General features: G+C 34.0%; 5 protein-coding genes and 1 pseudogene across 6 annotated transcripts in view; 3 read left to right on the top strand and 3 right to left on the bottom strand.

Moving 5' to 3' along the window:
* Nucleotides 1-150, bottom strand: part of LOC145278033 (salivary peroxidase/catechol oxidase-like) — a 21416-nt gene extending 21266 nt beyond the window's left edge. Inside the window, exon 1 of the mRNA XM_080130251.1 lies at nucleotides 16-150. Within this exon, the coding sequence (XP_079986377.1) occupies nucleotides 16-20 (5 nt within the window). The 5' untranslated portion in view covers nucleotides 21-150. The remainder of the gene's footprint in view (nucleotides 1-15) is intronic.
* Nucleotides 151-22638: 22488 nt separating this feature from the next.
* LOC145278032 (salivary peroxidase/catechol oxidase-like) lies at nucleotides 22639-53841 on the top strand. Of its 2 annotated transcripts, none has more exons than XM_080130249.1 (14): nucleotides 22639-22793; nucleotides 27379-27671; nucleotides 29441-29888; nucleotides 34351-34565; nucleotides 35573-35761; nucleotides 37827-37869; nucleotides 39122-39237; nucleotides 40942-41043; nucleotides 44124-44222; nucleotides 46907-47375; nucleotides 49190-49402; nucleotides 50107-50273; nucleotides 52061-52163; nucleotides 53535-53841. In XM_080130249.1, exons 1-14 carry the CDS (start codon nucleotides 22753-22755, stop codon nucleotides 53746-53748), a joined length of 2712 nt encoding a protein of 903 aa, XP_079986375.1. In that variant the 5' UTR covers nucleotides 22639-22752; the 3' UTR covers nucleotides 53749-53841. The 2 variants fall into 2 exon arrangements, with proteins under 2 accessions (XP_079986375.1, XP_079986376.1); XM_080130250.1 differs by lacking the exon at nucleotides 22639-22793 and adding an exon at nucleotides 25239-25249.
* An 8592-nt stretch (nucleotides 53842-62433) lies between these two features.
* LOC145278276 (salivary peroxidase/catechol oxidase-like) lies at nucleotides 62434-107797 on the bottom strand. Its single transcript, XM_080130569.1, has 14 exons — nucleotides 107793-107797; nucleotides 104760-104941; nucleotides 98475-98622; nucleotides 96125-96339; nucleotides 91828-92016; nucleotides 87686-87728; nucleotides 84379-84494; nucleotides 82354-82455; nucleotides 78071-78166; nucleotides 74220-74688; nucleotides 72808-73020; nucleotides 71005-71171; nucleotides 63907-64009; nucleotides 62434-62751 (listed from the first exon to the last, which is right to left on the bottom strand). Exons 1-14 carry the CDS (start codon nucleotides 107795-107797, stop codon nucleotides 62544-62546), a joined length of 2256 nt encoding a protein of 751 aa, XP_079986695.1. The 3' UTR covers nucleotides 62434-62543.
* Nucleotides 107798-157932: 50135 nt separating this feature from the next.
* On the top strand, nucleotides 157933-158075 carry LOC145278512 (U2 spliceosomal RNA; annotated as a pseudogene).
* A 2523-nt stretch (nucleotides 158076-160598) lies between these two features.
* LOC145278275 (salivary peroxidase/catechol oxidase-like) lies at nucleotides 160599-223195 on the bottom strand. The gene is made up of 14 exons (XM_080130568.1): nucleotides 223083-223195; nucleotides 205883-206031; nucleotides 201420-201753; nucleotides 198610-198824; nucleotides 196180-196368; nucleotides 194605-194647; nucleotides 191847-191962; nucleotides 189523-189624; nucleotides 187857-187952; nucleotides 182239-182707; nucleotides 177128-177340; nucleotides 174760-174926; nucleotides 171810-171912; nucleotides 160599-161022 (listed from the first exon to the last, which is right to left on the bottom strand). Exons 1-14 carry the CDS (start codon nucleotides 223193-223195, stop codon nucleotides 160806-160808), a joined length of 2526 nt encoding a protein of 841 aa, XP_079986694.1. The 3' UTR covers nucleotides 160599-160805.
* Nucleotides 223196-223204: 9 nt separating this feature from the next.
* On the top strand, nucleotides 223205-271908 carry LOC145278274 (chorion peroxidase-like). Its single transcript, XM_080130566.1, has 13 exons — nucleotides 223205-223310; nucleotides 240267-240363; nucleotides 246653-246655; nucleotides 249162-249367; nucleotides 253303-253482; nucleotides 257103-257181; nucleotides 257662-257777; nucleotides 258934-259035; nucleotides 259612-259707; nucleotides 261874-262345; nucleotides 267806-268018; nucleotides 269238-269404; nucleotides 271799-271908. Exons 1-13 carry the CDS (start codon nucleotides 223205-223207, stop codon nucleotides 271906-271908), a joined length of 1947 nt encoding a protein of 648 aa, XP_079986692.1.
* The last annotated feature ends 16450 nt before the right edge of the window (nucleotides 271909-288358 follow it).

Here is a 288358-nt window from a genome sequence, read left to right as displayed (position 1 = left end):
TGTGAATGTACTTACCGCATCTTGAAGTCTTTGTGATGTGATGACAATCTGGACAGCGCTTTGCTTTTTTTATAGGAAAAACCCGTCTCGTTTTATGGCACCTGCACGTCACGATTTTCTAAGTGAAGCACCTCATTGTTAAGCAATGTTGAGCCATTATTATTTTTTTCTTTTTTAACGTCAAATCAAAGATAAAAAGGAAAGCGTTAACAAAAAAGAGATAGGCATGAAAATAAATATTACTTACCACGGAGCATCAAGGAGGAAAAGAGAGAAGAAAGAAATACTCATAGTAGTAGTAGAAGAAGAAGTAGTAGAAGAAGAAGTAGTAGAAAGAGAAGGAGGAGAAAGTGAGGAGTCATAAATAATCTTCAACATTAAAAATTTCCGTGATTCATATTTAAATACACAGACATAAATGTCCACTTGAAATAATTCAAATAAATATTAGCATTTAATTTATATATAAAAAAATTATTTTGATTTTGAATTTTTGAGATGAGGATTGATAATTTGTATTATTTAGATTATTCGGACTACTGTTCTCATCTTGATTGTAATATATGTTCTCATCTTGATTGTAATATCTGTTCTTATCTTGATTGTAATATCTGTTTTCATCTTGATTGTAATATCTGTTCTTATCTTGATTGTAATATCTGTTTTCATCTTGATTGTAATATCTGTTTTCATCTTGATTGTAATATCTGTTCTTATCTTGATTGTAATATCTGTTTTCATCTTGATTGTAATATCTGTTCTTATCTTGATTGTAATATCTGTTTTCATCTTGATTGTAATATCTGTTCTTATCTTGATTGTAATATCTGTTTTCATCTTGATTGTAATATCTGTTTTCATCTTGATTGTAATATCTGTTTTCATCTTGATTGTAATATCTGTTCTTATCTTGATTGTAATATCTGTTTTCATCTTGATTGTAATATCTGTTCTTATCTTGATTGTAATATCTGTTTTCATCTTGATTGTAATATCTGTTCTTATCTTGATTGTAATATCTGTTTTCATCTTGATTGTAATATCTGTTCTCATCTTGATTGTAATATCTGTTTTTATCTTGATTGTAATATCTGTTCTCATCTTGATTGTAATATCTGTTCTCATCTTGATTGTAGTATCTGTTCTTATCTTGATTGTAATATCTGTTTTCATCTTGATTGTAATATCTGTTCTTATCTTGATTGTAATATCTGTTTTCATCTTGATTGTAATATCTGTTTTCATCTTGATTGTAATATCTGTTTTCATCTTGATTGTAATATCTGTTCTCATCTTGATTGTAATATCTGTTCTCATCTTGATTGTAATATCTGTTCTTATCTTGATTGTAATATCTGTTCTCATCTTGATTGTAATATCTGTTCTTATCTTGATTGTAATATCTGTTTTCATCTTGATTGTAATATCTGTTTTCATCTTGATTGTAGTATCTGTTTTTATCTTGATTGTAATATCTGTTTTTATCTTGATTGTAATATCTGTTCTCATCTTGATTGTAATATCTGTTCTCATCTTGATTGTAGTATCTGTTCTTATCTTGATTGTAATATCTGTTTTAATCTTGATTGTAATATCTGTTCTTATCTTGATTGTAATATCTGTTTTCATCTTGATTGTAATATCTGTTTTCATCTTGATTATAATATCTGTTCTCATCTTGATTGTAATATCTGTTCTCATCTTGATTGTAGTATCTGTTTTCATCTTGATTGTAATATCTGTTTTCATCTTGATTGTAATATCTGTTCTTATCTTGATTGTAATATCTGTTTTCATCTTGATTGTAATATCTGTTTTCATCTTGATTGTAATATCTGTTTTCATCTTGATTGTAATACCTGTTTTTATCTTGATTGTAATATCTGTTCTCATCTTGATTGTAATATCTGTTCTCATCTTGATTGTAGTATCTGTTCTTATCTTGATTGTAATATCTGTTTTCATCTTGATTGTAATATCTGTTCTTATCTTGATTGTAGTATCTGTTTTCATCTTGATTGTAATATCTGTTTTCATCTTGATTGTAATATCTGTTTTCATCTTGATTGTAATATCTGTTCTCATCTTGATTGTAATATCTGTTCTCATCTTGATTGTAATATCTGTTCTTATCTTGATTGTAATATCTGTTTTCATCTTCATTGTAATATCTGTTCTTATCTTGATTGTAATATCTGTTTTCATCTTGATTGTAATATCTGTTTTCATCTTGATTGTAATATCTGTTTTCATCTTGATTGTAATATCTGTTCTCATCTTGATTGTAATATCTGTTTTCATCTTGATTGTAATATCTGTTCTTATCTTGATTGTAATATCTGTTTTCATCTTGATTGTAATATCTGTTCTCATCTTGATTGTAATATCTGTTTTCATCTTGATTGTAATATCTGTTCTCATCTTGATTGTAATATCTGTTCTCATCTTGATTGTAATATCTGTTCTTATCTTGATTGTAATATCTGTTTTCATCTTGATTCTAATATCTGTTCTTATCTTGATTGTAATATCTGTTTTCATCTTGATTGTAATATCTGTTTTCAGTTTGATTGTAATATCTGTTTTCATCTTGATTGTAATATCTGTTCTCATCTTGATTGTAATATCTGTTCTCATCTTGATTGTAATATCTGTTCTTATCTTGATTGTAATATCTTTTTTCATCTTGATTGTAATATCTGTTCTTATCTTGATTGTAATATCTGTTTTCATCTTGATTGTAATATCTGTTTTCATCTTGATTGTAATATCTGTTTTCATCTTGATTGTAATATCTGTTCTCATCTTGATTGTAATATCTGTTTTCATCTTGATTGTAATATCTGTTTTCATCTTGATTGTAATATCTGTTTTCATCTTGATTGTAATATCTGTTCTCATCTTGATTGTAATATCTGTTTTCATCTTGATTGTAATATCTGTTCTCATCTTGATTGTAATATCTGTTCTCATCTTGATTGTAATATCTGTTTTCATCTTGATTGTAATATCTGTTCTCATCTTGATTGTAATATCTGTTTTCATCTTGATTGTAATATCTGTTCTCATCTTGATTGTAATATCTGTTCTCATCTTGGCGTAATGGGTAAAGTACTTAACACATTCAGTTCTAAGCGTCCACTCCTCTGGAAGTTGAAGGTTCAATCCTCAGTAGGGACTATACTAAAAATTAAAATTGCGGATTGCTTAACTCGATTATGATAGACAGAACAAGAACATGATATCCCGTGGATTAAATAAAGAGTTCCGTTTGAAATTCCATGTAGATTCTCGAGCAGAAAGAATCCTAAGTTTGACAAGATACGCTTGAAAAAAATCATGAATTACATCGGACGCACCATTGTGAAAAAATGAGATGAAAAAAGAAACGTGAAAAATTCAAATAATATAAATTTTAATTATTTTTTAAATTTTCATCTTTGAACTTCATTTTCATATAATTTTTTAGCATATTCATATTATTTGGGTTAATCGAAATAGTGTTTTCATCTTGTGTGTTATTTGCACAACGTTTCGGTCGATATAACCTCCGGCCTTCTTCAGGTGTGCAAGTCGCCATGTTCAGTAAAGGAAAGGACGGGGGTTTACCTCTGCACTTCCGACGTTTCGTTTTTATTATCATTGTCCAAAAATGATGTTTGCCAAGGACTGTGCCACAATGTGATATTTTCTTGTTTATTACAGAAAATATTTGTTGGTGTACATTTCTGAAATATTTAGATGATGGGTTATTGTTTGTATTATTAGGATTAATCGGACTAATGTTCTCAACTTGAATGTTATTTGTACAAAATGTCGGTCGATATAACCTCCGGTGTATGTCGCCATGTTTGATGCAGAGAGAGAGAGAGAGGGGGGGTAACTGTACACTTCCAAGGATTCGTATTTAGGTTAAAAAAAAATAGAGTCAATAAAAATTATCAAATGAAACATGAGGAGATATATTTTCTAAATTATTTATAAAAAAGGGGATAAGCTTTAATTAAATGCGTTAATCAATCGTAAGTTCTTAACACAAAAGGCTGTCGATAAACCATAATTGTTAAATCATTTGTTATCTTATCATTATAAAGTTTTAGTTCTCATTAGCGAGATGCTATTTTTTAATTTTAATATACACACTTTTAATATACACACTTTTAATATACACACTTTTAATATACACGCTTGCTTCCCAGAGTTGACCGGTCGTAAAATATGCTTAAATATGATATTTTATTTTCTGAAGATTTCGTATTTATTATAATAGAGCAAATTCCCTTGATTATTATATTATACCCAATTTGTAGTTGTAATTTACAAAAGTAAAAAAAAAATATGACAGGTACCATCAGCTAGAATCACCAACCAAAACTTAACTCTCCAGCCGTAGTCGTTACCGTTTGAGCTATCGTCAAATAAATAAGAAATAGTTAAAAATAAATCTACTTTAACGTATCAATGTATATATTTGCGGATGCGCACAAACAAAACCAAAAAATCGAAACAAATAATACGAGTTGAAGTTTAGATATAGTCCCGTGAAGATTGGTTTATTGAGTCTTCTGTTGAAGCGAAAAGTGCTCATTGCACAATAAAAATACAGGGTGGAACGATAAAATTGTCGCCCTAAAGAAAACAACACTACAGCTTTATTTTAAAACTTTTATTGAAATAATCAATTCAGGTAATTTGGTTATGTAGTAGAGAGGATATCTATTCAATGTAGCCGCCTTCAGCCTCAATAACCGCATCTATACTGGTCCGAGCTGGGAACATACCTTTTCCACAAGCCCGAGAGGAGCTCGGCGAATCCTCGGCGGATGGTGGCGATCAGGCCGGCCTGGTGCTGTGGGAGGTCATGTTGGTGATGTTCCTGATGTATGATCAAACGAAGTATTCCAGCGAGTTCAGGTCGAAGGGTTCACTCAGTGTCTCCAATTCTCTCATGGTGGCGATCTTCGTGAAACTAAGGTTCTTTTTAGTTCTCATTCTCGGGTGGCTTTCGGGTCTTAATAACCGGTTTCCCATTAGTAAAAGCGTGAAAAATATACATAAATTATTTGAAAAGAAAATTGAACAAACATCTGATTTGCTTTACCTATTGATTTTTTTTATCTATTTGTGTTAACAATAATATTTAATAGTAATTATTAGGGCTTTGACAATAGAATATTCTTATCGTTGTTTTGACTCTCCAGTATATATCCGACACGGTTAGACACTGTTAATCAATTGATAATCACATCAGTCTATCTAAAACATGTAAGATATTAACTGATATATACTCGAGCGTCGAAATAATGAAAAGATATTCTCTTGTCCTAGTAATTACATACATATACGGCATAATCACATTGACACACCGGTCTTCATTAGATTAGCGAAGATAAGTAACGTTGAGCCTCATCAGTATCAGATAGATGACCATTTGGGAATGCTAAGAACTGTACGTAGAGGGATATCGACAGCTCCTTGCAAGAACTGCAAAAACCTACCTTCGTCATCTCCCATGACGGAGATATATATGTTATTGGGAACTGCTTATGAAATATATGTTCACGTGACACTTTGAAAGAAGCCGGTTCAACCCGCCTAGGATGAATCCCGCAGGCATACACATGCGCAAAGGGTGAAACGATAAATTTATCGCTCTAAAGAAAACAAAAATACAGCTTTATTTTAAATCTTTTATTGAAAAAAAAATCTATTCAGGTAACTTGATTATGTAGTAGAGCTGACATCTATTCAATGTAGCCGCCTTCACCGCCTCGATACTGGTCCCGAACTGGGAGCATACCTTTTCCACAAACGCCGTAGCGCTCCTTGACGTCAAACCTGCGTCTCTTTGAACGTGTTGGCCGGCGCCGAATCCTGCTGCCACACCCAGGGCCTGCCAGCGGCCACTTGTGATTGCACTAGGGGAGCACCACACTCTTTAGCAAACGCAGGTACACTTTAGTATTGACTTTGAAGCCGAATACAAAGATGTGAGGTGGCATGATATGGCCTTAACTTGAAACCACATTAAAGACCATTACCGTGGCCGGAATCTCAAAATTTATATATATATATATATATATATATATATATATATATATATATATATATATATCATATATATATCATATATATATATATATCAATATATATATACATATATATATATATATAGTAATTTATGAAATATATATGGCGATTAAGCTTAATCGCCATATATATTTCATACATTACTAACTAGCTCTACCTAATGAGCACTTTTGAAGTAAATACTTAAAGTTTACGCATAAATCTATACTTTCGCATATTAATTTTATGTGAGTAAATGAAGTAGTTATATATATATATATATATATATATATATATATATATATATATATATATATATATATATATATATATATAAATTTTGAGATTCCGGCCACGGTTATGGTCTTTAGTGTGGTTTCAAGTTAAGGCCATATCATGTGGATAATTACATTTTAAAAATAATATATATATATATATATATATATATATATATATATATATATATATATATATATATATATACCGCTCCCCATGTGGGGGTACCAGGTTGGTTAAAAGGGAAAATTATTCCCAACTCGCATTTCGATAAAAATGCACTTTCGTAAATAATTGAATTCATTCAAAACATACCGCTAAAACCAAAACAAAAGAACATCTCTCTCTCTCTCTCTCTCTCTCTATATATATATATATATATATATATATATATATATATATATGTATATATATATATATATATATATATATATATATATATATATATATATATGATGGCTATTGCTGGTAAGTTTGATCTTGTAATATAGAACGGATTTCTACGTCTGATTTAATGTTCTGAGTAAGATATATGAAGCCCAGGTATAGGCGTTTAAAACTAACGTGAAGTTTATTTCGAGTACATATGTTCACAGAGCAACGGATAAGAACATATCAAGACACCAATAGGTTAAATGTTAACAAAATAAATAAAAGCAAACGGGTAAAATGCTGTATATCTTTTGTCTCGCTCCATATAGATATGCATAATGTTAAACTTACTTTCGTCTCAATCTTAAAATTCGACAAAAGGTCATTTGATACACACCTATTTCATTGCTCGTTTTACTGCTATTATTTTGTTATTTGTGGTTTAATGTTTTACTGTTTCTATTATCTTTGTAAACTTAATACGTATGCAAGTGAAATTAAATGACAATAGTTTTGCACGAGATAGAAAACTCATTTTAAGTAGAAACTTAATGTTTGAAAATTTTCAGACGCTAAGATGATTGTTTGTATAAGTACAAGCATAAACAAGTATGCATTGGAAATTGTACATAAAGAAACAGTGTTTATTTGGATTCAAATAGTGTACACTGTTAAAAAATTAAGGAAACTTTTATCTTCCTTGAAATGCACACATATTGACAGAGTTATTGCATAGGGAAATCTACAGACAAAGGACCACAGACAGACAGATACACAGATATGCAGACACGTTCACTTTTATAGATATACTAGCATTTAAGCCTGGCGTTTTCCGGCTTTTAGGAGGTGTATGCTGACAAAAAAAAATGGTCAGTGTTTTAAACTTTGATCCCTATTACGACCCCTTAAAAATTTTTTTTTTGGGCTAAAATCAAGTTATTAAGTTAGATGCATGTCCAAGGAACCTATATCTAAAATTTCTAGTGCTTAGACCCAAAATTGTCGGAGGAATTCGGTAGATTTTTTAAAGGTCAAATCGTTGAATTTTGACCCCTTAATCGCCAAATTTCTGGCCGAAAACCGATCACATAGGTTTTCCCAAATCTCAGTACCCTGTATATCAAATGTCGTATCTGTAGACTTAAAATTGACAGAGTTATTGCGTAGGAAAATGTACACAGAAAGACACACAGACAGACACACAGATACACTGACACGTTCACTTTTAAAGATTACTAGCATGGCTGCCCGGTGTTGCCCGGGTATTTAGATGTGTATGTTGAGCTAAAAAAAAAAAGCGGTTAATCTTTTTAAAACTTTGACCCCTATTATGACCCTTTAATTTTTTTGTTTTGGGCTCAAATTAAGTTATTAAGTTAGTTCAACGATTTGACCTTTGAGAACTCTACCAAACTCCTCCGCCAATTTTGGGTCTAAACATTTGAAATTTTAGATATAGGGTCCTTGGAGATGGATCAAACTTAATAACTTTATTTGAGCCCAAAACAGTAAATGTTAAGGGGTCATAATAGGGGTCAAAGTTAAAAAAAATTGACCGCTTTTTTTTTTTTTACTCATCATGTACCTCCAAACACCCGGGCAACGCCTGGCACCCATGCTAGTATATATATATATATATATATATATATATTGAAGAATTTTCATTATTTATTCATGTTTTATCTGATAATTTTTAATTTAATTGTGCAATTTTGATTTTAGAAAATGGCAGCAGAGCGGGGCCTTTCTGCCAAAAAAAAATAAATAAAATTAAATAAAATTTAGGTAATAGAGTGATTACTTCTTTTTATTAGAATTTGTCAAACAAGTTGATGGTAACAAACCAGTTTGTATTGAATGTTGTCTTGTTATGAGTAATGATTTCTATGAAAGAGGCCAAGTTAGAGAGTCACCAGAAAAAAAGCATCCATTATCTGTTGGTAGAGGAAAATATTTTGATTTTAAATTGAAAGCTTAACCTGTAAAATTTTTTGATTGCTTCACGAAAATGAATACTTGTCAGGTTAGAACATTAAGGTCTAATTATATTGTGTCAGAAAATACTGCTAAAGTAGGTGCACCACTAGGATACGGAAAAAAAATTGATAAAACCTGCTATGCTTGCTTGTGTTTAAGACCTTATTAGCCAAGAAGGAGCAGCAGTGATTAAAAATACCTCTGTCAAGAGCAACAGTAACGAGAAGGCAAGATGAAATGGCAGAATTTATTCAAGATAAGTTAATAGAGATTCTTAAAAAATATGAGTTTTCTATACAAATTGAGGAAACAATTCATAATCAAACACTACTGCTTTCATATGTCAGGTTTGTATATCAGAAGAACATCAGAGACGAAATGCTATTTTTTAAAAGTTTGTCAGAAAGAACAAGTCGGGGAGATGTCTTTTGAGCAGTAAACAATTATTTGAATAATAACAGTATTTCATTAACTAATTTGATTCACATCAGTACATATGGTGCTGCATCCATGACAGGCAGGATTAAAGGCCGTGTAACACAGGCGAAAACTGTTGCTTTTAATATAATGCATGTATACTGCATTATTAACAAATCACAGTTAGTAGCAAAAAATCGGGATGACAATATGGCAGAGGCTGAATTCCTTGAATCAATTTGCAAAAGTTTCAAGATGAATAATTTAAAATATAGCTACTTCATACAGAAGTTATGTGGCTCTCAAAAGGTAACAGTTTTGATAGATTTGTTAGTATGTGGCAAGCTGTACTGGACTTCTTAAAATTCAAATCTGAATCTGCTGACACTACTCAAAAATAAAAGACAAAAGCTCAAAATTTTTTTTTGATCATCTGAATAAGAATGCAATTAAATCAAAAATATTTATCTCAGTGACATTTCTAATTTTGTAAATGAACTAAATTTGCAATTTCAAGGAAGGAAATCTGACCTTGTCACTTGCTCAAAAAAGATTAAAAGTTTTAAAAATAAGTTGAAATGCTAGAAAACACAACTTGACAAGCAAGCTCTATCCTTGTTTCAAAATAAAAATAGCATCAACTCAAGTCCAGAATGTGTCATAGAATGTGTCATAGAATGCGTCATAGAATGTGCTAAACATCTGTAAGGCCCGAAAAAAGATTTTGAGAAAAGATATGAGGAACTCATCAACACAACGTATCCATTGTGTTTTCAAGATTTAACAAACTTTGAACTATGGAACCTGACGTAGTACAATAACTTTTGGATTTAAAAAATTCAAAGTTGTTCAAAAGAGTTAAAGATGAAGGAGTTTTTGGATATATTGAAATAAAAACAAATCCACAAATTTATGACTTAGTTGAACTCAGCATATTATCCTTTCCAACAACCTGGCTAATAGAAGCGGGCTTTTCAGCTAATGCTGACATCTTTACAAAAAAAAACAAAACAAAAAAAACCCAAACAAATTGGATGTTAATGAAAGAGTAACGCTTAAATCAAAACTAAGTAAAAAGTTTATTATTGACTATCAAGAATTGATTCAAAAGCACCAAGAGTAGGAACCGCATCAAATACAAGTTTTTTTAAACAATTTTTGCAAAATTTAAAAACTGAGTTGATCACTATTAATAAATAAATGATTTTGCTAAATGTATTTTTCAGTAGTCCAACTTTCTTAAACATTTGTTTTTTCAAAATTTAAAAACTGATTTGATCATAGTTAATAAATAAATGTCTTTGCAAAATGTATTTTTCAGTAATTTAATGAAACGGTCCACAGAAGATTCTTCTAGCATTTGTGGTCCATGGGATAGAAAAGGTTGAATGTCACTGATATAGATTAAAGTCAAGACCAAATGTTGAAAAAATGTTTTTATTTTTAATGGGGGGAAAATGTCAGCTATCACGAACACGAATGTTTTGTAAATCTCTTTATAAATAAAACTGCCAGACTATATTTACTTTAAAACTAATCTCAAAACCTAGGGAGTTATGCTCTTTCCTCTTCCTTGCGACCTCTTTGCCACAGAAAAGACGTTGTGAGCCCGTCTTTAGTCTATTGTTATTCTCATAGTAAGTGTTCGTTTAAATTACAATCTACGGTCCCCACCTTGCAAAACTCTCACAAAAGCACTTAACTACCTACAACCACTATCAACAATTTCCCCTACTCTCTATATGTGCCTAATTTAAACGCAGATTTCATGAACAAATATTTTTTGTAGAACTGACCGTCTATGGAATACTGTTCCGATGGCGTTCATCCCCGTCGACTACAATATGGTAGCCTTCAAATCCAATGTAACCAAGTTTTTGTTGAACCGCCCCCTTTAATAATAACATTCTACATAACATATCCTTAACGATTACTACATTACTACCTTACATTCATTAACCCTTATCCCTGAGTGGCCTTCGGGCTTTGATGAGTGGTGACTCCATTGAAAAAAGAAAATACCCGCGTGTTTCGTGTTCGTCAATGAATATACGTTTATTACTTTTTATTAAATTATTTTTAAGTAATTTTTCGAAATTAAACACCTGTCCTCTCTTGTTGTAAGGATCTCAAATCGTTTTCTTTTCCAGAATAAAGAATTATTCCAAAAGTAATGCATCATATTTTTAATTAAAAAAATGTTTTAAAAAGTTCAAGACTTACAAAGACGAAATCTGTACGATTCAAACGAGCGACTTTTATCTTCCAGTATTGGCAGTGGTTGTGCATGGATATATAAATGTAATACATGTTGAATACATGACTAATTATTTACTTTTAAATGTAATACATGTTCAACAAATCACAAAAAATTCACTTTTAAATGCAATACATGATCAATACATGACTAATTATTCACTTTTAAATGTAATACATGTTCAATACATAACTAATTATTCACTTTTAAATGAAATACATGTTCAATACACGAATAATTATTCACTTTTAAATGTAATACATGTTCAATACATGACTAATTATTCACTTTTAAATGTAATACATTGTTGTGACCTTATTTTAGGGGTTCACAATATCAAACAGGAGAGTTGGTAAAGTCATGTCAACGATTAGGCTTGCATGGAATCTCTGATTAGAGAGTCCAAAATGGCTGCCTTTCACAGCGATGGGAGAGTCCATGTGAAGACAGGAATAGGGGTTTCAGTTACCCCAGAACACCCCCTCCGAAGACTTATTTCCCTGAAATATAATTTTTTCTCTTAGGGTTGACTTCCAAGGGGTCCGTCAGCTTCCTTTTTCTAGTTGAACGACGTATTTCCGTACTGGTTTGAGGAGGTTCCAGACCAAATGCCTCATATAGGAGGTCCATTGTGTCTTCTTCAGATGGAATTTCACTTGGCTCGTCTAAAGTGCGTTTGCGAATTTGGTTTAAGTGTTTCTTATGTGTGGAGTGTGGTCCTTCCACCATATAGACCATATGACCGATCCTGTTAATGATCGTTCCCCGCTCCCCGAAGGTACTATTATCTTTATGCATTTGGAAAAATATCTTTTCTCCCGGCATGTAGTTCTTCTTGGGTATCGTCAGCTTGGTGTGTTTTACCTGCTTATGTAATAACTTATCAAAAACTGGCCGTATTTTCCTTGCAAACATTACTTCCGCTGGAGACATCTGGGATGGTGTATTTTCGTTGGGCGTTATGCGGTACACCTGAAGAAACTGTTGTAGGGCTTTTTCGGATGGCGTGTCCTTAGCCTTCTTCAAAGCTCTCTTCAGTGTGTCCACAAATCTTTCCGCCTGGCCGTTTGACCTGGGGTGGTATGTCGGAGTTGTAATGTGGTCCACTTGGAAGTCTCTAATGAACTCTTTAAAGTCCCCGGACGTAAACTGAGTGCCGTTATCTGACACTAAACAGTCGACCACTCCGAATCGTGCAAATAACTCATGAAGAGTTTTTATGGTGAAGTCCGTAGTTGGGCTCTTACATCTAAAGACTATTATAAGGTAGTAGTGTCCATCAAGTGGTCCTGCATAGTCCACATGTATTCGTGACCATGGATAGTCGGCTTTGGGCCTTGGACTGAATTGAATAGGTGGTGCTTTCGCAGCTAGAGCACATTTTCTGCATGATTTCACTTTTTCTTCAATGTCCTTGTCCATGCTTTTCCAGTACACGTATGAACGCATGAGGCTCTTCATTCTGGTGGCGCCAGGGTGTCCTGTGTGAAAATCCTTGAGGATTTTTTTATGTAGGGTCGCTTGAATAACTACTCGATCTCTGTATAATAGAACCTGGTCGCACACTGAGAAAGCTTCTGCTACTTGTTCATCCGATTCCAGTTTTGCTTTGGTTTCGTTTATAAAATCGTCACTCTCGGCTTCTTTTCTTATGTCGTCTAGGGTAACCGGAAGTTCTTTCACTGTGTTACATAGAATCAAACGGTAGTCATTCTCTGATTGAAGTGATGCGATAACAGAATCCTCAAGCTGTTTTTTTGTGTTTTTTGTATTAACCGGGATAGGCCGTCAGCATGTCCTAACTTTTTTGATGGTAGAAACTCCATTTCGAAGTCGTAATTGAGTAGGATTGTTCCCCATCTTTGCAGTCTGTTTGCCGTATGTGTAGGCAATCCTTTTCTTGAACCAAAGATAGCGATGAGCGGCTTATGGTCCGTTTGAAGCTTAAAATGTCTTCCATGTAAAAATCTATTGAATTTAGTCACAGCGAAAATAATACTTAGAGATTCTTTCTCTATTTGGGAATAATTCTTTTCCGCCGGTAGTAGGGTTCTAGACGCATGTGCTATCGGTTTCGTTGAACCATCAGGCATTTTATGCAGGATGCATGCGTCACTAGCGATGATTATGTCCAGTTTCGGATTATAATGGGTCAGGAACAGTTCTGATGTGAGCACGTTTTTTAGCTTTTCGAATGCAGTCTGGCATTCTGTGGTCCAATCCCAAACTTTGTCCTTCCTAAGTAGCTCGTTTAGGGGTGCACTTAAAGTATGCAGGTTTGGAATAAAAGCTTGATAATAGTTGGCTAAGCCTAAGAAACTTTGCAAAGTTGTTAAGTCATGTGGCTCAGGCATATTTCTTATCGCTGTGGACCTTTCAGGACCGGGCCGTCTACCGTTCTTGTCTATTATCTGACCAAGGTATTTAATTTGGTTGAGGAAAAATTCGCATTTTGTGTCTTTCAGTGTGAAGCCATACTCACTTATTTTTTCAAATACCCGAAAAACATGTCTTTTATGTTCTTCTATAGATTCACTTTTTACTAGAATGTCATCTAGGTATCCTATAGAAAAATCAAAGCCGCTCAACATAGTGTCGATTATTTGCTGAAAGATAGCCGGGGCGACCTTGATCCCGAAAGCTAACCTATTAAACTTGAACAGTCCCCTGTGGGTGGTAAGACACAAGAGTCTGGAGCTTTCTTCTTCCACGGGAATTTGTAGGTATGCTTCGCTTAAATCTAGTTTTGAGAAAATTTTTCCTCCATTGAGTTTCGTAAATACTTCCTCGGGGCTAGGTAGCGGGTAGTGGTGATCCCTTAGTGCTGCATTCAACCCTGTCGAGAAGTCTGCGCAGACTCTAATATCCATTGATTTTTTCTTTACGTATACAGTGGGGGCAGCCCACTCACTGTAGTCGACTTGGGTCAGTATTCCTGCCTTGACGAGTCTATCTAGCTCCTCGTCAATTTTTTGTATGGATGCAAATGGTATGCTGCGTTTCTTTTTAAAAACCGGGGTTATGTTATCTTTTAATTCGAACTTCGCCTTCATTTTTGTGCAGCAGCCTTATTTGCCCGAAAAAACATTAGGAAATGACTCCATCAAGTCTTCCTTAAGTTTTTTTGCTTCGGCTATAGGGCTGTCTATTTTCTGACAAAAATCGCTCATGGGCGAGTCCCAGAGTTCAAATTGTTGAATCCAGTCTGTCCCGAAAAGATTATTTGATTTCTTTAACACAAACATTTTTAGTGTTAAAGTTTTGCCCTTCAATGTTACATTTGTAGTGACTTCGCCGAGCGAGCCACTCTGTTGGTTTGTCTCATTTTTGGTTTGCCAATTTTACACCAAGTATTATAGTTTATTATGGACAAATCTGAGCCACTGTCAAGTTGAAGCTTTACGTTTTTGTACCCGATTTTGACTATTACGTACTTCCGTACATTTTCATCTTTCTCTAGAATTCTCGTCGTTTTGACGTAACTCTTGCGAGGTCCTTTTACTCTGCAATGCGAGGCTTTGTGGCCATTGCGTCTGCATATATCGCATTTATGGGACCGGTAAGGACAATATTTCTGCCAGTGGAGTTCTCCACATCCTCGGCATGGGTAACGTGGTAAATCGGGCTTATTTTGGTATGTTTCATGAGTATTGCATTTGGTTTTCACTTGACTTTTTGGGAAGAACGGTTTTTTATTTTGCACTTTCTTGATGTATGATACATTTGCCTCTTCTATATTTCTGGAGTCCTGTTTCTCAGAAATAATTCTTTGGCATTCCTCAGCCAATTTTTGAAGGGTAATGTCCGGTTCCTTTTCGAGTGTGTTCAATGCCCTGCGTCTGATTTCAGCGTCGTTGGTTGAGACTAAACCTTGAATAAAAATCAAGACCTTGAAATTGTTGGCCGTTAACGAAGATAATTTAAAATTATCACAATGCCTGTTCACGACTGACGCAAATGTTGTGTAGTCTTGGTCTTCTTTGCGAGTCAGGTTTATACATTTTCATCTCTTATGGAATAAACTAGTTTTCGGGCAGTATAACTCCATTAAGGATTTTACAGCCTCGTCAAATGACAATTCGTTCGTCTGTTTTGGCAGTATATAATCCACGAACTTACTATGTTCCATGGCTCCCAATTTTTGTAGTAAGAGACGAACCTTCATCTGCTCGCTCCAAGTTTTACAATCAATTCTGAACACGTCGCCGAATCTGCGGAAATAGGCTTCAAAAGTTAATTCTTCATCAGGCCGGTACTGAAAAGTTTCCAACGCTGAGCAGATTGCAGTTTGGGAAAAAACGTCCTTGTCTGACTCCCTACTGTCTTTTTTAGATATAACCTTAGATAATATTCCCAACTTTCTCTTTGCTTGTTCTTGCATTTCAAGTATTTGGGCATTAAATTGTTTCGTTTTCTTTCTTCTCTTTCTTCGAACCTTTCTGCTTCACTTTGTCATTTTTCCTCCTCCATTTGCTTTCTTTCTTCTCTTTGCTTTTGTATTTCGGAGAACTGAGTTTGCTGCAACCGTATCATAGCAGCTATTTGTTTTGAAAGTTCTTCCATGTTGAAAAATAACTAGCCTCCGAATTTCTAGGTCTGAGAAATTTCACCAAGAAAAAACAATTTTATGAAGATGATATATGAAATAAATATTCACACATGAGGAGGGACAGAAGGAAAAGAAAAATAAAGGTTCCGTGTTGTATCTTAGCAGAAAATGTAATAATACGCTTAAAAAGTCTTTGTTTAATTTCCATGAAAGGAAAAAAAATAGTGAATAACTGTACTATTTGTTGAAGTCAGAGAATTTTGCCAACATCAAAAGTATTTAAGAAATATCAGAGAGAGAGAGAGAGAGAGAGAGAGAGAGAGAGAGAGAGAGAGAGAGAGAGAGAGAGAGAGAGAAACAAAATCTCTTAAAGTTACCGTTTTTTTTCTCTTTTTTTTTTTTGAAGTCCATAAACCTTTTTAGTTTCGACTTTCAGTATTTTTCTAATTTCCTTTTGTTGTTGTTGCTGAAATATTTTCCTTTTATAGAGTTGTATTTTTACAATCCTCGAATATGCTTTTATGGTTAGTACATTGGCACGTTGGTAGAACTTGTTTCCATAAATAATTGTGGGTTAGATGCAAGTGTCCTATGTAGAGTCGGTTTAATGACTTTTCTGTTTCTGTTTTTATTTTTCTCGTTCACCGTAACAGAGAGAAAAAAAATGGTTGCTTGCCAGCTAACCACACGTGTGTTCAAAAATATAAAAGCGTAAATTCAAGTTCACCAATAACTTTTTTTCCCAGCATAGAATGTAATCTATTTCGTTTTAAAACAAGAAATTGATTAGGACAGCAATATATATTTTTTCTACTCACAGTTTTGGTTTGGCGATAACTTTCTTTTTTTTTCTTGTTGTTGAAAAAAAAAGTTAACTTGTTGAACTTTTCAAAGCTGGTAGAAAAATTTAAAGTTGAGTCAGAAAAATAGGAAAATAGACGTTTTTGATTATTAGGCCAAAGGAAAGGGTCCTTGTGAGGTTTTTTCATTCCTACGTCGCCAGATGTTGTGGCCTTATTTTAGGGGTTTACAATATAAAACAGGAGAGTCGGTAAAGTCATGTCAACGATTAGGCTGGCATGGAATCTCTGATTAGAGAGTCCAAAATGGCTGCTTTTCACAGCGATGTGAGAGTCCATGTGAAGACAGGAATAGGGGTTTCAGTTACCCCAGAACATACATGTTCAATACATGAGTAATTATACACTTTTAAATGTAATACATGTTCAATAGATGACTAATTATTCACTTTTAAATGTAATACATGTTTAATACATCATTTATTATCCACTTCTTATAGTAATACCTGTTCAATACATCAAAATTTTTTCACTCTTTAATGTAATACATTTTCAATACATGACTAATTGTTAACGTTTAAATGTAATACATGTTTAATAATTAACTAATTATTAACTTTTAAATCTAATACATGTTCACTACATGAGTAATTATTCACTTTTAAATCTAATACATGGTCAACACATGACTATTTATTCACTTTTAAATGTGATACATGTTCAATAATTTACTAATTATTCACTTTTGAATCTAATACATGTTCAATACATGACTAATTATTCACTTTTAAATGTAATACATGTTGAATACATGAATAATTATTCACTTTTAAATGTAATACATGTTCAATAATTTACTAATTATTCACTTTTGAATCTAATACATTTTCAATACATGACTTATTATTCACTTTTGAATGTAATACATGTTCAATACATGAATAATTATTCACTTTTAAGTATAATACATGTTTAATACATGAGTAATTATTCACTTTTGAATGTAATACATGTTCAATACATGACTAATTATTCACTTTTAAGTATAATACATGTTTAATACATGAGTAATTATTCACTTTTAAATGCAATACATGTTCAATACATGAGTAATTATTCACTTTTGAATGTAATACATGTTCAATGCATGAGTGAATTTTCACTTTTAAATGGAATACATATTCAATACATGACAAATTATTCACTTTTAAATGAAGGTTGAACTGATACGTTCATACCCGGAAAGTTTCATCTCTCAGTTTCAGATAGTAACTGTGCGATACCGTGGAGAAGCATCATCTGCCATAGCCGTGTGCATAGGAGCAGAAAAGTCGCATTTGAATATAATGGCGGCGACTATATGGAAAAATAAATTCTGGAGCATAAAAAGCCACTCGTGTTTATAGTACCACTTGAGTATACGAACCTTTTGAACTTTTTAAGTAAAAATTAAAAATAAGAGTTATTACTTTTGGAATGACCTTCGTGTGACAAAACGCGCTCCTGGCACCCATATACAGCCATCGTTAATCCCTGGCAAAAGTGACTGAAAACGATGGTGACTATGTTGAGAAACAAATTCTGGAGTGCTAAAGGTTTCTCGTTTTAATGGTACCACTCCCGTTTTTGTATCTCTTGAACTTTTGGAGTTAAAACAAACAGGAATATTACTTTTAGAACTACTCTCGCAATAACTGGCCGAAATTCTAGAATATATTAATTATCAAATTTAATCTTTTTATTGCGGACTATTATCCTCATCTTTCTAAATTGTTGTTTCACGACGTTTCGGCCAACTATTCCTCTGGCCTTCGTCAGGTGGTAACTGCGACGGATAGGAACTTCGTATCTCCTAACGGCATTCTCAGCAATCACTGCCATCCGTAGTTGTTGTCGTCTCACCACATTTTTGCCAAGTAAACGTCTGGCCGGCTTTGAGTAGGATTGAAACCGTTATCTTTAGAAATTCTCATCTGCAACCGTAGAGATTCAACGTCTCTATCCATTGCGTTACGGGCCTCAAAGCTATCAAAATTGGATTTTTTGGGTTTATAAATCCACGTTTATTTATTATGTGATATTCCATAGCGAATGGTATTTTATATATTATTCAATTGGAATTAATTACTGAGATGAGTATTATTTATTAATTTATTTATTACGGACTTAGAATGCAGTTAGGAGATTGAATTTCCTATCCGTCGCGTTTACCACCTGACGAAGGCCAGAGGAATAGTTGGCCGAAACGTCGTGAAACAACAACTAATAAAGATGAGGATAATGGTCCGCAATAAATAAATTGATAAATAATTCTCATCTCAATAATGAATTCCAATTAAATAATTATCAAATTGTTCTTAACTCCAATACGTATTAAAAACAAATAAACTGTTTCGGGCTATTAAAATAAGTTTTAACCGTTATGATATTATTTAGTTATTCATTTAATTTTATTAACGCTTTTATTGAAATTCATGTTTTGAAACAAGAATTTTATAATACAAATCTCACCTGTCTGTTTAAATGTATGTATGTATGTATGTATGTATGTATGTATGTATGTATGTATGTCTGCCTAAATCTTTCGATAGAGGCAACGGATTTTCACGAGATCGGTATCATTTTGAAACTCGACACTTCGGACGACGGATATAGAAAAATCAGCCCAAAACATTTTTCTGTCACCCTCAACTGGGCACTTTTCTATAAAGTGGGGTAGCTTTTTTCGCCGATATTTTCGAAAGTCATCGCCTCTTTTCGATTATCTAGAATTAATTTAAACCTACGTCACTTCCGTTTTGACGATGAACGCAACAGCTAACGCATCACGTTTTTTTTTACTTCACTTTCTTTTCCTCCTTCGCGGTACGAGTTCGAGCCTGTCTACCTACTACTTGACCTTTTGGTCAAGATCAAAGTGTAGTATCTTTCTTCAGATGCTGCACTTCCATTTCTTGTTCTCTTTCGGTGGAGGAGCAGTCCTTCACGACTGAGACAATTTTTATTTTTGTACCTTTTCTCCGCGTTAAAAAAACGACCCTAGTGTCTAACTCTGTCCCGTGGGGAGGCATAGTAAATAGGTACTACCACTTTTCTTTTCTTTTTTTTTGCTCAACCAACACCCTTACACACATCTCCACTTTCATTTCCGCCTTCGCGTCACGAGTTCGAGCCTGCCTGCCTACTCCAACTTTTTTTTTTCTCAACGCACACCTACAAACACTCGGGCAACCAAGGCTAGTAAATTATGAATCTATGATGTCACGCCAAATCTACAATTATTTTATTGTAATCTTTTAGAGATATACCTATAAGAAAGTACAAATAGCTCAATTGGTAGAATGCCAGACTAAAAGTCTTTAGATTTTGGTTTCGATTTCAGATCATAACATTCGCTTTATTTTTTTTTTATAGAATTTTAATATTCAACATTTATAAAAGTATCAGGTTGGCAAGAAAGTTTTTGCGGTTTTTAACTTTTAAATTCAGATGAAAATATCTCGGCCTAAACAAAAAATATTGATTGAAATAAGCACCATCGGAATTAACATACGGTGGCCAACGCAAAACAAATGTATTTATGCTAGTGACGTAAAAATCTTGCGTTCTGATGACGATAAAGTTGTTGAAGGCGTTTTGGATATCGCTTCACGCAGAAAGTTGTCGAGATGCTTAAAAAAGCTATAGTCGGTCCGTGACAGGTCTGAAGAGTATGGCGGATGAGGCAGAGTTTCGTAGCCCAATTCGTTCAACTTTTGCGGGGTCGGTTTATAACGTGCGGTCGGGCATTGTTGTGGAGGAAAATTGGGCTTTTTCTTTTGACTAATGCTGAGTGTTGTTGTCGAAGTTTCTGACGAATTCCATCCATTGATTGACAGTACTTTTCCGCCGTAGTGGTTTCGTCTGCATAAAAACAATAATGGCTGAGACCGGTTGCAGACTACCAAACAATTAGCATCGTGTAACTTTGGCTTCAGGAAGTGCCGTGGAGCTTCGTCGGCGTCAAAGTACTAAGTTGAACGTCGCTGCTAGTCGTGAAGAACCTATTTCTCTTCGAAAGTCACAACAGGGTTGAGAGACGGGTCGTTCTTGTTGCGTAAAAGAAGGGAAGATTACACTTAATAGCGGCGTTTATTTTGGTTGTCGTTTCAATTCATGCGGCACCAATTTATCAAGTTTTTTGTCTTTCCAATCACCCTCAAGTGATTGGAAATTATCGTACATTAGTTTAATTCAGAAGCAAGTTCTCGAACAATTGTGCGTGAATTGGCTTTGACTAAGGCTCTTAATTGATCGTTGTCAACATCCGATGGCTGACCACTACACTCTCATCTTCAAGACTCTCCTCACCACCACGAAATTTCTTAAACCAACATTGTGCTCTGCGTTCAGTAGTGGTTACTGGGTCAAACGCTTCGTTGATATCGCGAGATGTTTCACAGCTTTTTGGTCTAGCTTGAATTGAAATAAGAACATTGTGCGAATTTTCCATTTTTCCATCTTGTATTTAACGTTCTGAAAAAAAAAACATAATTCTTTTTAAACGATTAAATAGAATAAAAAACGCTCTTTAAAATGATATATAAAGTAAAGGTATTATAACGATAGCTTATTTGAAAATGCATCATTTGAAATCAGAATTAAAAATTCTGCAAGAACTTCTTTGAAATTTCGAAATGAGACAAATGTCGCAACGTATTTATTACATTAACAGAATTACTTCACTCCCGTTGGTAGTTCCCTTTATAACGCTGAGTGTCTTACAAGGGAGCACCAAGTATCAGTTTTAAGTGTTTGGCATGATTCGACCGAGGATTGAACCTCGATATCCCGGTCCATTAGTGAACAATCTTATAATTACGTCAAATGCTACTTGATGTTGAATTGCTAAAACTTAGCATTTATAGAGCCGGATCAAGGGCAAGTGGAGTAATCCTGGAATATATTGGCACCCTCCTCTACACTTCCATGATACGATTAATGAAAATGGAGCCTTTGGGTCGCTCTTATATATAGTTAGCCACTTAGCTATAAGAGATGAGATATATCTCTTTATCTTCACGAATCATAATGTACCAAGTTTGACCTAATGGGTCATAGGTCATGTGGTCGACCTAATGGGTCACAGGTCATACAATCTATATATCTATAAAAGTGAGAATGTGTGTGGGGACACCTCTTAACTCTCAACGAATTTTTGATCTATAGACTTGAAATTTGGTATATAGAGTATTCAGACACGCGGAAAACTTTTTAATTTGCTTTGATCCGGAAAAAGGGCTGCTAAGGGGTTAAAATAAGAAAATTCGTACGTGGGGATCATCGAATTTTTATCTGTTTTAAACTGTTTCACGGCTACACATGCACGGATGTGAAACATGACAGCTTTCTTATGTTAAGTATAAGTTGGTTTGAAAACATTGTTTAAAGATAATTACAAGCTGGTCTAATGGTTATCATGCTTGATTCAATGTCGTTTGGCTTTGATTTCCATCTCAGCTCAAGTATTTGTATTTCACTTACAAGAAGTGAACTGTTTAGAAAAAATATATATATAATACTCGCATGCACATGTTTCAGTTTCTTTCCGTTTTTTGTTTTACTTCATTTAAAAAAAAAAAAAATTAACGGTACGTATACTACCGGGCAACGCCGGATACAGCTGCTAGTTTGCTATAAAAGTAACAAGTTAGAAAAATAAAAATCTTAACTGTATCTCCTTGACGTCCGATTTCAATAATATACAACGAAAACATTTTCAACTTAAAATATTATTTATGATCACGATTTTGCCTCTTCTCCCTCCCACTTGTTTCTTTTCCTGGTCTTCGATATCGTCATAACATTAAAGGTTTATTTGCTCTTTGTTTGCTTGATTTTTATATCGGTTTTATTTCGCTCATGAATTGATAGCCGTAAATGCAATAAGTATTCAATTGCTGGGTGACTGCAGTTAAGAGGGCTCCTTCAACGAAAGAACGTGATTTCGGGTGTCATAAAACGAGACAAAAGTTTACTATAAAAAGACAGACCCGATGTGCAAATGGTCACAGAAGACTCAAAACTCCAAAATGCGGTGAGTATTTTCACAACTTCTAAGCCTTCTCTTATTAGAAAAATACCGAGCTGTCTCTCCGACCACACTTTAACCCATTAGACCCCAATGTGTTATAAATAAGAACACCAAATAATTTCTTTTTAAATTCTATAAGATAATATAAATAGTATTGCTTATAATATAATTACTATATTCTTCGTATAAAATTAAATTTGATAATTTTAATATTTGGCATTTATGTCTATTATTTACCTATTAAGTTCAAGTGCCCTATAAATAGGACACTAAATAATTTCTTTTTGTTTTAATTTATAAGATAACGTAAAATAGTATTGCTTAATGCATAATTTCTCTTAGTTTGTCTGTCTGTTCGATTTTTCTCATAAAGCTAGCTGTAATTTTTTATGAATCTTTGTTATAATAAATTTTTTATTTTATATTTTCACCCCAAACAAGGCACATTGCCACTTTGGTGAAGGGGGCTACTATCAGGGGCAACAACTACTGGGGTACTCTGTAGAGAGTTGGGCAGCAAGATATCGGTTCACTTTACACTTGAACTTATGCACGTCAGTACAGTTGGGGAAGTGAATTCCAAAGTCTAGCGGTGCTGGGGAAGAAACTACTGGAGTATATATATATATATATATATATATATATATATATATATATATATATATATATATATATATATATATATATATAAATGAGAATGTGCGTGTGAGGACACCTCTTAACCTATATCCTCAACGAATTTTTGATCTATAGACTTAAAATTTGGTATATAGAGTATTCAGACACGTAGAAAGCTTTTTAATTGGTTTTCATCCGGAAAAAGGGCTGCCAAGGGGTTAAAATGAGAAAATTGGTACGTGGGGATTATCGAATTTAATCTGCTTTAAACTGCTTCACGACGACACATGCGCGGTCGTGAAACATGACAGATTTCTTATGTTAAGTAGAAGTTGGTTTGAAAACACTGTTTAAAGATAATTTCAAGCTGGTCTAAATAAGTATTATGGTGTTGAAACTCGACTGAACACATGGGAATAACTACAACACAAAAGTAAATTTTTTTTTTACACAGTGATCACCACTTATCAAGGCCCGGAAGCCACTCATGGATAAGGGTTATTGCAAGTACATTACGTTAGTGTGGAGATTTGATGAAGTGTATACTTAAGGGGGCGGTTCATTAGGAATTTGTTAACGTTGGACTTGAAAACATCCAAGTTGTAGTCCGGTGGGAAGCAGGCAGACGGAACAGAGTTCCACAGGCTTGTAGTTCTAAGAAAGAAGCTTTGTTCATGGAATCCGCGTTTTGATTTAGGCACAGATATAGAGTGGGGGAAATTTTTCACAGTGGATTCAGCTAGACGGGTGTTTTTCGTGAAAAATAGAACCGGTATATTGAGAGCAAGAAAGTATATACAATATTTACATAGAGTCCATTGGTATAGACATAGGGAGATCGTTCCTGGATAAAGTGTCGGCTGGGTAATCGTCGACTCTCGTTCTCGTTGTCTCTCTGAGTCTCTCGTTGGGTTTCTCCCGTCTTTACAGTACCAACCATATTCACATGGTTGACACTCACCGTATGCTAATTAAGTGGATCACATCACAACATATGTTATTGGCTAGATGCACAGTAAGGTTTAAATATTCCTTTGACGTATTGTTTGGATTCTTCGGACTACTATTCTCTTCTTCGGTATGATTTTCACAACGTTTCGATCGATATAACCTCCGACCTTCTTCAAGTGTATCTTGTCAAACTCAGGAATGTTTCTGTCGACGTCAGGAATTTAAACGGAATTTCGAGCGAAACCCTTTATTTATTTCATGGGTGTAGTCTGCTCTTGTCCCGTCAGCCATGACTGGATAGAGGTCCTAAGTAATTCGCAGTTGTACTTTTCGACCGCTACACTGAGGATTGAACCTTTAACCTTCAGGAGAATTTCACTTTTTACAATTGATTTTTCCAAGTACTCTAACCACTTCGCAACGGTTCGATAAGATACACCTCAAGAAACTTGGAGGTTTCATTGACCGAAACGTTGTGAAAATCACACTCAATATGAGAACAGTAGTCCGGTGAATCCAAATAATCCAAATAATTAATCCTAATCTAAAAAATTCAGGAACATCATATTTCTTTTAGTTTGTCTTTCTGTTTGTTCATCTGTCCATTCGACTTTTTTTTGGATACTACTGAGCTGATCTAGCTAAAATTTTGTATGGACATCTGTTATTACGTGTCTTTTATACTTATATGTTTTTATATCGGTTTTAATATATCCGCTGAATCTATAAACATAAACACAGTAAGTAGTCACTTGGTGCGTCGGTGTAGTTAACCCTAACCCTAACCCTAACCTCTTAAGTCGAAAGATTATGATTTCGGCTGTCATAGAACGAGACAAAGTTTTCTATAAATAACAAACTCGATAGAAAATTCCAAACTCCAAAATGCGGTTAGTTCTTTTACATCTTTTTTTCTTTTCTTACTGTAAACATCTCAAGTCGTTTCTCTCTTCTCCCGAACATACTTTAAACGTGTTCTAAGTTAATTTTAAAATATGTCCACCACAACAAAGTTTTATGTTTTGGCTGATCATTTTCGAACTCGAGAATCCTCCTATCGAACTCGGTAATCTCTACGGAATTTCAAACACACCCGTTTTTAATCTACAGTGATAATTTTCTCTCCTTTTGTTAGTCATGGTCGAACAGAAGATTTAAGTAAATATTAAATTATTAGTATCGCCCCTTGAAGACTGACCCTTCAACATCAAGAGTGGCTAACAAATTGCATTTCAAGTTTTCTTGGTTTCGTCTTGAAATATTGTCATTACAACAAAGTTTAAGGTTATAGTCAAAATTATCTGCAGTCTTTAACTTCCAGTTGTTGCGAAACATTCGGTTGGATAATTAGGCTTGACCTAGCGGACAAGAAAGTCATTATTAACATGGCGAAAAGGAAGTGTCTTTTATCATTATCTGATAAGATCATTATTTAGAAGGGTATGTATCTTGATTGTTACCGTCGTCCCGAAGATTAAAAAAAAGTCCACAAACTTGACTAAATTTTATACTAAGTGATTTCTGTATTATTTTATATTATTTTATATTATTTTATATATTATTTTATATATTATTTTATATTATTTTATATTATTTGAAAGACTTGGATGGATGTTAGTCTCATAAAATTTCGGACGGACTTGGGATTCTTTTTGTCGAACTCGAGAAATAGTTTGAGATTTCGTGCGGAACTTTTTTATTTTTAATTTTTAGGGGTAGCTTGTTCTCGTTCTGCCATCTAAAACCGAGTAGAAGTCTTAAATAATTGGTAACTGTATTCTTGCTTAACTGATCTTGCGTGTAATTCTCGATTCAAAATCTTATTTTTATACACTCAGCTTTTAATCATTGTACATCAGCTGATATTTTAGTCGATAAATAATCACTAGGAATATGACAACAGCATATTCTTTCCTTGTTTTGATTCTCAGGTATATATCCATTGATATCTTATATGTTTTTATGTAGAGTGGTGTGGCTCTCGGTTGATTTATTGTGTTTAACTGTGTCGGATATATGCTAGAGAGACAAAACAATTAAAAGAATATGCTGTTGTCATAGTCCTAGTAATCACAATATTTCAGTTTAAAGTCTGGCACAAAATCCAGATTTTACAACAACAACAACAACAACAACAACAACAACAACAACAACAACAACAACAACAACAACAATAATAACAATAATAATAACAACAACAACAATAATAATAATAATAATAATAATAATAATAAACTGCTGAAATATTAAGAAAACCCCTTGAATGAGGAGATTAATATACATGAACTACAGACATCACATGGAATCAGGAAAACTGGAATCTTGTGTGTGTGTGTGTGTGTGTGCGTGTGTGTGCGCGTGTGTGAGCGTGTGCGTGTGTGCGTGTGTGTGCGCGTGTGTGCGCGTGTGTGCGTGTGTGTGTGCGTGTGTGTGTGTGTGTGCATGTGTATGTGTGTGTGTCACCAAAAACTGACACCACATCAACGCGAGGAGGGTCAAGGAGAATGAAAAAAACGAGAAAGCACTAGCCAGACTTCAACTGGACGAGTACAAAGAGGACTGGGACCTTGGCGAGGCTTGTTGCCTCCCAAATCTCAGTGAAAACTAATGATAGCCACTAACGATAAATCAATGGTAAGCGACTGCTACGATAACGCACATCCTTGTTCAAAGGTTATCAAAAGAGGTGGAGCGTACTGGAGCTAGGAGTTTTCGCACATGTAATCATACGTAATTAGTCACTGATAATGAATAGCGGTGTTCCCTGGGGTCTAGGATACATTAACTCTCCTCATATCTACTGTAATCTCCACCCCTTTTAACCACTTTATCAAAGGAGTTTACGTTATTGCAACAGCAGCTTTTCATCGATTTATCATAAGCCCAATCCTCATCGCACTTCTCAATAGAGATCTGGTTAGTACTTTTTCACCTCGGTCTTTGATCTTTTCTATTTGGTGTGAGGCCATTATTATTATTATTATTATTATTATTATTATTATTATTATTATTATTTCAGTATAACCCCACTTTTATTACTGGTTGTTTTGCCATGTATTGTCACCTGCCTGACGCCCATCTCAGACGATCTTTGTCACAAGGCTTACGAAAAGGCATGTAGAAAAGTCAGATCTGGTCGCGATTTCGCGGTTTTCAGAAGTCGCGGAGGACGAACTGGAGGTTCTCGGAACTCAGCAGGAATTTCTGATGTTGCCGGTGCTGTAGGAACTGATGGTGTTGCCGGTGCTGCTGGAAACACAGTCGCCGCCGCGGCTGCGGCAGCTGCCAGAGCCGCTGGTGCCACTGATCAAGGTAATTAATTTTTTTTTAATATATTCTACCTTAAAAGCTTTGCTATGTTTAATTTACAATGTAGAACGCTTCCATTTAAAAATAATAACGTTAGAGTTGTATTCATATCAGTACATGCATATCCATATTTATGTTTACTGGATTATATATAAGAATATGTATATATATATATATGTGTATGTGTGTGTGTGTGTGTGTGTGTGTGTGTGTGTGTGTGTGTGTGTGTTAGGACGATTAATCGGAATCAGAAAAATTGGAAATTTTGAGGCATTGGAATCGGAAAAAATTTTTAAATGGCAAAATCGGTTAGTTAAATTGTCTTTTTTTTTTTTTAAATTAATTTAGTTTAAAACAAAATCTTTCATTGCTCATAATAATAATAAAATAATAAATATTTATTGATTTTGATCTACTAGTAAAACTAAAATCGATAGATCACTCCCTCCACAAATCTGTTTGCACATTTAGCGTGATTTTACGGTAACTGGGAAAATTAATAACTTTATACTTAAATATTTAATGATTTTTAAAGAATCGGAATGAGGAATTTTGTACGAAATCGGTAATTGTATCGGAATCGGGAAAAATATTGGAAGCGTCCCATCACTAATATATATATATATATATATATATATATATATATATATATATATATATATATATATATATATATTTAACTACCTCATTTAATCACATAAATTAATATACGAAGATATAATTTATGCGTAAATTTTCACTATTTACTTCAATAGTGTTCAATATATAGGTAGAGCTATGTAGTAAGTTATGAAAATATATATGGCAAGTAAGCTACACAGAATATTCCGCGTTTGATTCTCATGAGAATTCGGCATAAGCCTGACGAATTCTCACGAGAATGAGACGCGGAATATTCTGCGTGGCTTAATTGCTATAAATATTTTCATAACTTACTATATATATATATATATATATATATATATATATATATAGTAAGTTATAACATATATATGGCGATTAAGCTACACTGAATATTTCGCGTTTCATCCACTCTAGGACTCTTCAGGCTTATGCGCGAATTTTGTGGTTGTTTGTCGTTTTTATATACGCATCTTCTATTGAGATTTTAGTTAGCCAATCAGCTTTCTAGTATCCACCGCGCCCTTACTATCAGCCAATGAACATGCACTTATCGGTCCAAGGCCTATTTGACCTCTGGTTGACCTGTTCGTTTGTGTGCTGTCTATTTAGCCTGGATATCTAGTTTCTTGATCTGTTTTAAATCTAGGTTAGGGTGTTTTTTTATTAGTTTATATATAAATAGAAGATGCGTATATAAAAACGACAAACAACCACAAAATTCGCGCATAAGCCAGAAGAGTCCTAGAGTTGATAAAACGCGGAATATTCAGTGTAGGTTAATCGCCATATATATTTTATAACTTACTAACTAGCTCTACCTACGTATTGAGCACTTTTGAAGTAAATACTTTAAGTTTACGCATAAATTTATACTTTCGTATATTAATTTTATATTAGTAAATTAAGTAGTTATATATATATATATATATATATATATATATATATATATGTGTGTGTGTGTGTGTGTGTGTGCGTGTGTGTGTGTGTGTGCGTGTGTGTGTGTATTAGACCCCACTACACTAGACAGACTTTTCGAGGCTTTACTTAAAAATAAGAGATCATTAACTGGTGTCAAAGTCGGACGCCATTTTGAGTGAAGAACTACATATTTACCGGACTTTGTATTTATTGTTTTTATTTTTTTGAAGGTGTTGCTGCTGCTGTCGCTGCTGGAAACGCTGCTGCCGCTGCCGTCGAGGCTGGAGCTGATGCCGCCACTATCGCTGAAGCCGCTTCTGCCGCCGCTGTCGCAGTCGTGGCCGGAGCCGACGCCGAAGCCGTCAATAACGCCACTGCTGCCGCCGTTGCCGCTGCCGAGGCCGTCGGTGCCGACGCTAACGTCATTGCCGAGGTAGCCGCCGTTGCCGCTGCTGCCGCCGCCGAGGCGTCCGTAGCCGGAGCCGAGGATGCCGCCATTGCCGAAGCAGCCGCCGTCGCTGCCGCCGCCGCTATCGAGATCGCCATCGCCACTGCCAATGCCACCGCTGCCGCCGCCCTCGTCAACGCCCAAGCTGCAGAGACTTTGGCCAACGCTGACCTCATCATTGCCGAGACTGGACTGATTTTTGTTGAGACCGCAAGGCTCATCCAGGATTTGTAAGTTCTATTTTGTGCCTTTTGGTTTTCGTCCAGAACTCATCCTATATTAAAAATTAAAAAAAAAAATATATATATATATTTATATGATAGAAATACACATGACGAAACGAAAATATCATATTTCAAAAATAAGGTAAATTAGTCTAGTAGTTCTATTTTTAAATCAGAAAATCAATTTTCGTAACACAAGAGCAGCTTACTTGTCTGCCATTAAAAAAAAAAAAAAAGTTTAAATTAAAACTTGTGACTTCCTAAATAAAAATAAAATAAAAATCTCGGTTCTTGCCCAGAATTCCCCCGAAATTAAAAACAAGACAGAAGAAACATCTGTATGATGTACATACGCATGACAAAATCGAATACATCACATTCCAAAAATCATATAAATTGATGAAGTAGTATTATTTGTATAAAGAAAATTATTTGGTCTTTAACAAGAGAAGAGAGGCTTGCCATGACAGTGCTCCAGGGACAGTCAGAGGAGGAAGGAAGAGAGGAAGACAGAATAGATGGGAAGACATCACAGAATGGACAGGATTGAAGCTGAGCGAGGCGGCCAAACGTGCGGAGGACAGGGAAGAATGGGGAGGACTGGTTGATTGGTCATCTGTAGCGCCTAAATGGCAACCCCAACGGGGCAGGTGAAGGTGAAGAGGTGAAGTAAACCAAACCTCAACTTTCACCTCTAAGTTTTTTTTCTTGATATTAGATTCAAACAATGTCGTTCAATAGATAAGAAGCGCGGTTGAAGATTTTGCCAGCGTTTTTCATTTTAGAGCTTTTCCATTTTTAGAACATTTCAGAGGATATCCATTGTCTCTCGAATAAGAGAATTATCTTACAGCACAAAACATATTTTAAACATACGAACGTTTGTCTCACACAGGAACCAACAATTTTGTGGTAAGCGCATCAATAATAAACGTGTACAAAAACAACGAGAAATACACTGAACATACGGTGGCTAAGTAGTTAACGACACGAACTGAAAAACCTGGGTATATCAGTTCGAATCCAGTTCCTTCCACGGAAGCACTTTCATCTAACCCACACTTGATCTTGAGTCTGACCTTCTGGAGAGAAGGTAAATAAATACGTTGAACAATTTTCCATAATTCATTTAATAACCTAACCGGAAGTCTGCGTTGAACCATATGCGCACAAACGATCCCGGGCTCTTTTATTGTGTACATAAAAAGGTAAATTTTACTGCTACAAAGTTTACTATGGTTTTGTTTACAATAGATGTTTTAATTTCTGCATAAAATTCAACACGGGAGGATTTACGTTAAATCAAACATAATAAATCTAGCAAAACGATTATATTTTCCTGTGGATATTAGTGTTACAGTAACCAAGCTCCTTTCACACCTAAAAGATGTTGATAGCCCGTTACTACTCTATCGTTATGTTAATGGTAGGTGCTCGACTGACCTCCAATCTCTGATCTCTCCTGTAAAAAAATCCACAGCAAAAACTCGTCTGTCTAAACCACAGTTAAAACTTTTCCTTTTTCTCTGCACCAGCAACCAAACGGAACTTTTTTTTACATGGGGGTCATTACTTATCAAGGCCCGGAGGCAACTCAGGGATAAGGATTATTGCGTGTACAGTAATCAATAAGATAGTATTGTAGTAATCATTAGTATTGGAGATTTGATAGGGTGTCTTACTTAAGGGGGCGGTTTGTCAGGAATTTGTTTATGTTGGATTTGAAGACAACTTTTACGAACATAGTTTCTTTCATATAACATTCATCCGTGGAACAAAATATTACGAGGCTTCTTCCCAACCAACTACAACATGGACGTATTCAAGTCTAATATAGACAAATACTTCTTTTCTTAGAAACAATTCATCTTAAGTAATCTTTTGTGAAGTCAACCCAGTATTTCCAATTCTTTCATGGTGTTGATCATCGTCCAACTAATGATCTCCTTAGCTCTCATCCTCGAATGACCCACGGGCCTTGATAACCGATGACCTATTAGTAAACACAAACAAAAAATATGCTTAAACTATTTTTAAGGAAATTAGTTAAAAATTTAATTTGCTTTATCCACTGATTTGTTGTCTATTTGCGTTAAGATATTTAATAGAAATTATATACATATACGGCATAATCACGTTGACGCACCTGTTCTCATCCGATCACTAAAGGTAAGCAACTTTAAGCCTGGTCAGTACTAGATGGGCGACTATTTGGACATACCAAGCTCTGTACGTAGAAGGATGTCGACAGCTCCATACAAGAACTGCAAAAACCTAACGTCGCCATCTTCTCTGATAGAAAAATAAATTCGACTGGAGACTGCTTATGAAATATATGCTCTTTTGATACTCCCTCCTTTGGAAGAAGCTGATTTGACCCACCTACAGTGAATACCAACGACATACGCACATATACATATGAAATTCCATAGATATCGGATCTGAATCAAGTAGTCAGCTTTGCTTAGTCAGCAACTTAAACAACGATGCAAGCTTTCCTCTGAATCGATTTTTACGGAACGTATGATCTAAAATTAATATGAAAGTTTGGTTTTATATATATATTAATACGATAGCGTGTGTCTTATTCCATGTGTCACGCTTAGATCTTTTTTCTTTTGAGTAATTATCGTTTATATGACCTTCTTGTAATTATCGTTTATATGACCATCTTGTAATAAATAATTTTATCAAGAATTTTTTATAGGTTTTGGTTTCGATTTCGATTATAGCTAATGACACTGAAGTCATAATTGTACCAAGAATTCTTCATAAGTTTTGCTTTCGATTTCATTTATAACTGAAGGAACTCAAGTTACATATATATAATTATATTTTTTAAAAATATTCTATATGCTGCTCCACATGTGGTGTACCAAATTGGTCAAAGGAAAAATTATTCCCAACTCGCATATAGGTAAAAATGCACTTTCGTAAATAATTGACTTGATTCAAGACGTATCGCAAAAACAAAAACAAATAACGTAATTATACATATACGTAAATCGCAATATAACAGAACAGTTAGCGAGGTGGACGAGGGGTAAGGGTTTAGGCTTTTACCATGGATTCCCGATTTCGAATCTCGCTAGATTCAGCCACTCTGATGAGTCTTAGACGACGAAACACGCGTTAGTGAATTATTGTATTTAAAAAAATAATAATATACATATCGCTCCCCATGTGGAGGGTACCAAATTGGTTAAAGGGAAACTTATTCCCAACTCGCATTTAGGTAAAAATACACTTTCTTAAATAATTAAATTCATTCAAGACGTAAAAAAAAAAATATATATATATATTCTTCATAAGTTTTGATTCAGGCTAATGCACCCAAGTCATATATATATATATATATATATATATATATATATATATATATATATATATATATATATAGCCAGTAGAGTTTAGTTTCCTAGAAGTACATCCAATGAAGCAACATGTGTCTACCAAAAAGTGCTCAATGAGTAAACAGAGCAGGTATATGAAATTTATTCATACAAACATTGATGGCTACATATGTGCATACATTTTTCTGTAATCAACCGCGTTGGGGGATTACGTCTTCAAACCTTCGTTTGAAATATCAGTTCTCGACGATAATTCTTGGCCTGAAGACGAGACGTAATTCCCCAACGCGGGTGATTACCGAAACATGTATGCACATATGTAGACATCAATGTTGGTATAAATAAATTTCATACGTATATATATATATATATATATATATATATATATATATATATATATATATATATATATGTATATTGGAAATGAAATCTTTATAATATATAAGAATCGATAGAACATTTACTCTATAATAATCTATACAAAATCTGCATAAATTAAAATATCATGTGTAAGCGTATTTTATGATCGGCCTAAGCCGGGCGTCCGTGCTAGCTTTTCTGCAGTTTTTATAAAAGAGACACAATAATATCAAGGCGTCTCTATTTATGCTGAACATCCACAGAATGCCAACATCAATATATTAAATATGAAAAAGTCTGCTGTGGAATTTCCACAGGTTCCGCTAGTCTGTCTAAATTCTATTAAATATTATTTTAACTGTTGTGGTATGTCCACCTTACGGATAATAATGAACTCATCCATTTATAATAAAGAGAGATGAGAGAGATGATGTTTCTCAGCGTTAACACAAATTATGCACCTTTGGCAGTCGGACTGACGTATAATCGCGTTTTATCTGTTGTTATTCCTTTTCTGTTCACTGCCTTTGTTTTCACTAAATACTGAGTTGTCCCTTCCTTCCGGACACTTCCGCAGCAATAGTATTAACGCAAATTGGTCACAAATTAAAAAGGTAAAGCAAAGTTAACTATTTTCTACTAATTTTCCTTTAAAATAATTCTGTTCACAATAATAATGTTTACCTAAATTATAATAATAGCAACGGCCAAATAGACATGTTAATACTTTTTTCTTATTGCTGTTTTAAATTCAGGTTGGACCAAGGTCTTATCGATGCTGAGAACCTGGTGACCGCTGTCCAGCCTCCCCTTGAACTTGTGGCTGCGTGTCCCTTCTTGACTGCCCTCACATGTGATGCTGACTTTCCCTACCGAACAGCCGATGGATCTTGCAACAATCTCGTCTTACCTTACTTGGGTCGATCCAGCACACCCTTTGAGAGATACCTACCCGCTGTCTACGAAGACGGTAAGTAAAACATTGCGAATATCTTACTTTATCTTTAGAATGAATGAAATACGTATTTTATCTATAATATAAATATAATTGTCTGTTTAAATGTATGTATTATGTTTGTATGTCTGCCTGAAACTTTCGACAAAGGCAACGGATTTTCACGAGATCAGTATTATTTTGAAGCTCGACAAATATCGAAAAATTTTGAAGACGACAAATATCGAAAAATTGGGCAAAAACATTAATTCCTTCACCCTCAACTGGGCACTTTTCTACAGGGAGAGGCCGCTTTTTTGCCGATATTTTCGAAAGTCATCGCCTCTTTTCGATTGACTAGCCTTAATTTAAACCTCTACTACTTCGGGTTTGGCGATGGATGTCACGTTTTTTTTTACGTTCTTTTCCTCCTTCGCGGTATGGGTTCGAGCCTGCCTACCTACTAACACTTTTTTGTTGCTCAACACACACCTTCAAACAGCCGGGCAACGCCGGCATCCAGGCTACTCTATAATATAAAAATCTCACCTGTCTGTTTAAATGTGTGTATGTATGTATGTATGTATGTATGTATGTATGTCTACCTTAAACTTTCGACAGAGGCAATTAATTTTCTCGCGATCGGTATTGTTTATAAGCTTGACCCTTTGGACGACCAATATCGAAAAATTGGCCAAGTACATTAATTCATTCATCCACAAATGGGCACTTTTCTACACGGAGAAGTCGCTTTTTTCGCTGATATTTTCGAAAGTCATCCCCTATTTTCAATAGACTAGACTTAATTTAAACTCTCGCGACTTCCGGTTTGACAATGGATGGAACAACAAAGACGTCGCGTTTTTTTTTTTTCACGTTCTTTTCCTCCTTCGCAATACGGGTTCATGCTTGCCTGCCTACTACCATATTTTTTTTTTTTTTTTTTTTTTGCTCAACACATGAAACTGAGAGTAGCATTTTTATGATTTTGAGTGCTACACTCCTTGGAGTCACGTTATATAAACTCTATGTTTTCTTTATAGGTCTCGATCTTCCCCGCGCAACCGGTGTTCTTGGTGGTGCCCTGCCCGGTGCTCGATTGATCAGTACCAACTTCCATGGCTTCAGCACCCCCGCTGACCGCGACGATCAACTCACTCACTTGACCACCCTCTTTGGTGTCTTCTTGAACCACGATCTTCAGATTTACCCATCCATGCCAACATCTGGAGGTAAGTTTATCATCTACTCTTGCTTTTGTTTCACCTTGTATACATCTTGATGATATGAAAACACTAGATGTTAATTACCACATGTGATATGTGTTATTTTTAATTATGTATGATATGAATGATTATACGTAATGATTGTTAGTTCAAGTTATACGCTATTTGAATGAGCATGTGTAATGCATGCTACTTAGAATCATGGAAAGGCTTTCAATAAGTAATGTCTTTGACTAACTTCTCACAGCAGCAGAGTAACGAAACTTGGCACAGTTATTTGTCTTTCTCTATATAAGTATCACCCAGAGTTACATAATCGCTCTTTGTTTAATGAAGATCTAGATTTCAATGATTATACGTAATGTATGTGAGTTCAAGTTATACAAGGTGTTCAGAAATTAACGTTACAAATCTTTTTGCCCATATTTATTCAACAAATAAAACAATACAGATCACCCAAACGTACACATATACACTAGTATTACTAAATTTAAAATATCAAAACTTTGTTCAAGGTAACCGCCCTGTGCATCAATAATATACTGCAAACGCTTGTTGAATGTTCTACACGAGTCACTAATGATTTTTTGTGGGATGTTGGCTCATTCCACTCTTAATTTCTTCTCCAGAGTTTACAAATTGATATGGTGGGAATCTGAGACTTTACTATCCAAGATGGACCAAATATCTTTGATCTCATCAGTTAGTTTGAAACGTTTTAGTGCTCTCCACACCGATATTCGATTCACATTTAAGATCTTCGCAATGTCTCCTGTAGACATTCCGGATTTGAATAGCTTGACAATGGCAATTCATTTCATTAAATCACGGGGCATATTGTCAAAGGTAATCTACTGGTGAAGCTTCATTCATATATACCTGAAACAATATGAACATTCACTGAATATTGATAAAGATAGAATGTTGTAAATATTGAACATCCTGTATATAATTTGACTGATGATACATAATGAATGTTACTACATATTATATACCATTTAAATGAGCATGTGTAATAAATGCTCGTTCAACTAAAATAAAGTATTTAATCTTCTACTCTTACTTTTGTTTCGTAATAGTATGAGATTGCGTGATTTCAGTTTAATGCTACAGGGTGGAACGATAAATTTGTCATCCCAAAGAAAACAACACTACAGCTTTATTCTAAAACTTTTATTGAAAAAATCAATTCAGGTAACTTGATTATAAAGTAGAGCTGACATCAATTCAGTATAACCACCTTCAGCCTCAATTATCGTCTCGACACGAATCCCAAACTGGGAGCATGTCTTTTCTACAAGCGCCAGCAGGAGCTCAGCGATTACTCGTCGAGTACTCGGCGGATGACGGCAATCAGGCTGGCTTTGGTGCTGTGGGAGATCATGCTGGTGATGTTATCGACGAATGACCAAACGAAGTAGTCCAACGGGTTTAGGTCGAAGGAAGAATGAGAGAAGGGTACAAAGTCGTAGCACTCCTGAAGCCACACTTAGATTTCTTTGGACCGGCACCGAGTCTTGCTGCCACAGGCAGGGTCTACCAATGGCCACTTGATTGCACAAGGGGATCAATACACTCTTCAGCTTATCCAGGTACAATTTGGTGTTGACTTTCAAGCCGAATTCGAAGATGTGAGATGGCATGACGTGGCCCTCACTTGAGACCTCACCAAAGACCATAAATATAGCCGGAAACTTCGTTGAGCTGTGCCCTCAAGAGTTGAGCCGTCCGGATTTACATTCTGAGGATGCTGGCAATGGTTCTGTTGTTATTACTTGGATTGGTAGAGAGCATGAGTTGTACAGCGGCGCATCTCTGATATCGCTCGTTGAATATTGTGTCACTTTCAAACATGATAGAAATCTACTATCGCTCTTGGGATTTGTACACAACTGATCAACTAGTAGATGGTCAGCAGCAACAGCAACAACAACAACAAAAAAAAAACAAAAAAAAAACAAACATGTTTTCATCAAAGAGAAATGGAATCATGCTATCCTTTCTAGGGCAACAATTTTTTCATTCCACCCTGTAAATCCATCACATAAACAAATTTTTTTCTGTTTCGTAGGTGATTTGGAAGAGAGCATCGACTGCTGTAACTCAGATAACACGTAAGTATAACTTTCTACTTTAGTTTATGTAAGACTATCCTACTCTAATCGACATGTTGCTTTCTGCTTGTAACAAAAACTACGTCACATTTCAGAAAGATATTACGTCACATAATCCACGCCATGTAGACGATATGTGATACGAGGTCACCGAGGCGTGTTATGTTCTCACAATTAGTTTAAAATAACTATTGTTCCTTCGATATTACCTATAACGAGGACGCCTCTTTTAAGGAATAAAACCTCACGAAGGAAATATATTACAAAAGAAAGGACATTAGTTCATAATTAAATTGCTTCATTAGAAAAGCTGAGAAAGGAGCAGCATTTTGTCTAGCTGCAAATGCTTTCATACAAATAGTTTTAATTAATATAACTATTTTTAAATACATCGCAGTCCATCACGTCTTTCTCCTTCTCCTCCTCTTGCTCTTCTCCCTTCTAGTGCTAGAAGAATTTTAACACTTCCCTAAGATATCCGGAACAATACGCATACTTTATGCCAAATTTCGTACAATTGTGTCCGATAACGTTTTCGCCCGTAAGTGTTCATTAACTCAGACAATATGCAATTTTATGCTTTTCTGCCCAAGTAAATTTGTATTTTATTGAAATACAGGGTGTCCAAAAAGTCACTTAAAAATAAAGAGCCACATTTAAAGAAAACCCTTCAGCGCATTTTGGGACACCCTGTAGGTATTTGACTTTCTCTCTGTAAACAATATCACGTAATATACTGCCAGATTTTTGTTTTTATTTAATTTCAATTGTATGTATATTTATAATATATCTCTGCATTTTATATTTCAAGTTGAAACTGCAGTACTAATCCTAATGTAGGTTTAACTTTGCACTTGATTCATCGGGTGTATTTCCCAGGTCGTGTTTTAAAATACTTTGTCAAGACCAACTGGATCTTATAATTATTTAAATGATGGCGATCTTCTTAAGTTTCCAGTTTCTCTTAATGTCGTACGTAAGCCCTGGGTGTTTACTTATATTCCACTTGCAGTTCAGTTTAAGCCAGAATTATTAGAGCCACTTACTTTAACTAGGGCTGCTACTTTATCCCTTTGTCCTATATCATTATGTCAAGTTTTAGAGATGACGCTATATGTGAAATCAATTTGGTTTTAAAGCATGGACACTGGCGTCTTGCTGCGACTTGTGGCATTCAGACATTGTCTTTATGCGATTATATGACGAATAGAGCCCGACAGAGTTATCGTTCTTTCCTTATCTTTTTTGCCAGTGCCGTCTGTTATCCGATTGACATCCCAGTTAATGATACCTACTTTGGCGTCTACGGAAGAACATGCATGGAATTCGTACGAAGCCTTGCCTCTCCTGCTCTCACATGCGGTTTGGGTAAGTAAAAACATCGTCGTTTTTTCTTTTTAACAACTAATAGTCACACAGTTTTTTTTTACATGGTAGTCACCACTTATCAAGTCCCGGAAGTCACTCGGGGATAAGGGTTATTGCGTGTACAGTAATCAATGGGATAATATCGTAGTAATCGTTAGTAATGGAGATTTGATAAAGTGTCTTACTTAAGGGTACAGTGAGACCAAATAAAACTTGGTGTAAGTAATCAGGGGCTGTTCTTTTACTAAGGAATCTCTGCTTATCAAGATCCAAAGGTCACTCAAGGATAAGGGTTAACGCGTATAGGGTACATGATGAGACCTTGATGATTGGTAATAGTTAGACTTGGATAGGGTTTGATTTAAAAAAAAAATCTTCAACATGAACGTATTTATATATTATTTTTAGTGAATCCTTTAAGATGAGGCTTCATAATTTATGAATTCATTTTTGTGGATTGTTATCCTCATCTTCATAGTTGTTTTGATTTCACCCTGTTTCGGCCAACTCATCCTTTGGCCTTCATCAGGTATAGAAATGTTGATTCTTGTAACTGTATCCATAATCATTACTGTCGTTTGGGCCAAATAATCCTCTGGCCTACTTATGTAGGATTGAAATCTATCCTCAGACAATACTCATCTGGAACCATAGACTCACGCCTCTATTCACTGTGCCATGGGCCCGGAAGAGCGGTCAAGGTTGGATTTTATGATCTTATAAGTCTAATTTTGTGTACTTATCTGGTCTTCCGAATGGTATTATATATTATTTTATGGAATTCTTTGATTAACCGCGACAGGATATGAATGCTGAGTTATGGAACTATATCCCCAGTAATTACTACCTTCCTGATGAAGGCCAGAGGATGAATTGGCCGGAACGTGGTGAAACAACAATGAAGATGAAGATAAAAGTTCGCAAAAGAATGAATACACACATTATAAACTTATTTGTATTTGGTTTGAAAACGACCATGTTATAGTCAACTGGGAATCAGCTCAAGAGGTTTGTTTACCGCAGACAGACAGTTCTAGGAAAACCTTACTAACAAATTTTGGATTTGATTACCTGGACAGGTAAATTAACATGGAGTCCATTCTTATAAAGATGAAAAATTAAATATAACAACCCAATTCCACCTGGAGTTCTAAGATGACTCACAAGATAATAATCCACATTAAATTATTATATTATAAAACATCTCATCTTAAAGCTGTCAATAATCTTTTTCTTTTAATGATCACGCATCTTCTCTTCGTCATATTATAACGTTGTCTTTAATATGTAGGGACCCAACACGTTGTAAACTCCCTCGCAATTTACAGAAGAAAGGAAGAGGAAAGTAATGTGACTCGCTGTTTCAGGTTTTACTAAAATACTTTTATTTTTCACTCTCCGACCACACATGACTTCTTGGAAAATAGTCAAGACGGTATCTGCAAGGCGGTATATCTGACGAGGCTTCTTATTTAAAATCCTGTTCCGTTTGTTTGTTCATGGATTTAGAAGTATTCTATAAAATTAAGTATAACGAAAATCTATATTCTTAATCGTACATCATTAAATCTATTATATATAATAAGATACTAGTTACCCGTATCCCGACGTTGCCCAGTAACATTTGAGTATTTTGTATATGAAAAAAAGAACTTGTTTTGACCTCACGGTGAAGAAGTACGTTATTTTATCTTTCTTTTTCAGGACCCCGAGAACAACTGAACACCGCTACTGGTTACATTGATGCGTCTCAAGTGTATGGCTCTGATATCGATAGACAACTTCTCTTGAGAGCAATGGAAGGAGGTAAGAAACTGTTGTGTCCAAAAGACAAATGCCATAAAGAAAGGCGCGCAAAATAGGTTTAGGTAGAAAAATATATTGTACAAGAAAGTCAATACAAGAAACGGCTGTCGGTATTTACTGACTTTGTAGTTAGTTTGTAGTCTCGCGTTAGGTCGCGATATTTTCCCACGAGAGTGTTAAGTCTCAAGTTTTCTTTTTTATACTGGAAAAGTCTAGGATTATTCCTGCTTCGTACTGCTGGCGAAGTTATCAGAAACAGTTGGTGGCACTTTCGGGTTTGTATTACTATACATATAAATTCGAAGAAGTTGTCAAAAATCAAATATATAACAAATAAATGTTATCAAAGTCAAAATAATTACCTTTCTACCTAACTAGATAATTTTTTTTAGTTTTTATTTAATGTAATATGTTTATTCAACTCGAAAAACATACAGTGCTTACTGAAGTATTGGAAAATTTAAAATGGCGCTGAACTCTCTGCTTAACACGTTAAGTTTGGGAAAATGAGTTAAAAATAAAAAAATATACAAAATACTGTTAGAAACTCGCTCAATATATGTTACCGTGACATAGGCTGACATATATTCGATGGGGTTTAGCAGTGCTTTGTATATTTTTTATTTTTAACTCATTTTCCCAAACTTACCGTGTTCAACAAAGAGCCCGGCTCCATTTAAAATTTTTCAACAAATAGGTAAAAACTGTATGTTTTTCGGGCTGAATAAACATGTTACATTAAATAAAAACAATTATCCACTTAGGTAGAAAAATAATTTATCTTGCCTTTGGTAACATTTATTTGTTATATGTTTTGTTTTTGACAACTTTTTCGGTTCTATGTGTATAGTAATACAAACCCGCACTTTCTTATGAAATAAATATATGAACAAAGTATAGTTTAGAACAACTACATCAATCAACTTGTAGAAGACTCTGAATACTATCTGAACGACTGCTAACAGCGTTGATTGGAGACAACGAGTTAGGAGAATCCGAGAAGAATTTTCGAGCTTATTATACAGGGTGGGCCAAAATAAGGGTCCTATCTTTAAATTTGAATAACTTCCACAAAATAAAAGTTAAACTCACCAAACTTTATGTGTGCGTAGACTGACCCTTCCGAGATTTTTTTTGAAATAAACAAAACAAATTTTGGCCGAAAAACACTTCTTAAAACTTACATGAATTTATGAATTTTTAAAAATAGGACCCTTATTTTGGCCCACCCTATATATATTATATACCAAATGTGAAAATGTTTTAGTTTCGCATTCACGAATCAGTGTGTGAACAAAGAGAGAAATAAAGCGTTGCATTACTTCCAATGTCGAACTCAGACATCATCTTAAATCATGTATAATGGATTCCATAGTTCCTTCTTTTTAATAGAGTCACCACTTATCAAGGCTTAATTATCATTCGAGGATAAACATTACTTACTTTCTCAGATGAACGGCGAGACAACACCGTGATGATTGGTAATGTTGGCTGAAATTGAAGAAAATTATGTAATGTAAGAAGATGGCTCAACCAAATATTTGTTTACATTGGACTTAAAAACGACTATATTGTAGTCAGCTGGGAAGAAAACCCGTGCTATTGTGTTCGAAAGACAGGTAGTTCTAGAAAAGAGAGAGAAAGTGAGAGAAATGAAATTATAGACAGAGGTTGTAGCTTAATGAGTGATTAGAGCTCAGTCGAGTCGGAAGATGAGGTAAAAGAAAGAAAAACTAGGAACATTAATTTTGTGGATGAAGGAAAGAATAATTATTCTCTTTGAGCTGCATTTCACATGTGAACCTATTTTTAATATTCATTTCGATGTGGCGTACATTTGTTTCAGTGAAACAAACATATAAAAAAGAAATGAATGTAAAATAAAATATTAACTTGATATGAAACATATCTTTTAAATTATGTATGATCTTTTTTTTTAAATATTATTATTTTATTCTAATAAAAGGAAAGTTATTATTGTATGAGTGAATCAAGAGCTACGTTTGTTTTTTGTTTGTTTTTTAAGATTTGAAAATAATTCCGATGCGAACAAAACATTTTTTGGGAGGAGATAAACCGAATTATATTTTTTCCTAATAACTAGCTGCAACGATCTACAGGAAAAGCTGGCAAACTAGAATTAAATGTTGGTTTCATAGGAAGGCAGTTAGCTTTAATAAAGTGCCGATAAAGAAACTGACTTATATAGTGATTGATAACGAACATATATGAAGGAATAAATAAAACTTTCTGTTAAAATCGCAAACATACAAGGTATAACCTGGCTATCTATCATTCACTTCGTTATGCAAAAGAAAGTGGGCTCTTTATACAGTGCTAGAAAGTTACTCACACCTGAGGGTATCCTATACCTTTACAAAACCATTATTCGCCCATGCATGGAGAATTGGTACCACATCATGGCTGATGCATCTGCCACTTGTCTCTCACTTCTTAACAAGCTTCAGAAAGAGTCGCGAACCTAATAGATCGTGCACTATCAACTAAACTACAACCTCTGTCGCATCGACGTAATGTTGCATCCCTCTGCCTATTTTACACGTATTTTATAAAAAGTGTTCCAACGAGTTCGTGTACTCCCTCGACGTAAATAACTCAGACCGACTCGACAAACAGCAAAATCCTAACCCTACAATTTTGAGAGATCACTAGATGCTGGAAAGCCGTCTACTTTAATAGTTTCTTCCCTCAAACTGCGAGACTTTGAGATTCCGCTCGGATCCCTGTTTCGTTGACTGTATTGACATGCAGAAGTTCAATCGTGATGTGAACAGATACCTCACTGCTCAAACCTACATGGTATATATGCAAACATGGCCTTAACTAATAGCCCTTGACTTCAATCTCGCACTGTGCCTTGTTCGGGGTATAAAAAAAACGCAAAAAAGTGATATTATTTACTTTTTAAATATGATTTGGAAAGAATTACTAGTTTTAATTAGTATAATCGAATAATTCCGTGAATAAAATGAAAAATACATATTTTAAGACAGGTGCGCGAGAAAGTAAATAAATGACATTGCTGATAAACTTGATTCTAGCAATTCTATAACTTTCAGGTCTTATGAGAACCACGCCAACTGATGATCTCGATCTGATGCCACAAGACAATTCCACTTTCTGCAGAGCGGCCGAAGGCAATCTGTGCTTCATTGGTGGTAAGTTATGCCATCATCATCATCATCATCATCATCATCATCATCATCATCAGCAGCATCATCATCAGCATCAGCATCATCATCAGCATCATCATCATCTCTCTCGCTAGGAGTTCTCATACCAGTTGTTTCCAGGAATCCATTTACTGGTTAAAAAAAAAAAGATAATTTTCCTTGGAATCTGAGTGACAGGACTGTTTTTTTCCTATACGTCTAGTACTCGTCGATTCATCAATCAACATTACATTTCATCGGTATTCTCACGTCAACAGTTTACCCGGGATTTGCACTGATAAATATGGGTGATTCTTTCTATAATTTATATATACAATGAGTCACTCCGTAATTCGAATACCTTCTGTGTCCTTCCAGTCGATGTCTTAAAAGTTTAATCTCTCTCCAGTATTTCCGTCCTCTCAGACCGCCCACTTTCCGTAATAGCAACTGATTTTGGTGAAGTCAGAGTTTTCTTATATTGGGTGTTTTTTTTTTTTAGAGGCAACGAACTTTAAATTAAAATGAATATCAAAAACACATTTTATTATGCAAATATGTAGTTTATTCCAAAGATTAATTTTTAGCACGTATAATTTCGGCCACTCGCGTGTATATGGCGTAAACTGAAGGTCCAATTTTCTAAAACTACACATTAAATTATGTTGTATTTCATGCGCATCGAATTTCGTCTTCCAAGTGGGCTATTGTGTATGGTTTACCAGCGTAAACACTAGACTCTATATTTCCCCAAACAAAATAATCTAATCGGGTTAAATCGCACGAACGAGGTAACCATTTCATATAGTTATTCGTTTGTCAAATGTTTCAAATTTATTTTCAAAATAAATTTGCACAACTTGCAAACGTTGCTCGAATGTCAATTTAAAACAACCGATAGTTACCAAATCTGATATGTAATGATAGAGTTTTCAATTTAAAGTTCGCCGCATCTATAGAAAAAACACCCGGTATATTTACCCAAGAAATCTAAATTCCTTTTTTTATACATGGTAGTCACCACTTATCAAGGTCCGGAAGCCACTAGGGGATAAGGGTTATTGCATGTACAGTAGTCAATGGGATAGTATTGTAGTAATCGTTAGTAATGGAGATTTGATAAAGTGTCTTACTTAAGGGGGCGGTTTATCAGGAATTTGTTTATGTTGGACTTGAAGACATCCAAGTTGTAGTCAGGTGGGAAACAGACAAACGGGAAATTCGTCTTAATAAGCACTCTTCTTCTTCAATAGTGTTATCAGCATGAATATCATCATCAATCACACAAAACAGCATCACTATTAATAGAAACACCATTATAAGCATCAGTAACTATATACCATGCATAATTTTATAAACGATAACAAATTCACTATTATATCTATGCGAAAGATTTGCTGATTTAAAAATTCATCTTGAAAAAAAAAATAGTGTGGTTTTAAAAATCTTTATTCATGATAACTGTGCCCGCTTACTTGCTTCTGTGTCAATATAGAGCCTATAAATACCTCGCTTGTAACATTATTTAGGTTTTGTCGTGAAATATGAATCTAACGTTTAATCTCATCTTTTAATGTTAACTTAAGGCAAGCTAATGTAATTCTCCAAATAACTACTACTAATAATAAAGCAAATATGCAGATGGGAACAAATTTCCTGACCGTATTCTCCTAGATTTTTAGTCAGTAGTACTTTATTAGGACGAGCATTATCATGATGGAAGATGACTCGTTTTTTGGTCAACATGGGTGATAATATTGCAGAAAATATGAATGGTGCTTTAATAAATCTGAAATAAAAAGTTATGAATAAATCATGGCAATAACAATACGTGTAATATAAATTAGAATGCTTTAAAATGCTCATTCTACAAACGGCTAAGAATATACGTACTCGTCATTAAGTGAATCTAATGTATAAATCGACTGATTATGAAAGTAATTATCTTTTTTCTAAAGCTAAAAAAAGTATGCCACTTCTGCAGTATGCGGACGGCGGCCATTTTTTTGCTGCATTTCACTAAACTGTCGCAATGTGGTGCTTCTCGGTCAAAGAACAGGAGACAATTTTACTTCAATTCAAAAATTGTTTCGAAAAACAAAATATCCAAATTTGTTTTAATTCGAAAAAATGTTTCATTTAAATTATTACTTTATTGTTGACCCCCCACAAAGTTGCTTTAATTCTGAAAAAGATTTCATTAAAATTATTAATTTTTTGTTGACTCCCAAATGTTGTTTTATTAATTCGAAAAAAAAAATGTTTCATTTAAATTATTTATTTGTTGTTGACTACCAAAAGTTGTTTTATTAATTCGAAAAAAAAAAAAGTTTCATTTAAATTGTTTATTTGTTCGAAAAAAATTAATTTATAAAAATCCAAGGTTGCTTTCATTATACAATTGTTTTATTAAAATTATATTTTCTTACGGAGAATGTTTTTACAATTATATATTGATACATTTTTATCCAATAAATGTTTTGGTTTTCAAATATTTTTCTGTTTGGAAAAAATCTCGTTTGTTACTTATCGCTTCCTAACAATCGCCACCGTCCGCATATTGCAGAAGTGCCAAAAATATTTACTTTAAATTTTCAGAATTATTGTATACATATAAATCAAACGTAAAAGATTTAACATATTTAAAACTAACTATTAAATAGATTTCTTAACCTTCTCTTCCTTCACAGGTGACGGCAGAGTAAATGTGCAGCCAATGATGATGTCCCTGCATCATTTATTTGTCCGTGAACATAACCGTCTGGCCAATATCATTAGTTCCGCTAACCCAGACTGGACCGACGAAGTGATCTTTCAAGAGACCCGCAAATTGGTTATTGCTGAAATGCAACACGTCACCTACAACGAGTACTTGCCCAAGATTGTCGGAACCACCATGATGGAAACCTACAGCCTTAACACTCTTACCCAGGGCTATTCCATGTACCTGGCCAACATTAACCCGTCCATTCGTAATGGTTTTGCCTCAGCTGGAATTATCTACAGTCATTCCGGTCTTCGAAGTCTGATCACTATTGGAGACTCACAGAACACGCTTAGTTCTTTGTTCTACAATTCTGATGTCTTTTACGGTGGAACTGATGCCCCAACTCTTGTCTTCCAGGGACTCACCACAGATATGGCACAAGGAATTGATAGGTGAGAATGTTACTCTCAAGAGAAAATGTTGGGAAGTGTTCTTGTTTTTAGATAAATAAGTAAATTTCATAGTTTATTTCCTAGAGCTCCCCATCTGTGGAAGACAATATCGTGGAGCTTCTTCCCAGCTGGTGATAACATGGTCCTTTTTAAGTACAATGTAAATAAGTTCTTATTGAGCCGTCCTCTTCATAGCAAGTGCCCAACTGAACTCTAATGTATGGTTCCTCCTTGCCAAACTCTCACAAAAAAAACACTCGACTAGCTACAATCACTATATAGGATTTTCTCTACTCTCTATCTGTGCCTAACTCTAAACGCAGATTCCAGTAACAAAGCTTTTGTTCCCAGAACTACCAGCCTGTGGAACATTGTTCCACTGGCCTGCTTCCCAGTTGAATACAACATGGTAACCTTCAAATCCAATGTAAACTTAAGGGGAAAAACTATTGTAAGATGGCTTATATATCTATTTAATTTTTTAAAGGGATAATTCGTTTAATAGTAAAATAGTAAAATACATACAACATCTGTTCTCATTAGATCATAAAAATTTAGCCATTTGGGAATACCATACAATATATGGTTGGTTGGTTGTTTTTGTTTTACGGCATATCAACCTTTTTCAGGTTATTTAATGCCGAATCTAGTTATTTTGAGGAACGATTTTTAATGGAGTATATTTGTTTTTTTTAAGTCGGATTCTATTTAACCCATAGTTGGGACCCCAACAGATACTACCACTCCGGGTCAGAGTGGACCTGGGAGCAATGGCAATTAAAGGGTGGCTCCATACTCCCCAAGGCCCGCAAGCTGGGGCTTCACCATCGGATATAGTTGTAGGTCATATCCAGGACCTACAATATATGGAGGAAAACAGCGGAACTTTTCAGCCATTAAAGTTTGCAGTACTGAAGTTATCTTTTGCAGGTACTTCAGTATAACCTGCTAATTCACACGTTTATCACACAATAACTTTACGAACGGGAGTTCGGTTTTAAATCATGTGATGAAGCTCTCCAGAGAAGTGCATTATCTTTTGAATACTAAATTTTATTCACTAAATCTACATCAAACTTAATAATAAATATAACTCTAGAATGTAAATCCATAAATTTTATCCGTGTGATTTCCAGAATCGTTTTTCTGTATCGTACTTGCCATAAGTGTACTTTTATACCATCCATAAATGTGCGATACAATAAACCGCCTCCACGTTGCCTGATCTGCGAAAAAACGGTGAGATAATGAGATGATAAGCTGTCAAACGATAAGGAGGCAGTCAAATCTATTGAACTTCCCAGACGGGATGGCACCCTGACAATAGCAAGCTTTTGAGTAGACACGGGGGAGGGGGGTAATGAAGAAAAGAAAAGCAGATGTGGCCATTTCCAGTAAGGACAGTAGATATATTGAGGAGACGGATAGCCTGAACGTCAGTCAGAGTTCGGCTATAGAAGACATCGCTAGGAGAGTCTCAGAGTAAATGGCTCGGCGCTGGACAAATGAGATTGACACTGGAACCGACACGACAGAACAACAGTCAACAGCATTAAACGGCCCTCTCCTAGAGCACAATTGAATTTTACAGACAATTATCAGGTTATATATATATATATATACATATATATATATATATATATATATATATATATATATATATATATATATATGTCTTATTTATTTGTTTATAGCTTGTTATTAATGATCGTATTGATAACTTATAGAAATTAAGAACCCACTTCAGAATGGTAGAATTCATAAACCAGTAAGCATTTAAATACAATATTTTTTATTTATTTATTTCTTTACAGGTTAATGACTGAAGAACTCACCAATAAACTGGTCGAAACTGCCCCTGGTAACGGCTGGGATTTGGCTGCCATCAACGTCCAAGCAGGACGTGACATTGGACTTCCAACATACAACGCCTGGCGCCAGTGGTGTGGACTCGACGTGGCTACCAATTTCACAACTCTTGCTGACCATTCCGAAGATGACGCCAACCTCTTAGCGACCGTTTACACGTAAGAAATATTCGAGTAACCAAATAAATCTATTAACTTACGAAACATAAACGAAGCCTTTTCCTTATTTCGACCATTATTTATATTAAAGGATGTATTTGGCTTCTATTATAGTTTATGAATAGGACTGGCAGGGTTACCTGGCGTTTCCCATATTAGAGAGTGTTGTAGTATCATAGGCAGCATTATAATAAGGAAAGTTTACTTTGGCAACAACAAAGCTTCTTTCTTAGAACTGCACGCCTGTGGAACTCTGTTCCGTCTGCCTGCTTTCTACCTGACTACAACTTGGATTTCTTCAAGTCCAACGTTAACAAATTCCTGGTGAACCGCCCCCTTAAGTAAACACTTCATCAAATCTCAACACTAACGTACTTTACTTGCAATAACCCTTATCCCTGAGTGGCTTCCGGGCCTTGATAAGTGGTGACCAACGTGTAAAAAAAAAACAAAAAAAATTGATTTTGTTATGTAGGAATCTTACTCATTAACCTATTCAGTTGTATATCAACACTCTTAAAATACAGCTTATAAATAGATTAATTTCATTGTATAAAAGTGTCACTAGCTCATTTAAGACGCGGCAAGAGACGCAGAATTACTTTCATTACATTCACATGCAAAGGAATCTCAGGGTTAAAATCTCTCACACACAAAAACTGTTTCATTTTTTTCATTCACAAATTTTGCTTTGTGTTTTCTAGGAGCGTCGAAGACATCGACGTTTGGACTGGTGGTGTTTCTGAGATTCCGATTGAAGGTGGAAGCGTTGGACCATTGTTCGCATGCATTGCTGCACGCCAATTCCAGGCTTTGAAAATGGGTGACCGATTCTGGTATGAAAATGCAGGACCAAACCAACTGTCCGTCGGTAAGACATTTCACTAAACTACATTAGATTCTCAGCAACGTTTCAGAACTTTAATTAATAGAGACATGAATTATAAATTTAACTTATTCTCTTTAGTTTGTTTTTTTAATTAGTTATTGACATTATTTAATTAGTTATTGACATTATTTAATTAGTTATTGACAATATTTAATTAAGTTTTGACATTATTTGATTAGTTACTGACAAAATTTAATTAATTATTGACATTATTTAATTAGTTACTGACATTATTTAATTAATTATTGACATTAGTTAATTAGTTATTGACATTATTAAATTAGTTACTGACAAAATTTTATTAGTTATTGACAAAATTTAATTAGTTATTGACATTATTTAATTAGTTACTGACATTATTTAATTAATTATTGACATTATTTAATTAGTTACTGACATTATTTAATTAGTTATTGGCAAAATTTAATTAGTTATTGACATTATTTAATTAGTTATTGGCATTATTTAATTAATTAATGGCATTATTTAATTAGTTATTGACATAATTTAGTTACTGACATTATTAAATTATTGACAGTATTTAATTAGTTATTGACATTATTTAATTAGTTACTGGCATTATTTAATTAATTATTGACATTGTTTAATTAATTATTGACATCATTTAATTAGTTATTGACATTATTTAATAAGTTGTTGACATTATTTAACTTATTAGTGAAAATATTTAATTAGTTACTGACATTATTTAATTAATTATTGACATTATTTAATAAGTTATTAACACTATTTAATTAGTTATTGAAATTTATTATTATTATTACTTAAGTATTGATGATTATTGTTAACTCGATCGATATATTTTATCAGTAGAAACATGAATAATAATTTTAACTTGTTTTGTTTAGTTGTTTTTTTATTTGTTATTGTTATGTTTGCAAACAACGTATAATGCAATACAAATGAAGACTCAACAAACAAAGGTAGATCAATAAGAAGTGTATTCGGAAAAGTATATTTACAGTATATTTACATAATGGTTGTCAAGTAAGGGAGTCTTGGCTGGAGAACATATCCGCTCTCGGCTCGGCCTTCGGTGGCTTCTGGTTAACACACACTCAGACTAACCGAGTCTTTTTATTTATGTGTAATATTATTCACATATGTAAATAAGTGGGTGCCACCACAACAGTTATTTACATTATTTAAGTATTGATGATTGTTTTGTTTTTATTATTTTGTCGAGTAGTGAGTCACACTTTTCAAAATTGGAATAAAAGTAAAATGATTTCAATATTTATGAATATAATTGGATTTTTCCGTTAAGAACTGGCAAAAGTTATAGCCTATTGACTTCGAATGAGTGCTTTATGCCAAATTAATGTTTGAATATGTTTTAGTTTGCGCTTAATTTTTCACTAAATATTAATTTCTATTGATTAGTTCGAGTGCATCAAACGATACCCTAATATCATTGCACCTCATCATTAGATACTCGGCAACGTTTAATAACTAATACGAAATATTTAACTAATTAGCAAGATCCGTGGAAATTCCACGAATAAGTATTTAATTAAAAATGTTTTGTATGAAACTGGCATTATCTGGATGGCGCAAAAATAGTTTTATGGACAGAAAAAAATATCAATAGCACGCAGCAAATATGAGTTCATTAACATTTCTATGAAAATAGTGTCCATTGTGTTTTAATAATACTTAACTTATGAAAGATATTCATTTGCGAATTCACCAAAGAATGATTTTAGTAACTTTATTTATTTTCACATTAATTTATGTCATAATTTCAGATACCGTGAATGCCATCCGAAACGTGACCATGTCTCGTCTCATTTGTGATAACACCAACATCCAACAAATCCAAGGAGATGCATTCATTGCTGCCTCCGAAACGTAAGTCGTTCGTTTTATTTGAATAATAAAATGCAATCACGATTACACAATAGAAACTATCTAAATAATATATTTACACCCTTCAAATAAATATGCAATCATCGATCTTAGAAGTCATTTTTGTTTATCTCTACTATTATATAAAAGAATTGTGAGTGTGTGTGTGTGTATGTCTGTTTGTGTGTGTGTCTGTGTGTGTGTATGTGTGTGTGTCTGTGTGTGTGTGTCTGAGTTCGTTCCCTATCAACTAAAAAACAGCTGGATCGAATTTTATGAAATTTCACCCGAAGATACTTTATGTACCTGACAGTGTTCTTAGACCTCTCATCCTCCTCTTGAACAATTTATACCACTCAAAAATCGATGCTCGATTCATGCGAGATAGTCCAATAACAGTCTGAAGCATCCTATACGTTTCTGTACCATTTTCTCAGGTTTAAAACAGAATTTTATTGGAAATCGTTATTCCAAAGTGCCCTCACGTCCAGTTTGCATTTTGAAATTCACCAATCAGGCTTTAGTTAAGTATGTTCAAATTCCTGCTATAGCTGGTCATTTGAACCTGAAATCATAAAAATTGGTCAATCATCTCATAAGATGTATAACAATAACATGCTGAATTTTAAATGCCTGTATAAAAATGTCTGGAAACTTATTGAAGGCACATCATATAATTAACAAAAAAGGTTTATTAGCAAATGTATGTTAAAGAAGTACACGTCATGATTCTGGGGCCATAACTATTACGAATCGCTACCTCAATGTTTAGATGTAAGGATATTTATAGTCTCTTGGAAAGTCCATTAAGAGCACTTTATTCCATAACAGGAATTGACCCATTAATGCCGTACGCCTTAAAATTGATGTGTTTTTGCCGTCTTTCAATTAAGATATTTATCTCCCTCTCATGGTTGGAAGATGTGCCACAAGGGTCAGCAAGTGAGATTGAAGAGCCGGCGCTCCCGAGGAGTAAAGCTTTAACCTGATAAAACTACCTAGGCAGTTCGTCCGGCATTTACGGCGGAAACGTTTCAGACGATTATCAATAAACTAACTCCTTAGGGAGAAGGCAAAGCGTGGGAGGATGGATCTCATAGTACTGTAACGAACAGCAACAGATCGCAGTCAACAGGAAAGAGGCTGTTTCAGAAATGGCTCAGACAGTGTTGACTTTGGTGTCGAAGGTGCCGAAGGGAAAAATCACAAATGTGCCAACCTGTCCGTTAGAAATATATCTAACTGGTACTGTCAACTCTAAGAGGCACACAACATCATAGACGACATTAAAACCCCGTAAAACATTATATGGATGTGCTTGATTTTATATACATAAAAATATCACTAATCAATATTTGTGTTTTTATTAAACAGAAACCCAGTTGTAGACTGCTCTTCCCTCCCGGCTGCTGACCAATGTTCCTTGGTAAGAACCTACAGTGCTTGGACTGCTTGGAGCGACTGTATCAATAACCAGAGGGTTCGAACCCGAACCTGCCTGACACCCGCCACCGGTGCGTGTTCCTGCGATGGCGTCCCTGCCGAGACTCAAATCGGACAATGCAATGTTTTTGGACCCGCAGCCTAATTGAATTTTGAATTATGAACCCATATGATCCGTCCATTTTTTTTGTAGATTTAACACATGTTTTAATAAAAATGATTTCTTTTTTTAAATAAACATATTTTTTTTTGTTTTTCTTTGTTTAAATGATTTCTGGTGTTACTAGATCAGGATGTCTGAAGATATTAGCTTCGTGACCTAAAATGCACCAAGCATTGCTTGTTGGGTAGCAGGGGTACATATTGGGACACATATAACGGGGGACTCAGAACAAGAAATGATAATGACATTTATGTAGATTACACACACGACGATGACCGTGACAATTCTAGGGGACTTCATATTATTAATACGGAGCTGAGACATTTATACAGTTCTTGTTAACACAGAGGAGGGGGCCCATTACTTGAGGGGGAGTTATAACAAGCTCATTAAAGATGATGATAAAACACATTTACCTTTCAGTGGGTGGAATGACGTCACGAAGACAAACAATTACAAAATATTAGATGGTTTCTTTATTCATCAGCCGGCCGATTGATGATGTCAAGAATTAAAGCTTGTATTACTACATGGCCTCTCTTCCACCCTTGGCCTCTAAGAGCATCAGCTCCAAGTCTCTAACTGACTCTATCACTGTGACTGTGATTGTGATCTTCGATTATTCTCTCTAACTTCGAAGCCTCGTCAATATATTGAGAATTTCCTTTTGTTTATAACGTCAGAGGCCTGCTGTCAACCAACGTGATTTTATCACGGTTAGGGTTAGGGTCAACCCGTGCCCTTGCACATGTATTCACACACCTCTGATAAACAAAAGAAATCCGTAAATTAAATTGTATCGTTTAATCTATTTTTAATTTATAAACTCGCACTGTCCATTCTTTTAACTGACATATTTAATATCCAATTATTTCTAAAAGAATGGACAATCGCTTTACCTGACATAAATAATATTTAGTTGTTTCTAAAAGAACTAACAATCAATTGCATTCCTAGGATTTCAACTTATCCATTATCTTTTAACACTTGTCTACAGGGTTCGATTCTATTTTTTTCCTAATATCATTTTCAATTATCTAGTCTGCCTTTTTACCTACATGAGAAGATGACAGCCCATCTTATATAACATGTTGCTATTTTTTTTCTTTTCCTTTTGCAAAATTACATAATAATCTGCTAATTTAAAAACAAAACCAAAAAAGAAAAAACAAGACTTTTTCTCTAAAAAACAACCAAAAGAAACACCATGAACAAATATTTGAAGATACAATGTGCCTTAAATAAGTTCCCAGACTTTTTTTCATCTGGACATTTTTATTGATAGAACACACATGAAACTCGAGTCCCTTTCAAAATTATCACTTCCGGCTGCAATGCACTTGTTTTGCCGTTCTGGAAGATTTCACAGAAGCTCTCTTGTGTGAGTGTGTCAATGGTCCCCTCTTTTATATCTTCAATTGTCGCATAACGACAGCAGATAAGGGTTTCCTTGAGCTTAGGGAATAACCAAAAGTCACAAGGAGCAAGGTTTGACTGTAGAGAGGGTGAGGAACTATGTTGATGCATATTTTGGTCAAATAGTCTGTGATCTTCTCGGAAAACACTTTGGACAAACTTCACGCACATCTTCCGCATCTTCAGTTCCTCACGGATATCTATGTGTACAGTTCCCACACTGACATCAAACTGTGCGGTTATTGTCTATAGACACACGACGGTCCTTATATATGACATTCTTTATTTGGCAAATCAACTCTGGTGTTCTGGATTTCTTACTTCTCCCACACCTCTCATCATCTCTTCTAGACTCCTTGCCTTCCTTGAATCTCTTATACCACTCGAAAACTAATGCTCGATTTATACAAGATGGTCCAAAAGCAGTCTGAAGCATTATATACGTCTCTGTGGTGTTTAAAACAGAATTTCATTCTATATATTTCTTCTAAAGTGTCCTCACGCCCAGATTGCATTTTTGAAATTCACCAGCTGTGACAATCAGGCTTTAGTAGGGTGTATTCCAATTCCTACTGTATTTATTCATTTGGTCCTGAAATCATAAAAAATAGTAAATTACTACTTAGGATATATAGCAATAACATACTGAATTTTCAAGAGTTAATGACAATTTTTAAATGCCTGTACAAAAAAGTATGGAAACTTATTTAAATTACCTCGTATCAGGGGTCCATCCTGGGCCCAACTCTCTTCCTGATCTACATCAATGATCTCCCAAAACACATACTTAAATCATTTGTTGACATCTATGCTGATGACACGACCATCTATGGCAAGACATAAGGCCGTAAATGACAAAGTTGTCTCTGATTCTCTCTCCTCTGATTTTGAGCAGGCGGTACAGTGGGGGGGGGAGAGGTGGCTGATTACTTTTAATGCATCTAAAACCAAGCTCCTATCTTTACATCAGCAACGCTCTGATCCCCATCTGGCATCAATTGAAATGGGCGGCTCTCGTTTAGGGGAGGCTCCATGTTTTAATAAGCTTCTGGGATTGACCTTTACTCCTGACCTGAAATGGAACACGTACATCAAGTATGTTGCTAAGATCGCTGGGAAAATGGAAGGATCCTTCTACCGCTCCAGAAGATATCTCCCGGCTGATGCAATTCGCTATCTATATAAAAGCGAAGTGCGTCCAGGGATGGAGTACTGCTGCCACACCTGGACAGGAGCTACTAAAACCAGCCTATCCTTCCTTTACAGAGTACAAAATAGACTTCGTGGCCTAGTGGGAGACGTCTTTTTCTCTTCCCTGCAACCTCTCTCCCACAAAAGGGACATTGCGAGCCTGTCTGTTTTATTGTTATTTCCTTGGCAAGTGCTCGCCCGAGCTCCAATCTCTGGTCCCCCCCTCGCCAATCTTTTGCGTCTATCTGAAACCACTGTCAGTAATTTTCCCCATTCTTTATCTGTGCCTAAATCAAAACGTAGATTCCACGAACAAAGTTTCTTTCTTAGAAGTGCACGCCTGTGGAACTCTCTTCCGTTTACCTGTTTCCCACCTAACTACAACTTGGATGTCTTCAAGTCCAACATAAACAAATTCCTGATAAACCACTCCCTTAAGTAGGACACTTTATCAGATCTTCATTACTAACGATGACTACGATATTGTCCAATTGACTACTGTACACGCAATAACCCTTATCCCCGAGTGGCTTCCGGGCCTTGATAAGTGGTGACTACTACGTAAAAACCCCCAAAAAACTCGAAACATAAAATCTATTCCAAAACTACTGAATTCGATATCAAATGAAACGAAAATGGTTGATATGCCATAAAACTAAATCAAAATTTTTACGGCTGCTTTGCCATAAAGCTTTGTGTAAAGAAATTGCTACAGACAAGTCATGAAGCCATTTGATGTTATAAATACTACTTTAAAAACTGGACAATGTTAAGAGATAGATATTTTCGACTCAGTAAGCAGCAATACTTTACCCTTTGTCAGAAACATCACTTGTAAACTATGATGACTAAGGGAAGCAGAAAGTTACGAGACTCTCGAAAATATGTTTTTATAGTGAGCTATCAACACATAAACTTAAATCTTTATACAGTCTGTTTAAACAGGACGAACAAAACTTCTTTGTGTGACGAATCGACAGCGTCTCGAAAATATTCAGAGCACCCTATCCTGCTTTGACAAATTTTAAAACCGGCTTCGAAATCTAGTGGGTGATACCTTCTTTTTTTTTCTTCCCTTACAGCTTCGTTCACACAGAAGAGAAGTTGCGAGCCTGTCTCTGCTCTATGCTTAGTTTCATAGCAAATGTTCGCCTGAACTTCAATTTATTGTCCCCCTCTTACCAAACTTTCACAAAAAACACTCGTCTTGCCACAACAACAATCAACAATTTCCCTCACTCTCTCTGTGCCTTAATCTAAACGCAAATTCCATGAACAGAGCTTTTTTCTTAGAGTTACAAACCCGTGGAACTCTATTCCACTGGCCTGCTTTCCAGCTGACTACAATATGGTCGTCTTCAAATCGAATGTAAACAAGTTCTTGTTAAACCGCCCTTCCCAAATAACCCATTTCTACTCCATTTCCACCACTAACTATTCATACGTTTTTGTTTCAGTGACTACTGTACACTCATTAGCCCTCGGGCCCTGATAAGTGTTGACCCCCATGTAAAAGAAAAAAATAGATTTCTACATTGTTTACATTACTTTACTGAACACATAATCATTTCTTATCTTCTTATCTAATACAATTCTGTTTGCAGGTAGGTTATCGTGACATGCACTAAACGTTGAATATTATAAAAATTCATACTAGTGAACTTAATCGCTACTTTCTTCTGTAGGGCCCATGCTATGTGACGAAGAAACCAACGTTTCACTTTCTACTCTTAATTAAATACTGGGTGCGGCGAAAATATGTCATTTTGACATGCCATCTTCCCAGTCCTGCTCGTGCGGTTTCTGAGCAATCATTAAATTGTATGAACGGAATCGCAGATCACTGTGTAGTATTATTCTAACTGTTCGATTAGAAAATCCCAAGGCGAGCTGAACGTGTAGAAGAAAGTAAGAGAAAATATCATAGCTCGAATACTCCCTGGTGTGTGTGTGGGAGAAGAAAAGGAGAGTCATATAGACACACAGACAGACAGAGAAACGTTATACATAAAACAGCCCGAAATCGGAGAAGTTAACATGGATATTTTAATATGTATGAACAAAAATAGAAAGAAATTAAGTAAATAAAAACTAACCTAAAAAGAATATTCTTCGTTTATTTTTTAAAACATTATATATGCGAATATATCAAGTAATGAAAGACACTAGAATCTACAGTAAGCAGTTGATAAAATAAGTAGATGTGTGTGTGTGTGCGCGCGCGCGTGTGTGTAGACAATCCAGACAAGCAGCGTGTCCTTTCACCCCGTCTCGTACCTAGAACCATAATAAATTCATGATTCCAATCTTTTGGTGAGAATTTTCCACTTATCAGTCTCCAGGTGTATATGTCGGTACGCCTATAAACGTGTGTGTGCATATTATTCTATGCATGTACGGGACCGTGTAGAAGAATATGTGATAGTGTGCGGGTGTACATGCATGTATGTTTACATATGTGAGTGTGTTCGTGAGGTACGTGGTTCCCAATTCAAAGTTTTATGAAAGACTTGGTTTTGAATAGAGGCCACACAAGTTTCTGACCATTCCAAGTCCAAAATGTTGGAAGGGCCATATTCAGATAGATCTTTACCTCATTGGCTATACACGTGCCCCTCCTGCTGATAACCATGCACACCCGGCACCAATGTTTCCATCACTCACACTGGGGAAGACCGAAGGATCGGTCGAAAATAATGTGCTTTTGAAAGAAACATTTTTTTTTTCAAAATACGTTTTGGATTCCTACACGTCAACACATAGGAAATAAATACAGAAAAGATATAAACTTATATATATTTTTCGTATTGATATTTTATTCATATAAATATATATATATATATATATATATACATATATATATATATATTATGTAATGCCTTAAAATTATATGCAAAACTTAGTTCTCCTTCACTTATCGTGATTAACATTGAAAACAGTAGCTCAGTATGAATTCAAATATGGCGTAAAGAATGGGCTTATTTTACTCGTGATCTATGAACTAAACTTCTTTCTTTCTTCTACACATAGATATGTTTTCAATGCTTTATGTATAACAAGTGTATATCTTTACTGTTTCTACTGAATTTCGGATTTTTATGTCTTTAAACCTTCCTAATTCGTTTTAAAATTACCTTCCTTTTTTGGAACTAAGGAGAAAAAAACTGTACATTTTATTTTTTTATGAACTAATATAAAGTCTCTGACGGTTGCTTTGGTTTATGCAATTCAATGAAACACATGTAAGACGCGGTAATTCAAACAATATGGATGTGAATTAAGTGTATATTCCTGTAATTTTGAAGTTCTTTAATAAAGTTACATGTGCTCTGGAAGTGTAAATCTATTTTCATTGAGCTTAAAAATATAGGTTGCAAAGATAGCTTTATTGAAAATATAAATTGTAAACGTATACTTGTTTTAAGTTAACGCGCGTGCACACACACACACACACACACACACATATATATATATAATAAAAATTACAATTAAATATCCACTTATCAAGTGTTTCCTTTTCAGATTAAATATGTTTTTAACTCATTTCAAAGTGTTTTTTTTAACATGTTTTATTAACTGTTCGCTCGTATATATACATATATATATATATATATATATATATATATATAATGCAGATTAGGTAGTTCTCCAAGTTCAAATATCAAGTTTTCTCTATATATGTATAGTTAATAGACAGTATTAAAATCGCGGAAATTTTATATTTATGTTTTAATGTAAAATAAGTTTAAATTTGAATATAAAAACAATTTTATTTTTTCAGATATCTTATTTGGTGTTTTTATTCGACTATCTGAGATTTGCTTAATAAATATGTATGAAGATGATGGAACGGACCCCATGTCGCGTCCCAATCATCCTCTCCAAACAACGCAACAATTGTAAGCTATGTTTAATGAAGTATATTAAACGTTTCACTATATATATATGCATATACATACATATATATATATATGATATATATATATAATATATATATATATATATATATATATATATATACTTCAGAATAATGTAATGCAATAAATCTATGTGTATGTAAATCCAGTGATTATCGGTCTTACAAAATTTTATTAGCTGTAATATTTTGTAAAGACAATCCCAGCTAAATGAAAATTGCTCAATATACCAGAAAGAGCAAATAAATAATAATTTAGCAATTTAAATTTTATGATGTGAAAGGTTAAATTTCAAATCTAGAATTTTTATTAGATGCAAGACAAAGAATACATTTTTATAAGTATATTCTCTTAACTTATAGGTTTTCAATGTTTACCCATCTCCTCAGAGGAAAATATATTAGCAAGTATTATAAATGGCTTATACCTAATTTGCTAAAAGTAATAAACATAGAAAATCATAATTAAATTTTGTAAAGTTTTTAAATCATAGAGTAAGGAAAATTAGATATTGGTTCAAAATGAAAAGGATATTGAACTCCATATCCAAATTGAATGGTAAATCCTGAAGTGAGAGTATTTGGTAGCAGGGAGGTAAAAGGGTCTAATACGTATCGTAATTCTTTCAAAACACAAGATAACAATCCGAAGTAGGCATGATTCCTTGGTATCTCCTTTGATTCGATGATATTTTTTTTCATCTTTCTCCGGAAATTGTGGTTTTATTCACAAATTGAAATTGCACTTGGAGTGGATTATGAAACTTATATATTAAAAACCTATAAAATTATATGTTTATTATAAAAAAAGCATCTTCAACGGACTGATATAAAAAAATATTTACCAGATATCTCAAAACAAAAACCATAAAACAAGTTAAAAAAATGACTGTGTTTATTTCTTTGGATAGTATAAGTGTTATTCGCTTTACCAAGGTTAAATGTCAGACTTGAAAAATGAAGTTTTTACCTGACGGGTTAGAGTTAGGGTTTAGACCAAAACACACAATCCTTCAGATAAGGGCCCTAAAGGCTAACTTGCCCAAATAGACACACCGTTCCACCGCTCGACAGAAAAAAACAACTTTATTTTGTTGAACGTTTTAACTCCAATTCCCATTCTTACTCCCCCGTCTTTTTCTTTCTCCAGAAAGCTAGCTATGTTTGCCTTGCTTTCTCGTCTCCTAGAGTCATTTTTACCTTATTGTAACGTTACACAGGGACCAACACGTTGTAGCCTCAGTGGCAAAGTAGATAAAGGATAGAAAATATCTTTAACTCACCTTTTTCTTTGTAACAAAGACATTTATTTCCTCATTGTGACGCCAGCAACGTCACCTACGTGATCATCTTCTCGAACGTGCTCTCTCAATTTTATATAATCTTTATTTTTCGCTACCGATGACGTCATTTCGCATGCATTTGAATACGCACGTCTTTACATTATTAATGGTCACTATTCGACCGTCCAGAGGTTGAATACTCAAGATATCTAGCTGAGATAACATATACACGGTTTCCATTCACGAGGGTGTACATGTACCTATTTAAAACGTCTCCCCACGGGACAGAGTTAGACACCAGGGTCGTTTTTTAACGTGGAGAAAAGGTACAAAAATAAAAATTGCCTTAGTCGTGAAGGACTGCTATTCCACCGAAAGAGAACAAGAAATGGAAGTGCAGCATCTTAAGAACAGATGGTATTTATTTGCTCCCCCACCGAGCAAATTAGGCACAAGGCCGATTTTTAATGTGAGGAGTGAAGGGGGAAATGGGGACCAACTCCCCGGGGAGTAGGGGAGTTGGATAGTGACAATTGGTATGAAGGGTTGCCCCTACATTGACCAAGGTCTTATATGTGAGATTGCCCACACATATGGTCTTTGCTTGCAGTATCTGCCGGAACAGATACTACACTTTGATCTTGGCCAAATTGATCTTGGGTGTACATGTAGATAACCCTGGATATTGTTTTTTTCGCAAAGACCAATCCCAGCGTGAATTTCCCAAAGTATTTATTCTTTTGCAAAGAGAATATGTTTTTTTTGTATGTATTTTATTTCATCAATAAAAACTATTAAACACAAAACAAATTAAACAAACTCCATCGCATTCAATTAATAAAGATAAAACCAAAATAAAATTGCATTTTTTTTATTATCAAACTACGAATCATTTGTAGAATCAGAGTTGTTTGATCATTTTTCACGTATGCAGGAATATTGTCCAACATTGTTTTTTTCCCCTCTCTTGATTAGGCATCGGTGTTTTCACACAGTTCAACTTGGACGTCTCGTTGGACATCTTCACAAGAACAAACCCCAGTAACCGGAGCTGTGCAATGACGGCTTCTATATCTTTGGTTATCGACGCATTCACTCCACGGGCACCAGTCACTGTATCGTCTTACCAAGTCGCATTCGTCGACGGCAGGTATTTCGGCACAAGGCACAATCGGATTTCTAGAAAGAAGAGAGATGTTGCAAATAAAATGATTTCAGATGCATTGCAAAGGATGATAAGAATGTGTATGAATGTAAATCTTTTATTTGGATGAAAGGCAAAGTGATTTCTAAAGAGACAGAAAATATAATTAACTGGCTAGACTTAGTCAGAGAAGTGGTAGTCAGAAAAAATCTTGACGTATTGAATATTATCAGAATAGATAATTTAGAACCAGGTGGAGACTACGTAGACAATAAAAATACTCTCATCTCGTCGAATAATGTGAAGAGTTCCTAAACACACACACACGCACACTCACATACATGCGATCGCACACACACACATACACACACACATATAAATATATATACAGGTGAAAGGTATTTAAGCTTAATAACTAATGAATTTAACGAGGTTATTAAGAGTGCTGCATAAAAGAAAAACAAGCTGTATTTTATTAATTAATATTAATTATATCATTAATTATATTAATTAATATTAATTATATTAATTAATTATATTAATAAAATATAAGCAAATTTATATTGTCGCGAGACTTGACATGCAAATGCTTCAGACAAATGGTCAGTTAAAACCAGAAGTTTTCGTCGGGCGACTTAATAAATGGTTGCTCTCCACAGAAGAAGCTAGTCCTACAAACCCCTTTTTTTTTTTAACTGTTTTTGGTTTTGAGGACTTGATTTTATTCTGTGACGTCACGCTCACGTCTACAAATTCAATGCCGACGTGATACTAACTCGACTCGCGAGTCATAAATATGCGTACGTGTCCCGGTTAATTTAAATAACGAAATCTATTGCATTTTCATGCATGAGTAGCTAATCGGTTTCGTTAAAAAAAAGTTGGCCGACCACTAGACGAGACACCACGATCACATAAGAAACGCGGCGACGACGAAAGAAACGGCAACTTAGAAAATATGCATGTATAAAAATACTTGATCGCTCACGAGCGAGAACGTGCATGTACAAAATTCGCGTTTACAGAAGCTTCCATGTGCGAGGTCTTTTTTTTCCATTTAAATATTACAGTATAATTTTCGTGTTATTAACTAAAGTATGCCGTAAATGAAAGTCATTCTATATCTATCGCTAGCAATAGATAAGATATAGTAAGAACTGCAAAAAAGAAATATTTTCTTAATGACTTACTTTTCCGATGCTGCTTTAAAGGCGTTCATTTGAATCTGTTCGATGTCTGTGTTATCACAAAGAAGACGAGACATGCTGACATTTCGAATAGCATGCAATGCGCCTGCAAAATAAATAAGAACATCATTTCATAATACAAATAAATACAAACATATATGAGACTAGTAGGACCTGTTGCCGGGCGTTGTAAATATAATGAAGAACCGTAGTAACCCCGTTCTCACGTTTAAAACGTGTATATGTATTTTTACAAGATTGTAGAACACATGTAAGCATTAATTATAGTCTTCTTTAATTAATCGTAGATGGGAGGATTCTCGTTGTGTGCTAGAATTGTTGGGAGTCTTGTAATTAAATTTGTCTCTACAAAAATACTGGAAGTAAAATACTGTTTGATTGGGATGTAAATGTTTTAAAATAAAATAAATGTTATAGGTGTTATAGAAAGTCAGCGTTTAATTAGAAGAGTAAGCGAATATTTTTTGAAAAATTGATTTTGAATTTGAATAATAATTCAAAGATTAATTACATATTGTTACAGATTAAACCGGTCCTGGATATTACCTTAAACTATATCCAGTGGTAAGGCTCCAGCTTGTGGGCTTTGGGGAGTGTGGAGCCACCCTTTAATTACCATTGCTCCCAGGTCCACTCTGACCCGGAGTGGTAGTACCTGTTAGGTTCCAACTATGGGTTAAATAGAAACCGACTTGAAAATTTTTTCTTCAAACTCTTTGGATTCGGCATTAAATAACCCGAAAAGGGTTGATATGCCGTAAAACAAAAACAACCAACCAACCAACCAACAGATTAAACCCCTACGAATGAAAAGATTAAGATACGTTAACTAGTAGATGTAGTTAGATAAAAAGAAAATAAATTTTGTGACAATAGAATAATGGCAAATATTTCCTTAATCAAAAAGGAATGATAGAAAACAAATTCTAAAATAGGCAATAAAATAATGGAATTTGCAATAAGCAAATTATGGTTCTGATATTTATAATAAACAAAGGCAATTGTAAATAAATAGGATATATACAAAAAAAAAAAGACGATATAGCCCGCCAACCAATACAGGAACGATGTAGTATATGCATATTTAAAGAGACACGATTATACATACATTTAAAGAGACAAGATAGTGTCGCGTATACAGCCAGTAGGTAACATATACACGTTATTTGTAAATACGCATTAAAAAAAAATTTCAATTAAGGACTATCTATTAATTATAAGTTGAAAAAGTGCTGGCAAGTAGAATCATCTTGAAATGAAAAATATATAATAAACGAATAAAATGCTTTAGACAACTTATTTTTCCAAGAGAAAAAGACCAATAACTCTTAAAAACTCTTTCTCTGTGGGGAGATTTTTAAGTCCGAAATTAATAAGAAACATAGAAAACCAATTCTTTTCTCGCATCTAGAAGTGTGTTCTAAAACAGTTTATTTTCTTATTCTATATTTTTATAATAGGTAAAATATGACATCCAACTTAAAATTGGCTTTGTAATAATAAACACGAAATCTGTATAAATTAAAATATCCTGCCACACCCGCTAGTCAATAATAAAATAGAACTTGTTTTCAATCTTTATTAATGAATCTCTATATATATTAACAGAACTATTTATTCGAAGCATTCAAGAAGTTAATCTTTATAAACGAGAATTATTCCTATTTTTTTTAAACAAATACTAAAAAAGCGCTACGATGACGAGACAGGCGATCTTTCTTTTGTGCTCTAGAATTTGTTTTTCTACATAGCAACCACCATTTTCAATGCACTTTTGCCAGCCTCATTTTAATGCCTCTGTCGTAAAACCTGAAGTGCGCTTTGTCATGCACATCTTTGTGGCTTCGTGAACGTAAAACATGCGCCAGTGAATATTGATTCGGGTTTTTTTTTCTGCATAAAGAATCCAATGACGTATCTCTGCTTCTAACGTACGTACATAACAGGGATTGATTCCTTGAGTCTCACACCGTCAATATCTGCAACAGGGAGATCAAACTTTCAGATCATTAATGCATAAGTTCAGTCATCATAACAATAAAATTTGAAATCCCTCCTCGTCCATGTAGGCGGAATAAAAAATGGAGGTATTGCTTTTGGAACACCCTTCGTATGTATATATATATATATATATATATATATATATATATATATATATATATATATATATGTATGTATATGTGTGTGTGTGTGTGTGTGCGCGTGTGTGTGCGTGTGTTTGTGTGTGTGAAAACACTATATTTCAAATTCCAAGGTTATATTTATCTTACTATTTATTTCTTACAACATGTCAAAATTTTCAAACTTTTTACAGCATCTAAATACCGCAGAAACAATAGATTATTTTTTATGTAATTACTATTTTTTTCCCGCATTGACTCATGAGAAAAATTGGATTTTTTTGAATTTAAAAAGAAACGAAAAAGAATTGGTCATGATCTCATAAAGCTGAACGTGTGATATGTTATTGAAAATCAAATATGCCTTCAATTACATATCATATGTTGCAGCTTTTTTACAAAATATTTTCGACTTTATGTGACCATGCGCCATTCTTTTCTTTTCTTTGAAATTTTCTTCTGTCCTATGCTGATAGACGATAGCCAATGGTGTGAATAGAAGATTCCATAGAACTAGTCGCAGTACCCTATTATAAATATCAACAACATAAATATCGGTTATAGTGATAATATACATTATAGTAATAATATCTTAAATTACCTCTAATAGTAGCAATAGTAGTAGTTTGCTATCATGGGAAAAATCATTTTTATAAATAGTCTTTAGAGATAACAATTCCCGAATAACAATTCGTCGCGAATAAAATAGTATTTGACAAAGAAGTGATTATGACGGTTACATTGGTCAGTATTTAGACATTAATTTTCTATAATATTTAATCAATCACACACACTTAATCCCCCCTATATATATATATATATATATATATATATATATATATATATATATATATATATATATATATATATATATATACCAAGTTAAAGGTATTCAAGAGAGAAACTCATGAATTAAAACGAGGTTATTAAGAGTACTCAATAAAAAACAGCATAATATAATATTTTTATGTAATATATGTCTATTAAAATAAAAATAGTATATCTATCTATCTATCTATCTATCTATATATATATATATATATATATATATATATATATATATGTATCTATACTGTTATAGGTGGTTGCTAAGTATGGTTGAAAAATTGATTAGAGAAATATAAGAGAGGTAGGGCTACTTTTAATTGGATCATCCAATGTATATATATATATATATATATATATATATATATATATATATATATATATATATATATATATATATAGTATGATCCAATTAATATTTTAATTGGGTCATTCTGTATATATACATATATATATATGTATATATATATATATATATATATATATATATAGGATGATCCCATTAAAATTTTAATTGGGTCATTCTATATACGTATATATATATATATATGCATATATATATATATATATATATATATATAAAAAGAATGACCCAATTAAATGTAGCTCTATCTCTTTTATAATAAATTTTTCAACCATACTTAGCAACCACCTGCAATACTGAAGACGTATATCTGTGTCAGACAAATTCAGCTCCTGAACACATGTAATTCTGTATGCTCTCTCATGCTCAAAGATTTCAGTATACGCTGACATTTTTTTTTTTTACACAGTGATCACCACTTATGAAGGCCCGGAAGCCACTCAAGGATAAGGGTTATTGCAAGTGCATTACGTTAGTGTGGAGATTTGATGAAGTGTTTACTTAAGGGGGCGGTTCATTAGGAATTTGTTAACGTTGGACTTGAAGACATCATAACACACAGGAGACTTATTGGCCTGTACTGAGAGGGGGATGACTTATCACCTGAATTCTTAAATACAGGACAAACTGATGAGGTCTTCCAGGGAGTCGGAAAGCACTTCTCCTTAAGGCAGCGCTTAAATAGTTTCGTAAGTATGGGAGCAAGTTCTGGTTTAAGCTTTTTTAACGCTATAATTGGAATGCCGTCAGGGCCAGTTGCTTTACTGGAATCTAGGTTCTTTATTAGCCTGGCGACCTCATGCACGGATATTTGTATGTTACCTAGCTTGTTCTGTGTTATAGGAGGAAATATGGGGAGTTGATGGCCTTCATCGCATAGGGTAGAATTAGCTGCAAAGTTCTTTGCAAATAGTTTGGCCTTGTCTGACGCTGACGAGATGACCTCTGGTCCATTGATAATGGTTGGGATAGAACGCACACTTCTGTTCAGGATCCTATTTGTTATTTGCCAAAACTGGTGGGAACCAAGCCGCTGATCAGCTACTTTGAATTTAACAGACTGGGCATATAGCTCTCTAACATTTTTTATTACTCTTTTACAGTGGTTGCTGGCAGTCCTGAAAGCAGCTTTAGTCTCAGTGCATCTATTACGTTGGTAGCTATGGAAAAAGTGAGTTCTGTGTGCGATAGCAACAGCACATTCTGGGGAGAACCATGGCTGGCTGTTAGGTTTTGTTGGAATTTTTTAGAATGTATGAATTGGTCTATGCCTACAATTAACCATTCTGTCAGATCTGATACTATAGAGGACATGGAGTGCAGAGGTAAATCAGATATGAATGTACGGAAGCTATCCCAGTCAGCCATAGAGTATCGGTATACAGTACGGTGGAGGGGTACGTCTGGGGACTTATTACATTTCGTTTTTATCTTAACTCATACGACGGAGTGGTCGGAGGATCCTAGAGGAGAATGAACGGAACATGAACATAGCTCAGGGGAAGTTGAGATAAAAAAAGGTCTAGGAGGCTTGCATATTGACCGGTTTATCGGGCACACGGGTGGGTTCGCGAACAATCTGAGTGAGGTCATAAGCAATGGCAAAATCATGACAAAACCTCCCCTCATCGTCTGTTTTATTTGAATGGGTCAGCCATTCCACGTTATGGACGTTGAAGTCACCACAGATGTGGATGTTAGCCGAGGGATGTGCAGACAGTATGTGGTCTATTTTCTCAGATATGCTCTTAAAGATAGTAACTCCGCTGTTGTGGGGGCCGATAGAGGGCAAATATAAATGCAATGGTGTTAGCAAGTGCAACCCGGAAGCACATATAGGGTAAATTAGGATCTTCTCTAGAGATATCCCTGCCATACGGGAAGCCATCCTTAATGTAGGCACATATTCCATGCCCATGGCGATCTTGGGGGTCAGATTTAGCTGTTAAGTTAGAGTATCCGTTAATTATGAACTCATCTAGGGAAGTGGTCGGTCCTATTCCCGTTTCACTTAGAAATAATATGTTCGGTTTCGTCTCCTGTAATTGGGGTTCAACCTCTGGAAGGTTGGAACGTAGACCCCCGATGTTGGAGAAGGAGACCTGGTCGTAGGGGTCTACGTTGGAAGATGGGGTTCTAGATTTATTCGAGTTTTAATTCTGGAGATATTTCATGTTGAGGTTTTGGGATTTGTGGAATAGGTCGGCATACTTGGTTAGAGCAGTACAGAGAGGGAAAGTAAGAGAGAAAAAGACAGGAAAATTTTTTTTTGTAGCACACGAAAAGGTAAAACCGTAACAATTACCCACTAGTATGGCATCGAGAGGCCCCACCAGAGACTACTGCATGGTCCAGATCCACTCACGAAATGGCAATACAGCAGTACCAGTACTTTGCGCCTGCTGATAGGACAGCCTCCTTAGTGATTAATCCAAGGTTCGGGTCCCTGACTATCAGGCGGATAACGTCAGCCCAGAAAAAACATTTACCTCCAGCACCCTTACTAGTGACATGGCCACAAGGACAGACAGAGACAAAACAATTTCCGACATCTCAGACTACTGGTTACCAAGTAATACTGACATTTAAGCAGCTTTTTCTTCACCCTTTGTCAGAAAAATCACTCATTGAATGAGGACTGGGGACAAAAAAGGAGAAGCGAAAGTTACTGGAGCTGCCGATAACACATCCACTGTATTATCTACTCTCCATTAAAAAAAAGGGGGGAGGAGGGGAATGGGTACAAGTGACTTATTTATATCTAAGTAGTAAGTCCGGTGCTAAGTTAACAATTCAGGACACTTTTGATGATAATCTCCCCTCCTATATTAATGGGTGGAAGTTTGTCATTATCTATCGAGTTTTAATCATTGGAGTTTCACCTTATAATTAATTAAAATCCAATAATTATCTTTTATCTATTTGTAAAGTCGGCTTAATATTAATTTACATTCGAGTTTAGATAATTATTCAAGTTTTTACTTTAGGAGGTTCCTTTTCATAGGTAACTTTTTCTTTGCTAATGGCACTGTATTATATTTCGAATGTAATTGAAAAATAAGGCTAACTATATTAGATGGTTTGATTGGCTAGCCAGGAAGCACGAATTTTTAATATAGGCAAGCTTGCAGTAATAGTATATATTAAGTATACTACTTAAATAAAGTCCTAAGTGCTAATAGAGAACAATTTCCGTAGTAGTTCGTGATAAACCGACTTGCTGGGAGAGTCTCCTAATTGACTTTAGTGGACTTCTTAAAATCCGCTGTTGGATATCACTGACAACTTCTGGCCTCTCATATAATTTAGATGTTTGCTTCTTCATGTTTTCGCGAGAGCCTGTTTCGGGCTATTTCTCTACCAAACTCTGAACGGTACGTTTTGCTGGTGCTTTTATCTCTGGGTATTTCACAGGCACTATTCTCTGCTGCAGCAAAAACACCATACTTAAGAAAAATTATGAATGTTGATTTTAAGAAATTAGGAAGCTTAATCTGAAAAAAATAAATTGATTAGAGAAATATTAGAGAGATCAGGCTTATTTTATAATGGGCCACCCTTTACATATATATATATATATATATATATATATATATATATATATATATATATATATCTTTCAATTGACAACGCTACTTTAAGAATCTCTTAAATGTTCTATAGGTTTGTATACATATATACTTATTTATACACAATATGCCTGTAGATAAATCTCGAGCTAAAAAAAAAAATATATACATATATATATATATAGATGAGAAAAGCATATACCTAACGGCAGCTGATGGGTTCCTGAACTCTCATACCAAAATCGATCGCCGAATTTTAAAGCTTGGAATTGTCGAGCGATAATGCAAGCAAATGTGGGACCAACACTCCCACTAGCAACGTGAATCTCAGAAATTCCTCCCACCCAAAGGTCAATATCTTCGACACATCTGGAATTAAACGATACAGAAAATTGAGAGATGGCGAAAAACATTGGATTGCATAGAAGAAGCTGTAAAAAATGAGTCAGTTTTATTAAATAAAACAACAAAAAAACAATAAATGATGAATGTAATAAGGAACGCAAAATCGTAGTTCGGTAAATTTTGTTTTCTCTAACGACTATGGATCAAATTCAATATAAAAATAATATATTTTAATTTTCATATTGAAAATTCTTCCTAGAATATGACTCTAAACGCCATTTTTCAAAGAAATTGATTTTTATTATTTAATGATTCTACCTTAATAGTAGCTCGGATAGCAGATATTAGATGGTATAGGGCCTCTCTCCTCCCCCTCTCTCTCCATATATATATATATATATATATATATATATATATATATATATATATATATATATATAAACTGAGGTCAACTGTACCTTTGTCCTGTAAGTGATCGACAATTGGCTGATTAGGATGGACGTAATTACAACTAAGAAGCTGATTGTCTAACTAGCAACTTCGATACCATGTGTTTATAAATAAAAATACGCGATAACCATAACTCTTCCATAAGCCTAACGAATTCTCACGAGGATAAAACGTGGAATATTCTGTGTAGCTTAATTGCCGTATATATTTTCATATATATATATATATATATATATATATATATATAAATAAACATTACCATAAGTTTACCAAGGTAATCAAAATGGTAAACTTAAAATATATTATAAATATTAAAGAGTTAATATTTACAAGTAAAGTAATCTCACCCAGATGTAAAAGCTCAATAAAACCGAAAAGGAAATAGAGCTTATAATATGAACAAATGATTAATAAAACATGTCTTTTAACATGTTTTATTAATCATTTGTTCATATATATATATATATATATATATATATATATATATATATAATGACTATAATAAAAAATAATATTCCAACGTAACAGAGAGATGGAAAAGGAACAAACCAAAATTATATATTCTTCACGTTTCCTCTTTATTCAAAAGAGTTCCTCAGAATGATTGATCCGAATAAATAAAATACCAGTTCAGTATTTTAAAATATACTTGTTGTCTTTGTTCTATTTCCTAACGAAAAAAATAGATGTTAGTATTCAAAGAGATGAAACGCAAACGACTATGTATAGCTTAATTGTCATGGATGTATTTTCATACCTTACTATCTATCTCTACGCAGGTCTAGTGGTATAGTTAGATTAAATCTTGAAAATATATAAATTATGTTATATTTCTTTATAAGATACGTGTAATTATATACAGGGTGGTCACTAGAAAAGCAGGAAATTTGAAGGTCAGTTTAGATCATGAATAAAATGCGTGATAGCTATTTTTGATTGGTTCTTTTGTTGTCGAATGGGTGTGCAATCTGCTTATTGATTTCATTACATATTGCTTCTTCTTCTTCTTCTTCTCCTTCTTCTTCTTCTTATTATTATTATCATTCTTCTTCTTATTATTATTTTTATTATTATTATTAAAATATTCTTTGTAAATATAAATCGTTGTCTGACAAATTTCCCGCTTTTCTAGCGACCACCCTGTATATGTGTTTTTTTTTTGTGTGATTGAGCGTGAGTGAAAAGACAGAGATATCGGAGCTATACTTACTCGTAGATTTCCTGTAAAATGGCTTGATCTTCCTCTTCGTGGTCAGTTAAACATGAAAAGTTATCGGCCACTTGCAGACCGCACCAACGTCGCCACATGTTGTAAGTGGGTAATCCATTGTCCCGTCCACTCTGGATATTAACAGCGGCCAAATCCCAACCATTGCCAGGTTCTGTTTCACTTAATTTATTCGTTAATTCTTCAGTCATTAACCTGTTCAGATATCGAAAAATAATAAAAAATATCACAACACATAAAAATTGAATATGCTAATATAATATCTGTAGTGAAAACAGCAATTATTTCCCTTTGTCAGGAACATCAGCAATTGAATATAAGAAGCATAGGACAATTTAAGGAAAGCGAGAATTAACTCAAAGGCACTTTCTACTCTTCTAAATATTTTTTATTAAAGACTCCCATAATTCTGCGTGACGATTAATGATATCGGTAATTTTTTATATTTTTTACTTGGGAGTCACCACTTATCAAGGCCTGAAGGCCACTCGAGGATAAAGGTTAATGAATGTAAGGTGGTAGTGTAGTAATCGTTAATAATGTAAATTGGGTAGAATTCGATTATTTATGGCGATTGACTCAACAAGTATTTGTTTACATTGGATTTGAAGGCTACTATGTTGTGTTCAATCGGGAAGCAGACCAGCAGGAAAGAGTTCTACAGGCGGGTAGTTATGGGAAAGAATCTTTGTTCATGGAATCTGCGCTTAGATTTAGACACAGTTAGCGAATTGGGAAATCACGTATAGTGGTTGTAGCTAGTTGAGTGCTTTTGTGAAGGTTTGTAAATGAAAATAACGAGAGAGCAGATATAGGCTCGCAACGTTTAATCTGCGTTTAGATTTAGGCACAATTAGCGAATTGGGAAATCGCGTATAGTGGTTGTAGCTAGTCGAGTGCTTTTGTGAAAGTTTGTAAGTGAAAATAACGATAGAGCAGATATAGGCTCGCAACGTTTCATTTGTGGGAAAGAGGTTGCAGAGAACGTAAAAAGGCATCACTTTGGAAGCCGATTTTGAACTCTAGCAAGGCTGGATAGGGAGCACCGAGCAGCTTCTGCCCAGATGTGGCAAGGTACTGGCTCTTGCTATCAATGAGTTCTAAGTGAAAGTCTTTTTAGATGTTAAAAATTTTAATCTTTACTAAAAGCGATATTAGTTAAGCATGACAAATGAACGCTTCTACTTGGTCATCGTTGAGGGAATAAGAACAATCTACCCCGTGAATGAAATAAATGTTAAGTTTGAAATTTCGTTTACGTTTCCAAATTCGACGAGATGCATCCAAATGTCGCAAGTTAACTGTGTGGAAGAATTGTAAACGTAACAACTAAAATAAATTAGTCAGAATAATACAAATGTTTAAATTTTTATCTTGAATCTGATGTCGCTTACCTGTCAATATCTTGTTGCAAATCAACCGTAAGTCCTTCATACAGAACGGTTGGTGCATCCGTAAAATTATAGAAAACATCCGGGTTGTAAAAAAGTGAAGCGAAGGGTACAGAAGTTCCGTTAAATGAAACTTTACTTAGAACACCCGAATACCCAAAGAGAAACGCAGCGGAAGCAAAGCTGTTACGGGTGGCTGGGTAGATGCTAGCCAGGTACTCGGAATAGCCGTTCTGAAGAGGCATCAGGTTGTACGCTTCCATCAAATCTGAACCGATGATTAAGGGAAGGTACTCGTTGTTTGTGATATGTTGTATTTCAGCGATGAGAAACCGGCGAGCTTCTTGGAAAAGCGTCTCGTCACACCAGTCAGGGTAAGTGGCACCCAGAAGATTGGCAAGGCGGTTATGTTCACGGACGAAAAGGGTATGCTGGGCCGTTATCAAAGGATGGATATTTACCCGACTGTCTCCTGTAAAACAATAATTTTATTCTCTTTTTGAATATTTCAGATTATTGTTGGTAATTAGGGCTGTGACAACAGCATATTCTTTTCATTGTTTTGACTCGAGTATATATTCGACACAGTTAAACACCGTTAATCAACATAGAACCACACCAGTCTATTTAAAAACATATAAGATATTAACTGATATATGTTCAAGAGTCAAAATAATGAAAAGAATATTCTGTTGTCACAACCTTATTGATAATTCGGATTATTTGGATTATTCGGATTACTGCTATCATATTCAGTGTTATTTTCATAATCTGTCGGTCGATATAACCCCGACCTTCTTATATATAATATATCCCTGATTACGCCGGCATGTTGGAAATGGTGAGTTGCTGGCAAGTTAGTTAGTGCAAAAAACAGTTGAAGAGGTTAAGGTTGACGTATGTATAATGCGGTCGCTAGGGTTAGCGATAACAAACGAGGTGATTGAGTTCGTGTAAAAGAAAAACAAAAAAACCCAGAAAAAAAAAAAGATGTTAGAAGAATAAAAAAAAAGAGAGAAAAGATATCTTTTCCTTCGCATGCAAAATGTCTGCCTTCTGATTTTGGGCGAGACAGACGTGGGAGTTTGCCTTCCGACGTCGGACGACTCAGAATAGGTCGGAAAAGGAAGAAACCAAAGAAAGTTTGAGTGGTCGACAATGCGATGTTTCCCCCCGTACACTCTTTAGACAAATAAAAAAAGGCATGCCAAAACATCGGTGTTATGTTTTGTCGTCAGATGTTCTTTTTGTTTTTACACAGGAATCACCACTTATTAAGGCCTGGAGGCCACTCGAGGATAAGGGTTAATGGGTATACATTAGTCAATGTGATTATAGCGTAATAAAAATAAGTAGTGAAAATTTTGTGAAGTGGATTACTTAGGGGGACGGTTCATCAAGAACTTGTTTACGTTGGACTTGAAGACAATCAGATTGCAGTCAGCTGGAAAGCAGGCAAACGGAAGAGTGTTCCACAGGCGTGAAGTTCTAAGAAATAAGCTTTGTGGAATCTACATTTAGGTTTAAGATAGTGGGAAATTATTGATAGTGGTTTTGGCTAGACGAGTATTTTTCGTGAAAGTTTGGCGAGAGAGGACCGTAGATTGAAGCTCAGACGAGCGCTTTCCATGAAAATAACGATAAAGCAGAGATAGACTCGCAACGTCTCTTCTGTGGGAAAGAGGTTGCAGGGAAGAGAAAAGGGCTTCCCCCACTAAGCTACAAAGTCTATTTTGAATTGTCAAGGCAGGAGAAGCTGCTTCTAGCAGCTGCTGCCCAGATGTGGTAACATCACTTCATCATTGGCCGTACCTGACTTCTATATAGGTAGAGAATTGCATCAGGAGTTAGATATCTACTGAAGCGCAGCATCAAAGAGTAACGTGCATTCCCAGCGAAGAAAAAAGGAACAGAAAAAAAAGGCATGGTGACTTTTATCACAATACATATACACACACACTAGAGGTGACACGACCACATCCATAGACACATGTAAGCATACATGACAGACGATTACGGCGGTGCACATATGCATAGACATTAAATAAGAGACACACGCATTAATATTAATAATGAGACAGAAACACAAAATACATCTCTCCCGCAACGTTATTACTTTTCTTCAGGTGTATCTTGTCGAACTCGGGATCTTTCTGTCAAACTTGGGAATTTTTTCTGTCAAACTCGGAAGTCCAAAATATTCGTGGCGTAATGGATAAAGTATTTTTTAAATTCAGGTGTAAGTTACACTCTTCTGAAGGTTGGAGATTCAATCCTCAGTCCGGGTGACACTAATAATACACCACTTACAGGATTAAATAAAAGGTTCATTTCGAAATTCTGTACACGTTTGTGTTCGTCAATATACACCTGAAGAAGGCCGGAAGTTACATTGGCCGAAACTTTGCGAGAATAACAGTCAATATAAAGAATAGTAGTCCGAATAATCCAAATTACATGGTTTCCTTTGCATAAAACGCTCAAAGTTTATTTCGTGCCCAAAACCTTTTTCCTATGTAATAAAAAAATCCAGATGTGTTTTATATTTTATGGAATTTCATCTTCCAACCAGTTCAGGCAAAACGATTAAAAAATCCAAGAAATTATACAAGGAATATGGTGTGTGATACAATACCTTTTTAGGCTTGTGCATTTCAAGGAAGTTGTATATTACCTACCACATTATTCGAATCTTGCACCAACAACTTACCACCTTCGAAGTTTGCAAAATAATATTGATTAAAGAATCTGTCAATTTTTTTTCTTAGTTTGTGGAAGCATGTTCCAGGCAGAAAGCAGTAAAATAACAAAATAAGTTTAATGAAATCTAAATTACGATTGGTTTTTGAAATCAAAATTATTAATATTCGTAAACTGATTTTTTATCATTCATTATTTCTCTGAAAAAGTGTCTTTAAAAATATGTAAATAAATATATTTCTTTAAAAAATAAAAATTACAAACTCTTCCTTATTATATTTAAAATAATATTTGTATTAAAATATTGTTTTAAATATAATAAGGAAGCTAAAATTAAATGATGCAAACAACAACAAAAAAGAGTAGAACATAAACCGTAAGCGGTTGTAAAACTAATTAACACCGCCTACTTCCTGTGACGTGTAACGGACTTCAAAACAGGAAAATGTTCGAGAAAGTTAATGTACGAGGTTGCTCGATTTTACTGTCGAACTCAGGAGTCCGAAAGACCCGTGGCGTAATGGATAAAATATTTTTAAAGTTCAATTGTAAGTTGCACTCTTCTGAAGGTTGAAGGGTCAATCCTCAGTCCGGGTAACACTAATAATACATCACTTACAGGATTAAATAAAGGGTTCAGGTCGAAATTCTGTACAAGTTCGAGTTCGACAAGATACACTTAAAAAAGATAGAAAGTTACATTAGCCGAAACCTTGTTAGAATAGCAGCCAATATAAGAATAGTAGTCCGAATAATAAAAAAAAAGAAAATTAACACCGTCTACTTCCTGTGACGTGTAATGGACTTCAAAACAGGAAACAGGTTCAGGTTCAGGTTGTTTTGTTTTACGGCATATCAACCCTTTTCAGGTTATTTAATGCCGAATCTGGTGATTTTAAAGAACGATTTTTTAATATAGTATATTTGTTTTTTAAGTCGTATTCTATTTAACCCATAGTTGGGACCCTAACAGGTACTACCACTCCGGGTCAGAGTACACCTGGGAGCAATGGCAATTAAATGGTGGCTCCACACTCCCTAAGATCTGCAAGCTGGGGCCTCACCATCGGATATAGTTTTAGGTCATATCCAGGACCTCGAGAAAGTTAAAATATGGGTTGTTTAATGTGGGTTTGAAAATATTCAGAACTTACCTGCCAAGAAGCAAAGATTCCCGTTGGTTGATGAACAGTAAGTTTCAGTCTGTGGCAAAAGATCATTGCAGTCTGTCGACGTTGTCCTCATTAAACCTTCAATAATACATTAAAATCATGTTATAATGGAGATATTGCGTTTGTGTTACCAAAACTAAGCATATCATTCAAAAAGATGCATGGCGTGATAAGTTTTCTTGATAGAGATGTCATAAAGCAAAGAACATTATTGGCCTGAAATAGAAGACTTGCATTAGATCGGTCGACAATATCGTTGATAAAAAATGTTGAATCATTTTACTCCTGACAAAGCTCTCTACCTATGAAACAGCCAAATACGCCATAAGATGAAGTAATGTTGTCACGCATGGAGAGAGGCTGTTAAAGGTACTCTTTCCCGTCTTGACAGGGTTAAAAACCACATTCGAAATCTTCCCGTTTGCTTCCCCCCCCACTACCTCTTTCTCACAAAAAGAGATGTAGCGAGTCTAATGTCTCCGTTCAGTCTTGAAAAACAAAGGATACCCACTGCACGTGTAATTGTGAAGCAAGGGCTGCGTAGTCTCCTACTACACCTTGGCATTGTTTGATTCTAGTGGCAAGAAGTTTAGGACGACTTGAAACAATGCCGAGATAAGCAGAGAGCACAAACAGCACCTGGAAGTCCCAAATGGTTACCCATTTAGTACTGACCAGGTTCAACGTTGCTTAACTTCGGTGATCCAGCGAGAACCGCTGTGTCAACGTGATTATGCCGTATTGAAGCGAATCTATTTCTGTTCTATCATCATTTTCATGGCAGGTGCTCGACTGAGCTTCTATCTTTGCCATTCCCTAGAACATTCACAACAAGCACTCATCTAGCTACAACAGCTACTAACAATTTATCTTATTCTCTATCTATGACTAAAACTAAACGTAAATGACATGAGCAAATTTTCTTTCCTAGAACTGCTTGTCTGTAGAACACAATGCCGTGGGGCTGCTTCACAGATTACTATAACATGGCCGTTTTCAAGTCTAACATGAACACATTCTTGTTCAGCCGTACTCTTACATAAACAAACGCATTCAAAGTTCCACCATTATCCCCGTGTTATCTCACCTGACAAATGATACTAATTAACTACTATCTTCGAGTGGCCTTCAGGTTTTTATAAGCAGTGACCCCTCTTGTGAAAAACGGAATTACAAACGCTCTACACCTGTAGAATAAATAAAAATATCATTAAAAGAAATTCTATCCCGGTAAATGCCATCTGAAGAACCATGAATGATAAAATGTGGAATCAATGTCGTTTACGTTAAACTTCAAAACGGCTATGTTATAGTTAGATAGGAAGCAGACCAGTTGTATTACGTTCCACAAATGGGTAGATCCAGGAAGAACATTTATTCATAGACTGTTCTGATAATTTTAGGCACAATAAGAATATTTACTGAGAGTGGCTGTGACGAGTGTTTGTAGTGAATTTTTTTTTTTACAAAGGAGTCACCACTTAGGCCGCATAGATTGAAGCTCAGATGAGCATCTCGTAAATAGGTTTTTGTTGACCCGTCTTTTTAAAAAATCAATTTCTATGCAATTTCAATCCTTATCGATCATAATGATGTTTGTCTCACCGACCATGTGACACTCATTAACGCCGATTCTCGAGTGTCCTTTTGGCCTTGATAAATGGTAACTCTATAACAAAAAAAAATGTCGTATATATAGCGTCCGAGACCGGTTGTAACGATGTTAAAATAAATATTATCACAGAAAGGAACTGGCTTAATTTTATTTTAAAATACCGATATTATCCTTTTCCAACACTTTTCTTTTATGTAGCATGGTAAATCTAAGATCTCAGCCGTCTGAAAGCAAGCGTCCAGGAAGTCTCGCTAACCGGTTCTGAAGTTTCAGATTTCCCACTTTGTTTTCAATTTCGGTACACATTTTTTTTTCCATCAATCATTTTGTTTATATAATTTCTAATAAATTACTTTGCTCAGTTTTTATTAGATTCTCATTGTCCATTGTCCGTTTACTGATGCCATACAAATAATTCTAACGCTAAGATTTCGTTTTACAAATTTCCGAAACAACTATGTATTAATAATTCTTCGAGTTCTTATTAGTACTATCCAATTGAGTTCTTAACACGTGGTTTCACGTCGATTCTTCGTGTTATATATTCGAACCCTACACCAGTAAGTAGACAGTATATTAAGTAGTGTGAATTTCGGCGAGGGTGGCATTAAGTACATGTCATGATGTAAAGTTACCAAACACATTGTAGTCTCAGTCGCAAAGAAGACAAAGAATAGGAAAGAACTTCAACTTGCTTTTTTTGTTGTACAATGACATTTATTTCCTCATTATCACGTCACGCATGACAACTCTCCCGTGATTCTTTTCTTGCACGTGCTCTCGAACACTATCCAGGTTTCTAATGTGATCGTCTTCTCGAACATGCTCTCTCCTTTTTATAGTCTTCTTTTTCCTTACCGTGACGTCATTTCGCTCACGGTTCAGTATTTGTGCATAGCCGTCAGCGCTATGTTACAATGATAACCTGACGGAATACAGAAATAGACCACCTGCAGCTGGCATGATTAAAGCGAGAATGCATTAAAAATGCAGATATTGAATGATATTACATAGAAATGACGTCACGTGTTCGACGGGACAGAACAGAGTTTCTAGTCAGTTGGAGTCAGGAAGCGAAAGAAGCGACATGCGTCTGAAAATGTAGAGAACATGTAAACGAATGTCACCTTTATGACTGCCGTCTGCATCTCTAAATCCTCAAGTAGAAGAACGAGTACGAAATAATTAATTCTAGCATAGGTAGTCTCTCCCCTCATGAACAAAGTTTCGCTTTCGAATAAAACCTTTGAAACCCAACAAGCTTTAAATGTGTTTCCATGCATGCATAGATTCGTCTCCAGTTAGACAGAAAATAGACAATCACTCACTAGAGAAATAAGATCAGCAAATGTGCAATATATATAAAAGACTTGGCGTTTCTGAATTTTTCTAGATGAAAATTAGTTATTCGTATTATTTGGATTCTTCAAACTACTGTTCTCATTTTGAATGTCTACAAAGACCCGTATTTCAGCAGTCAGAGTTGTTAGAAAAATTAATTGTAAAAAGTGATATTCTCCTGAAGGTTAAAGGTTCAATTCTCAATGTGCGCCATCGAAAAATACAAATGCGAATTACTTAACACTTCTATCCAGTCATGGATGACGGATCAAGAGCATGCTACCCCGGGAAGTAAATAATGGATTCTGTTCGAAATTTCGTTCAAATTCCCGAGTTCAACAGAAAGATTCCTGAGTTCGACAATATGCACATGAAAAAGATCGGAGGTTACATCGACCGAAACGTTGTAAAATAACACCCAAGATGAGAACAGTAGTAAGATGAATCCAAATAGTACGTAAAAGACTTTTGTCGATTATCTCTTGATCGCTCACAGGCGAAAACGTATATATGCACCTTATGACATTATGAGAAACGACATGTGTGAACTTATTTTTTTTAAACGTTCAGAATGCCACAGTAATGTAATGGTACATGGTTTAAACCTAATTTATCAGCTCATATGTCTAAGATTATTTAATTAATTAGAATTCTTATTGAGGTGAGTAATTTGTATTATTTATCCATTTATTTATTGCAGATTATTGTCCCAATCTTTCTTAGTTGTTGTTTCATGACGTTTTTGGCAACTATTCTTCTCGCCTTCGTCAGATGGTTAACCGCGACAGGATAGGAACACCGAATCTCCTAACTGCATCCTCAGCAATTACTGCCTTCCATAGTTGTTGTCGTCTCACCACGTTTTGACCAATTAAGCCTCTGACCGACTTCTGGGGTCCATCGCGCAGTGGACAGCGGTTTTGAATCTTTACGGTTCCAGGTGAATATTGTCTAAAGATAGCGGTTTCAATCCCACCCAAAGCCGACCAGAGGCTTAGTTTGTCAAAACGTGGTGAGACAACAACAAACACAGAAGGCAGTAATTGCTGAGGAAGCAGTTAGGAAATTCGGTGTTTCTATCCCGTCGCGGTTAACTACCTGACGAAGGCCAGAGGAATAGTTGTCCGAAACGTCGTGAAACAAATACTAAAAAATGAGGATGATAGTCCGCAACAAATAAATGTCTAATCTTGTTCAACAATAACCCAGACATTGCTCATTAAAAATATATTCCACCTTCTCCATTGCAACGATCTACGTACACTAATTACACGTTTGATAAAAATTGACAAGTGTTGGTCTTTCCTACCTCCAGTCATTGTCCTTAGTTTCAGTTGAGTTTCCAGATCGGATCCATAGATCTGGGAAGCGTCCATATAACTGGTGGCTCGATTCAGTTGCTCGCGAGAACCTGTACAAAACCGAAACGATAAAAATATTAAAAATAGCTGTAACACGAGGTAGAATCATAACTCTTATGTTACATATGATTGACCGCTTCTCGGGGGAAAATGGCGGCGATCTTCTATTGGTTAAACTTTCGGACAATTTACTGCGACAATTTGTATATTTTTAATCTATTTCATTAAGAAAAAAAAAAAAAAAAAGAAACGAATACCCGATGTCGTATTAAACCTTTATATCTTTTTACATTTTTTCTTTATAGAAATCACTTCAGACAAGGCGTTTTGTCATTTTATGCAAGGGGCTAAAAAATATAATACGCCAATGTCAAAAACTATCCAGCAATAAGTAATAGATTCCGAAACAGAGAGCAGCAACTCTTCCTCCTTTATCAGAAACATAGCTCATGGAATTTGAGGACTAAAAGACAAAATAAGGCAAGCAAGAGTTACAATGCAGTTTAAAATAAACTCAATATACATTTTCTATTTCCCTTAAATGTCCTCTACGCATAGAAAATCAGATCATTTAATGACCGTTCGCAAATATTGGCGATTTTACATTGGTTTTACTCTTGGACCGGAAGCTGAAACATATTTACATATTCAAACTTCTCTCTCTCTCTCCTTCTCTATCTCTCTCTCCTTCTCTCTCTCTCTCTCTCTCTCTCTCTATATATATATATATATATATATATATATATATATTATAGAGAGAATTAGACCCGGAGTCTAAAGAGCGGAGTTTATTTTAATGCATTAATAAATGTATTAATACGTTTAAAAGAAACAGTGTCCACAGTAATGTAGATATATAATAAGATCAATTGGTATATGTATCCTAGAGCTATATTAATATTGAGTAAAACGATTAATAATTGCAAATTATGGATCAGTTTTAACAGGAAAAACAAACAAAATCAAATTGAGTGTACGATCGTTTCGGAAACGATATTCATTTTATTAAAATTAACTACTTATAGACACAGGTGATAGCAACTGACCAATCAAATGAAGCTACGTTCTATTATCAACCAATCAGAAACCGGAATCGCTCCATAAAAATATTGAATATTTTAGCATTCTTGCACCTGCACACATTTTTCGTGTCCACGCGAGAAAGATCTATGCTCTTTGTTTTCAAACTTTTAAAGTTTAAGATTTATACAGTTCAGCTACCTATCGAACTCTTTTTTTCATCTCCAGGACTTGTACAGATTAGCTACCCATCGGAAACTCTTCTGAAATTAAACATTGCTTTCGATTCAAAACATTCTAATCCGATTAATACCGTCTTAATCGTTCAGGCAGTTTACAGGAAATGCCAGGTGTCGAAAAACTAATTGCCTTAACCCGAATACAAAAAAAAAAAAAAATAATAAAATCATAAAGAAAAATTGAGTTACTATAAAAAATATATATCTAAATTAGTATCTTGATTGAAAAAAAAATGATAAAATGATCATAAAAAAATATATAGAAATAATAAATAATTTGTTTGTTGTCTGTTATTCAAAAAATAGTCATTCAATGAATTTTATACATGAAAGACCTTAAATTTAAGCGCTTGTTATTAGAATTTTAAAAGTTCCCTAAAAAGTGTTCAATAATTATATAATTGCTTTCGTTCATTTACATTGTATTCATTGTTCAATTAAGTTTTTATTGAATAAGTTTCACACTGATAGGCATACTAAATTGGCCAGGGTTGCGCGAAAAGAAAATCACGAAACTTGTTCGGAACCTTTCAGAATTTTTCGTAAACCGCCCGGGCAATAGCCCGTTCATTTTATCTTATATTCAGAAGGAAAACAAAACGGTGTTCATATTCTCTCGCACAGTATTTTGTTTATCGCGAGTTTATCACAAAGATCTTTTAATTTTTATCAAAGCGCAATGAATTATTTTAAAAAAAATGAATATTAACTGACCTAAAACACATGTGATCTCTGGCGAAGGGAGACTCCGACGGAAAGGCAAACATGTTCGATTGATTGAACCAAAGTATTCGTCATCCTCTTGAATGGTAATTGGATAACATGAAGATCTGGAATTAAAAATATATACTTCAGTGTTCTATTTCACTTAATTCATCCACACACACACACACACACACACACACACACACACACACATTCACACACACACACATATATATATATATATATATATATATATATATATATATATATAGTGCAAAATTTTGTTGAAAATTCAAAGACTCACGTTTTCTTTTTTATAACCTTCGTTTATTTCCTGGATTTTTTCCATTACAGCTGTTTCATTAAACGGTTGGCAATTTTACGATTTATGTTTCTCGCTGGTGAGGTTGGTTCTGGGGTTAGTTCCTACATGATGATTGCAACGTCTTGTCAGACGAGTGCCACTCCCTCAGACATTTAAAATCCATGAGCCCAAATGGCTGAGGCAGTATCTATACAAATATGATGTTACAGAGTCTTAGCTTTGTACGACAGCTAAGTCTCTCTCTCGGTTCAAAATATTGAGATCCAGTAACAAGCAAGAGCAAGATAGCCAGCAACAAATTAAACTGTAGACCAGCTTAATTCGGGTAATGGTCTTCCGCTTTATGGTTTTTTAAATCAGAGATTTGCTTCTCCTAGAAAGGTTGCCTTCACCACGGCTTACGGGAGCCCTCTCCACCCCAATACACATATACACACACACACACAAATATACACGGTGCTAGTTGGCAGTTGACCCAGAAAAAGAGTTCATTCGCCTTTTGGAAGGTCTTGTTTTTAATCCTTCAGGGAGACTAGCCGCCCTCCTCACCAAACAAGTCTGGTGGTGCAACCAGTTAAGTCGCCGGTGACCCGACCATGAGGCAGGTAGTACTGGGTTACATGGTACCAGTAGCATATGACATGACTTATGTTTCTACATACATACATACATATATATATATATATATATATATATATATGTATATATGTTATTGTTAGAATAATTTTTTATACCGACAAACACTAGTGTTCCATCCTTTCGGATGACACGATTACTGCCGGTCGGAAGATTGAAACCCAGACACGAAGCCATCTCTGACTCCACAAGCAAGGAACTAACCCCACAACCAACCTCACCCGCGAGAAATTTCGTTGAAATTTAAAAATTTATCACATTTGAGCGGGTACATCTGCTACTAGTCTCTTACTCCTAGACTTGATTCAAAAGAGAGTCGCCAACTTGATAGGTCTTAAACTGCCATCTGAGCTTCATCAAACCAACGAAATATTGCATCCCTCTGCCTGTTTTACAAGTATTTTAATGATGGATGCATGGACGAACTGCAAACCCTTGTACCCCTCAGCATAAATACCCCTGACAAACCCGAAAAGCAGCCAAGTCCCACCCCTACACGGTAGAGATCCCTAGATGTAAGAAAACCTTTTACTCTAATTCTTTCTTCTCCAGAACTGATAGGTTTTGGAATTCCCTTCCGGGTTCCTGTACTGACATGTAGAAGTTCTATCGTAATGTAAACAGACATCTTGCTGCTCAACTCCCTACATAGTATCCCTGAAACTTATGTCCCTAATAGTAGGCCCCTAAATCAAAGTGGCACTGTGCCTTGTTTGGCGTGAAAATATATTTATATCAGATCTAACTCTGCGTTCCATGTTCAAAAAGAATATGTCCTCTATAGTATTAGACCTATTGTAGGCATACCCCACTTTATACCCTCCAAAATATTTCAGCAAAAACCTAACAGCAAGCCGTGGTTCTCTCCAGAATGTGCTGCTGCCATTGCTCACAGAAATCACTATTTACATTTCTTCCAACCTAACAGATGTACGTAGACTAAAGCCGCCTTTAAGACTGCCAGGAATTATTGTAAAAGAGTAATGAAGAACGCGAGAGAGTTGAATCCTCAGTCGGTCAAGTCCAAAGTAGCTTAGCAGCGGCTTGGTTCCCACCAATTTTGGCAAATAACAAACTATTAATAATTATTAAATTCACACACACACACAGATATATATATATATATATATATATATATATATATATATATATATATAAACACTAGTGTCTGTAGGAATTTAATAATTATTATAGTAAATAATTATGTCAGCTCCTTTAAGAAAATCGTTTCTTATTGTTGAGCACTTCAGTTGAATTAAAGTCGGTCAATTAAGCTCTTATGCAAGATAATCATATAATGATTAGATCACTTATGACAGATGTTAAAAAGCATTTAAAAAATAAATGTTTAAATTCAACAATATTTCTCGCAGTTAACGGTAGCCGAATGGATTGGGCCCCTGCTAATGAAGCCAGTGATGGCTTCTCTCGCCGGGTCCGATCTATTGACTGGTGTTAATCGTGACACTCTGCACTGATGATTCCCGAAAGAATGAAATACTAGTGTCTGTAGGTATTTATTAATTATTTTAGTAAATAATTATATATATATATATATATATATATATATATATATATATATATATATATATATATATATATAATTAGTTATATTTTTCGGAAAAAAGGATTTCAGCAAAGTGCTGTTATAAGAAAAAATCCGACAATAAAAGCGTATTATTTATATTTACAGAAAGTTTAGATGAGATAAGTCATCGGTACTGTCAGTTTCAAACCTGATAATACGGGACCGTTGTAGCTACCTATATTAAGCTCTCTTCAGCCAATACTCATCTGTTTTCGAACGGGAAGTGGAATCATATAGATACCTTACGAGTTCACGCTTCACTCTCGTTCTATGAATTACTCATAATCAAAATAATAAAATTTAAAAAATTTGTTTAAAAGTCCGTTTAGCGTTTTGGATGCTAAATCCTCCAAAAGGAAAAGAAAAGGAGAACGGGGAAAAAGAAAGAGGAGGAAAAAAGAGGTAGAAGAAAGGGGGGAAGGAAAAAGCAAAAGAAGGGATGATGGAGAAAAGGGAAAAAGAGGAAAAAGGGGGAAAATTGAAAAAAACTTATGACTTATCTAAACTTTCTGTAAATGAAATATATATATATATATGTATATATATATATATATATATATATATATACACACATATATATTCATTTATCTTTCTATCTACTAAAAAAGCTCAACATATGGGTTATATATATATTAGAGAACAGAAAGGTATTAAATATAATTATATAAATTAATTAATTAAGCATTGCATATCAAAATTCAACAGATGCTAATCTTATCAATCAATGAATAATCGAAAGATTTAATTAGTTGAAAATGTCAACATACGAAACACCGCAAATACAACAATCAGTTTCTTCTTCTGGGGCACCTGAAAAAGAACAACAAAGCTTCCTTTGAAATGTAATATGAATTCCAAGTATTCCACACATCTATTATTATAGTAACGCTTGTCAGATTATGGCCTTCTTAATGGGAGGTATAATGAATTGTAAGTAACACGAACCCACACAGACAAATAGTAAGAGCACAATTAAATCTCAACTTTTATCAATTTGTGATCGTAATCGAGGCACCTAGAATTAAAGTTTCACAACTGCATGAAGAAAAGCAGAATATTCTCGAATTAAAAAAAATGGGCATTTATTAAAATACTGACGTTCATTTCTTGTCTGTTAGCGGAGGAGAGCATTTTGATCTACAGACACCTGCTCCTCCATCCATTGCCTTGAGACTCTAGAGGGGCATAGGCAGATGCTTTTGTAGCGAAGAGTTCTTTATTCGAGATGAGGGTGCTGGCTCCACGTCCAACCTTCGCAGAAGGTACATACAGCGCCTAGCCTTTCCAAATGGTCACGAATCTGGTACTGGTCAGGCTCGACGTTTCTTAACATCGGTGATCTGGTGACAACCGGCATGTCAACGTGATTGTGCCGTACTTCACTCCTCAGTTACGATAAATATTTAAGTAAGTCTCTGCATGAGTAGCTTGCTTCAAAGCTTCCCAACGAGCTCTTTTCCCTCTCTTTTTGATCCATGTGACGTGACACCCACATCTCTCTTACGCACCATACTATTGTACGGTCATGAAACCTGTCCGATGTGAGCAAGCGATTTACAAAAGCGTAAAAGGTTCGATCACTTCTATTTACTTCGCATTTTCTGTGTTCGTTAGCAGAAGTTCATCTCAAATATCGTTGCTCGTTCCGACTGTAATGTATTCTTTCCGCAGCAAACTCTCCTTTCGAGACGTTTTCGCTGATTCGGTCATGGTTAGTGTTGTCGCCCAGATGATTTTATCGACAAAGTCATTGAACAAGCCCCTGGAAAAACCAATGCTTAGGTCAGTTGAAAACTTAGCCTCGAATAGTGAAACAGGATACCTTGCAGATTCTAGGGTTCGCCGCTGGAACCATGATGGACTAACATCGTAGAACTATAGAGTAGAACACCGAGATAGGTGGCGCTAGGAAGCGGTTTCTTCAGGTTATCATATGGAATACGATGTTTTTCCGGTCCCGCCTTACGGTGTTATTTATGATGTAATTTGATTATATACATGTGTATTATATACTGTACTGTATTTTGTTACTAATTTTTAATGCTGTGTCCTGGAGTTCTTCTGTATCTGATATTATGGTGGACCGTCGCACCGTTTAAGCATTCGGTCAGTACGCGGCAAATCCTCTGGATGGAGCTACCCAAATCGCTTCAAGGAGATTTGAGAAACAAGCATAAATATCCGTTTCCAACTACGCAGGTCGAGATGAGTACATGCTCGATTACCTGAAAAGTATGGTTCCCTGTCTACCTATTTACTATGCCTCCCCACGGGACAGAGTTAGACACCAGGGTCGTTTTTTAACGTGGAGAAAAGGTACAAAAATAAAAAAATTGTCTCAATCGTGAAGGACTGATCCGCCACCGAGAGAGAACAAGAAATGGAAGTGCAGCATCTGAAGAACAGATACTACACTTTGAGGTATTTATTTTCTCCCCCACTGAACAAATTAGGCACAAGGCCGATTTTTAAAGTAAGGAGTGAAGGGGAAATGGGGAAAACTCCCCGGGGAGTAGGGGAGCTGGATAGTGACAATTGGTATGAAGGGTTGCCCCTACATTGACCAAGGTCTTATATGTAGGGTTTCCCCCACATATGGTCTTTGCTTGCAGTATCTGCCGGAACAGATGGTATTTATTTGCTCCCCCACCGAGCAAATTAGGCACAAGGCCGATCTTTAAAGTGAGGAGTGAAGGGGAAATGGGGACCAACTCCCCGGGGAGTAGGGGAGCTGGATAGTGACAATTGGTATGAAGGGTTGCCCCTACATTGACCAAGGTCTTATATGTGGAGTTGCCCCCACATATGGTCTTTGCTTGCAGTATCTGCCGGAACAGATGGTATTTATTTGCTCCCCCACTGAGCAAATTAGGCACAAGGCCGTTTTTAATGTGAGGTAAAAACCAGCTCCCCTAAAAGTAGGCAAAAAGGGGGCACTCTGGTTACCAAAAAAAATAATTGTCCCAGTATAGAGGGTTTCCCCTCCATTGACTGGTACAAATTATCTTAAGTGCAGTATCTGCCGGAACAGATGGTATTTATTTGCTCCCCCACCGAGCAAATTAGGCACAAGGCCAATTTTTAATGTGAGGAGTGAAGGGAGGGGGAAGGGAAAAAGGGGACCAGCTCCGAGAGGTGGGAAATGGGAGCTGGTTAAAGGTCAGGCATGTGGGATTGATATTTATTTGCTGCCCACATCAGCAAAATGTGGCACAAGGCCGGAAAGTGGGAACCCCGCAGGCTCCCCTAAAGGAGGGGCACTCCTGCAATTTTAAAAATTGCCTGAGTAACCCCGTCGGCATTCCTCGGTCGGGGCGCCTCAGGCAGCAAGCAATAAACTTGCCCCACCGGAAAGCCCGGTGGCAAGGCCTGGGAGGGTGGACCTCCTAGGTATTACCCAGGCGGTGTACCTCAGTCCAACAGGTGCTGGCCGGTTCCCGGCCCCTCACCTGTTGGGCTGAGTGTCAAGTGACGAATCCTTGACAAGTAAGGTCAGGCATGTGGGGTTGCCCCCACATCTGGTCTTTGCTAGTCATAGCTAGTCCTAGCTAGTCATAGCTTGCAGTATCTGCCGGAACAGATACTACACTTTGATCTTGACCAAAAGGCCAAGTTTACGTTAGACTACGATGCCATATAACCATATAAATACTACGAAAACTTATTCTTTACGATTTAAGAGCTTAATTAAATGTTGTTTAACTGAGTCTTTTTTTTTTCTATATCTTTTGATCAAATAAAATACATGCTAAAATATTTATCAATCTGTAGATTGAATTTGTTTGAAAAAGAAACATTTGAAGTATTCTAATTATCTGGAATTTGCAATTAATTCACTATGTGATACTTTTATTCCTTTTATCTATCACACTCTTAGTGTTCGTGTGTCTCCTGTACTTATTTTATATTGTTTCTATAATATATGCCTTTATTACTGCATCTCGTTCTTTCTCTCTGTCTTGATTTGTTAACAGACGAATAAAATAAAACTCCCCCTACAAAACTAGTCTAGCTAAACGACTTAAATCGAGGAGAAACTTCCGAAGCCATATCCTGCGTCTACCAACATATCACAAATAGATCTGATTGCTAATATAAACAAAAGGAAATGTAATGCGAATATCACCTCTCTTATCTCACATGTATTCAGTGGAGTGCGATCAACCGCCCGAGCATAGGAATGTAACGATCTAAACCTGCTATGGCCGGATGAGATCAGAAAATGAACTTAACTATTTGCGAATGTGGAAAGGCTGATTGTGCAATACAGAACTGTTTTGTTTGTCTTGTACTGCCCAATAATCACATATTTAAAAAAAATTCACAGAGCTCAATGATAATGCAAAGGGTGGTATAAAGAAGTGAAAGTTGTATCATAACCATTAGCGATGGGATAATTTTAATATTTTTCCCGGTTCAACTACAATTACCTATCCGGTTTTACATTCCGATACAATTATCAATTCGATACCGATTCTTTCAAATTTTTAAGTATTTAATTATAAATGCATTTTTCGGATTACGATAAAAACATGTGTAATATGTTCATGTATTTCCGCAAACGTAAAAATACACTTAGGTGGAGGATATATAGATTTTATTTTTGTTCGGTAATTTAAAATGAAGAAGTCTTCACTGTTTCATTATTAGTATCAACAATATCAAATTATGTTTTAAACAAAAATTATTAAATAAATAAAAAAGACAAGAAAAAATGAAAAGAATCGTTTTTGGCCTCGGAAAAATGCATCAAATTTTCCGATCCTGATACAGATTTCGATACCAGAAAATTTTCCGATTTTTTCAATTCCCGACTCCGATTCCGATTAATGGTCTACACACTAATAACCACCAACGTCGAAGACACAAAACAAAGAATAAAAGTTTCAGGAGTTCTAATTCCACTTACCTTCTAAGATTGGAAATGTCTGAAAATCAAACAGATCATGTCCGAGGAATATTCCAAAGAGAGCAGAAAGATGCACGAGTTCATATTGACATTCATCTGAGTTACTTGAGCTGTGGAAATTTGTACTTATAATGCGCGCACTGGGAAGATCAGAACCTGAGATTATACTGCCTCGCGGAGCATCAATATCTGTAAAGATAATAAAAGAAAGAGAGAAAAGTTAATACGTACTCAGCACGTCACCCATTACACTAGAATATTTTACTCAGTAAGATACATAATTTTCGCATCACAGATTGCTAACATTACGGAAGAAGACAAAGCCTGGCAAGGTGGACCTCCTAAAACTGCACATACCTCAGATAAACAGTGAAAAAGCCATTCTCAAAAATGGGAGAGACTCTGCCGATTTGATTTTGGTCAAATGTTAAAGGTCGCGGCCAGAGCAAAAGACAAGAAAATTCTGTATAGGCATTAAACTATGTCTGTGTTTTTCTTGTATATTATTAAATGAAGAATCATTTCTATTTAAAATCAAGTGAGTAATGTGCCAGCAATTTCTGAATAATGAAAATAATACCGCATCAGGTCAAATTCGTTCGCCATCTTGTTTTGATTTCACTTATTCAGAGAATATTGCTATATTTCGAGCACACTTCTCAAATTTTAAATGTGTAATGCAAACTAGATTTTCAATCAAATTACTCATTTAATAATATATAAGAAAAACAACATGAATCCATTTTAAATTGCCTGCCGAACGAAATCTTATTAGATGTACTCAATATTTTAATGTTCGTACTCCGAACAATTTAAATCTTGTATCTATTCCTGAATATACAGTAACAAAAATTTATATAATGGCGTAATGTAAGCAAACTATAAGATATTTGCAGTTTCTCTTCCAATTTTCGAATTTTTAATCATGTCCAAACGCATTTCATTTTCTTTCGGTGGATTGATTGTTGCCATTTCTTCTGATGAGTAAAGGGCAAAATAGATTCACTGATTGATATAATAATACGATGATAGATTTTGTGCTACTGCCAAGAATTATAAATGTAAACTGAATGAAAAGAATAAATTGTAAGCTGGTCAACATTATGAAATTTGAAATATAAACTTGTGTCTTTTATTCATTAAATGCTCTGTAATTACATCGAGCTTATTAAATAAGGATTGGTATATATATAAAAGAGAAATATAAGTGAATAAAGAATATTTCCACAGAAATATACGTATATATATATATATATATATGTGTGTGTGTGTGTATATATAGTCATCCACATACATACTGTTTCGTTGTTTCACAACTCATCAGTGCGGCTAGACAGGCAACTACCTCAAGCCAGGTTTGTACGACAGTTAAGGCTCCTAATCACTACGCTATTGGCGGCTGCTGCGTGGGTCATGAGTTTTACGATGTTTGGACATCATCCGAACTACCTCTGCTCGATTTGTTTACACAAAAAGCATCACTTATACGCTAATGGTAATTCGTGTATCACTTCTCAATATGCTCAAATCAAGATAAGGAGCATTATAGTCATCCACATACAGTACTGTTTCGCTGTTTCACAGCTCATCAGTCCGGCTAGAAAGGCAACTACCTCAAGCCAGGATTGAAATCCGACCGTTTATACGACAGTAACCCCACAAACGCACTTAAAATTTCATAGATACGTACGTAAACAAACATATATACATGCAGATACACACAATACTTAATGTAAAGTACTTGGCCTACTGGACTCTGTCATGGATGTTTGAGGGCAACCTTGTATCAGGATACTTTTCCCTAGAAGTAAACCCTGACTAAATATTCAAAATGACATAGTATTCGCGACTCAAATAAGATCTCCGTATGGCTAATCCACGCTAGCTTTCATGAGGAAGGGTGCACCCACTCCAAGTGATGTTACCTCAAGTAATAACATGAACTTTGGTTCTCCACCAGACTAGATGAATTCTTGTCCTGAAATCCACAAAGACAAAAGAAAAACATTATAACTAGAGCTATAACGAAAGCCTATTCTTTTCATTGTTTTGGCTCTCGAGTATATATCCGACACAGTTAGACACAATTAAGCAATCAAGAACCACATCACTCTACATAAAAACGTATCAGATATCAATGGATATATACCTGAGAATATGCTGTTGTCATAGCCCTAATTATAACATATTAAATGGTCAATTAAGGATAAGGAAATAATATTCTCAACTTATTCACTAACCCCGTTGCGTCATCTATTTCAGAAACGTCAGATATATAATGAACGAAATTTTCTTAGGTGCATCTAATATTTGAATGTTCGGATTCCGACAAATTTAAATCTATTGTTACTTATATCGCGCCAGCCTCTTAAAATATGAACATTATCTACATGTACGGGTATCGTCCCCCTCACTTGTTCCAACATCTTTGAAAATGCTTCATCAAATAAAACCCATAAAGTCAGTTTCCTTTATCGCTCTAAACACTTTCTCACAACCGAGGCTGTTCCCTATGATAAGAAATCTACTATCAAACTATATATGTTGTACAGTAATCATGTAAAATTCTGTCTCATTTGTAAGTTCTTAATAAAATGCAGAAACGTATTTGTAATTTCTTCTTTACTGCAACCTTTTTTTCACAAATGTAATATTGCTTGTGTCCGTCTTTTCTATAAATATTATTATTATGCATGGAGCATTGGTCACATCTGGGCTGGTGCATCTATCACTAACCTCTCCCTCTTAGATAAAGTAAAAAAAAAAAAAAGAGTTGTCAATCTAATCGGTCCCACTTAATAAACTAAGCTCCAGCCCCTGTCTCATCGCCGCAATGTTGCATCACTGTGCCTATTTTACAAATATTTTAATGGAATGTGTTCTGATGAACTTGTTTCACTTGTATCCCCTCGACGTACATATCCCCGACTAACCCGCTCAGCATAGATACCTTACCCTTTCACTCTTGTTGTCGCTAAATGCCAGAAAGATTTCTATTCTAATAGTTTCTTCCCTCGAACAGCTAGACTTTGGAATTCAAATATATTGTTAATCTTTCCTAGACATGGCCCCAAATAGTAGCCCTTTACGTCCAAGTGGCGATATGCTTTTTAAAGATGAACATGAGTAAAAAAAAAAAAAAAAAGAATTATGTCGTGTGTTATTCATATTTGTCTCAATTACTCTATGCATCATTTGTTTCAGCTCGTTTGATTTTGGGGTTTAGTGGTCTTCATCAATTCACCGTTTTGATACTTCATTGTAATACAGATTTTTATTCCAGTAGCTTCTTTTGAAAAACTTCACACTTGTGTAATTCTCTTACCACTTACTGTTTTCCTCCTGCATATAGCCTTGATCTTTTCAAGAATAAGGCATTCCCTGTCTTTGCAATAATCATCTTTTGTTCCTGTTAGCTCCTTACATCAAGAGGTTTAACGCCTTGTCCAGAGCGGTAAAAAATAACACCGAGGAATGTTTTTTTAGCTTGTTAAAACAGGCAAAAGTTATAACACTTTTACTTAGAATAAGTACGTTATGCCAAATTGATGGTCGAATCATCACGAGCCGCATCTTCCGCTTGGTGTGGATTGCGAATTCACGTGACATATTTTTCACGATTCATTCCGATCGAGGACAAGTTGGTTGATTGACGCCCAACTGTTAAGAGACGTCCAATCAAAATTTTCTCTCCACCTTCTCCCTGTTTTTTCTTTTCATCTTTTGCCTTCTAACATACCCTCAAAACATAACTTTGACAGGCCAGTGGTTGATCGTTTGACATGGCCAAACATTTTAAAGGTTTTACTTTTGATTTTATTAAATAGATGGGGGCAGAGAAGTGGTTTAATGGAAAGTTAATATTTTTTTCAATCAGGCGATGTGCTTTGAACAGTGTTAAATATATCTTGGCAAGAGCATCCCACAAAGCAGCAACTTTATGGCAACCTACCTGCCATGTCTATGGTTTGCCGGTTACTGCCAGAGGAGCAAGCAAGAGCTGGTGAGAAATGTATTGATGTGGACTCCACAATTTACTATTCCAGTAGTTTCTTCCTAAGAATCGTAAATTTGTGGAACTTTTTTCTGCTGACTGTTTTTCCCTTACCTATAACTTTGACATTTTCAAGACAAAGACCAATAGGCATATTCCGCCTTTGCGATAATCATCTATAGTTCGTATTATCTCCTTACGTAAAGTGGTTTCATGTCTTGTCTCACGCGATTTCCATTAAAAAGAAAAACAAAATGTCTACCTTCAATTAATGTTTTTCAAATGCTTCTATATTGTACTCACCGTCATCATAAAGGGCGGGAAGATATCGTTCAAAAGGAGTGCTTGACTTTCCAAAAAATGGATTCCGAAGATTGTTGCATGAGCCGTCGGCATTTCGATAGGGATAAGTCTCATCACAATCCAACGATGCACTGAATGGACATTCTTGTTGTAATTCGAAAGGAGGTTGAATCGCTGGGAGAATGTTCGCCGTGGATATCATCTTATTTTTTAATCTAAAATGCAAAAATATTGTTAATTAATGTTAACGATTATACCGATAATTAAAACACTCTAAGCAAAAATCATACTCCTCTACAAATTTACGCCCTAGCCATGTGACGCATATGAACCAAAATCTTCACACTTATAGGTGTCAATACCGTGATAGTAGTGTTGTGGACACACACACACACACACACACACACACACACACACACACACACACACACACACACACACACACACACACACACACACACACACACACACAAATATATATATACAAATATATATATATGTATACATACATACATATATATATGTATGCATGTATATATATATATATATATATACGTACATGCATACACACACACACACACACACACACACACACACACACATATATATATATATATATATATATATATATATATATATATAGCGGTTTAACGGTATAAAACTTATAAATTGCTTTAAAGAAAATAGTCGGCAAACCCGAAGGGCCCCTTTCGCCAACAAACTCATCGTTGAGCTGTACAAATAAAAAACAAATAAAAAATATCACGTAAGAGGTGGGAATACGAATAAAATATTTACAATTATGCATTTGTACATGTATTTTACATAATTGTAAATATTTTATTTTATTTGTATTCCCATCCGTCTTTCATTTATTTTTCTTCTTCTTCCATAAAATTTGCACGCACAACCTATTAAGTCTCTGCTCTCACATAATATTTTAATTTATTTTTTGTTGCACAGTGCAACGATACACATACACACACACACACACGCACACGCACACACACACATATATACACATGTATTTTTTCATATATATATATATATATATATATATATATATATATATATATATACTATCAGGGAGACCCGACGTTGCCCGGGATTGAATCAACGAATATTTCACACTCCTATATTTTTATTATCATCAAATCCCTGAATCGCCCGGAAGGAAGCTTCACATGCCTCCATGCAGTAACTTAGTCCAAAATATGTTATTCAACATTGCACTCAAGAGAACCTACTGTTTCTTTTATAAAATTATTTTATATAAACTTCATTCCAGTTAACGAAAAAAAAAAAACAAAAAAAACATTAAGAAATGTATGTGCGGGGTTTGAACCTACAGACCACGTCATGCAAAAAAAACAAAAAAAAAACACATAAATTTTCAAGTCTTATAAAATTCTTTTCAGTTAACGAAAAAAAAACTTAAGACATTTACGTGCGGAGTTTTAACTTACAGACCACGTCATGTAAAAAAACAACAACAAAAAACAAAAAAAACACGCTATCAAATTACTCACTGTAGAATCTTCACGGCCTGTTGTTCTATCATTGTTGGTAAATGACGACATAGAAAAAAATGGCTTTACCGATGATAGATAAATTAAAATAGCTGTTTCGATTATCGATTATCGGTAATTATCGGGGGTATTCTTAGATAAAAAGTAACTAAGATCATTCTCAGACTTATACACTAAAGTTCTATAAATTTTAAAGAAAATCTGTTCAGCTGTTTTGGAGTCTATAAGGAACGAATTCACATACATACAGAGAAAGTTGTATTCATATAATTATATTGTATATATATATATATATATATATAAATATATATATATATATATATATGTATATCGATGACTAAAATATATTTTATAAAAGCCCCCCCCCTCTTGGGTTGAGCACTATCGTAAATAATCTTACTCGCTACTTAATTTAGCTGAAAAAATGCGAAGCTCGCGGTTTGTTTACAAACAAACGTTTGAGCCCTTTACGAGTGGCGGACGGATGTTTATTTAAATAGACATTCGGACAGATTAAATACGGCCCCCGCTTCCGTAGTCAGGGGGTAGAACTGCCGACTCTCATCACGACGGTTTTAGGTTCGATCCTTGGCTTGGGATAGGTGTTAGTCTAGCGGTACTGATGAGTTGTGAAACAACGAAACAGGACTGTATGTCGATGACTAAAATATATTTTGTATTATATATATATATATATATATATATATATATATATACAGAGAAAGAGAGAGAGAGAGAGAGAGAACGAGAGTAAGAAAAACAAAACAAGCTAACATGTATCTTTTAACAAATCAAATATGGGATGAAAAAAGTATCCTTACAATTCGAGAATGCGTCTAGACGTTTCAGTGAAAACCTGGCCAATTTCTGCAATTTGAAGGTCATTATCTCCGTAATTTGGTACTCCAAGCCCATTCATTGGAAGGGTCAGCCATGTTACTTGTTCAGCCTCTTCTTCACTCGTAGACGCTATCATAATTAAAAGATAAAGAAAAGAAAGGCATACTTTTGAACACTTTTTTATGTTTACGCATTATTGTAACTAGTGATGGGACGATTCCAAAATATTTCCCGATTCCGATACAGTTACCGATTCCGTACTAAATTCTCGGTTCCATACAATTACTGATTCCGATTCTTTATAAATATCTAAATATTCAACTATGAAATGGTTATTTTGTCCCGGTTACCGTAAAAACACATCTTAAATGCATATGCATTTTCTTAAACGTAGAAACACATTTGTTGAGGGGGTGATCTATAGATGTTAGTTTTACTGAAAGTTAAATAAATAACTATTTATTATTTTATTATTATTACCACCAGTTAAAGATATTTAAAAAAAAACATCAAACAAACAAATAATAATAAAAGGAATCCTTTTTGTCATTGGAAAATAGGCACACATTTTCCGATTCTGATACCGATTTCCATACCCCGTAAAGTTCTGATTTTCCCGATTCCTGATTTCAATTCTGATTAATCGTCCCAACACTTACTGTAACGAAATCTTTTTCAATGGTGTGGTTACATATTAACCCTCGGACCCAACACGATGTGTCTGAGACAGTCGAAAGGAAACGAAATGAAGAAATTTGACTCGTTTTTTTTTCTTCAGTTTTAACAAAAGGCATGTATTACTGGTACTTTCTAACAAGGCATGAATCCTATTTTTTTTATAGTTTCTCTCGCATCAACATGTGTTACCACCATCATCTCGCGCACCGGCTTAGTCATTTGCATATGGGACATGCAACCATCGCTGCTAAATATCCATCAGCGGCTCTGTTACAATGTAAAATGAAAGTTTTCAAATGGATTTTTAATGAATAATAAAAAAAAATGAATAACCACACTTCTCTTCAATGACTATATTTCTCTTGTAAAATAATATCAGTTTTAAATAAAGTTTATATTTGATTAGCAGGGAGACACAACCTTGCCCGCGATTCAACAAATATTCCACACCGTACGTTTATTTTCATCAAAATCGATGAAATTGCCCATTTTTTAAAACCAACTCGATTCACTGCATGCTCTAGTTGGGAACCCATTGTAGTGCACCGGGATGAAACTACTGATGATTTTATAAAAATTATTTTTATATAAAACTAGCCTGGGTTCCCGGCGTTGCCCGGGTTTTTGGAGGTGTGTGTTGAGCAAAAAAAAAAAAAAAATGGTAGTAGGCAGAAGAAAAAGAATGTAAAAAAAAAAGCGTGACGTCTTTACCATTGCGTCCATCGCCAAACCGGAAGTGGCGAAGGTTTAAATTAAGACTAGTTAATCGAGAATACGGGATGACTTTCGAAAATATCTGCGAAAAAAGCGACTCCTCCTTGTAGAAAACTGCCCAGTTGAGAGTGAAGAAATGAATGTTTTAAGCCTATTTTTCGATATTTGTCAGCCGAAGGGTCGTTCTTAAAAACGATATTAATTTTGTGAAAATCCGTTGCTTTTGTCGAAACCTTTAGGCATACATACATACATAATACATACATACATACATACATACATACATACATACATACATACATTTAAGCAGACAGGTGAGATTTATATTATAGAAGATGACAGGAATTAAACTTTGAAATGCAAAAGTCATGTATTATGGTTCAAGTATGCTCTAAAGAGAAATATTCATTTCAAACGCGCTTTTGATTTATGCCGGGTCCTTCTGATTGTGTGGTGATAAACTTCTCAAATGCACCAGTGATGTTCGATTTTTTAAGGTATTAACTTTGTTCAAAATTAGTCTGTTCCTTCTTTAACCAGATTTTTCGATTATAGATTAACAATTTTCGATATTTATCAGGGACATTCTGATATAAAATCTATCTAAGAACACTTCCACCCACATATAGTACATTTTTGTGAAATATAATAACAATCGGCCTAGTCATTCCGAAGTCCATAGGGAAAGAACACACACGCAGACAAAATGATTTATATATAAGTAGAGATTTGGCATATACGGCGATTTAATGAGTATGATTTAATGAGTATGATTCACGGTGTACGACAATTAGTTCAGCTATGGTCACGTGTAGTTTAGTCGATAGCTGATTTTTTTTTATTATTCAGTTTTCACCCCGAACAAGGCACAATGCTACGTTGAAGTAGGGGCTTACTATCGGGGACATAAGTTGCAGGGATATTATAAAGGGAGATGAACAGCAAGATTAAAATTACAGTTGAACTTCTGCATGTCAGTGCAGTTGGGAAAGCAGAATCCCAGAAGGGAGTTCCCAAGTCTCGCAGTTCTGGGGAAGAAGCTATTGGAATAAAAGGCTTTCTTACACCTAAGGATCTCTATTGTGTAGGGGTGGGATTTGTCTGCTTGTCGGGTTTATCAGGGGTATTTACATTGTAGGGGTACAAGTGCTTGTGGTTCGTCAGAGCATTCACCATTAAAATAAAATGATTGGTGGGATTAATCGTGTCATACGTATATATTTACGCATTTGTTCAATTAATAATACTCATAAAAAGAATAACAAATAAAAGTTATATTCACAATGGAAGAACAATAGCTTTATAAACTACTATGCATATTGCTTTGCAAAAGGACTATCCATTAATTCACTGTTCATTTTATTGTTTTATTATTCAGTCCTTTTTTTTTTATTTTAATAAAGAACATAGTTTTACTTATCGATATATCTTCCATGTCCGGTCCGGTCAATTTACCGCTGGTGGTTGAAATCTTTCCAATTTACCCGCAACATCGGAACATAGGTCCCGCTAGTACGAAATAATTGAGTTTAGAAGTCATTTTTTTTTTTTACAAAAGCGCTACCACATATCAAGGCCCGGAGGCCACTCGAGGATAAGGGTTAATGAGTGTATTGTAGTCATTGAGTCAATCGTTTGTGGAAATTTGGTATATAATTACATTATTTACGAGGACGGTTCAATAAGAACTTGTTTACATTGGACTTGAAACGACAATATTGTAGTCAGCTGAACAGACAAGCGGAACGGACAAATAGGTAGTTCTAGAAAAGAAGCTGTGCATGGAATCCACGTTCAGGCTTAGGCACCGATAAAGAGTGGGGGAATTTGGCTTGACGAGTGATTTTTATGAAAATTTGGCAAGGGAGGGTCATAAATTGGAGCTCAGGCGAACATTTGCGACTAAAACCTTAGTAAATACACATAAAATGTAAGGTCCAGGTAGATAAAGGCGTTTAGATCTTAAATCTCTCGTATCTATTATCTAAAGACAGTACAAACGCAACTCGTAGTAAAAAAACAAATGGATATCTGTCATGCCAATTCATGACGAGACAAAAACTAATGCATGTCTAATCGTGGCTAGAAGAAAAGTAGACAATATCTATATTTAACATACAGATCAAAATAGTTGCATTATCTAAATATTAATTTACTTGTCGGTATGTGCAGTGTCACAAAAAAAAATAATCGGAAACATTAATTAATGAGAAACGGATTACCTCCCTCTATAGTGGCTCTTTATCAGTCAAAAATCATTAAAACCATTTCCTCTCCAAAAATTAAAACAAAAAAACAAAAAACATAGCTGTCCTTTGCGGTTTCAAATTGGCTATTTTATAATTTTTCAAAAAGTCATATTGAGAGGAAACTATTTTATCATTATAGTTTTATTTTAAAATTGAAAAGCATGTGCAAGTGAATTGACATCTGTTCTTTTATAATTTATAACAAAAAATATTCCTTTATAATTTATAATTTATAAAAAAATTATTTAGAAAAAAACAAAACAATGTTTTGTGCATTTAATTTTCACTGAAAAAAATAATCTAAATTTTTTAAATCAATTCTTTTTAGCTTTAAAAGGTTTAAAAAGAATTTGCTGAAAAATTGTTTTAAATTTGTCGTTATTTGTTTTGCTTTATTTTTTATTCGTTTTATTAATAACTAGCGGGGGTACCCGGCGTTGCCCGAGTGTTTGTTTCCGGGGCGGGGGGGAGTTTTAAAAAATGTTATGGTAGGTAAGTAGGAAGGATCAAACCCGGAGTCATGAGTAAAAGTAGGAAAATAAAGTGTGAAAAAAAAAACAAAAAAAAAACATCTGCAACGTTAACAGTTCGGCCACCAAGAAAAGTCCATTCCAGTTGTTTAGGAAAAAAAAACAAAAAAAAAACGACAACGGTAGGTCGGCGCGAACGTGAAAATATAATGTGAATTGTCCAGCACGCTAACCACTACGCCACAGAGCACTGCAGCTTAGTTTAGTGATTTTAAATAACTTCACATGAAAGAACTACGAAGCCAAACCGGTGTTCTCTTCTCAACTGTTCCTTGTGAACGATCCCCAAACCGTGTTAAGTGGTGGCAGGGGGAGGAGGAATTTATTAGAGAGAAAATATTTTACCACTTCCATTGATCTTAACCGATTTTGGCCGTGACTTCTCAGCAGAAAAAGTATAGAAATCTAAGATTATCGAGGAATTTGAGAAATAATAAGCCTATAACACACCTCAGATATTGTTCTGCCGTTTGTGCATATTATATTTGCATGAAATATCTTGATTTTTAATCCTATTAAGGTCAAAATCAGACGGGAAAAATGAGTTCATTTTATTTATATAGAGAAGATGTGTTTTAAAAATTTTCAACTACTGTAGAATTTCCATGGGTTCTGCTTGTTTGTATTAACTATATATTAATAGGATATCGTGTGTCGTATTTATTTATTTATTTTTTATATGCCACGCTTACATCCGAGTGACTGTCGTTTAATTTCTATGAACTTCATGTCTTGTGATAAATAATTTTACCAAGAATTCTTCATAAGTTTTGGTTTCGGTTTCGATTATAGCTTATAGTATTCAAGTCATCTATTTTTTTTATAAATAATTTTACCAAGCATTTTTAATAAGTTTTGGTTTCGACTTCGATTATGGCTGATGCCACTAAAGTCATTAATTTTTAAAAAATAATTCTATCAAGAATTCTTCATAAGTTTTGGTTTCAGTTTCGATTATAGCTAAAGGAATTATAGTTATATATATTTCATAAGTTTGGGTTTCAGTTTTCATTTAAGCTGATGCACCCAAGTCATATGTATATTTTTTTCTTTGAAATCGCAGCTTTATCATATATAAAAATCGATAGAACATTAACTCTGTAATAATATCTACGAAATTTGTAAGAATTAAAATATTATATGTAAGCGTACTTTAGGTCCGAGCTACGCCGGGCGTCCCTGCTAGCCAAGATAAATACTTTTGCAGTTTTAACTAACACGCTACAATAATATCAGAGCGTCTCCATTTCCGCTGAACATCTACAGAATGCCAACATCAATATATTATATATGAATGAATCCCCTGTGGAATTTCTACAGGTCTTGCTAATTTGAATTATTCAGACTAGAAGATAATCTCGTGACACACTGGTTATCTTTAAATCATCAAAGTTAAGCCATATGGAGCCTGTCTAGTATCAGATGGATGACTATTTTACTATAACCGGAATATAATGATAACAGCTTATGAATTTAACATTCCATGTAAAGTTTCTTCGGAGGAGGAGGCAGACATAATCTACCCAAAGCTAATACTATACATATTGTTAGCGGTTTGTTTTATATCTTCGATGTTATTCTTATAACATTTCGGCCGATGTAACCGACGTTTTAGGTGTATTTTGTGCAAACTCTAGAATCCATATAGAATTTCGAATTTCGAAATGAACAATAGACTAAGAATAAAATTAATAAAAATGCTGAGGACTCTAACTCGATTATGGCTGATGGAAAGAGAACAATATACTTCCGGTGATAAAATATAAGGTTCAGTTCGAAACTCTCTCTATATATTCCTGAGTTAGAGATACAGATCGCCGAGTTCGACAAGACAAACAAAAGGAGGACAGTAGTTCGAATGATCCAAATAATATAAATTGTTAATCTCATCTTAATAAGTTCCAGAAGAAAATAATCACAGTTTTCAACATGATGAATAAGAATACGTAATATCCTGTTAGGTAGAAGCTTTCAACCCGCATCGGTAGAATATAATTAATGTGAACATGGATTCTGGTGAAATTATCCAATTATGATTAAAATGGCATCCATAGTTCCGCATTAAAGAGTAATTTGATATAAAAATAATACATACGATTATATTTTTTCTTTTTGGTGAATAATTCTTCTGAGGAAACCTCGTCTGTGTTTTGGTGTCTGCGAAGCACAGCCTTGAGGGCGGTCCTGTATGCAATCGAATGTTCATACTCGGAGACGGGGGTAAGACAGGAGACCAAAAATGGTAACACTGAACAGGCAATAAAAGTCTTCCAAGGACTACAAGAGAAGAGGAACAAAGAATAGATTATATAATAATGACGGGTACAAAGAGAAAAAAACAAATAACAAAAGAAAAATAAAGGAGAAAAATAAAAGAAATATAAAACAATAAAGATAAAATAAAGAAGAAAAATAAAAGGAAAAAAAGAAAATGGGGAAAACAAAAGAAAAAATAAAGCAAAATTACAAGAATTTTTTTTTTAATAATTAAAAAGAAAAAAGAAAAAGGAAAGAAAAATTAAGAAGAAAATAAAGAAACGAAGGAAATAAAGACAAAAAAAATGTATCTATTCTTCGCCATCGCTTCAAAACTTGGTTTTCATTTATTTTTTAGTATTAATCGTTGCTCTTTTGTTACGATGAAAAGAAGGCTGAATATATATATATATATATATATATATATATATATATATATATATATTAAGTAAAGTGATTTTCAATTTAAAAATTAAAAAAAATTTTTTTAAATTATAATAGTTATATTATAATTGTTATGTTATAATTGTTCTACATAACTTCATGTATACCACAAATAAAAAGCACGGATTTCCGAAACGATCGTACAGATAATTGACTTTGTTGTTGTTCCTTCTTATGAAACTGATTTTTAATTTAATTAGAATTTGATTTTTAAATTAAAATTTTTGTTTTTAAATTTTTAAATTGAAAATCACTTTACTTAATATTGAATTAGCTCTAGGACATTTAACTATCGAGCTTATTATATATCTTAATTACAACGAGCATTTCCTGTATTTTAATTAAGCTAGTAATTTCACTGTTACATTAAAATACACTTAGCTCTTTAGACTATTATTCTAATCTCCTTTAAATATATATATATATATATATATATATATATATATATATATATATATATATATATATATATATTGGAGGTGTATGTGGAGCAAAAAAAAAGTGGTAGTAGGCAGGCAGGATCGAACCCGTACCGCGAAGGAGAAAAAGAACATGAAAAAAAATAAAAAAACGTGACGTCTTTGACGTTTCGCCCATTCCAAAACGGAAGTGGGGAAGGTTTAAATTAAGGCTAGTCAATCGTAAAGAGGCGTGAATTTCGAAAATATCGGGGAAAAAAGCGACCCCTCCCTGTAGAAAAGTTCTTAGTTGAGGTTAAAGGAATTAATTTTTAGCCTATATTTCGATATTTGTCGTCCGAAGGCTGAGCTTCAAAACGACAGCAATGTCTGGAAAATATGTCGCCTCTGTCGAAAGTTAGGCAGACATACATACATACATACATACATACATACTATCATACATACATACATACATACATACATACATACATACATACATACATACATACATTAAAACAGACAGGTGAGATTTATATTATACAGGATGTATTCATCGATTATTCGTACAATACACTTTCTTTAATTACCCCAATCATTGTTCGTATAATTATTTCACCTCAGAATATTTTTTTGGTTATATCAAAATTCGCGATATAACAAATTCTAATTAGATGTAGTTTATAATTAACTGAGCATACATTCCATTTGTTATAGTCATCAATGTATTTCTCTCGCTGACTCTCACTTTATGTTGATTCAATCACTCTTTGAGATTTCTTAAAGTCTCTATGAGCATTTACTGAAAGTGCGACTCTCTCGTTCGAGCGAATTTACGAGATACTGTGCCCATACACATCATAAACATAGCTGTGAATGAGATGGCACCGCAATAAGAATTCGTATATTTATTTTACCAATAAGAATAAATGTAAGTAAAAATATTATTTTTAGTCATACAAAAAGAATACGGAATAATCACGTTGACGCACTGAAGTTGAGTTAGACCAGTACAAGAAGGGTGGTACTAGGAATGTAAGGGGTTATTATTTGAGATAGTGTCTAGCAGGGGACTATGGGGAGTTGAGCAGCTAGACATCTGTCCACATTATATTTAAACTTCTACGGGTTAAATACAGCCAGGGAAACAGGAAACAAGGAGGTAATCCCAAAGTCTTGCGATCCAACTATTACCGTAGACGTCTTTTTCCGGCATCGACGGACCTCGACATTGAAGAGGTATGATGTTGTTGCTTGACAAGATTTGTATTAATTTTAACGGAAGACAATGTTGAGACCTACGAACGATTTGGTTCACGAATGTATCCAAAAAACGAATTAAATAACCATTCTACATATACCATTTTGTTTCTTGACACGAAGTTTGACACAAGGTCATGTGTAGATTTAAGAAGCAAGCGGAACAGAATACGCTATTCTGGCCTACAAAAAATACCTAGGGCGCCTCAACGACATTCCGTGGCCGGCACGCCTCAGGCGATTAGCAATGTGTTGTCCTCCTCTCTGAGAAAAGTTAAAGCCTGTGAAGGTTTACTTTTTAAGGTGATATAATATCATAATTTCTAATATACTTATTAAGGCCAAAAGGCTATTCGAGGATAACGGTGTAATGAGTGTTGTTAGCGTAGAGACAAGATCATGGTGATTGGCAATGATTGTGATGATTGGATAGAATTTAATTATGTTAGCGGTTTGATAAGAATTTGTTTACATTGGACTTGAAAAATCATATTGTAGTCAGCTAGGTCAAAGCCTCGCGATAATATGAACCTTATACGACTAGACTGACCCATAACTCAGTTAGACAGTAGCAAAGCTATCGCCGGATTGCCCAAAACCGTTGCATGTGTTTGTTGGTGTGTGCTGGTGTATATATATATGTGTGTGTGTGTGTGTGTGTGTGTGTGTGTGTGTGTGTGTGTGTGTGTGTGTGTGTGTATGCGTGTGTGTGTGTGTGTGTGTGTGTGTGTTTTGGATGCGCGAAGAAAGGATTGTTGTCTTTTACTTACAGCATCATGACGAGTTTTCTTCGATCCCGAAGACGAATGCGATCGTATCAGCTCTAAATATGGACTTATATAGGCGATCGAACCTAGGTGAGGGGGCACGACTTGGAGCCAGTCAAGTTTTTTATTTTAGAATTTATTACTAAATAAAAATCGAATAAAAATTGAAAAGAATAAGAAAAAAGAAAAGGGGCACTAAGATGATGCAATTGAAGCACCTCGATTATATATATATATATATATATATATATATATATATATATATATATATATATATGTGTATATATATATATATATTCATAAGTATTTATTTTATGCATAGATATATACAAATTACTACGCATAAATATATAAAAATATATATAAAAAATATAAAATATATATATATATATATATTATATATATATATATAAATGCATATGCATAAATATATAAATATATATGTATTCAAATACATGGATAAAAATGGTTATATAAACACACACACGTATATGTGCATGCACATGTTGATGCATTTATGCGCATATAACCACTTGTGCATATTTATGCAAACACATGTATATAAAACTCACATACACATTACACTCAGTCACACATATACATAAATATATGTATTACGTGACATATGCATATACATATGTTTACTGATCATAGATACATACACGCATATACACGTGTGCATATTTATAATAAGACATGCACAGAGAAATTCATACAAACCTATGCACACACCTTCTTGCGGTTTTCATTTAATTTTCTCCAAAATAAAACAATAAATAAAATAATAATACGGATGAAGTACATAAATAAAACAAAGTCCTCATGCGGTTTTTAAGAGCAAAGTCATAAAATGCCAGATATCGTAGCAAAAACAAGAGAAATTAAAGAAATCCAGACAAAAGACAAAGAACAAAAACAATGCTGTTCAACTTCAAAAAAAAAAAAAAAACCTCTTCATTTTTTATTGCTTTTGTTTGCAAAACCCTTCAGGAAAATGCCCACGCTTTTCTATAAGAGGCTTCGTCCGACGAAAATTCGGTTGGTTGTCTGTCATACTTGCTATAAACCGGTTCTTCATCACTAGATACGAAGATTTAATACGACTCATCTTTGGAATAGCAAGAAAACCTGACGTTGCCCTGGATTGAATGCTATAATTTTAACCCTGATAATAATATCAAATTAACTTTTGGCGTAAGCATATATGTTTGCTACACTCCAAACAAGTTACAGTGCCATTTTGTCATGAGAGGACTACTTTTTGGAATCAAATTTACATGGATACTGGGATACTGTGTAGGGAGTTGGGCAGCAAGATATTTGTTCACAATACACTTGAAATTCTGCATATCAGTGGTGGAGAATGTGTGCTGAAAGTATATAGTTGTTTTTTTAAAATTTTATTTCTTTAAAACAATTTTCGTTTTAATTTCTAATACGAAAACTGACATTAAACTTGTATTTATTTAATTGATAATGCCTATGCAGTTATATCTATCTGAAAGAAAAGACTAATTCGATTGTTGTGTTTCCGCTCCCCATTTGGGGGCACCAAATTGGTTAAAAAGGGAAAATTATTCCCAACTCGCATTTAGATAAAAATGCACTTTCGTAAATAATTGAATTCATTCAAAACATATCGCTAAAACCAAAACAAAACAACATCTAAGTAAATCGCGATATATCCAGACAGCTGGCCAGATGATCCAGGGGTAAGGGTTTAGGCTTATTACCGTTGGGTCCCGATTTCGAATCTCGCTAGATACAGCCACTCTGACGAGTCGTAGACCACGAAACACGTGTTAGTGGATAATTACATTTTAAAAATAATATATATATATACATATATATATATATATATATATATATATATATATATATGTATACTTTGCAAAGATGCGAGAGAGGTAAAGTGTTCCCGCTTGTTTTCTTTCCATAATGTTTTAGTGCTAAAGTGTTTTTTATTTAATAAGTCTGAAGAAAGGCTGTTCTTGTGAACATTTTCAATCGACATATTGTTTGAATTTGTCCAAATGGTCTTGAAACAATTGTAACTAACAATGAAATACGCTTTTGTTGCTATCAACCCATTTCTTGAAGTCTTGGTTTTTGTTAAAAAAGTAAATATATATATATATATATATATATATATATATATATATATATATATGATACGGGAATAGTAAAAATAAAAACAAACGAAAATAACATGTTTATATTAAGATAAAGCTTGAAAAGATGAATCTTACATTTAAATAAATTACATAATAAGTATGAGATATAGATAAATATTAAGTAACATTTGAAAAGGAAAAGGATAAACAAATATATCGCAACATGTAAATAAAAATTCATACGAAACTTAGGAAAAATGAGAAATAAATAGTTTATCATATAAATAGATACTAAAAATTGTAAAGGTGTGGTTTGGGATTTGTGGAGTAATTCAATAAAATAAATGAACCAGAGGAACTAATAATTAGAAAAATTAGAAAAAGATATTAAAGGATTAAATGAATATAAAAATAGAAAATTGCAGAAATATCATCTAAAAATAAGAAATACGAAAGTGATATACTTACTCAATTTGAAAGTAATCAAAACAAAAAAATAAATAGAATAAAATGATGATGAACTGTTAGATCCCTTAAAATAGGGATTATGAATATATTCACACACACACACACACACACACATACATACATATATATATATATAATGACGAATGTGTTTTGGTGTCTGAAAAGTAGCTACATTTGGAATATTTATAAGTTATATACATAAATTTGTCCAAATAATTATGAAACAATTGTAACACATAAGGAAATACATCACAACACATACACAAAAAATATCATATATATATATATATATATATATATATATATATATATATATGGAGAGACAGAGAGATAAAGAGAGGGAGAGAGAGAGAGACCCTCGCAGGCTGGAATTCCAGTGTTTCCATGAAATTGTAGGTTTCAATGGACGCTCCAAGTGGGATACTTACTCAATTCGAAGGGAATCGAAAAAAAAAAAAATAAAATTATGAGGAACGAGGTGAGTCCAACTGCTGGATCTCTTAAAACAGGGATTATAAATATATTCATATATGACGAATGTATTTTGGTGTCTGAAGTGTAGCTACTTTTGGAATATTTCTAAATTATATAATTTTTAGATTTGTCCAAATGGTTATGAAACAATTGTAACACATAAAAAATACACCACAACACATACACAAATATATATATATATATATATATATATATATATATATATATATATATATATATATATATATATATCCTTCTGGGGGACTAGCCACACAAAGTCGCACGTTGGAAGGTTTTGAATAAAGTTGGAATCCCTGAAAAAGTGTTAAATGTAATAATATCCTTTCACTTTTTTTGTTTTATTTTACTTCAGTCGAAGTTCTCAGAAATCAAGGGGCCCACAACTAGGGGCTAACACTTTAAGTCTATATGAGATACATAGATATTCCAATGTTCAATTTAAGTTCTTTATCTCTCAAGCACTGAGTTAGTAAAGAATTGAGAACATAATTTTCCTCTCCCCAATTAACCATTTTTATACGTTGTAGTATATCTTTCATGTTGGTCTCTTGGTCTTACTGGATTCCAGGACAAGAATTTATCTAGTCTGGTGGAGTATCCAGCTTCGTGCTATTACTTGAGGTAATATCACTTGGAGAAGGCGCACTATACCTCAGAAAAGCTGTGGAGTAGCCGTAGTGAGGAGATCTTATTTGGGCTGCGAATACTATGTGATTTTGAATATTTGGTCAGGGTTTACTTCTATGGAAAAAGTATCCTCATGCCAGATTGTTCTGACAAACCCCTTTTCAGAGAGACCTTAGACACTCGAGGACAGTGTCTAGTAGGCATTCAAGTTCTCCCCCCTTTCACAAGAATATGGAGGCACGTGTAAGAGCAGACGAAAAGTTCTCTGAGTCATTCAAGGTAAAAACCGGTACGAAACAGGGTTGTGTTATGGCACCTGTGCTCTTTGTCATCTTCTTTTCAATCATGCTCGAGCATGCTTTTAAAGATTACACGCAAGGTATCCATTTTGAGTTTATAACTATCGGGGGTCTTTTTAATCATCAAAGATTCAAAGCTAAAACACTAACAAGAAGCAAAATGGTTCGTGATTTTCTTTTTGCAGACGATGCTGCACTCGTGGCCACTTCATTTGAAGAAGCACAAGAATTAATTGACACGTTTTCCAATGCCGCAAAAGCATTTGGTTTGACGATTAGTATTAAAAGGACAGAAGTTATCTACCAACCAAAACCCACCCCGTTGCAGCAAGGTGGTGTTAATATTCCGAGACCAGAATATGTGGAACCGCCTCAGAAAATCTTAGTGAATAGACAGCCTCTAAAGTATGTTAAATCTTTGCATATCTCGGAAGTAAGGTGAATTCGTCAGCATCACTTGATGATGAGATATTGAGCAGAATTTCAAAGGCGACTGATGCCTTCGGCAAACTGCGGTCAAGAGTATGGAATGAAAGAGGTTTGACTCTAAAGACCAAAATCTCAGTTTATCGTGCAGTGATTGTTTCGATACTCCTGTATGGATCGGAAGCCTGGACCCCATACCGTAGGCAGATTGCGCAACTGGATACATTCCATGAGCGTTGCCTTCGTAGTATATGTGGATTAACATGGAAAGACAAGGCCCCTAACTCGAGATTGCTTGCTAGGTGCAGCATTTTAAGTATTGAGGCCTTCCTGATGAAGTCTCAGCTTCGGTGGGCTGGTCACCTTGTTCGCATGGATGAAAACCGTCTTCCTAAGCAACTAGCATACAGTCAAGAGGGTAATCGAAATGTGGGTCGTCCATTTCTGAGGTACAGGGATAAGCTGAAAGACAATCTTAAGCACGCAGGCCTGAACCCAAAAACCTTTGAAGAAGATGCTGCGGATAGAAAATTGTGGAGGGAAAAATGTTTTGCGGGCATACATTGACACATACATTGACACACGGCTATCGAATCAAACAAATCTTCGCAGAGCAAGAGTAGAAACAGCACCTTCCCAGCCTGTATCCTGTGGGAGCAGAGCTGGCCTCGTGTCACACATGCGGCACAAGCATTGAAGGCAGAGTGAAACAGAGCGAACTTTTGACCCTCATGCATTGAACACGACGGGAGAGTCCATTATATATATATATATATATATATATATATATATATATATAAAGAGAGAAAGAGAGAGCCTCACAGGCTGGATTTCCAATGTTTCGATGAAACTGCAGGTTTTAATGGACGCTCTAACTAATGTAGAATGTCATGGTGATTCCTTCTGATAAAGATATCTTCCATTACAGAACCTTCAGTCAAATATCAACCGATGGAAAAAAGAAACAGAACTGTAACTTAATATGTAACGCACACACACACACACACACACACACACACACACACACACACACACACACACACACACACACACACACACACACACACACACACACACGCGCGCGCGCGCACACAGAAGGCGACCAGAAGTATGTTTTATACACACGGTTAAGAGAATAGAGTTATACATCATATACGTTACACATCCGCTATATACATTGCACAAACTATTGAAGACTGTATACAAACTAGACGATACTGCTGCTAAGAATTACACGGTTTTATATAAACGTTATTTATATGAACACGGTATGTGCACACAAAGGCGACGGTGGTACATTGTACATGCACTGTAAAGAATGTATACATACACTAGACGATACTATCGTAACATGCAGGCACGTTATATATACGTTTTGTATCCACACATTCTATACGGCATATTTTTATGTATACGCACACAAGTATATAACATTGGGATTCATAAGACACTAATTGTTTAATGTAGTATTGGTCACTTGTTCATTTAAACGTCGAGTGGATTGGTCAATGGATGGGGCCAGTCGCTGCTCTGTTTACATCAAACACTTGAAGCTATCCAATTTCGATTATTCTAGTCGACATCGGCTAGAGGTAGATTGTTATATAACACAGATCTCTAGACAGTTGTTTCTATTTACTTGTTTCTCCACGAGAGCAATATTTGACACGAGTTCTTTTCTTTAAAGGGATTAATCCAGCTCCCCTAAAAGAGGCACTTAACAACTTTTTGATTGGCTTTCCATTTGTAACCTTACTTGTAAGCATGTAAACTCCGTCGAAAGGAAACCGAAGAAAAAAAGAGAAAAGAAATTTCACTCAATGTTTTTTAGTTTTAAAAAAGGCGTTTATTCGTGGTATTTCCAACAACGCCTTGCATCTTGTTGTAAACAGTTCATTTCTCGCATCGACATGTCTTTCTAAAACGTTCGCTGTTTTTTTTCAGGCCATGTCTCGAACACGAGCCTTCCCCTCATTCTCCGGCCACCTTTGACTTTTTATCCCAGTTTTTTCTTTCCCTTTGCTGTGATGTCCAATCGCACACCGGCTCGGTCATTTATATAGGTATTATACGGCTGCTGCTGCTACCAGCGTCAGCGACTCAGTTATTTAGAAAGCCATTTTAATATAGAGAAGGAGAAATTTCACGCTAATATAGTGTGTTGAAAGTAGCTTTCGCTTGAAACGAAATTTCTTGATTTAATGACAATTTTGTTTTCAACGAAACTTCGCTTCTAATAGCCGATCGGATGATCATTTCCGCATCATCCGACTACTTACGCAATCTGCTGGAAAATGCTGACGCAAAGTAGCCGGAGGTTATAAGAACGCAGTCATAAACGTAGATAACCAACGTCTATAAAGCGAAATTATAAATCCACATAATATAATAAACAGATTTATTTCGATAAAGCTGATATTTTTTCTGCATAGCACAAAAATGAGTTATTTTGGACAGAAAAACCAATAACATGCAACAAATATGAGTTTAATAATATTTCTTTGAAAATAGTATCCATTGTAATTTAAATATAGAATTGACACAACTAAGATAAATCGATAAGTATTAATAAATGCACAAAATCGATAAGTATTAATAAATACCCCAAATTTATTGTGCTACATAGTTCAATACACACAATGAAATCACATTGCCAGAGACAGTCTTTGATTTACCCACTTAGTTCAGTACCCTTTGGCAGATATTGTTCTTTTTGACCTGTTTCTTTCGAATGTCCTCTTTTTTGCGTAACGTTTTGCTGACTCATTATTTATCTATTTTTTATGAGAAATTGCTGTACGTCAAAATTTCTTTTCCCACGCCATTACAACACTAATTATATACTATTATAATGATATTCGAAAATGAGGCTGCATCAAGGGGAGGTCAGTCTCATATTCTTGTTCAGGTTTGCCATATTGGCTATTTTAAAGCCTTATATTTTTATCCTTTATAAAGGAGTCACCACTTATCAAGGCCCGAAGGCCACCAAAGGATAAGGGTTATTGAGTGTACAATAACCAATGGGACAATATAGTAGTAATCTTTAGTAGTCGAAAGTTGGTAAATTGGATTATTTAAGGGGAACGGCTCATCAAGAATTTGTTTACGTTGGACTTGAAAACAACCATATTGTAGTTAGTTGGAAAGCAAGAGAAACGGAACAGACTTCTACAGGCGCGCAGTTTTAAGAAAGAAGCTTTGTTCAAGGAATCTACGTTTCGGTTTAGGCACAGATAAAGAGTGGGGAAAATTATTGATAGTTATTTCAACTAGACGAGTGTTTTATTTTGTTTTATGCTTTTGAGGAAGATTTGCCTTCAAAAATTGCATTTGGCTTTTTTCAAAGCGTACTGTTACGTTATTGGTTCGTCGGAAAATGCCGGGGAGCTTGATCAGTGTTTAATTATATATTAATATCTTTATAACATTCTTACTATTATCCAAATATCCATTTTAACTAATGTGATATCTTAGCAACGAAGATGAGGACCAACGAACTCATGAGATATGTACATTAATCAAATGTTAGTGGCTCAAAATTTCCGCCATACTACTTGCTCTATAACGGAGATGTTATTCTGCCATTGGAAAACATACTGAGACCTTGTAGAGTATACTATAGTGACGAACATCACGAAATCGTTCTACAAAATATGTATCCGACCTTCACTTTACTTAGGGACAACATTAGTAAGGAGAGGAAACAGATGTTAGAGGATTCAAAGAGTAAAAAAGATAGTAGAATTCAAGATTTAGTTTACTATAAAACTGCCAATGTAGAGGTAAATTATATACAGGCTGGAAGTCGTACTACGTCGTCATAAAAAAAGGACCTGTCTCTTATAAAATTAAGCAGTTAACGAGCTCTGTAAAAAGGTGCGTGCTGAACATTACAGGGCAGCGCCTGTTATATAGTTGACCGAGCAGAAAACTAATTATCTTTTATTTTTCTATCTATCAGTTTATCTAATTATCGGTGTATCTATCTATTTATTTATTTAGCTGATCAGAAAGGCGTGTCGTTTGTCACGAGGTCTGGTCCGCTAGACATAGTGTTGAGTTGGAATTCAGACGTCAAAACAGAGCGGATGGGTTAACGGATCGTCTTCCCCTCCTGGTGACGTGAAATCGATATGTAATAAAACTCGCAAATTTAATGTTAATGAAAAGAAAATTAAACGATTAGAGTTAAGTGAAATAAGAATTGACGAACAACATTGGAAACTATCGGATGTGTGATCGGCCGTGCGATGGCGTCAGCATACATTCTGATAGAGAGTTGGGTCCTGGAAAATGACCTAAAAACAGCAACAATAGGGGCGTCCTACATTGATGATCGGGGTTGGAATTGCATAAAACGCAAAAAAAAATACAATCAACATTCGAAATCAAAAGAATGTCAATATAAGAGCAACACACTGTCACTAATTTCCCATTAAAATGATCATTTCACTGCTGTCTAGTCAATGCAAAATGTGTGTTAGTGTGTGTGTGTGGGGGGGGGGTGCGTGTTTGTATGCCTGCCGAAAACTTTCGACACACGCAACGAACACTGACACAATTGGTATTGTTAGAAAGAACGATCTCTCGGACGACAAATATCCAAACATTGGCGAAAAAGATGAATTCTTTGACCGTCAACTGGGTCAATTTTCGCAATATGAGGTGGGAGTCAGTTTTTGGGTCGATATTTTTACACGTCATTCACGCCTAGCGATCTCAATGTACTTTAAAATACCTTATTTCGAAGGTCCGTGAAGTCATAAATGCGCCGTGGGCAAGACGGCTAACGCGTTTGCTTTGTTCATCTCATTTTCCTCTTTAGCGTTACAGATTCGAACCTAGCTACTGCGGGTATCTTTTCTTTTTTTTTTTTGCGCTCACCCGGGCACTCGCTGATATTTTGATTGAAACATGTTTTTCTTAGGGCTGGGTTGCTATACCACCTCTCGACACCCGAGTAACACCGGATACACATGGTAGTTGTAAATAAAGCTGTTTATGTTAATCGTTCGTCTGTTGTCATATTGAACTAACAGCGTGTGTATGATTTCACACGCATTTGACAAAAGTTCAACCAGAAATTATATATACATTACAGTAGCTGTCTAACGAAGGAGCATGGAGAATATAATATGGATAGAAGAGACTGAGACTAACAACATTACGACTGTGTGAGAGAGAGGTTGCAAAATAGAAGAATGGGTAGGCACACTTAAATTACAAATACGTTTCAGTACCTTATAAAAAACGCTCAAATACGACAGAGGTTCAATAGCCCAACTATGACAACAGTACTCCATAGGTGATCTGATGAAATTGTTTACAGTGGTAGAGAGAAACTATTTTTCTATAAGCAAAAAGTATTACCTCTAGAGTTGGCCTAATCTCTATCATTAGGAAACTTTCATTCTTAAATGCCCGAATTAACGTCACAGTTTTGATTGCAATCACAAATTCAAGCAAACATTAGGCTTTGATAACGAAGCAAATCCCACTGATATTTCTATAGCATGGCAATTTTGGCGCTTTTTAATTTTCGTCTACGAGTTCCTTTGAAATGATGTATGGTTCAATTTATAATTCATTAACTAAATATCTCGCTTTATTTCTTTAATGTTGGAAATCAATTGTTTATTTTTAGTAAATTATCTAAATCAAATAGTAAAAACATATTTGAAAAAAAAAAAAAAGTGTTACGATCCATCTACATTTCTATGTTTTAATAAAATTAGGAATACTAAGATTTTTAAAACCAGTTTAAATGAATTTCTTGCCTCATGAAAAACTAGGTGGAGGGGGCGCTCGACGTTGCCCGGTCGTAAAATACGATTAAATATGATATAATTTATAGAGCCAATAAAAAAGACTTGAGTTGACATCAGCCAGAAGCGAAACCGAAAGCAAAATTTTGTAAAAAAAAAATTGTAGCGTGGTGGACACGAACTTGCAAACGTCCAAATCGTAACGAATACGTTATCGATCGGACCACGACGACACAGACATTTTTACGTTACACATTTAGCTTTTTAAAATGAAATAACGAATCGACAGATTGCGCATGCGCAATTAACAGCGTAAAAACTAAGGCTTTTACCTGATTCCCTTAAAACAAAACATTTCAACATGAAATAATTAAGTATTTTTTTTTTAATTTTTCGATATTATGTGTCCGAGAGATTGCTCTTGCTAACCATACCAGATTACTGATTGTTTGATGTGGATGACAAAAGGTTTTAGCGGACATACAAACACACACACAAACATACACGGGCGGCTGAAATTTATATTGTTGTCATATTTGGGCTGGTGCATCTGCTTCTAGTCTCTCGCTCCTAGAAAGTTCCAAAAGAAAGTTTCCAACCTAATAGGTCCTGAACTGTCATCTAAGCTTCAGCCTCTGTCCCATCGACGAAATGTTGCATTCCTCTGCCTGTTCTACAAGTACTTTAATAGTGAATGCTCTGACGAACTGCAAGCACTTGTGTCTCCACGACGTATATACCTTCGACAAACTAGACAAGCTGCTAAATCCCAGCCATACACAGTGGAAGTCCCTAGATATAAGAGAGCTTTCTACTCCAGTAGTTTCTTCCCCAGAGGCGATAGACTTTGGAATTCCATTCCGGCTCCCTGCCTCCCCAACTGTACTGACATGCAGAAGTTCAAATGTAACGTGAACCGACATCTTACTGCCCAACTCCCTACATAGTACCCCAGTAGCTTATTCCACTGATAGTAGCCCCCTACACCAAAGTGGCAATGTGCGCTGTTTGGGCTGAAAATGTAATAATTAAAAAAAAATATTGTAGATAATAATAAGGCAAGACATTAGTTTTTATGAAGATCTTCTAAGCACAATCAGGAGGCGTAAACTGAAATGGTTATGCCACGTAACAAGAGGGGAGAGGTTTGCTAAGACAGTGCTCCAGAGAACAGCCAGAGAAGGAATAAAGAGAGGAAGACAGAAGATACGGGAAGCCAACATCACAAAATAAACAGGATGGAAGTTGAGCGAGGTGATTAAACGTGCACAGGATAGAGAAAGATAGAGTGGTCTGGTTGACAGGTCATCTGTAGTGCCTCAACGGCAACTGCCACGAGGCAGGTGAAGGAAGGAAGGAAGGAAGGAAGGTGAAATGACTTATCATTTTACAGATTAAATCCTTCACATCCTGTCAACTGTCAAAGAGTCATGAAGAAACTGACTTATTTACAAAGAAACGGATATGCATTGTGGTGCATTTAATTTTTGTACATAATCTATTATATCAAGGGAAGATGCCTGTGTTTGTGTTAGCTTGTGTGTATGTTTGTTTGTATGTCTACTAAAAACTTTCGTCATCCGCATCCGACCAGGTCGAAACTGAAACCATCTGAAAGGGCAATGCCTAATTAAAACAAAAACAACAAAAAATTTCATTTACATCTTTTAAAAAGTTGTATTTTGTGTGTGTTTAAACATAGTTAAAACATTTTTTTATTATTTATTTACATCTTTTAAAAAGTTTTATTTTTGTGTGTGTTTAAACATAGTTAAAACATTTTTTTATTATTTATTTGGCTTTTTTTTTTCATCGCGGGTTAATTAAATTAAAACAAAACATTTTTCTTATTTCGAGAGTAACGTAAATCGCATTTTTTTTTTTACATCATAACTGCATTTTTTTCTCCTTGTAATAACACAATAAGTCATAACTAATCATTGTTATAATGTAAAACGTTATTTAGGTTAAAACAAATTCTACTTTATTTTTAAAACTGAATGATTTTCAGTTTGTCTTCGTTTACATACCGTATAGAGAAATCTTTCTATACTGGGGTAGCATTAAAGAAATTCGCTTAAACTGGTATATAGTAATCAAAAAGTGCTCAATATCCGGAGAATGTTTTTTTTATCTTCCTATCCTTTCTGCCGAAATATCTGGTGGGGAGGTTTCCACGTACTTCTTCTTTTTGGGGGCGATTACAGTTTCGTATTTTACTCGCTACTTTACGTTTTGAAATTGTTGTGGGATAACGATGGAGTTGACATATAATAATAATAATAATAATAATAATAATAATAATAAACTGCTCAATATCTTTAGTATAGCAGGTGCGTGCAAACAGAATTTCATGTCGACGCCAGTAACGTCGGGTATCCATGCTAGTTAAAAATAAAAGGATTTTAAACAGTTTATTTCAGTACTTAACGTGATCCCTTTTTTATTTTAATGAGTGATCGATTTATAGTAAATAAAAAATAATCATGTGAAAATGTGCACACACATACACAGACAACTGAGAAATGGTCACGCGTTTTTAATAATATAAGTATTAAAATGTTTTTCTAGAATAATCCATCCCTCTCTTTACACACACACACACACACACACACACACACACACACACACACACACACATATATATATATATATATATATATATATACACCCTTAACTGATGATTCCCGAAAAGATGGAACACTAGTGTCTGTAGGTATTTAATAATTATTATAGTAAATAATTATGCCAGCCCTCTTAAGAAACTCGTTTCTCATCGTGGAGCGCTTTCAGTTGAAATAAAGTCGGTCAATTTAGCTCGCATGCATAAATCATCATATAATGATTAGACAGATGTTTAAAAACATCATTTAAAACAAAATGTTTAAATTTCAACAGTATTTCTCGCGGTTACCGGTGGCCAATGGGTTTGGTGTTTGGTAATGGTGTCAGAAATGGCTTCGTTGCCCGGTAGGAATCAGTGTTAATCGTGGCACCCTGCACTGATGATTCCCGAAATTATGAAACGCTCGTTTCTGTAGATATTTAATTATTATTGTAAATAGTTACACACACACACACACACACACACACAGACACACACACACACACACACACACACACACACACACACACACACACACATATATATATATATATATATATATATATATATATATATATATATATATATATATACTAGCAAAAGTACCCGTCGTTGACTGGGTTCAAAAACATAAAAGAGATAGCTTCGAATTTGGGGGTATCAAAACCAAAGCAAAATATGATGAAAGTAAAAATAAAATAGATAAACCCCATAATTTATTATACCATACCTGTTCACACTGAAGCATTTATCACAATATTCTGTGGATCTATATTAAAAAACCTTGTTAAACTTTGTGACATATTTCCATTCCATGGAGGTCAAACGCGAACGAACACCCCATAATTTTATTATACCATATTTCTTCGAACTGAAACATAATTATCAAAGTATACTTACGCAGATAGATATGAAAAGTCTTTATTAAAGTTTATGCCTATTTCCATTCTATGGAGGCCAGGCGCGAACGCAAACCCCACAATTTTATTATACCATCTCTATTTAAGTTAAAACATACTTATCAAATTATTCTTATGTACATCTATATCAAAAACGGTTGTAAACGTTTTTTATTTTTTAATTTTTTAAGTTTTTATTTCCATACTTTGTGGACCAGACGCGAACGCAGACCCCACAATTTTAATGAACCTCCGTTCTGTTAGATCAAACATACCCATTCCTGTGTCTCGATCCATCTTCGATCATTATATGTAATCAGTTTTTTAAAATGGTCAACCATACAGGAGCCTAATCGTAGCCAGACCCACACACAGACATTCAGCTTTATATATATATATATATATATACATATATATATATATATATATATATATATATATATAAAATAAAAATAAAAAATCTCGGCAGTAGAGTGAAAAGCATATCTTATTTTTCTTTTATTGATATTATTCGAATTTTTTCCTTTTTTTCTTTGTACACATTTTTGTGAATTTTTCCATGGATTTCTGCATTTTGGATTATTATGGACCATCTTCTTCCAATTACGGGATTTCCTTGGATTTTACTTGTACAAATGGAAATTCTTTTAACTTTCTTGAAGTTTTACATTTGGATTTTACCGTCACTCGATTATTTATCTTCCACCAGACTATCCATTCATGTGTAATCACCTTTTTCTTCACCATATTCCCTCTGCTTCACTTTTTTTTTCAAGTAAGATCTTTGACTTACTTGTTGTTTCATCAAATACTTTTCCATGCAAAATCCGATCCCGCATTTTGCTAATTCCTACCCTCTGATGAGAAGGAAAGTATTTCTTCGAAACTCCGCGGATTAAAGACTATCCACTTATCTAGTGTTTCCTTTTCAGATTAAATATGTTCTTAACTCATTTCAAAGTGTTTTTTTACATGTCTTATTAACTGTTTGCTCGTCTCTCTCTCTCTCTGTCTCTCTGTCTCTCTCTCTCTCTATATATATATATATGTATATTTAGCCAGTAGAGTTTAGTTTCCTAGAAGTACAGCCAATGAAGCAACATGTGTCTACCAAAGAGTGCTCAATGAGTAAACAGAGCAGGTATATTAAATTTATTTATACAAACATTGATGGCTACATATGTGCATACATGTTTCTGTAATCACCCGCGTTGGGGGATTACAGAAACATGTATGCACACGGTTCTCGACGATAATTCTCGGCCTGAAGACGTAATCCCCCAACGCGGGTGATTACAGAAACATGTATGCACATATGTAGCCATCAATGTTTGTATAAATAAATTAAATATGTATATATATATATATATATATCAATTCCTCAGCGTATGTTCCCAATATAAAGAAATATTAAAGAATCTACATAATCATTTCAAGTATAGGTATAGGTAAACCTTCTGAAGAACCCAATGAAAGTAGTCCTAAATCCTTAAACGACTTAGTCTAGTGTATTCATAGAGGGCAATAAAGTGTCTTAAAAATTCAAGTATATGCAATTTAATTTAATTTAAATTATTTCTATAAAATTTTCAGTGGAAAAAGTGATACTGGTCCGTAATTCTAATTGCTATTAGGTACTTTTGGGGGCAACGCATATATCAAGAACTTCAAATATACCCCCTTCGGCTGAAACTTGAATTATTGTATATCACATTTTCTGGGGAAAAAAACAGTGAAAGTTCTCCCGAAGTTCTACGTACCTCCTATCTTCTGAATCCCTATGTGCTACCCTCTTAGGTACCTATACATGAATTGCACCCATTTTAGCATTAAATACAAATATCTTATTTTAAGGAAATTTAAAGCATATGCATAAGATACGAATTTATAGAATTTTATAATTCTTCATCTTTCTATATTAGATGGTGAAATAAAACATTTTAAAAATAGCAAAAATATTGTGTTATTAGTATACTGAAAAATACTCCTTATTAAATTCAGTGTGACGTTAGTTATACCGTTGTTTTTAAATCCGGTAAAACTTATGTCAAACTACACTACTTTCAGACTCTGTGATCATTAGGGCTAGGACAACAGCATATTCTTTTCATTGTATTGACTCTCGAGTTTGCATCCGTTGATATCTTATATGCTTTTATATAAAATGATGTGGTTTTCGGTTGATTAACACTGTCTAAGTTTTTCGGATACATGCTCAAGAGTCAAAACAATGAAAAGAATATGCTGTTGTCATAGCCCTAGTGATCACGTAAATAAGTTGTATAAACAGAATTACTTTACGCGATTTTCATAAAATTGTGTATTCTTATATAATAATAGCAGGGAGACCCGGCGTTGTTCGGGATTGTATGATGATCAAGTAATGTTTCACACTCCCATCTTTTTATTGTCATCGAAATCGGTGAAATTGACCATTATTTAATCAAATCGATTAATTTCCTGCTCTAGTTGGAGACATATCGCGGTGAACCGTGAGAAACTTTCACATGCCGTCACAGTCTAGAATGCATTGTAGCCTACATTTCACTGTAGAGAACCTACTGTTAATTTTATAAATTGATTTTTAATTGTATTTTCACCCCAAACAAGGCATAGTGCCACTTTGATGTAAGGGGGCTACTATCTGAAACATGATTTTCAGGGATATTATGGAGGGAGTTGAGCAGTTGTCTGTTTACATTACAATGAGCTTCTGCATGTCAGTACAGTCCGGAAAGCAGGAAACCGGAATGGGATTCCAAAGTCTAGCAGTTCTAGGGAAGGAACTATTAGAGTAGAATGCTTTCTTACATCTAGAGATTTCTACTGTGTAGGGGTGAGATTTTGCTGTTTGTCGGGTTTGTCGAGGGCATTTACGTCTAGGAAGGGACAAGGGTTTGTGGTTCGTCAGAACACATACCATTAAAATACTTGTAAAACAGGCAGAGGGAGGCAGAATTTCGTCGATGAGACAGCGTTTGAAGGCTGTCTGATAGTGCAGGACCTATTAGGTTGGCAACTCTCTTTTAGACCATGTCTAAGAGGGAGCAGCAGCTCAAATGTGGCAACAATACTCCATACATAAGCGAATGATGGCTTTGTAGATGTACAGGATAATCTCAGGCGTAAGTAACCTTCTAGCACGGATGAGAGAGCCCACCTTTGCAGCATGTTCGCTGTCGCCTCTGTTGTATGTCCTGGCGTGGGAGCCCGTCCTTCTAAAATTAAGGGACGAGGCGGCTAGACCAGTCCTGCGCGGCATAGCTCTACCGGGCGGCAAATTTGCCAGGGTATCCGCGTACGCTGATTATGTCACCGCTTGTGTTGGGTAAAGGATCGATATTAAAGCGGTGATAGAGGCGGTCACTGAGTATGAAGAAGTCACAGGGGCTGTAGTCAATCGCAGCAAGTCCGTTTGCCTGCGGTTGGGCGCCTGGACCAGGGTAAACTCACTTCCAGGTGAGTTCGGCTGGACGGATGTCCCAGAAAAGATTCTCGGTGTGTGGTTCGGGCCTGGACTCCAGCTGGACAAAAATTGGTCAGAAGTACAGAAGAAGGTCGAGTTGTCAGTAAGGACTTGGATTCGCAGAGGCTTGTCCCTGAAGGGCCATGCAAAGGCGTGCGCAACTTACGTCTTTCCGTTGATTCTTTACCACTTGTCAGTATTTCCTCTTCCTGGGGACCGCTGTAAGGCTTTAGAGCAACTCCTTTTCAAACTTCTTTGGAAAGGGGGAAAGCCGTATGTCCGTAGACAGGTCTGTACACAGAAACTCAGCGAAGGAGGCTTGGGAATGCTTCACTTATTAAGTCATAAGTACGCGGAAAGATTGGCGTTCCTGAGTCGGACACTGCTTGAGGAATTTCCACAACTTAGATCCGCCCCTGCCGCTGAATGTCGATAAAGGCCGGTGGGAGAATTGCGGTTCCTCTCCGAATGCTGAGCCGCCCTTAGGGCATTACCAGGATCCAGTGACCTTGCACGGCCTAGGAGGAGGCTATACCGGGATTTAGTGGTGGGGATCGCACAAGATCCGCTGGTTGAGCGGCTGCACATGTCGAGGGAGGAGGTCCTCTCTCAGTGGAATTGAGCGCCGGCCAGAAGCTTTTTAAATAATCCTGAGTTTTCAATAACATGGAGGCTTGTCCGGTATGCGCTGCCACTTTTTGGCGTGCTTGCCAGGGACTTCAAGAGGGATGAATACGTTCCATTTTGCCCCCGCTCCGAGGATGACGAGGATTAAACCAGAGATCAAACCTTTTTTCTGTGTAGCTAGGTTAGTGACGTGGGTTACACGTTTTAAATTGTCTATGGGGTTGAATCTGTTTCGGATCGGGATCTGGTCGCTTACTTTAAGCATCAACTTAAAGTGAAGATAAGATGCGATTGGAAAAGATTACATCGCATAGACTTTGATAGGAGATGGGTGCACAACACTAGCTTGTGCTTCCGACGAGGCGCTAGGTTTGAGTTTGTTTTCCCACCCTAGTGGTATTGGTCATGTGGTGCTAAGGTTCTACGGAACCCAGCCCCGAGCAAAGTTTAAATAGAGTAGGATTAGTTAGGTTTTAACCACTTCGAGTAGAAAATACTTTATTAGATATTAAACTAGGGCAAGTATCAAAGTTGATCCTGTCCCCGATTTTATTTTTTCTTCGGCACTAGGAGAGCTTCCAAAGATGGCCAGTCCACCCTCTGTTTTGTCCCTGGTGTGTTGCCCCATTACATACATTTTCTTGGAAGACGCCGTCCATTCCCTACGTTTCCCATCCCTATCTAATTTGTTTTTGAAATATCGTCCCTAGGTCCCCCACTCCCCACTAGGGAACGACCTGCTTGCTTTCGACCTTCGGGACCGGAAGACAGTGGGCACTCCATATTTAGAAGTATGTTGGGAGGATCCCTTACTAACCCTCCCCCATAGGCATTTTGTTTAGTTGTTTTCTTTCTTTTTGGGTGTATCTTAGCTTGCCCCCTTCCACCATCATCTCATCCCTCATTTAAATAAAATAAAATAAATAATAATAATAATAATAATAATAATAATAATAATAATAATAATAATAATAATAATACCCTTTGTTTGTACATATAATTCTTTTTTGTTAAATTGTAAATAAATTTTTTTTCAGAATTTGTACTTGTAAATAAAGCCGACACATAAGCTGGGGAGATTTTAAGTAGTTAAACTCCATAGTAAAAATGAGGTATTATGGTGATAGTGTCTTAGTGTAGAGAAATTTAATAAAGTATTTTAAAGCCCTAGCAATTAGTTAGCAATGTCTCTCGACCCCCACTTCCCCCTACCGGCTCCATGCCTACGTGTCTTGGACCCCAAATGAGGGCATGGCAGTAGGTAATGCCAGACCCGGGGTCAAGCACTAAATAAAACCCACGTTTGCAGCAGCCTTGGTAATGCACTCAATGTATCTGTTCCAACTCATGTTTCCTGCGAACGTTAAGCCGAGGAGTTTGAAAGGAGTACTTTTAAGTAATGTATTATTAGCCATGGCTATTAGTGGTTGAGCAGGTTTCTTGTAGTTATTAAAGGAAAGAAGCTTAGTCTTAGCAGCATTGAATGTGACCATCCATTTTTATTCCCATTCTACTGCAGACTAGAGATCTTCATCTAGAATTTATGCCATTGCCTTGAATACGTGTTCATTTGTTTTCCCCTCGTCTGTTATAGCGCGTGGTGTCGTCAGCAAATATGCCCGTCCCAGAGACAATGTTATGAATATCAGGAATAATAAAGGTCGAAGAATCGACCGCTGAAGTCCACTGGCATCTATTTCATATTGTTTTGACGTACGACTATCGAGGACAACCTGGATTTTTCTATTATTTAAGGATTTAATTATGTTAAGTATTCGTCCAGTAATACCATCTGATTTAATTTTTTTATGAGAACACCATCTTAGATCTTAGATATATCTAGTGCTACTGCTCTAGCATTCCCTGCTTTAACCAGTGCATGGTATATAGTTCAGAGATTGCAGTTAGGATATCTGCTGTAGAATGGGCTTGCCTAAACGCATGCTGATGGCTGGACAGAAGCTTAGCATCTGTGAGGTGGTGGACTCGAGCTTGATTAATTATAGACTCAAATATTTTGGCGAAAAGAAGGAGGGAGTTAATGAGGCGATAATTTAATTAGTCAGTTCTGTCACCAGAATTCGTGTAAACTGGTACAAGAAGTAGACAGGAAACCAAGACTCGTTAATGCATTTGTTGAAGAGTTTGGAAAGAACTAGAGCAACCTCAGCGGAGCATGTTTTAATAGTAAAACCGGGATGATATCAGGTTCACATGCTTTTAAGATGTCTAGATTTTTTATGATATTATGTACTTGAGAAGCGGTGATTTTCAAATCATCTAATATTGTTTCTGTCCGCGCAGCAAAATCTGAGAGGGAATAGTTTGCTTTGTCTAACGTAGAGTTGGAGGCAAACCAAAATTAGTTTCTATATATAATGGCTTTAATAAATTTTTAAAACGCAAAAGTCAAGTATCATGTTTCAATTGTACTCTAAACAGAAACATTCATTCCGAACGCACTCCTCTCATATTGAAGAACTGACTGTTGATTTTATATGGAAGGCTTTTTGGCTTGTGTGATAATAAAACTTCTGAAATGCACGCGTGTTGTTAGGCTGCCTAAGCTATTAACTTTGCTCAAGATCGTCTGTAACTTTCATTGGATTACTTCGATTATCGATTATCGATACTTATCGAACACATTCCGATACAAAACCTATTTAAGTCACTGTCAGGCACATAAAGTACATCCGTGTGAAATATTATAAAAATAGAGTTATCCGTTTTCGAGCCCATAGGGAACGAACTCACAGACACTGTAATATCGTGGATTTCAATATAAGTAAAACTAAATCCGAACAATGGGTTAAGTAACACAATGAGGTTTCTCAGTACGGATGGTGCAAAACAATTTAGTCTAACGATTTTTATTGATGTTTTAACGATAATTGAATACAATCATTAGCGTCTCCAACCTTGGAGATCTGGGAAAATATTTTTCCTTAGAAACATCGCCTACCTACGACGTAAACAAATAAATTAATATTATTTATTTATTTATTATTTTACTTATAAAACAGTAATCTTTGAACACATATTTTGCGATGCTACTGCTCGTCAGCGTCGCTTGACTGTTCTAGGATTGGAACCTCAGACCACATGTGCTATCGACCATAGCACATGTGGTATGAGATTCGAATCCTTGAACACCCAAACTGTTATATATATATATATATATATATATATATATATATATATATATATATATATATATATAATTTATTTATTATAATAATTATTAAATTACAGACACTAGTGTATCATCCTTTCGGGAACCACTAAGCTACCGCCAACTGAATTGAATTTAAACATTTATTCCTTATTAAATGTTTTTAACGTCAGTCAGAGTGATCTAATCATGATATGATGATCTACGCATATGAGCTAAGTTGACAGACTTTATTACAACCGAAGGTGCTCAACGATAAGAAACAAGTTATTTAAAGGGGCTGACATTATATATATATATATATATATATATATATATATATATATATATATATATATATATATATATGTATGTATATTTGACCTTCGAGTACTCTACCAAACTCCTTCGACAATTTTGAGTCTAAACACTTGAAATTTTTGATATAGGTTCCTTAGATATGGATCAAACGTAATAACCTTATAGGAGCCCAAAATAATAAATGTTAAGGGGCCATAATAGGGGTCAAAGTTTAAAAATGACCTCTGCGGTCTCTACCAAATTACTTAGACAATTTCTGGTCTAAACATTTGAAATTTTACATAAAGGGTATTCAGAGATAAGGCAAGCGTTTTTATCAGTTTGGGTCGAAAATTTTTAGTTACCAATATAAAAATGTATGTATGTATGTTTTCATGTCTGCCTAAAACTTTCGACAGAAGTGATGGATTTTTACAGGTTCAGTATCCTTTTGAAGGTCAACCTTTCAGACGACAAATAGCAAAAATTTGGCTAAAAATGTTATTACCTTCACCTACAACTTGGCACTTTTCTACAGGGGGGGGTCGCTTTTTCGTCGATATTTTTGAAAGTCATCCTCTCCTTTCGATTGTCTAGCCTAAATTAAAACCTTCGTCATTTCTAGTTTGGCGGTGATCGTAACAGCAAAGACATCTGTTTTTCCCCCGTTCTTTTCCTCCTTCGCGGTACGGGTTCGAGCCTACCTTCCTATTATCCCCCCAACACACACCTCCAAACACCCGGGCAACGCCAAGCTGAAATGTCAGTATATATATAAAAGTGCACGTGCCTGTGTATCTGTGTGTTTGTGTGTATCTGTGTACATTTCCCTACGCAATAACTCAGCCAATTTTAAGTCTACAGACTCGAAATGTGATATACAGATTACTGAGATTTGGGGAAATCATTGTAATCCATTGTTGGCCAGATATTTGGCTGTTAAGGAGTCAGAGAAAACAATTTGACCTTTGAGAACTCCACGAAACTCCTCCGACAATTTTGGGTCTAAACACTTGAAATTTTAGATACGGGTTCCTTGGGCATGGATTTAACTTAATAACTTGATTTGAGCCCCAAAACAGTAAATGTTAAGGGGTCATAATAGGGTCAAAGTTTAAAAAAATTGACCTCTGCGGTCTCTACCAAATTACTCAGACAATTTCTGGTCTAAACATTTGAAATTTGACATAAAGGGTATTCAGAGATAGCGCAAGCTTTTTAATCGGTTTGGGTCGAAAATGTTTAGTTGCCACTATATATAAATGCATGTTTGTATGTTTGCATGTCTGCCTAAAACTTTTGACAGAGGCGAGTGATTTTATCAAGATCAGTATCGTTTTGAAGGTCGACCTTTCAGACGACAAATATCGAAAAATTTGCTAAAAACATTAATATATTCACCTTAAACTGGGCGCTTTTCTACAGGGGGTCGCTTTTTCGCCGATATTTTCGAAAATCGTCCTCTCCTTTCGATTGTATAGCCTTAATTTTAACATAAGTCACTTCCGGTTTGGCTGTTGTCGTAACAGCAAAGACGTCAGGTTTTGTCTTCCCGTTCTTTTCCTCCTTCGCAGTACGGGTCGAGCCTGCCTTCCTACTACCACTTTCTACATGTCTACATTCCAAATTCCAAAATGTTGTTTATGTTTATTTCTTTCAGTATATTAAAATGTTCAATTCTTTACAGCACCTGTTTCGTATCTGTGTGTCCTAACTCTTTCTTTTTTTATTTCCCTGTAATAGTCGTCTTTCACGACTAGATACTCCATTTAGTGTTTGAGGGGTGCTAGGTTTTTCCATTACGACAGTAACCATATGGAAGGAACACGTTTAAATTCATTATAAATTTTACAGACGAAAAAGGGAAGACATTAACCTACAAAGAGCGAACCCATCTGTGAAATAATTAGGGGAACGAAGTCATGCTAGGACTTTTTATGATATAACAGAATCTTATGATTTAGTTCATCATTGAAATTATTGAATAATCCAAATTCTAACCAGAATTAAATTTTGGGCAGAAACAAAAGAAAAATTAATGAATTATTGTTGACACGTAAGCAAGAGTAATTAATGTAGATAAATATACAAAGAGAGACAGGACAAACAAACAAATGTACACAACGATTCACACACACACACAACTATAAATCACAACTTTTGAAGAGATGACCATTTTCCCTTCTTTTTGTGTACACAACAGACTAAATCAATACACCTCAATGTGTTCAGATTGATTCTTATTGCAAAACTATTCATATTATGAATAATGGCGGGACCTGTGAAGATTCGAAAGCGGGAAGCAACTTTATCTCTAGAAATTCAAAACAATATTTTACCAGCGCGTTTTAGAATGTGCCTATTTTGCTCAAAGTATCCTACACGGGTCTTTAAATATATACTAGTGTACCTCACTTTGTTATAACAGCACAGTCACTTTATTTCTCTCTCTCCCCCTCTCTATCACTCTCTCTCTCTCTCTCTTGCTCTTTATCTATCTATCTATCTATCTATCCATTTCTCTCTCTCTCTATTTTTTTTTTTTTTGATGATGAGTATTGGCTGAAGAGAGCATGATGTGGGTATCTAAAATCCCTAATTATCGGGGTTTAAACCGAGGGTACCAATGACTGATCTCATCTAAAACTTTCTGTAAAGAAAATATACATAATACTCTTATTTTCGGGTTTTCCTTATAATTGAGCACTCTGCTGGATTTCTTTTTCCGAAAAAATCAAATTATATATATATAAATATATATATATATATATATAAATATATATATATATATATATATACATATATATATTCAGTAATGTGATTGATAATTCAAAATTCAAATTAGAATTAAATTAAAAATCCGTTTCACAAGAAGGAACAACAACAAAGTCAATAATTTGTACGATCGTTTCGGAAAACAATGCTTTTATTGTGGTAGACATTAAGCCACGGACAATAAATTTTACATATAGTATTTAAAAAAAAAACAAAGTTTCCTCATCAGCAAAAGTATTGGGAAGGGTTTTTAATGTATGTAAAAGACACCATAAATAAACCTAGCATTAAAAGTAAGGCAGATGTATCTGGAAAAAATTAAAATAAAAGGTATGTATTTATTTGATAAGCAAATTAATATGGGTTAAAGATAGAAATGATAGAATAAAATTATAAATCTGAATTTGGTTTAAATATAATATTATAATAATATATTTCTAATAAAATTCATAGACACACACATACATATATATACATATATATATATACATGTATATATATACACACACATATATATATATACATACACACATATACACACATACATACATATATATATAAATATATATAATTATTTACCTTTTAATTCTTCGCCTTTTGAAATCAGCAATTAAGGTCAAAGCATTCATCTTGTGAAACGGATATTTAATTTAATTCTAATTTGAATTTTAAATTATCAATCACATTACTGAATATTAAATTAGCTCTAGTATATTTACCTATCGAGCTTATTATATGTCTAAATTACAACGAGCACTTTTTCTTTTCCTGTATTTTAATTAAATTAGTAATTTTATTATTACATTAAAATACACTCTGGTCTTTAGTCTATTGTTCTAATCTCCTTTATATATATATGTTTTATTTTTTATTACCGTTTTATCTGTTTCGTTACATATGTTTCGGATGTTGGACCGTGTTTACGATCTAACAGCCTCGTCAGACCTTATAGAAATGCATTTCTGTAAGGTCTGACGAGGCGGTTAGAGCGTAAACACGGTCCAACATCCGAAACATATGTAACCAAACAGATAAAACTGTAATAAAACAAATAAGAAACATATTTGCTCTAATAGTATTGCGCACTCTCTTCAGGTTTTTACTAATTACCAGTTTTAACATATATATATTAACATATATATATATATATAAATATATATATGCTTCAGAATAATGTTATTTAACAATCAACTGGTATGGAAGCCTGTGATTATAAGATGTACAGAATATAACTGGCAGTAATATTCTATAAATATTATCCCATTTAAATAAGAATTGCTCGATATACAAGATAGAGCAAATAAATTAATTATAGTGATTCAATGAATTTCCAAAAAACCTTTTTTGAAGTGAAATTTTTGAGTTTCATATCAAAGATTTATATTATTCTAAGCAAGACAAAGAATACTTTAGATAATGCCCCATCATATGACCTTGTAAAACGCTGACATTGTGAATTCAAACATGGCCGGAAGTCCGTGGAAACAGCTCCCAGAACTGGTCGCCCCCTCCCTTATGCCATTGATGAGGCATCTGTCCGTCAAGTTGAGGCTGCCATTTTAGAAGATCGGCGCATTACTATTCGCCAAATAGCCAAAAATGTCAAGATTAGTACAGGGTCTGTGGAAACTATCATTCATGACCATTCACATATGCATAAGGTGTCTGCCAGATGGATTCCCAGGTTGCTCACACCATTCCAGAAGTGAGAACGCGTCGAGTGCTCGAGGATGAATTTGAAGATGTGTCAAGAAGATGAGTCAAAGTTTTCAAAAGACTGATTACACAGGATGAAACCTGGGTCCATCACTATGATCCAGAGACCAAAGCCCAGCCAATGCAGTGGAAGCATTTGGACTCACCACCTCCAAAGAAGGCAAGGGTGCAGCGCTCCGCTGGCAAGTTCATGCTCACAGTCTTCTGGAAACAGGACGGAGTAGTGATGACAGATTTCCTTGCAAAGGGTACCACAATTACAGGAGCCTATTATGCTTCACTTTTGAGGAAATTAAGGGAAGCTATCAAAATCAAGAGGCGGGGCAAGATCAGCAAAGGTACCCTCCTCCTGGAGTACAACGCTCCGGTCCACAACTCGCATGTCGCCAGATCAGAAGCACGAGCGTGTGGTTATGAAATCCTTCCCCATCCTCCCTACTCTCCTGACCTAGCACCCTCTGACTTTAACCTCTTCCCAGCCATGAAGTTGTTTTTGAAAGGAAAGCGCTTCCCAGATGATGCAGCCTTGATTTCTGAAGTCACGTCGTGGTTGGAGGGTGTTCTACAAAAACGGTCTCCAGAACTGCATCAAACGATGGGAGAAATGCATAACTTTGGGTGGTTTCTATGTAGAGAAAGACTAATAACTGTGCCAAGTTTCGTTGCTCTACTGCTATGAGAAGAGGGTCAGGGGCATTACTTATTGCACGCCCCTCGTATATATATATATATATATATATATATATATATATATATATATATATATACAGGGTGTCCGTAAAGTTACTATACAGTCTTATTGTTTGCCTTGATTTTTACAGTCTTTTCGGATGTAACACGTGTATGTTCTGAGATTTTTATAAACATAAAGGTGTTATTTCTTTTGTTACAAATAAATATTTTAATACAATATCTTACTGTACTGTTAATATATTATAGGGTGTCTGTATAGTAACTTGTAAAACTGTATAGTAACTTTACGGACACTCTGTATATATATATATATATATATATATATATATATATATATATATATATATATACATGTACATATATATATATATGTGTATATATACATCCTATTATTATATAAACGAACATTGTGTGCGTGTATCTTTGAGTTTATTTCCTATGGACTCGAAGGTACTTTGTGTCTGGCAGAATTCTCAGATTTTGTATCGGAATGTCTACGATAAATATTGGTCATCGATAAACGAAATAATCTGATAAAATGTTGACTAAAGATAACAACTTATACAACCTAACATTACAAATGCATTTTAGAAATTTTATGACCAAACAAGCTGAACGGTCCGACATATAAAATCAACAGTATGTTCTTTGATATGACAAGGACGCGTTCGAAATGACTGTTTCGGTTTTATGCACAATTGCGCCATGATACTACACATTTTCATTTTAAAGTTTAATTCAAGGCACTATCACCGCACAAACAATAAGGCACGGAATAAAAAATCAACAGTAGATTTTTTTATATGACAGTGGCGCGTTCGAAACATGTTTCTGTTTAGAGCATAACTGAACCATGATACTTGACTTTTGAATGTGAAACTTTAATTCAAGCCATTATGTATAAAAAATAAATTTTTATAAAATCAACAGTAGGTTCTCTACAGTGCAATGCAAACTACAATGTATTGTGGACTAAATAACTGCTGGGAGTCCTGTGAAGTTTACTCCCGGTGCACTACAATGGGTCCCAAACTAGAGCAAACAATCAATCGATTTTTTGTTTTTGAGAAATGGCCGATTTCACCGATTTCGATGTAATAAAAATATGGGAGCGTGAAAAATTCGTTGATCATCATTCAATCCAGGGTAACGTCAAGTCATCCTGCTAGTTTTTATATAATTATATTTCATGATTCTTTGGGGGAGTACAAAATTTAAATATCGCAATCATGACGGGAAGACTTTTATAATTCATGATTAAAAACGTTTTAAAAAAGTAAAAGAGCTGAAGAAGAGAAGAGGATAAAAAGTGGGGTGTCAGCTGATCCGTTTTGCACTCGCTTTCTCAAAGGGATTTTTTTTTAAGGGGGGAATTCGAAAATATGCACAATTTATAATAAAAGTAGCCTAGGTGCTCGGCGTTGCCCGCGTGTTTGGGTGTGTGTCTTGAGCAAAAAAAAAAAAAAAGAAAAGAAAAACGTGATCGTAAACAGGCAGGCTCGAACCCGTACCGCGAAGGAGGAAAAGAACGTAAAAAAAAAAGCCTGGCGTCTTTTCTGTTGCGTTCATCGCCAAACCGGAAGTGACGAATGTTTAAATTAAGACTAATCAATCGAAAAGAGGGAATTAGTTTCGAAAATATCGGCGAAAAAAGCGATCCCTCCCTATCGAAAAGTGCCCAGTTGAGGGTGAAAGAATTAATGTTTTTAGCCAATTCTTCGATATTTGTCGTATGAAGGGTCGAGATTCAACGGGATTCCGATCTCGTAAAAACCGTCAGCTCTGTCAAAAGTTTAAGGCAGGCATACAAACCTACATACATTAAGAGATTGCAACGTTGCCCGAGTGTTTGGATGTGCGTGTTGAAAAAAAAATAGTAGTAGGTAGGCAGGCAGGCTCGAATCCATACTGCGAAGGAGGAAAAAAGAACGTGAAAAAAAACAAAACGTTGCGTCTTTGCTGTTTTGTCGATCGTCAAACCGGAAGTGTCGTATGTTAAAATTAAAGCTAGACAATAGAAAAAAGGGGATGCCTTTTGAAAATATCGGCGAAAAAAGTGACCCCTCTCTGTAGAAAAGTACCCAGTTGAGGGTGGAGGAATTAATGTTTTTGGGCAATTTTTCAATATTTGTCAACCGAAGGGTCGCCCTTCAAAACGGTACTCATGTTGTGAAAACCAGTCGCCTCTGTCGAAAGCTTCAGGCAGATATACATACATACATGCATGCATACATACATACATACATACATACATACATTTAAATAGACAGGTGAGATTTATAGTATAGATTACGATATATCAACCCCTTTGGAGTTATTTCACACAGAAAAGCAATTTATATTAAACTAGCCTGGGTAAGTTCCCCGCGTGGTTGGAGGTGTATGTTAAGCAAAAAAAAAAAAAAAAATTGCTAGTAGACAGGCAAGCTCGAACTCGTACCGGGAAGGAGGAAAAGGACCTGAAAAAATGTGACACGTAAGCTTTTGCGCCCATCGCCAAACCAGAAGTGACGTAGGTTTAAATTAGGGCAAGACAATCGAAAAGAGGCGATGACTTTCGAAAATATCGGCGAAAAAAGTGACCCCTCTCTGTAGAGAAGTGCCCAGTCGAGGGTGAAGGAATTAATGGTCTTTTGCCCGTTTTACGATATTTGCCGTCCGAAGCATCTAGCTTCAAAATAATACCGATATCGTGAAAATCTGTCGCCTCTGTTGCAAGGTTTTGTGAGACATACATACACACATAATACAAACATACATACATGCATTTAAACAGAAAGTCGAGATTTATAGTATAGAAGATTATGTTGCGTTACATTATATGTACGGAAAAAAGAAAAAAAATGGGGGAGAGCGATTAAAGTAAAACAACGCTATATTACTCAGATCCTAGAGACTAATTACGCTTAAACCCAAGAGGCATTCTCTCTGTTTACAGAGAGAAGGCCTTCTTAACCGAACGTGAACAGTCTCCAAGACCTTTAAATGTAATAATGAGTGAGCACAGCTCAGGATTGGAAATGAGATCGTGTTAAAGTTCGCTTTCCCCCATTTTTTTTTCACATAGATAACGCAACGCAACGTAATTTTATTTCAAATTGTACATATTTTCGACCCCCCCACTTATTTAAAAACAAAATCCCTCGATACAACTTTGAGAAAGCTGACTTTTTTTATTCTCTTATCTTCTTCACCTCTTTAGTCTATTTTAAAACGTATTTAATTATAAAAGTTTTCCCTTCATGATTGCGATAATTATATTTATACTTTTCTTTCTATATAAATATAATTTACTCTATGCCTAGTTGAAATGGTGTTACATTATATAAATATATGAAAAACAACTGTAATGATACCTACTATTCTTACACCTATTTCGTTCGTATTTGGGTTTTTTTTCCAAGCATGGTTAAACTTAGCAAATAATAATTTTAATTATCTGTATATCAATAAAAGCGAGAAATATGTGTGTGGGGACACCTCTCAACCTATATACTCAATCTTTTTATCTACACTGTTGAAATTTGATATATAGGGTCTTCAGCTTTTTAATCAGTTTTCACCCAGAAGAAAGGGTTGGTAAAGGGGGACAAAATTGAAAAATTCCTACGTAGATCTCATCGGACTTTTACCTGTTTGCTAACTGTTTCACATGCGAGGTTGTGAAACTTGATCGCTTCCTTATGTTAAGAATAAATAGGTTTTAAAGCATATCCTAAAGAACGCGGCAAGCTGGTTTAATAGTTATCGTACTTGACTCACTGTCCTTAGGTTTTGGTTTCGATCTCAGCTCAAATATTTTTTTTTTACGTGCAAGAAGAACTGTTTAGAAAAAACATAACATTCGTATGCATATATCTCAGTTTGTTTTCAGTTTTTTTTACACAGGCATCTCCATTTATCCAGGCCCAGAAGCCACTCAAGGATAAGGGTTAAAGAGTGTACAGTAGTCAATTGGACAATATAGTAATCGTTAGTAAATTGAAATTCGGTAAATTTGTTAACTTAAAGGGGAACAGTTTATCAAGAACTTGTTTACATTGGACTTGAAGACAACCATATTGTAGTCAGCTGGAAAGCAGGAAAACGGAAGACAGTTCCACAGGCGTGCAGTTATAAGAAAGAAGCTTTGTTCATGGAATCTACGTTTGGGTTTAGGCACAGATAAAGAGTGGGGGGAATTATTGAAAGTGTTTTCAGCTAGACGAGTGTTTCGTGTGAGAGTTTGGTGAGGGGGACCATAGATTGAAGCTCAGTCGAGCACTTGCCATGAAAACAACGATAAAGCAAAGACAAACTCGCTGCATCTCTTCTGTGAGAAAGAGGTTGCAGGGAAGAAAAAATGACATTTTCTATGAGGATACGAAGTCTATTTTTAATTCTATCAAGGCAGGACAAGTCCTTTCTAGCAGCTCCTGCCTAGATGTGGCAACAGTATTCCATCCTTGGACGGACTTGGCTCCTATATAGTTAGAGAATTGCATCAACAGTGAGATATCTACCGGATTGATAGAGGAATCCCACAATTATTCCAGCGGCTTTGGCAACAGATTTGATGTACGTGTTCCATTTCAGATTAGGAGTAAAGGAAAAAACCCAGAAGCTTGTCAAAACATGAAGTCACTCTAAGAGGAGAGCTATTCATTTCAATTAATGCCAGATGGGGATCAGAGCGTTCTTTTTTATTTTTACTTTATTTTTTAAAGGAATTTAACCATACGTTTAATACCTACAGTATTTCTGTTTACAATAAATAAGAATTCTGCATTAATCAAAGTATATTATCCATGTGTATTTTTACGACCAGGCAACGGCGGGCGGTCTGCTAGCAATATATACAAGATGGCGACGAAAATATATCTCCTTGAAAACTTGATTGTTATGACTTTGAATCTATCAAGTGTTTTCGAGAAAAAGCACTTCGGGTTTGTCCGCCTATAAATCATTCACACTTATGCAGAATAAAGACAACATTATTTTTAGTTAAAAGTTTTATTGCTAAAATAAAATTTCTATTCGTACTTAAAAATATTTTATTTTATTTTCGTTTTTCCCGTTAAATTTCTTCGTTTAAAATGGGTTGTCTTAAACGTTTGAAAAATTGTTGAGAGTACATTTACTCATAAAAAAAATTAACTATGAATAAAAGGGTATACGCTGTTAGATTGTGAATCTCGATATAAACAAAACAATAATATGAGGTAAAGTATTCATCCAAACAAAGATTGGGGTAACACTATTAGCTTTATTGTACGAATAGTACAAAACAAAAAGCGTTTTATGAAGGATACATATACTTTATTTATTCTTAAAGAAACATACACTGAAGCTATTTCCTTTATTAAGTGAACACCCGCTATGTTAATAAGAAAGGTCTAGATTCGTGGATTTTTTCTACGCGCTGATGAAGCCCAGTTGTGCAAAATTATAACTGGTGAACCATTATATACTTGTACGCCAATACCGGGGCTGCAACTACTGCACACAAGGTTTTACCAATAAAAGACCAGCATTTTGAAAATGAGTAACTACTTGAGTGTCTGTTTCTTCTTACATGGTATTTTTAAGAAAAATATTTGTAGCTCTACTATCGCACTATTGAGCTATATAAAAAGAGAACAGTATATTATTTATTTATATGCCATTACTATCCCAAATAGTTAAATTACACACACACACACACACACACACATATATATATATTTAGTGGAGATGTTAATTAATAAAAACTGAAGAAAGTGCTCAATACTGTTGTAGAGCAAATGTGCGTAAAATTTGACGCAAGCGAGAACAACGCAGGTGTCTATGCATGCAAGCGCACATATGCACATATATTTGCCCGCCAGGGCGGGCATGTATGTGTACCTGTGACTGTTTCTTTTAAGTATGTATGTGTGTACGTGCGCATGTGTGTACCCGTGGCCGCGACCGATAGCTGACCCTCTCCAAACAATTAACAACAAAATAAAAAATAAAAATAAATAAACCGAATCATAGACCCCCCGCCTCCAACAGCTCAAGACATACTTACCAAGAAATCACCTCACCAACGAGACGCTAAAAACTTTAACACTAAGACTCGAATTTTAAAGTAACCCCCTCCTCCCACCCCCACATATTCCCCTTCCCCTCATGTATCCCTATGCCCTCAGCCACACCAGAAATTAACTTCCCAGACCCTCCCCCACAAGTTCCTTGAACCCCAAAACTAAAACATTATCGACATACCAAACGCCCCCCACCTTCCCTCCTTGTTCCCTTCCTCTCTTCCTCTTCCGCCCTCCTCGCAACCCCCCTGACCTCATTCACTCTTCCACTCTTTCATCCCCAAATAGCAAATTTCTGTAAAAGTCTGAGGACGCTACAGACGGCAAAAAAACGGCCGTGTGGCCGAAACAACAATGTAACTTGACAGAAAGATACGGCAAATAAAACGTATATATATATATATATATGTATATATATATATATATATATATATATATATATATATATATATATATATATATATAGAGAGAGAGAGAGAGAGAGAGAGAGAGAGAGAGGCGGGTGAGGGTGCCCGGCTTAATTATGATATTTTAATTTGTCCAGATTTCGTATATATTATTGTAGATTTGTCATTTCAAAAGTAACAATAAAAGCATTTGGGCGCCATTAGCTAGAATGGAAACCGAAAGAAAAACTGCAGTATTCAAAGCTAGTGACGTTACCACAGTACTAACGTGACACGCATATGGACTGATTAAAAATAAACTAAGATGAATGTCCAAAATGTATAACGATTTTCAATTTTGACACCTTTTGGACCCCTTAAAAACTATTTTTACCGGAAAAGAACGGTCCATAAAAAAATCCAATCATTTGAGGCCTCTAGCGCCGTTCTGCGGCTTTTATTTTCGGAAGAGATAGAGTTTGAATATATTGAGACAGTCGGAAAGACATAATGAGTTTTCTTAATTAGATCTGTGAGTAAGTATGAAACAGGATTCTGCCTATAGTGTGCGTAGAGGCTCCTTTTCTTTCATCCTTGTGTCAAGCTCTCTTTTCTTTTATATCTTCCCGTTGTCGTCTCTCATGACTAGCTAACCACTTTTAGTGTTAGAGGGGTGCTAGGTTGTTCCATTATAGCATTATAATATGTTTGATATTGATAAGATGAATAATGTGCATATACTAGCAGTTCCACCCGGCTTTGCTCGGGTCTTATGTACTGTTCATAACTTTATGTGCACAGGCATATATTAAAAAGTGTAATTATGTACGGTAATGCCTTTCTATATAATAGGCTTATTTAACTACCATAGAGCAAAGTTGGTAAATACCGTAGACGTAAATGTTTTTAAAACTTTGACACCGATTTTGACCCCTTAACATTTACTGTTTTAGGCCCAAATCAAATTATAAAGTTAGATCCATGTCCAAGTAACCTATATCTAAAATTTAAAGTTTTAAGACCCAAAATTGGCGAAAGGGGTTGGTAGAGTTCTCAAAGATAAAATCGTTGAACTTTGACCCCTTAACAGCAAAATTTTTGGCCGAAACCTTTATTTAAAAGATTTTCCGAAATCTCAATACCCCTTATGTCAAATTTCAAGTCTGTAGACCGAAAACTGACAGAGTTATTTGGTAGGAAAATGTACACAGACAAACAGACAGAAACACACAGAGAAATTTTCACCTTTATAGATAGATAGGTAATTAATAAAAGTACAATATTTGTGCATAGACAAGTGTTGAAGTATGTCTCATATTGGGAAGGATAACGGATTAGCATATATTCAAATAAAAGTACATGATTAAAACTAATCAATAAATATCAATAATTTAATTGAACTAAATATTAATAAGATAAAAGCATGTTGTATTTATAAGATTTGATTTCTTCCTTGGTTGCATTCCTGCTATTTATCTGTCTGCGAGCCTCATGTCACCAGAGGGGCAGCCATCTTATTTTTTTTATTTCACTCCCCTTGACGGCTCCAATTTGCATTCCTTTTTAAAGTCCCCCTCCCTTGTTTTTAAAGGTAACTGTCTCTTCTGCAATTATAAAAGACGTTTCACCATCCGGATATTTTTATTTGCAGCAAGTCATATTTATTGATCTAATAAGTAAAAATCTTTGAATTTATAAATAGAGTTTATAAAGATTCGTAACTCAACTATTGCCTCTTGTATCTTTACGCCACCAACGCTCTGATGCCCATCTGGCATCAATTGAAATGAACGGCTCTCATCTTGGGGAGGCTTCATGTTTTGGCAAGCTTCTGAGCTTGACCTTTTCTCCCGATCTGAAATGCAGCACGTATATCAAATCCATTGCCAAGGTCGATGAAAAAAATGGTGGCATCCTTCTACTGCTCCAGTAAATATTTCACTCCTGATGCAATTCTCTACTTATATAAAAGCTAGGTACGGCCAGCGATGGAGTACTGTTGCCACATCTAGGCAGGAGCTGTTAGAAGCAGCTTATCCTGCCTTGACAGTGTTCAAAATAGACCGTAGCTTATTGGAGAGATGCTCTTTTCTCTTCTCTGTCACCTCTTTCCCACAAAAGAGACATTGCGAGCCTGTTTCTGCTTTATCGCCATTTTCATGGCAAGTGCTTATCTGAGCTCCAATCTATGTTTCCCCGCTTCGCCTATCTTTCACGAAAAACACTCATCCAGCCAAAACTACTATCAATAATTTCTCACACCCTTTATCTGTGCCTAAACTAAATGTAGATTCCATGAACAAAGCTTCTTTCTTAGAACTGCACGCCCCTCGAACTCTCTTCCGATTGCTTGCTTTCTAGTTCAACGTAAACAAGTTCTTGATGAACCGTTCCCCTAAGTAATCCAATTAAAAAAAAAATCCCTTGTTTATGTTTATTACGCTAATGTATACCCATTAGCCCTTATCCTCGAGTGGCCTCTGGGCCTTGATAAGTGGTCATTCCTGTGTAAAAAAAAAAACTCTTTCGCCATTTGCATTTCCCATCGCTATCAAACTTCATAAATGCTCACATCTTCTCTTCTCTTTCTTCTATCTATTCTTCTTCTTCTTCTATTCTTTCTTTCTTTCTTTCTTTCTATCTATATAAATAAAATGAACTCATTTTTTCCCGTCTGATTTTGACATCAATAGGATTAAAAATCAAGATATTTCATGCAAATATAATATGCACAAACGGCAGAACAATATCTGAGGTGTGTTATAGGCTTATTATTTCTCAAATTCCTCGATAATCTTAGATTTCTATACTTTTTCTGCTGAGATTAAGATCAATGGAAGTGGTAAAATATTTTCTCTCTAATAAATTCCTCCTCCCCCTGCCACCACTTAACACCGTTTGGGGATCGTTCACAAGGAACAGTTGAGAAGAGAACACCGGTTTGGCTTCGTAGTTCTTTCATGTGAAGTTATTTAAAATCACTAAACTAAGCTGCAGTGCTCTGTGGCGTAGTGGTTAGCGTGCTGGACAATTCACATTATATTTTCACGTTCGTGCCGACCTACCGTAGTCGTTTTTTTTTTTTTCCTAAACAACTGGAATGGACTTTTCTTGGTGGCCGAACTGTTATAACGTTGCAGATGTTTTTTTTTTTTTCACACTTTATTTTCCTACTTTTACTCATGACTCCGGGTTTGATCCTTCCTACTTACCTACCATAACATTTTTTAAACTCCCCCCCGTCCCGGAAAAAAACACTCGGGCAACGCCGGGTACCCCCGCTAGTATCTAATAATAAAAAATTAATGCCATAAACCCGTTCCAAAATTACTGATGCATAAAACATACGTTCTTATGAATCAGTTTGAGTTGTTGCTGAATCTTGTGTATAACATTTTTGAGGAAAAAAGTGAAACATCGCACCAGTAGTTTGTAAATAAATTCGGATACCTAATCAAATTCCAGAAAAGATCAATGGTTATTGCTAGAGAGAAATAAACTGTAAACCGATGTAGCAATAACGCAAAGTCTGCAGTGATGGAAATCTGGAAACACATATGCGTTGTCGTCTCTCATGACTAGCTAACCACTTTTAGTGTTAGAGGGGTGTTAGGTTGTTCCATTATAGCATTATAATATGACATAGACTCCCCCCAAACACTAGTTATTGTAAGAAATTAGTACTGAAACAGAGCACATACACCGAGCTAGCCAGAGAGCTGAAAGGGATATGGAAGATGAAGAAAATTAAAATAATACCTATAATAGTAGGAGCACTAGGAACAATCTCGAAAAACTTGGAAAAAAAATTGGGAGAAATTGGAATCAGAGGAATGACTGGAAAAATACAACGAACAACAATAATGAAAACAGCTGAAATATTAAAGAAAACCCGTGAATGTGAAGACTGACATACATGAGCAACAAGTGTGGCCAGACAAACTGCTACAGAGGCAAAACATGAAGCGCTACATAGAACCAAGAACGTTGAAGCCGCATATCTATAAGTTCGCTAACCCCACCCTATCCCCCCCATTACCGCATCACTGCCCCCCCCTTTAAAAATGAGTGAGACCGAGTCAAGGAGCAAGGAAAGACCAAGGAGAGAGCACCAACCAGACCTCCGCTGGATAAGTTCGAAGAGAATTGGGACCTTGGGGAGGCTTACTGTCACTCAAATTCCAATGAAGACTAATAGCCGCTGCTAACGAGAAATCAATGGCAAGCAGCTGTTGCGATAATGCAAATTTATTTGCAAATGTTATCAAAAGAGGTGGAAAGTACTGGAAGTCTGGGGAGACTTGTTGTCACTCAGCTTCCAGGGAACACAGGCTGTTTTCAAGGAAAGATCTTCGATAACCTGTGTGAAAGCTCCCTGTGAGACAACAACAACAATAATAATAATAATAATAATAATAATAATAATAATAATAATAATAATAATAATAATAATAACTTTTAACCCATTAAAAACGGACAAAAGTTATAGATCGTTGACTAAGAACATGTGCTTTGTGCAAAATTATGGTTGAATATGGTTAAATTTCTGCTCATTTTTTAATTCAATGATAATTCATATTAATCACAACTGATGATTTCTTTGCATCAAACGGATGCTATAATACTTAGATCGCTGGATTTTATCAGCTTCTTTCTTAGAATTGCCGACTATGGAATTGTTTTTCGTTTTCCTGCTTTCCAGCTGACTACAATATGGTTGTCTTCAAGGCTTACGTAAACAAGTTTTTGATGAACCGCTCCATATAAGTTAACAAATTTACCGGATTTCCATTATTAACGATTACTTTATTGTCAAATTGTCTACCGTACACTCATTAAACCTTATCCTTGAGTGGCCTCTGGGCCTTGATAAGTGGTAATGCCTTATTAGGGATCAAGAGAAGTGTGCTGTAAAATTAAAGAAACACTAAATAGTGAAACGGTGTGAAAAAAGGAACTCACAGTAATTTCGACGTGCAGCGTTTCTTCATCAAAGAAAAGAAGTCAACGAAACCTTTCATAAAAAGGGAACATTCGAAAGAAATAAGGCAAAGAAGGAAGAACATTACCTACCAAGAGGTGCTGGCCTGAAGGAGTAAATCAAAGATCGTCTCTTACAATGTGATTTTATTGTTTGCGTTAAACAATGTAATACAATATTATTTGAGTATTTATTAGTATTTATGAATTTATTTCATTTTCATCAGTTTTGCATATTCAAAATACAATAGACACTATTTTTATACAGATGTAAATAAAATCATATTTGCTGCATGTTATTTGCTTTTCTGTAAAAAACAAAACAAAATATTTTTTTGCAATATTCAGAAAAAATATTTGCTTTATCAAACTATATTAGTTGATTAAATATATATCTCATTCCTTAATTGGAATTCATTTTTGAGATGAGCATTATATATATTAATTTATTTTTATTTCAGACTACTAGTCTCATCTTTATTAGTTGTTGTTTTTCATCTTTTATTGGATTGTTTATTCACAACGTTTCGGCCAACTAATTCCTCTGGCCTTCGTCAGTGGTGTGGTGAGACGACAACAACTACGGATGGCAGTGATAGCTGAGAATGCAGTTAGGAGATTCGAAGTTCCTATCCGCCGCGGTTACCACCTGACGAAGGCCAGAGTAATTAGTTGGCTGAAACGTTGTTAATAAACAATCCAATAAAAGATGAAAAACAACAACTAATAAAGATGAGACTAGTAGTCCGAAATAAAAATAAATTAATATTGATTAAATATATATCTCATTCCGTAGAATTTCCACAAGTCATGCTAGTTGTAGTATTAGCAAGATATCTCGTCTATTTCAATATAAATAATACGTATTGTAAATAGATGTAAGTGTTTATTTGAATGCTGACATAAAGAGATAAATGAAAATTATTTTAAATTCAATTCAATTCAGTTAATTTGTCAAAACTAAAACAAACAGCTTCAATTGCCGCGTAAGGAAAGGATGCGAGACATTTGTATAAAAAAAAAAAGATAGAGTAGCCCAGCATCTTTATAAATAAACCTTTAATTGAATTTTTTATTTATTGCGGACTATTATTCTCATCTTAGTTGTTTAACGACGTTTCGGACAACTATTCCTCTGGCCTTTTTCAGGTGGTAACCGCGACGGGCTAGGAACTCTGAATCTCCTAATTGCATCCACTGCAGTTACTGCTTCCTGTAGTTGTTGTCGTATCACCACGTTTTGGCCAAATAAGCCTCTAGCCGGCTTTGGGTAGGATTGAAACCGTTATCTTCAGACAAGTCTCACCTGGACCCGTAGCGATTCAACGTCTCTATCAACTGCGCCACGGGTTCCGAAGGGCGATCAAGGTTGAATTTTTGATTTTTTAAAAATGAATTCCAATTAAAAAGTATATATACCATTCAGTACGAACCCGACCATGGAAGATCAGTTTTTTTTACAAGGAAGTCACCACTTACCAAGGCCCGAAAGCCACTTAAGGATAAGAACAACAGCGTGATAATCGTTAGTGGTGAAAATTGGGTATAATTTTATTATTTAAGGGGGCGGCTCAACAAGAATTTCTTTTCATTGGACGTGAATACGACTATATTGTAGTCAGCTGAAAAACGTGCAGTTCTAAAAAGCAGCTTTGTTCACGGAATTTGCGTTTAGATTTAGATGTCAACCAATCTCCACCATCTCTTCCATTGCGACAATGTTGCGTCCCTATATCTTTTTTAAAAGCACGTAATGGTATGTGCTCCTACGAACTCGTGCCACTTGTGCCCCCTTGACCTAACTACCCACGACTAACCCGAGAAGCAGCAACATTCTATCCCTATTGTAGAAGTACCAAAATGCGAAAATGTACTCTAATAATTTCTTCTATTAGACTGCCAAACCTTGGAATGCCCTCCAATTTCCATCTTCCATGAGTTCGCTAACATGAAAAAAAAAATTAAAATGTGTAACAGATCGTGCACGCGCGTATGCAAATGTACACGAAATGAGAAATGACGTAATCGTACAGATAAAGAAAAAAACTATAAAAAAGAACGTGTGTAACAGAGAGAGGAGCTCGTCCGGGAGCATGTTCAGGGACACATTCGAGAGCATGTTCGGGATCACGCTCGGGAACACATTCGACAGAACGTCCGAGATTACGCTAGAGACGTGGATGACGTTCGAGAGGACAGAAGTCAGGGAGAAGGAGCGCGATCACGTGAGAGAAGACGATCACACTTTATTCGAGGAAGTACCAAGAAATAAATGGCGTTGTTACGAAAGAAAAAGCGAGTTGAGTTATTACCTGTCTTCTGTTCCTTGCAACGATCCCTGTTACAACGTGTGGGGCTCGTGTGTAATATCATAAACAAACATCTCGCCGCTTAACTATCGACATAGTGTCACTTTCGTCTCTGTATCAATGTGCCTTGTTTTGGGTGAATGAGAGTAACTAAAAATTATGCCAGACTCTGCGAATTCAGAATTTTAGATCCTATCGTTTTACTTTCTATATTATTAGAAATACTATCAATCTCACATGTCTTTTCAAATGTATGTATGTATGTATGTATGTATGCCTAAAATTTTCGATTGAGGCGACGGATTTTCAGGAGATCGATATCATTTTGAAGCTCAATCCTTCGGACGACAAATATCAAAAAATTGACGAAAAACATTAATTTCTTAACCTTCAACTGAGCACTTTTCTACAGGGAGGGGTCGCTTTTTTCGCAAATATTTTCGAAAGTCATCGCCTCTTTTCGATTATCTAGCCTTAATTTAAACCTACGTCACTTCCGGTTTGCCGATAGGCGTAATAGCTAACGCGTCACGTTTTTTTCACTTCTTTTCCTTCTTTGCGGTACTGGTTCGAGCCTGCCTGCCTATTACCACTTTTTTTTTCCTGCGCTCGCAATTTTCCCCCTTTTTTCTTTTTTTGCTCAACCAATACTCTTACACAAACCTCCACTTTCTTTTCCACCTTCGCGTCACAGGTTCGAGCCTGCCTGCCTACTAAAACTTTGTTGCTCAACACACACCTACAAACACCCGGGCAAGGCCGGGCACCCATACTAGTTAGAAATAAATCAGAGTAACCTATAATGGATCTAATAATAAAAATGTTTTATGATGAAATGCTCCTTATGTTTTTATATTTTTTTAGATGAGGCTTGATTCTTCGAATTATTTACGGTTTTTGACTACCATTCTCATATTGCGTGTTATTTTTTCAACGTTTCGGTTGCTCTAACCCCTGACTTTGTGAAGGTGTATCTTGTCGAACTCTGGAATTTTCTATTGAACTCTGGAATCTATCTGCCAAACTCGGGAATTTCGAACGGAACGCTTTATTTAATCAAACGTACACAAAAACCCCCCAAAAAACATTGAAAAATATACACCAAATATTTAATAGACGTGGGTTTCAGAAGAATGATCTGAACAGAATTATCAGCAAGGAGTTTTTGATAGTCAATATGGTTGACCAATCGACATCCTGATGATGTTGGTATTGTGTATTTCAGGTACAAGAATATAATAGACCAAATATAGATAAATAAATATGATGAACACTAAAAAAAAAAAAAAAAAAAAAGAAAACAACGCCAGGAAGAAATGGACATCAATAGAAAATAGTAATGGAGTATTTGTGATTTTTGGAGATGAGGATGAATTTTCTTATTTGGATTATTCTCACAACGATTTCGGCTGATATACCTTTGACTGTGCGGACCTGATGCATAATAGATACAGTACTAAGTAAAACTCAGTTCAAAACGACACTTGTCTGGAGGTTTAAGCGTCAATCGTCAGGGCGGGCGATACTAAGAATACAATTGCTAATCGCTTAAGACTTCCATCCGGTCATGGCTGACGGAGTGAGAGCATGTTAACACCGTGGATTAAATACTGTTCTTATCTTAAGTGTTATTCTAACAACGTTTCGGCCTATGTAAATTCCAACCTTCTTCAGATGTATCTTATCGAACTCGGGAATCTTTCTGTTGAACCCGGGAATCTACACGGAATTTCAAACAGAACCCCTGGCTTTATCCAGGGGAATATAATGCTCTCGTCCCATCAGCCATTCACGACTGTAAGGACTCGTATCGTAACGAATGAAATATGAAATAAAATTCAGCGACACTTTTCTAGAGATTGAAGGCTTAGTTCTCAGTGTGGTCGATACTAAAAATAAAACACTGTTTTCAAACTCTATCTCCTCCGAAACTAAAAGGGCTGAAAGAATGAAAGCATTCTAGCCCTTTGGATTAAATAAAGGCTTCCATTCGAAATTCCGTACAGATTCCCTAGTTCAACAAAAAGATTCCCGAGTTCGAACCCAAAGATTGTTACATTGGCTAAAACTTTGCGGGAATAATACTCAAGACGAGAATAGTAGTTGGAATGCAGAAAATCTAATATATAAAAAGATATAATACTATCTGTCTGTCTTTCTGTCTGTCTGTCTGAGTCTCCATGTTTTCAAACTCTATCTACTTCAAAACTAAAAGAGTGGCGCTAGGGGCTTCAAATCATTGAGCTTTTTATGGACCGTTCTTTTATGGGTCTTTAGCCGGTTAAAATAGTTTTTAAGGGGTCAAAAATAGGCAAACATTTACAAAAATAGTTATACATTTTGTACATTCACCTTAGTATATGTTTAATTTTTAATTTTTAATCTGGTCATATACGTGTCTCGTTGGTACAGTGGTAACGTCACCAGCTTTGAATGCTAGTTTTGCTTTCGATTCTAGTTGATGGCACCCAAATTCTTTTCTTTTCTTTTCTTTTGAAATCACGACTCTATAATAATATCTACAGAAATCTGGAAAAATTAAAATATCATATTTAAGCGTATCCCCTCCGCTAGCATTATAATAATGGGATTCTATTACGAAATCAAACCGCTTTTCAAAAAGCGGTTCGTATACACGCATCGAACACAATCATGAAGTCATGCCATCGATTTTCTAAAGACATCATATAATCGAGAACTTTAGTGGATGGGTGATATTTTAGATTATAAATTGATTTTGTACTTAACATGTCTTTTGTCAGTAAGCAAGTAAATAAATATTTGTTATACCTCCTTGATAGGGGTTATATCTAATATACCTGATATTTACTCTATCGTCTGTGAAGGATCGTGACTTGCCCCGGTGCCAAAAATTGCTTGTATAGACGAGAGGTTCAAGAATGCTCGTAAAGTTATAGTTGATGACTGTCACCTTTAATTTATGGACTCGTTCGAGCTGTTCACGTCAGCGGAGAAGAGACGTATCAACCACTTTGAACAACAAGTCCTTAACACGATCGTTTTATTGGGCCATTTATTCACCGATGCTAACCAATTGTCAGAATGAGGAGCGTCACTTTTATGCGATTATTTTTCCAGCAAAACGAACTACGAACACAAAACATCGGCTCGAACTAATCGTCGTTGCTCAACCTAAAATCAGAAATCAAAGCAGCAGCATCTATGTATGTATAAACATTTTTATACCTATGTATCGAGTTTATATCTATTCGTCTAATCTATATTATATTTTTCTTGGTATATCTATCTGTTTGTCTGTTCCATTTTTTATTAAAAACTTTCTTGGCGGAAATTTTCTATGACTCTTTGTTATGACACGGTGCGGTGAACTAAGTACTACGGTATTCATTCGATATAGAGTTAGAGATTAGTAGGTATTACATGCAAAAAAAGGGAAAAAATCTAGTCATATTCAACCATTAATTTAGCATAAAGAACTCATTCTAAGTTAACGAGCTATGCCTGTTTTTAATAGAGAGACCACAGAGGTCAAATCGTTTTAACTTTCACCCCAATTTTGACCGAGCAAATGTATTTTTCGGGACTCAAATCAAGTTAAAATGTTATATCCATATCCAGGTAACCTACATTTAAAATTTCAAGTGTTTAGACACAAAATTGGCTGAGAAGTTTGGTAGAGTTCTCAAAGGTCAAATCGTTGACTACAGCTTCTGTTCGAAAATCGATAAAAAAGATTTTCCCCAAATCTCAGTACTCATTATGTCAAATCTCGAGTCTCTAAACCGAAAATTGACAGAGTTATTTGGTAGGGAAATGTACACACACACACACACACACACACACACACACACACACACATACTTATTTTCACTTTTATAGATATACAGATTACTAGCATGGGTGCCCCGTGTTTCCTGGGTGTTTGGAGGTGTATGCTGAGCAAAAAAACAAAAACAAAAAATCGGTCAATTTTTTTAAAATTTGACCCCTATTATGACTCCTTAACATTTATTGTTTTGGGCTCAAATCAAGTTATTAAGTTAGATCCATGTCCAAGGAATCTATATCTAAAATTTCAAGTGTTTAGACCCAAAATTGTCGAAGGAGTTTGTTAGAGTTCTCAAATGTCAAATCGTTGAACTTTGACCCCTTAATCGCCAAATTTCTGGCCGAATCCCGATCAAATCGTTGAACTTTGATCCCTTAATCGCCAAATTTCTGGCCGAATCCCGATCAAATCGTTGAACTTTGATCCCTTAATCGCCAAATTTCTGGCCGAATCCCGATCAAATCGTTGAACTTTGACCCCTTAATCGCCAAATTTCTGGCCGAAATCCAGTCACATCGATTTTCACAAATCTCAGTATCCTGTATATCAAATTTCGAATCTGTAGACCAAAAATTGACAGAGTTATTGCGTATGGAAATGCACACACACACACACACACACACACACACACACACACACACTTTTACTTTTATAGATATAATAGCATTTCGGCCCGGCGTTGTCCGAGTGTTTGGAGGTGTATGCTGAAAAAAAAAAACCAAAAAAAAAAACCGGTAAACTTTGTCCCCTATTATAACCCCTTAATATTTATTGTTTTGGGCTCAAACCAAATTATTAAGTTAGATCCATGTCCAAGGAACCAATATCTAAAAGGTCAAGTGTTTAGACCCAAAATTGTTGGAGCAATTTGGTAGAGTTCTCAAATGTCAAATCGTTGAACTTTGACCCCTTGACAGTGAAATTTTTGTCCGAAACCCGATCACATCGACTTTCCCAAATCTCAGTACGCTGTAAATCAAATTTCGAGTCTCTAGACCAAAAATTGACAGAGTTATTGCGTAGGGAAATGTACACACACACAGACATGTTCACTTTTATAGATATGTATGTATGTATGTATATATATATATATATATAGATAGATAGATAGATAGACTAATAGATTAAACAAAATATATACGCATACATAAATAAATATATATGAAAACAATTTTTTGTTTACGGTAAAGATTTTACGTAAATATTATGCAAGTATAAATCATGTAGAATATCTGCATGAATATAATTACACGTAATAGTTAACTCTAGTTGATCATCCCATAAGAAAACCTAAAAAAACGAATAGGGAATTAATTAAAATGAATGTTTAAAAGAATATGCAAATTAGCTAGATCTTTTGCTGGTAAATGCAATTTCACAACCCATATATAAGAAAATTGTATTTTCTTTTTAAGTAAATAGAAAAGAAGAGGTTTTAATATGAATATCAATACGCGCGAAAGAAAAACGAATTTATAGGAGCATAGAATAGATAGAAGATAGATAGATTTTTAAGGGAATAAAAAGACTGGTATATATACGAATTTATTAAAATCCGTACATATTCATAATTTAATCTTAAATATTGTTACAGAACGTGTTGCATTAATGTGATCATTATGAATTATGTATGAAACGAAATATATCCAAACCATTTAAATGTACTGTTCAAAACGAGTGTGTGTGTGTAAAAATAAAATAAAAATACAAGCAATGGTTGGCGTAATTTTATCTAGAAGGAAAACCGAAAATTAATCAAATAGTAATCAGCGTTTCGTCCTGAAATATGGACATCATCAGGATTTCGTAGGAAAAATGTAGAAGAAAAACGATTACAGCCCACATGCGAGTGAAAAAGGAAAAAATCCTAAAATCCTTCCCACTCTGGGAAGATTCTATGAATGCGCGTGTGGAAAGGTTGGATTATTCTATGCATATATATATATATATATATATATATATATATATTAAAACGTTATTCATGTACATTTAATTTTTTAAATCTTATTTATTTTGTTTAAATTATATGAGAAACAGTTAAGGATATATAGACTTATTACTCAGGATCTTTATTCATATTTTTGCTCTCTGATCATTATATTTTCTATAATAGGGGCTAACATATATATATATATATATATATATATATATATATATATGTCTGGGAGTGTTCTTAGTTAGGTTTTGATAGGAACGTCTATGATAAATAGCGAAAACTGATAATTGAAAAAATCCGATAAAAAAGGAACAGTTCGATTTTGAACAAAGTTACCACCCTAATGCATCCCAACATAACAAGGGCATTTGAGAAATTTTAGTACCACACAGGCAGAAGAGCGTATAGTAAAAAACCAACAGTAGGTTATTTTGTAAGACAGGGGCGCGTTCGAAAGAAATGCTTTTGTTTAGAGCACAACTGAACCATGATACCTGAGTTTAAAATTTTAAACTTTATTACAAGCCATTATACAAAAATAATTTATTAAATCATCAGTAAGTTCTCTATAATGCAATGTTGACAACAATGTGTTTTGGGCTGCAGAGATGCACATAGGGTTTCTTCCTGGTGCAGCACGGTGTGCCCTGAACTAGAGAAGGCAATTACTCGAGTTCACTGAAAAAATAGGCGATTTCACCGAATTTGATGACAATATTATAAATGTAGAACATTCGTTGATCTTCATTCATTTGTTGATCTTCATTCAACCCCGGGCGACGTCGGGTTTTACTTCGTATATATATATATATATATATATATATATATATATATATATATATATATATATATAAAATATTTTTATCTCCCGAAAAAGTACGTTTTAACATTGCATATAAATTCATTATAATCTACTAGGCAATATCTGTTGTAGGTTTTGCGCATATTATTATTCGCTTTCATCTTTTTCATATAATATTACATTAATTTCTAGAAGAGTCACATTCTCAATCAAGTTATATTTAGCGTAGGTAGCACGATGTTCATTCGCTCCTATTCCTACCATCAATGTAACCGGGAACTTCTCTCCAGTTGACAAAGCTTAAAAATAAACGCCATCCGTATTTTGTTTTTATTGTTATTATTTCACAGTAATCTTTTCGACAACAATGCTTACCAAACAAATACTTATTACATTCGATATTGTACATTCTACGGATTTCGTTCCTTTAATCTCTACCTTCATAGAATTCCGGATTGTCCGTTAAATCAGCAGTATTAAAATGCACATAAACATTGGAGGCAGTCGCTTTTTAGAATAAGAATTCATATTTTTCGAACACGGAAATAAACAGTCGCTATGTCTGCTGCGCATACTTTAAACAAACAAAATTTTATTCTGGTGCATACGATGAACATTTTCTTACTTTTCATTTAACTTCTTTTCTGCGATACAACTTTCTTTTGCATAAAACGTTTACCAGAAAACAAAGTAAACGAACGTTACCAGAAAACAAAGTAAACGAACGTTTTTTTTTTACACAATCCTACATTATTCTCATTACAATCTGTGCTATTAACAAGTACCATAGCCCTTGAGCCCCTGGGGGGCATAGACCATCTACAACTTTTTGTAAATGCTTTTGTAGCGAGGAGGATGCTTGTCCCACGCCCAACCTTCCCAGAAGGTACATACAACACCTTCGCTTCCCAAAGGCCACCCATCTGGTACTGGCCAGGCTCAACGTTGCTTAAATTCGGTAATCTGGCGAGAACCGGGGTGTCAACGTTATTGTGCTGTACACAATACGGAAAAATAAGTACGAAAACCTGGAAGTACAAAAATCTCCCTTTTCTTTTTCTTTGCGTGTAAGCTTCATTACAGCCCACCTTAAAACAGATTCTGTAGCGCTTTCGTGGACTTCGTATATTATTATATCCTAAAGCGATTACGTCTGACGTAATCATTATGCTTTGCGTCAGTTTTATTGTAACTGGTACTATTATATTTATACTAATATTATTTATTAATATTATTTTTACTATTTTTTACTATTTTTTTAATTTTTAGCTACTGCTGTTATTAGTAGCATATAAACTAGCCTACCCTCTTTTTTAATTAGCGACTTTAAACTATATCCGATGGTGAGAGAGTGTGGAGCCACTCTTTAATTGCATTTCTCCCATGTCCACTCTGACCCGGAGTGGAAGTACTTGTTAGGGTCCCAACTATGGGTTAAATAGAAACCGACTTGAAAGCAACAAATATATTCTATTAAAAAAAAAATCTTCAAAATAACTGGATTCGGCATTAAATAATCTGAAAAGGGTTGATATGCCGTAAAAACAAACAAACAACCATCTTTTAATTAGCGTCAGTTTTGTTGTAACTGGTACTACTTATATTTATACTAATATTATTTGTTAATATTTTTACTATTTTTAAAAATTTTTAGCTTCTGTTCAGGATTCTGTTTGCAATTTGCCAAAACTGGTGGGAACCAAGCCGCTGCTCAGCTACTTTGGACTTGACGGACTGAGCATACAACTCTCTTGCGTTCTTTATTACTTTCTTACAATGGTTGCTGGCAGTCCTGAAAGCGGCTTTAGTTTCCATACATCTATTACGTTGGAAGCAGTGGAAAAAGTGATTTCTGTGCGCAATAGCAGCAGCACATTCTGGAGAGAACCATGGCTGGCTGTTAGGTTTTTGTTGGAACTTTTTTGAGGGTATGAAATTGTCTATATCTACAATTAACCATTCTGTCAGGTCTGATACTATAGACGACACATCCTTTTTAAAGATGGAACGCAGAGGAAGATCCGATATAAATGTACGGAAACTATCCCAGTCAGCCATAGTGTATCGATATACTGTACGATGGAGAGGTACGTCTGAGGACTTATTACATTTCATTTTTATCTTAATTGATACAACTGAGTGGTCGGAAGATCCAAGAGGAGACAGAACGGAAACTGAACATAGTTCAGGGCAAGTTGTGAGAAAAAGGTCTAGGAGACTTGCATACTGGCCGTCATTGTCGGGCACACGGGTGGGTTCGTGAACAATCTGAGTGAGGTCATAGGCAACGGAGAAATCATGACAGAATCTCCCCTCATCATCGGTCTTGTTTGATTTTGGAGGATTTTACATCTTTAAGGAAATTGGCAGAAAGATACCGAGTATAAAAGTTTTTTTCATAGCGTGCAAGTGACTCTATAAGTCACTTCGTCGGTCCGTCGATCCGTCGGTCCGTCGATCCGTCGGTCTGTCAGTATGTCCGTAACACTTTTGTGCTTGGCCTTTTTGGGTACGATCAAAGGTATGTTGTTAATAGATGCTGTTCTTAGCTTTTTAAGCTTTTCTTGGCCTTTTGGCCAAGATCGAGGTGTAGCATCTGTTCCGGCAGATACTGCAAGCTATGACTAGCTATGACTAGCTGTGACTGGCAGAGACCAGATGTGGGGGCAGCCCCACATGCCTGACCATTAACCAGCTCCCATTTCCCACCTCTCGGGAGCTGGTCCCCTTTTTCCCTTCCCCCTCCCTTCACTCCTCACATTAAAAATTGGCCTTGTGCCTAATTTGCTCGGTGGGGGAGCAAATAAATACCATCTGTTCCGGCAGATACTGCAAGCAAAGACCAGATGTGGGGGAAACCCCACATAACTGACCTTTAACCAGCTCCCATTTCCCACCTCTCGGGAGCTGGTCCCCTTTTTCCCTTCTCCTTCCCTTCACTCCTCACATTAAAAATTGGCCTTGTGTCTAATTTGCTCGGTGGGGGAGCAAATAAATACCATCTGTTCCGGCAGATACTGCAAGCAAAGACCATATGTGTAGCAGCCCCACATATAAGACCTTGGTCAATGTGGGGGCAGCCCTTCATGCCAATTGTCACTATCCAGCTCCCCTGCTCCCCGGGGGTCCCCATTTCCCCTTCACTCCTCATATTAGGGGTCTTGTGCCTAATTTGCTCGGTGGGGGAGCAAATAAATACCCTTTTCTTGACCTTTTGGCCAAGATCAAAGTATAGTATCTGTTCCGGCAGATACTGCAAGCAAAGACCATATGTGGGGGCAGCCCCACATATAAGACCTTGGTTAATGGAGGGGCAACCCTTTATACCAATTGTCACTATCCAGCTCCCTTACTCCCCGGGGAGTTGGTCCCCATTTCTCCTTCACTCCTCACATTAAAAATCAGCCTTGTGCCTAATTTACTCGGTGGGGGAGCAAATAAATACCGCTTTTCTTGGCCTTTTGGCCAAGATCAAACTGTAGTATCTGTTCTTACTACATGCTGTACTTATGTTTGTAACTTTGTGATATAAAGTGGGGGATCATTTTTCTGTATTAATTTAATGTAAAATGATCACCCACTTTACAACCAGTCAGTCTCAAAGCCATGCAAGTCATTCTCCAGATCATTCAAGTTGTTTTTGAAGGATTCCAGTTATTTTTAAGCATTCAAGTCATTCTTAAGGTCATTCAATTCATCCTTAAGTTCATTAAAGTCATTTTAAGTCATTTACTTTTTATTTATTTAAGTCATTTCAGCCCATTTTTCGGTCATTTTAGTTTATCTTTAAGAATTTCATGTCAATCCTACATTCACGTATTCATTCATTATACGAGAGTACGCGACTAATGGCTATCGAACTTGTTTTTCATAGAGATATCGCGCTATTTTTGTTATTTTCAGGGAGAGAAATTATGAAATAAAAAATAACAACTAAATAATTACTACATAACTTCTATAGAAGTATTGACTTATAAAATAGTGAATATCAGCACATAAGAATCAATCTAACTGCCCAGTCTAAGTGAAAAAGGCTATGATTCCTAGCATATCTAAAAGAATATCTAGATTATCTTATAACGAGCACATATTTAATTGTAAGAAACATATTATAATGAAGCATATGAAAATGAAATGGATGCAATGAACCAGGGAAAACGAAATATACAGCAGGGAAACCATTGCCATGGGTTATTATTGTTGTAAACATTATAAGAACAATATTACAAACAAAAATATCAGAATACTATAAGAAACTCACAAGAACATCTCGTAAATATGGATAAAAGGGAAAACAGATGTCTAAACCGCCGTACAGCGCCTATGTCCAAAATAATTTATCAAAAGATTTTTATTAAATTCTCAAGGAGACCTTACCTAAAAAGAATAGGAAAATTCATTAATCAAAATACAGTTAAATTTTCATTGTCACAACCACTATCTTAGTGAAAACTGTAATAAGTTTAAACAAATCCGTTCAGCTGAAGCTATTTTTTTCCTTATTTTGAAGTGTTTAGAACAAAAATTGTCGTGAGAGATTGGTAGAGTCTGAAGAGGTCAACTCTTTAAAGTTTGACCTCTTGGAAGCAAAATTTTCGCCGCAAAACTGATTAAAAAGCTTGCTTAATGTCTGCATTGCACTTTATGTAAAATTTCAAATATTTAGACCTAAAATTCGCTGAATAGCTTGCTAGAGACTGCAAAGGTTTAACCTTTTTAATTTTGACCCCTTGGCAACCAAATTCTCGGGGGAAAAACGATCAAAAAGCTTGAATTATGTAAAATTTAAAATGTTTAGACTAAAAATTGGCCGAGTAATTTGCTAGAGACCACAGAGGTCAATTTTTTAAACTTTGACACCAATTCTGACCCCTTAACATTTATTGTTTTGGGTTTAAATCAAATTAAAAAGTTTAATCCATGTCCAAGTAACTTCATCTAAAATTGTAAGTGTTTAGACCCAAAATTGGCTGAGGAGTTTGCTAGAGTTTTCAAAGGTTAAATCGTTGAACTTTGACCCCTTCACAGACTGGCCGAAAACCGATTAAAAGGATTTTCCCAAATCTCAATACCCCTTATGTCAAATCTCGAGTCTGTAGACTGAAAATTGACAGAGTAGTTTGGTAGGGAAATATACACACACCCACACACACACAGACAGATAATTTCGCTTTTATAGATATATAGATTATTTGAAGTCGCTCTTCAAGAAGAAGAAGAAGAAGAAGAAGAAGAAGAAGAAGAAGAAAAGTAGAACAAGTATACAAAGAACATTAGAAAAAAATAAACGAAAGAAGGAAAAGAAGACAAAAGAAAAGAGGAAGAAAGAGGGGAAGGAACGTTTTTTTTTTTTTACAAAGGTGTCACCACTTATCAAGGCCTGGAGACCACTCGAGGATAAGGGTTATTGAATGTACAGTAGTCAATGGGATAATTTCTTAATAATCGTTAGTAGTAGAAATTTGGTAAATTGGATTATTTAATGGGATGGTTCATCAAGAATTTGTTTACGTTGGACTTGATGACAACCGTATTATAGTCAGCTGAGAAAACAGATTAACGGAAGAGAGTTCCACAAGCGTGCAGTTCTGAGAAAGAAGCCCTGTTCATGGAATCTACGTTTCGTGTTAGGCACAGATAAAGAGTGGGGACAATTATTGACAATAGTTTCAGCTAGACGTATGTCTTTCGTGAAAGATTGGCGAGGAGAGACCATAGATTGAAGCTCAGTCGAGCACTTGCCATGGAAATAACGATAGAGCAGAGAAGTAGAAGAAATGCAATGCGTTTAGAACGAAAGAGAAAGAAAGATGGAAACTTCAGCTGCCACATCATCACTGCGATTACAGAAATCCGACCAGCAAGTTTCCTCCGATGAACTGACGTTATGTAGGGAGTGAAGAAAACCACAGACTAGTCAACAACACGAGTGTTAACAACACCTTTTCTCCACATTAAAAAACGACCCTGGTGTCTAACTCTGTCCCGTGGGGAGGCATTGTAAATAGGAACATAACAGCGTTATACAAAATGTAGTGAGAATTACGTAACAATGGTTTCCGAAAACTACCACACATGCAGTTTACGAACAAAGAATATAAAAACAACATTGAAATTCAATAATCTTGTTTATTCAATAAAAAATTTTTAAAATAATACATATAATTTGAGCCTTTTTTTTTTACTGAAGATCATGAATTACAGATTATTTTTGTATTCTTAAATATCAGTTATTCATCGGGAAATTTCGGTAATATTCGGTAATGTTCGGTCGTTTCCAGGGTATTATCTTTTATTTTATTATGTGTGCACTGTTTTACGCTGCGACTGCGATGTTAAGATTACAGGGTCTTGTTCGGATTTCCAACAAGTCTTCTGTGCAGGAACAAGGTCCTTCTAACGGTCCAGTACATGTACGATTTGCTGACATCGTGTTCTCTAGGCACTCGGTCCAAGTGCTCCAGTCGGTCCACTCGCGAACAAAGGGGCAGAAATCAACCTGTTGGATGTCGCTACATGGAACTTGTGGATTTCTGGAATGGAACAGAATAATAATTAAATAGACAAAGCATGATCATAAACGGGTTTATAAATGTTGTGGTGTTTCCACCCTACGGATAATAATGCACTTTTCTACTCATTATACGACATAATCACGTTTGACACACCAGTTCCTGTCAGATCACCGAAGTTAAGCAACGATGAGCTTGGCCGGTACCAGATGGGTGACCATTTGAGACTTCCAGGTACTGTATGTGTTCTTCGTTTATCTCAGCATTATTTCCAGTCGTCCTGGACTTCTTCTTACAACTGGATTCAAGCAGTGCTGATTCAGGAAAGGTGTGGTTGGAGATTGCGCAACACTTGCCACATAATTACACGCACAGCTGCCCCTACAGGGGGTATCCTTTGTCTTTCGAGACTGAACGGAGGCATCATATCCTGCACATTAAAAACGACCGGGAGAATATGTCTCGACGTTAGCACATCGGTAATGCAAACGCCGTGTGCTCGTGGCAGTCGGACTAACGTATATCCACACTTATTTGTTGTTCAACAGTTTCTGTTTCTCAATAATAACCGAGTTGTATCTTTCTTACAGACTATTGTGAGACCATAACAATTAGTATGAAATAACATACACTTAACACGTATAATATACAATATCCCAATATTGGCACAAAAGAAATGTTTTCATTTTCTGGGTTTAAGCTTTCGTTAATGATTACATATATTTTCAATTTGTTAGAAACGATATAATGTTCCGCTTGCTAATATTTTTGTATTATTTAACAAATTTATAATTTACTTTTAATTAAAATAAGACGGCAAATAAATAAATACGCGTTAATAATCTTACAATGATGTGTTTAAAAAAGCCGGAAGTCAATCCCTAAAAATTATCAACATAATATCTCTTTAATTTTTTTTCATGAAGTTATTTTTATGTATTTCTATGTACAGGATTAACTTCTAAACTCATTAACCGATCATCATGAATTTCAGAACACAGGTTTTAGGTGTAAGGATTGGTAATGTCGTATATATTTATTTTAATTTAGATTTTTGCAATGAAAGACAAGTATACATGGAAAGTCTTTATGTATATTTTAAAAACAAAGAATTAGATATTAGGTTATAAACATTGCTAAAATGTACGTTTTTTTTGTATATTTTAAAAACAAGAATTAGATATTAGGTTATAAACATTGCTAAAATGTACGTTTTTTTGTATATTTTAAAAACAGGAATTAGATATTAGGTTATAAACATTGCTAAAATGTCAGTTTTTTTTGTATATTTTAAAAACAGGAATTAGATATTAGGTTATAAACATTGCTAAAATGTCAGTTTTTTTTGTATATTTTAAAAACAGGAATTAGATATTAGGTTATAAACATTGCTAAAATGTCAGTTTTTTTTGTATATTTTAAAAACAGGAATTAGATATTAGGTTATAAACATTGCTAAAATGTCAGTTTTTTTGTATATTTTAAAAACAGAAATTAGATATTAGGTTATAAACATTGCTAAAATGTCAGTTTTTTTGTATATTTTAAAAACAGGAATTAGATATTAGGTTATAAACATTGCTAAAATGTCAGTTTTTTTTGTATATTTTAAAAACAGGAATTAGATATTAGGTTATAAACATTGCTAAAATGTCAGTTTTTTGTATATTTTAAAAACAGGCATAAGATATTAGGTTATAAACATTGCTAAAATGTCAGTTTTTTGTATATTTTAAAAACAGGAATTAGATATTAAGTTATAAACATTGCTAAAATGTCAGTTTTTTTGTATATTTTAAAAACAGGAATTAGATATTAAGTTATAAACATTGCTAAAATGTCAGTTTTTTGTATATTTAAAAAACAGGAATTAGATATTAGGTTATAAACATTGCTAAAATGTCAGTTTTTTGTATATTTTAAAAACAGGAATTTGATATTAGGTTATAAACATTGCTAAAATGTCAGTTTTTTTTGTATATTTTAAAAACAGGAATTAGATATTAAGTTATAAACATTGCTAAAATGTCAGTTTTTTGTATATTTTAAAAACAGGAATTAGGCATTAGGTTATAAACATTGCTAAAATGTACGTTTTTTTGTATATTTTAAAAACAGGAATTAGATATTAGGTTATAAACATTGCTAAAATGTACGTTTTTTTTGTATATTTTAAAAACAGGAATTAGATATTAAGTTATAAACATTGCTAAAATGTCAGTTTTTTTGTATATTTTAAAAACAGGAATTAGGCATTAGGTTATAAACATTGCTAAAATGTCAGTTTTTTGTATATTTTAAAAACAGGAATTAGGCATTAGGTTATAAACATTGCTAAAATGTCAGTTTTTTTGTATATTTTAAAAACAGGAATTAGATATTAGGTTATAAACATTGCTAAAATGTCAGTTTTTTGTATATTTTAAAAACAGGAATTAGGCATTAGGTTATAAACATTGCTAAAATGTCAGTTTTTTTGTATATTTTAAAAACAGGAATTAGATATTAGGTTATAAACATTGCTAAAATGTCAGTTTTTTTGTATATTTTAAAAACAGGAATTAGATATTAAGTTATAAGCATTGCTAAAATGTCAGTTTTTTGTATATTTTAAAAACAGGAATAAGGCATTAGGTTATAAACATTGCTAAAATGTCAGTTTTTTGTATATTTTAAAAACAGGAATTAGATATTAAGTTATAAACATTGCTAAAATGTCAGTTTTTTGTATATTTTAAAAACAGGAATTAGATATTAGGTTATAAACATTGCTAAAATGTCAGTTTTTTTTGTATATTTTAAAAACAGGAATTAGATATTAAGTTATAAACATTGCTAAAATGTCAGTTTTTTGTATATTTTAAAAACAGGAATTAGATATTAAGTTATAAACATTGCTAAAATGTCAGTTTTTTGTATATTTTAAAAACAGGAATTAGATATTAGGTTATAAACATTGCTAAAATGTCAGTTTTTTGTATATTTTAAAAAACAGGAATAAGATATTAGGTTATAAACATTGCTAAAATGTCAGTTTTTTTTTGTATATTTCAAAAACAGGAATTAGATATTAAGTTATAAACTTTGCTAAAATGTCAGTTTTTTGTATATTTTAAAAACAGGAATTAGATATTAAGTTATAAACATTGCTAAAATGTCAGTTTTTTGTATATTTTAAAAACAGGAATTAGATATTAAGTTATAAACATTGCTAAAATGTCAGTTTTTTTGTATATTTTAAAAACAGGAATTAGATATTAGGTTATAAACATTGCTAAAATGTCAGTTTTTTGTATATTTTAAAAACAGGAATTAGATATTAGGTTATAAACATTGCTAAAATGTCAGTTTTTTTGTATATTTTAAAAACAGGAATTAGATATAAAGTTATAAACATTGCTAAAATGTCAGTTTTTTGTATATTTTAAAAACAGGAATTAGGCATTAGGTTATAAACATTGCTAAAATGTCAGTTTTTTTGTATATTTTAAAAACAGGAATTAGATATTAGGTTATAAACATTGCTAAAATGTACGTTTTTTAATATTTTAAAAACAGGAATTAGATATTAGGTTATAAATATTGATACAATTTCAGGTATTTTTGTATATTTTAAAAACAGGAATTAGATATTAGGTTATACACATTTCTACAATGTCAGTTTTTTGTATATTTTAAAAACAGGAATTAGATATTAGGTTATAAACATTGCTAAAATGTACGTTTTTTTGTATATTTTAAAAACAAGAATTAGATATTAGGTTATAAACATTGCTAAAATATCAGTTTTTTTGTATATTTTAAAAACAGGAATTAGATATTAGGTTATAAACATTGCTAAAATGTCAGTTTTTTGTATATTTTAAAACAGGAATAAGTTATTAGGTTATAAACATTGCTAAAATGTCAGTTTTTTGTATATTTTAAAAACAGGAATTAGATATTAGGTTACAAATATTGATACAATTTCAGGTATTTTTGTATATTTTAAAAACAGGCATTAGATATTAGGTTATACACATTGCTACAATGTAAGTTTTTTGTATATTTTAAAAACAGAGATTAGATATTAGGTTATAAACATTGCTAAAATGTCAGTTTTTTTATATTTTAAAAACAGGAATTTGATATTAGGTTATAAACATTGCTAAAATGTCAGTTTTTTTTGTATATTTTAAAAACAGGAATTAGATATTAGGTTATAAACATTGCTAAAACGTCAGTTTTTTATATTTTAAAAACAGGAATTAGATATTAGGTTATAAACATTGCTAAAATGTCAGTTTTTTTGTATATTTTAAAAACAGGAATAAGATATTAGGTTATAAACATTGCTAAAATGTCAGTTTTTTTGTATATTTTAAAAACAGGAATTAGGTATTAGGTTATAAACATTGCTAAAATGTCAGTTTTTTTTGTATATTTTAAAAACAGGAATTAGATATTAGGTTATAAACATTGCTAAAATGTACGTTTTTTTGTATATTTTAAAACAGGAATTCGATATTAGGTTATAAACATTGCTAAAATGTCAGTTTTTTTTGTATATTTTAAAAACAGGAATTAGATATTAGGTTATAAACATTGCTAAAATGTCAGTTTTTTTGTATATTTTAAAAACAGGAATTAGATATTAGGTTATAAACATTGCTAAAATGTCAGTTTTTTGTATATTTTACAAACAGGAATTAGATATTAGGTTATAAACATTGCTAAAATGTCAGGTTTTTTTGTATATTTTAAAAACAGGAATTAGATATTAGGTTATAAACATTGCTAAAATGTCAGTTTTTTTGTATATTTTAAAAACAAAGAATTAGATATTAGGTTATAAACATTGCTAAAATGTCAGTTTTTTTTGTATATTTTAAAAACAGGAATTAGATATTAGGTTATAAACATTGCTAAAATGTCAGTTTTTTTGTATATTTTAAAAACAGGAATTAGATATTAGGTTATAAACATTGCTAAAATGTCAGTTTTTTTGTATATTTTAAAAACAGGAATTAGATATTAGGTTATAAACATTGCTAAAATGTCAGTTTTTTTGTATATTTTAAAAACAGGAATTAGATATTAGGTTATAAACATTGCTAAAATGTCAGTTTTTTTGTATATTTTAAAACAGGAATTAGATATTAGGTTATAAACATTGCTAAAATGTCAGTTTTTTGTATATTTTAAAACAGGAATTAGATATTAGGTTATAAACATTGCTAAAATGTCAGTTTTTTTGTATATTTTAAAAACAAGAATTAGATATTAGGTTATAAACATTGCTAAAATGTCAGTTTTTTTATATTTTAAAAACAGGAATTAGATATTAGGTTATACACATTGCTAAAATGTCAGTTTTTTTTGTATATTTTAAAAACAGGAATTAGATATTAGGTTATAAACATTGCTAAAATGTACTTTTTTTGTATATTTTTAAACAGGAATTAGATATTAGGTTATAAACATTGCTAAAATGTCAGTTTTTTTTTGTATATTTTAAAAACAGGAATTAGATATTAGGTTATAAACATTGCTAAAATGTCAGTTTTTTTGTATATTTTAAAAACAGGAATTAGATATTAGGTTATAAACATTGCTAAAATGTCAGTTTTTTGTATATTTTACAAACAGGAATTAGATATTAGGTTATAAACATTGCTAAAATGTCAGGTTTTTTTGTATATTTTAAAAACAGGAATTAGATATTAGGTTATAAACATTGCTAAAATGTCAGTTTTTTTGTATATTTTAAAAACAAAGAATTAGATATTAGGTTATAAACATTGCTAAAATGTACGTTTTTTTTGTATATTTTAAAAACAGGAATTAGATATTAGGTTATAAACATTGCTAAAATGTCAGTTTTTTTGTATATTTTAAAAACAGGAATTAGATATTAGGTTATAAACATTGCTAAAATGTCAGTTTTTTTGTATATTTTAAAAACAGGAATTAGATATTAGGTTATAAACATTGCTAAAATGTCAGTTTTTTTGTATATTTTAAAAACAAAGAATTAGATATTAGGTTATAAACATTGCTAAAATATCAGTTTTTTTGTATATTTTAAAACAGGAATTAGATATTAGGTTATAAACATTGCTAAAATGTCAGTTTTTTTGTATATTTTAAAAACAGGAATTAGATATAAAGTTATAAACATTGCTAAAATGTCAGTTTTTTGTATATTTTAAAAACAGGAATTAGGCATTAGGTTATAAACATTGCTAAAATGTCAGTTTTTTTGTATATTTTAAAAACAGGAATTAGATATTAGGTTATAAACATTGCTAAAATGTACGTTTTTTAATATTTTAAAAACAGGAATTAGATATTAGGTTATAAATATTGATACAATTTCAGGTATTTTTGTATATTTTAAAAACAGGAATTAGATATTAGGTTATACACATTTCTACAATGTCAGTTTTTTGTATATTTTAAAAACAGGAATTAGATATTAGGTTATAAACATTGCTAAAATGTACGTTTTTTTGTATATTTTAAAAACAAGAATTAGATATTAGGTTATAAACATTGCTAAAATATCAGTTTTTTTGTATATTTTAAAAACAGGAATTAGATATTAGGTTATAAACATTGCTAAAATGTCAGTTTTTTGTATATTTTAAAACAGGAATAAGTTATTAGGTTATAAACATTGCTAAAATGTCAGTTTTTTTGTATATTTTAAAAACAGGAATTAGATATTAGGTTACAAATATTGATACAATTTCAGGTATTTTTGTATATTTTAAAAACAGGCATTAGATATTAGGTTATACACATTGCTACAATGTAAGTTTTTTGTATATTTTAAAAACAGAGATTAGATATTAGGTTATAAACATTGCTAAAATGTCAGTTTTTTATATTTTAAAAACAGGAATTTGATATTAGGTTATAAACATTGCTAAAATGTCAGTTTTTTTTGTATATTTTAAAAACAGGAATTAGATATTAGGTTATAAACATTGCTAAAACGTCAGTTTTTTATATTTTAAAAACAGGAATTAGATATTAGGTTATAAACATTGCTAAAATGTCAGTTTTTTTGTATATTTTAAAAACAGGAATAAGATATTAGGTTATAAACATTGCTAAAATGTCAGTTTTTTTGTATATTTTAAAAACAGGAATTAGGTATTAGGTTATAAACATTGCTAAAATGTCAGTTTTTTTTGTATATTTTAAAAACAGGAATTAGATATTAGGTTATAAACATTGCTAAAATGTACGTTTTTTTGTATATTTTAAAACAGGAATTCGATATTAGGTTATAAACATTGCTAAAATGTCAGTTTTTTTGTATATTTTAAAAACAGGAATTAGATATTAGGTTATAAACATTGCTAAAATGTCAGTTTTTTTGTATATTTTAAAAACAGGAATTAGATATTAGGTTATAAACATTGCTAAAATGTCAGTTTTTTGTATATTTTACAAACAGGAATTAGATATTAGGTTATAAACATTGCTAAAATGTCAGGTTTTTTTGTATATTTTAAAAACAGGAATTAGATATTAGGTTATAAACATTGCTAAAATGTCAGTTTTTTTGTATATTTTAAAAACAAAGAATTAGATATTAGGTTATAAACATTGCTAAAATGTCAGTTTTTTTTGTATATTTTAAAAACAGGAATTAGATATTAGGTTATAAACATTGCTAAAATGTCAGTTTTTTTGTATATTTTAAAAACAGGAATTAGATATTAGGTTATAAACATTGCTAAAATGTCAGTTTTTTTTGTATATTTTAAAAACAGGAATTAGATATTAGGTTATAAACATTGCTAAAATGTCAGTTTTTTTGTATATTTTAAAAACAGGAATTAGATATTAGGTTATAAACATTGCTAAAATGTCAGTTTTTTTGTATATTTTAAAACAGGAATTAGATATTAGGTTATAAACATTGCTAAAATGTCAGTTTTTTGTATATTTTAAAACAGGAATTAGATATTAGGTTATAAACATTGCTTAAATGTCAGTTTTTTTGTATATTTTAAAAACAAGAATTAGATATTAGGTTATAAACATTGCTAAAATGTCAGTTTTTTTATATTTTAAAAACAGGAATTAGATATTAGGTTATACACATTGCTAAAATGTCAGTTTTTTTTGTATATTTTAAAAACAGGAATTAGATATTAGGTTATAAACATTGCTAAAATGTACTTTTTTTGTATATTTTAAAACAGGAATTAGATATTAGGTTATAAACATTGCTAAAATGTCAGTTTTTTTTGTATATTTTAAAAACAGGAATTAGATATTAGGTTATAAACATTGCTAAAATGTCAGTTTTTTTGTATATTTTAAAAACAGGAATTAGATATTAGGTTATAAACATTGCTAAAATGTCAGTTTTTTGTATATTTTACAAACAGGAATTAGATATTAGGTTATAAACATTGCTAAAATGTCAGGTTTTTTTGTATATTTTAAAAACAGGAATTAGATATTAGGTTATAAACATTGCTAAAATGTCAGTTTTTTTGTATATTTTAAAAACAAAGAATTAGATATTAGGTTATAAACATTGCTAAAATGTCAGTTTTTTTTGTATATTTTAAAAACAGGAATTAGATATTAGGTTATAAACATTGCTAAAATGTCAGTTTTTTTGTATATTTTAAAAACAGGAATTAGATATTAGGTTATAAACATTGCTAAAATGTCAGTTTTTTTGTATATTTTAAAAACAGGAATTAGATATTAGGTTATAAACATTGCTAAAATGTCAGTTTTTTTGTATATTTTAAAAACAAAGAATTAGATATTAGGTTATAAACATTGCTAAAATATCAGTTTTTTTGTATATTTTAAAACAGGAATTAGATATTAGGTTATAAACATTGCTAAAATGTCAGTTTTTTGTATATTTTAAAACAGGAATTAGATATTAGGTTACAAATATTGATACAATTTCAGGTATTTTTGTATATTTTAAAACAGGAATAAGTTATTAGGTTATAAACATTGCTAAAATGTCAGTTTTTTTATATTTTAAAAACAGGAATTAGATATTAGGTTATACACATTGCTAAAATGTCAGTTTTTTTGTATATTTTAAAAACAGGAATTAGATATTAGGTTATAAATATTGATAAAATTTCAGGTATTTTTGTATATTTTAAAAACAGGCATTAGATATTAGGTTATAAACATTGCTACAATCTCAGTTTTTTTGTATATTTTAAAAACAGGAATTAGATATTAGGTTATAAACATTGCAAAAATGTCAGTTTTTTTGTATATTTTAAAAACAGGAATTAGATATTAGGTTATAAACATTGCTAAAATGTCAGTTTTTTGTATATTTTAAAAACAGGAATTAGATATTAGGTTATAAATATTGATAAAATGTCGTTTTTTTATATTTTACGGGGCTTTAGGAAGTATAATATAAGACCAATCCTAATTTGAAGATCTAAATATTTCGGATTTGCATTAAATTATAACGATAGCTAATCGACATAAAACAAACAAGATTTTGAGGATTTAAATTTCTTCTAAAGTCCGCATTAAATTTTAGAATATTCTAGAATCAAAATGATGTAGTGGATTTTGATCAAATTTGGAATTAGAATTTTAGACATAAGATTTACTAGCCTTATATAGATTTCAAATCTACATTAACTAAACCGATGTTAAATTCTGCCTCAGCGTTGTCAATTCCCCTTCTCTTTTCTCGTAATCTGGGTTTCTCAAGAAAAAGAGAAATAACCCATCGGTGTCCTTAGCAATCTGCGTTATTCTCCCTTGTTTCCTTACACAACAAAACCTCGTTGTAATTTACAAAGCGTTGCAAAATGATTTTTTTCGACAACAAACAAAATAAAAATGGCTGACCTGTTTACGAAAAAAAAAACGCGTTTTAATTAACTTCATTTCGTAAATAAATTATTTTTTTCGGAGTTTTAATTCATTTAATAAAGGAACACTTTTCATTTTATGTTTTTATTAACAGATTGCATGTACCCATGCGTATATATGTAGAGTGTGTGTATGTACAAGTATGTACGTCAGTGCGTGTATATATCTACATGTATATGTATGCATTTGACAGGTGCATATGCATTTTAGTGGTGGTAACTTAGCGATATAGGAGGAACAAAAATAACTAATAAAATACTTGTATAGATTAACAATTAATATTTATTCTCCGATTAGAAGTGAAGAAAACAAGTATCATTAGTCCAAAAACGTCTTAGTGCGAAAGAGGTTTGTACCACGTGTTAATCAATTATTATCTCTGCCTGGAATGTCCCCAAACACATAACTCTACATTCGGAATCCTTTTGAGACAAGCAAGATAACAAAGGCAAAGAATTACTCTCCTTTTAATAATTTTTCTATAGGTGAATCTGCTTCATCTAACAGGTAATTTATGTATATCTTCACGTGAGTATGTATGCGTGATAGTGTGTATCTACAAGTGTGTGTGTGTGTAAGTATCTGCATGGATATGTATGTGCGTTAGTGTGCATATGTATTTGTGTGTATGTGCATACGTAACAATCGGTAACATGTGTTGCTCAAAGATTGTGTTCATCTAAAATGTGCAACACAGGTAACGCTACTTTCTAAGTCTCTTCCGGGCAAACAAGACGATAAAGGCAGACAGTTACTTTACTTTTAATATATTTTCTAAATGAAAATCTATCACATTTAACAGTTAAAAAACATGTGTGTGTACACGTGTAATCATGTATATCTGCGAGCATGTGTATCTGCATGTATGTGTGTATATGTGTACGCGTGTTCACGCGTACTTATGGCAACAAAGAGAAGAAACTACTTACGTGTCGGATACTCGCAAGAAAGGATCAGTCTGGATTTGTTCAATGTTTGTATTATCACAGAGGATTCGAGAGAAAGTCACACTTCGAATTGATTCCAGTTCGTCTAATACAAATGAAAAAGAAAAATACTTCAACTAAAATGTTTCACGCTTGATTATAAAGTATAAAAATTAATTTGGTTCTTTTTGCACACTTCTCTTACATAATGAAAAAGATTCTCATAGCATTTTAGCTGACAAGTTAAGTTTTGCTTCTTACTAGCCAATTTTCATTTGTCATTGTTGTATCATGTTATTAGCAATATACTACATGAAAATATATTTAAAAAATAATTAGTCCGTCTCAAACGGCTAGTAATATTAAACATATAAAATCAATCACCCTAAAAAATAAAAAATCAGAAGAATATAATAGTAGTGTAATGTTGTGACCCTTTGGGCTTTGATCATAGCGTAGCATCTGTAATAACTGTGGTAAGCAGGGCCAAAACATTTATTATTATTATTATTATTATTATTATTATTATTATTATTATTGTTGTTGTTGTTGTTGTTGTTGTTAATTGATTCGAGCGACAGCGGGTCGCTGGATCAATTATTATGTTTAGAAAAATAAACAATTAAATTGGGAAAAATGATAGGCATATAATATAATAATATCAGTAAAGGAATGTGCAAATAGAAAATAGATGTAAACATTATTTTTGGTTTGCATAAACAAATAACTAGATTGAGTTTACACAGGCTGTTGGTTTGAGACACGTAATAGGGCACGTTATGAAATGTAGATTTTGGGAGATTCTAGGATCATGAAAATAAATATTCGTAAATAATTCAGGCATGTGTTGTGCTATGTACATATGTTAAAAAGAAGTATTTGTCTACAACTGTTTCGATACATCCACGTCAATCGTTTCCTATTAGAACTGTTGCATAAATGTTAAAATATACGCACTAGATGATCAACTAAATGATACGACATATATACATACACGCATTTACACGTACACGAATATACAGATAAAATATAAAACGCAACTATTCAAAGTGTATGTCATCATATTCACATACACATTATACAACAGGCCTCTTTTTAGAGCCCCATAATATAATAGGAGTTATATACCTTACAAAGACATTTTTTATTTAGGGAGGTCGATTTCTTTGATTATTTCAGCCAGGATTTCATTTGATATCTTACTTCACGTTTCAAACTTTGAGCAGTGGTAGGATGAAGTAGTATTTTCTTTTGCACATGATATTCTGGCCAAATTATTAACCCTGTTACTGTTCTATTTTTTTCGATGCTGTAAATGGTGAATGTAGGGGCTATGACATTTTTATTAACACCTGATTGCTCATCTGATTGGCCTCTGCCATGGAGTGAGAGATAGGAAGGTTTATACGATTGTTTTCCTCTTTCCGTCTGGTGTATAAACAAGCTTTGGGTTACTTTTCATCCTAGTATTTATTTCTTTTACTCGTATTTTTAATATGAGATTCTCATTGTCTGCGGCTTATAACTTTTATATTAAAGATGACATCTATTAACAGAGTGCGTGTCTCAGTATGCAACCGGAAGGGAGTGTATGCTTGATGGCTTGATGAGACAGCACACCATTGTTTTTTTTGTTTTTTTTAAAAGAAAAACATCCTTACTTTAAAGTTTCTGAATAACTTCTAAAGAAAAAAACCAAAGACACTCGGGGATAGTGTCTTATAGGCAATCAAGTTTCTCTCTCTCTTTTTGTTTGTACAAAGAAGTCACGACTTATCAAGGCCCAGAGGCTACTCGATAATAAAGGTAAAAGAGTGTACAGTAGTCAATGGGACAATATAGTAATCATTATTAGTGGAACTTTGATAAATTGTGTTACTTAACGGCCTATAAAGAACTTGTTTCCGTTGGGCTTGAAGACGATCATATTGTAGTCAACTGGAAAACGGAATAGAGTTCTACAGGTGTGCAGTTCTAAGAAATGGAATCTACATTTAGGTTTAGGCACAGATATATTGTAGTTTTTAAAATGTTCAAACGAAACAAGATTTTTTAAAAGTATCTAGATACTAATTCTAGGACATGACCTAATGTAAGATCGTCGGTTTCTGATAAACACCGGGGAAAAAGCTGATACGAATGCTACCAGACGATGAATTCAAAATACTGAAAATGTTGAAAATAAAACGTTAACATAAGATAAGGCATACCGTAAAATTAATTATATGAAAGAACTTTCTTTCTTTTTTCTTTTTTTAATTTATATTCATTTTTTTGGGGAGAGGATGGGCAAATATTTTAAAGAAATATGTTGTCCTTTTTAAGAATAATAGACGGATAAAACTACAATGAAAATCGAATGTTTTGTATGAGAGTTTTTTTATGGAAACAACTATGATCGAAAACACTTTTCTTTTTATATCAAGAAAAAGTATTAAAACAGTGGTTAAAGGGTTGGGGTTTGGGTGGATTTCCATTGTTTTACATTTTATATTTGTGCATTTTTATGCAAATTTTTTCTATTATTGTGTCTGTCACTCATTTTATGGAGACTTTCACACTTTTTGCATTTCTTATTCCTGGCTATGCGACTTCTTTCCTGACAGAAAAAAAAGCACTCCTTCAGGAGACTTAATAATTTCGCACAGCGTGCTATAGTTAATCTTCATTTCTAAAACATTTTTTCTTTAAATTTATTGTCTGTTGACAGGTGATCTTGAGCTATTTTTTTGGCAAGTTATCGTAAGCTGCCGGAAGATGCCGACGCGAACATGGTTTGGGTTCTGCATAAGTACTAAAACTAAAATGACATCAATGCATCCCGGACAACCTCGCGTATATAGATGAGAATGCATTTCGAATGATCGACGACGAAGCGTCTATACAATAGTATTGATGCTGACACTAGTGAGAGCAGTTGTACGATAGAAAAAAAAGTATGCTTGGTTCTTACCTGTTGAGAAACCAAAACGTCCACCATTTTCGTACCAAAACCTGTCACCGAATTTCAATGCCTGAGATTGTCTTCCAATGAGGCAAGCAAAGGTGGGTCCTACTCGACCGCCATCAACGTGCATTTCTGATACAGCGCCGCTCCACAAATCAATATCCTCAACATCTCTATAGTAAGACAACAAAAGATGTAGCGATAAAAACTCTGTGACAATCAGATTCTACGCTTAGTTGATTGGTTGGTTGTTTTTGTTTTACGGCATATCAACCCTTGTCGGGTTATTTAATGCCGAATCCAAAGATTTTGAAGAAAGATTTTTTTAATAGAATATATTTGTTGTTTTCACGTCAGTTTCTATTTAACCCATAGTTGGGACCCTAACAGGTACTACCACTCTGGGTCAGAGTGGACCTGGGAGCAATGGTAATTAAAGGGTGGCTCCACCCCCCCCCCCCAAACCCACAAGCTGGGGCCTCACCACTGGATATAGTTTAAGGTCATATCTAGGACCCCCATTGAGGGACTTTTACCCTCTGCAGGGGGGGGGGGCAGTCGGCGTATTCTAATTCCCCACCGACAGGGCCGTCTACGCTTAGTAGGAATTTGACGTTGTAAATTTTATTGTTTACATTTCCTTTTAATTTTATTGCGTTTGATTTATTAAGTTTTTTGATTTTGATAGCCACATTTTGGGAAAAAATGAAACGAGAACGTCTTGAAGATGCTGCTATTCGCAAAAATATAATGACACAACAAAGTACCGCCGTCTCCATCCGACTCGCAGCAAAATCTCACCCCTTCATTGTAGAGGTCCATAGATTCTGAACGATTTTCAGCTCCAATAGCTTCTATTCTTGGATCACTTTTCTGTGGAATTTCCTCCATGCCCCTTGTTTCCTCGACCGCAATAATATGTAATGTGGACAAATATTTTGCTAGCCAACTCTCTATTAAGCTTACTCTACTATGAAGCATGACCCTTTTTTATATAGGCATCACCACTTATCAAGGCCTTGAGGCCACTCGAGGATAAGGGTTAAAGAGTGTACAGTAGAAATTGGGCAATATAATAATCGTTAGTAATGTAAATTTTGTAAACTTTTATGGAAACTTGTTTACGTTAGACTTGAAGACAACCATATTGTAATCAGCTGGAAAGCAGGAAAGCGGAAGACAATTCCATAGGCGTGCAGTTCTAAGAAAGAAGCTTTGCTCGTGGAATCTACGTTTAGGTTTAGGTGCAGATAAAGAGTGGGGGAAATTAGTGATCGTAATTTCTGCTAGACGGGTGTTTCTTGTGAAAGTTTGGCGAGGGGGGACCATAGACTGGAGCTCAGTCGATCACTTGCCATGAAAATAACGATAAAGCAGAGACAAACTCGCAACATCTCTTCTGTGAGAAAGAGGTTGCAGGGAAGAGAAAAGGACATCCTCTACGAGGCTACGAAGTCTATTTTGAACTCTGTCAAGGAAGAATAATTCCTTTCTAACAACTCCTGCCCAGATGTGGCAACAGTACTCTATCCTTGGACGTACCTGGCACTTATATAGATAGAGAATTGCATCAGCAATGAGATATCTATTGGATCGATAGAAGGATCCGACCATTTTTCCAGCGGCTTTGGCAACGGATTTAATGTATGTGTTCCACTTAAGATCAGGAGTAAAAGTCAAGCCCAGAAGCTTGTCAAAACATGAGGCCTCCTCAAGACGAGAACCATTCATTTCAATTGATGCTAGATGGGGATCAGAGCGTTGATGATGTAAAGATAAAACCTTGGTTTTTGATGCATTAAAAGTAACCAGCCCCATTGTACCACATGCTCAAAATCAGAGGAGAGAAAATCAGAAAGAACTTGGTCGTTTACGGTCTTAGATGTGCTACCATAGATAGCAGTGTCATCAGCATGTCTAAAAATGAAGTAAGAATGTGATTTGAAAGATCATTAATGTAGATCAGGAAGAGAGTTGGGTCCAGGATGGAACCCTGAGGGACTCCAGCATTAATACTGAGAGGTTCTGATTTCTGCCCATCAACTACTACTCTTATGAACCTATCAGAGAGAAATGATTTAATAATTGAGAAGACATTTCCAGCTATACCATAGCTGGAGATCTTGTGAAGTAAACCTTTATGCCATACTCTATGAAAGGCCTTTGATATGTCAAGAGCAATTGCCCTAGAAAGGAAGCCTCCGTCGAGAGATTCGCTAATCCTATGAGATATAAATTATTAATCAGTGACAATTTGGCTTGTTTGGCTTGGATAAAAAAATCCAACTACTAAATATAGAATCATTATACAGCATATTATCTGTGTAACATATTTTGTTTAATGGTTTATTGTATAGAGAAAAAGTTTACTTACGCGTAAATCTGTTCGAGAAGGGTTTGAACCTCATTGTCATGATCGACAAGGGTGGTGAAGTTTTCAGGTACACTCAATCCGCACCATTGGCGCCAGTTGACATAAGTTGGAAGTCCGTGATCCCGTCCCGTTTGGATATTGCCAGCAGCCAAGTCCCATCCGTTTCCGGGAGAAAGTTCAGCAAATTTATTCGTTAATTCATCACTCATCAACCTTAAATAAGAAAATGTAATTCACACATATGGAAGTCAGTACTTAATTGCGCAGACATGCTTATACTCAAACATGACACAGGCGGCCTTATACACATATAGAGAACTTGAATACCTGTGAAGAGAACTTGAATCCCTACTAGATACTGTCCTCAAGTGTCTAAGGTCTCTCTGTACAGGGGTTTGCTAGAACAACCTGGTATGTGGATACTTTTCCTAGAAGTAAATCCTGACCAAATATTCAAAATCACATAGTATTCGCTGCCCAAAATAAGATCTCCTTACTATGGTAAACTTACATTAGCTTTTATGAGGAATGTTGCACTTTCTTCAAGTGATGTTACCTCAAGTAACAGCACGAAACTGGATACTCCACCAGACTAGATAAATTCTTGTCTTGCAATCCAGTAAGACCAACAGACCAAAACAAAAGATAAACTACAATATATGAAAATGGCCAAGATCAAAGTGTAGTATCTGTTCCGACAGATGCTGCACTTAAGATAATTTGTACCAGTCAATGGAGGGGAAACCCTCTATACTGGGACAATTATTATTTTTGGTAACCAGAGTGCCCCCTTTTTGCCTACTTTTAGGGGAGCTGGTTTTTACCTCACATTAAAAACGGCCTTGTGCCTAATTTGCTCAGTGGGGGAGCAAATAAATACCATCTGTTCTTCAGATGCGGCACTTCCATTTCTCGTTCTCTTTCAGTGGAGGAGAAATCCTTCACGACTGAGACAATTTTTATTTTTGTACCTTTTCTCCACGTTAAAAAACGACCCTAGTGTCTAACTCTGTCCCGTGGGGAGGCATTGTAAATAGGTACAATATATGAAAATGGTTAATTGGGGAGAAAAAAAGTGTTCTCAATTTCTTTACCAACTCAGTGTTTGAGAGATAAAGAACTTTAATGAAACATTTGAATATCTATGTATCTTATATAGAGTTCAAGTGTTAGCCCCAGGTAGTGAGCCCCTTGATTTCTGAGAACGTCTGCTGAATTAAAAAACATATTATTTATACATGCTAATGCACACACATAATAATAAATAATTAAAAGAGAGGTATCTTAACATATTACTGCAGCTTATTATTATTGCTATTGTCTATTATTATACTAAGTCTGAGTAAAGTTGACTTATGCGTTAATTAGTTTTAACTCTTAGTAAAGAGGTAGAGAGTCTGCGAGAGAAAGAGAAAGGGGGAAATGGAATATAGCGAGCAGGAAGAGACTAATTAGTAGACTTTTTAGATATAAATATTTTTTAATATAAAGCTATTGTAATTTTTAAACTAATAGCTATTATTTAAATTACCTTGCACTAAAATTAATGAATATAATATTACCGAAATTGTTTTGGTAATTTAATTTTTTAAATTTCAATGTACAGGAAAATAGGACAATAAAATTACAAATGAATAACGCTAAACATTAATTTATTATTACTGTGGGGACTCACACATGCACTAAAGATAAACTCTTCTAAAATATATAAATTATAAATTAACTGAGAGTTACGACTCTTAGGTGTGGTCGGTGTACTTTCGTAGTCCGCTATATTGGCGTTACTTACTATGACGGTTGCTCTTTGTGTTTTTCTTTCAATATAGTTTACCTTTGGTTACTCATCTCTGTGTCCGTGTTTCCCTTAATGACCCCCCAGGGTCACAACAATTATAAACAGTTTAAAAATAGTTATTTGCCTTAGGCATTCAAATAGATGTGCTTGAGTATTTGATTTCGACTATTTATACAGTGTGAGGAGTTATGTTTGAAACCTATAGCAATTTAATCTCAGAAAAAAAATATTGTTGGATACGAGACAAGGTAAAAAGTATAAATAATAGTGATGGGACGATTCCAATATTTTTCCCGATTCCGATACAATTACCAATTCCGTACTAAATTCCAGTTACCGATACAATTAGCGATTTCGATTCTTTATAAATCTCTAAATAATAAACTAAAAATATATATAAACTATAAAAGTGTTATTTCGTCCCGATTACAATGTCTCTGTTTGAGAAAATATAGGGACATTTAAGATGTGTCTTTACAACACATCTTAAATGTCCCTGTATTTTCTACAAACGTAAAAACACACTTGTGAGGGGGTGATCTAGAGATTTTAGTCTCACTGGAAGTTTAAATCAGTAAATATTTATTATTTTATTATTACTACAAGCAGTGGAAGATATTTCTTAAACCAAAATAAAATAAAAAAGATAATTTAAGGAATCGGTTTTGGCATCGGAAATAGGCTCTAAATTTCCCGATTTCGATTAATCGTCAGAACACTAATAAATAATAATATGGAAAGATTTGAACCATTTCGAATCATAAATCATTTATTTACCAATGTAATGTCTCGAATCATGGTGTTATGTTCTTTGAATTTTCGAGGTATACCTCATCTTTAGAAAGAAGAAAAATATGCACAACCACTTAGTAGGGCTGTGTTTATGCTAGAAGCCTGTAGCATTATGGTAGATGCCTGTAGCATTCGGTTTGCAGAGAACCAGAGATCATTGTTTAAGTGTGAGTCGGTATTTATGTTTGATAAGCAAAACTAGTGTTATAATATTTTATCAATAATAATTATATGTATATTATGTGTATCACTTAGATGTAATTCTAATTTGTTAAAATTATTTATTACTAGCGGGACCTGTGGAAATTCCACAGAGGACTCATTCATATGTAATATATTGATGTTGGCATTCTGTAGATGTTCAGTGTAAATGGAGACGATCTGATATTATTGTAGCTTTTTTTGTTAAACTGCAAAAGTATTTATCTAAGCTAGCAGGGACGCCCGGCGTAGCCCGGTAGTAAATTACGCTTAAATGTGATATTTTAATTTTTGTAGATTTCGTATATAATATATATCCATATGACTTGGGTGCATCAGTTTGAATCGAATACGAAACCAGAACTTATGAAATATATATATATATATATATATATATATATATATATATATATATATATATATATATATATATATATAACTTGAGTTTCTTTCTGTTATAATCGAAACCGAAGCTAAAACTTATGAAGAAGCCTTGGTAAAATTATTTATTAAAAAAAAAAAAATAGATTACCGGAATGCCATCAGCTATACTCGAAACCGAAACCAAAACTTATGAAGAATTTTAGAAAAAATTATTTATAACAAAATAAATAACTTGGCTGCCATCAGCTATAATCGGGACCGAAACCAAAACTTATGAAGGATTTTTGCTAAAATTATTTATTACAAGAAATGGAAGTTCATAACAATTAAACGACAATCACTCGGATGTAAGCGTGACACAGAAAATAAATAACACAGGTTATCCTTATCTTTTGCTAATAGTTTTATTAAAAACAATAATAATGAAAGAGAACTCTATGGTTCTATCGGTCATATGAAAAAGAAAAAAAATGAGTTAACTGACGAAAGCAAGTCCCAGTGCCTTCTGCAAGAGCATATATACCATATGTAATGTATCAAAATAGTTACCTCCCCTTGGTTAGCAGCCATAATGGCCTAAATGTGTACACTTTCACTGTTAGGTAAATAACGTACGAACACACGCACACTCATGGCTGTCCAACAGCTGATTTAATATTTTTAATTCTTCCTTTGAAGATTGTAATGCTGCGTATGGAGCAGCCAAACCAGCTGCCAAAATTGCCATGGTTTGGCTACCCCTTACCCAGTGTTGTATCAAACGATTAGACGCGTTCTAAACAGAATCAGCGCCTTTAGCAACGCGTTCATTAGTAATAAGCGTTTTTTGAAAGAGGACCGTACGGTCCTTGTAAGCGTTAAAGACTTAAACAACACTAAGCCGTTTGATCGGATTACAAGTGTGATGAATGAAAAATAAACTGTAGCGTTTATACATTTAGAATTTATATATCTTAAAGATGTGAGCTATATTATAAAAATGTATGTAATTTGAATTGTTTTTTTTTTTTTACTGAAGATAATACATCCAGATTATATGCGTATTTAATTATTTACAATTATTTCTATTATTTGAAAAAATGATAATGCATATAATTTTATTTAAAAAATTTTTTTTTACTGAAGTTCATCACATATGGATTTCAGGTATATTTGATTAAATATCGATTATTAATTGAAAATGTGTGAATTGCCTCTGTTCGTGAAACAGTACATCGAAGTGAGAAAAGGATGACCTGGACCAGTTTGTAGGTGAGAATTACCTGTTTGAAAAGCCACAAGTGAGATTGTTTTATAGATTACTAGCTTGGGTGGCCGGCGTTGCCCGGGTGTTTGGAGGTGTGTGTTGAGCAAAAAAAAACAAAAAAACAAAGTGCAGGCATGCTCGAACTCGTGACGCGAAGGCGAAAGAGATAGTGAAAAAAAAAAACTGACGTCTTACCGCTACGCCATGACGCGACCGGAAGTTCGGAACATTGAAATTAAGTAAAGTAATTGCAACCGATACGATGACTTTCAAAAAATGGCGACGCAAAAAAACAAAACAAAACAAAACAAAAACAATAAAAAACTACACTTCTTGTAGAAAACTGCCCAGTTGAGAGTGACTAATGTTTTTAGAAATTGTTTGATATTTGTCGTCCAAAGGGCCCAGCTTAAAAACGATACCGATCTCGTGAAAATCCATCGCCTGTGTCCAAAGTTTTAGGCATACATACATACATACATACATACATACATACATACATTTAAACAGACAGAGGAGATTTATATTATAGAAGATTATTTGAAGTCGCTCTGTAAGAAGAAGAAGAACAACAACAACAAGAGTAGAACAAGTATACGAAGAATAACGAAAAAAAATAGAAACGAAAGAAGGAAAAAAGAAAATAACAAAAGAAGAAGAAAAAGGAGGAAGATGTGAGCTGCGGATACTGACCTGTCAATCATCTGACTCAAGTCACTTGTTAAGCCTTGGAAAATAAGTGTCGGTCCATCGCTTCCCTCGTAGAAAGTATCAGGATTGAAGAAAATTGAACTCAATGCATATTCTATGTCTCCAATTGTGATGGTGGATCGAACTGCAGAATGGCTGCTAAAGACACCGGCGGCGGCGAAACTGTTACGGGTGTTAGGATTGATGTTGCGTGCGTACCGGGTAGTTCCATTGAAGAGAGGTTTTAAGTTGAAAAGCTCCATATTATTATTACCTAAAATTTTCGGTAAGTATTCCCCATAGGAAATATGTTGTATTTCGGCAATCACAATACGCCTGGCCTCTTGGAATATAATCTCATCTGTCCAGTTAGTATGAGCGGCACTTAGGGCATCGGCAATACGGTTGTGTTCACGGAAGAAAATAGTGTGAAATGCCATCAAAACCGGTCCAAAATTTACACGACGGTCACCTGGTAAAAGAAAATAGATATAAAAATAGCGATTCGTTAAATGTACTATTCTCCCATGCATTAAAATATGATAATTTGTTAAACATTAAGCATTGAATTAATTACATTATTTTTTAAAACTTTAACTAGACTCATCGAATTAATTACAATTATATCTCGGCAAAGACTTGTTGAATTAGCACTCATTATAATTGCTAACACAATTAAGCAAGGTAGCGGCTTCTACAATTTATTCGCTTTAATCAGCAAACCCGTAAGATAAAAAAGAATTTGAATTTAGATCCAGGTTAACTACTTTCCAGCACAAAGTATATTGATGATAAAATTTAAAAAGAAAAAAAAAACATTGATTCTATTTCGTAAACGCAGCAAGCATTTTGAATTCTAGCGACAGAGGCCACTGCTCTTCATCAAGGCCAGTCTTTTAATATTAAGGTTAAAACACCCGTCTAGCTGAAACCACTGTCAGTAATTTTCCCCACTTTTTATCTGTGCCTAAATCAAAACTTAGATTCAATAAACAAAGCTTCTTTCTTAGAAGTGCATGCCTGTGGAACTCTCTTCCGTTTGCCTGTTTCCCACCTGACTACAACTTGGATATCTTCAAGTCCAACATAAACAAGTTCCTGATGAACCGTCTCCTTAAGTAAGACACTTTATCAGGTCTCCATTACTAACGATTACTACAATATTGTCCCATTGATTACTGTACACGCAATAACCCTTATACCCGCGTGGCCCCCGGGCATTGATAAGTGGTGACTTTTATGTAAAAAACAAGACTGGTCCCGATAAAGTACGGTGGCCTCTGTCGCCTGATAATATCTTTTTAGATTGAAACAGTAAATTTATTGTAGCGACAAATGATAATTTTGTTTACTTTTGTAATTGAATAAAGTAATATATATATATATATATATATATATATATATATATATATATATATATATAGTGTAGTATAATCATTTTTCAAGTTCCAAATATCAAGTCTTCTCAGTTGATAATTTATTACTTTTCAAAAGGTAATCATTACAGTATTGTTTCGTATTGCGATTAAGAAATCTGCAAAATTATGTTATTGCTACATATTTAGTCACGTACTCATCAGATATTTACTTAAAAAAACAACTTAAAAAAACAATATTGTGGACAACTTACGTTGTTCACGCAGCCGACACAGCCTGCCGTTTCTTTTTGCTTCGAAGATTATATAACAAGATGCAAGTAGTTCAGGCTAGTAAGTTTCAGAAAAGATACCACCCTATTAATGTCTTTTGTTTTTAAGAGAAATAAAACATTTTAATGTAAAATCCTACTAGACTGAAACATTTAGTTCCTTGTGTTCACGCTGGTAATATTTAACAGTTTACTAATCATAAAGGAATATGAATCAATATTAAAGTTAATCTATTATACAAAGGACAATTGTCTGTGTGTAGGTATTTTTGTATAGCCAGTAAAAAGTTGAGCAGTACAAAACAAACACCCATAAGGTTGATATATTTGTGATTAATATCTAAAATATAGAAAACATTAATTATTTGGGGGGTCAATTGAGCTAGGTTTCCTCGGTCGGGAAACGTCAGTTTTTTAAACCTTTTTCAATGTTATCGATTACATAAAAAAGATGGGAATGACTTATATTAATATTCTGTAAGATGCATTTAAACAGGAGAGAGGAATAGGCTGGACAAAGGTGAAAATACAATAAGAGAGAAAGATTAATTGAGAGAGGTAGGGAGATTGGAGTTTTAATGTAAAGATTCTGCGCCCACTAGCCTTGCTAGTAAATCTATGAAAAAGGTAAAATATACAAAAATTTAACATATATAAAATTGCGTTGTAAAATATTTTAAAAAATACATTGTCTAACGGTTATTATTTTTAATAATTCAAATATATATATATATATATATATATATATATATATATATATATATATATATATATATATATATAAGCGAGATAAACACTGATAGAATTCAGATGAAAAATCCTGATAGATATTACTTGAACTAATACTTTCAAGGTGATCCTAGCCAAAAAGTAAAAGCTCAATATTCAAGAATAGAGCAATATATACGTTTGGTGGTTAAATTTTAAATTCTGAAAAAACAACATATAGACACATATATTCGAGTTAAGAATTTATTTAACAATTCCTTTTGTCAAGCAATAAATTCTTAATTCGAATATGTGTCTATATGTTGTTTTTTCAGAATTTAAAATTTAACCACCAAACTAAGGAAGAGATCGATTTTCAATATTTTTCCATGAATTTTTGTTAATTTTAACTGAAGATTTCTATTTTGGAGATCATTATTATTATAGCATATAATAATAAGTGGAAAAATTAATCTTAAATATGGTAGAACCGCATCTTGGTGAGGATATAAAAAACCGAAGTGCAGGATTAAGGCAGTCCAAAATGACTTACAAGCAGAAGTGAAAACATCTCCTTCTATAGTAAAGCGAATTGGTCGAAGGTTCGAAGTCAAATGCTTGGTGAAAGGGAAATCTGAATCTGGTCGCCCTAGAGTATTCACTTTGAAGGACGACCACAGGCTTAAAGTAACTGCTTTGAAGGATCGAAACAAAACTTATGTTGACCATAGCAAAGAATTCAAAACAGAGGCTGGAAATTCTCTTTCTAGATATACAATATCTAGACGAATGAAAGAAATGGAGTTTTCCTCTAAAAGGTGTATAAAGAAGCCATTTTTATCTAAGAAGAACATCAATGATAGAAAGAGATTTTTCTCGTATTATGGCAAGAAAGATACAGACGGGTTCAGGAATGTTTTTTGGTTAGATGAATCAAGATTTTGTCTTGTTATTGATGCTACCGATGCTCTAGAATGGTGCAATCGAAGAACTGGAGAAAGATTTTCACCAAGTTGCATAAAAACGACAGTTAAACACGGGAATGGAGGGATAATCGTATGGGGAACTTTTACTGCAGCAGGAGTTGGGGAACATATTAGATGTGAGAAGTCAATCAATGCAAAGGAATACATTCGAATATTAGAAACAGGACTGTTACTAAGTATTCAGAAGCTGGGAATATTTCAGAATATTATTTTTCAACACGTTAATGCCCCTGCACACACTGCTAAAGTAAAAAAATGGTTTTCTGATAATTCAATTAATGTGCTATTTTGGCCAGGTCAAAGCCCCGATTTAAACCGAATTGAGAATATTTGGTTCATAATATCTCATGCATTGGATGGCAGAACTTTTTAAAACAATGACAAACTGTGGGAAGCTGTGCAAAGCGAATGGAATATCATCTCCTCTTCACAGTGTTTCACTTTGGTTGAGAGCAAGTCTAAAAGGATTGATGTTTTAAAGAAATCAAAAGGGAATGCGATTCCATTCTAAGCATTTATTAAAGTAAATGTCTTGTTCTGTGTTATTAGTCTCGTTTAAGTTTCCTTGTTCAATTGTTCTTTGTTCAATATTAGCTTTTAGGGCAATAAAATATATAAAATCTGTTTGGCCCATTTTTTTTTGTTCACGAGTATATATATATATATATATACATATATATATATATATATGTGTGTGTGTGTGTGTGTGTGTGGGTGTGTGGGTGTGTGTGTATATATGTGTATATGTGTATATATATATATATATATATATATATATATATATATATATATATATATATATATATATATATATACGAGGTGCGTTCCAGAAGTAACACCTCCTATTTCTTTATTCTGTCTGAATGGATCAGAGGTGATTTCTAATAGCATTATTATGATATCTGAACTTATCATTCATTCATGACCTGAAAGTTTAATTTCTCTGGTGCACATATTGACGATGTGAGACTCTAAGAAAGAAGCCCCTATCATTGACGTGCGTGAGAAGCAGAAATGCGTCATTGAATCCCTGGCAAAAGTGTATTAAGACTGATGGTTAATATGTAGAAAGTGTATTAAGACTGATGGTTAATATGTAGAAAGTGTATTAAGACTGATGGTTAATATGTAGAAAGTGTATTAAGACTGATGGTTAATATGTAGAAAAAACATATTCTGGAGCGTTAAAGGTCGCTGAGCATTAAGGGTCATATATCGTTGAGAAATGTAAGTTCAAAATATTTTATAAAAATTGATTTAATTGATGCTTCTCATCTAGCGATGATTATTTTTAATAATTCAAATTTCAAATATATATATATATATATATATATATATATATATTTGTACGTATACAGACTAATATCGTTTTGAAATAATCACGTTATTATTTTTAACATGGAGAAGGTTGTTGGTTGTATTTGTTTTACGGCATATCAACCCTTTTCAGATTATTTAACGCCGAATCCAGTGACTTTGAGAAAAAAAATTTAATACAATTTTTTTTTTCAAGTCGGTTTCTATTTAACCCATAATTGGGACCCTAGCAGGTACTACCATTCCGGGTAAGAGTGGACCTGGGAGCAATGGTAATTTACGGATGGCTCCACACTCCCCTAAATCCCGCAAGCTTGGGCCTCACCATCGGATATAGTTTAAGGTCATATCCAAGACCACATGGAGAAGGCGTTTTGTAACCATTATATACTTTCGCCTAAAATGTTTATAAGCAAACTAGCTGTATATACCTGGGGTTTTCAAGTCGAAACATATTGTCAGGTGGAGGGTTTAGTCATATATACTGAATATTCTAACCAGTTACGATTTTATTGGAATTGGATCACATGTTAGATTTATGGAAACATAAAACACACCGATCTTCGTTTATAAAATTCAATACTCTTATACCTTAAAGGGGAAATAACTCTCATGGCTTAAATAAATAAACTTCCGTTTTTAAACGCAACTGGTGACAGCTAATAATAATTAAAAATAAATTAAATTAAATACAAATTGAATTAAAAGTAAAATAAATAAATCAACTTTGAATAATATTTCTAAATGGAACAATTAAAACATTGTACAACAACAAACAATTAATCATAATGGAGTTAATTATTAAAATAGATTTTACAGAAATGAAATGTTATTTGTTTAATGTAAATTTTTTTAATTAAATAATATATCAAGAAAACATGCTGTAATGAACGTGTGTAAAGTCCGTTTTCAGTGTGAAAAATTCTGAAATAGTGTACCTTTTGTACATATTAATCACTTACCACTTAAAAAGCAAAGGTTTTCTTCGGAGGCGCAGAGTGTTGCATTGTCAGCAGGAAGTAAGTCCAATGATTCCGTTGTTTGCGTGATAAGACGACCTGAAAAATGTCAATACATAAATAAATAAAATAAATGAATAAGAAATTACGGAGGGAAAAGGTATCAATGACATTTTCGTGTATACGCATGCACTTATACGAGGGGCGTGCAATAAGTAATGCCCCTGACCACCTTCCAGTTATCTGATCTAGCTGAAATTTTGCATGTGCAATGATTTATATCTCTACGGGTTATGTGGCAAATTAAAGCTCCGAACTAATTGTGGTTTCTGTTTTACAGGTGTTTGAACTGAGTCAGGTGTGAAATGGAGCCTGTTGAATGTCGAGCAGTGATCCGTTTTTTGTATTAGAAAGAACGCACGCCGCAGGAGACTTTTGATGAAATGAAAGAAACTTATGGTGATAATGCCCCATCATATGACCTTGTAAAACGCTGGCATCATGAATTCAAACATGGCCGGAAGTCTGTGGAAACAGCTCCCAGACCTGGTCGCCCCCTCTTCTGCCATTGATGAGGCATCTGTCCGTCAAGTTGAGGCTGCCATTTTGGAAGATCGGCGCATTACTATTCGCCAAATTGCCCAAGATGTCAAGATTAGTACAGGGTATGTGGAAACTATCATTCATGACCATTTGCATATGCATAAGGTGTCTGCCAGATGGATTCCCAGGTTGCTTACACCATTACAGAAGTGAGAATTTGGAGATGTGCCAAGAAGATGAGTCAAAGTTTTTCAAAAGACTGATTACACAGGATGAAACCTGAGTCCATCTCTATGATCCAGAGACCAAAGCCCAGTCAATGCAGTGGAAGCACTTGGGCTCACCACCTCCAAAGAAGGCAAGGGTGCAGCCCTCCGCTGGCAAGGCCATGCTCACAGTCTTCTGGGACCAGGATGGAGTAGTGATGACAGATTTCCTAGCAAAGGATACCACAATTACAGGAGCCTATTATGCTTCACTTTTGACGGAATTTAGGGAAGCTATCAAAATCAAGAGGCGGGGCAAGATCAGCAAAGGTACCCGCCTCCTGCAGGACAACGCTCCGGTCCACAACTCGCATGTCGCCAGATCAGAAGCACGGGGGTGTGGTTGTTTAAATCCTACCCCAGCATTCTTTTATTCGGAATCTTCCGGCCGTAAAAAGCTGTCAGATGCCGAAGTCAGATAATATTATGTTTTTATATAAACTGATGTGGTTCTCGATTGATTGACTGTGTCTTACTGTGTCGGATATATACTTCAGAGTCAAAAGAATGAAAAGAATATTTTGTTGTCTTAGCTCTAGTGATAATAAGACTCGTATCGTTTGCTATGCCATAATTATATCGGTAGATAAGTCCTTGTGGTAGCGTGCCTCATATTTTCTTACCTCATCATACGGGCAGATTTAGACGAAATGTTGGGTTTATTGTGGGGAAAATCCAGCTCCTGAAGATGGGGAACTCTTGATTAAAAAAAATTACAAAGCAATAGTCTCAACCTAATATGATTTCTCTTTCATTGAATGCGGACAGGAACGATTAAGTATAGTATCAAAACAGATACTGCACTTTGCTCCTAGCCAAAATGGCGATATGCGTTCTGGTCTCAACAAGCCAAGACTTACCGCCAGACATGGTCCTCAACCTGTTCTGTGTTTCCGCGTTATAACCATAAATCTGCGAAGCATCGATATAGCTGGTGGCCAAATTGAGTTGCTGACGAGAACCTGAAATGTATTTCGAAATATATAATATATATAAAATAAAAAAGAAAGAATAATAATTGTTTTTTTTTTAATGAATTTTTTGTTTTACAACATGTCAGCACTCTTAGGAACATTGTATGCTGAAAAGCAATCTATTTTGAACGATTTGAGATCAAACTGGATCAATCATTATTTTCTACAAGAATCATACAAATTTGAGAGTAGAAGGTTGACGTTGGGGTTTATTCTTAGCAGTTTCGGTACTCTCGGTTCTCTTATGTTTTCTTCTAGTCGTCACATTCCATAAGCGATATTTCTGACAAAGAGGGAATAATTGCTGCCTCTTCGCTTGAGATCTATTCTAGCTAACACTAATCTTTGCCTAATTTTTGAATTTGAATTAATAAGTTCTGCTCATGTCAAGTGGCTTCCTACCTTATCTGGAACAATATCCAGGATAAGAAATGCATTATTTTGTGTACAAATAGCGCGCTGTAAGAGAAAGCATTCTGTACAAATACATAAAAGATATACAAGGCTCGGTTGAATGTGCTTTTAGTAGACTGATCAAGCACACCCTGCAGATCTGTCTTCCGTGAAGAAGCATAACTAATAGAACAATCGCTTTCTTTGTCTGTTGCATGTGTATTGACGCTAGGAGAAATAACCACGTTAGGTTTCTGCTGCTCTTACAGGGAGGTGTCGACGCCCTCTTACATAGAGCATCTGGTATTTCCAAATTGGTCACCGTATCTGATACTGACCAGGTTCAATGTTGCTTACGTTTGGTGATCTGATGCGAACTGGTGTGTCAATGTGATTATGCCTTAACAACTAGCTTCCTATCTATCTTACACTACCAACTATATCTTCACAAAACCATAACCACTGCTCCGCATTCCACAGCATCTTAGCATTAGCCCTGTCTTGTTTTACGGACGCTTTTTCATCACTTCCAACATCACGCACTTTACATTTCTGCGTGTTTTTGTACTTATAACTAGTTTAAATCTTCTCCCCATCCTACCATAATTTTCTGCTACACTTACCTCCCAGTTTTACTTCCCAATTCATACCAATTGTTCTATGAATATTAATTTTAATATATATATATATATATATATATATATATATATATATATATATATATATATATATATATATACACACTTTAAGTTTCCAAGATCATTTATTTTGTAAACTTTCTTGAGATATATATATATATATATATATATATATATATTTATATATATATATATATTTATATATATATATTTTAATTAAACACCACAGACACCTCCAAACACCCGGGCAACGCCGGGTACCCACGCTAGTATATATATAAAAGCAAAAATGTGTGTATGTATGTATGTATGTATGTGTGTATGTCTCGCAAAAACTTTCGACATAGGCGATGGATTTTCACGAGATTGGTACCATTTTGAAACCCGGCATCTTGGACGACAAATATCGAAAAATTGGCTCAAAACATTTATTCATTCACCCTAAACTGGACCCTTTTCTACAAGAAGGAGTGCCGAAAAAATCGTTCCTTCATTTTCTCTCCTCCTGCTACTACGACAATGACGTCATGTTTGACCTAGAAAGCATTGCCGTTAATTTAAATCACTTGGAAGTGTTTTTAAAGGTTTAATTTTATCCGTTCTCAATTGTATGTCTCTTTGGCGTAGGTGTGACGTGTCAGACATTTTTTCCGCCTTAGCCTCGTTGCTTCGGGTTCGAGCCTGTCTTCCTACCTAAACTTTTTTCCTCTTTTACACCTTTTTTTTCCTTTTTGCTTTGTCTTTGTTTTTCCAATTTTTTTTTTTTATAATATTAAAACAGGGTCACCCACTCCTATATACACACACCTCCAAACACCCGAGCAACGCCGAGTACCCCTGCTAGTATCATAATAAATCTGTATTCCTGTTTGTTTGTTCATAATGACGTCATAGCATCTATATATAATATAGATGCTAATATAGATGCTATACCGTGATATATGGCGTCATGGAAGATTACATCATACCACAGTCGTATTTTTGTCTATTCACAATATACGCCGTAAATGAAGTCATAGCACATTACGTCATAGCATATGACGTCATATGTGACATATACTGTTTCGCCCCAACAAAGTCAGGTATGTTGCAGAGAAAGAGAGAGAGAGAGAGAGAGAAAGAGAGAGAGAGAGAAAGAGAGAGAAAGAGAGAGAGAGAGAGAGAGGTGCATTTACTTACCGAAAGCGCAATCTATCGTTGAAGAGGGCAATGTTCGAACGTAAGCCATACAAGTTCTTTCATATTGTCCAAAATATGCATCGTCTTCAGGTATTTCAATTGGAAAGCAAACAGCGCTGTAAACAAATAATACGTAATTTATCACAAAAAGGTCATTTGACATTGTTATCGAATAAACCTCATTTGTTGCATTAAGCCTGACATAGTGATTTGGGTCAAGAGGGGAAAATGGCAACTCTAGTTGAAGTAAGCGTCCCCAATGATGCTGGTCTTAACAGAGCAGAGAAGGAGAAATTATCAAAATACCAAGGATTTATGTACGACCTAAAAAGAAAATGGAATCTTAAGAAGGTATCAATTATACCAGTCATTATAGGAGCAATCAGGCTAATGAAAAAGAATTTCAAAAACTATCTGGCGAATATATATAATATAAATGGACGGTTAGAATCTTTTTTTTTTTTTTTACACGGTGGTCACCACTTATCAAGGCCCAGAAACCACTCAGGGATAAGGTTTATTGCAAGTACAGTACGTTAGTGTGGAGATCTGATGAAGTGTTTACTTAAGGGGGCGGTTCATTAGGAATTTGTTAACGTTGGACTTGAAGACATCCATGTTGTAGTCAGGTGGGAAGCAGGCAGACGGAACAGAGTTCCACAGGCGTGCAGTTCTAAGAAAGAAGCTTTGTTCATGGAATCCACGTTTTGATTTAGGCACAGATAAAGAGTGGGGGAAATTTTCTTTAAAAGATTTCTCTAACTAAACTAATGGGAGAATGTTTGGCCCTCGGTACATGCCCACATCCCAGACAAAAACAAAGTGATCAGAAAATTAAAACAAGAGAATATATAAAAGTGGTGGCGGGTGTCTATTTAAATAGACATTCCGACGAGTTATTTACGGGCGTCGATTCCATGGTCGAGCGGGAGAAGCTAGTCTAACGGCACTGATGAGTTGTGATACAACGAAACAGGACTGTATGTCGATGACTTCAAATATAATATATATATATATATATATATATATTATATTTGTATATATATATATATATATATATATATATAAGTCACTTTGAGTGTGTATGTGTGTGTGAGTTTCTTCCTCATAGGTTCCGAAACGGCTGAACCTATCTTTTACAAATTTCACACAAAGGTAGTTTATATGTCCTGCAGTGTTCTTAGATAGGTTTATACAGAAAATCACCCGATAAGTATTGGAAATCGAAAAAAATCCGATTTTAAAAATAGTCTTTCTATATCCGAGATAAAAAAAATTACGGGGGAATACTTTACGTTACACCGGTCACAGGAAATAATAAAATCTCAGCAACTCATTTACGAAAATATTAAAAAAAAAAAAGAATCCGATCTTAAAAATAGTCTTTCTCTCATAGATAAAAATAGAGAATTTTTCCAGGCGAATATTTTACGTCACACCGGGCAAGGGAAATAATAAAATCTGAGCAAATCATTTCTTCTTTAAAAAAAAACAAAACAGATTTATTATAATCTGGAGATATAGCTCAGTAGTAAATCATTCGACTACAGATCGAATGATTCCGTATTGAAGTCCGAGTACATCTCATTATTCTATTTTAATTTTAACCCTAGGCGAGTTGAACCGGCTACCCTCAAAGGAGGAAGTGACTAGGGAATATCAAATTTACAAGCTGTCCCAAGTCGCATGTACATTTTGCTTAGAGGAAATGATGACATTGTGTGTTTGCATTTCCAGCAGGAAAGTGTCGACATCTTCTAAGATACAGCTCCTGGTGTTTCCAAATGATCACCCATCTGGTACTGACTAGGCACAACGTTGCTTAACTTAGGTACTCTAATGAGAACCGATTTGTCAACGTGATTATGTACCGTATCAAATGAGATAGGTAATATAAAAAAGCAAACACGGTTATTTAGAAAACAAATATATGGTACTCGATTACTCTTTGAAAATGTAATGTTCTACGTGACAGAAATCCGACGAATCCTCCGTTGACATGTTGTAAGTAATTACACAGTGACGTCCCCTGAGCCATAACGACAACCGCAGTTGTACATACGCTGTTTTTTTTGTTTTTTTTTTTTAGTGTTTATTTTTGTGACTTTAATAATGGCAACCATAAAAAGCAAGACACAACCCCATTATTTGCTCTGAGATTTGTTATACATTTTACAGCAATTACTCTGTATTAAATGAATCATACTGTCACACCGTCATGGCGATATTATCGCTTCGAGAACAGACGTCAGTTAAACACTCGTCTAGTTACATGAATTCTACGAAAGCTTCTTTCCTAGAACTGTTCGTCTGTGGAACGCTGTTCCGCTGGCCTGCTTTCCAGCTGACTACAATATGGTCGTCTTCAAATCCAATGTAAACAGGTTCTTACTGAGCTGTCCCCTTCAATAATCAAATCATACCAAATTCGACTATTATTACTACATGCTGCCCTGATGACTATTGATTAACCTTTATCCTCGAGTGGTCTTAAGGCTTTGATAAATAGTGACACCCCAGTAAAATAAATGATGTCGAAGCAAAAGCAATCTCGTTTCTCTGTAACGCACTTCCTGTCATCAAGCAGCTTCTAGTGCTCGTCAGCCTAACCTGTAACTTACTCTCCAACAGGAAATTCATTTTTTATACTTTTGCTAACCTGATGTGAAAATAATCGCTTATAATTACTATACGATATGCATCCAATGTCGTTACAAAAATATGTGAAGCTAAAGTTGAAAGTTTGGGTTTTACTTACGTGTCGTTAGCTGTGCAACAATCAAGGATGTCCAGAATATCATCTATTGAGAGAAAAGAAGTTAGAATATATTTGGGTATTTGGTCTTAGATCTCTTTAACGGCACAACAATATTTCTGTTTTTATTTTTATTATATATACTAAATTTGCTTGAAAAGTTGCTTGAAATATTGATTAATCCGCGTAGACTCTTTACAATGTTTATTTAATTTATTCAAAAGCTCTCCGGTGTATGTGTGTGTGTGTATGTGTGCATGTGTGTGTGTGCATGTGTGTGTGTGTGCATGTGTGTGTGTGTGCACGCGCGTATGTGACAGCTCTCCTCTCATATTAAGAACTTTTGAAGAAATCTTTGTTTTAAGTTCATGTTAACGGTATACCTAAACTTAATAATTATTTTATTTATTTATTTTATTATTATATTTTAAACAAGGCATAGTGCCACTTTGATGTAGGGGCCTTCTATTTGGGACATAATTTCAGGGACACTATTTAGGGAGTTTAGCAGCCGGATGAATTATTTATATCTCTCTATATGTGTATACACATAACTCGAGGTTGTTATTTTCCAGTGGTTAAGTAACCAATGAAGTATAACGAAGTTAATACAAGAGTGTTCAACACCGAAGTAGAGCAGGTATATTTTTATTTGTTTTTACACAAGCAACACATTACTAGTCATGAAAAACAATATATATATATATATATATATATATATATATATATATTATTGGTAGTATTATTTAAACAAAACCAAAATGTGTCAACTAAAGAGTGCTCAATGTTTATACAGAGCAATATAAATATGTTAGATGTGATAACTAATAGCTACACATATGCAAACATGTTTCAGTGACCAGGTGGATATTCTTGGCCTGATGAGGTGATTTTCCCTGGCAGGGTGGTCACTGAAACACGTTTGCATATGTGTAGCTATTAGTTATCACATCCAACATTTATATATATATCTATATCTATATCTATATATATATATATATATATATTTGTGAGTAGACGATTCCAATATTTTTCCCGATTCCGATACAATTACAGATTCCGTGCTAATTTCCCGATTCCGATAGAATTGCCGATTCCGATTCCGATTCTTTTTAAATCTCTAATTATTTAACTATAGAATAGCTATTTTCCCAAATTTTCGTAAAAACACATGTCAAATATGCAAATATACACTATCGATTTTAGCTTTACTGACAATTTAAAATCAATAAATATTCATTATTTTATCATTATTACCAGCGATGGAAGATTTTGCTTTAAACAAAATCAAATAAAAATAGACAATAAAAAGAATCGTTTTTGGCATCGGAAAATAGGTATCAATTTTTCCGATTCCGATTCCAATTAACCGTCGCAACACTAATATATATATATATATATATATATATATATATATATATATATATATATATACATATATGTATATATATATATATATATATATATATATATATATATATATATAAAGAGAAAGATTGGTAAATAGATATACGACGGTTGTTTGTGTGTGTAAGTGTTTTGCCATAAATATAATTCCACTGCAAGGGGATATCTTACCACCGGTTGTTGGGAATGGTATGAAATTTGAAACATCATGGCTCAAGAACACTCCAAATATAGGGGTCAAGTGCGTCTGTTCAGTGTCACGATCATCGGGCGTGCTTGGGCTGTGCAATGTGGTGCTGATGAGTCGAGCTCCTGGAAGTGGGGATCCGGACACACCGTTTTCGCGCGGAAGATCAATACCTGGAACGAAATGACAACCACGAGAACAATATTTGAACAAGTAAATTCGATTGACTATTAGTAAAATATAAGTGGAGAAAAAACTGTATGATGTTAGAAGTTTAATCGTTAGAATGAGTTATGTCGCAGAAGGATATATATATATTTTTATTACATTTTCATTCCAAACAAGGCACATCGTCACTTTCAGGGACATAAGCTACAGGGGTGCTATGTAGGGAGTTGGGCAGCAAGATGTTGGTTCACGTTACACTTGAACTTCTGCATGTCAGTACAGTTGGGGAAGCAGGGTCCCGGAAGGGAGTTCCAAAGTCTAGCGGTTCTGGAGAAGAAACTACTGGAGTAGAAGTCTCTCTTACATCTAGGGATCTCTATTGTGTAGGGGTGGGATTTACCTGCTGGTCGGGTCTATCGGGGGTATTTACGTCGAGGGGCACAAGTGCTTGCAGTTCGTCAGAGCATTCACCGTTAAAGTACTTGTAGAACAGGCAGAGGGATGCAACATTTCGTCAATGGGACAGAGGCTGAAGCTTAGATGCCAGGACCTATTAGGTTGGAGACTCTTTTTTGGACCTTGTCCAGGAGCGAAAGACTAGTAGCAGATGCACCAGCCTAAATATGACAACAATACTCAATACATGGGCGAATGGTGGCCTTATAGAGGTACAGGATACTTTCGGGCGTTAGTAGCTTTCTAGCACGGTAGAGAGAGCCTACCTTCTTTACAGCAGTCCTGGCAATACTCTCAATGTAATTGTTCCAACTCATGCTTCCTGTGAACGTTACGCTTATATTAAGGACTGATCTTCAACCTTAAAAAGACCTTTATGTTTCTGAAGTTTTGAGAAGAGAGTTGATAATTTGCCTTTTACTTTGAGTTATTCGAACAACTGCCTTCATCTTGAGTGTAATTATCACAACGTTTCAGCCAATGTAACATCCGGCCTTCTTTAGGTGTGTCTTACCGAATCCGAGAACTGAAGAAGGTCGGAGATAATATCGGCAGAACCGTTGTGATAATAATCAAAATAATATCCGAATAATCAAATAATATAAACGATGTATATATATATATATATATATATATATATATATATATATATATATATATATATATATATGTATGTATATATATATATATATAATACTAAATCTCATGTCTAGAATCCTTATTCAAATTCTGATCAAAATCCATTAAATGATTTTGTTTATAGGAAAATGCCTAAGATTTGGGGCTTGAGCTTAAGGGATTTTATAAAAAAAATAAAATCCAGAGTATCCTTCTTAATTCGTCAAGTTGCACACAAATCGGAAATATGTGAATAAATATTATGTGCCATCCTCAACAACAATTTTAAAAATTAAAGTATAGTTGCGAGTAGTTCTAGGAGTGCCACTCTTTTATGCTTTGACGTTCGCTGGAGTTGTTACTCCATGACATTTTATATCTTACTTCCTTGGTCACACTTACCTAGAAATGTTGACAATTTTTCCTACTCCCCTCTCTTTTACCAACACTAAACGAAAATTCTTTGAGCAAAATTTCTTATAAAAAAAAATCGTCACAACTTCAAATATCAATAAAATAGACATAACCATATCTAGCGGCATTAACTCTAGGTGAGTTGAACCGGCTAACCCCAACTGAGGAAGTATCGAGGGAATATCAAATTTACAAGCGGTTCCAAGTCGAATGTACATTCCGGTTAGAGGAAATGATGACGTTGTCTTTTTGCAAAATCTGCAGGTAGGTGTCGATATCTTCCTAGGTACAGACATTTTTCAGGGTCAAAGTGTTCTTCCTTAAAAAGCACTAGTTCGACTCTCCTCACTTTACGACTTTGTGTCGCATCTTCCTGCGGTTGGAATACAGTAAACACTATCGTTCTGTTCCAACTAGATGTTAAAATCATCACCTTACTTTAAAGTCAACTTAAATAAGTCGGAGACTTGTTAATTAGTCAACGAAAATGTTTTCACCTAGGGTTAAGTCGTTTCGTAATTTGATACGTGGTATGTGCGCATTTGCTTACGCATGTACGCGTAATTACTTGTAGTAGGGTGTGTGTATATCGGCTTGGAAGTACATAAGCGTATCTTTACTTGCCAGTTATGTTGTACCTGCGTGTTTATTACTATATGTGTGTATGTTCCCTTTTCCTACCTTGTGTATGTGCTTATGCGTAAGTGTAAACACGTGGTTATATGTTTGCGTGTTATGTATGTGTGCATATCACTTACCGTCACTGTAGACAGCTGGGAGGTATCTGCCGAGCGGTGTGTTGGAACTTCCGAGTAATGAGGAGCGCATGTTATTGCAGGTTCCATCAGCAGTCCGATAGGGATAACTCTGATCACATTGGCCCCTGCCGTTAAAGGGGCATTCTTGTTGGATTGGGTCTGGTCTGAGAAGAGTACTAATCACATTGACCGGGTCCAAATTGGCTGCAATGGCGCTAAAATACCCACAAAAAAAGACAATGTACATGTTGGTAAATATATCGAAAAATTGTACTATTTCAAACCATATATTAGGATCTCGTACTTAAAACCTTTATAACAACAAAAACGTATTAACCTCGTATAGAAAAATTTTTACATGATCAAAACGAAACAACACCGGTTATTTTATTTATCCATTCCAGTACATAAATAGAATTTCGGGTGTAAGCTGGCACCATTTCCTTTTTAAATAATGTTCCTAGTTTTTGTAACCAACAGAGGGACACAAAATCTTTATTGAAAAATAAATAAGTACTTCGTTTTTTATCACTTCTACAACATTAGGTAATATGACCAAAGCTAGTAAACAGGAAAAACAGTTATAGAAACGTTAAAAGAGTCGCCACATTCTGCGCACCAAATAACGAAACGTTTATCTGCAAAGTAGAATTTTATCAATTGGATTTTTCCGATAAATATGAAATTTATTTATTATGGATGTTCTCAATAAAAATGTATACACACACATATATGTACGCGTGTGTGTATACATCTTCATAGGGAAAATTATATATATATATATATATATATATATATATATATATATATATATATATATGTGTGTGTGTGTGTGTGTGTGTGTGTGTGTGTGTGTGTGTGTGTATGTGTGCGTGTGTTAAGATTTTTGTTCCTTAGAAGCGCTGGTTGAGTTTGAATAAAATGAAATACGTATTATATACGTTTGAAGCCAAAACAACGCATTATTACAAAATAAACAGACATTTATTTTGTTTAAAATTTATATTGAAATTCATAAATATATTTCGAAGGAAACCTTCATCTTCAGTATGTCTTTCTTTTCTTTTTTGCTATGTTTTTGTTGAAGCGGAGAATCAGCAAGTAGAAGTCCGTTTGTTGTTTTTACGGTAGATTTTTAAATCTCGGAACGGTGCGTTGGTCACGCGGAATTCACGTTAAGATTTTCTTCCTTAGAAGCGATTGTTGAGTTTGAATAAAATGAAATAGGTATTATACATATATATATATATATATATATATATATATATATATATATATATATATATATAGAGAGAGAGAGAGAGAGAGAGAGAGAGAGGGAATAAAAATTGCAATTAAATTTACCAAAATGCTTCAAGATGGTAAAACTAAAGTATATTATAAATATTAAAGAATTAATATTTATAAAGTAATCTCAACCAAATGTAAAAGCTCGATAAAACCAAATAGGAGATAGAGCTTACAATAAGAACAAGTAGTTAATAAAACATGTTTAAAACACTTTGAAAAGGAGTTGAAAACATATTTAATTTGAAAAGGAAACAATAAATAAGTGGATAGTTCTTAATCCGCGGAGTTTCGAAGAAATACTTTCCTTCTCATCAGAGGGTAGGATTTAGCAAAATGCGGGATCGGATTTTGCTTGCAAAAGTATTTGATGAAACTACAAGTAAGTCAAAGATCTTACTTGATAACAAAAAATGAAGCAGAAAGAATATGGCGAAGAAAAAAATGATTTCACGTGAATGGATAGTCTGGTGAAAGGTAAAGTATCCAATGACGGTAAGATCCAAAGATTGTGCCAGATAAAAACGGCGACTTATGTTAAGATGAGAAAACAACGTGGATATAATTTACAGCAACAAAAGTAAGCCTTTCAATTATATGCCTATACTATACCACCGGAAGGCTTAATTTTTATCTAGTAGAAGACCCATAACTGTAAGGGTCTCTTTTTCTCTTACGATCTGATTATATGAATTAACGTAATCATTTTGTGACGTCATCCACTCTCGCCGGTTAGTCAACATCTTCGTTTTACTAGATGATGTACCTTTTTTATGTTATTCCATAAAATATCTCAAAACTGTTTACACTGTACACGAACACGTATACGTGTAGATGTCAGTGATATATCAGTACTGCACTCACCTTGTCATTCGTCTAATAGACAATCCGTGTCTCGAAGGATATCTTACTCCTCTCTTATATTTCAGGGATAAGGTTGTCATTGTATGACGTCGTCGACTGTTTTCGGTTATTCCCAATCTCTGATCGAAGGACTGGTGTCATTTTTGTCTATCTTTTGGCTCGCATTATTTGGATTATTCGAACTATTGTTCTCAATGGAGTAATTTTCATAACGTTTCGGTCGATGTAACCTTCGACCTTCTTCATGTGTATCTTGTAAAGCTCAGCTATCTTTCTCTCGGACTCAGGAATCTGCACATTTATTTAATCAACAGAAGTAGCATGTTCTCGTTACTTCAGCCATATTAATCAAGTAATTCGCAGTTGGATTTTGAGTTGAACCTTCAACCTCCAGAAGAGTGTAACTTACAAATGAATTTTCCTAAGTACTTTATCCACTATGTCATGGGTTAAAACGAGATATCCGAATAATGTAAAGAATGAGAAATATTAAGATTGGATTTGAAATCAACCGTGCTGTATTCAGCAGGGAAGCAATCCCACGGTATTGTGTCAACAGATGGGAAGTTTTATGAAAGAAACTTTGTTCATGGAAGTTTCATTCGGGCTTTAGGTACACAGACAAAAGAAAGATAATCAAAATAATGCATGACACTTACGCATCTTGGAGAATTCTTGTCGCTTCCGCAAGTACCAAACCATTTTCGGCGACGGCCAAATTCTCAACACTCAGTAGTTGGGGGTTCTGTCCGTTTGCAGGTATAATTGAGGCATTCAGTACAAGTTGGGTTCCGTTAGGGAAAATCAAAGTTCCGTTGCTGAAAATCAATGTGTTATTTCCGATGAGGTCTGTCCTATTCCAATAGCTGTCGGTACCATTAAAACCTGGAAATAGGTCCCTCCAGTCGTCTCTCCTCCCAAAGTGTCGGTTTCTGCGACCTTTTCTACCGTTGCGACCTTTGGTTACACCTCTCCATTGACTGCATCTTCCTTCTGATATAAAAATGAGAAATGTTTAACAAGATTATTATAATATACTAGCAGGCTGCTCGACGTGGCCCGATCATAAATACATTTAAATATAATATTTTAATTCATGCAGATTTCGTATTCATTATTATAGAGTCAATTCTCTCTTGATTATTATATTGTACCCAATATATAGTAGTGATTTAAAATGTATAAACAAACGATTTTTGTGCTATCGGCTAGAATCGAAATAAAAACATTTAGCATTCAAGCCTTAGTAACTATCGTTTGAGCTATCGTCAGACTGACAAGAAAATGTTAAAATTTAACAGACTTCGACGTATAATTGTGTTTATGCACATGTTTTTTACACAGGCATCACCACTTATCAAGGCCAAGCGGCCACTCAAGGATAAGAATTACAGAGTGTACAGTAGAAATTGGACAAGATAGTAATCATTAGTAATGAAAATTTGGTAAATTTGATAACTTATATAGAACGGCTCATCAAGAACTTATTTACGTTAGACTTGAACACAACCATATTGTAGTCAGCCGGAAAGCAGGAAAACGGAAGACAATTCCACAGGCGTGCAGTTCTAAGAAAGAAGCTTTGTTCATGGAATCTACGTTTAGGTTTAGGCACAGATAAAGAGTGGGGGGAATTATTGATAGTGTTTCAGTTAGACGAGTGTTTCTTGTGAAAGTTTGGCGAGGGGGGACCATAGATTGAAGCTCAGTTGAACACCTTCCATGAAAATAACGATACATCAGAGACAAACTCGCAACATCTCTTCTGTGTGATAGAGGTTGCAAGGAAGAGAAAAGGACATCTCCTACGAGGCTACGAAGTCTATTTTGAACTCTATCAAGGCAGGACAAGTCCTTTCTAGCAGCTCCTGCCCAGATGTGGCAACAATATTCCATCCTTGGACGTACCTGGCTCTTATATAGATAGAGAATAGCATCAGCAGTGAGATATTTACCGGATCGATAGAAAGATCCCACCATTTTTCCAGAGGCCCTGGCAACAGATTTGATGTACGTGTTCCACTTAAGATCAGGAGTAAAGGTCAAGCCCAGAAGCTTGTCAAAACTTGAGGCCTCCTGAAGATGAGAGCCATTCATTTCAATTGATGCTAAATGTGGATCAGAATGTTTATGATGTAAAGAGAGAAGCTTGGTTTTAGATGCATTAAAAGTAACCAGCCACTCCTTTCCCCATTGTACTACGTGCTCAAGATCAGAGGAGAGAGAATCAGAGAGAACTTGGTCGTTTACTGTCTTAGATGTGCTACCATAAATGGTAGTGTCGTCAGCATAAATGTCTACAAATGATGTAAGGATGTGATTTGGAAGATCATTAATGTAGATCAGGAAAAAAGTTGGGCCCAGGATGGATCCCTGAGGGACACCGGCATTAATACTGTGAGCTTCTGACTTTTACCCCTTAACTACTACTCTTATGAACCTATCAGAAAGAAATGATTTAATAATTGAAAAGACATTTCCAACTATACCATAGCTAGAGATCTTATGAAGTAAACCTTTATGCCATACCCTATCAAAGGCCTTAGATATGTCAAGAGCAATTGCCCTAGAAAGGTTGCCTCTGTCGAGAGATTTTCTAATCCTATGAGATATAACTGTAAGCACATCTGCTGTAGATCTAGCAGAACGGAAACCATATTGAGTGTCACTAAGAAGGTTATTTTTGTTGAGATGGTTGATTACTTCTGTGTTTAACACAAATTCCAACAACTTACTCATGACGCACAGGAAACTCATTAGCCTGTACTGAGAGGGGGATGAGCGATCACCTGAATTCTTAAATACAGGGCATACTGATGAAATTTTCCAGGGAGATGAGGAACTATTCTCCTTAAGACAACGTTTAAACAGTTTTGTAAGTATGGGCGCTAGTTCAGATTGAAGTTTTTTGAGTACTATAATTGGAATACCGTCAGGGCCAGTTGCTTTACTGGAATCAAGGTTTTTGATTAGCTTGGCAACATCACGTACAGGTATACGTATATCACATAGCGTGTTTTCTGATACAGGAGGAAATATTGGGGGTTTGCGGCTTTCGTCGCAAAGGGTAGAATTAGCTGCAAAGTTCTTGACAAAGAGTTTGGCTTTGTCTGATACTGACGAGATTACCTCAGGTCCATTGATAATAGTTGGGATGAAGCACACGCTTCTGTTCAGGATTCTGTTTGCTAATTGCCAAAACTGGTGGGAACCAAGCCGCTGCTCAGCTACAACTCTCTTGCGTTCTTTATTACTTTCTTACAATGGTTGCTGGCAGTCCTGAAAGCGGCTTTAGTTTCCATACATCTATTACGTTGGAAGCAGTGGAAAAAGTGATTTCTGTGCGCAATGGCAGCAGCACATTCTGGAGAGAACCATGGCTGGCTATTAGGTTTTTGCTGAAACTTTTTCGAGGGTATGAAACGGTCAATACCTACAATTAACCATTCCGTCAGGTCTAATACTATAGAGGACAATCCTTTTTAAACATGGAATACAGAGGTAGATCAGATATAAATGTACGGAAGCTATCCCAGTCAGCCTTAGTGTATCGATATACTGTACGATGGAGAGGAACGTCTGGGGACATATTACATTTCATTTTTATCTTAATTATACGTAGACGAACAGTCTAAGTCGACTCACGCCCGCAACGCATAATTTTGTTCTAATTTGGATCCTTTAGCAGCTATTTTTTACCAACTAAAACCAAATCGAATTTGTCCCACAGGTCTAAATTCTCTATATGTCAAGTTTCAAGTATGTAGACCAAAAGATGTCGGCGGAGTTTGTTAGAGACCTTTTTCAGACAGACAGGGAGGCGAAAACTTCTTGAATCAGCGCTTATCGCAAATTCAATCACAATTAAACAATGTGGAGGTTTCTACAATATATCGCCATTAATAAGTAAACTCCTATTAAAAGAACACGATTTAATTTTAGACACAGGTTAACTCTTTCACGCCATAGAAAACGCCACCTATAATAGTTACTACATATAATCGGTCAATAAATTACATAACAAAAATACACTCATTTCATTTCAGTTACACATCCATATTTGAATTATAACGGACATATTTGTTCTAAAAAGAATATGGACTGCATCATATCAGAAGAAGTTTTATAGTAAAGACGAAACGTTGGTGAACACATAACTTGGTTTGTTACTTTTAACGCCTATAACAGAACATGTGTACACCTCGTGTCTCTGAAACATCCCCATGCAGTTGTGAAATTGTGGAATGGAAACTCCTTTAAAAATGGCGCCGAAAATTATCTGAAACCAGATTACAAATACGAAATTGATACGATATAAAAATAGTAAAATTATTTGTTCAGAATTTTAAGACCACTTAAAATGTACACACGTTCCCTTCAAATTCCAAAGAATAATTCTTTTTCAACTATTAATAACAGAAAAAATAACTGACTGAGTTATGAAGAAACCGAAATGCATTATGGTCGATTTAACTTCGGTGTTAAAACTTCATTTTGTGAATATAACGAGAAATAAACTTGAAAGATAGAGAAATGAACTGGCTTCAATTTTTGTCCAAGTCACCTCATATCAAAAGCGATACGTTACACTCATGATTGACATGTTGAGCAGTGACGTATTGTCGCCTGCGGATGTTTTAACTCAGCACCAAAATAAACAATATCTAAATCATTTCTGAAATGTTTTTTAATTTTTTCTTTGTGAAATACGGCATGCTGTTGCTCATGCACAGTTCTAGGAGATTAACCCTCCAAGATTTTGCTTTATCTCTTTGAAAAGGGGGTATTTTATAGCCAATCGCCTAAGATGCCCCGAGGAATATCGACTGGGTTGATTAGACATTTTTGCCAGCCAGAATGCTCCTCATAGAGGGTGGTAGCACCCCAATCCCACTTTCCGACTCTAGTGTCACATATACTCGCTCGCAGTGGAAGAAGGATAGATTCATCAAAGTTTGGGGGAGCGATTGACTAATCACAACGGATTAATTCTTCATCCAGCATATTATTCGTCCACAGAAGTTATTGATTTAATTAAGATAAAGAGATACTTAAAGAGACATAAAAATACATGAATTTATGAATCTTAAAGAATACTTATGAATGAGGAGTAAAGATTTACCTTCGCTTGACATTGCTGCTCCGGTTACGATCCTTTTGGCGGTGTAGTAAGCACTCAGACATTGTTGAGATGAAAGTGTACCTTCGGTTGAAGTAAAAATTGATGGAACGGCAAAGACCGCAAGGGCTATCAGAAGATGAATTGGACGACTGAAACAGGTAAGTATATAAAAAATAGAGTTATCCTCATACACGTCTTTATTTGTCTTTACGACTAATCAGAATAGCTCGATATAGCGAGTTTATATATATATATATATATATATATATATATATATATATATATATATATATATATATATATATATATATACTGTTTTAACAAAAACTAAGACTTCAAAGAATGGGTTGATAGCAACAAAAAGTGTATTTCATAGTTAGTTTGTTTCAAGACCATTTGGACAAATTCAAACATTATGTCGTTTGAAAATTTTCACAAGAACAGCCTTTCTTCAGACTTATTGAATAAAAAACACTTTAACAATAAAACATTATGGAAAACATTTCCCTTACAAAAAAAAAAGAAAACAAGCTAAACTATTTTAACTTATTGCATCATTGCAAAGTATTATTATTCCATGTAAATAGACACTCGCCCAACGCTATATATATATAAAGTTGCGAAAATATATATAATTAAATTCCACAAGATTTTCAACGTTTCGTCCCTGTGAGTACTCGTCAGGCAAATATCACGAGGAGTTGCCATATATTTTCATATATATTTTCATAACTTACTGCCTAGCTCCATTAATGTATAGAGAATTGTTGAAGTAAATACTGAAAACTGATATATAAAAAAAAATTATCTACTTTTAAAATTTTATGTGGATTCATGGGTATATATATATATATATATATATACATATATATATATAATTATTTTTCACAGCCAGACAGCATCGCAGCTCACAAGATATATATATATATATATATATATATATATATATATATATATATATATATATATATTGTGAGCTGTGATGTTGTCTGGCTGTAAAAAATAATTATATATATATATATATATATATATATATATATATATATATATATATATATCTTTGCATGATCGGTTGGAAAAAAACTAAAAATGCTCGACTAGTAAAAAAAAATTTTGATAAATAAAATAATATGTATTAAAGAATATAAGGACATTATTGATGCTAGAGGTTTCGAATCTGAGAAATGGGAACCATTCGTAATCTTTGCCAGTGGACTGAGTGGTTCGACGAAAGACAGTCATATACTGTCCATCATGTCGGATTCGAAACTGACGATTTTGTTCTGGTGGTCTTTAGTATATATATATATATATATATATATATATATATATATATATATATATATATATATATATGTGTGTGTGTGTGTGTGTGTGTGTGTTGGTAAATATTGTTTTTATTCCTGCCGTTTTAGATTTTTTTAATATGCGCTTGTAACTATATAGTGCTCGATGCCTTCACAAAAAGAGGTTATAATACTATAATATTAAATGACATTTTTATATGATACCACAATTGTTTCACGTACACAAATATATTGATATAAAACTATGTACGAATTTATGGCCAGATTTCACCCTTTCTTATACATGTTCTATCCGCATAATTTATGTATATCACAAGAATTAAATGATAATAATAAAGCGTAGATTTGACCCCGGATGCCTGCATTATACAATATGAGCTTGAATCCTTGACTATTGAATATAAAAACAGATAATACTTTTAACTAATATATATATATATATATATATATATATATATATATATATATATATATAGTAAGTTATGAAAATATATATGGCAATTAAGTTACGCAGAATATTCCGCGTTTCATTCTCGTGAGAATTCGCCAGGATTGTGCGAAAAGTTGTGGTTGTCGCTCATTTATGTATACACACATGCTATTGAGTTAGCCAATCAGCTTTCTAGTTGCAGCCGCGCCTCTCCTGATCAGCCGATGGGCAGCCCTTATAAGACAAAGGCACAGTTGACCTCCGGTTCACCCATTCTCACGAAAATGAAACGCGGAATATTCTGTGTAGCTTAATTGGCATATATATTTTCATAACTTACTACCTAGCTCTACCTTTATATTTAGCACTGTTGAAGTAATACTGAAAAAATTACGCATAAAATTATATCTCCGTATATTTAGTTATGTGATTAAAGAAGTAATCATATATATATATATATGTATATATATATATATGTGTGTGTGTGTGTGTGTGTGTGTGTGTGTGTGTGTTTATGTATGTGTGTGTGTGTGTGCAGAAGGGATGTTGTAGTTTTCTTGAAGCATTATAGTGTGAAAGGCGCAGTGTTTGAAGGCTATAGAAATGCAGTCTTCTAAAATACTACTGGGTAAGAAAAGATGGGAGTAAAATATTTAAATTATTTTCAATTATCAAATATTTATTTACCAACATGATGTCTTGCGCTAGGGTGGTAATCTGATTTAAAGTTCCCAACTTTTAGAGGTGTACGCCATTCTCAAGAGAAAGGAAACAATCACACGGTGTAAGCGTTCATGCCGGAAACCGAAAGGCGGGAGTGGAATCACGCAGTCAGACAGACTCACATTCTATATAAATTATTTCTGATATAGAGATCGCCATTGTTAAATAATGCTATATATTATTATTATTATTATTATTATTATTATTATTATTATTATTTGTTTGCCTAATAATTGTACACTTGTTGTCTTAATTACATGTGCGCGTGCATTCGCATATATTTTTCTATCCGTAGTATTTACTAATAGGAGGATAATTATTTTGGCCGGAACTTGAAGCTAAATAGAGTTACTTTCCTTAGCTAGTAATCTATATATGTTTTTTAAAATTTATTTTGTAACTACATAAATAAATAATAATATATGTTAATAAATATTTAGTATATAAATAAATAGATATATGAAAATAACATTAACAGTTACAAACTAAAAAATGAATAAAACGAACCAAAAGATACATAGAATAATTTCAAGGGAAGTAACTCCGCTTGGCTATAATGTCAGGCCACAATAATAGTCCTCCTGATGAGAAGCGATAATACATGAGCAAAAATGGGAAAAACATCTCCAGGAAGCTCGAGAATACTAATATTAAAACTAAAAAATCTATTGCTGAAATAACATAAAATGTTACGACATTACACACACACTCGCACACACACACACACACACACACACACACACACACACACACACACACACACACACACACACGCGCGCGCGCGCGCGCAAAAACGCGCACACACATATATTAAATTAAACAAGAAATAAAAAATATAGACAATAAATGTTAATAACAAACAAAAAAATTAAATTAAATTATCCCCAGCTACCTAAGATTATAACTAATCACATCTTACTGCAGTCCGAACCTCTATCTGCAGTCATGTTCTCTTCTGCCATCTTGAATATACTTTTGTTTTCTTTTCTTGCACCAGACATACCAATAACTTGGTTGCAAATTTATTATATAATGAGGTGAGGAATGATAGACGAATAAACAGGTAGACATTTCTCTACCCGTCTATTTGTTTGTTTGTTTTTCTTTTCTTTACTCCCATGATTCCGGTCCTTTCCACATTGCTTTTGGCTTTTAAAACTTCCATATATTCCTTTACCGCCAATGCTTCAAGCAAACTACCATTTACTTATATATATATATATATAAGTAAATACCGACGAAATATTATGACTGGAGCACTAGTTTTTTTTAATTCAGCCATCCAAATAAATTATCATGCGTGTTATCAAGAGAATATCTAATCCTTAGTTCCGAGTATTGCGACATTTTCTAATTTAATCCATGAGACGAAATCATTAGTCCGTCCATGATATATCCCGTTTGGATTTATTAAAATATAAAATTTTCAAAATGCATACGTTATACATATATACACCTACACGCCCCCACACATGTGGAGATAGGTAGATAGATCGATAGATAGATAGATCGATAGATAGATAGATAAAAATAAATTAAATAAATAGATCGAAAAAATAAATAGGTAGAAAAACAAATAGACGGATAGATAAATCGATAGATGGGGAAAATGAAAGTGTAAAATAAATTCAATGCTTACCACATTCTGAGGACTTTTGGTTTCGTTGCTTTCAGACGGAACCCCAGAAATGACTGATTTGCTCTGATTCAATCCGTACATTTATAGTTGATTTGAAAAGTGCATCGTGTACATGTTAGGACAAACGCTGGGGGTGAAGTGACTTTCAGCCAGCCTTAATTACACCTAATTACCTCTTGACTTTAACACTTCAAATATAGTTGACATCAATATACTATTTATTAGCCATTTGACTTACTTCAGATACACGCTCATATATGTGTATGCGTGTATGTATAATATATATATGTGTGTTATATATATATATATATATATATATATATTATATATATATATATATATATATATATATATATATATACTAGCAGTTTAGCCCGGCTTTGCTCGGGCCCTATGTCCCTATGTACTGTTCATAACTTTATGTGCATATATATATATTAAAAAGTTAGGCTCATGTCCAGGTAACCTACATCTAAAATTTCAAGTGTTTAGACCCAAAATTGACGGAGGAGTTTATTAGAGTCTGCAAAAGTCAACTCTTTCAACTTTGACCCCTTGGCAGCCAAATCTTTGCCCAAAACCTGATTAAAAAGCTTGCCGCATATCTGAATACATTTATGTAAAATTTCAAATGTTTAGACCTAAAATTGTCTGAATAGTTTGCTAGAGACCGCAATGGTCAAATCTTTTGAATATTGGCTCTTTGTCAGTCAAGTTTTCGGCCAAAAATCGATTAATAAGTTTATCCTATGTTTGAATACATTTATACAAAATTTAAAATATTTAGACCAAAAATTGGCTGAGTAATTTGGTAGAGGCCGCAGAAGTCAAATTTTAAAAAGATTTTTACTCCAATTTCGAAATTTATGATTTTGAGCCCAAATCAAATTAAAAAGTTTGATCGATGTCCAAGTAACCTATATCTTAAATTTCAGTGTTTAGACCCAAATTTGGCGGAGGAGTTTCGTAGAGGTTTCCAAGGTCAAATCGTTAAATTTTGACAGGCAAATTTCTGGTCGAAAACCGATTAAAAAGATTTTACAAAAGCTCACATACCTTATGTCAAATTTTGAGTCTGTAGACTGAAAATTTATAGAGTAGTTTGGAAGGGAAATGTGCACACAGACACACACGCAGACATTTTCACTTATATATATATATATATATATATATATATATATATATATATATATATATATATATATATATACGAGGGACGCGCAATAAGTAATGCCCCTGACCCACTTCCAGGTGTCTGATCTAGCTGAAATTTTGCATGTGCAATGATTTATATCTCTATGGGTTATGTGGCAAATTAAAGCCCTGAACTAATTGTGCTTTTTGTTTTACAGGTGTTTGAACTGAGTCAGGTGTGAAATGGAGCTTGCTGAATGTCGAGCAGTAATCAGGTTTTTGTATTTGAAAGAACGCTCACCACAGGAGACTTTTGATGAGATGAAAGAAACTTATGGTGATAATGCCCCACTATATGACCTTGTAAAACGCTGGCATCGTGAATTCAAACATGGCCGGAAGTCTGTGGAAACAGCTCCCAGACCTGGTCGCCCTCCCCCTTCTTCCATTGATGAAGTATCTGCCCGTCAAGTTGAGGCTGCCATTTTGGAAGATCGGCGGATTACTATTCGCCAAATAGCCCAAGATGTCAAGATTAGTACAGGGTCTGTTAAAACTATCATTCATTACCATTTGCATATGCATAAGGTGTCTGCCAGATTGATTCCGAGGTTGCTCACACCATTCCTGAAGCGAGAACGCGTCGATTGCTCGAGGAGTAATTTGATGTGCCAAGAGGATGAGTGAAAGCTTTTCAAAAGACTGATTACACAGGATGAAACCTGGGTCCATCACTATGATCCAGAGACCAAAGCCCAGTCAATGCAGTGGAAGCACTTGGATACACCACATCCAAAGGAAGCAAGGGTGCATCTCTCCGCTGGCAAGGTCATGCTCACAGTCTTCTGGGACCAGGACAGAGTAGTGAATACAGATTTCCTTGCAAAGGGTACCACAATTACAGGAGCCTATTATGCTTCACTTTTGAGGAAATTAAGGGAAGTTATCAAAATCAAGAGGTGAGGCAAGATCAGCAAAGGTACCCTCCTCCTGCAGGACAACGTTCCTGTCCACAACTCGCATGTCGCCAGATCAGAAGCACGGGCGTGTGGTTATGAAACCCTTCCCCATCCTCCCTTGTCTCCCGACCTTGCACCCTCTGACTTTCACCTCTTCCCAGCCATGAAGTTGTTTTTGAAAGGAAACCGTTTCCCAGATGATGCAGCCTTGATTTCTGAAGTCACGTCGTCGTTGGAAGACCAACCTAGGGTGTTCTACAAAACAGTCTCCAGAGCTGCATCAAACGATGGGAGAAATTCATAGCTCTGGGTGGTTCCTATGTAGAGAAAGATTAATAACTGTGCCAAGTTTCGTTGCTCTACTCCTATGGAAAGTTGGTCAGGGGCATTACTTATTGCATGACCCTCGTATATATATATATATATATATATATATATATATATATATATATATATATATATATATATGGGTTTGTATTACTATACACCTAGATTCGAAAAAGTTAATGTAACATGTTTATTCAACTCTAAAAATATACAGTGTTTACCGATATATTGGAAAATGCGCCATTTTAAATTTTCCAATAAAACGGCAAACAGTGTATGTTTTTAGAGCTGAATAAACATGTTACATCAAATTAAAACACTAAAAATTATCCAGTTATGTAGAAAAGTAATTATCTTGCCTTTGGTAAAAGTTATTTGTAATATATTTGCTTTTTGTAAACTTTTTCTAATCTATGTGTACAAACCCATATATATATATATATATATATATATATATAGTGGAAATGGTAATTAATAACAACTGAACAAAGTGCTCAATACTGTTGTAGAGCAGATATGCGTTTTATATTTTATTACCGTATCTTTCTTTTAAGTTACATTATTGTTTCAGCTACTTGACCGTTTTTTTGGCTGTCTGTAGCATCCTCAGGGGTTCTGTAAAAGTCTGAGGATGCTACAAACGGCCAAAAAACGGCCAAGTAGCTGAAACAATAATGTAACTTAACAGAAAGATACGGTAATAAAAAATAAAACGCATATATATATATGTGTATGTGTATGTGTATGTGTGTGTGTGTGTGTGTGTGTGTTTATGTGTAACGGAGGATCAGAACAACATTAGTATTGTCGGTTTTAAGTCCAAACATAGAAGTCCTATAATGAGTCGTATATGTCGGACTTTATTTGAAGCTGAATTAAAAACCAACAGCACAAATGTTGACTTGATCTTCTGTAATACATATGAAAATAAATATTACGTTTTTTATATTATTATTTATTATTAATTATTATTAATACATATTACGTTTTTCCTAATAACTGAGTATACTGCCGTGTTTCATTCTCAATAACTTTACACACACACACACACACACACACACACACACACACACATATATATATATATATATATATATATATATATGGGGGGAGGAAATATGATTATTCAATTATATTTCAACTATTATTCATACCAATCCTTTAATTCAATAAGCTTGATGTAAATGAGAAAACGTCTATATTCCAAATTTCAAAATGCTGACCATCTTACCGTTTATTTCTTTAAGTATGTTTAAATGCACAATCCTTGACAGCACCTGTTTCGTAGCGCAGAATCATTCGTGTAATTATTATGTCAATTTTTAAAAAAAATTTTTCGCCCTTTACTCATCAGAAAAAAAGGAACTCATCAACTTTACAAAGAAATATAGGAACAAAATTACAAGAAAAGTTACAATTTTGTTTTCTCTTTGTTACACCAACTTGTGAGTCACACACACGAACACACACACACACACACACACACACACACACACACACACATACGCACACACACACATATATATATATATATATATATATATATATATATATATATGAGCAAACAGTTAATAAAATATGTTAAAAAACACTTTGAAATGAGTTAAAAACATATTTAATCTGAAAAGGATTAAGGACTATCCATTTATCTAGTGTTTCCTTTTCAGATTAAATGTTTTTAACTCATTTCAAAGTGTTTTTAACATATTCTATTAACTGTTTGGACATATTATAAGCTCTATTTCCTATTTGGTTTTATCGAGCTTTTATATCTGGCTGAGATAATTTTATAGATATTAATTCTTTAATATTTATAATTTACTTTAATTTTACCATCTTGGATCATTTTGGTAAATTCAATTGTAATTTTCATTTCAGATATATATATATATATATATATATATATATATATATATATATATATATACTAGCCGACTCGTCATCACGTAACACAGGAAAAATGGGTAACCAACAAAAATCAACCCTGAACCCTATTTACAATTTTTAAGAAAAATAAATTCAAATCTCAACGTGAAATAATGCATATTGTTTGAATATTTATGATTATTATATTCTAGAATGTTTGAACAATGTTATCGGTAATTATAGTTTAATAGATAATCCATTGTACAAATAATCTGTAATTGGTGGATTTACGAAAAGATTTTGATATTGGCAAAAAGTGAAAAAATATCTCTTCCATAACACAGCTCATTATTTCTCTTTGGAAAGATGGGAATCGTTACAGAACAACTTCTAAAACCTGAATATTCTATTTACTTCAATTGCTTCGTTTATTTTGAAGTTTAAAACTCGTAACAGCGTTGAAGACCAAAAAACGAACAGGTATTCCAATGAAAATTGCTCCAAGTTTAGAAATGATATTAAATCGACAGATTCGGCACAGTTTATCCGAGAAGAGCTGCAAAAACATCTGCGTACATCAGGCATTAAAGTATCCAAGCTTACAAAAACTAATGATCAGTCTGAAAGCACTAATAGTAATGTATTTACTGGTTACTGCATAGGTTGGACTTATTTATATTCTAATGTTTTTTAAGTTTCAATCCATGCAGTAACCAGCAAATGCATAGATATGTTAAAATTTTAAACGTGACTATCTGATTATTTTGCTAACATTTTTTCCTCTGATGAAAAGAAATAGCATTCTTTGAAACTCCGCGGATTAAGGAGCACCCAGCTTTGGAGTATTCTGCCGAAAAATAAAAACTGTTTATAAATTTCTACTTCACAGTTCTTAATATTATTTATCCTAAGCTCTAATATCGTCAGTGAATTATTGAGCTTTTTCATTTGGTTAGAAGTAAAATATCAATAACTATATTTATATTTGGTTTTAGAATTTGCTTTTTCTTGATTAGTAAATTCTTCCTCAAAGTTTTTCTGTCTGTCTGTCTGTCTGTCTGTCTCTGTCTCTCTCTCTCTCTCTCTATATATATATATATATATATATGTGTGTGTGTGTGTGTGTGTGTGTGTGTGTGTGTGTGTTTGTTTTGATTTTAGCGATACATTTTTGAATGAATTCAATTATTTACGAAAGTGCATTTTTACCTAAATGCGAGTTGGGAATAATTTTCCCTTTTAACCAATTTGGTACTCCCGCATGGGGAGCGGTATATATATTATTTTTAAAATATAACTATCCACTGACACGTGTTTCATCGTCTACGACTCATCCGAGTAGCTGAATCTATCTACATATATAACAAAAAAGTGTGTACAAGGAAAAAATAATAATTATTTTTTCCTTGTACACACTTCTTTGTGAATTATTCCATGGATTTCTGCCTTTGGATTATTATGGACCATCTTCTTCCAATTACGGGATTTCTTTGGATTTTACTTGTACAAATGGAAATTCTTTTAACTTTCTTGAAGTTTTACATTTGAATTTTACCGTCACTGGGTTTTTTATCTTCCACCAGACTATCCATTAATGTGTAATCACCTTTTTCTTTACCATATTCCCTCTGCTTAACTTATTTTGTTTTCAAGTAAGATCTTTGACTTATTTGTTGTTTCATCAAATACTTCTGCATGCAAAATCCGATCCTGCATTTTGCTAATTCCTACCCTCTGATGAGAAGGAGAGTATTTCTTCGAAACTCCGCGGATTAAGGACTATTCATTTATGTAGTGTTTCCTTTTCAGATTAAATATGTTTTTAACTCATTTCAAAGTCTTTTTTAACATATTTCATTAACTGTTTGCTCATATTTATATATTTATATACATATATATATTTAATATATATATGTTAAATATATAAATATATAAATATATATATATATATATATATTTGTGTGTGTGTGTGTGTGTGTGTGTTGTTTTAGAAAAAGAAAAACCGAATGAATTTATAAAATGATCAACGTTTCGTCCCTATTGCAGGGGGATATCTTTAGGATATTAAGAGGAAAAATACAGAAGAAAACGATCATAGACCATACGTAAAAGAAACAGAACCAGTGTTAGAATCCTACCCATATCGGGAAGGAAAACTATGTGTGTATGGGAAGGTTGGGTTGTTCAATATATATATATATATATATATATACACTTTTAAAAATGCTTTATTTAAATACCTATGCACATTTTTCTCTGTTTCTAATCTTATTCATTTTGTTTAAATTATTTAAGGAAAAACGGTTTGGGATAATAGTATAAATTAACCGTTTTTCCTTAAATAATTAAAACAAAATAAATAAGATTAGAGACAGAGAAAAATGTGTACATAGCTATTTAATAACGTATTTTTAAAAGTGTATATATATATATATATATATATATATATATATATATAGAGAGAGAGAGAGAGAGAGAGAGAGAGAGAGAGAGAGAGCGAGAGAGAGAGAGATTGAACAACCCAACCTCATAACTCATAACTAGATCCAATAACTTGAACATTTATTTTTTCTTCCTAAGATAAAGGGAGGTGGTGCTTGATCAACACTGCTGGGGAGCCACGATTTAATATACTACTTTGTTTTTAAATCCCCGAAACAGTGTTCCATGGTAAACAACTGATGATTGCTTAAATTAACCTTAATCTCACAGTGAATTCAAGAAAGCAAGTTGATGCATTGATTGCAGGTATTTAAATGACTTACTCACTAAATAGTTTTCCAACGAATGATAAAAATATAAAAAATAGATACGTTTTTATATTGTTTTAAAGGTTACAAAAACTTCCAAGACTATATATATATATATATATATATATATATATATATATATATATATATATATATATATATATATATATAAAGTTTTTGAAGTTTCTTTAAAATTATAAAAAAATTGCCCTTCGTTGGAATATCATTTTGCCAGTAAGTCAATTATTTACATCAATAAACAACACTAATGTTTTTAAATGGATCATTAGTTATTTTCCATTTGTGGACCTCGGAGGTATATTAAGTCATGGCTCCCCAGCAGTGTTGATCAAACACCGCCTCTCTTTAAACACACGAACAAAATTATTTTTAATACTGCCGCTAATTTTTCCTTGAATCATACATATATATGCCTGTATCAATTCATCTCGACCGTGTTGAACAATGGGTTGTCTAACCATGTAACGTAATCGTTACATGTCAATACTCAGGACCGACACGTTACATAAAGACAGTCGCAAGGAAAAAAAAGGCAAGGAAATAATTCGTCTCACTTTTTTTTTCAGTTGACACAACAGACCTTTATTTACAGGTATTTTTATAATAACACCTTGTCCTTTGTTGGAAAGTCATCTCATAATCCAATATGCTTACCAATACACTGCAGTAGTACTCTATCTTTGTTTGGTCGTGTTTAGTACACATCTTTCCCTGTAGCTCTTGGACCACGTGTATAACACGGCCATTTTTGTCCTTTTCGGGCCACGTTTTTCTTTTTTATAATCTTTTTCTTTCTTGCTCGTGGAACGTCACCTCGCACACGGCTTGGTCATTTGCTTACGTTGGCTGTCGCATAGCTGCTGCTGCCTACAAGTGTCAGCGCTCTGTTATAATCGCTTTCCTTGTAGACAGAAGTAACATTGCCAGTCAATTAATGAAGCGTGTATACGTAGAAACATGAAACTATTACTAATACTAAAAAAGTATAAAATAAAATTATATTTATTTCCATAATTTTTTTTTATATCTCTTCATAATTATCTACTTCATTTATAACTAGCAGGATCCGTTTCTCTGCGTTGTCCGAAGAGATATAAAAAGGGTGATAACTAATTGGATTGCTTATCATTTTATGTTTGTGCGTAATTACGTAATATATATTACAATAAAATCAAACGAACATCCATAATGCTTATGCGCTAAAAAATCAGTCCAGTCGTAAACGCGTCCTTAGGGAATGGATTCACACAAACACACGCACACACTCACATATAATAGTAAGAGTTATAGATTATTTATAATATTTACTTATAATATGCATTACCTATTACAATAAATATAAACGATTTATGATTGTGTTCTCTTGTATTTCATGATCGTACTATGTTATCACCGTGAACACACATTTACACTATGAGATCATCTATTATTCTGGTGTCGCAGAATTATATCTCCAATATAATATTTTGGTTGCAGAAATTTCTCTCTGGACTAAAATATCGTAGGTTTTCAAACAACAGATGCCCCATAAAAATTTATTATGTCTAGACTGTTAGCCACTATCATGTAACTTTCGAACGACATTATATACATATTTAGTCGTTATATTAAAATTCTAATTACATCCTAAGAGCAACATCATTACAATCGCAACCATCTTTACAGGAAGTATTTCCTATTTTCTCCTCTAAATAACAAGTACTCCCACCGCTCCCAGTTATCACCGGAGGCTATTCTCCACTTGGGACATATATGGGATTTCACCCTTCGTAACTGGGTCATAAATTCATTGACATAACATAAGCTTTCCCTTTTCCGTTACAAAAAATAATAAAGTCTCTCCAGAAAATTTCCGCTCCTTCTGATTGGATGATCTCTTGCCATTCCTATATTCCAGATTACCGGCATTAGGATGCTAAACGAACGCTAATGTACCATTTAAACATGGCGTCACAATGATACCTATTTGTGCCCTGTGAGTAAATTGCTCGATCGATCGATCGATTTGTACCTTCGTTTCTGAAATTAATTATACTTACATAGTTACGTTTTTTTTTAGGTAATTCATTTATATATACTTCATTTTGACCTGCTCGATGTACTGTATTCTCTCGCTGTTTTTCTTCCCAACTCTCTCTCTCTCTCTTTATCTCCCTCTCTCTTCTTCTTCTTCTCTCCGTAAACAATTTTCTTAGCTTTCCTAAAAAAAACCCAAAAAACTGTGGAGGGAAAAATAATGATCTCTCTCGCTTCGAACAAAACAAAACACAAAAAGGCATTTATTTCTCTCCCCTTTCTCTCTCTCTCTCTCTCTCTCTCTCTCTCTCTCTCTCTCGCTTACTCGCTCGCTCACCTAACAATTTATGATTTTCATAAACAAATTTTCTAACTTTCCTAAAACAAAACAAAAAAAACTTATGTGGAATAAAAAGAAACATTAATGATAAAATCTTGAATAACAATAATAAAAACTGTACTTACAAATAACAATTTACAGTTAAAAATAAAACATTCAACTTTTCTTGAAAAATATAATTTGTTAATAAATAATTTGCAAAAAAACAAATGTAAAAAAAAATAAACAAAACATTTATATTCAGTCACTATACGGTAGGTTTTTGTTGTTTTATTTAGCGTATTTCTTTTTCCGGTGTGTTTGCTTGTTTTAAAATTAGTCTGCGTCTGTTACTGCGCTCGGCTTAATCCGATGATTGCCGGTCGCACCCGATCCATGATTGACGGGATATCCCGAGAATCCGAGTAAAATTCTGCAAGATAACCTGTTTAGATATTTCCCGCATTTAAAGAGTACTGATGCTACATTTCGGAAGATGCTCGAGGTGCTATCCAGCCTTGATTAATTTCAAAATCGGTTCGAAATCTAGGAAATTATGCTATTGTCCCTTCCAACAGAAGAGACGTAGTGAGCCTGTCTCTGTTCTATCGTTATTTTCATGGTAAGTGCTCCACTGAATTCCAATCTATGGTTCCCCCTTCCCAAACTGTCATAATATACTCGCCTAGCTACAACCACTACAGACGACTCCTCCCACTCTCTATCTGGCCCTAAATGCAAACGTAGATTCCATGAAGAAAGCTTCTTTCCCAGAATTGCTCGCCTGTGGAACACTGTTCCGCTGGCCTGCTTCCCGATTGAATACAATAAAGTAGTTTTTAAATCTAATGTAAACAAATTCTACCCAATTTACGTTATTAACGATTACTACACTACCACCTTACATTCATTAACTTTTATTCATGATTATTTGCTTTCAGGCCTCGATAAATAGTGACGTAAAAGTAAAAAACAAAGACTAAATGGATAAGTGTGAATAATATACAACATCATGTCTTGGTGATTATAATTTAAAAATAAACTGAAATGAGTAAAATTATGCAATTAGGTAGTTTCAGTTCCAGAAAGACATACTGTAACGTTTTATAGCATTTCTAACAGTTCCAAATGTAACGTAGTCGTTACATTTTAACACGGACCTGATTTCGTATATGAAAGTCTCGTAAAAAAAAAAAAAAACAAGAAAAAGAATCGACTGGTTCACACCAAGCCCCCTGACGCGTATTTCCTAAACAAGCAGCAATATAGTATACACTTGCTTTTCCTATCTTTGCGTCAATTAGCAATTTTCTTTTAATGTCTTCTGCTATAACCAGCTGTTACGTGTACAATTCTTTTAACGGTTAACTGGCATTAGCATGTCTTGCATCTTATCATGCAGCCACATGGTTAAAAAATGTCCGTCTCGATAATACTCTCATATATATATATATATATATATATATATATATATATATATATATATATATATATATTAGTGAAAGTGTCTGTCTGTGTATCTGTGTGTCTGTGTATCTGTGTGTCTGTGTGTGTACATTTACCTACACAATAACTCTGTCAATTTTTAGTCTACAGACTCGAAATTTGATATACAGGGTACTGAGATTTGGGAAAATCTGAGTAATCCGTTTTCCTCCAGAAATTTTGCTGATAAGGGGTCAAAGATCAACGATTTGACCTTTGAGAACTCTACCAAACTCTTCCGCCAATTTTGTGCATAAACAATTGAAATTTTAGATATAGGTTCCTTGGACATGGCTCTTACTTAATAACGTGATTTGAGCCAAAAACAATACATTTTAAGGGGTCATAATAGGTGTCAAAGTTAAAATAATTGACCACTTTTTTTTGCTTAATATATATCTCCAAATACCCGGGCAACGCAGGCCACCCATGCTAGTATATATATATATATATATATATATATATATATATATATATATATATATGTATCTACGATGCTCCTCAAAGTTACTCGACAGAACTTGAACTATTTTGACCCCTAATCTGAAATATTTAAGGTTACCAGCGCTCTTTTAATATTGGTCATATGCCATAATCGTCCTTGACGAGAGGCCATTACATGACTGCTCTGACCGAAGAAATTATGTCAGTGTTTTATGGTCTTGTGTCTATACATGAAAATCTTTCACTGGATATTTTGAATTTGGAATATGAAATCTATTTCAGTGCTATTTTCTGAATGTATTTATTGGTGAAATTAAGTATATTAAAAAGAACAAATCCACTCGTATATGAGATAAGTATATTAATAATCATATTTACATTCGCCATAAAAAGGACGCGTGACAAGTGCCAAGTGTACGACTTTAGAAAAAAGACGATATCTATCTATCTATCTATCTATCTATCTATATATATATGTATATATATGTATATATATGTGTATGTGTTTGTGTGTGTATATATATAGGTACACACACACACACATATATATATATTTATATATATATATACTAGCAAAAGTACCCGTCGTTGACTGGGTTCAAAAACAGCCTACAGAAAATGGACTCTGATTTATTAAAGTATGATAGGTTATGAAAAGGAAGGGTTGTAAATTTGGGTTGAATTTGGGATATCAAAACCAAGGCAAAATATGATGAAAGTAAAAATAAAATAGATAAACCCCATAATTTATTATATCATACCTGTTCACACTGAAACACTTATCACAATATTCTGTGGATCTATATTAAAAGACGTTGTTAAACTTTGTGACATATTTCCATTCTATGGAGGTCAGGTGCGAACGAACATCCCATAATTTTATCATACCATATTTCTTCAAACGGAAACATAATTATCAAAGTATACTTACGCAAATATATATGAAAAGTCTTTATTAAAGTTTGTGCCTATTTCCATTCTATGGAGGCTAGGCGCGAACGCCGACCCCACCATTTTATTATACCATCCCTATTTAAGTTGAAACATACATATCAAAGTAATATTATGTACATCTATATCAAAAACACTTGTAAACGTTTTTTTTAATATCTAAATTTTTCATTTCCATACTTTGTGGACCAGGCGCGAACGCAGACCCAACAATTTTAATGAATCCTCAATATGCCAGATCAAACATACCCATTCCTGTGTGTCTCAATACATCTTCTATCATTATATGTGATCAGTTTTCTATAATAGTCAACCATATAGGAGCCTATTCGTGACCAAACACACACAGACGTCCAGCTTTATATCATATATATATATATATATATATATATATATATATATATATATATATATATGTGTGTGTGTGTGTGTGTGTGTGTGTGTGTGTGTGTGTGTGTGTGTGTGTGTTTGTGTGTGTGTGTAACCCGAAATACAGCATTATAAACTAGTAAAAAAATACAGTACAGTATATAATACACATGTATATAATCAAATAACATTATCAATAACACCGTAAGACGGGCAAATACCTTAACCAGGAGGATCAAGTTTATCGCTGATTGCCTGAGGCAATCTCACTGGGGAATTTCGACGGGGCTACTCAGGCATATTTTTGCAGGTCCGAGGTGCCTCTTTTTTTGGAGCACTGACGCATTTTCCCACTTTCTGACCTTGTATCACATCGTCTCGCCGTGGGAGAGAGGTAAATATCGGTCAGTGTACTTTCCTAGTACACGTAAGTCGAAGTTCCAATCTCAAGAAACCATACCATTTCGATGGCATTTTCACTATTTGACTGATGCCAAATGTTCTGCGTAGACCATGTCTTGGCTCCCAGCTTTTGGGAGGAGCAAGTTTATCGCTTGTTGTCTGAAGCGCCATCACCAGGGAATGCCGACGAGGCTATTCAGACTTATTTTTGCAGGAACAAAGTGCTCCTCCTCTTCGGAACTATCTCATATTCCTACGTTCCGACTTTGTGTCATATCCTCTCGTGGTGAGAGAGTGGTCATTTTTTTTAAATTTGACCTCTACGGTCTCTACAAAATTACTCAGACAATTTCTGGTCTAAACATTTGAAATTTGCCATAAACGGTATTCAGAGATAGGGCAAGCTTTTTAATCGGTTTGGGTCAAAAAATTTTAGTTACTAATATATAAATGTATGTATGTATGTTTGCATGTCTGTCTAAAACTTTCGACAGAGGCGACGTATTTTTAAAAGATCAGTATCGTTTTAAGTTCGACCTTCCAAATATCGAAAAATTGGCTAAAAAGATTAATATTTTCACCTTCAGGGGGACACTTTTCTACATGGGGTATCGCTATTTTCACCGATATTTTTAAAAGTCATCCTCTCTTATCGATTGTCTAGTCTTAATTTAAACCTACGCCACTTCCGGTTTGGCGGTGGTCGTAACAGCAAGGACATCGAGTTTTTTCCCCCGTTCTTTTCCTGCTTCACGGTACGGGTTCGAGCCTGCCTTCATACTACCACAAAACTAAAAATTAGCGATAAAGTTGGCAAATTGAAACCTAAAGAGGCATACATTCTGCTTAAAGACCACCAGTAGGACTTTAATAATAATCCCAGCACCCGCCTGATAAACCCAACTAAACCAGAAATAGGTAGAATTAGCAAAACTATACTTTCTAGAGTACATAAACAAATCAAACAAAACCTAGAACTAAACCAGTGGGCAAATACTACCGAAGCAATCACCTGGTTTAAAAATATAGAAAACAAAGATAAATGTACGTTTATACAGTTTGACATCATAGACTTTTATCCATCGATATCCGAAGAACTTTTTAACATTGCCCTAGAATTTGCCGAGGCATACACTGATATATCCTCGGAAGAAATCAACATCATTAAAAATGTAGAAAATCAGTTCTAATTAATAACAATAACCAATTGATAAAAACTAAAATGACAAATTCGTTTGGTTTGGCGATGGGTGCCAGGGATTCTGCAGAGGCACCAACTCTTGTTGGATTATTCATTCTATATACCCTCACAAGCATATTCGATACTACGGATATCGGCCTATATAGAGATGACGGACTAGCTATAATAAAAAAACTCCAACAAAGTCAAGGGAGAAAACTTTAAGAAAACCATGCACAAGGAAATGAAAAAAATAGGCCTAAAAGCAGACGTATCAGCTAACATAAAAATAACAAACTTCCTGGACGTCACGTTAAACTTAGATAAAAACACATATGAACCCTACTTAAAAGATAACGCTACTCCAATTTACGTAAACCCTAAGTCCAATCACCCACCATCAATTATAAAACACATTCCTAACTCGATCGTAAGTAGACTCAGTAATAACTCAAGCGATGAAAATGCATTTAACAGGTCAACCAATATTTACGAAACAGCCCTAAAAAATAGTGGATACAAAAATATCGATATCAAATATAAGCAACAAAACACCAACAACTATAATAAAATTAAAAATAGAAGAAAAAGAACTATAATTTGGTATACGGCCCCATACAATCAAATGTTAAAAACAAAACTTGGCAAGAAATTTCTAGATCTTATTGAAAAACACTTTCCCACAACCAACCCCTTACACAAAATCATCAATAAAAATACCTTACAGTTATCCTACAGTTGTTGCGAAAATACTTATAACGAACAAGATAAATGCAACTATAGACACCGCACACTTTGCCCAGTTCAAAATAAATGTCTAACAAAAAGCGTAGTTTATCAAGCAACAATATTTGCGAAAGACAACCCGAATAACAAGAAATATTACGTAGGCATGACTTCCTTAGATTTCAAAACCCGATACTATGACCACAAAAGTACATTCAACAATAAAAAAAACACCGTATAAAACAACACTAGCGAATAAATACTGGGAACTCAAAGAAAGCGGACATTCGCCGGTAGTCGAATGGAAAATAATAAGACAAGCTACCACGTGTAGACATTTAGACGACCCATGTAAATTATGCCTTCATGAAAAATTTGCTATCCTGTACTTTAAAGAACCCCCAAATCTATTAAACTGTAGAAGAGAAATAGCAAATAACTGTGTTCACAAAATTAAACTTACTCTAGGATAGCGATACAAAATAGCTTTAAAACTAACAAAAACAATAGAAAATAAACAAATAAATAAATTAAATAAACATGAATATACATAAACGATCACACATATATGTATATATATATGAATATATATGTGCATATATGTATGTACACATATGTATATTTATATATATATATATATAAGGAGGAAAACGTCTGCCTTAAAAAAAGTAAACACGTAATGACTTCCTATTTTGCTGTTTCAGATTATTTTACTAAAGTAAGTAAAGCTTCATTATTTTTCAAAACTGTTTTTGTTTCTTTGTTTTTCGATATTTCGTCCATATTATTTAGTAAGAGTGTTTATCAGAAAAGCCAACAAACGACTACCCGAAAAAATAAATATACAAGAAATAAATGGTACTATAGTCAATAAAAGTTCAGTTCATGTTTTTTTGTTTGTAAATAGTTTTTAATGCTCTTTACTTGAAATAATTTCAGCGAACCGAAGTTAAAACGAAATTTGAGGTGCTAACTATTTAAATGAACTTTTATATAAACTAAACATGTCATAATCGAATATTCCTCAAGCACAAAATAACAGAAAACATTAAAATATGTTTATAAATATTCCTTACGTTGACGGAACTCTCTTAAATTTTTAACACAGAATGCTAAGGTGTCCCTCCTTCAAATTGAAAACGGGGGTCTCCATTTCAAAGTCGTTGCCATTTTGATTTTTTTAAACCGGTTTTTTAATTAAAAAATTTTTTTTTTTTAATAAACTACTTAAAAATACAAACCAATGAACTTTTCTACCATAAAAGTAACTTCTATTGACTATGGTAACATTTATTTCTTGTATATTTATATAATCATATATATAACATTTTCTCTTTGTCAGGAAACATCATTTTGTTGGTCACTCTTGGCTATGAATAGAAACAAAGTTGATATAAAAAATATATTTTCGCGAAAATTATCTTTACTTTCATCATATTTTGCTTAGGGTAAAATTTTGAGTATCAAAACCTATCTCTTTACAACCCCCCTCCTTCTCATAACCTATCATACTTTCACCAATCACAGTCCATTTTCTGTAGGCTGTTTTTGAACCCAGTCAACGACGGGTACTTCTGCTAGTATATATACATATATATACATATATATATATATATATATATATATATATATATATATATATATATATATATATCCCAATCGTAAAATACCATTCGATATGATATTTTGATTAATGCAGATTTCGTATTTATCATTATATTGTAATCGACCAAATACATAATCAAAACCAAAACGTTTAGCTTACGATTTACTTTTTCCTTTGATGTTAATGCTTGAGTTATAAAGACATGTCTGTCAATCAACGAAATTAAAACAAAACAAAAATAGCATCGTTAACGGGTTGTAAGCGATTGACACAATAAGTAACATGATTGAAGCCTAGCTAAGCGTAGGAAAATATATAAGTAAGTAAAATTGCCCACAGTAATAGTAAATGTTAAAAATAAATATGATAAAAATGCCCCCCCCCCAAAGAAACAAACGAAAACAATACAAAAAAAAAATATGATCGTGTTAGTATTGTAAAGACGCTCCAAAATCGAAAAATTAATAATGGTACCCGTGCGTTCGTTTATGTATGAAGAAGTGGATTCTGGAATAATAGAAATAGCCGGTCTCAGCCAATCAAATGGGTCGTATTTTGAGAAGGGGCAATTTATTGTTTTTTTTTATCTGATAATTGAAATATTATGTAATGTGTATGCAGCTCATAACCAGTTACGATGGTTGCAGTGTAAGTATCGTATGAAAATGTAGAATAGGCCTCGGTATCAACTGGTAGCAGTGGGAGGACTAAATATTTATGGAGAAAAATAAGAACTCCTTCCTCTATATATGTCGCGATTGTGTTGCCCCTAGGATATATGTAGCATTTTATTATAACGACTTAATGTGTCTATAATTGTGTTCGAAAGTTATATAGAATAGTGGTTAATAGCCTAGACCTAATGAATTAGTATGTGGCATTTGTTATTGCAAACCTAATTTGGCATAGCGAGAAATTTCTGCAGTCAAACCATTATATAAGAGATTATTAAAAAGAAATCATTTCTAGTAAAAATCCATTTTATAGTATGCATGTTATTTGAACAAAACACACTTGAAATGTGTCAGCATTATGTAACTAAGCAAAATCAAAACAGGAAGGTCACTGAATTTTATTAATGTCGCGTGATTTCGGTGAATACGGACAAATGTCAAGCGTATTTTTTTCACGTTATATGCGTAATACTAAATGATTTTCAACTCAAAATGGTTCCTAGTTTAATAATATTTAGCAAAACTAACAACGCAAACAATTTTAAATTCCTATACAGAATTTTTACCATATTTTATTATGGCCGTGATATTTAATGATTACCACTTTTATTTACATTATCTATTAGCCTCTCGTGGATCTACAGAGATACTTTAAACCCTACTGGTTTCTAATTCCTATTGCTTGCATGCCCGTGCCTTATGCGCCCACATCGACCACGAGCCAACGCATTTAACGTACACCAACATAGATACACATTTGATTTGGTATGTAGATATCTTGTAATACTTTAGGATTGCCCGAAACTAACTTCTTGATTGTACGCCACTAAAACTCAGGTATAACTCCTAGTACTGAGGCATATTATGAGAAAGTGAGACAGTTTAAAAATGATTGGTACCTTAACCCAATTTTGATGCGCGGGATTATTAACCATACGTCTCTCCAAGCGCCTCTACATGCGTTTGTCGAGGGTTAATATTAATTTCAACATATATTTGCTGTGGTGTTTTTTTTTTTTATATAAAATTATTGCTGGATACTTTTGCACACACCTGCTGCATATAATGATCTATGCACACGTGTATATGTGCGTGATTATTTACTCGTGAGCTAGTTATACTTTAATTTATAGTATCTTATTTCAAATCAGAGAAGAGAAAGAAAGAGTGGATAAAGATACAAGCACCCTTGATTCTGAACAGTTTTAGCATAAGAGTCACGCAATTTGAAGAGGTTTATTGCTGTCATTTTCATTCGAAGAAATACGTTAAAAAGTTTTTAACTATTTCATTTATTTAATCGGTAGGCATGGGGCTAAAACTCTAAATGACAATTTAAACAAGAAATTTGACAAAAGCAACACCAGTCATTGTTTTGCTGTTTAAGACCAGCAAGAAACGTAAATATTATCAGCATCTTCTTTTCATGTAACGCACCTGTTTTTATCTTGTTTCAGAAAGTCAGTTCTTATTAACACGCCTAACAGTAAACTATATCTTACTGATTTCATATCAGTTTAAACCGGCCCCCCCTCCATAATATTATAAAGACAAATAATAGTGGGGGATGCCTTTTCTCTTCCTTGCAAACAGTTTCTCACAGAAAAGCCGTTGCGAGGTTGTCTGTGCTTTATCATTATTTTCATGGCAAGTGATCGTCTGAGCTCCAATCTATGGTCCCCCTCGCCAAACTTTCACGAGAAGCACTCGTCTAGCTGAAAACACTATCAATAATTTCACCCATTCTTTATCTGTGCCTAAACCTAAACGTAAAATTCATGAACAAAGTTTCTTTCTTAGAACTGCACACCTGTGGAACTCTGTTCCATTTGCCTGCCTTCCGGCTGAGTATAATATGGTCGTCTTCAAGTCCAACGTAAACAAGTTCTTGATGAGCCATTCTACTTAAGTAATCCAATTTACCAAATTTCCACTAACAAATACTAGGACATTGTCCCATTGACCACTGTATGCTTATTAACCCTTATCCTCGAGTGGCCTCGGGACCTTGATAAGTGGTAACTCCTTTGTATATCTATATATATATACAGACTACAGGGACTATTTGAGTACATATTGTTTAAAGTCAAATCAGTCGCCAACCTGATAGATCCTGAACTGTCATCTAGGCTTCAGCCTCTGTCCCATCGACGAGATGTTGCATCCGTCTGCCTGTTCTACAAATACTTTAATGGTGAATGCTCTGGCGAACTGCAAACACTTGTACCTCCCCGACGTAACTACCGCCGACAAACCCGACAAGCTACTAAGTCTCATCCCTTTACAGTAGAGATCCCTAGGTGCAAGGAAGCATTTTACTCCAATAGTTTCTTCCCAAGAACTGCGGGGCTTTGGAACTCCCTTCCGGGATTCTGCTTTCCCAACTGCACTGATATGCAGAAGTTCAAGTGTAATGTTAACAAACATCTTTCTCCTCATCTCCCTTCATAATGACCCCGATAATTAAGTCCCTGATAGTAGCCCTCTGCTTCAAAGTGGCACTGTGCCTTGTTTGGGGTGAAAATGTAAAAAAAAAAGAAGTTATATTATCTTTTATTTGTTTCAGATAAGCGATTCAAAGGAAATTGTTAACCCCAAAAATGAAAAGACATGCAGTCATATTGCAAAACATAGTAACGTTTTGCCTTGCAAGGTCATTTGTTCATAGTGTTTATATGTAGCTAGAGGGTGTCATTTCAACGATCTACCTATATGCAATGAAAAGCCATATGTTCTTTAGCAAGACTCTGCCCCTTCTTACAAAGGCATTCTGAACCAGAACTTATTTCCTGAGTTGGTCATAAAAACATCGAAAACCGTAATACGTAGAGAGACTGAAAAATCGGGTATGGTTGACCATATCTGGAGATATAATTGAAAGCATTTGGCATTATAGGACAAAGTACAAATTTAAGATAGAGAATGACTGTAGGGAGTAAAACGATTCAATGAAGCAGCATATATGCCGGGTGATAATCAATTGCTACATAGACTTGAAACAGAATTTAACACGATAAATAATAGATAATTATACAGTAAGAAGTAAACAATGATATATATATATATATATATACATATATATATATATATATATATATATATATATATATATGCATAACTACTTCATTTACTCACATAAAATTAATATACGAAAGTATAAATTTATCCGTAAACTTTAAGTATTTACTTCAAAAGTGCTCAATACGTAGGTAGAGCTTGTTAGTAATTTATAAAATATATATGGCGATTAAGCTTAATCGCCATATATATTTTATAAATTACTATATATGTATATATATATATATATATAGTAATAATAATTGGTAATAAATAGTGATATTTACAACTACAAATAAAATAGATTTAACGCTCATAAAATTTCGCACTAGAAAAATCAACAAGAGTGATAAGAGTCTGACAAAATGAGAACAATAGTCCCATTAATCCAAATAATACGAATAACCATTCCTCATCTACAGAATCCCAGAAACGTAACAAAAAAAAATTGTGTTTCGCAGTCCATAGGGCGCGGACGGACACCGAAAAACATCGAGAAAAAGTGCCTTTATATATATATATATATATATATATATATATATATATATATATATATATATATATATATATAAAGCTGAACGTCTGTGTGTGTGTCTGGTCACGAATAGGCTCCTATATGGTTGACTATTATGGAAAACTGATCACATATAATGATAGAAGATGTATCGAGACACAGGAATGGGTATGTTTGATCTGGCATATTGAGGTTTCATTAAAATCGTGGGGTCTGCGTTCGCGCCTGGTCCACAAAGTATGGAAATAAAAAATTTAGATATTAAAAAAAAAAACGTTTACAAGTGTTTTTGATATAGATGTGCATAATAATACTTTAATAAGTATGTTTCAACTTAAATAGGGATGGTATAATAAAATGGTGGGGTCGGCGTTCGCGCCTGGCCTCCATAGAATGGAAATAGGCACAAACTTTAATAAAGACTTTTCATATATATTTTCGTAAGTATACTTTGATAATTATGTTTCGGTTTGAAGAAATATGGTATAATAAAATTATGGGGCTTTCGTTCGCCCCTGACCTCTATAGAATGGAAATATGTCACAAAGTTTAACAAGGTTTTTTAATATAGATCCACAGAATATTGTGATAAGTGTTTCAGTGTGAACAGGTATGGTATATTAAATTATGGGGTTTATCTATTTTATTTTACTTTTATCATATTTTGCTTTGGTTTTGATACCCGCAAATTCGAAGTTATCTCCTTACAACCCTTCCTTTTGATAACCTATCATACTTTCATAAATCAGAGTCTATTTTCTGTAGGCTGTTTTTGAACCCAGTCAACGACGGGTACTTTTGCTAGTATATATATATATATATATATATATATATATATATATATATATAATTATCCGCTGACACGTGTTTCGTCGTTTACGACTCATGAGAGTGGCTGAATCTAGCGAGATTCGAAATCGAATTAATTCAAAAACATATCGCAAAAAGAAAAACAAATAACATTTAAATAAATCTCGATATATCCAAACAGTCCATGAGATTGGACTAGCGAATAAAAAGGTCAGGCTCATTACCGTGGGGTCCCGATTTCGAATCTCGCTAAATTCAGCCACTCTGACCTTGGTGTCTAACTCTGTCCCGTGGGGAGGCATAGTAAATAGGCACTCTAATAAATCGTAGACGACAGTCAGTAAATAATTATATTTTAAAAACAATATATATACCGCTCCCCATATGGGGGGTGCCAAATTGGTTAAAGGGAAAATTATTCCCAACTCGCATTTATGTAGAAATGCACTTTCGTAAATAATTGAATCCATTTAAAAATATATCGCAAAAAACAAAAAAACAAATAACATCTATACCTATATATATATATATATATATATATATATATATATATATATATATATATAATGTGGGTGTATTAATTAATTAGTTTCTTTTCGTGAAAGTATGTTGTCCCTATGAAAACTTTATACGTTTATTTTCTAGATTTATACATTTGAATTTATTTTATCAGTTTCTCTCTCACGTATTTATAACTCTTTTCCTTAATGTGGAGCATTTTTTATTGTATTAAGAAATATTTTAACATGCATTAATTAATTATTTTATAATAGTTAACTATATATATATATATATATATATATATATATATATATATATATAAAGCGAGTTTTATTGTGAATACTGACAAATTACATTTTACAATAAAAATCAGAGACAACGACGTCACTAACATCGTTTGATTCTTTCATGTTTTTCGTTTAATTCTTCTGTTTTGTTTTTATAGCAAAAAATTTAATTCGGATTCAAACCGAATTTCAATAACACCTGAAAAACACAGATTAAATGTTTGTTTTTGAATCGCAAGACAACAGCAAACATGTGGTAAGTTTAAATATCATTCTAAAGATTATATGCTAGTCATAAATTTGTAACAAAAGTTGCGTCTTTAATGTCGAAAATCTTATTATGGTGTTAGTTAGATTTTACCCAACATCATTACCTTAGACATGTAGTGATAGAGAAAACGCTCGTTTTTGCTTGAAAAAGTATTAAGTTAACAAAACAGACCAATTTGAATTTCAGTAGTTTATTTTAATACTTTTACGTTTTCATATTTTGTAAAACTAATGAAAAAAACAGAAAAGATTTTAGACCACATTTTGTAAACATTTTTTTAAATAATTTTCCCTAAAAAATAAAAGATATATTTATAAAAAAATAATGAAATCCCTTCTAACGTTTATTGCACAAATGTTCTTTCTTTTCAATAACTCTTAGCAGGTTTTTGTCAACATCTGATGTTAGATTTGCAATTTTCGCGGCTGATGAATTATTTGCAATTATTTAACTGCCTCGCAGATATCACAAATACTGTTAACTTGCCTTCTATTAAGATGAATGTCTCTCATGAAGACACCCCACAAATTCTCCATGGGGTTGAAATCACAGCTATTTGAAGGCCAGTCTATAAGATAATCTTTAACGCATCCATTTTAGACCAAGATTTTGTAAAATTTGATCTATGACTAGGTGCATGCTTCTTTTTTTTTAGGGGGGGGTGAATAAAGATCATGGATCTACGCTTGGCTAAATACTGCTTATCAAGCCATTCAAGAAATACCGATCAACAAAATCACTGTAGCGTTTAGAATTCATTTTAACGTTTGTTATTTTAAATTGACCCACAAACTGATTGCCAATAATCCCAACCCATATCATAAACCCACCGCCGCTTTGTTGGCATTTAAATATTATTTTGAGTTATGTAGCTTGCAAACTCATTCTCTAGCTCATGCATAGGGTCACTCAAGAATGATCCTTGATTCATCTGTAAAAAGTATTTAATTGAAATCAGTTTTCATGTACTTTTTGCATGTTGCAATCTTCTTTCCTCGTGTTTTTCTTTTTCATTAAAATGCCTTTCTTTATTTGATTTACACCTTGTTTCCCTTGACACCATGTTATCAATTCCCCTCGGATACGTGATAGATCTGACTTGTTTTGAAAATAATGTATTTAAATTTTTGAAAATCATGTATTTAAAGTTTGGAAAATAATGTATTTAAATTTTTGAAAATCATGTATTTAAAGCTTTGAAAATCATGTATTTAAAGTTTGGAAAATCATGTATTTAAAGTTTGGAAAATCATGTATTTAAAGCTTTGAAAATCATGTATTTAAAGTTTGGAAAATAATGTATTTAAATTTTTGAAAATCATGTATTTAAAGTTTTGAAAATCATGTATTTAAAGTTTGGAAAATCATGTATTTAAAGCTTTGAAAATCATGTATTTAAAGTTTGGAAAATCATGTATTTAAAGTTTGGAAAATCATGTATTTAAAGTTTGGAAAATCATGTATTTAAAGTTTGGAAAATCATGTATTTAAAGTTTGGAAAATCATGTATTTAAAGCTTTGAAAATCATGTATTTAAATTTTTGAAAATCATGTATTTAAATTGTTGAAAATCATGTATTTAAAGTTTGGAAAATCATGTATTTAAATTTTTGAAAATCATGTATTTAAAGTTTGGAAAATCATGTATTTAAAGTTTGGAAAATCATGTATTTAAAGTTTGGAAAATCATGTATTTAAAGTTTGGAAAATAATGTATTTAAATTTTTGAAAATCATGTATTTAAAGCTTTGAAAATCATGTATTTAAAGTTTGGAAAATCATGTATTTAAAGTTTGGAAAATCATGTATTTAAAGCTTTGAAAATCATGTATTTAAAGTTTGGAAAATCATGTATTTAAATTTTTGAAAATAATGTATTTAAAGTTTGGAAAATCATGTATTTAAAGTTTGGAAAATCATGTATTTAAAGTTTGGAAAATCATGTATTTAAAGTTTGGAAAATCATGTATTTAAAGTTTGGAAAATCATGTATTTAAATTTTTGAAAATCATGTATTTAAATTTTTGAAAATCATGTATTTAAAGTTTGGAAAATCATGTATTTAAAGTTTGGAAAATCATGTATTTAAATTTTTGAAAATCATGTATTTAAAGTTTGGAAAATCATGTATTTAAAGTTTGGAAAATCATGTATTTAAATTTTTGAAAATCATGTATTTAAATTTTTGAAAATCATGTATTTAAAGTTTGGAAAATCATGTATTTAAAGTTTGGAAAATCATGTATTTAAAGCTTTGAAAATCATGTATTTAAAGTGCTGAAAATAATGTATTTAAATTTTTGAAAATCATGTATTTAAAGTTTGGAAAATCATGTATTTAAATTTTTGAAAATCATGTATTTAAAGCTTTGAAAATCATGTATTTAAAGTTTGGAAAATCATGTATTTAAAGTTTGGAAAATCATGTATTTAAAGTTTTGAAAATCATGTATTTAAAGTTTGGAAAATCATGTATTTAAAGTTTGGAAAATCATGTATTTAAATTTTTGAAAATCATGTATTTAAATTTTTGAAAATCATGTATTTAAAGTTTGGAAAATAATGTATTTAAATTTTTGAAAATCATGTATTTAAAGTTTGGAAAATCATGTATTTAAATTTTTGAAAATCATGTATTTAAAGTTTGGAAAATCATGTATTTAAAGTTTGGAAAATCATGTATTTAAAGCTTTGAAAATCATGTATTTAAAGTTTGGAAAATCATGTATTTAAAGTTTTGAAAATCATGTATTTAAAGTTTGGAAAATCATGTATTTAAAGTTTGGAAAATCATGTATTTAAAGTTTGGAAAATCATGTATTTAAAGCTTTGAAAATCATGTATTTAAAGTTTGGAAAATCATGTATTTAAAGTTTGGAAAATCATGTATTTAAAGCTTTGAAAATCATGTATTTAAAGTTTGGAAAATCATGTATTTAAAGTTTAGAAAATCATGTATTTAAAGCTTTGAAAATCATGTATTTAAAGTTTGGAAAATCATGTATTTTAATTTTTGAAAATCATGTATTTAAAGTTTGGAAAATCATGTATTTAAATTTTTGAAAATCATGTATTTAAAGTTTGGAAAATCATGTATTTAAATTTTTGAAAATCATGTATTTAAAGTTTGGAAAATCATGTATTTAAAGTTTGGAAAATCATGTATTTAAAGTTTTGAAAATCATGTATTTAAAGTTTGGAAAATCATGTATTTAAAGTTTGGAAAATCATGTATTTAAAGCTTTGAAAATCATGTATTTAAAGTTTGGAAAATCATGTATTTAAAGTTTGGAAAATCATGTATTTAAAGTTTGGAAAATTTTGTAAATGACGACTAGACAACTTTACTTGAATTCGATGCTTCCGTTCAGTCTCAAAAAACAAAAGATGCTCCCTGTAGGGGCAGCTGCGCATGTAACTGCGAGGCAAGGGTTGCCCAATCCCCAGCTACACATCTCCTAAATCGGCACTGCTTGAGTCCAATGGCAAGGACGTCCATGACGACGTGAAACAATGCCGAGATAAGCGGAGAGCACATACAGAACTTAGAAATTCAAAAATGTCACCCATTTGGTACTGACCAGGTTCAACGTTGCTTGAAGACTTTTCATGATTTAAATCAGTTATATGAACAAAATAAACTTTAATATTAGACTGGTGCAAAATTAATGTCGTTTATTCATGTTCAACTTCAAGTCAACAAAACAACATTATTTTTGCATCAACCTAAAATAAAACTTCAACTGTTCAAAACTACATCTTAAAAAAGAATTCAATGTGTATTCATCAATGTTATATCAATGTCAATATAATATAATGTCAATATAATATAATGTCAATATAATATAATGTCAATATAATATGATGTCAATATAATAGAATGTCAATATAAAGTAAAAATGTTTTAAACTTTAATTTTATTATAAGCTGTTTATTAAACATGTATTTAATAAAGACTTTCGCCATGATGATGATTCAAGCATTACTATTGAACAAAAGATTTCTGTTTTCTTTCTTTCTCGATAAAAATATATATTAATAATAAAGAATTAATTGTACCCAAAGATGATATAACAAACATTTTTGTTAGAATTAGTTGAACCATTTGCAGAGGACGTACGAAGAAGAGTTAGCTCCCAGGCATCCAAATTGGAGTTGAAGGAGGATTCAAACATATTCAAGCTCCCTTTCGTATAAAATCTATCAGTACTAGGATTTATACTTTATACTTGGGTATATAATCAGATGACACCGAGCATCACCAGGAAATTACCATACTTTTGATCGACATTAATTATTATTCGAATTATGTTGAAAGGGGAATTTCGAAGATAGCCTGGTTTTGGAATTGTTGCCAAATTCTGACGTTTTTTATTTTTTATTTTTTATTTTTTGTTTTTTATTTTTTGTTTTTTATTTTTTGTTTTTATTTTTTGTTTTTTATTTTTTGTTTTTTATTTTTTTGTTTTTATTTTTTGTTTTTTATTTTTTGTTTTTTTATTTTTTGTTTTTATTTTTTATTTTTTGTTTTTTATTTTTTGTTTTTTATTTTTTGTTTTTTATTTTTTGTTTTTATTTTTTATTTTTTGTTTTTTATTTTTTGTTTTTTATTTTTTATTTTTTGTTTTTTATTCTTCATTTTTTGTTTTTTATTCTTTATTTTTATTCTTTGTTTTTATTTTTATTTTTTGTTTTTTGTCTTTGTTTTTATTTTTTTTGTTTCTTATTTTTTGTTTTTGTTTTTATTTTTTGTTTTTATTTTTTTCTTATAAATTTTTATTTTTTATTTATTTATTTTTTGTTGTTTTTTATATTTGTTGTTTTTAAGTTTTTATTTTTTATCTTTTGTTTTTTATTTTTTGTTTTTTATTTTTTTATTTTTTATTTTTGTTTTTATTTTTTAATTTTTAATTTTTTTTTTTTTTTTCCTATTCAGGTTTTACAATAAAATAATATTCTGTGTTTTGACGATCGGCTGGCTTTTAAAAAATTCGGAATCAATACCCACAACATGCCGTAATTTTTTGTCGGATTTTGAACAATTCCAACACTGGAAAGTGGAAAAAATCCATGAACTTCCGAAAGGTAAACAAATCATCGATTTTATCGAATTTTCACTTGTGTGTAAAAACATCACGTGAATAGTTCGAATGTTAAAACAAGTAAATGTTAAGAACGTTTTTTTTTTCTAATGGATATAATTCTTTATGGAAATCGCTCCAGACAAGGTCTTAAGCCACTTGATGTAATGAGCTACAAAAATTACTTCAAGGTAAGAACAAGCCTACAAGTTTGAGATGGATAGATTATTACCAATGCTCTCCCCTTTAATCATTAATATTTTCACAATCTTTAAAAACCATACCTTTCGGTGCCGGTCGACGTCGTTACGTTTACGTGTGTTGCTATCCTTACGGGAACAAGGTTCATTTTCTTTTCTAAAACAAGGCCATCCGTCATATTTCTTAATGTATAATTTGTTGCAACAAATTCCGACACTTGACAAAAATAAAACGGAATAAAATCAGAAATTGTATATAGATAGACCCAACAGTTTATAACAGCAACAATTACGTTTATTATTTATAACACTAGCAAGGATACTGACGTTGCCCAGGATTAGAAGTCAACAAATGTTTCACACTTCCAATATTTTATTGTCCTTTTTTAATCATATCGATTGATTGCCTGCTCTAGGTGGGGACCCTTCACAGTTCACTGGGAGGAAACTTCACAAGCTTCCCCGCAGTTACTTAGTCCACCATAAAATATAGTCTGCATTGCATTGTAGATAACATACTATTTAGTTTATAAAATTACTTTTATATACAATGGCTTGAATTAAAGTTTAAAATTCAAAAGCCAAGTATTATAGTTCAATACGTCTCTGCCTTGAGAACATACTATTGATTTTTTACGCCGGGCCCTTCTGCTTGTGTAGCGATAAAACTTATCAAATGCACGTGTGCTGTTAGACTGTAAAAGGCTGTTAATTTTGGTTAAAATTGATCGGCTCCTTCGTTAATCGGATTTTTTTCGATTATCGATTTCCCATACTTATCAGAGGCATTCCGATAAAAAAAACCTTTCTAAGAACACTCCCAGATATATTAAGTATAGTTGTTTGAAATTTCAAGAAAATTGGCGCAACCGTTTCGGAGTCAATAAGAAACGAACTCACACACACACACACACACACACACACACAAGTGCCTTTTACATATAAGCAAAAATCATATTTCAATGTAATATCCGACGGTGCGAATAATGATCCATGACGACCGTGAAATAAGTCGCACGCTTTGGTAATCATTTCTTTATCGATGGCGGTAAACGCCTCCATGATGCTAGCCTTCAGAAAGTTAATCGTTTAGTGGGCATTCTTGTTGGTTTTGACCTCGATCACACCACAGAAAAAATAATTAAAAGTGTTGCAACCGGATGAGGAGGCGGCAACAAGTGTTGCCTAGGGGCACATATTAGGGACATAAAACGGGCATATAAACATGTAATACAGGGATCATAATACACGAATAACGATGATAATGAGGTAGACACTTATATCGGCCTGGGATGATTCTTGTTAACACATATAGAGAGGAGGAGATACTTCATTTATGATGGAGGAAGCACATTACTTGTAAGGGGGTTATACAAGAGTTCGTTACAAGATGATGGAAAAATATTTACCTTTTCTGTTTTAAGGAATGACGACACGCGACAACAGTTACAAACATTGTTGGTCTCTTTATTCTTCAATCGGCCGATAGGTGATGTCAGGAATTCAAATTTTGATTTACATGTTCTATTTTCCGCCCTTCGCTTCTAAGGGGCTCTCCTCTCCAACTGACTATCACCGTGTGTGATCTGCTCTGAATCTGATCTTCATCAACTGTCTCTAACTTCGAACCCTCAGATCCCTATATTGAGAAATCTCCTTTGTTTATGACGTTTCGTACACATGTCCGTCCAACACGCTTTTGGCAAACAAAGAATCCTCAATTCTAATTCTAATCTATTTTTAAACACTATATTTTAACTCGCAGTGTGCATTCATTTTACTGACATATTTAGTATCCAGATTTCTAAGAAAAAAAATGGACAATCGACACTTTTTCCGACATAAAAGAAATATTTAATTATTTCTAATAGAATTAACAATAGACTTAATTTCTAGCATTTCATTTTCCATTATCTTAAACACTTGCCTACAGGGTTCGATTCTAACGTTATCCTAATATCATTTTAACTTATCTAGTATATCTTCTTACTTACATGAGAAGGGGAAAGCTCTTTCATGTAACACATGTTGGAAGACTAGTGTTAATGAATATTGAGCAACTGTGCTTGGGTCGTCTTGACCTTTTGTGCAGGAATAGAGTCTTGCTGGAAGAAATACAATGGTCCTATAGCAATCTGTTTCATCCAAAAACTCAGCACGCACATCCGCAGTTGGTGATTTGTATCGGATTTTGCTACATCACATTACTATTATTCGATTAATTCAATCAACGTTTCTTAGAATTACGGAATTGATTTTGATCGATGATCGTTTCATATCTGTTGGATTAAAATGCAATGATAAAATATATTTCCCTTTTTTTTTTGTCTGACAGCAAAGAAAGCTGGTTTTATAAGATCATCACAAGAGCAGATCGAAATCGGAAAAAGTGGTTCGCTTTTCGTTGAGGCATCAAAACGTTGCTTGAAAAGGTAAGTTGCTGCAATTCAAGAGGTGCGTTCAAAGAGTTCTCATTACAGAGTTGTATTTAACAAAAACACGAAGAAAAAATAAGAAAAAAAATCGGTATTATTAAATTATTAGGACATCTCTTCATCTTGAGTATTATTATAACAATGTTTCATACGATGTAGCCTCTTTAGGTGTATTATGTCGAACTCGGGAATCTGTACGAATTTCAAACACGGCACTTTATTTACCACACGGGAGTAGCACGCTCTCGGTTTGTAAGCCATGGCCGAGTTAAAGTTTTAAGTCATTCGCAATTGTATCCTTAGTGTCGTCTGTACTGAAGATTGAACCTTTAACCTCCAGAAGAGTGTCAGTTAGAACTGGATTTTACTTAGTATTTTTATTCGTTACGTTACGGGTCTTGCGGAATTTCCGAAGTCTAAATTTACATCGGTCGAAACTAAGAAGGTCTGAGTTTACATCGGCCGAAACATTGTGAGATTAACACTCAAGATGACAGAGGTAGTCTGAATAATCAATTATCAATTTTCATCTGGAAAAATAAGAAATATAAGAAAAAAAATGCAAAAAATAAATAAAAACAATATTTTTAGACGCATGCCTCAATCTACGCGTTTATATTGAAAACGATCTAAAAACATTTTGGAGTATTATTCTTGACAGAATTTGAATATCATTCCTTCTATTTTGTTCAGATGTCTTTTGTGAATAAAGTTACGTTTCTTTACCAAAACCGTTTTTCCACTATCCGTCTGAGCTTCAGTCTATGGTCCTTCCTGCCAACCTTTCGCATAAAAAACACTCGTCTGGCTAAAACCACTATCAAAATTTCCCCCATTCTTTATTTGTATCTAAACCTAAATGTGGACTCCATGAACAAAGTTTCTTTCTCAGAACTGAACGCCTGTGGAACTCTCTTCCATTTGACTGCTTTCCACACATAAACCGTTTCGAGTTGCCTCCTTTTTATAATCTTTTCTTTTTCCTTACCATGACGTCATTTTACACACGGCTCGGTATATATATATATATATATATATATATATATATATATATATATATATATATATATATATATATATACAAAAGAGTGACCACTTATCGAGGCCCGGAGCCACTCGACGGTAAGGGTTAATGAGTGTATGGTAGTCAATGGGAAAATATTGTAGTAATCGTTAGTAGTGGAAATTTGGTAAATTGGGTTACTTAAGGGGTTGGCTCATCATGAACTTGTTCACGTTAGACTTGTAGAAGACCATATTATAGCCAGTTGGAAGGCAGGAAAACGGAACAGAGTTCCACAGGCGTGCAGTTCTAAGTAAGAAGCTATGTTCATGGAATGTACGGTTAGGTTTGGCACAGACAAGAGTGGAGGAAATTATTGATAGTGGTTTTAGTTAGACGAGTGTTTTTCGTGAAAGACGTCATACGCGCTCTGTTATATAAATGCTTGGACGGCCTTTTCAGTAGCTGTGCAATTTAGTATTATTTGGATTCTTTAAGCTACTGTATTAATCTTGGTTATTATTTTCATAACGTTACGACCGATGCAACTTCCGACCTTCTTTGGGCGCATATCTTTGAATTTGAAACCATTATGCTGAACTCTATCTGAACCTATTTGATGAAATAACCAAAATTTACGTATAAAAGGCATTCAAACTAAATCAGGAAAAGATATTCCAGAAAGAAGATGCAATGGGCGTCGTATTTGACATATACATGCTACCAGTCACACGCATAATTTCTCAAAGGCGAATAGTGAAAAGGACAAGAGAATACATACCAACTTCATGGAAAACGACCCAAGAGAACAACTGAGTATAGGCTTAAAATGGGAGTGTCATAAAATAAGTTTACCTACCCATTTCAAGACTTACCTAGAGACTATAAATATAGGTATATCGAAAGACCGAGGTAGCGATTCCTTCCGTGGGAAAAAAAGGAAATACTGCGATTCATGGCAGTCATTTAGGATTATTTCGGTGTTTTTTTTATCTATCGAGCTTAAGCATTGTTCTGTGTAGTCCTAGGAGGTATACCCTCTTAAATCCCGCCTCCCATCTTGCGGATGAAGTAAGTTTATTGTTTACTTTCCGAGGCGCCCTGACCGAGGAATGCCGACTGGGCTGGCCAGACAATTTATAAAATAAAAAAAAACAGAATGCTTCTGCTTTAAGGGCGCTGACTTGACTCTTCCTCATTTTCCTGACCTTGTGTTGCACCTTCCTGTGGTTGAAAAGAAGTAACTATTAGAGATTCGTGATAGTTATGGTTCCAGAATCATGACGTCTACTTCTGTAACATACTTTTGCCAATACGCTTTTTTGAAAATTATACTGCTGCTTTTGTCTTTATTGTTACGTGCCTGTGAGGCTAAAGCAGGTTGACAAACCTATGAAAACTCAGTATTTGGTTTCTTAAAACTCTTATTTTCATTTTCGTAATTACAGGGTGAACAGAAAGTTCTTGGACCATTTTTAGTTTTAAAATTAAATATTGTTAAAATCACTTTTTCTCTTTTCGAATGAAGTAAGTATTTAGTCTAACTATTGATCTAATTATTTTCAACAAGAATATTTAAATAATTTTGTTTAAACTTTCAGAAAAATGAGCAAACGAGAGGCCATCATTAAGCTCCATTGCGCGGGAAGGACAAACTCAGAGATTATTAAGCTCTTGAAAGTGGCTAAATCCACCGTGTACCATGTTGTGAACTGATTTAAGGAACTTGGTACATCTGAAGACCGTCCTAGGAGTGGAAGACCTCGCACTGCTCGAACAAAGAAGGTGATTAAAGCTGTCCGAGAGAGGGTAAGGAGGAACCCGAAGAGATCTGCAAGACAAATGGCTAAAGACATGAATGTGAGCGTGACCTCGATGAGAACCATCGTAAAAAAAGATCTCCCGTTGTCCCCCTACAAGATGAGAAAGAGACAGTGCCTCACACCTGCCCAAAAGCACAAGAGACTTGAAAGAGCAAAGCTTCTTCTTGAAGAACTGAAGGCTGGCACGGCAGAGCGAGAGATCGTTTTTTCTGATGAAAAAACTCTTCACAATTGAAGCGACTGTTAACAATCAGAACGACAGAGTTTACGCAAAATCTTCAGCAGACATTGATGACTCCGTGAGAATAGTTTTCCGCCGACAAAAGCCGTCTTCCCTCATGGTGTGGGCTGCAGTCTCCAAATCTTGGAAGTCGCCTCTGATTTTCGTGGAGCAGGGGGTTAAGATCAACACATTAACGATATTTTGGGTCAAGCATTTGAAGAGATGAAGAAACACTTCATAGATCAGCCTTTCACCTTCCAACAAGATGTAGCACCATCCCACACCTCCAGAAAAACTCAGGACTGGTGCCAACGTAATTTTCCAAGATTCTGGAGTAAGGAGATGTAGCCTCCTGCATCGCCTGATTTGAATCCCATGGATTTTTCGGTGTTGTCTTTGTTGGAGGCAAAGGTCTGTTCTGTTGCTCATCCCAGTGTTGATGCTTTGAAGACATTTCTTCTGAGTGAATGGGCTAAAATACCTCAAAAAACGCTGCGTGCCTCGGTTGGTAACTTCAGACAGAGAATTGGACGTCTAATCAAAAAGAAGGGACATCACATTGAAAATAAATAATTTGAATTTATTCTTGGTTTCCTAACTTATAATTTTCATTCATGTTTAATTTATATTTTTGTAATTTTCTATTAATAAACCACTTTTTAATTGGTCCAAGGACTTTCTGTTTTTTTTTTTTTTTTTTTTTTTTTTTTTTTTACAAAGGCATCACCACATTATCAAGGCCCAGAGGCCACTCAAGGATAAGGGTTAAAGAGTGTACAGTAGAAATTGGTCAATATAGTAATCATTAGTAATGAAAATTTGGTAAATTTAATAACTTATATGGAACGGCTCATCAAGAACTTATTTACTTTAGACTTGAACACATCCATATTGTAGTCAGCCGGAAAGCAGGAAAACGGAAGACAATTCCACAGGCGTGCAGTTCTAAGAAAGAAGTTTTGTTCATGGAATCTACGTTTAGGTTTAGGCACAGATAAAGAGTGGGGGAAATTATTGATAGTTTTTACAGCTAGACGAGTGTTTCTTGTGAAAGTTTGGCGAGGGGGGACCATAGATTGAAGCTCAGTTGAACACCTTCCATGAAAATAACGATACATCAGAGACAAACTCGCAACATCTCTTCTGTGAGATAGAGGTTGTAAGGAGGAGAAAAGGACATCTCCTACGAGGCTACGAAGTCTATTTTGAACTCTATCAAGGCAGGACAAGTCCTTTCTAGCAGCTCCTGCCCAGATGTGGCAACAGTATTCCATCCTTGGACGTACCTGGCTCTTATATAGGTAGAGAATAGCATCAGGAGTGAGATATCTTCTGGATCGATAGAAAGATCCCACCATTTTTCCAGCGGCCTTGGCAACAGATTTGATATACGTGTTCCATTTAAGATCAGGAGTAATGGTCAAGCCCAGAAGCTTGTCAAAACTTGAGGCCTCCTGAAGACGAGAGCCATTCATTTCAATTGATGACAAATGTGGATTAGAATGTTGATGATGTAAAGAGAGAAGCTTGGTTTTAGATGCATTAAAAGTAACCAGCCACTCCTTTCCCCATTGTACTACGTGCTCAAGATCAGAGGAGAGAGAATTGGAGAGAACTTGGTCGTTTACTGTCTTAGATGTGGTACCATAAATGGTAGTGTCGTCAGCATAAATGTCTACAAATGATGTAAGGATATGATTTGGAAGATCATTAATGTAGATCAGGAAAAGAGTTGGGCCCAGGATGGATCCCTGAGGGACACCGGCATTAATACTGTGAGCTTCTGATTTTTGCCCCTCAACTACTACTCTTATGAACCTATCAGAAAGAAATGATTTAATAATTGAGAAGACTTTTCCAGCTATACCATAGCTAGCGATCTTATGAAGTAAACCTTTATGCCATACCCTATCAAAGGCTTTAGATATGTCAAGAGCAATTGCCCTAGAAAGATTGCCACCGTCGAGAGATTTGCTAATCCTATGCGATATAACTGTAAGGACATCTGCTGTAGATCTAGCAGAACGGAAACCATATTGAGTGTCACTAAGAAGGTTATTTTTGTTGAGATGTTTGATTACTTCTGTATTTAACACAGATTCTAGCAACTTACTCATGACGCACAGGAGACTTATTGGCCTGTACTGAGAGGGGGATGAGCGATCACCTGAATTCTTAAATACAGGGCATACTGATGAGATTTTCCAGGGAGATGGGAAACTATTCTCCTTAAGACAACGTTTAAACAGTTTTGTAAGTATGGGCGCTAATTCAGGTTGAAGTTTTTTGAGTACTATAATTGGAATACCATCAGGGCCAGTTGCTTTACTCGAATCAAGGTTTTTGATTAGCTTCGCAACATCACGTACAGATATACGTATATCACATAGCGTGTTTTCTGATACAGGAGGAAATATTGGGGGTTGGCGGTCTTGGTCGCAAAGGGTAGAATTAGCTGCAAAGTTCTTGACAAAGAGTTTGGCTTTGTCTGATGCTGACGAGATTACCACAGGTCCATTGATAATAGTTGGGATGGAGCACACGCTTCTGTTCAGGATTCTGTTTGCTATTTGCCAAAACTGGTGGGAACCAAGCCGCTGCTCAGCTACTTTGGACTTAACAGATTGAGCATACAACACTCTTGCGTTCCTTATTACTTTCTTACAATGGTTGCTGTTCACCCTGTATTTTCATAACGTTTCGACCGATGTAGCATCGACCCTCTTTATGTGCATATTTTTGAACTGGAAAGCATAGTGTCGAACTCGGTAACCTATACGGGATTTCGAACCGAACATTTTATTTAATCTATGAAGTTAAAAATAATAAAAGAAGCCCGTGTATGGTCACACTCTGGAATATGAGAGGATGCCAACAGATGCTACCCCTTTGCTCAAGTTTGAAGTACGTAATTCTTAGCTATTATCGCTTTTAGCTTATAGTAAGGATTGAACCTTCAACATCCAGAACTGAAAACTGATTCTAATGAAAGCTATTATGCGTTGCACCAGATGGTCATGTGGAAAATTTGAAGACAAATGTTTGCGGCCTTTCATCTAATCTTCTTTAGATGTTTCATGCTTAAAAAAAATATTTAGAATTATTTTTCATTTATTATAATATGTCACTTTTCCTTTCTTTCTAGAAATAAGTACGAGATGGAACGATAAAGTTGTCGCCCTAGAAAAGACGACATGATTCCATTTCACTTTGATGAATTTTTTTTTTTTGTTGCAGATCGTAAGACGATGTTGCGTTTATAATATAAAATGATTTTAAAATCTGATTTAAAACATAAAAAAGTCAAACAAAAGAGCAAATATTATTAAATCTATTCTTGTTTTTCCACTTTTCTTATTTACTTCTATTTTCTCTTTGTATCTATATTTCCCTATTCTCTCTCGGCTTTCATGCACAAAGTAGAACGATAACATTAAATAAAAAAAAGTTGTGAACAAATCCCCAGAGTGATAGGAGCTTCTATCATGTCTGAAAGTGACACAATGTTCAACAAGCGAGATCGAAGATACGCTGCTGTACAACTCGTGCTCTCTACTGATCCATGGTATAACAGCAGGATCATTACTAGCACTCCCAAAATGCATCGCTGAATTGCCACAAAAAAAAAAAACAGGGTGATTAAAACAAAGTTTCCGGCCACCGTTATATTCTTTGATGTGGTTTCAAATGAGAGCCACATCATGCCACGTTACATCTTCAAAGTCGGCTTGAAAGTCAACACCAAAATGTACTTGGAATACGGCATAGCGGTTCCGTCTAGATCACCGAAGTTAAGCAACGTTGAACCTGGTCAGTACTAAATGGGTGACTTCCAGGTGCTATATGTGCTCTCCGCTTATCTCAGCATTGTTTCCAGTCGTCCTGGTCTTCTTGCCACCGGACTCAAACAGTGCCGATTCAGCAGAGGTGTGGTTGGATATTGCGCAACCCTTGCCTCACAATTACACGCGCTACTGCCCCTAAGGGGTATCCTTTGTCGTTAAGACTGAACGGAAGCATGTGGATGGGCACTAAACACCTGGCAGACCCCCTTCCCCCGACTTGTATCCGCTGGACTACCTTGTTTGGTTAAACGTCGAGAACATCACTAACATGACCTCCCATAACACTAATACTATCGCTGCCATTCACCAAATATTCGCCGAACTCCTGTCGGCGCCAGTTCCGGACCCGTATTGAGTCGGTTATTAAGGCTGAAGGCGGCCACATTAAATATATGTCAGCTTTTCTACATAATCAAGTTACTTGAATTAATTTTTTTTTCAATAAAAGTTTTAAAATAATGCTGTAGTGTTGTTTTCTTTGGGGCGACACTTTTATCGTTCTCCCATCTCTCTCTCTCTGTCTGTCTGTCTCTCTCTTTCTCGTTCTCTCTTTCTCTCTCTCTCTCTCTCTCTCTCTCTCTCTCTCTATATATATATATATATATATATATATATATATATATATATATATATATATACATCCGTGTGTGTGTGTGCGTTAAATAGAAATTAAGTAGAAATAAGTTATAATCTTATACTAAAATTATAGGTGAGGATTAATGGCGTAACGGATAAGATACTTGGTAAATTTTGTTGTAAGTGACACTCATCAGCGCAAGTGTTACTCAGAATCTAATTACGAAATACTTAGGATTTCTAGCCGGTCATGGCTTACGAAATGGTAGCATGCTGCACCCTTAAATAAAGGGGTCGTTCGAAATTCTGTGCAGATTCCCGAATTCGACAAAGAGGTGTACGAGTTCGAAAAAAAATACTTCTGAAGAAAGTCGGGGTTTATATCGACTAAGAACGTTGTAAAAATAACACTCAAAGTGTGAAGCGTAGTCGGAATAATCCACACGTCTTATTGACATGATTTATTTTAAGGTTTTTCTTTGTGACGCATACACCATTGTGTTATTCAGTCGTTTAACGTAGAAACGATTTGAGGTTGCATAATCAGTTGTTAAATAGTTTTGGGTTGCTTGGATAAATAGGGGTGCTTAATTACATATTACTCTCTAAAATGCCATCAGTAGAACACTTAATAAAATTCACAATTTTTTCTACAATCTATATTATATTTTTCTTAGTCGATCTGTCTGCCCGGTCTACTTTTTTCCGGAAACTACTTGGCCGATCTAGCTGAAATTTTGCATGGATCTTCGTTAAAATAAGGTACAGCGAACTAACTATCATGGCATCTGTTCGACGAACAGTTAAGGATTAATAGTATTGCTCAACTCAATACCACATTTACTCTGGAAGATTTCTCAGAAACTACTGGGCCGAGATGACTGAAATTTTGTATGGCCTTATGTTATGATGAGATGCAGCGAAATAAGTATTATGTTATCGGTTGGATTCACCGTTAAAGATTAATAGGGATTTCTATTTAATGCAAAATGAACATTAATTAAACCACATTTAGCTATCAATTTGGCATAAAGCATTCATTCTGAGTCAACTGGCCATAACTTTTGCAGTTTTTAATTAGTTAAAATGTCTACTTCAAATATATTTGGTAAATAAAAAACTTTAGTTGAAATCTGACTCTTTCACTAAGTTTCAGTGATAAAAGTCCAATAATTTCGCCGGAAAATCATGGAAAATCACATGTGCGCTTAACTTTAAAGATATTGCTACTACGTGATACGCAACATTTTATTTGACATCGATTCTCTTATCAATTTCATATCTTCCCTTATTTGTTCCTCATCTCTGTTTGCTCTTCTTTGCAGCATCATATCTCTATACGACACTGAAAACTCCGAAACGGCAAATGAGGCGCCCCTCCACGAAGAATGTCCGTTTTTAACGCCAATTACATGCAATGTAAGCGCAGTTTATCGAACCTTTGATGGATCGTGCAACAACCTGGAAAATCCATACTTGGGAAAATCGAATACCCCATATCGTCGCCTACAGGAAGCAGAATATGCCGATGGTAATGTTTTTTCTTTAATCTATTTAAAAAAAATATTTTTATTCCGTTTGGTTTGTTTCAGATATAATTTTGGTTTGATATTTTGTTTTTATGTCAGATCCAAAGTTCTTAGTTAATTGGTTTTCGCTTCATTTTTTCACCAAGTTTCAATCATGAATATTCAATTTTAATCCTCGTTCTCTTTATCACCATCGTCCTAACTCTCTGCTATTTCTGCATCTACGAGGTGCCTTCAATAAGTTTCCAAACTTTTTTGTATGGACACTTTTATTGATTGTCCCCTTTCGAAATAATCTCCTCCGGCTGCAATGCAATGCTGTATCGTTCTAACATCTTCAGCAAGGCCCCATAGATGTCCTATTGCTTGAGCATGTCAATAACCCTCGTCATAGCCGCTTTCCTCAACTGTCTCATAACGACAACCTATAAGGGTTTTCTTCAGCTTAAGGAATAACAAAAAGTCACAGGGAGCAAGGTCCGGCCTATAAGGAGGGTGAGGAACTGTGTTCTTGCCCATCTTGATTAAATAATCAGTGATCTTCTCTAAGCACCCTCGGGACAAACTTCGCACAAACTTTCCACATCTTATTGGCGTAATCTTGACTAGCTTCATCTTTCCTATACCTTTCAACTCTCTGGCCATGTATTTGTTTCACTTCTCCGTCTCCTTCATAGACACTCTGTAGTCTGCTGGACCGCGAAGTCTTTAATCTCGCAGGACTTCTCCTTCTTGCTTACTATTATTATTATTATCATTATTATTATTATTATTATTATTATTATTATTATTATTATTTCTTCTTCTTCATCTTCCTCTTCTCTGAGTTTTAACCGTAATAACGAGTATGCCAATAACTAGTAATTTTTCTAGAGTTCGAATATTCTTAGACTCTAAATAATCGTCAGGAAAATCACCTTACCTTATCGTGTTGATATCTTGTTGACAATGACCGTTGGTATTCACTGATAGTAAAGTGGCAACAAGTCTACTCAAGGTTCTAGTAACTACCGCACTTTTCTAGTGGAAATCTGTTTGGCGCTCTTTCTTCTTAATCTTTTCGTCTTTCTTGACATTTAACGATCATCCCAGCCTAGTGCGACATGTGTATATTTTTATGGGATTTTATGAGATGGTTTGAGTTGCATATGATGTTGTTATTATTGTTTTATATATATATTCTTTCAATTCATCTGTTGCTGATAATGAAAACTGGCATAAAACACACGACGGTCCTTATCCACGAACTTCTTTATTTATCCAATCAACTCCGGTGTTCTGACCTCTTTACTCCTCCCACACCTCTCACCATCCGTCATAAACTCTCTTCCTTCCTTGCATCTCTTATGCCACTCAAAAACTGATGCTCAATTCATGAAAGATAACCCAAAAGCAGTCTGAAACATTCTATACTTTTCTGTTGTATTTTTCCAAGTTTAAAACAGAATATTATTGCATGTCGTTTGTTTAATGTATTCTTACGTTCAGATTGCATTTTTGGAATTTACTAACTGTAACAATGAGGGGTTAGTAGAGTTTATTCCAGTTCCTGTTGTAGCTGTCCATTTAAACCTGAAATGATAAAAATTGGCCAGTCATCCCATAAGATGTATGGCAATAACATACTGAATTTTCAAGAGTCTACGACAATTTTAAATGCGTGACAAAAAAGCATGGAAACTTATTGAAGGCACCTCGTATGAAGAGCAGCAAGGAAAATATTATTAATACTATTTAACCAATAGCTGGAGAGGAAAATATAGGAAGAAAGAAAGAGATAGCTATGACCCATCCGTTTGCCCGTGGGGTTTACTTGATTGTACGTGGGGACGGTATCATTTCAATCAGTCTGAACAAACAGTGTTCAAACACGATAGGATATAGCTCAACGGACTTCTTGGTTGTTGTCGAGTTCAGATCATCGTTTCTTGAGGTCGTCCAGGCTGTGATGTCTGCTTGATGTGTATTTCTGGCCCTGATGTTTCCTTAATGGTGACAAATGACACGAAACACAGATTTTTTTACAAGGAAATCACCGCTTATCAAGGCCCGGAAGCCGCTCGAGGATAAAGATTATTGCGTGTACAGTAATCAATGGGATAATATTGTAGTAATATTTGAGATTTGATAAAGTGTCTTACTTAAGGGGGCGGTTCATCAGGAATTTGTTTATGTTGGACTTGAAGACATCCAGGTTGTAGTCAGGTGGGAAACAGGCAAACGGAAGAGAGTTCAGCAGGCGTGCACTTCTAAGAAAGAAACTTTGTTCATGGAATCTACGTTTTGGTTTTGGCACAGATAAAGAGTGGGGAAGATTTTGACAGTGGTTTCAGCTAGACGGGTGTTTATCATGAAAGATTGGCGAGTGGGGACCAGAGATTGGAGCTCATACGAGCACTTACCATGGAAGTAACGATAAAACAAACACGGGTTTGCATCGTCTCTTCTGTGGGAGAGATGTTGCAGGGAAGCCACGAAGTCTATTTTGTACTCTGTCAAGGCAGGATAGGCTGTTTTTAGCAGCTCCTGCCCAGATGTGGCAGCAGTACTCCATCCTTATTTGTAGACTTGTAGAAAAACAAAATTAACTATTTTATTTCATAATACAATACATTAAACAGTTATTAAATTACACATTATTTTTTATCCTAGCCTAGGTGACTCTTAGCTAATTTATTTTCCCGGGAGGAAGGTAGTGTCCTCCTCCTGGAGACACCAAAATATGAGTGTTTATTACATGCTGATCAGTAGAGAAAAACCCGAGTTCTGTAAAATGGGATTACGGGTCATCCATTGCCGAATCCTTACGCAGCAAACCCCATCACTCAGCCAAATATTTGTATTTCTACGCTAAGAGTGGCACTAAACAAATAGTACCACATGCCTGCAAGATATACACTGAATAAATAATACATAAAATGAAAAAGAATAAATATTCCAAGAAATCGTCCGACTACCACAACGGAAAAAATAAATTCTTTTCCTCCTCTACGTTTCTAGCTTCAGTCGGAATTGAAGAGAACTTCGTTACAAATACTCCCCGCCCTTGTAAAACACAGCGTTTATTACGAATTGATCGCCTTCGAACCCAAGGTCAAAAATGTCTTGTTCTAAACAGCCTCATAAGTAATCTACCGCTATTTATAACATTGATCGATGTTAGTACTTCCATATTTATCCTCATCTTTCGCCTAGTAACCATTCCATCTCATTAATCTTTATTCATGAATGACTCTTGACCTTGATTAGTAGTGACGTGATAGTAAAAACACGATATGTGTACTAATTGTACACATTTTTATATATTTTTCTAATTGTATATTTTTGGGTCTCGTGCCCGAATATCGGGTTCTGTGATGTGTTTGCTATCTTGTGTATTAATGTTTGGATTATATGACTTTGAAGGTGTAACCTGTAGTTGAAAAATTGCGGATAGCGTTGACAATGAAGGGTAGAGTGGAAAAATGTTGTTCACGCCACTCTCTTCTCCTTCATCTTGCCTATTCATGTGCCTCCAATCTTCATTTCAAAGTCTGCGATGCCTTGACATGTTGTCCTTCTCTACGTGTTCTGGACCCTGAGATTTTTTTTTCCGACAGTGACGGATCCATCCTGTATATATTCTCTCTCTCTCTCATTTTCTTTTTTTTTCTCTCTCTCTCTCTCTGTTTAGATGACTTCTTCAGTTTCTTTCTTTTTTTAATTTTAACTTTTTCTTCATTTTCTTCCTAATAGTCTTGTCTTCTTTAAAAACGACTTAAAAAAATATCTATAAAACAATCTCACTTTCAGGCAGTTCACATAATAGATAATTCCATCTACAAACTGATTGAAGTCATCCTGTTCTCACTTCGATCTACTGAGGTTTTTCTCCAAGCTCGTATTGCTTTACATAATCGGCCTTTTTATGGATAAATGATCTTTTCTCTTATTTCAGATGTTGCTCAACCTCGATGTGAAAGTGTCCTTGGCGACCCCCTACCAGGACCACGATATATCAGTATAAATTTTCACCGAGAAACTCGCAGTGAAGATCTAAGTCGATATCTAACCCATTTAAGCATGAGTTTTGGACAATTTCTTACCCATGATCAATCAATCTTAACGTTGCATAGCGGTAATTGGGTCATTTTTTCATTTATTTTTGTTATTATTTATGTAGATATATTGTATATATGTAACATTTAAACCTTTAAATAAACATTAAACGAACAGTTCGCACATGCAGTTCCAACAAACGTGCACTTTTCCACCTGGGGGGGGGTTCAGTGAGGGATCAAGAAAAAATTGAAGAATACATGATATTTTTACATACGTGCGCGGTTGTTGGTCTTTCACTATTTTTATTGTCACTTTTCCATGTTTGGGTTGTGATTTCTTTGTGGTTGCGATCGTTCATTTAACTCGAGACAAATCTACTAACACATTGAACACAATGGAGAATTGTTGGCTTTCATAGGTCTTATTTAGAAAAGGGTTGTTTATGGGAAGAGAGATAAATATAATTCTGATTATTTCTTAACTTGTTTTCTTTTAAATGTCTTAAAATGGTTGACGCACGGACAGAATCTCGAGGCAATATTAACTTAGATTTCTATATTGTCGGGCAGGTCTTATCTGTCTGCTTTCCGACTCGAACTAACTAGAAACTCTGTTCTGTGCCCCGAACACGTGACGTAATTTTCATGTAATATCATTCGACACCTGCTTTTCTAGCTGGTTTTATTTAGAGGGGTAACCTTTGACCTGGCGCTTTAATCACGCCACCTGCAGGTGGTCTATTTCTGTTTGCCGTCAGGTTATCCTGACTTGTACCTATATAGCCCTCGCCGGAATCCATGCTAGTTTACATGGCTTTCATTAAAAGTCGCACTTCTTTTTTTATAAACTCATTCAACGGAAGTGACGTCAGACAAATTTTAAAGTACGGATGATCAACACTGAATATAACGTGGCTTTTTTAAGCAAATGTAAAAATAGAAGTTTTATTCAAAATGTGTTTATTTGAACTTTTGTAACAACCTTATAACCCTTATAATAAAAATATGATTTTTTTTAATCAAGCATCAAATGTTGGTAATTTTTTTTCACATAAAATTAAAAAAATATTTATGAACTAGTATTTTTAAATATATTATGATTTTTTTCTCTCAATATTATGTTTATGAACCTTGTTTTTTTATCAAACAAAAAACAGTTCATAAATATTTTTAGAACAAAATCTCGTTGGAAAAAAGCTCATTATTATTTTTTATAATAGTTATATTTTCATGTAAAAAATACCAACTTCTGATGTTTGATTAAAAAATAATAACAGTGCAAAAACTTATTATTTTAAAGGTTATAATTTTGTTATATATAATATACATATATATATATATATATATATATATTTGTATGTGTGTGTGAGTAATGTACTTGCGAATAAATTTCTACAGATAAAAACAAAATAATGTATCAGTAACTTTTTATTGAAACACTTTATAAGTATAAGAATTAATATCTTGTGTTATAATTTTCTTTTATAATTCTCTGCATTTAACTTCGAGAACAGCTTTTGTACGATATTACACTAACTATGGACAATTTAGAAAATCATTTATTTTTAGTCTATTGGCCTTTTTATTAATTACGTTTCATATTTAGCAGTCCATGATATTACTATCTGTGCAGCTATGGGGCCAAGCACTAAGATCATGTGATCGAGGTTGACTCTTCTTGTGATTAAATGATAAACCAACGATATCCTTCTCAGTTGTTTCTATAAAACCATTTGCGATTAACAGAAATGCCCCTTTCAGACGGTATCATTACTGTAGCCACACCTCAGGGGCGATTTATTCGACCGTTGTCGTTTCACTAGATTGACTTTACTTTAATTACACCTGTGTAACCTGTTGCTGAAAATAAACTTTCACACATCGTAATTTAACTTCATTTAGACAATTGATCAAGTTTCTTCCTTCTACACAACAGGTGCTTGTATTAGGTTCATAATTTTGTACAAATAACCTTTAAATCCATTTAATAATTATTTTATTGTTCTTGCATTCGGCCATTTGTGAGAATGGTTTTTGAACACACACGGTCTATGTATTAAACAAGATATCATGTTTATGATTTTTGTCCAACTGGCCTTTTGCTGTATTTGACAATTATTTGGATTTTTACATTTATCGTCAGGTGTACGCTTTTGTGAAAATGATTTCCTATTACATAGATATGAAACTAATGAGAATGATATATTATTTTGTTGGCTTTTGAATTTGTTCGGGAGTCTCGTAGCTTTGATTGAACGAATTTCCTTGGCGTTTTCTGAAACAAAATAACGTTTACTCATCAACAGCGATTTGTATCTGATGTGGCTGTAGATAACGATCTACGTCGGTACTTCTAACACACGGTTGTATTTTACAACAGAACTTATATATCTTCTATGATTACCACCAATGGTGTGTTGTACTTGTTGAATAAAGAGGTAAACTGCTCAATGACACAAGGGGGGGCTGATTTTATTTTATTATATAGATAAAGTATGTACTCAAATTTCTTTATTTTTTAAATTATCACATTAGAGAAAGATTTCAGTCCCTATATTTGTTTGGATTATTTACAGCATAGTGGTAGAGACTTCACGATAAGATCTCACGAGTTTATCCTGCATATTTTTGACGAGCTATCGAAATACAATGTCCTCAATTGTGTGCATATTATCCCAACCTATAAAAATAGAACTAAACTGGATGTTGTTTCTCTTTATCACTGGGATAATGATTGAAAATTTGTATTTGGTCTCTACCTAAGTGTCCCCTCACGAGGATAGTATTAGACGCAATATGCTTCGGTCTTTTTGATGTCCACATCTGAATGTCATTGCATTCTTTTAACATGCTATGGCTGTCATAATTGTATTTATCCGTTTATTATCTCTATTTAAAACAATTTCTTTTTACCAACATAACCGCCATATATATCCCGTAATATATCCTTGCTAATATATAATATGAGACATTGCCACATAAATATTTAACGGTCCCCCATAATATTATAGATATCCGTAGTCACGCGTATGTGATACTATCGGTGTCCCCTAAAAAAGTGTTAGGGGATTAAAAAATGTTAATCAATGTGTGGCAGTAAGGAATTCAAAACATCGAACAACGGTGGTCAATATATTTAGAGTTAGTTCACGGATAGTTTTAGGAATGACAGTGAGTTTTGTGACAGTTTACAACAATTTACGGACAGTCTTGAGTTTGTGACAGTTGAGGAGTTTCCAGTTTGGGATAGTTAGGGGCTCGGAGATCAACCGAGAGAGATTGGAGATTGGAGTAGAAACATCCCTTTTCTACGCTACGTGACGTATCACACACACAGAAAGCTTAACTGACTTACATCAAGTACTAGTGTTATTTTATCATAGCATAATCAAAAAGGTGATCATTGAGTCACACCTAAAATAAGATACGTATACTCCATGCGTGCTTTTAGTAATTAATATTATTCCAAACCTAAACATGACAGACAGATGATCAATGCTTCGTATAAAACTCCTTGGACATTCCAAATAATATGTATGTTTTTTAGTGATAAAAATTTATTCTATATTGAAGTGTGACCAACCTACACACTCAATGACCGGTTGATTGTGTATGTCTTCGAATGAGAGGGAAAAACCTAACAAAATGGCATTATGTGTATGTCTATTAAATGTGATAATCATATTTTACTTTTCAGGAGTTGATTGCTGTTCAATGGGCGGAAGGATCCCTTGTCCAAACCCTACATGCGATGACTGCATTGAGAAATTGTTCTTGTAAGACTTTATGCATATATTTCATATTTCTGTTAATATTACAACGTTGTTATGAGTATAAAGTTGGGTGATGTTTTGAAAAGCTAGCGCACGAAAGTAAGTACCCTCTGATCTACAAAAAAAACCTGAGCAACCCCGCTGGTATTCGCTTGTTGAGGCGTCGCAGGAGATTAGCAGAAAGCTAACCACTTCTGAAAAGGAGAAGATAAAACCTGGAATGATGGCCCTAGAGAAGATCATACTTAAGCCATTGACGAACTGATTGTCAATGACGTATCTCCGACTGGTATAAACGTCATCAACAAAAATCCGAATGGGTATCTGCCACTACAATGTTTGCACCGTTTATACTGTCATTGTTTATGCGACATAAGCTAAATGTGTCATTATTTGCTTTTAACTAAATTTTGAAAAATTGTCCATTTCTAAAATTATTTCTGTGTTCATTATTTCTTTTTTTTTTTTTTTTCGTTTGTTTAGCGAAATGTGTGCACCGATTGTTGTTCCCCGAAATGATCCATATTTTGCAGAGTTTGGTAGAACGTGTTTGCCATTTAGGCGCGCTTTATCAACGCCAAGTCTTGATTGTCGATTGGGTGAGTTTTTTTTTATAATTTCCACAAAAAATGTCATCCATTATTATATGTGGAATCTGTTTCCTAAATTTTAGAATCTATATATAAGGCCTGTGCAAAAGGTTTTGCCGATTTAAAATTTTACCTTGAAAAAAAAAACTGTGTTTTTGAAAATCGTTATTCATAACCGCGGCGAGCTTTTATTCTGTATAGTTTGATTTTATCAGTGAACGAGCTTATAAATGCCTCATTCGTTAGGTTTTGATGTGGATCTAACTAATATTCAATCTCCTTTCGTCATGTTATTGCAAGGACATCTATATGGTTCTTAATCATCAAAATAATCGATAATCTTATAAAATTAGGTAAGGAAAATACGACAGTGTTGGTGCTAAACTGCATCAGCCTTGTTGCAAATTTGGATACATCGACGACATGGGGTGCGATGACAAGCAATCAAAATAAAAGCATCACTAGGCATTCGTCGGTCAGCATCAATTACGAGTTGGATCCATGTCACACCGTTCATCCAAAGATGCGTTACTCATAACTGACCTTCACCGATGATAAAGTACTGTCAATTGAGATTGAAATACAAATATTTTGAAAACAGACAGACGTCTTACCTGTAACACACATACACACACACACACAAACACATGCACACATATATGCATACATATTTAAAGTATTTATATTCCTCTTTGTATTTAAGTGCGGTTTTAAGTGACACTCTTCTAGAGGTTGAAGGTTCATTTACCAGTGTGTGCGAAACTAGGTATACAATCGCAAATTACTTCTACCTTGTCATGGCTTACGAAACGACAGGATACTACTCCCGTGCATTAAATAAAAGTTTCCATTCGAAACTCCGTGCAGATTCCTGAGTCTGGCAAAAAAGAGTCTCGAGTTCGACATGTTACACCTGAAGAAAGTCGGAGGTTACGTCGGCCGAAACCTTGTTAGAATAATGCTCAAGATGAGGACAGTAGTCCGAATAATCGAAATAATACAAATTATCAATGTTCATTCAAAAAAATTCAGAAATATGATATTGAGATGTGGCATCTATTTCTGCCTCTCATTGCATTTAATTTTTTTAAGTAGTTAGTCAATTAAAAATATTGAATTTGAGTGTTTTTTTTTTAAATTTTTTGTTTTTGTTTTTCATCTGTAGGTCCGAAGGAACAGTTGAACGCCCAGACCAGCTATATTGATGCTTCTCATGTCTACGGATCAAGTCTTTCCGAGGCCAACTCTTTAAGGGAGATGACTGGCGGTTTGTATAGTCCTTACACATTCACACACACACACACACACACACACACACACACATACACACATACACACACACACACGCACGCACGCACGCACGCACGCGCGCGATTTCGATTTCTTAAACCTTGAACCTTTAGTTATAATTTATAATTATTATATTGATTGTTTTATTCAATCAGATATTTTTCACTGTACCCCTATGATGGATTCTTGACATATGATGTTAAGCGATTTTAAATTAAGTGCTGAGTAACCCATAAGTGAGGTTTCCTTCCTATAACTGTCCGTCTGGAGAACACACTACTGCGAGGATACACTTTAGCTAACAATAACATGGTCTGTATCAAATCCAATGTAAACAAGTTCTTGTTGAGTTGCCCCCTTAATTAATCAAATCATATCATATCCATTTCCACCCTTAACATGCCATGTTTCACCGTCCACTTGGCATCCATTAACCCTTATCCACAAGTGGCCGCCAGCTCTAAGAAGCGTTAAAAAAAGGTCAGTCATGCACATTTCTAAAAATTAGACTGCCCATTGTTATTTGTTTTTAAAATCTGTTTTATTATTTCAGGACGTTTAAAAATCACACCGACAAACAACCTTGAACTCTTGCTACACGATAACCAAACGTTTTGTAAGACTCCACCAAACTATTGCTTTGTCGCAGGTGCGTGTTTCTTTCGTCTTATTTAGAATAAAAGATTGCAGAAAAGTCAACACTTGAATTGCAGAATAGTTAACACTATACGCAATAGGTAAAACAAAATAGCTAACTCGTAAATAAAAAAAACACATAAGACGCAATTCATGCCAAAGGCATTAGAATAGAATTCTCTGCCTAATTTTTAAGGATTATAATAATTTAATATTTTGGTTTAATACATTTTCTTCTATGAAAATCTGGCTACTAGACAATCGACATTTTTTGGCGGCCAAGACCTACGAGTATATTTTGGCCGCCATAAGTGTCGAAATGTAGAATAAAAATTGTTATAAATGCTAAAACTTAGGTAGGACATTTCTATCTAAATTGTTTACTATGAAATTTTAAATACATATATGCCTTTTTTGACACTAAATCCTTTCTCTTTGATAAATATATAAAAGTAGTTGTTAGTAGACAGACGTATAAAATTTATATTATAAACTACATCTTGCAGTAGGGATCTATTCTGGGCCTAGCCCTCTTTTTGATCTTTATTAATAATTAATTTATTTATTACCGACTATTATTCTCATCTTTCTTAGTAGTTGTTTCATGAAGTCAGGTGGTAATCGCTACGAGATAGGAACTCCGAATCTCCTAAACTCTTCATTAATAATCTTCCAAATCATATTATAAGATTATTTGTTGATATCTAAGCAGATAACACAGCTATCCATCGCAACACTTCTAAGAACATTGGTGGGGCTGTCCTCTTCTGAACTGAAGCATACGGTTTACTTCAGTATGAATATTCTCTCCTTGAATATCCTAGCACTAACTTTAACTCTAAACCTGACATAGAAGACTAACATTAAAAAAAAGGTAGTTTGCTTGAAGTATTGCTGGCAAATAAGTATGCGGGCATTTATAAAGTCTGATATCAATAAATATAAATAGAAATGGTGAAAGTATGAGCAAAACATTCTAAGTATTTGTTTTACGAATCCTTACAGATCTTGTTTTTTTTAATATTCTTTACATATCAAATCAGTAAATATGCAACTTACTGCCAAATATGAATTAATAATATTCTGGTTGGTGTAATATTTGTTAATAATTTGGGGAGGAAGTCTCATCTTCTCAAAATGGAATACTAAATGGAATTGTCAAGAGGAGGAAGTATTCAAGTTGGCTGCCTTCTATGAAAAAGAAAATGAAGCTTTCTGGATATTTTTCATTTGTATTTGATTTAGTTCCATATTTACTGATTTCATATGTTAACGATCTCTTGAAAAATAAATAGATTTTACGAAGGTTCGTAACACAGAGACTGTCTTAGATTGTTTATTTTTCTTCAATTTTTCTTTTGGCCACTCCGATGTTTCTGTATTGCTACCAGCCTTCATAAACACTCCCATACTTATTTCCAGTAATACTTTGAGCAAACTACTATAAATTATATGTTTTTAACGAGTTATCGTGTGTTAACTATTCTGGACTCTTATTAAATATTGAATGAGCATTCGGTCCACTAGGCTGAACTAACCCTAATCTTGAATGTTTTTTAGAAGTAAAAAAAAAAATTGACCTCGATAAGCTGACGAACAAATAGCTGATTGTCGAATGAATTATGATTACACAGGAAAATTATTATTATTCATTCGCTAGGAGTTCTCACCAAAGAATTTAATTGAGAAAAACTTGGAGTGGTCTCTGGAGTCTTAGTGACAACAGTTCACATCTAGATGTCTGGAACCTTCTACCTCTTTTGATATCATTTTCAAATAAATTTGCGTTATCGCAACCAACCGTTTACCATCGGTTTTTACTTAGTCTCGTCCATTGGTCCTCATTGGAATTTGAATGGCAATAAGCCTCCCCATGTCCAATTGTTGTTATTATTATTATTATTATTATTATTATTATTATTATTATTATTAATAATAACATTACTATTCGTATTAGTATTAGTAGTACTGCTAGTAGTAATAGTTGTAGTAAATACTACTACTACTACTACTACTACTACTACTACTAGTATTTTGCAAAACAAAACTTATTTATTCCTCAGTTTACAGAGTGCCCATTTTTTTACTTCTCCCATGAGGTTAACATCAGCTTAACACCGTATAAACAGATTTACTATCTCATATATTAAATTTTACTTCTGTTTTTTAATCTGCTTAGGTGACGTACGACTCAATCAGAACTACATGCTTCTGTCGTTGCATACACTCTTCCTACGAGAACACAACCGAATCGCTGATCTCCTAGCCGAAGCTGACCCCTCACTAGACGATGAAACCCTCTTCCAAATGGCCCGCCGCATCCTCATAGCTGAGTTGCAGCACGTCACCTATAACGAGTACCTGCCCGTCACTATCGGCCGATCCAACACTAAGCAATTCCGCCTGGAACCCCTGACAGAAGGTTACACGCTCTACGAACAAAACAGGGACGCAAGTGTTTCAAACGGGCACGCTGGTGGGGCTTTCCGGTTCAGCCATTCTACGATCCGCCGAAGTTTCTCTAATGGGATGGGAAACAGGATCCTTTTGAGTCCGTCTTTCGGTCTGACTGACCCTTTTTACCGACCTGGGGATGCAACCAGCGGTTTCACTGTTGGAATGGTGAACGACTGTGCGCAGGAATCAGACAGGTTACGTTTTTTATAAAAAAAATAATAATATTTAAAATGTTTGTTTAGTTCAGAGGTGTTGATATATACCAACGAGAAGCTCTATCTGTTCGTCTGTTAAAAGTGTGTCTCTAGAACAGATTTTTTTTCATTCTGGCCTGAAGACACTGTTTCATTGCAGCAGAAGAATATATACACATATGTAGTCAATAATGTTTCTTTAAATAAATACAATATGTATATATAATATTATTAAAGTATGCTAATCTAATATATAAAACTCACTATGTCTCTGTGTGTGTCTGTCTCCGTTTTTCAAATTGTATCTCCTCCTAGACGGATGATCATTGGACGACGTGCAATAGCTCAAAAGATTGCATTTTTGGTGCAGAATTTTATTAGACGTATATAATCGGCTAAAACAACGGCAAAGGGGTTAAAAAAGGGGTTCAAACTTGAAAGAAATGACACCTTGACGAGCATAGCGTCATAGCGTCGTTGTGCGGATGTGTACATTTAGTAAAAGAGAAATCTATTTATTTAAATATTTCACAACGCCTTATGACGCATTTGTCCCACTGGTGCAATGGCTATCATGACCGATTACTTGCACAAGTGTTGCGGTTTCGATCTCTATGATTTCTTTTCTTTTCTTTTTTTTAGCATTCCGATATTCTTGATTTTTAAATGTTATTTAATAAATACACAAGGACGCTTTTATAAAAAAAAAATACAGAAGAATGTTTTTGATTTACGTAACAAAAATATCATATTCAAAATATATATGATATATAAACTTATTTGTTACATTCCAAAAATCACGTAAATAGATCAAGTAATTGCATTTGTATTGGATCTACTCATAAACTAATTAACCGATCATTAAGAATATTAATTATGTGTATATGTTTATATATTTCTATGTCTTGGATTCACCCGTAAACTAACTGACAGATCATTATGAATTTTTAATATGTGTATATGCTTATATATTTTCTATGTATTGGATTCACTCCTAAACTAATTAACCGATCATTATGAATTTTAATTATGTGTATATGTTTATATATTTCTATGTATTGGATTCACTCCTAAACTAATTAATCGATCATTATGAATGAATAGTATAGTATATACTTATATATTTTCATGCATTGGATTCACTCCTATACTAATTAACTGATCATTATAAATTTAATGTATTGTATATGTTTGTATATTTGTATAGTCATATTCCAAAAAGCACATACAATGATCAGGTTTTAATGTATTTATGTGTACAAGAAATTCTATCAAAGTAATAAGATACTTGTGTAGTATAGTACTCATGAAAAAAAAAGAAAATCTTACTTGTGACATACATGAAAGTTATTAAAACCGAAAATCACGTGTAATATTCGAGTAGTATGACTTACATATGAGAAATAAGGTGCTTCTTCACTATAGCACACAGATAACAAAACAATCAAATTCTTACCCCCTGGCGTACAGAAAATGTAACACAACAGAAAATTACATGAACGTAGCGAGTTTTTTTCATTTTTACATTAGTAAAGAGGTACTTGTACAGTATAGTACCCATATGAAAAACAAAGGAAATCTTACCCGTGGCGTACATAAAAGTAATCCAAATCGAAAATTATATAATATATTCGAGTAGTATGACATTTATATAAGAAATAAGGTGCTTCTTTAATATAGCACTCTATTAGAAAAACAAACAAAACAATCCTGACATACGAAAAAGTTCGCATAACAGAAAATTATGTAAAATCATCGAGTAGTTTCATCTATATATTAAAATAAGGTACTTATACATTATCCTACCCAAGAAATAAGGTACTTGTGTAGTATAGTACTCGTATGAAAAACAAATCACATCCTACCTGTGACGTGCATAAAAGTCATTAAAACCGAAAATCAAGTCATATAATCGAATAGCATGACTTTTAAATGAGAAATAAGGTGCTTCTTCACTATAGCAATAGATGAAATAACAAACAAATTCTTACTCTAGACGCACAGAAAATTTAGCACAACAGAAAATTACTTAAAAGTATCGAGTTCTTTCATTTTTAAATTAGGAAAAATGGTACTTCTACAGTATCCTACCCAGGAAATAAGGTACTTATACAGTGAAGTACCCATATGAAAAATAAAGAAATTCTCATCTGTGATACATACATAAGTTATCGAAATCGAAAATCATGTTATATACTCGAGTAGTATAACATTTATATAAAAAAATTCGTTACTTCTTCACTATAGCACTCTGATGTAAGAACAAACACACTCTTACCTGTGACATACCGAAAATTTAGCACAACATAAACTTATTTAAATAATTTTAAATATGTGTTGTACATAACCCGCCCCAGGTAAGGATTTTTTCTGCACATACGTGCTGTAAATTTCCTGTCCAATGAAGGCACAGTTATTCCATACACATGTAGTGTAATACTCATCCTGGGATAGGTAAAATATTCCTTTGCTCAAGATGCAAATGAGACATAGACATCAAAAATTCCTCTATTCGAAAATAACAGGCATGTTCAAAATTTTTCGCGTTGTCTTATACGATCCCCAGCAATGCCGGGTGGCCTTGCTAGTCATATATATATATATATATATATATATACATATATATATATACATATATATATATATTGTGTATGTATATGTGTGTGTGTTATAATTAATTAAAAAAAAACGTCATTGCGTATGAAACACGGTAATCAAAACAAATGACAGTATTAATGATTTGTAATTTAATATTTATGTAATGTGCCGAACCATAGTCGTATGGTTGATGTCATGTTCTGTAAATTTTGAAAGTAAACAATTCTTTAATACTGTCATTTGATTTGTTTACATGGTTTTGTATTTACTGGTGTTTTATTTTACCAAACCTCAATGTCGCCGTTTTCAAATTTAACGCATAGCGCACAATTCATCAATATATATATATATATATATATATATATATATATATATATATATATATATATATATATGCAATGAAATAGGAATTACAATTAAGTTCACCAAGATAATCCGAAATAGCAAACTTAAAGTATATTATAAATATTAAAGACTTACTATTTATAAAGTAATCTTAATCAGATTTAAAACCTCAATAAAACCAAATAGGAAATAGAGCTTATAATAAGAACAAATAATTAGTAAAACATGTTAGAACCACTTTAAGAAGAGTTAAAAACATATTTGATTTTCAAAAAGGAAGCACAAATTAAGTGGATTGTACTTAATCCGCGGAGTTTCGAAAGAAATACTTTCCTTTTCATCAGAGGGTAGGAAGAAGCAAAATACGGAATCGGATTTTGCTTACAAAGTATTTAATGAAACTACAAGTAAGCCATAGAGCTTACTTGGTAGAAGTTAAAAAAAAAAGTGAAGCAGATGGAACGGGCTAAAAGAAAATAAATGATTTCACATGAATGGATGGTCGAGTGAAGAGTAGAATATCCAATAACGGTAAAATCCAAGAAAAGTGGGTTAAAGTTCCGTATCCACAAGTAAAAATCCAAAGGAATCGCGTTACTGGAAGATATTTCGATGTCATCCGAAAGGCAGAATTACGTAAAATAATTCACAAATGGGTACAATATATATATATATATATATATATATATATATATATATATATATATATATTGAAATAAAGGTCTTCCAATTTTGTATTCGAATGTAGAACAAGACAAAGTTCTTTAAGATAGCTTGATAGTGCAATACTAAAGATATTAGTACGGTTATAATATACCGTTTCACAAGAAAGAAACACGCATTTTTATGCTCGTTTCAAAAAAGGTCTTAGCTTTATTAACAATACATGCGTATAATGTTTTCGGCTCATTACTGATATGTTTATATAGTTGTTCTTTGAATAGTTTTTTTGTAGTTATTTGCATTAAGAGGGGCCTCTACTGGTATAACTATAGTGGAATCATATGCAGAGAACTATATATAAAAATATCATCAATTGGCCGAAACAATTGTACGCATGTATTTATTTAAAAGCCGTGAACTTATTCAAAATGTACATAAAAGTGTGAATCTCTTCTTGGTGAAACGGTATGAAGCCATTAAAACGCAGACATTAAAATATAAACAAACATTTATTTGATTGAATTCAAACTTGTTGACAATCATAACGTCTTCTTCAGGATTATGATAAGTTTGTTTGATTTTAGACAAACAAATGTTTATTTCATTAAAAAAAATCTGCACAGTATTGGCTTTCTAAACGTAAACTTACTAGTTTCAATTTAAATTTAAACAACGCTTCTATCATGGTAAAAATCGTTATTAACATATATGTATATGTATGTATATATGCGTCTGTGCGCGTGCGTATAATGTTAAGGATATGAAATAATGTTTAAGTATGTCTACATGTCTAATACGAAGAGAAAAATATCATGAAATAAGAACAAATATATTTCTATCTATTCAGATAACCGTAATCATTTTTATATATATAACTTCTTGACAATAACACGAATAAACATTTTCTACACCAACTGATTAAGGTTGTCTTAATTGAACGAAATATTTTGGTTCTGTTTGGATTATATGTTTGTGCTATTCTTTCTACTAGCTTGTTACTATTCTTATCCACTAATTCCATTTTCTAGATTTTTTATTTTGTTTGAATTTGATTTGATGTTTTAAATCCACCATATATTTATCTATCTCTCTATCTGTCTGTCTGTTTGTTTGTTTCTGTGTATATATACATATATATATATATATATATATATATATATATATATATATATATATAAATAATGGAAATAGTATTCCGACAAAATATAAAAATAAGAAAGGAACAAACCGTGTTATGTGTGTTATGTTTCGTCTTTATTTTGTCTAGAGGAAGTCTCGAAATAAAGACAAAGCGTTGATGAACATATAACACGGTTTGTTCCTATATATATATATATATATATATATATATATATATATATATATATATATATATATATATATATAGTGCCACGCAAAAGTATTGGATACATTACCTTTTTCTTCATAACTCTAATTATGGTTTAAGATTTTACCGAAAATTTGGTCAGTATATTCCTATTACTATTCAAATTTATATTTTAGGTAAAATCTTGAACCCTAATTAGAGTTATGGAGAAAAATGTAATGTATCCAATACTTTTTGTAGCACTTATATATATATATATATATATATATATATATATATATATATATATATATATATATATATATACAGAGAGAGAGAGAGAGAGAGACAGACAGACAGACAGATAGACAGAGAATGAGATAGATAAATAAGTGAGAGAATGTAAAGCATAACATAATACACACACATACACACATACACACATATATATATAGACAGAGAGAAAGAGAGAGAGAGAGAGAGAGAGAGAGAGAGGTAGAGAAAGGGAGAGATGATTCAATATGTCTTCTTTACTTATTCTTGTGTAGGTTACTTACTGATCAAGTTATCGATAAGCTGTTCGAAGAGAGACCTGGAGATGGACAAGATTTGGCATCCCTGGATATTATGAGGGGACGTGATATAGGATTGAAACCTTACACTGAATGGCGCAGATGGTCTGGTTTGTCCGTGCCAAATGATTTTGATGACCTTCTTGACCATAGAAATGAGGATCGTTCCCGTCTTAGCAGGATTTATCAGTAAGTTTTAAACATTCGATATTGAAAAATGTAGAGGAACTAGAGTCATTAATCACTATGGGATATTGCGCCGCAGCAACTAGATATCCTCAATAAATCGTTTTATAGCATTAAGATGCCGCTTGTGGAGCAAGAAGCACCAAACTTGTCTGATCTCCGAACAACCAAAATCCCTTTTTCCTCAAGAGTAGTATTTACTGAGTCAAGCAAACGTAGACATTTTGTGTCAAGATGAGAAGCCGTTTTTCTACTTGTTATGCAGCCATTTTGAAATTGACTTTGCAACTTTTTACTCTACACAGAATTTATTTTCTCTGTTAAATTACCAAGCTTGCAAACTCTTTCTGTGCTTCTGAAGGACTGACATATATCAGAGTTAAGTGTCAACACTTTTATACATTTGATTTAATTCAGATTTTCATTTTTCATTATTTTAAAGAGTGTCAGGATGGTCTTCATCCACAGTTCATCAAATGTTATCATGATTTCACTTCGCATTTTTAAATCTGTTGCGATATTCAACTTGTCATGTTTTTGTACGCTTTGAGCATGTTAACTGTTTGGTACTGATACTTATTTAAGCATAATGCATGTGATAGTGTGCAATTTATTTGTTCAGAAGATATTTTTTTGCATTGATTTCTCGTTTGCAACGACCATTTAGCTTCACTAGAATTTCGATGGCTAACAGAGTTCAAGTGCTCTTTTCCCTCATCCAGTGGAGGTCTGGTTAGTGCTTTCTTATCTCGGCCTTTCCATCCTTTTTAACTCTCACGATTGTTTAGTGTGGCGAAAGTCTATGTCGGCACTACCATTTTAAAAATTATTATTAATTATTATCAATTAATTATTTATTATTAGCTCACATGGAGCTTTCACACAAGTCAACAAGCGATCTGATTGGAAACCTGTGATGTTCTCTGGAAGCTGAGTGACAAGAAGTCTCCCCAGACATCCAGCTCTCTCCACCTCCTTCGATAGCATTTGCAAATGAATTTGCATCATCGCAACAGCCGCGTACCATTGATTTCTCGCTGGTAGTGGACATTGGTTTATACTGGAATTTGAGTGGCACTCAGCCTCCCCAAGGTCCCAGTTCTCTTGTCCAGCCGAGGTCTGGTTAGCGCTATTATTATTATTATTATTATTATTATTATTATTATTATTATTATTATTATTATTTATTTATTTATTTATTTATTTATTAATCAAATGCCAGGAGTGTTCAAGATATTGACCTTTGGACCGGTGGATTGTCTGAAACACATCTTGATGGTGCCAGTGTAGGACCAACATTTGCACGTATCATGACGGAACAATTTCATGCTAGCAAATATGGTGACCGATTTTGGTATGAACATGATGGCCCAACACGTTTCTCTCCAAGTAAGTTATTTTTGTATTTTTTTCATTCTTTCAGAATGAATCTCGATATAAAAATAGATAAAAAGAAAATAAATATACAACCTCGTCATAACATTAAAGTTTTTGGCATTCCGGCATATTTCTAGAGACATTTCATTCTTGCATTACTTCCTGTTTTCTAGACGGTGGTAGCTGATTTGGCGTCCCCGACGAAACATCTTTCTTAGACAAATTATTATTATTATTATTATTATTATTATTATTATTATTATTATTGTTGTTGTTGTTGTTATTATTATTATTATTATTATTATTATTATTATTATTATTATTATTATTGGCTAACAAGGAGCTTTCACACAAGTCATAATAAAGGATTTATCTTTGAGAACAACCTGCGGTGTTCCCTGGAACCTGAGTGACAACAAGTATCCTGATATTTCCATGATTCTCCACCTCTTTCGATAACCTTTGCAAATTAACTTGCATTATCGCAACAGCCGCTTACCACTGATTTATCGCTAGCAGCGGCCATTGGTTTCCACTGGAGTTTGAGTGACAATCAGACTCCCCAAAGTACCAGTTCTCTTGGCATTTGTTCAGCGGGGGTTTGATCAGCGCTCTCTCCTCAGTCTTTCTATTCTCCTTGAGTCTTCTCGGCTATTTGGCATGCTTCTTTAGGAGGGGGGGGTCGGTGATTGGGTAATGGGAATGGGGATGGAGAACTTATAGATATGCAGCTTCAATCCGTTGTATTATAAAATAGCGCGTGCGAAAGGACGCCACCGGTAGGGAAAATAAAGACTTAAAAAAGATCACGTTAAAACCCGGGATAACGTTCGAGATCATGTAAGAGGTGTGGATAACCTTCGAAATCACGCGAGAGATGTGGAAGACGTTCGAGAAGATGACTATGTGAACAACGGTAAGGAGAGAATGAGGAAACAAAACTCGTTGTACAACAAAAAAATGCGAGTGTAAGTTCTTTTCTGTTCTTTGATTACTTTGTGACTGAGGTCACAACGTGTTGGTTCCCGGACCTCGTTACAGTATTTCAACGATGACACGGAGTGGAGTATACTTAACACATGTTACGTGAATATGAGGCTAACCCAATCGCTCTCTTAACAATCTAATACAACTGACACATATGTAGGCTGCCTCAGCAAGTGAAGGTACTGGCTCCAGCTTGCACAATCTCTTCTAAGTCCACACCTGTACGTTTCTTTTCATAACGGCGTCTGCTGCGCCAACCACCAACTTCTTCCAAGACCCATGACCTTTTTTTTTCGTTTATCGTACTCTGATGCAATATGTCCAACTTGATCCAATAACTCTCGTATCTAATTTTTTTTTTCAGCGCAGACAAGACACAGTGCCATTGAAATGTTATGGGACAATTTTATAGAGCATTCTACGTGCGTAGATTTTCCGGGAAATTTCTATTCACATAAATTTCAATTTCTTTATTTTGGTGCAGTTAAGGAAATAGAAAACAGGGAGGGAATTCCAAAGGCTAACCGTTCGAGGAAAAAAGCCATTAGAGTAGAATGCATTCTGGCATATGAGGACCTTTCTGGTGAAAAGGTCGGATTTTGCTGATATCTGGGTTGCCCATGCGTATTCAGGTCGAGACGGCACAAGTGCAGCAAGTGGCTTGGAGCACATGTTTAGGAGAAGCAGAATGAGCAATGGGTTTAATTTCTATACGAACTAAAAGAAAAAAATTGCTGAGAAAAAATGCTAAAACATCTGTCTATTACCCACACCCTCTCTCATTGTGTTCTGTTGAACCCCGTGCTTTTATTTTATAGATCTATAATTGCTTCTCTCACTTTTTCTCACACGAGCTCAATGGATGACCAAACGTGTCACTTTTTTTTCCAGAGAAAGTGATGTTTATATCGTTATAAAATTAAAGCTATTTTGTATGAAGTTTGTATAGATAAGACACAAGTGTTGAATATCATTTATTGTTTAAAGAAATTCCCTTATAAATGTAATAGAGTGAGAAAACAGGAGGAGAGAATCCCGTCAGGATTTTGGATACTTTTGGCACTCAGTCTCGAGGTAGTTTGGTCATGTGCATAGCATCAACTTCATAACACGCATGGACACTCCAGGTATGTGGTTGTCATGGAAGACGAAAGCAAACATCGTTTGAGTGCATTCGAAGTAACTAGACTGCTTGTAATTAGTATCAACTCTATGCATCGGACCGCGTGGAGAGCAGGTGGGGAATATTGCTTGGTATGTCAATCCTTTAGACCTGGCACCTTGAATTCCAAAACACGACGACGACGACGACGACGACGACGACGACGACGACGACGACGACGTTGTTGTTCTTCTTCTTAGTTAGTAGCTCAAGATTTTTCATGTATCTAAACTCGTTGCTATTAAATCCCATTTCAGCTCAGTTGGCGAACATCAGAAAGACGACTCTAGCAAGAATTTTCTGCGATAATACATACATCAACAGAATACAAAGAGAGCCATTCCTTATCACTAGAAATTCTGAGTAAGTCTAAAATATTCTTCTCTTCTAAAAGGTGTATTAATAATTTTTGAAAATAAGAATGTATCATTCAAACACTACCGTTCTTGAATAGTTGGTTAAGTGTTAATTTTACTCATTTAGAGCTGCTTTAAAGCTTCATCGCTCACTCATTCTGCTACCGAATTTAAAACAATTTTTACAGTTCATAGGTCACCGCCTCAGCTATATTTTGAAAAAGAAATTCAATTTTCGTTCAGTAAAACAAAAGTTATAATAGAATTAATGGTGTTCAAAAGTTCTAAGAATGTGTAAGGAACATAGCGATGGTTTCTTTTGATTTGCTGTTGGTTACTATAGCAACTTCTCAAACATGCAGCCAGAGGAGCTTCTTGTGTTTCAAGCCCCGAGTAGTTTTCCGATGGACATTCAGCCAGAAGAGCTTCTTGTTTATCAAGCCCCGTTTGGTCTTCCTATTAACATTCAGTCAGAGGAGTTTTTTTTTTGTATTTCAAGCCCCGACTGGTCTTCCGACATTCAGCGAGAGGAAATTCTTGTGTTTCAAACCCCAATTGATCTTCGAATGAACATTCAGTCAGAGGAGCTTCTTGTGTTTCAAGCCCCGACTGGTCTTCCGATGAACTTTGTTCATAAAATTTGCGTTTAGATTTAGGCACAGATAGAAAGTGGGGGGGGGTTGAAGATATTGGTTGTAACTAGTCGAGTGTTCCTGAGAAAGTTTGGCAAGAGGTGACCATAGATTGGAGTTCAGACTAGCATTGACCATTAAAATAACGATAGAGCAGGGACAGGCTCGCAACGTCTCTTCAATTACTTAAATTTAATTTGACTTTGCTGAAGACGACTGTGCGTGAGCTGCTAAGGTTGGGAATTAGCTTTCAGATCCAACAGTGGTACGTCTTTGATAATAGATTATGATTGGTTAACTATGCTGTTTAACCTTGTCAAAAACCACAGTGCATAAGACGCGAAGGTTCGGGACGTAGTACAGAAACTCAACTCGATCTGGATGAAGACCATTATAAAATCAACAAGAATACATACGTTGAATCTAATTACTTTTTATATTTTGTATTTTTGTAATGGCGAATTGTCGAAGGAAAATTATTTCAGAGAAACGAAGTTATTATTAAGTTATATGAAAACTATTTTATTTAATAGTTAAACTGTAGGGTTTCACGGCCGACAGTAGATATATAATTCACGTGATAAAATGGTGTTAATCATAAAATCAAATAGATTGAAATAAAAATAGATTATTTAATCGTATAAAATAAATTATTCTATTTTAGAAATATTTAATTAAAAAAAATCAAATTATTCAATTTAAACAAATATTTAGTTCATAAAATAAACTTTATTAAAAAAGTAATTTAATTAAAAATTCATACATATTTAACAAATATTATTTAATTAAAAATTATTCCATTTAATAAAAGATTATAAATGTAATAAAAATAAACTCCTTTTATTTGATTAAAAATACATTATTGAATAATAATATAAAATATTACATTTGATAAAAAATTATTCTGTTGAAAATATATTCAATTTCATAAAATTTGAATTATTCTACTTAATATAAAATATGTATAGAATAATTACATAACTTTTATTCGTTAATTTATATTTATTTATTTTCATATTATTTAGAGAAAACATTGTGGATTGCAATTCGCTGGCCGCCTTAGATGTTTGCCTGTTCCTCAAACGCTGGGATGATTGGAGCGTTTGGTCAACGTGTCGTGATGGAGTCAGAAGTCGTAGCAGAAAATGTGTCGGCCCAGTTCAGGGTCACTGCGCATGCGCACCAGACGAGGTTGAGATTGAGACGGGAACTTGCAACTGAAAAGTGATTTCAAACAAACGTTGGATTTTACACTTAAAATAATAATAATAAAAAAAGATATTGCTGACTTACCAGGAGAAAACTATTTATTTTAATTTCAAATTTCACTCACGCAGACATTCACAGAATATATATATATATATATATATATATATATATATATATATATATATATATATATATATATATATATATATATATAGTGGTAATTAATAAAAACTGAAGAAAGTGCTCAATACTGTTGTGGAGCAAATATGCGTTTTTTTTAATTACCGTATCGTTCTGTAAAAGTCTGAGGACGCTACAGACGGCAAAAAAAACGGCCGTGTAGCCGAAACAATAATGTAACTTAACAGAAAGATACGGTAATAAAAAATAAAACGTTTATTTAAATAAATAGAGATCAATTTTTAGCGCTGCTTTCTTATTTAAGCATTTTTCATTATAATATTCATATTAATATTACACGCGTTTCGAGTTTTTTGTGCTTCAGATATTATTTTAGGTTTACATTTTTAGAAACTTCCAAAATTATTAGCCTATAAAATGGATTACTGTTATTGATTTCAAATAAAATTGATAAATATCTGCATGAAAATGAAAAAAAGAAAAAAATGAAAACAACATTATATCTTTGAAAATTTGATATTTAAAGTAAAATATTATTCTCAGGTCAGATTAAACAGTATTTCATGCTATGTAGAATTTCGTTTATCTTTGCATTCGCATGGCAGTTAGAGCTCAATTATATTACGAAGGGTTAGCTTTACCGTTACATGCTAGTGTCTATACTTCTACTGAAGAGATAAACCCAGAGGTAGGAGGAACACGTGATCTCGTGTAATGAATGAATGCGTGAATGTAGGATTGACATGAAATTCTAAAAGATAAACTAAAATCACCGAAAAATGGGCTGAAATGACTGAAATAAATAAAAAGTAAATTTTTTTTTTTTACACAGTGATCACCACTTATCAAGGCCCGGAAGCCACTCAGGGATAAGGGTTATTGCAAGTACATTACGTTAGTGTGGAGATTTGATGAAGTGTTTACCTAAGGGGGCGGTTCATTAGGAATTTGTTAACGTTGGACTTGAAGACATCCAAGTTGTAGTCCGGTGGGAAGCAGACAGACGGAACAGTTCTACAGGCGTGCAGTTCTAAGAAAGAAGCTTTGATGACTTAGAATGACTTTAATGAACTTAAGAATGACTTGAATGCTTAAAAAAAAACTCGAAACACATGCAATGTTAATATGGATATAAAAATAAATGAGTAAAAACTACTAATAATAACCAATAAATATTAATAATCTATTTACATAGTATAAACCTTTCATCTATGAAAGAAATATCCCAACAGACATAGTCTGAATTTTACAGTTGAAAGGAAAATCCAGGTTAAAAAGTATACATTTAAACGGTTAATAAATGACACAGCCACACAAAAAGAGGCACGCACGATGTTTTTTTTTGTCGTCTTGAAATTGTCAGAATTACAAATAATTTATCTCTGCAGAAACACAAGGGACATGCTTTCCTTGTTCAGGAAATTTATTGAGCTTATTCTATAAAGGTTTACCATAGTTGAAATTTGATTTGATATTCAAAGATATATATACATATATATATATATATATATATATATATATATATATATATATATATATATATATATATATATATATGATATTTAATATTTTTCAAATTATTTATTACTTGTAAATAAATATTATTTTCTAAATAAATATGAATTTTTCAATTTTAAAAAATTATTTATGTTATATTTTTATATATAAAATAAAAAATATATATCTATAACAAGTAGACGTTCCAAAGTCACATATATTTATGTTTTTACTTTCATAATAGTTTACTGTGTCTTACAGGTGTTCCATTCAATGGTCGAAAAACATCGAACAACTTATCAGAGACAGCTTATATGTTCGTCGGAAACAAACAAGCAGTTGGAGATTTTTTTAATATACATATTTTATATATATATATATATATATATATATATATATATATATATATATATAATATGGTTATATATACACACACACACACATATATATATATATATATATATATATATATATATTAGTGATGGGACGTCTATTATATTTATATAAAAAGGAATATATATATATATATATATATATATATATATATATATGTATTGATTTGTATAAAAAGGAATATATATGTTGATTTAAAAATATAATTATCTACTGACACGTGGATATATTTTAAAAACAATATATATGCCGCTCCCCATTTGGGGGTACCAAATTGGTCAAAGGGAAAATTATTCCTAACTCGCATTTAGGTAAAAATGCACTTTCAAAATGGATTCAAGAGAAGAGTTAAACTTCACGGCTGTTGTAATGTTAGTATTCACAACTAGACTCCAGTTACTTACATGATGATCTGTTTTTTTATGGAAATCGCTGTAGACAAGGCATCAAGCCAGTTGATGTAAGGAGCTAAAATTACTAATTCAATGTCAAAAACAAATGAATGACAGGTGTTAGATGGAATATATTCCAACCTAGAAAACAGCAATTCTTTCTCCCTTTGTTACAAACATCGTTTATGGAATGTGAGGATTAATGTAGAAAATAAGAAATAAAGAAGCGAGGGTTACAAGTTTGTCGAAAATAAACCCAAGGTTAACTTTCTACTTTTCATTTTTAATAAGCGTGAAAAATACGTTGCAATCTTATCGAATAACTAGCAGGCCGCCTGGAATTGCCCAGTTGTAAAACACGTTTAAATATGATATTTTGATTAATGAATATTTCGTATTTATTATTATATTATATTGGACCCAATACATAGTAATGATTTAAAAAATTTTTTAAAAAAGAAAAGTCTCGTTCGAAACCAAATCGAAACCAAAACGTTTAGCTTACGATTTACTATGAAGACATATTTCCTGCAAGGCTAAAAATTAAAACATGCACTAATAGCTATTACGTAACGTATGCAAATTCGTAATGCCGTCGTTTGACCTTCACGTGGCAAATTCCATTTTTAAAAAAATTTTCACACCTTTGTACCGACATTCCTCGGCTAAAACCTAAATTTAGACTTTCGCATGTGTTCAATTACTCTATATATAAATATCATGTCTGTAGACCAAAAACTGACACAGGAGTTTAGTAGGCAACATTTTTTATACAAATATATATAAGCATACATAAATATATACAGAAAGAGGTTTGTGTTCACTATAACCTTTTTACGCTAATATTATGCAAGTATAAATCATGTAGAATATCTGCATGAATATAATTACACGTAATAGTTAACTAAAGATGATCATCTCATAAGTAAACTGAAAAAAAAACTAATAGGGAATTAATTAAAATGAATTAATATGCAAATTAGGTAGATCTTTTGCAGATGAATGCAATTCTACGACCATATATTAAAAAAAAAAAAAAAAAAAAAAAAAAAAAGAAGAAGCTGAATTTGCTTTTTAAATAAATAGAAAAAAAGAGTTTTTAATATAAATATCAATACATACAAAATATAAATTTATAGGAGTGTAAGATGCTTTGTAAGAAATAAAGAAAAAAAGAAAATAGAAAAAGAAAAGAAAGAAAATTAATAAAGAAAACGATATGAAATCAAAACAGTATTGGGATAATAACCATTAAACAGTCTCAAATATAACAAATGCCTTCCTCCGCGTATAAATGAAGCTAGCAGATCGCCCGGCGTTGCCCGGTCGTAAAATTCGCTTACATCTTACACTGCTCACTTTGTTATAATACGAGACTGTTTTGTTGCCTTCTTATTTGTATAATATATACTAGCAGAGAGACACGACGTTGTCAGGGATTGAATAATGATCAACAAATGTTTTACCTTCCCATACATCATCGAAATCGGTGAAATCGACTATTTTTTAATCAAATAGCTGATTACCTGCTCTAGTTAGGTACCCCCAGCCACGCAGTGTACTGGGAGGTACCTTAGCATGCCTCCATGAAGTAATTTAGTCCACACTACATTATAGCCTATATTGCACTGTAGAGAATCTACTGTTGATTTTATAAATTACCTGTAAATAGTGGCTTCACTTAAAGTGTAAAATGCAAGTATAAAGTATCATAGTTTAATTCTACTCTAAACATAAAAAATTAATTTCGAACGCGCCTCTGTCTTATCAAAGAGTTAACTGTGGACTTTATGAAATTATTTTTACATAATCACGTTAAGTTAAACATACAAAAGTCAAGTATCATGGTTCAATTGTGCTCTAAAAAATTCATTTCGAACGCGTCCCTGTATTATAAAATAATCTACTGTTGTTTTTTTACGCCGACATTGTGTGGTGATAAAACTTCTCAAATGCATTTGTGATGTTAGGTTGTATAAAGGTGTTTACTTTAATCAAAATCAGACTTCCTCCTTTAATCGGATTTTTTCGATTATCGATTTTCGATACTTATTAGACGCATTTCGATACAAACCTTACGTAAGAACACTCCCAGACGTATCAAGTGCTTTTGTGTGAAATTAAAAAAAAATCGACCGATCCGTTTTTGAGTCCATGGGGAATGAATTCACACGCACAAACTCTCTCTCTCTCTCTCTCTCTCACGCGCGCGCACACACACACACACGCACGCGCGCGCACGCACACACACACACACACACACACACACACACACACACACACACACACACACACACACACACAGTTCCTTTTACATAATAGCAAAGATGTCCGGTACTATGTGTATATATATGATCCCCGTTTTCTAATTTCAAAATTTTAGTTAAGGTTTTCTCTTTTCATCCTCATGTAGTTAAATTCTGTTTTAAAATTGAAGACTTTTACGAAATCAGCTTATGCAAATGCTAAGTCTATTTCTATTTAACAATTTTAGTAAAGGCATTTTTTTTTCTTCATCCTTATATAAATGAATTCTCTTTGGTCATTATAAACATTTTAGAAGTCAGATTATATTGGTGCTAAGTCTGCGATAGGTTAAAGTTAAAATATTTTTTCCATCCGGGAATTTAAACTGCATTCTTTATTTTTATTTTTGCCTTTTTTTTTTATTTAAAGCTTCTTTAGACTCTCTCTCTCTCTCTCTCTCTCTCTCTCTCTATATATATATATATATATATATATATATATATATATATATATATATATATATATATATATATATATATACTTTCGTAAACTGTTTTCCTTTCTTTTTTATTTAGTAAATGGGAGTTAACTCCCTTAGACAATCCTTCTCTAAAACCGAAGCGAAGTGGCAAGTGCCCTTTATTTTATTGGCAACAGTTTTCACTCTGATTAAGTGTGATTATCTAAAAAAAAATAAAAGAAAAAGAAAGTATAATTTCATAGTCAGAAGATGGCCTAAAAAACATTTTTACAAACATTTATTGCGAATCTTATTGTTAGAAAAGGTCTTTTTTTTTTTTTTAAAGTAATCTTTTAATATTCTTCTCTTTAAAATTAAAAAAAAAAAAACGAAAACATTTAGAGTTATCTACCTTGGACTGTACAGATTTTTCAATTCATCTTAAATTATCTCCCTTCTACCATTAACGCTTTATTGATAAGTTTAACAGGAATTTTGTTTATTTATTTTAATGAGTACTTTTCTTTTCATCACAGTAAATAATAAAAAAAAAAACTGTGACATAAATCCGCGTTTTTGCATATAAAATCACCGACAAAAATATCAATGTTTTATTTTATTTATTTATGATTTTCCTTTTTTCAGTTTTTTAATAATAATAATAATAATAATAATAATAATAATAATAATAATAATAATAATAATAATAATAATAATAACAACAAAGATTACCTCCGCATTATCTTGTAATTTCATTACGTCGTCCCCCTACGTTTCAAATATGGCCAAATTTTCACATGGCGACATAACATGCGGAAAAGTATGTTTGCAATATCGTGAAAACTAGTTGCCGGCTTCAATTTTAAATACGATATTCGTTTTCAGCACATCCGAATAACCCAGAAATAAGATATTTAAAGGTAGGTTATGTGTTGGTCTACCAGACCACATTTACCAAAAATTAATTCCAAAACAATTTACATCAAATTTTTCTGTTATTTTATGTTTCTAATGTAATCTCCATCCCCTCCTCCCCGCGCTCCCCCAAAATTGAATTTTTCATGTTTTGGGGTTCGTTTTGTTTATGAAATTATTAAGTAAAAGTACAGAATAGTCGCATTTAAAAAATTTAATTCCCCACTCTCGCAATGTAATTCTCTCCCACCTCGCAAAAAAAAAAAAAATTAATTCGTCTTGTTTAACCACCTCCCCGCCCCTCAATCACAAAACTTGAATAAATGCTAGGGGTGATATGTTTCGGTGAATGCTAGGTGGCCAACAGTGAGTGCTCATTTTACGTTAAATTTATATAGGAAAGTGATCCCCAAGCTAATGTTAAATTTTGTTATTTTTTTCTAAATTTCTTCTTCCATATTATTTATAAAGGCCGTTAAACGTATTAGGCAAAAAAAAAAGAACAAAGAAAGAAAGAAAAAAAGGAAGCAAAAATAGTAGATCTTCATGGGGGGTGGTAAACAATGCTGAGTCACGTTGTAAAAATTTACCAGATTACCTCCTTATATCTCTTAAATTTTTAATTGAATTTCAAGATGAGATTAACAGGCGTTTTTGTCTATATAAAACCTTTGGTTTTAACGAATATTTTTTTATATATATATATATATATATATATATATATATATATATATATATATATATATATATATATATATATATATATATCCTAGTAAATATTAAAAACTATTAAATGCCCCTCGGCGTTTGTTTTATCATAAAAAAATTACGAATGCAAGGGAAATAACTGCATTTGACGAACAGATTATTATTATTTTTTTTCTTTTCAGAAGAAAATTTGATTCGCTGAAATCAACGCAGCATAAAACATAAAAGTGCAAAGATAGTTTGACAAGAATTGGAATTCTGTATTAAAGACAACTTTTTATTTATTATTACTTTTTAAGTTTTTAACCAATTAAAGAAAACATTAAAGAAAACAAAAAGAAAAATATTAATATTTTATTTGAACTTTTTTTGAGAATTGTTATCATGAAAATCACATATTTTTTGCAATTAAATAAACAATGCTTAACTTTATAATAATATCGTTAATTCGAGAAATTATTTTTTATTGGTTTCATTATTACGGACTTCAGGGGCTTTTTCGCAATGTTCTTGAAATATTTAAAGAATTGTTTTCATTATTAATTCCTACAATACGTGGTTTTTATTGAAAAATGCAAAACATCAATTCATGCGGGTTTTTTTTTCGTTTTGTATTTAAAACTTTAACTTTAGCAAAGATGTCTTTTTATTTACAAAATTAATACATTGTCATTAAAATTAAAATAATGAGGTCATTATATTCTGTGATTGTTAATTAATAAATACTAAAAATTTCATTAAAATTGGTGAATTTTCTGAATTTTAGTGATATTTTAAGTGAAGAGAGGATTTTACAACACGTTCAAGAATACATCAAGTCATCAGGTAAAATATTCTAATTAAATAAGTATTTACTTTTTATTACAACCTAAATTAATGAATATTTTTTTATCTTTAAAAATACCGAATGAAGGTTCAACAATATTTCAATTATTCTATGAATTAAAAAAATAAAATCGACTTTCTAACATTTGGGGCTTCCATAGAAAGTATGCTCGACGTTTTGTTTGTTGTTTTCATTGTGCGAAGCTGGATCTGTGAATAAATTCTCGTATTTGGATGTTAATTATTTTCTTCTTTTTTTGTACAAACAACGTGTTTTTATTTAATTCAATATCTTAAAACTTTTCTTTACAATTATCTTTGGAATAGTCTCAGACAACTAATATTTATCTTTCAAGGGATTTTTACAATAGATTTATTTAACTTTCAAATTTAGCTGAACTTCCTAGTTTTCGACGCCGCCATGAAAACATTTTCCATGACAATTTTTTTTCACGTGTAATTTTTTTTTTTCAATGTGTTTAAAATTGTCTCTGTAAGACCAGTCTTCAAAAACTCTGGTGAAATGGCTGATCGGCACAATTTTCGCCCTATAAGTCTCCTCCCGCTTTTCACTGAAATCATGAAATAGTTAATCAATCTAATGCGAGACCAACACAACAAAAAACATGAACGTCTAACGACATTTTCACAGGAATTGGAATTCTGTATTAAAGACAATTGTGACGACTGTTTTTTTTTTTTTTAATTATTTAATAAAGTTTTTAACGTTTTAAGCAAAACATTAAAAAAGAAAAGAAAACTGTAAGGACTGCGTTTTTTTTTTATCACCAAGTTTATTAAAATGACAACAAAAAATGATCTTTGACATTGACATTATAAAAAAATTCAGAAAATATAACGATAGTTGCAGGGCAATGTATTTTTTAATAAAGCTGTGACGACTGTTTTTTATGTAACATTTTGTAGAATTTTCATTCTTTATTTTAATGCTATGTTAAGTTTTTTTTTGTCTTTTTCTAGATTAACTTTAGGCTTTAATCTTTCAAACACAATCAAAAAGTAATCGAAAACCTTAAAAAATTACGATAAGCCAGCTTTCAAATCTATGTGCCTTATCAGATTCCATCATTAAATTGCACGTACCTAAGAATGGAATATGCTGGGACGTTTGCACTGCTCTAGTGCCCATCGACATTTAAACTTTAGTACAAACCATTATATAAATATGATTAAATAAAATCAACAGTAGATTCTCTACAGTGCAATGTATTGTAGACTAAGTCATTGCTTAAAGATATATCAAGCTTCCTCCCGGTGTAACTCAGAGGGTTTCTGACTAGAGCTGGCAATCAATCGATTTGATGTAAAAATGGTCGATTTCACCGATTTCAATGACAATTAATGTATTGGAAGTGTGGGATATATGTAGGTCCTCATTCAATCCCGGGCAACCTCGGGTCTTCCTGCTAGTACACATATAGATGTTTCGCCGTGTCAATTCTCATTAATGTTTAAATCTATATTCGAAACTCAACTGGTAGTCAGGAATTTTACTGGAATGCCAATGTGTTTAAAATTGTTTCTGTAGTATCAGTCTTGAAGAACTCTGGCAAAATGGCTGGCCGGCATAATTTTCGCCCCACAAGTCTTCTCCTACTTCCACTAACTAAAATCATTAAACCATTAATCAATCTAATAAGAGACCAACTTCTTTATGAGCTGAAACAATCTTGTTTATTGCGAACTTGCGAATGGTCATCTCTGAACTCACATACCATACACTGAATAAGAAAGATGAAGCTATGGTGGTACTGCTTGGTATATTCAAGGTTCTGACAATGTTTGTCATGTAGGTCGTTGCATGAATATTAATCTGTCTGGTATAATTGGACGGATATTTAAGATAATCACACCCTTCTTAATCAAAATTTAAAAAAATAAAGTTTCAGGTTATTTTTGATATCTATACATTTAAACAATGTCACATTAATGCAAGTGTGTCCCGAGAGTTCATATTTGGGCCTTTATCTTTATAAATGACTTCTTTGATGAAATCGCATCCGAGATGGGCATATTTGCTGATGATACTACGTTCTATTCATGGTAAATCAAGCACGCATATATTCAAGGCAACGACTGAATTTTCGTAAAATGGTTACGAGTTTGTAATTGAATAAGGCATTAAATAGCAGCAAGAAAAATGATTAAAAAACTTTCCATTCACTGATTTTTATGACTGATATCATCCTTATTCATTTAAACGGTACAACATCTCCGTTTAACATTCACAGGTAATATGAATTGTAATAAATATGACTGCACAGAAGATACTGCTTAGTTTTTTACGAGGGACGTTCCAAAGTTAATGCCTCCTATTTTTATTCCACTTGACTGAATCAGAGGGAATTGCAAATGACTGAACTTATGCATTCATGACCGGAAAGTTTCAGCTCAATGTAGCAGATATTGACGGTGTGGGACTAGAAAGAAAGTAACCGCTATCATGGATGTGCGTCAGAAACAGAAATATGCCAGTGAATTTCTCTGTGCAGAAAAAAAAATTCAACCGATCAACATTCACCGGCGCCTGTTAAACGTTTATGAAGCAGATGCAGTTGATGTCGGCACAGTAAGGAGATTTCCAATTTCAGAGTGCCGATAGAAATGTGACACTCATGCAAAGCCACCAGCCCATCACTGGCAAAAAAGCATGCTAGTATATATATATATATATACATATATATATATATTGTGTATTGATATTCATATTAAAACCCTCATTTTCTTATTATTTACAAAAAAATACAGCTTTGATATATATGAGTCGTGGAATTGCATTCATCAGCAAAAGATCTAGCTAATTTGCATATTCTTTTAAACATTCATTTTAATTAATTCTTTATTAGTTTTTTTTTCAGTTTTCTTAAGTGATGATCATCTTTAGTTTACTATTACGTGTAATTATCTTCATGCATTGGGAATTTTACGCATCGTCTATAATATTTGTTTAAAAAAGAAAATTTATAGCGTGTACCTATTTTTTCATACATATTCCCAATTGTTGAGTGGTGAATTCATTATATTTGCCTTATGCTAAACCGCATCTATTTATTACTTTACTGGGGAGCTCAATCCACGCAATAACTTCTATTTAATGTCATATTCATATTGAAAATGATACAATACTGAATGCAATAGAATCGAGCCCTGCAGAAATTCGTGGTGAGACTTCAGAATAGAGTAGAATATAAACTCCACGAAGATAAAATATTCGGGCAATGTAATTTAGAAACAAAAGTACACAATAAAACACACATTTTGAATAAAATCTATTTTGATTTCTCTGAATGTGTTTTCAAGGGAAGTAACTCTGTTATAATTATATATTTTATAATCCAGGGGAGATAATTTAATTTTTCCCGTTGAAATTTTAGTTCAGGTTGAATTATTGATTCGTTTGGACTTTAATAACTCGTGTATTTAAGTGCATTCACACAAGTGGTAAGTAAGATGCAGATATTTTAATGCATGTTCAATATAATGTAATTTTGGGTAAGTGCATTTGAGGTTATACACTTTTGGAGGTTTGAAGGTGCGAAGTACTTATGACTTCAACCCAGTCGTGACTGACGGAACGAGAGATTGCTACTCCCGTGGATAAAATAAAGTGTTCCAACCATGCAGAATCCAGAGTTTAATAAAATTACTCCCAAGTTCGACAAGATGAACCTAAAGAAGGTCGGAGGGTACATCGACTAAAACGTTGTGAAAATAATACTCAAGATGAGAACAGTAGTCCGAAAAATAAAAATAACACGAATAATCAGTTCTCATCTCAAGAATTCAAAAACATAAGATGTCAATAGTAGTTCAGATAATCCAAAAAATTTGAATTGATTTGTAATAATGAGCAGATATATATATATATATATATATATATATATATATATATATATATATATATATATATATATATATATATATATATTATATACCCTCCTCCCCAAACAAATAAATAAACAAATACAAATAAATTATTAAAACAAAACTCGGAGTTCCTAGAAGTTTATTTTCATTTGCCTTTGTAAAATTGGATAAAAAAAATTAATTGGCGACTATGCAGTATAATTAAGTAGAAATAAGAGTGCATATTTAGATTCACACTTATGGCGGGAATTAAAAGTAAAGAAAATACAGAAAAGTCTGTATGGTGTACGTACTTATTACAGAACGATGATGTTGTATTCCAAAAATCACGTAAATCGATCAAGTAGTTTTTTTTTTATTTAAAACTAAGAAAATCAAAATTTACGATTTTTAGTGATTTTACGACTCAACTGCATTGAACATAAGGTTAAGTTTCCGATTTAAGGTGTTATTGCTAGTAAGCAATCAGTGGTCTTCGTTCAGACTAGAGAGACAATGGATAGCCCCTGCAAAGTAATTGACTAGAGAGACAATGGATAGCCCCTGCAAAGTAATTGTGAATAAAGGGATGCACAATAACCGACCATGTATTTCCTGAGCTGACACGGCTTTATTTCAAGAGCAATAGAAACAATAGGGCTAGGGTTACGGAAAACACATACAACATCTGGAATTCTTTAATGTTCACCTATTTTAGTATTGACAAGGATTAATGCCGCTTTCCTTCGGTGATCTAACGGGAACTGCTATGTCAGCGCTCTGTATACGTATAATAATAATAATAATAATAATAATAATAATAATAATAATAATAATAATAATAATAATAATAATAATAATAATAAGTCAAAAACTATTATTCCCCCGACTGATTTTGTCTATTTTCCCCATTTAAGCACCTGGCCTTATGTAAAATATCGCTGTATTAATTTGAATTCTGTACCATTCAAACCCCCCCTATTTAGACACAAGTATGAATTTTTGGAGAAAAATAAAAATTAGCCCCAAAAGGGGTGCTTTTTTTACCCCTAAAACACCCCGGGGCTCACGCTCCATAATTTTCCCCGGGGTAAAATATTACGTTTCCAGATGTCGATTCATATGATCTTGCTTTTGGGTAATTTTCAACGAAATCTAAACCTAAATCGGAAAATATTCTATTGTGAGAACAACAACCAAGATGAGAGCGATAGTCCAAACAATCAAAATTAATACCAATCCTCATCTAAAAAAAAATTTAAAACAATTTATCTAATCAGAATGCACTAAATTTATAAAAATTTTGTTCAAACGAAAAAGAAATAAATTTGAAAACTTAAAAAAAACTGAGTAATGCTGATAATTTTTGTTATTAAATGAAACAATAATTTTCCAGAGTGAAATGATTTTGGCATTTCTTCCAAACAAATTATCTCTACTTAAACCATGTTTGTAATAATAATAATAATAATAATAATAATAATAATAATAATAATAATAAACATTACTTAAAAAGAGTAAGGTATAGTGGATTTGGCACTTATGTATGACACGGACCGAGATACACAGCCTTTGGTTATTTTTCAAGGCCAAATGTCTAAGAAAACAATTTATGATATCGTAAAACTTGAACTTAATTTGTAAATACTATTTGACAAATAGTGCGGGTCGTTAATTAAAAAAGCACCAAATAACATTTATTTTATCAAAATAAAATTGTAAATACATTTATTGTGTCAAAATATAAGGCACTTATGCATTATATGGGCGGGACCATTTTGTTTTGTTGAGTTTGATTGAACGATCGATAGGGGGCGCAACTTTTTCAACCTAATTCAACGGTAAAGCACTTATGCATTCCACGCGTGCAGCCATTTTGTTTTGTTGGGTCCCATTGAACGATCGATGGGGAGGGGGCAACTTTTCAACCTAATTTAACAGTGACAATAATTAAAACAATATTTATAATTTTTTTTAGATGATATTTTTTTAGTTTTACTTTCATTCAAACAAGGGCAGAGTTAGACACAAGGTCGGTTTTTAATGTGAGGAAAGGAACAAAAATATAATTGCCCCAGTCTAAAAAGATTTCTCGTTCACTGACTCAGAACAGAAAAGAGAATGTGTAGTATCAGAACAGGGTATTTATTTGCTCCCCCACCGAGCAAATTAGGCACAAGGCCGATTTTTAATGTGGGGAGTGAAGGGGAAATGGGGACCAACTCCCCGGGGAGTAGGGGAGCTTGATAGTGACAATTAGTGTGAAGGGTTGCCCCTACATTGACCAAGGTCTTATATGTGGAGTTGCCCCCACATATGGTCTTTGCTTGCAGTATCTGCCGGAACAGATACTACACTTTGATGTATTTATTTGCTCCCCCACCGAGCAAATTAAGCACAAGGCCGATTTTTTAAGTGAGGAGTGAAGGGGAAATGGGGACCAACTCCCCGGGGAGTAGGGGAGCTGGATAGTGACAATTGGTATGAAGGGTTGCTCCTACATTGACCAAGGTCTTATCTGTAGGGTCGCCCCCACATATGGTCTTTGCTTGCAGTATCTGCCGGAACAGATGCTACACTTTGAGATATTAAATCTTTTATTCATGTTAAAAATACAGTCAAAATCAACGATGAACAAAAAACTTAGGCACATGGCCAACTTCAAAAGGGGGGATTTTGGGGGTCGTTGGTCATCCTTGTCACTCCAGAACTAAACAAAATCAAAAGTTTCTCCCAGCTAGTATCTTCTTTCACCATAATACCGCATTCACCCTTTCATATTGGGGGACGTCCTACTTAACTCCCAGTTTTAAAACATTTTTTATTGACGTGTAAAAACAAAAAAGATAACAATAAAGTGGCACAATAATTCATTTGTGCCGAGGGTGGGGGAAGAAAAAAACAAAAGGTGATTAGTAGGACCCTCCCAACCCCGTCTAGTTGATAGACTGCCCGTTCCACTAGATTTGTAAAAGGAACCTCGCTTCTGCGGGTCAGTCTCTAGGTGGGGATGCCCTCTAGATGGGGGTGAATGGAGAAAAGGAATTTTTGTGGGTAAGGGATGGGGGTTAGTTTGTATTTCTTTCTCTCCAAGATGGGTAAAATTTAGAGGAAGGGGTGAAAACAAAAATTGCAGGTAAGAGGGATGGGGATCTTGGAGGCTTCCTAATCGGGG

This window comes from Euprymna scolopes, chromosome 6, assembly GCF_053919585.1.
Source record: "Euprymna scolopes isolate OS-2025 chromosome 6, ASM5391958v1, whole genome shotgun sequence".
NCBI lineage: Eukaryota > Metazoa > Mollusca > Cephalopoda > Sepiida > Sepiolidae > Euprymna > Euprymna scolopes.
The sequence above is the reverse complement of the archived record's forward strand: the minus strand, read 5'-3'. Positions and strand labels throughout refer to the sequence as shown.

Excerpts from the sequence above, each read along its gene's own strand:
- LOC145278032 (XM_080130249.1), top strand. The coding sequence starts at position 22,753 with ATGTGCAAATGGTCACAGAAGACTCAAAACTCCAAAATGCG. Across the intron at positions 35,762-37,826 it reads ATCCATGCCAACATCTGGAG|GTGATTTGGAAGAGAGCATC; the intron begins GTAAGTTTATCA and ends TCTGTTTCGTAG. Across the intron at positions 37,870-39,121 it reads TGCTGTAACTCAGATAACAC|TGCCGTCTGTTATCCGATTG; the intron begins GTAAGTATAACT and ends CTTTTTTGCCAG.
- LOC145278276 (XM_080130569.1), bottom strand. Across the intron at positions 96,340-98,474 it reads TCTAGACGCATTCTCGAATT|ATTAAAAAATAAGATGATAT; the intron begins GTAAGGATACTT and ends TTTGCATTTTAG. Across the intron at positions 82,456-84,378 it reads AGAGATCACATGTGTTTTAG|GTTCTCGCGAGCAACTGAAT; the intron begins GTCAGTTAATAT and ends GGTTTTGTACAG.
- LOC145278275 (XM_080130568.1), bottom strand. The coding sequence starts at position 223,195 with ATGGCGCTTCAGACAACAAGCGATAAACTTGCTCCTCCCAAAAGCTGG. Across the intron at positions 196,369-198,609 it reads CCCAGCTGTCTACAGTGACG|GTATTGATCTTCCGCGCGAA; the intron begins GTAAGTGATATG and ends ATTTCGTTCCAG. Across the intron at positions 189,625-191,846 it reads AACGATAGATTGCGCTTTCG|GTTCTCGTCAGCAACTCAAT; the intron begins GTAAGTAAATGC and ends AATACATTTCAG.
- LOC145278274 (XM_080130566.1), top strand. The coding sequence starts at position 223,205 with ATGCCGACGAGGCTATTCAGACTTATTTTTGCAGGAACAAAGTGCTCC. Across the intron at positions 223,311-240,266 it reads TTGTGTCATATCCTCTCGTG|CAAAGAAAGCTGGTTTTATA; the intron begins GTGAGAGAGTGG and ends TTTGTCTGACAG. Across the intron at positions 253,483-257,102 it reads AATCTTAACGTTGCATAGCG|GAGTTGATTGCTGTTCAATG; the intron begins GTAATTGGGTCA and ends TTTACTTTTCAG.